General features: G+C 32.1%; 41 protein-coding genes, 1 long non-coding RNA gene and 4 other non-coding genes across 60 annotated transcripts; 26 read left to right on the top strand and 20 right to left on the bottom strand.

The window, feature by feature from the left end:
* The first annotated feature begins 2178 nt into the window (after positions 1-2178).
* On the top strand, positions 2179-4052 carry LOC101213154 (protein EXPRESSION OF TERPENOIDS 1). The gene is given in 3 exon segments (XM_004152718.3): positions 2179-2939; positions 2942-2984; positions 3320-4052. Coding segments are annotated over 3 exon segments (1041 nt in total). The 5' UTR covers positions 2179-2336; the 3' UTR covers positions 3715-4052.
* A 13671-nt stretch (positions 4053-17723) lies between these two features.
* LOC101209817 (V-type proton ATPase subunit a2) lies at positions 17724-26536 on the top strand. Of its 3 annotated transcripts, none has more exons than XM_004152618.3 (18): positions 17724-18138; positions 19011-19055; positions 20379-20501; positions 20592-20699; positions 20904-21014; positions 21097-21270; positions 21495-21632; positions 22749-22856; positions 23041-23148; positions 23267-23415; positions 23788-23941; positions 24023-24183; positions 24259-24465; positions 24622-24805; positions 24898-24981; positions 25068-25261; positions 25889-25948; positions 26045-26536. In XM_004152618.3, exons 1-18 carry the CDS (start codon positions 18025-18027, stop codon positions 26247-26249), a joined length of 2427 nt encoding a protein of 808 aa, XP_004152666.1. In that variant the 5' UTR covers positions 17724-18024; the 3' UTR covers positions 26250-26536. The 3 variants fall into 3 exon arrangements, with proteins under 3 accessions (XP_004152666.1, XP_031736421.1, XP_031736422.1); XM_031880561.1 differs by having other exon boundaries at positions 18051-18138; positions 18983-19055; XM_031880562.1 differs by lacking the exons at positions 17724-18138; positions 19011-19055 and adding an exon at positions 19733-20278.
* A 1865-nt stretch (positions 26537-28401) lies between these two features.
* LOC101210316 (cysteine protease RD19A) lies at positions 28402-32803 on the bottom strand. Its single transcript, XM_004152620.3, has 4 exons — positions 32276-32803; positions 32050-32169; positions 29826-30072; positions 28402-29012 (listed from the first exon to the last, which is right to left on the bottom strand). The coding sequence occupies exons 1-4, from the start codon at positions 32750-32752 to the stop codon at positions 28741-28743; spliced, it is 1116 nt and encodes a 371-aa protein (XP_004152668.1). The 5' UTR covers positions 32753-32803; the 3' UTR covers positions 28402-28740.
* A 1450-nt stretch (positions 32804-34253) lies between these two features.
* On the bottom strand, positions 34254-39329 carry LOC101210064 (transcription initiation factor IIF subunit beta). Its single transcript, XM_004152619.3, has 6 exons — positions 38899-39329; positions 37531-37639; positions 35432-35562; positions 35244-35318; positions 35013-35162; positions 34254-34726 (listed from the first exon to the last, which is right to left on the bottom strand). The coding sequence occupies exons 1-6, from the start codon at positions 39094-39096 to the stop codon at positions 34607-34609; spliced, it is 783 nt and encodes a 260-aa protein (XP_004152667.1). The 5' UTR covers positions 39097-39329; the 3' UTR covers positions 34254-34606.
* A 745-nt stretch (positions 39330-40074) lies between these two features.
* Positions 40075-45149, bottom strand: LOC101213397 (glutamate receptor 2.9). The gene is made up of 6 exons (XM_011651891.2): positions 44885-45149; positions 43931-44241; positions 42791-43768; positions 41631-41949; positions 41038-41447; positions 40075-40678 (listed from the first exon to the last, which is right to left on the bottom strand). Exons 1-6 carry the CDS (start codon positions 45111-45113, stop codon positions 40277-40279), a joined length of 2649 nt encoding a protein of 882 aa, XP_011650193.2. The 5' UTR covers positions 45114-45149; the 3' UTR covers positions 40075-40276.
* A 27133-nt stretch (positions 45150-72282) lies between these two features.
* Positions 72283-76198, top strand: LOC101210562 (protein WALLS ARE THIN 1). The gene is made up of 6 exons (XM_004152621.3): positions 72283-72586; positions 72925-72987; positions 73095-73211; positions 73906-74353; positions 74979-75130; positions 75687-76198. The coding sequence occupies exons 1-6, from the start codon at positions 72366-72368 to the stop codon at positions 75874-75876; spliced, it is 1191 nt and encodes a 396-aa protein (XP_004152669.1). The 5' UTR covers positions 72283-72365; the 3' UTR covers positions 75877-76198.
* A 1728-nt stretch (positions 76199-77926) lies between these two features.
* Positions 77927-81562, top strand: LOC101210805 (purple acid phosphatase 2). Its single transcript, XM_004152622.3, has 8 exons — positions 77927-78467; positions 79201-79401; positions 79486-79597; positions 79692-79921; positions 80018-80156; positions 80624-80844; positions 80979-81100; positions 81188-81562. The coding sequence occupies exons 1-8, from the start codon at positions 78282-78284 to the stop codon at positions 81408-81410; spliced, it is 1434 nt and encodes a 477-aa protein (XP_004152670.1). The 5' UTR covers positions 77927-78281; the 3' UTR covers positions 81411-81562.
* Positions 81563-81592: 30 nt separating this feature from the next.
* Positions 81593-82925, bottom strand: LOC101213875 (dehydration-responsive element-binding protein 2D). The gene has a single exon (XM_011651341.2). It carries the CDS (start codon positions 82624-82626, stop codon positions 81988-81990), a length of 639 nt encoding a protein of 212 aa, XP_011649643.1. The 5' UTR covers positions 82627-82925; the 3' UTR covers positions 81593-81987.
* Positions 82926-86891: 3966 nt separating this feature from the next.
* On the top strand, positions 86892-90807 carry LOC101211052 (zingipain-2). Its single transcript, XM_004152623.3, has 5 exons — positions 86892-87479; positions 88404-88639; positions 88837-88977; positions 89069-89500; positions 90308-90807. The coding sequence occupies exons 1-5, from the start codon at positions 87074-87076 to the stop codon at positions 90386-90388; spliced, it is 1296 nt and encodes a 431-aa protein (XP_004152671.1). The 5' UTR covers positions 86892-87073; the 3' UTR covers positions 90389-90807.
* A 4713-nt stretch (positions 90808-95520) lies between these two features.
* LOC101211302 (thioredoxin H1) lies at positions 95521-96763 on the top strand. The gene is made up of 3 exons (XM_004152624.3): positions 95521-95696; positions 96149-96271; positions 96413-96763. Exons 1-3 carry the CDS (start codon positions 95610-95612, stop codon positions 96572-96574), a joined length of 372 nt encoding a protein of 123 aa, XP_004152672.3. The 5' UTR covers positions 95521-95609; the 3' UTR covers positions 96575-96763.
* Positions 96764-99247: 2484 nt separating this feature from the next.
* On the top strand, positions 99248-100539 carry LOC116401632 (thioredoxin H1-like). The gene is made up of 3 exons (XM_004152627.3): positions 99248-99479; positions 99933-100055; positions 100189-100539. The coding sequence occupies exons 1-3, from the start codon at positions 99393-99395 to the stop codon at positions 100348-100350; spliced, it is 372 nt and encodes a 123-aa protein (XP_004152675.2). The 5' UTR covers positions 99248-99392; the 3' UTR covers positions 100351-100539.
* Positions 100540-103417: 2878 nt separating this feature from the next.
* LOC101212030 (thioredoxin H-type) lies at positions 103418-104647 on the top strand. Its single transcript, XM_004152628.3, has 3 exons — positions 103418-103574; positions 103976-104098; positions 104250-104647. Exons 1-3 carry the CDS (start codon positions 103488-103490, stop codon positions 104409-104411), a joined length of 372 nt encoding a protein of 123 aa, XP_004152676.1. The 5' UTR covers positions 103418-103487; the 3' UTR covers positions 104412-104647.
* A 1418-nt stretch (positions 104648-106065) lies between these two features.
* LOC101214358 (pentatricopeptide repeat-containing protein At1g19720) lies at positions 106066-113040 on the top strand. The gene is made up of 8 exons (XM_031881198.1): positions 106066-108899; positions 109037-109073; positions 110186-110401; positions 110602-111072; positions 111154-111378; positions 111487-111852; positions 111957-112178; positions 112274-113040. Exons 1-8 carry the CDS (start codon positions 106231-106233, stop codon positions 112565-112567), a joined length of 4500 nt encoding a protein of 1499 aa, XP_031737058.1. The 5' UTR covers positions 106066-106230; the 3' UTR covers positions 112568-113040.
* A 9321-nt stretch (positions 113041-122361) lies between these two features.
* Positions 122362-127719, top strand: LOC101212272 (cytokinin dehydrogenase 5). Its single transcript, XM_011651338.2, has 5 exons — positions 122362-123328; positions 123535-123662; positions 123759-124046; positions 125836-126098; positions 126881-127719. The coding sequence occupies exons 1-5, from the start codon at positions 122707-122709 to the stop codon at positions 127215-127217; spliced, it is 1638 nt and encodes a 545-aa protein (XP_011649640.1). The 5' UTR covers positions 122362-122706; the 3' UTR covers positions 127218-127719.
* Positions 126501-133810, bottom strand: LOC101212996 (ribosomal RNA small subunit methyltransferase I). Its single transcript, XM_004152632.3, has 10 exons — positions 133547-133810; positions 133068-133135; positions 132684-132780; positions 132464-132592; positions 132017-132125; positions 131752-131896; positions 130904-130946; positions 129185-129358; positions 127056-128710; positions 126501-126989 (listed from the first exon to the last, which is right to left on the bottom strand). Exons 1-9 carry the CDS (start codon positions 133766-133768, stop codon positions 128600-128602), a joined length of 1098 nt encoding a protein of 365 aa, XP_004152680.1. The 5' UTR covers positions 133769-133810; the 3' UTR covers positions 126501-126989; positions 127056-128599.
* A 347-nt stretch (positions 133811-134157) lies between these two features.
* Positions 134158-138065, top strand: LOC101212754 (26S proteasome regulatory subunit S10B homolog B). Its single transcript, XM_004152631.3, has 10 exons — positions 134158-134359; positions 134873-134992; positions 135084-135220; positions 135330-135491; positions 135625-135711; positions 135810-135896; positions 135982-136119; positions 137080-137271; positions 137355-137453; positions 137556-138065. Exons 1-10 carry the CDS (start codon positions 134260-134262, stop codon positions 137628-137630), a joined length of 1197 nt encoding a protein of 398 aa, XP_004152679.1. The 5' UTR covers positions 134158-134259; the 3' UTR covers positions 137631-138065.
* An 867-nt stretch (positions 138066-138932) lies between these two features.
* Positions 138933-142789, top strand: LOC101212516 (26S proteasome regulatory subunit S10B homolog B). Its single transcript, XM_004152630.3, has 10 exons — positions 138933-139158; positions 139552-139671; positions 139771-139907; positions 140021-140182; positions 140325-140411; positions 140498-140584; positions 140676-140813; positions 141977-142168; positions 142260-142358; positions 142461-142789. Exons 1-10 carry the CDS (start codon positions 139059-139061, stop codon positions 142533-142535), a joined length of 1197 nt encoding a protein of 398 aa, XP_004152678.1. The 5' UTR covers positions 138933-139058; the 3' UTR covers positions 142536-142789.
* A 44-nt stretch (positions 142790-142833) lies between these two features.
* Positions 142834-145059, bottom strand: LOC101213712 (TLC domain-containing protein 5). 2 transcript variants are annotated; one of them, XM_004152635.3, is made up of 5 exons: positions 144705-145059; positions 144248-144388; positions 143800-143919; positions 143590-143685; positions 142834-143130 (listed from the first exon to the last, which is right to left on the bottom strand). In XM_004152635.3, the coding sequence occupies exons 1-5, from the start codon at positions 144942-144944 to the stop codon at positions 143026-143028; spliced, it is 702 nt and encodes a 233-aa protein (XP_004152683.2). In that variant the 5' UTR covers positions 144945-145059; the 3' UTR covers positions 142834-143025. The 2 variants fall into 2 exon arrangements, with proteins under 2 accessions (XP_004152683.2, XP_031736670.1); XM_031880810.1 differs by having other exon boundaries at positions 144248-144392; positions 144705-144953.
* Positions 145060-145509: 450 nt separating this feature from the next.
* Positions 145510-148651, top strand: LOC101213235 (protein YeeZ). 2 transcript variants are annotated; one of them, XM_031880809.1, is made up of 8 exons: positions 145510-145863; positions 146006-146098; positions 146508-146586; positions 146842-146920; positions 147517-147556; positions 147650-147777; positions 147973-148129; positions 148238-148651. In XM_031880809.1, the coding sequence occupies exons 1-8, from the start codon at positions 145628-145630 to the stop codon at positions 148509-148511; spliced, it is 1086 nt and encodes a 361-aa protein (XP_031736669.1). In that variant the 5' UTR covers positions 145510-145627; the 3' UTR covers positions 148512-148651. The 2 variants fall into 2 exon arrangements, with proteins under 2 accessions (XP_031736669.1, XP_004152681.1); XM_004152633.3 differs by having other exon boundaries at positions 145516-145863; positions 147650-147784; positions 147992-148129.
* A 198-nt stretch (positions 148652-148849) lies between these two features.
* TRNAL-CAA lies at positions 148850-148933 on the top strand. The gene has a single exon. It is a non-coding gene; the product is annotated as a tRNA-Leu (tRNA).
* A 2754-nt stretch (positions 148934-151687) lies between these two features.
* On the bottom strand, positions 151688-152974 carry LOC101214116 (bZIP transcription factor 44). Its single transcript, XM_004152637.3, has one exon. The coding sequence runs from the start codon at positions 152438-152440 to the stop codon at positions 151943-151945; it is 498 nt and encodes a 165-aa protein (XP_004152685.1). The 5' UTR covers positions 152441-152974; the 3' UTR covers positions 151688-151942.
* A 7391-nt stretch (positions 152975-160365) lies between these two features.
* On the bottom strand, positions 160366-164196 carry LOC101213478 (mitogen-activated protein kinase homolog NTF3). The gene is made up of 3 exons (XM_004152634.3): positions 163650-164196; positions 162965-163390; positions 160366-161447 (listed from the first exon to the last, which is right to left on the bottom strand). Exons 2-3 carry the CDS (start codon positions 163385-163387, stop codon positions 160710-160712), a joined length of 1161 nt encoding a protein of 386 aa, XP_004152682.1. The 5' UTR covers positions 163388-163390; positions 163650-164196; the 3' UTR covers positions 160366-160709.
* A 6681-nt stretch (positions 164197-170877) lies between these two features.
* On the top strand, positions 170878-174046 carry LOC101214598 (fatty alcohol:caffeoyl-CoA acyltransferase). The gene is made up of 2 exons (XM_011651335.2): positions 170878-171486; positions 172981-174046. The coding sequence occupies exons 1-2, from the start codon at positions 171034-171036 to the stop codon at positions 173980-173982; spliced, it is 1455 nt and encodes a 484-aa protein (XP_011649637.2). The 5' UTR covers positions 170878-171033; the 3' UTR covers positions 173983-174046.
* Positions 174047-177074: 3028 nt separating this feature from the next.
* LOC101214841 (cyclin-T1-3) lies at positions 177075-185311 on the top strand. Of its 6 annotated transcripts, none has more exons than XR_004214334.1 (9): positions 177075-177427; positions 178305-178628; positions 180169-180250; positions 181172-181306; positions 181416-181588; positions 181687-181838; positions 182479-183160; positions 184742-184847; positions 184939-185311. XR_004214334.1 is itself a non-coding variant. In XM_031880632.1 (7 exons), the coding sequence occupies exons 2-7, from the start codon at positions 178399-178401 to the stop codon at positions 183069-183071; spliced, it is 1365 nt and encodes a 454-aa protein (XP_031736492.1). In that variant the 5' UTR covers positions 177075-177408; positions 178305-178398; the 3' UTR covers positions 183072-183396. The 6 variants fall into 6 exon arrangements, 2 of the variants coding, with proteins under 2 accessions (XP_031736492.1, XP_011649636.1); XR_004214333.1 differs by having other exon boundaries at positions 184936-185311; XR_968755.2 differs by having other exon boundaries at positions 184742-185311.
* A 1620-nt stretch (positions 185312-186931) lies between these two features.
* LOC101215077 (transcription factor bHLH110) lies at positions 186932-189584 on the top strand. Of its 2 annotated transcripts, none has more exons than XM_011651333.2 (7): positions 186932-187318; positions 187465-187930; positions 188260-188373; positions 188503-188568; positions 188703-188762; positions 188859-188918; positions 189107-189584. In XM_011651333.2, exons 1-7 carry the CDS (start codon positions 187218-187220, stop codon positions 189275-189277), a joined length of 1038 nt encoding a protein of 345 aa, XP_011649635.1. In that variant the 5' UTR covers positions 186932-187217; the 3' UTR covers positions 189278-189584. The 2 variants fall into 2 exon arrangements, with proteins under 2 accessions (XP_011649635.1, XP_011649634.1); XM_011651332.2 differs by having other exon boundaries at positions 186939-187318; positions 188703-188768.
* A 175-nt stretch (positions 189585-189759) lies between these two features.
* LOC101214357 (inositol-pentakisphosphate 2-kinase) lies at positions 189760-195980 on the bottom strand. Its single transcript, XM_004152638.3, has 10 exons — positions 195699-195980; positions 195497-195614; positions 195075-195278; positions 194728-194875; positions 193244-193284; positions 192928-193038; positions 192219-192818; positions 191517-191722; positions 190805-190952; positions 189760-190236 (listed from the first exon to the last, which is right to left on the bottom strand). The coding sequence occupies exons 2-8, from the start codon at positions 195596-195598 to the stop codon at positions 191567-191569; spliced, it is 1362 nt and encodes a 453-aa protein (XP_004152686.1). The 5' UTR covers positions 195599-195614; positions 195699-195980; the 3' UTR covers positions 189760-190236; positions 190805-190952; positions 191517-191566.
* A 161-nt stretch (positions 195981-196141) lies between these two features.
* Positions 196142-199813, top strand: LOC101215324 (abscisic acid 8'-hydroxylase 2). Of its 3 annotated transcripts, none has more exons than XR_004214332.1 (9): positions 196142-196692; positions 197199-197520; positions 198183-198332; positions 198419-198664; positions 198732-198824; positions 198903-198981; positions 199115-199214; positions 199314-199432; positions 199526-199813. XR_004214332.1 is itself a non-coding variant. In XM_011651330.2 (9 exons), exons 1-9 carry the CDS (start codon positions 196460-196462, stop codon positions 199626-199628), a joined length of 1452 nt encoding a protein of 483 aa, XP_011649632.1. In that variant the 5' UTR covers positions 196174-196459; the 3' UTR covers positions 199629-199798. The 3 variants fall into 3 exon arrangements, 2 of the variants coding, with proteins under 2 accessions (XP_011649632.1, XP_011649633.1); XM_011651330.2 differs by having other exon boundaries at positions 196174-196692; positions 199115-199221; positions 199526-199798; XM_011651331.2 differs by having other exon boundaries at positions 196181-196692; positions 197475-197520; positions 199115-199221; positions 199526-199798.
* A 4218-nt stretch (positions 199814-204031) lies between these two features.
* On the bottom strand, positions 204032-204769 carry LOC105434756. The gene has a single exon (XM_011651889.1). The coding sequence runs from the start codon at positions 204767-204769 to the stop codon at positions 204032-204034; it is 738 nt and encodes a 245-aa protein (XP_011650191.1).
* Positions 204770-207899: 3130 nt separating this feature from the next.
* On the top strand, positions 207900-207971 carry TRNAE-UUC. The gene has a single exon. It is a non-coding gene; the product is annotated as a tRNA-Glu (tRNA).
* Positions 207972-208745: 774 nt separating this feature from the next.
* On the top strand, positions 208746-212569 carry LOC101215076 (proteasome subunit alpha type-1-B). The gene is made up of 2 exons (XM_004152641.3): positions 208746-209260; positions 211837-212569. The coding sequence occupies exons 1-2, from the start codon at positions 208910-208912 to the stop codon at positions 212329-212331; spliced, it is 846 nt and encodes a 281-aa protein (XP_004152689.1). The 5' UTR covers positions 208746-208909; the 3' UTR covers positions 212332-212569.
* Positions 212570-213123: 554 nt separating this feature from the next.
* On the bottom strand, positions 213124-216298 carry LOC101214597 (uncharacterized sugar kinase slr0537). Its single transcript, XM_004152639.3, has 8 exons — positions 216118-216298; positions 215430-215696; positions 215263-215334; positions 215064-215102; positions 214711-214818; positions 214487-214584; positions 214217-214328; positions 213124-213615 (listed from the first exon to the last, which is right to left on the bottom strand). The coding sequence occupies exons 1-8, from the start codon at positions 216268-216270 to the stop codon at positions 213367-213369; spliced, it is 1098 nt and encodes a 365-aa protein (XP_004152687.1). The 5' UTR covers positions 216271-216298; the 3' UTR covers positions 213124-213366.
* Positions 216299-218534: 2236 nt separating this feature from the next.
* Positions 218535-224105, bottom strand: LOC101214840 (gamma carbonic anhydrase 1, mitochondrial). The gene is made up of 5 exons (XM_004152640.3): positions 223827-224105; positions 223022-223165; positions 220274-220399; positions 219793-219944; positions 218535-219198 (listed from the first exon to the last, which is right to left on the bottom strand). Exons 1-5 carry the CDS (start codon positions 223939-223941, stop codon positions 218914-218916), a joined length of 822 nt encoding a protein of 273 aa, XP_004152688.1. The 5' UTR covers positions 223942-224105; the 3' UTR covers positions 218535-218913.
* Positions 224106-224847: 742 nt separating this feature from the next.
* On the top strand, positions 224848-229952 carry LOC101215563. Of its 2 annotated transcripts, XM_031881012.1 has the most exons (5): positions 224848-225251; positions 225781-226915; positions 227539-228784; positions 229302-229413; positions 229667-229952. In XM_031881012.1, the coding sequence occupies exons 2-3, from the start codon at positions 225809-225811 to the stop codon at positions 228583-228585; spliced, it is 2154 nt and encodes a 717-aa protein (XP_031736872.1). In that variant the 5' UTR covers positions 224848-225251; positions 225781-225808; the 3' UTR covers positions 228586-228784; positions 229302-229413; positions 229667-229952. The 2 variants fall into 2 exon arrangements, with proteins under 2 accessions (XP_031736872.1, XP_004152774.1); XM_004152726.3 differs by having other exon boundaries at positions 229302-229914.
* On the bottom strand, positions 228879-233998 carry LOC101215323 (CBS domain-containing protein CBSX3, mitochondrial). Its single transcript, XM_031881013.1, has 8 exons — positions 233975-233998; positions 231710-231821; positions 230762-230793; positions 230382-230652; positions 230218-230296; positions 229598-229671; positions 229454-229514; positions 228879-229322 (listed from the first exon to the last, which is right to left on the bottom strand). The coding sequence occupies exons 4-8, from the start codon at positions 230643-230645 to the stop codon at positions 229180-229182; spliced, it is 621 nt and encodes a 206-aa protein (XP_031736873.1). The 5' UTR covers positions 230646-230652; positions 230762-230793; positions 231710-231821; positions 233975-233998; the 3' UTR covers positions 228879-229179.
* Positions 231815-234690, top strand: LOC105434647 (flocculation protein FLO11). The gene has a single exon (XM_011651329.2). The coding sequence runs from the start codon at positions 232102-232104 to the stop codon at positions 234469-234471; it is 2370 nt and encodes a 789-aa protein (XP_011649631.1). The 5' UTR covers positions 231815-232101; the 3' UTR covers positions 234472-234690.
* A 2237-nt stretch (positions 234691-236927) lies between these two features.
* LOC101215800 (putative pectinesterase 11) lies at positions 236928-239292 on the top strand. The gene is made up of 4 exons (XM_004152727.3): positions 236928-237494; positions 238305-238493; positions 238576-238811; positions 238896-239292. The coding sequence occupies exons 1-4, from the start codon at positions 237126-237128 to the stop codon at positions 239083-239085; spliced, it is 984 nt and encodes a 327-aa protein (XP_004152775.1). The 5' UTR covers positions 236928-237125; the 3' UTR covers positions 239086-239292.
* Positions 239293-242046: 2754 nt separating this feature from the next.
* Positions 242047-243028, top strand: LOC101215562. Its single transcript, XM_004152643.3, has 3 exons — positions 242047-242147; positions 242269-242524; positions 242667-243028. The coding sequence occupies exons 1-3, from the start codon at positions 242096-242098 to the stop codon at positions 242800-242802; spliced, it is 444 nt and encodes a 147-aa protein (XP_004152691.1). The 5' UTR covers positions 242047-242095; the 3' UTR covers positions 242803-243028.
* Positions 243029-244519: 1491 nt separating this feature from the next.
* Positions 244520-247423, top strand: LOC101215799 (phenylcoumaran benzylic ether reductase Betv6). Its single transcript, XM_004152644.3, has 5 exons — positions 244520-244784; positions 244919-245053; positions 245895-246132; positions 246355-246558; positions 247033-247423. The coding sequence occupies exons 1-5, from the start codon at positions 244593-244595 to the stop codon at positions 247197-247199; spliced, it is 936 nt and encodes a 311-aa protein (XP_004152692.1). The 5' UTR covers positions 244520-244592; the 3' UTR covers positions 247200-247423.
* Positions 247424-248814: 1391 nt separating this feature from the next.
* Positions 248815-249783, bottom strand: LOC105434646 (hypothetical protein). The gene is made up of 2 exons (XM_011651326.2): positions 249519-249783; positions 248815-249249 (listed from the first exon to the last, which is right to left on the bottom strand). Exons 1-2 carry the CDS (start codon positions 249637-249639, stop codon positions 249020-249022), a joined length of 351 nt encoding a protein of 116 aa, XP_011649628.1. The 5' UTR covers positions 249640-249783; the 3' UTR covers positions 248815-249019.
* Positions 249784-250663: 880 nt separating this feature from the next.
* On the bottom strand, positions 250664-253711 carry LOC101216039 (protein RER1B). Of its 2 annotated transcripts, XM_004152645.3 has the most exons (5): positions 253497-253711; positions 252903-253265; positions 251867-252047; positions 251044-251118; positions 250664-250956 (listed from the first exon to the last, which is right to left on the bottom strand). In XM_004152645.3, the coding sequence occupies exons 2-4, from the start codon at positions 253250-253252 to the stop codon at positions 251065-251067; spliced, it is 585 nt and encodes a 194-aa protein (XP_004152693.1). In that variant the 5' UTR covers positions 253253-253265; positions 253497-253711; the 3' UTR covers positions 250664-250956; positions 251044-251064. The 2 variants fall into 2 exon arrangements, with proteins under 2 accessions (XP_004152693.1, XP_011649627.1); XM_011651325.2 differs by having other exon boundaries at positions 250664-251118; positions 253497-253708.
* Positions 253712-254695: 984 nt separating this feature from the next.
* On the bottom strand, positions 254696-254769 carry TRNAN-GUU. Its single transcript has one exon. It is a non-coding gene; the product is annotated as a tRNA-Asn (tRNA).
* Positions 254770-255828: 1059 nt separating this feature from the next.
* On the bottom strand, positions 255829-263402 carry LOC116401992. Its single transcript, XR_004214338.1, has 4 exons — positions 263204-263402; positions 262948-263043; positions 262735-262839; positions 255829-257280 (listed from the first exon to the last, which is right to left on the bottom strand). It is a non-coding gene; the product is annotated as an uncharacterized LOC116401992 (long non-coding RNA).
* Positions 260633-262543, top strand: LOC101216277 (protein RADIALIS-like 4). The gene is made up of 2 exons (XM_004152646.3): positions 260633-261246; positions 262212-262543. The coding sequence occupies exons 1-2, from the start codon at positions 260969-260971 to the stop codon at positions 262237-262239; spliced, it is 306 nt and encodes a 101-aa protein (XP_004152694.1). The 5' UTR covers positions 260633-260968; the 3' UTR covers positions 262240-262543.
* A 142-nt stretch (positions 263403-263544) lies between the features above and the next one.
* TRNAA-AGC lies at positions 263545-263617 on the bottom strand. The gene has a single exon. It is a non-coding gene; the product is annotated as a tRNA-Ala (tRNA).
* A 5607-nt stretch (positions 263618-269224) lies between these two features.
* Positions 269225-270900, bottom strand: LOC101216040 (zinc-finger homeodomain protein 5). Its single transcript, XM_011651324.2, has one exon. The coding sequence runs from the start codon at positions 270369-270371 to the stop codon at positions 269409-269411; it is 963 nt and encodes a 320-aa protein (XP_011649626.1). The 5' UTR covers positions 270372-270900; the 3' UTR covers positions 269225-269408.
* A 4539-nt stretch (positions 270901-275439) lies between these two features.
* LOC105434645 (long-chain-fatty-acid--AMP ligase FadD26) lies at positions 275440-277978 on the bottom strand. The gene is made up of 3 exons (XM_011651323.2): positions 277352-277978; positions 276311-277176; positions 275440-276215 (listed from the first exon to the last, which is right to left on the bottom strand). Exons 1-3 carry the CDS (start codon positions 277780-277782, stop codon positions 275641-275643), a joined length of 1872 nt encoding a protein of 623 aa, XP_011649625.1. The 5' UTR covers positions 277783-277978; the 3' UTR covers positions 275440-275640.
* Between the last annotated feature and the right edge of the window lie 552 nt (positions 277979-278530).

Here is a 278530-nt window from a genome sequence, read left to right as displayed (position 1 = left end):
TCATAAAATAAAATCACTTAAAAAATAAAATTAATTAAACTTATTTTCTTTTATCAAATTCTAATTTTTATAAGAAGTTTACTATAAAAATACGATAAATACTATTTAAATATCTCAAATTTGTTGAACATTTATTGTTTTTTTAATTTATTTACTATTTTATTTTCAAATTAAAATAATTTACCTTCAAACAAATATGATTATAATCACCTTGTAATAAGTTTAAAATAACAATTTAAATGTTAGGTTGTTTGTTTGATTTTAATTGTCTATTTTACCCCCACCAACTTGGAAGAAATTTTAAAATTTTCATTAGGACTCGTGGAAGAGCACTGTAATTTAAATTGTTTTTATCAAAAGAATAAGTACTTCTAAAAAGGAAAAACATATATTTTTTTGGATTAAATTAAGAATCTGTAAATTTAAGATTGATTGTAGATGAACAAATTTTAGAATAAAGATTTTTTTTTTAAAAAAAATGTGTAGTAATTATAGATAAGGGAAGGGAGGGGGGAAAAAGAAAGGTGCCTGCGGGTTTTACGGTGGAAGGACGAATAAGAAAAAGTAGGAATGTGACACGTGGGGAGGTAGAGACCATTGGATCTTGTAATGCAAAACTACTGAGATTTTTACTCGATATTCATTGAAACTGAAAGACAGACCAACAGTAGAGGAAGTGCCCACTCATAGATTTTCATGTTCCCTCTCTCTCTCTCTCTCTCTCTCTCTCTCTCTCTCTTCATATTACTCTGTGGTGTTTCGTATAGTAATTACGGTGTGAACGAGTGAGAAGAAAGGGAGGGAAAAACAAATGGAGGGTTTTATTTGTTTATTTGTCTATTTTATATTTTAGGATTGTTTGTCTGGTTGTCTTAAATGAGGTGTTTTTTTTTAAGGGAGAGGAGAGAGAAAAGAGTGCAGTTACCATGGCGGCGGCGTTGCAGGGCTCTAATTCCGTGCCATAATTGCATCGAAACAAAGAAAGAAAGAGAGGGAACCAAAAGAGAAAATTTGAAATCCCAAGTCAAGCTTTTTTTTGTTTAGTTTTAAAAAAGAAACAAGATATAGATCACAGATTGCTATGAATAATATAATATAAAATCTTTTTGTTTATTTATTTGTTTTGCTAAACGATTTATCCGAATTTGCCCCCCTTGAAAAGCTAAAACAAAAAACAAAGAGCAACAAAGAAGCCCTTTGAACAGACGAAGGTCGTATCCTCGTATGGTATCCCCTCTCTTGGAAGGCGAGGGAGAGAAGAAGTCTCCTAGTAAGAAAGGGGAGTTTGACAATTTTATAACATTAAATGTAGGTTTTAATATAATTTAAATTTTATTTTTTCTTAATGTATATAGATATTTAATAATCTCAAACTTAGTTCCTTCCTGCTTTAATAAAAGGTTTTAGAGAAAATTAACGTATAAAACTAAATTAAAAATTTATTGAAAGTATATTTACTAAAATTTAATATTAAAAATTAGATGGACTAAAATATAGAATAAAATAGTATTTAATGTGAATTTGAGAAACTATAGAAGTACTTAGAATAATTATTCATCAACTTATTATCTTATATTAGTTAGTAGAAAAATAACATAATAAGTAACATGTCATTAAACATAACGACATTCATATGTAGCAAGTAATATCCAATCCAAACACCTAGTAAGTTACACGGACAATAAAACTACAAATCCGTACCCAAAAAAAAAAAAAATGGAGAAAAAACCACTCCAACAAATAAAAAATTGAACTTCACAACTAAAATACAATTTCAAAATAACTTTAAAATTGAAGTAAATAGTAGAGAAACAATTAGTAAAAGCTCAATATAAAAAACGAAAATCTTCTTTTCTCCACATTCATAATACTATGTAAAAAGAGAGTACCAACCTCAACGTGTTCAATTATACTATTGTGACAGTATTATTCAATAACTTTTCTTTTTCTAAAACGACATAAAAACCGTATACTTCTCCTATGACTATGAGTTTATTAAATTTAAACAACCCCACACTTCCAATTTTTATTTTCTATTTTTTTTAAAAAACACCCATTAATAAATAACAACCACATATTTTATTTTTCATTTTCTCAACATTATTAAAATTTATTTTAATATGTGTGTATAATGTATATGTGGGTGTGGGTGTGTTTATTTATTTAATTTATTTATAAAAAAAAGGAGAAAAGGGAAAAAAAAAGAGAAGAGAAGAGAAGAGTCCGTACAAGAATGGTTTTTTTTGATTGGGAGGGGGGTTGGATAGGGGGGGAAAACTTGGTGATATGGAATTTTGCTCAAAATTGGTGTTAGTCTCAGGTATTAGGTCAAAGAAATGGCTGGGTTCTTCTATCTAGGAGGAGGGAGAGAAGGCCCACCAAACAAACAAGAAGAAGATGAAGAAGAAAGAGAACAGAATTTGTTTTTGTACAGAAATGATCAAGAGATCTACAACAAGGGTTTTGAGATATGGCCTCAACAATACAACAACAACAACAATCATCAACATCAACAACCAAATCCCTCTCTTCCAAATCACTTGTCATTTGGTGTTGGTCCCAGCCGCCGCAGCTTCATGATCAACGACCCTTCCGATGAGCCTTCTAGATCAGCTTTTACCCTCATGCGCCCAGCTGCTGCTGCTTTTGCCGCCGCAGCCGCTTCTGCCGCTACTGCTGGCGGCATGAATTGTCAAGATTGCGGCAACCAAGCTAAGAAGGATTGTGCTTATTTGCGGTGTAGAACTTGCTGCAAGAGCCGAGGGTTTCAGTGTCAGACTCACGTGAAAAGCACGTGGGTTCCCGCTGCTAAACGCCGTGAGAGACAACAGCAAATTGCTGCTTTACAACACCAGCAACAACAAGAACAGTTCCGTGGCGGTGACAATTCTAAGAGACTAAGAGAAACTCAAACCGCCACCGCTATCGCTGCGCTCCCACCGCCTCCGCCTCCGCTTGCCCTCGTCTGCCCTCCATCACGTCAGGTAAATTTTATTTATTTCTTTTTTAAAAATTCCCAAATTTCGAGATGATTTTTTAAAAAAATCCAACCCAGAAATTCATGGATTTTTTTATTATTCCATATCATTTGCGTGTAAGAAAATCTGGTTTTTTTATGATCAATCATTTTTTTGTTTTTGGGTGTGTTTATCTATTTTTTTTCTTTGAAATTCTTCCACTGTAGGTAAGTAAAACTGACGAAAAAGTTGTAAGAAATTAGTTAGAGTTTCGAAAACTTTATTTTTCTGACAGATTAATTACACTGTTGGTTGAAGTTTTTGTTTTTTTGTTTTGGTGTTTGGTGTGATGATGATATTAGGGTTAGAACTGGCGCAATTTCCATCAGAAGTGAACTCACCGGCGGTATTTCGGTGCGTAAAAGTAAGTGCAATGGACGATGCAGATGAAGAGTTTGCATATCAGACGGCTGTTAATATCGGTGGCCACGTGTTCAAAGGAATTCTCTACGATCAAGGTCCTGAACTCCGTTACACCGCAGCTGGTGAAAGCTCTTCCGGCCACGGCGGAGACGGATCAACACACCCACTTAACCTAATTGCCGGTCCCACTTCCACCTCTACTTCCGCCGCAACTAGTACCAACCCCGCTGCCGCCTCCGCCTCTACCGCGCCGTTGCTTGATCCTTCTATATATCCAGCTCCTCTCAATGCATTTATGGCTGGTACGCAGTTCTTCCCACCCTCAAGGTCATGAGAGAAAAAATAAAATCCAAAAAATTCCCCCACAAAAAAAAAAAAAAAATTGCCCTAAATTATCTGTGTTTTTTAGTTAGTTTTTTTTTTTCTTTTTTTACTTTTTTATTTTTGGAGAAGCCATGGTAATTTGAGAGATGAGAAGATGTTCTTATGAGGAAGACATGATGAGGAGAAATTGATCGATGGATATTTCAACTTTTTTTTTTCTTAAGCTTCCGATCCAGAATTTTTGAGATTATCTTTTTTCCCCTCTCTTTATTTCTGATTTCTGAATTTTAAACCTTGTTAATGACTACTTATTCAAATTTAAAAAATAGGGAAAAAAATTTGAGATTACCATTTTGTTTTTTATTTTGATTTTTAATTTCTGGTTTTGAGAACTCAAAGCTGTTTTTTTTCTTTCGGTTTATTGGTTTGGTTGTTTGATGAACTTAATCTCTCGTATAAATTATATAAAAGGAGATTGATTTATTACAATTATGAATGTGCTAAAATGTTAATTTTTTTAAAATTATAGCATTTGAGTTTGGTTCTTAAATTTTCTAAGTTTAATACTTCATTCCTTAAAGATTCATGTAAAAAAATTGAAAATTGAAGAAATCCAGAAAAGTATAATTAAAAAAACATTGGGAATTAGATGTCAATTGTTATTATTTTCATGCAACATTTTGGGAAGATTTAAGCTTGAAGTATATGAAAGTTGTGGTTTTTTTAGGATTCAAATAAATGAAAACCTTCCATCTTTCTCTCTCTGCAATTAAGGAGCTAATTAAACTTGTATTAAGTGCATATTTAATCAGCAAGTGAAAGTTTTTGGCAAATTTTGACTAGAAGAAAAACTAAGAAGAAAAGGGAAAAGGTTTTAAGCTTTAGGCTAAAGCTTTGAGATTAGTGGATTGTACATTAATGCAATTTTTTTTTTTTTTTTTTAATGAAAAGGGATTTTGCTATGTTTAAATTTGTCATAATGCATATATTTATGTGCTATGATACAATTTTCTTGGTGCCATTCCTAATGGCATTTTTTGGGTACCTTTTGATGTAAAAGAAAGCAAGATCTTCTATGAGCTTTTCTACTAAAAAAAAAAACCCTTTTGTTTATAGATCTAGACTCATGACATTGTGCCATCTAATTTCCCATCTCTTTTGGCATCTCGTTTTAACTACATCTAGATCTAGATTCACTGTCTCAACCTTCCGTTGTCTCGGTCAGTCCGACTTAAGCTTTCTTCCTCCTATAAACTTTCTAAGCTTGCATTATTTGTCACCTCTTTGTCTTCTTAAAACGTTAACCTACATTTAATTATTTTTTTCCTACTAACCATGACCACGAAGACTAACCTAACAAATAACAACACCATTGATTTTTTCTTCTTGTCTTTTTATTGTTTTCTATACGTAAGGAGTTGAATTATTCTCTTCTATGAATAGTCTTCTGAGTGATTATTAGAAGAGAGAGAGATTTATGAATCTACATCTAAAATGATAGTTAGGGGCAGAGAGATGATTTGTCTGTGCATTTTGAAGTGTTTCCTTCAATATTTTCTTTGAATTTCTCTTTTATAATGTCATTGGAGTTTGAATTTTTAAGTGTTTTTGCTCCTTGTAGCGATATTGGGAAGAAAAAGGAGAGAAAAGAATGAGAGAAGTGAGAAGAAATAGGAAAGGAAAGGAAAGCATTGATGTAGGTTGTTCATTATTACAGCCAGCATATAGAGTTGGTTGCATTAGTGAAGCTGACATTAAGGGTTCTTTATCGCTTTATAATTAGGTAAAATTTTGCATATAATTCAACTCACTTATTACAATTAAATGTCATTCATTAACTCATTGGGGTCAACCAAAGAAAAAAATAAAATAAAATATGTATACTTTTTTAAATATTCATCCAAACTAAGATGAATTAGTACGTGCATCATTAGACTATCTTAATAAAAATAAAATTTACGAATTCTCGTAAATTTTTTAAATGGAGTTTTATCAGATATAATAAAAAAAAATTATTTCAAAATCAAATGCCAACGAGAAGAAAAACTCAAATGTGTGATAAATATTGCGAGTTTTTTTAAATGTGAGATTGTCAATAAGACATGATGATTCCTATTTGATTTCACCAATTTTTGTTTTTAGATTGAATCTTGTCTGGGCTTAATGGACTATCATAGGATATATTATATAATATGAAGTTTCATCGAATAATAATCGACAATAAGAGAAGATTTTTTAATTTTTTCTAATACTGTGAGAAACTATTGGAGTTCAACAAGTTATTGTTATGGTTATTTTGAATGCATCTATATACATAAAAATAATATATGTGCAAGAAAAAGGAAAAATGAAAATAGTTATCAAAATTTATTTGATCTCATATGTATTGTTTCGTTCTTTTCCACTATCGACTTTCTTTTAGTTCACTTGTGTATTCTTTTCTCCGTTATAAATAAATTTCTTTTGGTCTAGTGTGTGATGAAGGTGTTGAGACGTGCTAATTTAGTTAAAATGTCTCGAAGCACGTTTGTAGTTCGATCATCCATTTTGCTTTAGAATATTTTAAAAAATAGTTAACAAAATTCATATAATCACATGAAAAAACTAATCAAATATTCAATGGAAATTGCGAAATCCCTCATGTGTGTCAAGATCTTTGCTCCCAAGTTAAATAGGCAAAAAACAAGAAAAAAAAAAACGTTGCATGCAAGCTTAATGAAGAACCACTCAAAGATTGAAAACAGAAAATGAAACCTTGTTTATTAAAAAGCAAAAAAGAAAAAAAAAGTAATAATTAGAAAAAAAAAACAACTCTATTATATTTAGATGGATATATACAAAATATTTTGAAGCTATCATAACCTATGTTCATTTTATATAACCATCTAATCGTAAGGCCTATAATCTAATTTGTCACATGGTATATATATATATATACACTTATTTTGTACAACCAATCCAATTGTCATATACAATTTATCATGTGTTAGGCTTTTTTTTAAAAAAATGTGTTTGTTTGTGTGTGTTTTTTATGATATATATGTAGTCCAAGAAATGGGTCTATTTTAAATATGAAAATATACAAAGTATGTACTGTTAGATTTGTCAGTTCCAGTTTCTTTTTAACTGTTTCCATCTCAATCTTGATTGAACCATTTCTCTTAGAATAATGTATAAAACAAAGCTATTAAAAAGAAGAAGAAGAACTTTTTACTAAAATTTAAAATTATGGTTAAATAAAAGAAATTAAAATAATAAACATAGGATATATCATTGTAAAAAGGAAGTCATGTCTTTAAAATCAAAGACAACCAGTACTCATTACAATTTTCAAGAAAATATAATTGCAGCAATCCTTTTTAAAGGGAGAAAAATAATAATTTATAAATGTGTTATATTCATTATTTGATCAATATATATAAATATACAGCTACACTTTAAATATTGGCTAATAATTCTCTTATGCTTGTCTGAATTATTTTTATATGGACATATGGAATTATAAAAAAGAAAACAATAAATTTGAGAATTCAATAAATTGTCAAACGTATTCGGCCTCCAACTTTACAGTTAACACATAAGGCATGTGCTATATCGATCACTTTAAATTCAAAATTCGATTCCCACTCTCATTATATGGTTACGAACAAAAACTTCAAACTTAGTTTTTGGTTCTTACGTTTAATTATTGATTTGTTTGCCATTTTCTTAATCCTCTAACATATATACGCTTAATAATTTCAAATCAATCATGAGTTGGTGTAATTCGTTTTCTTGGTCCATTAGTAGATTTATTTGTTAAGACAACTAGCCGTTTTGATAAATATAAATATAGATCAATCTTATTTTTTAAAAAATATTCTACTTATTTCTTATACTCTTAAAAGAAACAATACAAGCAAACAACTATACGAGAAAATCACGTGACATAGATAAAATAAACCACTCATAATAAGGAGAAAACGTAGTAGAAGATACAAGATATATTCTTCAAAACTTTTCTTGCAACACCGTGCATCAACCAAATTTGACCTCGATAGACATGAAAGAAAGTGACAATCTCCAATTCATCACCCTATATACTTAACCTAAGAAAACTTCACCTAAATTGGTAGCACCATTATTAAACATGTTTGGGTTGTTTTCATCCTATTAGAATTAGAATGAATTTACGTAATAATGATAGATTATATATGAAATGACTTAAAAGATGACAAAAGGAATATAAATACACATATATATGCAATAAACTTTTTGCAACCACACTTTTGTTTGATGATAATAATTTAAGTTTTCTAAAATAAGATTCCTTTTCTTTTTTTTTTTTTCTCTTGCTATATTTTTGAAAACTTGATCAAATTTAAAATTGAAAAAAAAGTTTGTTTTCGAAAACTATGCAGCTATGTACATATATGGGAGCATTTCGAAAAAGAGCTTTTTATGATTTCTTTTTATTTATTTTCAATTTACAATTTATTTGACCTATATATTTTTCTAAAAAAAACCATTTCCTAAAAAAAGTATACATTACCACGTCATTCATGAGTGTTGCCTGTGGTTCATATTTATAACTTTGCATGTGAGTTGCAATAATGCCGAATAATAATTCTAAAATAAATAAAAAAAAAAAGAAAAAAAGGTTAAAAATAAATATCTCAGCCAATATCCATCGGCCCTTCATATTTCTATGATTAAAAATAAGTTCATTTCACGAAATATAAACCTTCAAATATTACAATATGACGATAGACATATATAATAGTCTATCATAGTCTATCACAGATTGATTGTGAATTTTTCAAATCAATTTCGATGATGTATTTAAAAGTTTCACATTCCACACTTTCAAATTTTAAAATTAAGTGTATGAAAGGTTACATATACATCAGCACATCAACGGAAGATACATAAGGTGAAAGTTTGTACTAAATAATTCATAAAGGAATAACATTGTATATACAAATAAAATATAATAATTTGAGTGAGTGTGGGTATTATTGCAAAATAAAACTTGAAATGTCAACCTAGCTATAGTTTGGTAGTTCAGGTTTTACTTTTTTTTTAAAAAGGTTTATGCATATACTCTACAAATAAGAGAAATCCTCCAATGCTTATGCTGTAAAACAACTAAAATAATATTAATTTTCGTCTTAGAACTCTAATTACTATTTATCGTAAGAAAAAATAATTTTGTAACATTACGAAATGTTAGAAGTAATATTGCAACTTTTGTAAAAAGTTTTGAAATATTTAACAAATTTCAAGAGTATTTTCATGAACACAAATATTTAGAAGACCACGTAATCTAATTGAATAAGGGAGAAAAAGTGGAAGAGATTTTTCTTCTTCTTAAATTTGACCATATTACGAAGAAGAGGAGAAGAATGATCAAATCTCTTATGATCTTATGTATATGGTCATATGTCAATTAAATTATGTTTGTTTTAGAAACCTAACGTGACAATGAAGGAACGTTATTTTTTTTATTAAAAAAAATATATTTTTAGGGATGGGAAGGGTGTTAAGGAAGGAGGAGTGAGGAATTATTTGGTATGTGAATGTGCCGTCTCTTTCAAATGAAATGGACTCTCTCTACCCCAAATTAAATGCATTAATAAAACCCCCCTTGAATATACCTAATCCATCACTTCCCTCCATTTGATGTTACATTTGTATTCTTTTAGACCTATATTAAAAAATATATATATTTATAATCTTATTAAATCTCTAACTTTATAAACTCATCTATATATATAAAGAAAATCTATCTCTCTAGGGCTGTATTCCTATTATCTCTCTCTTCCTATTATCAAGATTTGAAATTGGATTCTCTTCCTAGTTCTAGTGGAAATGGGCATGTGGTGGGGGACGTCTAAATTCATTTACAATCCCACTTGGATTTGTCTTTAGCCCAAATATATATATATATATATAGTTTCAATCTTATTTTACTTTTTTCCTACATTTTAATTTGGTTTTTGCTACATTAATGTTAAATACTCTCTCTTTTAAATTCTAAAATATTTATATAAACGTTGTTTGTCCTTTTCCATATTATGCTACTTGTCTTCATAAAAAATCTACATTATGAAACCTAAATATATTAAACATGTAACTATAAGTTTAGAGCTTTCTTCGAACTTTACATTTTGGATCGTTATTGGCTCAATTATTGTAATGATAGAGATTAAACATTTTATTATGATAATAATAATTATTATTAAGTTAAACAGATCATCAACAAAATAAATATAAATAATTTATGTTAAAATATATAATAAATTATTGTTTAATATTTTAGAGGAAATAATTTTTTTACCCATCAAAAGGAAAGAATAATTAAGGACTTAAATCATTTTCATTTAAAGTTTTAGGATTAAAACATAAACATATATAAAATACAGCCAAAGAAAACTAAACATGAAAATTCACGATAGTATTGTATTAAGTATCGTAAATATATTATGTTAAATTAAAGTTTAAGAAGAGTTGTGTTCATTGGATCCTTCAATTTTTAAAGGTAATTAAATGATATTATTTTTAAAATTTGTGTCAAATACCTCACAAACTTATTTTAAAACTCCAATATAGTGTTTAAAAAATTTACGAATGTAATAAACACAGGTTTGAAAGTTTAGGACGGAATATGTTCAATTTAACTAAATCAAAAAAAATTATGGCGGTTTCTTTTAATATGAAACTAAAATGGTAATTTAACCCATATATAATAATTTGATATGTAGTGTCATTTTTTTCAAAATTTCAATTTTCTCAATTACATTGAAGTGCAAATCATCAACTGACTGTTTTAATTTTTCACTAATAAAGAGACCAAAATTACACCTTCTAATGAAAAAAAAGAGAGGAAAAAATAACATCATATAGGCACTATTTTTACTATTTAATTCGATGAATTGAGAATTGAAAATTCACAATGTATTTATTTTAAGAGAATTAGAGTGCAAAGCTAAAATGTCAATTCCTCCCCAAAATATACATCGTTATTATGGCTATTTATGAAACTAACACTTTAGCATCCCGAAGAATTTTATCATGAATGACCTAATGAGATAGGGTAGGTAATTTTACAACAACAAAATGTATTGGCAAGCTCATTATAAACATATAACTAAGACAATAATTATTTTTTTAAAAAATGGAATCAACAATTATTTTACGTTTAAAAGTAACAAAAAAAAAAAATTATTTTCTATATTTTTAGAAAATAATGTTGAGTATTTGAAAAATCAAGAGATGGCGTAATTTAACTGTGAAAAAATTATTCTTTTGAGAAATAAGGGAAAATAAAATAATTATTAGAAAAAGCATTTAATATTTCAAAAAATTGAACATATTGATTTATATGTACAATTATTAAAGGTTGAGACATGGCATGAGTTATGATTCAAATAACTTATTCCTAGCTGTTTTCTGAAGACATTTATATAATTCAGGAGGATCCAAAATTGCCATCCTTCACTCCAAAATTCAATTAGGGTGAATTATTATATATTGTCTCTGTATCATCACCATCACCCAATTAATTCAATCTTCTAGTCAAAACTTTGAATACAACAGTTTCTTTTATTGACATCAAAATGCCCATGTTCCAATTTTCTAATATTTGATATATAATTACCAAAAAAAGGAAAATAATCCCTAAAATTGGTCCCTTTTTTTAATTTTATTTTAAAATGAACATATTCTTTGAAAAAGATGTCAATAATATCCAGTATATCTTTCAATAATTAACCTTAAAGCAAAGATAGAAATTTATGAAAAAGTATAGGGTGGTGATTTGGAATGAGTTGTTTAAATACCTGTAAACACTTGAAAAGTTAATTCAATTGTGATAATATTTAGGTTTCCAACTCATATAAGAGCTACCACCGTACACTAGATCACAATTTTCTTCTAACCCTCGTATCAATTTTTTGTTTCAAGAAATTATTTCAAGGTGTTTATGAAAAATCAACAATAATATTATAAATTCTTAAAAATATATATATATAAATAAAAGCTCTATTGGTAGCTTTCGGCCCCAAAAAGACTACTTCCAATCGGTCTACGATTGAGAAGTTTTTCTGTTATTAAGAGAAATTATTGGGAGTGGTCACCGAGATATATGCCTCATTAATTCTCATTGATTCTTAAAATATGTATAGTAAAAATAACCTATCTAGCATTCAACCTTATAAAATTGCCTTTGATTGGTCTAAGACCGCACCATATTTGTTTGGTCCATTCAATTATTAGAAGTAAGGCCATTGAAAAATATTTGATCTTTATAAAAAACGAGTTTACTCATTAGAGATTGACATGACAATCTTTTATTAATGTTTAAATATGCTTTGCTAATCAGTAATTTAATTTGACTTCAACTTTGATGTATAGTTAAAAGCAAAAATTATATGGATGAGTGGCCTTATACTTTTTAGTTAAACAATTCTTGAAAAGAATTGCTACAATATAGTTAGCTATTTTTTACCCTCGATTGCTTCGATCATTTTACAATCTATCCTTGCACAACTTTAAATTTATTTCAGGAACATCATCAAGCATCCACACTACTACTCTTCTAGCCAATTTGAGACCGATAAATATATATCACTCTATCGTATTAGCTAAAGAAAATGAAAAAGAAGGTTGCAAAAATATAAGTGGATCAAGATAACATCTTTATATGAGTACCATATCTCTAGCTAGCTCATATCATACACACATATATATAACTTTATACTCTTTTTTAATGGCAATGATGGTATGGAGTGGCAGATCTATCAATTTGGTTGATGGGGGTATTAAATTTCAATAAGAATAATTTGAAAAAAAAATGTAAAATTTAAGCTTGAACTTAAGTGTAGTGCAATATTTTTATCATTGAGTAAATTAATGATAATGACAATGATAGTGATAATGATATTAAGAGTATAAAATAAAAGGTGCGGCTCTTGAGTCTATACTAAATCTATCGATGGTGCTATGTTTGTGTCAACTTATTTATGATAACTCAATGTATTGGATCCAACTCCTCTGTCCTCTAGTTCTTCTTTGTTAAGAGAAAAAATTCTAAAGCTATGGTTGCTTCCTGAATTTGGATTCTTTCCTTTTTACCACGTTCACATCAACCTTGCTCTCCGGAATGGGATTCATCAACGTTACAAAAGCACCTCCTCTCTCGTTTCCTGTGATAGATGGTGACTATGTCATTTGGAGTCTTTTGAGAATTGAAAGGAACAATCAATAGTTTCCTTTGGATTAGGGGAGGACGTACATTATGTTCTCTTCTCTATTTACACATCTGCCACATTTCTCTTCTATCCACCCTTTCCATTGTATATAAAACTAATATTGGGAGGTTATGTCTAATTTCCAAACATATTTACTACTACCACGAAGATATTTTCCGACCTTCAAAGTTCTCATATGCATACACAATTTCCAACGTAATTAAGTAATATAGAGATAAGTGGAGAGTCGTCTATTATTATTATTGGTCCTGACAATATTATTAAATCTCTCTTAACTACATGTATAACAATAGTAACAAATCAACATTGAATAATTTTCTTAAATGATGAATCGAGATTCAAAGGATGTAGTAGGGGTTTTAGGGATTTGTGAGAGAGGGAGAGAGAGAAGAGTATTTTTTTTTGTTGGTTAAGTTTAATAGCATTTATATATATATAGTGTGTGTGTATAGGGGATGGGGAGACCTCATGCGCATGCAAAAGAGCCAGCCAGCTGCCCGAGCTGAAGAGCTTAATTATATCTCTTTTGCTATGTTTGGCTGATCTCTATATTATATATTACGCAGCCGGAGAGTACTACAAAATGGAAGGGTGGTCCAAATTTACCGCATGCACTGCCAATTTGCATGGCATGGGGCGGCCATTTTTTTTGAAAAAATGGTAATGCCTATTGCCCAATGAGGCCAATATTGGGGGTGTTCGGAAACAGTACATTCTTCATCACTTTTATGCTTGATTTGGTGAAACTCTTTCATTATTGTTTATTATTTGCCCTATCACTGATCATCTGCCTGCACCAATTGATTATTGATTCCTATCTTTCTCTCTTTCTCTTTTGTGTTTTGTGTATGTGTCTGTCTGTCTGTCTGTCAATCTCTTTACCTATTCTACTTCCTTCTTCCCCCCCCACCATAAATGCTACTTCTTGTCTCCTAATGCCTAGAATTTTAGATTTAGGAAAATACCCCACTCTCTTTCACATTTCCCCTTTTTATTTAATGCTCCTATTTTTTTTCCCAACTCAATAAAAGCAACATTTTTTTTATTAAGTGTTGCTTGAGATTGCTAAGTTTATTATAACAATGTGTGGTTATAATATATAATTTGTAAATTCTATATAATAGTATTGGGTGTTGATTAATTTTAGTTAGGTTAGAAAATAACCAACACTATAACAAACAATGACAGATAAAAAGTGGAGAGCATCAGAAAAGTTTGAAATAATATTTATTATACTTAATATGGTAGATTATAAATAGTTACGAACATCACTATTATATTTGTAATTCTAAATTCTAAACATGAAATGAATTATAATAATCTATTCTACTAACTTCAAGTTGGGTCTTGACATTCTGTCATTTTTTCTTACATTGAAAAATAATACGGCATCTCGAATCACATTCATCTTTGTAAATCTTATCCAAATGCTCAATCACAAGTTGTCGTGTGATCAATTTTTTAAAATGCTATTTTTATTTTTTCTTTTGCAATTGAAGAGAATAAATAGAGATGTGAGTGTAGTGTAGAACATACGAGAGTGGTACTCTTTTTTTTTTTCTTAGCATAATCATATAAGAAGTTGAGAGATTCAAGCATTTGCTCAATTTTGTCCTGAGTTGAGTATACACATTATTTACCCTATTGAGCTATATCGCGGGTTAGGGATGTTTAGGGAGTTAGAGAGGTTGAACTGGTAAGTTCTTATGCTAATTTTGATGTTCATAAAGTAATATGAAAAGTTTTGCTTTAGTTGGATAGATGAATTAAAATTACGTTGTGTTTAATCATTTTTTAGTAAGTTTAAGATTGAATTATAAATTTAGTAACGAAAGTAACATTTAATTTTGTATGGAATAAGTTTTTAGAACTGTGGTTCAAGCATTAAGAAAATCCCAGATTTGTTAGACATTTAAAAGAAAAATGAATGTAGTAAACACAATTTAATAGGCACAAGATTTTATTTAGACACTTTTAAGCTTTACAGCCCTATTAGACAATATATATAAATTATAAATCTAAATGCATTTTCAAGTTTAAAGATTTATCAGAAAGGAATAGGTTATTAAACTTGTAATTTAACCTATCTACAATAATATTAATATATACTTCTATCGGTATTTGTAAGTACATTAATAGACACAATTAAATTTTACATAAATATAAGATATATTAAAGAGACGTTAAGGAAAAATACAACTTACACACATGGAATAGAAATTCATAATATTTGAAAAAGCCGAGACGTATTTCAAATTTTACTAATATTATTATTTAATAAAATACTTAAAATCTAGTGAATGAAAAAATAGTATCATTGTTAAACATAGGGATCTAACAAAGTTTTCTTTTTCTAATGTGTGACATCAATGAAAATAATTAATCTCAATAAATTTGGTTAAGAATATATCTCACCCTCAGAACGACGTCGCATGTATGTCCAAAACCCGTGGTCCTTGATTTTCATGCATCACATGCTGATTATTTTACGTATATCATTCTTTTGTTTGCAGCAACCTCGATTATTAGTTGGTAGCACCCTACGACCAAGCAATGTCGCTCATATTTGTAATCTTGCATTTAAATATATTCACCAAACTCTAACTCTAAAGTTAGTTACGCCCAATATTAAATGGTAACATATTCTACAAGAAACTGCTAGTTTGTGGAGGATTGTGACCTTGCAACCATATGATTTTGATGTCTATTTAATGTTTCATGGTTTTATGTAGCTTTCCTAAAGCTTTTTTTTTTTGGTTAGCTTTCAAATGAAGCATAGAAAGGTGTAGCTGTTTGTAGAAGAGTAAGGATTATTATACGTACCATACCATACCATACATATAATTAATTGAGAATAAGATTTGAAGAGTTCTAAAAATGGTATGAAATTATAAATTTTGTTCTCCAAACTTTCTTATAAGGATATAAAGATATAATTATGGGATGTGATCAAACTTTCAACCTCATAACTCAAAGTCATGTCAGTTATTATCAAGTTAAGTTCATCTTGAAAAGTGTTTAATAAATTCCGAAGCATTCAATTTTGTGTGTACTGAATGGTCTTAAGAACATTATATTTTCAACATTTTTTAAAAAATGAATAAATTTAATTGACAAAATTAAATGCGGTATCAAATAAGATATTTTGTGTCTCCAATTGGATTCGTCAATTTATTTGTCTAAAATAAATGTTGAATATGTCAAATACTTATAGTTCTAAAAACTTATTAGATACACAGTTATATTATATTCATTTTTAACGTTCAAATATGTATATATAAAAAATACAAATATGCAGATCCATTGGTCTATAGTAAACTTTTTAAAATACGTCTAGAGATATTGCTGATAGATTCAAAAATACAAAATCGAAAGTTCATTCTATAAAGGATTTGGTTCATTTTGCTGCTTTATTAGATAATACAAAATTTATTCGATCTTCAATAATTATTACGAGTTTTTATAATAATAATAAAAAAAAAATTGATGATTAAATAAAATTATTGCAATCTAGTAGGCCTAAGTTTTAATGTATAGTTTGCTTTGAAATTAAGTAGAAAAGATTAGTTTGTTGTCACTTCTCCTTTATGAGGGTGTAGTATAAAGGATAATGTCATGAAATAAAAGATGAGAATTATTAAAAATAGATTTTGATAATTAAAAAGTTAGTTAGTTTAATACGTGATTTGCTTTCAAAGGAAGTGAAAGGATGAAATAGGCATCGTTCTTGAGATTGTTACTTCTGTGACAAGAAGCTATATTTAGCCCATAAAGGATTATCCAAATTAAAAGCTGAAATTACTAAAAGTATCTAAAGATTGTGATCTGATTACAAAATCATATATACATAAATCAATGTGATTTCTTAATTTGTAAATTGCTTTCAAATGAAGTAAAAAAAGAAAGTTGTCAAGTTGGGATAGCTACCTTCCATTAATGATTGGTCCTCGTAGGCGTAATTAGAATTAACTGTACCGTTTAAGGATTATTAATTCATAACTAAATTGATGTTTTGAAATAAATGAAAATGTTTACTTTCTTATCTGAACGATCTCCCTAATATTTTGTTATACTTTTAAATATTTTCGATATGATTCGTCATAGGTCTAAACTATAAACTTAGGGTTATTTTACTAAAATAAATTGAAAAATAAAATCTTATCAAAATTTCACGTGAAACTGAATCTTTATAAATTTTAATTTGTTATCTTTCAAAAAAGAGTAAAGTATATAAAAGTCACTCCGAATACATTTTTAAGTATATTTTAAACCATTTTAATGAAAAAGAGTTTAAATTACAAGAATGAGTTTATTAAAAAACATTTTTTTTATAATTAAATTCAAACGAACCTTATATCTCCTTATCTAACATTTAAAGCGAGAGATTAAACTTTTGACTTCAACGTTAATATATCTTACTTTATTCATTTTAATAAAATCATATTATTTGGTGTTTTTGTAACTAAAATGCTAATGATATATTTTTAAAGTCGTAATTAAAGATATTATTTTAATGATATTTTAGAGCATATTTTAGATTCTGTCAATATTGATCAATTATAGCAAACTTTTAGATTCTGTCAATAGTAATTATCGATAAACTTCTATTATTATCTATCAACAATGATGATGGAAGTATATAAGTGAATATCATAGTGTCCGCAAATTTTCGTATATGTTAGCAAATATTTAGTAAAATTTAATTATTTTCTTATTTTTACTATGTGGTTGTTATTAAGCGATTGCAACTTGTGGAGTTAAACCGGTGCGTTTAAGGAAAGGACAGAGACCGCGCAAGGATCAGAAATTTTAGTCGTTGAGGAATCAAATTACAGGCGCGAGCCAAACAAATAAGGCATAAAGAAACGCCGTTGAAAAAGGGAGCGAAATGAGCCAACGGTCGCTAGCAAAACGACGAATTATCTGATTCTTTACTGCAATTTCAGTTCGTGATCTCCCGCGAACATTTCCTTTCGATCTACCTTGATCGCAGGACATTTATCTCGAGGCTGCTATTTTATCTGCATTGAGTTTTTACGATTATCGAAGAAGATATTGACTGTTTTTCCATGGATCTGCTGCGATCGGAGCCGATGCAATTGGTGCAGCTGATCATTCCTAATGAATCGGCACGACGGACGATTTCCTACCTTGGTGACCTCGGTCTATTTCAATTCAACGATGTGAGTCACATTGCATTGGAAATGTTATCTTCTGGTTTTCGTACTTCTTGTCTATTATGTTAGGTTTCGTTTCTCTGTTCTTAATTGTTATTATCATTGTAACTCTGAGTTTGTGATTTGATTTTCATTTTCGTAAACGCTAATGTAGATTTCTGAAGTTTTCTACGTGATCTGAATACTTTTCTTTTATATATCGATGAGAATTCCTGGATTACTTTATCAATTAAGCATTCGCAAGTTGATTTCATTTTTTGAACAAAAGGTATATTTACATATCTTGGATCACATTTTGTCAGGTTCCGTTTCTTTATTCGTAATTGTCAATGTCCTTATGATCCTGAGTTCACTACTTGAATATAAAAATTCTCTTTAAGGCTAATGTAGCTTCCTGAAGTTCTGTACAAATCTTTGATCCTATTTTTTTGTCCATTTCATGACTATTCTTGAATATACTTTAGGAATTAGAATTCGTAAGTAGATTTCATTTTGCGTACAAAACGTATGCTTACATCATTCGCTAGTGGTTCTTCTTGGTTATCATGCTAGGTTCAGTTTCTTAATTTGTTTGAAATCGCAATGTCAATTGTAGCTCTGAGTTTTTTACTTGAATTGAATTTCGGTACGTGATTTTTGAATTTTGAACTTGTATTTTGATGATAATTTCTGGACTGTACCTTAGCTATTTAAATATATTAAGTGGATTCTAATTTGTTAAATATATTCACTTGAATCGTGGCAGATTTATTTTGCGTATTCTACATTGCCAGACAACATTGAGAATTTGTCTTATTCACATCATCGTATTAGGCCTTAATGCTTGTTTCTTGTCTGTTCTTGTTTGTAGCATCTGATCTTTAACTTTCCCTTTTTAGCTCAATGCATCTAAAAGCCCATTCCAACGGACGTATGCTGCTCAGGTGTGATTACTATATCTCTGATTTATGCTTATGGCTTCGTTACATCTTGGAATCTTGCTTTTAGCCTGCTTAAGGATTTTATTTCTAAATTGAAAGTTCTGATACTAACAAATAACAGCACGAGCACATAATTGCCGTAAATGAACAGTACTACTTGCCTATTAGGGGTTTGGTAATATGGCGGATGCTAGAATGAATTGCCTGGAGACTCAGGATACATTCGACTCTGAGTACTTTGATACCAAAGTAATTTCCAGTCATGGTTGGCTCAATAACTTACATGACAATTTTTCAATTTGTATTCGAGCCGAGTGAGGTATATAACATTGATAGAATTTTTTGGAAAGTACATTTCCATTATTTACTGGGAACCCAGTGGTCTGTCTTACTCTTACTCAACACCGTATGGTCTTATCATGTTTGTGTATGTATATTCCTAGACATTACATGAAAACTGTAAGCCAGTGGACAGTAAGTTTTAACTTTCATCATTACACTGCCACTGCCCTTTGCTTGGAATATAAGAAATTAGATGGTTGTGCAAGCTTTTATAATTGAAGAATGCAGACTATTCTGGAGAGGCTTGAACTTGAATCTGATAAATTTCTAGCTAGAATGATTGAATTACGCTTGGTCTAATGGTTATGAATATTAAAATAAGTTCTATAGATTCTCTGACAGCATGCTTACAAGTAGTGTGTGAACATAACATTTTAGTATTTTTCATTTTTCTTTGTGCCTTTCCTAACTTTTTCGTGTACATAAGTGTGGCTCTGAATTCTGCTTGATTCTATCTTCTCTTTCCTCTTGATGGCACTTGAATTGCCTATACTTGTGCTGTTAGTGTCATACCTTATAACACAAGTTTCCTACAGACTAGTTGCTACTCAAGACTTCATCCCATAGTTGATAACGGGTTTTACTGATGTATTGTAGTTGCAGCTGTATTTGTGGCATAAAGATGAAGGAAGCTTAATTTAAGATTTTACGTAGTACCATTACGTTCATCTGTTGAGGAGATCTTTCCTATGGCTTAGAGAACTTCAAAATTTTTAGCAGAAATACCATCAGTTTTCTGAATTAGCGTCCTGCTTCCCTCATCAGTTATACTGTGAAATAAAACTTTTATACTTCCCAATGTAATGAGTAGGGACGACCTTGATGTAGCAAGTGTAGTGCGGTGTATCCATGCTTTTGGTCTCGTTTCTTGTTTCCTCTTTTAGGTTAATATTTAATTGACAGCAGTTATGTGCAGTCTCTGTAAACAAAATATCGTAAGCTTGGTTTGATGGTGTTTGTTTGCCTGCTATTTTTACTAAGCAGATTAAAAGATGTGGGGAAATGGCTCGGAAGCTACGATTTTTCAGGGAGCAAATGACAAGGGCTGGTTTATCGCCATCATCATATTCTTTAGGGACTCATGACTTTGATCTGGATAATTTGGAGGTAGTTGGATTCTTTTTCTTCTTATTATTTTTTCCATCTCTCTCTCTCTCTAACGATTTAAATCCAGTAGCCTTTCATCGACCTTGGTAGGTTAAACTTGGAGAACTTGAAGTAGAGTTGTTAGAGATAAAGGACAACAACGAAAAGTTACAACGCAATTATAGTGAGCTATTGGAATACAAGCTAGTGCTCCAGAAGGTGTGGAATGTTTCTATTGATAAAAAGTTACTAAACTTCTGTCAGTCCTTACTCTTTAGTAATGTTGTTTACTTCTACATTGAAGTCGTTTTATAATCTGTGATCAATAAAGCTGCTTGGATTTTGTCAATTTGTTGGCAATTACTTGAATTTATGTGATTTGCAGCCTGCAGAAGATGGCTTATAACTATTTTATGATTTCAGGTTGGTGAGTTTTTTCATCTAGCTCAAAGGACAGCTGCAGCTCATCAAAGAGAACTGGAAGTGCAGCAAAACGGGGAAGGATCTATTGACACCCCCTTACTATTGGAACAAGTATGTTTTTGTTGTCTTGGTATCATGTGGACATTTTTTGTGTTCTTTTGAGTAGTAGCTGGGACTTTGTTGTGTCTTGTAGGAAATGACAACCGATCCAACGAAACAAGTTAAACTAGGATATATCAGTGGTCTAGTTCCGAGGGAAAAGTCAATGGCTTTTGAAAGGATTTTGTTTCGTTCAACTAGGGGCAATGTGTATCTGAGACAAGCTGTGATTGATGGTTCCGTTACTGATCCTGTATCTGGAGATAAGGTTAGCAACGGGAATCCCTTAGCTACAGAAGTTAGCTTCACAAAAGGATGAATTCTATTTGTTTTCTCTTGCTACGTTGGGTTACAGTCAACAAATCCGTAGTTGGAAGAACATTTGCCTTTTCCCTGATTGGTTTTTTTCCTTTTCATTGTTCCTGAATTAATTTGTTACCACAAATTGTTCTTTATGGCCTTGCCTTTGTGAAACTCATATCTGAATTCCAGGTTGAGAAAAATGTGTTTGTCATATTTTATTCTGGAGAAAGAGCAAAGGAAAAAATTCGGAAAATATGCGAAGCTTTTGGTGCAAATCGTTACCCATTCACTGATGACTTGGGCAAACAATTTCAGATGATCACAGAGGTAACCGCGTTTGTTACTGTATTTTATTCCCTTCATAATTTCTTCTCTCTTTCTACCCCCACTGTCTGGTTGGTAGTGCTAACAGTTCGAATTTGAAGTGGTGAATGGTGTATAAAATTGAAGGTGCAGGATGGTGTATTTTGTGGAACATTGAGGTGAAGAGGCTATAATTCTACACGCTTTTGAGGACTTTTTGCAGTTTTCTTGCTTTCCCTGTCTCCGGCTATCTATTCTGCTTTTAAATGTTCATTTCTGTTCTAATTATTTACTGCATATGATATTTTGGGGAATGAATTGAATTGAGGCTTTAAAGAATTCATCAGTCTTGATAGAAAGTCAGTCTTGGACTAGTATACGAGAAACCTAAAGATGAGCATACGTGATGAATTATAGAAAATAAACTAAGTTGTGGAACTCTTTGGGGACTAAACAATCACTCTTTAGAAATAAGGAACCAAGGATATTACTGTAGAACTTATGGGTTAACCATGAGGTAACTAAGGAAGCAGCATGATAGCTGCTGACCAAGGTTTGACACTTAATAACTTGTCATCTGGGCTTCTGCAATGGATTCATCAACATACTAGTCACAAGATTTTGTTCGCTGTGTACATGTCATCCTGACATCTGACTGTTGGGATTGGATCATTCCAACAACTCACAAAGTCTTCTCAAAATCAAAGGTAGCTAGCTGATGGGACTGCACGTTCTGAATCCTTGAAAAATGAGCTAAAAGGCTAGATTGCTAATATTTTAATGGTTGAAATATCAGTGAGCAGGAGGCAATTATAGCACAAGAAACATTAAACTCGAACTCAGTGTAGATTTCAACTGCTTCTATCATTAGTGCACTAGAGTTATCGTCCAAATTTGAGCTACCCTTAGGCCACACTTGGTACCTAGCCGCTTAGAGTACTACAAATCTAACGACGCCACATTTAAGAATTGATGTGCATAGTTAGAAGTTAGTTAAAAAATTTTTTTTGGTAAAATACATCAACGTTTGGCTATTAATTATGACTTTTATTCAAATACATCTTTGGACTTTTAAACTTAAGATCCCATTGCTAATTTTTTGCTGCGCCTAATCATAGTTGTAAGTTCTGATGAGTTTAGGTGTCTAGAAAGCTCTCCGAATTGAAGATTACCATTGATATGGGGCAACTGCACCGAAGTCAACTCTTGCAGACGATTGGCCATCAATATGAGCTGTGGAATCTTCTGGTTTGTTTCAAAAATCATCCTTGAAATTTAGTGAGCTTTGAAAAACATTGTGTTATTTTATAATATTCATTACCCAGACTTAGACTTTTCATTTTGCTCATGTAAGTATTTTTGTAGCCTGTCTGCATGCTTGTAGATTTCTGCACTCTTACTGAATTTTTTTACTTTGACTTTGACTTTGTAGGTAAAGAAGGAAAAATCTGTTTACCACACTTTGAATATGCTCAGTGTTGATGTTACAAAGAAATGCCTTGTAGGTGAAGGATGGTGCCCTGTTTTTGCAACAATTCAGGTTTGTTTTCTGTGTTATAATTTCTGGAATCAACATGCTCTTCTAGATCATTATGGTAGAAGGTGCAAGCAAAATGTATTTGAGATACTTTTTAGTTAACTTGGCCGATTCCTAGCAGATTCAAAGTGTGATGCAGAAGGCAACCCACGACAGCAAATCACAAATCGAGGCTATCTTTCATGTTTTGGATACAAAGGAAGCGCCACCAACATATTTCTGCACAAACAAATTTACTTCTTCGTTCCAAGAAATCGTGGATGCATATGGGTGAGTTTTTTCATTCGAGTTTAGTTGTCTTTCTATTATTTCAGAAGTCTGACTGCATACATTTTTTTTCTAACGACGCAAAAAAATTATATAAGAGTTTGGAAAAACAAAGGGTAAGGATTAGGCAACATTTCCAATCATTCCTTTGAATTGGCATGCTGAATGTAGCAATAATCATGTGCAGAAAATATTGCCATGCTGAATGTTTCAATTATTTCGCTTTAAGTTCTCCATGTGAATTGGCTGAAAGAGGCATCCTTTTTGTCCTGGAGATCACTTAATGTGCTCATTGATCGATTTAGTTCTTTCAGTTCTTTCATATCCCTAAATGTATTTATTGTGCAGATGCCTAAGGTAAATACTAAATTGCAGGGTTGCTAAGTATCAGGAAGCAAATCCTGGAGTCTACACTATTGTCACCTTCCCTTTCCTATTTGCTGTAATGTTTGGTGATTGGGGCCATGGAATATGCCTGTTGCTGGCAACATTATATTTTATAATAAGGGAGAAGAAATTCTCCGGCCAGGTAATTACCCCCATGTCTTGTAGTGTGGATTTCTTGTCCTTTATCTCCCAATGCAAGCTTATTTGACATTGTTAACTACAGAAACTTGGAGATATCGTTGAAATGACTTTTGGGGGTCGTTATGTTATCATGATGATGGCACTTTTTTCGATCTACACAGGACTGATTTACAATGAATTCTTTTCTGTCCCATTTGAACTTTTTGGGCCTTCTGCATACGGTTGTCGTGATACTTCATGCAGGTACTAAACAGTGTAAGTCAACTCCTTTTGAGCTATTTTTCTTCGTGCAAACGACTTACATCCCTCGTTTTTCAGGGATGCTACTTCCATTGGTTTAATAAAGGTTCGTGATACATATCCATTTGGTGTGGATCCCAAGTGGCATGGCACGCGAAGTGAGTTACCTTTTCTCAACTCTTTGAAGATGAAGATGTCTATCCTACTGGGAGTAGCTCAAATGAATCTAGGAATTATACTGAGCTACTTCAATGCAAAATTCTTTGGAGAAAGCATTAACATCTGGTGAGTTGTATTAATATGGATCCATTTGTATCAATCAGTCAAATCTTTTCTCTATTGGCACACTTTATAATATCTTAATACAAGAATCCGGCGTTTTATTTCAAGTGTGAAGATTCCATTTTCTTTACAACTGTAAATTTTGTTTCATTGTTTCAGGTACCAATTTGTTCCCCAGATGATATTCTTGAACAGCTTATTTGGTTACCTCTCACTTCTCATCATTGTAAAGTGGTACTCTGGATCTCAAGCTGATCTGTATCACGTAATGATATATATGTTCTTGAGTCCTACTGATGATCTAGGTGAAAATCAGCTTTTCCCAGGACAGAAGTTCCTTCAGGCAATTCTCTTGATGTTTCATGCCCTTAAAAAAAGGTTTCGTATTATTTGAACTGGAATCAACTCTAAATAACTACATTTTTACACTACCAGCTTCTGTTACTTCTGTCTGCCCTCACTGCCGTGCCATGGATGTTATTTCCCAAGCCTTTTCTTTTGAAGAAACAAAATGAAGAAGTAGGTGATATTATATTTTCTAAGTCTCTTATTTTATTATACTTTTCCTTGTCATTCATCCCAATTTCGGATCTCATCTTTTCTAGAGGCACCAAGGACAATCCTACTCCGTACTTCACTGTACAGATGACAATCACGAAATAGAACGACACCACGGTTCCCATGGCCATGAAGAGTTTGATTTCAGTGAGGTTTTTGTACACCAACTTATACATACCATAGAGTTTGTCCTTGGTGCAGTCTCGAACACAGCATCCTATCTTCGTCTATGGGCCCTCAGGTAATTAAACACACAATATTTTATCATTCTTTACCCTAAATTGACATATTATATTTAGATGCATTAACTTTTAATTATTATAGGAATCTGTCGATTTCTTTTGTTGGTTGGTCTTTACCAGACCAGTTACAACTACTTAAATTTAAAATTACTTAATTAGTTGTAACAATATTGTTTTTAGTTTTCTATCTTTTGAATTTAGGTTCTTTTTCTTCTAAATTCCATACGACGATTCTCATATTTCTTTTTTATCTTAATTACATTCGATTCTAAAAACAAATACAATTCTCAGATTTAGGTTCGTTTTCTAAAACGTAAGAGAACTTTCATGTTTTTAAACTTTAATTTTTAAAAGCAAAAAAGTTATCAAAGTTTTAGCTTAGTATTTGAAATGTCTATTTCATGTCACGGTAGAAATGTCAGATTTGTAGACGTAAATCTTTTCTTAAAGAGGTGATAAGTACAAATTACACTGTGTTGCGTTTTACCTCTATGACAATTAGCCAGCCATTTATAAAATGGCTTTAAACATTCGTGTAGTTTGCGAATATTCAAAGGAGTTTTTAGGTCCAAATTTCTATGTTTCTTGCCATCTGACATTTAACCTTTGTTTTTTCTTCCACTCAGTCTAGCGCATTCAGAGTTGTCGAGTGTATTTTACGACAAGGTTCTACTCTTAGCTTGGGGGTTAGTTCTGCTCTACCACACCTTTTCTTCTCCCTATTTCGAAACAAAAAAAAAGGAAAGAAAGAAAAATTGCAACTGAAGAATCGATATCTGCAGGTTCGATAGTTTGATCATCCGAATAGTAGGAATGGCTGTTTTCATTTTTGCAACTGTGGGAGTTCTACTAATTATGGAAACTCTAAGCGCATTCCTACACGCCTTGAGGCTCCACTGGGTGGAGTTTCAGAACAAATTCTACGCTGGAGATGGATTCAAATTTTCCCCTTTCTCCTTTTCGTTGCTTCGAGAGGAGGATGAGTGACACAAAACTCAAGAGGTTAGTTGCCTTCTTCCATATTTCCAACTGTTTTGGTTTCTATATAATTTACAAATTTTGTTGATATTATTACCTTCTCTTTTTTAATATATATACCTGAAGTGTGTTTGTCCACATATACACACACGAGTGTTAATATATAAAGTACATATGTAAATGAGAATTGCTTATAAAGATGTTTTAATTTAGATTTACGTGGTCTAAGTTTGACATTAGGTTATTGGCTAAGGTATATAAATTTGAGAATAAACTCACCCGCAAAATTTTACTTATGTTGCAAATTGCTTTTAACTGAAGGAAAAAAGATAGTTGTCGTGACGGTGGGATTGCTACCTTCATTACTGAGTCTTCCTCGTAATTAGAATTAATTCTATAGCCTAAGGGTTATTGATAAATGAGTAAAATATGTGCTAAAATAAATAAGTAAATTAAGAGAAGTTTAGCCAAAATCAAGTTTATTTGTTTATGAAGGATTCAATAAGGTTTAAGTTCAAATTTGGCCGTTTAGATTTTAGGTTTAATAGTATAATAAACTATAATAAAATTTTAGATTATATCAATTATAGAAGTACGATGGTCGATTAATACTACTAATAGAAGTATATAGAGAAATTTATTTTAACAATAATAATTAAATATATAACAGCATTTTAGAAAGAATTGCAAATATAGCAAAACTATCACTAATAGACTTCATATGGTATATCAGTGATAAACCAATATTTGCAACATGGTCTATCAGTTATAAACTTGTATCATTGATAGAATTTGACAAATTTTGCTATATTTATAAATTTTTTAAAATTGTGCTATATACTTAATTAATTTGAATTTAATTGCTAAATTTGCAACTATTTCAAGCATATTATTAAAAATTTATTTATGCATGCATGATAAAATAGAAATATTTTAAAAAATAGCAAAATGAAAAAAAAAATTTATACAATATAACAAATTTCAAATATACTAATAGACATTTCAATAGAGTTTTGTTATATAGATAGAATCTAAAATTTTATTTATTTGATAAATAAATTTAACATCGTGCCATCTATAATAATTTTCTTAAAATAATTTAATATTTTTATATTAAACGTTAATTAACTAGATTTAATTTAATTATTAAAATAGTTAAATAATATAAATAATTAAAATAGTAAATATTTGTATTAAATGGATAAATCACATAAAGTACTAGTCGAAATTGTATTATTTGAAATTTTTAAACCTTGAGTAATAATATAGTCGTATCTAATAAATAATTAAAATTAAGGAATTGATGTTTATTAATTAATTATATTATAAGATAATTATAATTGATGACTTAAAAAGAAATGAAAGATATAACAATATTTAAAAAAATATAAATATAACAAAAATTATCGTTGATGGACATGAATAATCTATCAATCATATATTAATATTTACAATATGGGTTATTGATTATAAGACTTCTTCTATTATTGATAGAATTTTGACAAGTTTTTCTATATTTGTAATTTTTTTAAAAATGTTATAGGTAGTTGATTATAAAGTTCTCTCTATCCCTATACTATGTTATATTATATTATATATATATAATATATATAAATATATATATATATATATATATATATATATTTTTTTTTTTCCGTTAATATCCCAAACGAAAATCCAACGGTGTACGAAGGTAGGAAATCCATGTTGGATAGATTTTATTATTTTCATCTATTTGGTCAGTATAGGTTCAATATATTTGGTTTTATCACGTAGTATTGTATCGAGACTTCTAGTACCAGAAAGAAGAGGAAAAATCTTATCAAAATTTCACACGGAACTAATCCTAACAAATTTAAACCATCATCTTAGGGTTTTAGTTTAATAACTTTTTGGTTTTTTATTTTTTATTTCTAAAACTAAAAAGTATATTTTTAAATATTTTTAAATATAGTAAATAAATTAAAATATAGTAAAATTCATATGATTAATAGAAATAATAATTTTGCTATATTTTATAAATATTTTTTATTTTTTTATTTACAATCAATTTTGTATCCACTAAAAATTCAAATATATATATTTAACGAAAGCTATGATTAGAAATTTAAAAGATAAAAAACATAAATTTTAAAAACAGAAAAGAAAAAAAAATCAAATGAAGCCTTGGAAAATTCAATTATATATGAATATATATATACTTGAAACTGAAAGTACAACACTAACACTAACATGCACAAGCCAATGCAACACATACATGACAATCACACAGGATAAGATCAATGTGAGTGCATGCATTTCTAGTACCCAAATTCCCTATAGACTGCAACATTATTTCAACATACAAATTATACAACAATAGCTATCAGCCAATTAGAGAATGAACAATAATTCCATAGCACTTGGAGTAATAATAAATAACCCATGCATTCCCCATATAATATATAGACACATAATTACAAAGTTACCTTAATAGAACGGAACGGCACTAGGCGATGGCTCATTTTGGGATGGCAGCGACGGAAGAGACCATCGACTCGGATCCACAGATATTCTTGCCTTTGCAAATAAAGTAATATCCATTTTCTCCCCAATTTTCGCCCCACGAGTTTTTAATGATCCAATAGGGTTTCTCCTTCAACCGTATCGGAGCAAAGCCTGCAGCTCCATATCCTACAAGGAGAACTCCATGATCTAAATTTCGTTTAGAGCATATGTATGGACATGAAATTCCCTTCATGTATGTTTGCATGAAAACTGCATTGATTCCAACTGTAGATAGAATAAGAAAAGATGAACGTTAGAATTTCATATTTGAATAATATTATTTATTTTTTAAAATTAGAGTAAACACTCTTATAAGTATAGACACAAATACTAAAAGACATAAGTGTATCGTTATATTAGGTTGAATTTAGAATTCAATGAATTTATATTTAATATACCTTTAAAAAGTTTGTGTCTAATACACATTAGACCTATACTTAGTCTTTACCACTAGTATCTAATACATTATGGTACTAGAAAGTACCAAATATGTATCAAACAAGTGTTTTTGAGTGTTCAAGTATATTTAGATCGTGTTGGTCATAAAGATTAGTAGCCAAAGTAAAGTGTTTTCCATTCACTCGAATTCACTTAAGGATATTTTCAAACACAATCTATGTTATAAAAACAAAAATAAAAGTAGTTTTTATTTTTATTTTTATTTTTATTTTTATCTTTTGTCATTTGGTAATGAAGTGTGAAAAACTAATCCCAATCTAAAAAAATAAAAAAGAAAGTTGATTTAGTTCTTGTTTTTTGTTTCTAAAAACTATACTTATTTTCTTACCCTTTGATTGTCGGGGCTTTTTCATATTTGAATTTAAAGTTAAATTCTAAAATTAAAAACAAACTTTTAAAAACGGTTTTTTTTAGTTTTCAAAACTTAAAACAAACAATGATCAAACCTATTTGAAATAGCTAATAAGCTTAAAATACCGTTCGTCACAGACACAATGGGTTTTATAATCAGGGGGTGAGAAATGATATAAAGCATATAAAAAGCGACTAAGAGAATAAATGGGAGAAGAATTAGATTACTTGCTAGAGGGCCGTTCTTGACCAAGTTGGCTGCAATTTGATCAGCATCGTTTGAAATGACACTGAAGTTGGCTGCAGAGGCAGCGATTTTGCCATTTTGGAACTTGCAAGAGCCACGATCCGTGCCGGTGTAAGGATAATCCTCCTCTCTCTCTAACCCACCTGCTTTCACAATATACTCAAAAGCTGAAGTCATTAGTCCCCCGTTGCACCCTGCGTCGCATGCACCAGCTTCCTCCGGATCACACTGCCAAATAATTTATAACTTTATTCATTTTTATAAATTATCACACACTCATATTTCAATTCTAGTCTATGAGAATTTTCAATCAAGATGAAAATAAGTCTTTAAAAATGTAATTGTATGTCGACTAAGCTATATGTCATCATAAATCAGCTGGCTTCACTTCTTGTAAATTCAAGGCATTTTCTCATAGGATATAAATTCAAGACATTTTCTCTTTACATTCAATGATGAAAATTACGAGAAGATAAACCTAGAACTAATTTTATGAAAAACAACAATAAAAATTACCATATATTTTAAAGAAAATATTGGAGTGAGAATTAAGGAGAGAGTTAACTTTTACAATTAAAACAAAAATAAAGACTATTTGTCGTATAGAATTCATTCAAACTATTCAATCAACATGGAACTATTCTCAATCTATACTTTCAAGAAATCTTAGGTTTGGTCTTATTACTAACATTTTCACACAAAATTTTAAAAGCATATTCATATATTATATTTTCATAACATGAAAATAATCATCACTATTCAACCAATAAGATTTATCGAATGTACATTCAAAAAGCTTAACTACATCAACATGACTATTGATTGGTTCACATTTAATTTGTTCTGACCAACCAATTTGAAATAAATAGTCTACTTAAGTCTTTTTCAGTTTAATCCATTTCATCCCCCGTATATCTATACTTTTTGAAGCAACTTTCACCATTTTCTTAAATTCATAAAAAGGCATAAGTAGCTCTTAGTTACAAGCCAATTTAAGTATATAAACATAGCTTGATTGTTTCAAGCATTCTCTCGATTAAGAGATTTAATTTAACTATTTTAGAAGCATTACCCAATAAAATTATTCATATATGTATTTTTTTAGATTTAATACATAGTTAAAACTTCAAGATTAATCTTAAAAAGCTTAAACCAGAAAGAAAATCTCTAATTAATCTTCGTTTAGCTTAAACTAGAAAGAAAAACTCTAATTAATCTTCGTTTAGCTTAAACTAGAAAGAAAAACTCTAATTAATCTTCGTTGTTTTCGATTACGGAACGTGTCAATCATATTTTAAAAGAATATATATGTATAAGTTAGCACACATATATACATACAAAATATTTCGTCTTACACTCAATTTTGTTTCTCACATTAAATCGTCCAATAAAGTCATTTGAGAAGTTCTTTTTTCGAAAACAAATCATTCTTTCGTTTTTTAGAAAAAGATAACAAAGATAAATTATTTTCAATTTATTCTACAAAAATAATATAAGGTTCATAAAAATATGAACAAAAATTTCCCTCAAGAATTCTATGAACATTTTTTAACTGCTAGAAAGAAACTGAAAACCGAGTATAAGAATTAACTAAGAAATAATAGCTTAGTTAAGCATGGCACAAAAAAAATTTAACACGATCTGAATCGGTAGGTGCATCATGCTGTGCTCGGTGAGAAAAATAAACAAATTAAATTTGTTCAACGGATTCCAAAAAAGAATACGTATACACTTCATATCTTACTGTTCTGCAACGCAACTCTCTCCTTTTTTCGGAACAATCATACAACTATTTTCTTTATTTTTTTATTTTCCAAATATCTTTTGAAATCTACTTAAATTTCAATAGTAAATGAAGGACATAGTTGAGTTAAAATCACTCTTATCACGTAAAATTACTTGGAATCCTATTTACTAGTCAATTTAAAACAAATTTTGATCGCGAATGGAAAAGGTGACTCAAATATTAAAAGTGATTTTGAATGGGATGAAAATGATTTGAAAAGGAGAAGTAAACAGTATATTAGAAAGTGCAAACAGAGCATGGTTTCCAAAAGCTACGGGTTATATATAAACGGAACCTCAATTTGTTTTATCTGAATTGACTTTTGCAGTAACAGGTTAAGAGGAGAGAGAAGATCAGATGAACACTTGCGAATAGAAACAAAATGTGCAATAAATCCAAGAAAGAGGAAGGAAACGAACCTCATGATCACAATCCACAAGCTGTTGCTCACTCAGACTAATGAGCTTTCCAGTTGACAAGAAATTAGCTCCCTCCAGCGCTCCAACAGCACTAAAAGACCAGCACGAGCCACAAGAACCCTAGCAGATTCAGAACAAAAATACACCTCTCAGAAAATAAGAAACCGAAATCGCAAGCTCAAATACTCGATAGGCTTGAATAATTTCGTTCTGAAGTAACTCATACCTGATCTTTGACCGGCGTTACGGCACCTTGATCACGCCAATCGAAATCGGAGGCGAGGTTATCAGTCGGAAGGATCGGAGCCTGATGAGCATCAGCAGGAAGACGGAGCCGATTCAATCCGACGAAATTCTCACGGAATTCTGACTCGGTGAGATCGGAAAACCGAGTGACGCCATGGACAGCGTCGGGATCGAGCTTCTGGTGGCGCTTCGCTTTGCGGAGGTTAGCCTTAAAGACACGAAACCTGTAATCGTGTTCCTCATCAGTGGTGTAAGTCTTTCCGAACTTGAGTTTGAAGTCCTGGAAATGTTGTTCCGCTGTCAAAGGACGATCATCAGCACCGGAGACGACTTGACGAATCAAAATATCTTCCTCGTCGCTTACGGCGCTGTTGATTTGATCGGAAGATACACCGTAGGCTACCGTCGCCGATAGTAGAATAGCGAAGAAGAGAGGGATTGCGTTGAAGCGCTCCATTGAGACAGTGAGAGACGGAAGGGAGATATGAGATATTTTTGGGCGGTAATGAATTGAGTATAAATAAATAGAGAAATATCGCGATGGAGTGAACGGCAACGGTGCTGCCACGTTTCAGTTCTGGATTGGCCAAGTTCCGTGAGCGTCGAAGAAACTGTAACGTCGATGTTTAGTTTAGTTATAAAATAGAGAGGGTTAATTGAAATAGAAATTAATTTTAGTTATTCTTAGGAGCTGTTTTGGAAGGATTGAATATAGTCAGATTTATTGGACGAAGAAACCTTTTAATTGATTTAAAATAACTCTGCTGTGAAAACTTTTTTAATTAATTTTAATAGTAATAAAAACATAATGAAATTTAATTAATTTAAATTCATAAATTATGAATTGAATGTAATTTGTAATTGTATCGTTTTTATCCTGCTAAAACTATGTATTTGGTCAAATTTTTTATTACATTTATTTTTATCGGTCAAACCATAATGACAATAATAATAGTAAATATATAGTATATTTTTCAAATACATTTGGATTAATTATACTCTACTCGTCAATTGACATATATTTTTCAATGCAATTGAATTAATTATACTCTACTCGTCAATTGAATTGCAACTTTTTATCGAATTTGAACGTTGACCCCATATGTTAGTACGAATGTAGAAGTAAATAAGACTTAAATGTAATCACATACAGCTTGATTTTTAAATTAATATCAATTCAATCCTATTAGCATTTTAAAAAGAAATATATATGCATTATGCATCAGTAATGATTATTCAGTAAACTCAAAGTTAAAAGTAAATCTTTAATCTAGATTAAATTGAAACCAAAACAAAAATGTTAAAGTTGAGATAGAAGAAATTAAATTGAAATCAAGATAAACGTAACCAAGAGATAAAATTAAAAATGATCCAAAACCTAAGAGTGAACGGGCAATGCGAGATATTATTTGGGCAGTATGACCGAGTAAAAATAAATGAGGTATCGCGACAGACCGAACCGCAACTGTGCTGCCACGTTGCCCCATTGGCCATTTATTTCCATTCTTATTTGAAATTTATTTTACTTATTTTCCTAACTTTTTCTTCAAGATATTTTTTATACCTCTTAAAGTTCAAAAGTGTTGATACAACTTATCAACCCTTAATGTAGACAAATTAAACAGTGCATAATTACTACCCCTATACATCAACCTCATACTAATAAAAATCCAAAGTACGTAGCCATCATGAAAGAACTCATTGTCCATTAATTTCTTCCTATTTACACTAAACATTATCCATCGCCAAGCAAACCTGTGTGATTAATTCTTTCGTTTCAGTTTCAAATATCACTTGTAATCACCAATCTCTCTCACTCACCCACTCTAAATATTTCATACAAGTAGTAGTATCTACGAGATAATCAAAACGAAAACCGGATCATCTCGCCACTGCAAACTACGGTGAGACACGACAGAAATAATTTCCTTGACTAGTAATTAGAATAACACAAGACAAAATGAAAAATCAAGTTTGTGAAATCTGTTTTCCATCATTTTCGTATGGTCATAAAATTCATTATACAAATTCATCTTGTAACTTCCGACGATCTTGCACGTAATTGCCATAAGAAAAACTCCCTCCCTCCCCGCAACTTTCATTTCATATTTGGTTTTACTTCAGTATAAAGCTACCTATAGCAATTAATTTAAACCAACTTCTTTCAACCTCCCATCTCTCCCCTCCCAAGAAAATATAACTAAAGGAAAAGCAAAATATTTTTTCCCCTCTTAAATTAGCAGATTTATTTCTGACCATTTCCTTACCCCAAGAAAAGGGAATCTATATAATGATACAGTCAAAAACTAACCTACTCTCCACCGGTGTCCTCAACAGATTTCTTGTATTCGGGCTTAAGCTCGTACGTTCCTTGATTAGTCCCTCTCTTGTTGTAGACACAGAGCTCATTTAGTATCTCTTTCAAGAATTGCTGCAAAGATAAGGAACATAAATCAAACCAAAAATAATTATTATGTACACGGGCAACAGACAGCCAAAACAATTTATGATCTCTAGGGTGTATGGGTCTCTGATGAACTTTAGAGTTATAGAGAAGGGAAGGCTGTATAGTGTCTAGTGTTGTGTATGTCGGGAGAGTTCTATAAATTATATCTTCTCATTCAATATCTTCTCTAGCAACAGTTTCAGAGAAACAGAAAAGAAGAGTAATATTTTCAAAAATCGTTGATAAATGAGGAAGCGATCAGTAGACATACAGCAGGTTGATCAGTTTCTTGGACTAGTTGCTTTAGGGCCCAATTTGGTTGTCTTTCAAATAGCTTGAACATTATATCTTCTAGTTCCCCACGATCTCTTCTAGTTCTTTTCACGTCTGATTGTTTAACTGGCGCCACCTTCTTCTTTTCCTGCAATAAATGATTGATTATAGAATCATACTGCCACAAGAGTTCAAGAATGATGAAAGAAAACGGTGAGAAAAGATATACCTTTGAAGTTGAACTGATCAAACCAACCATGCCAGGCATAGGCCTCATATGCACACCGCGGTCATTGTCTATCACCTTATCAATACATGAGAAAATTGTGAAATGTAAAATCAATTGCAAACATGGAGTAGTGGGACTTAAGGAAAGTAAAGTATTAGATAAAAGTAAAAGGGCTCTTGATGATGTACTTGAATTTGTCTATTCTTAACCATGGACTTGTTTGTCCTTTCACGGCACAATTTCCCGTACATTTCAAGATTTTCACTGTGAGGCTTCATATCAAATTTATGTTCCACTTTCCCTTCCATTGACACCTTGCCTACAAAAGAATTTACAAAGAGACAAAATCTATAACAAACACCGACTACATTAGCTGATTATGATACATGCATCTTCATCCATACTTGACGGAAATAGTTCTCAAGAGAGGAAACCCTCCCCACCTAATTAAAAAAAATAAAGTTGAAAACAGGAGCTAATGATGTTTGTTAAATTAGTTCATAGTTTCAAATGTAGATCAAGTCAAGAAACTAAAATTGCAGGACAAATCCAAGCATAACTCAATTGGTAGAGGCTTTATCCTCAACAGATGTTCAAATGTCCACCCTAGCATTACTGAACTCAAAAGAAGGAAGAAGTTAAACAAAAACAATACTTAATTCCACAAACAAATTTTCTTGTTGGGTTATTAGAACGGCAAGAAATATGCAGAACAACAATTATAATTTTTTGTGGTTTATAAATTTATGGGCTGACAAGCTGAAAAGGGGAGACAAGAACTCAAGACTTCTCCAGGTGGAAGTCATTTATGGAAATAGTGGATTAAAAAAAAGGGCCCTCCACAGGAAGGGGGTCCAACTAAGAGGTTGAGAAAAGTTGTTCTGGAGATTACAAAAAGCTTTCCATAATCGGAACATGCCACAAAGAATATAAACTGCATCAAAAGAAACATAAAACTTGCAACAAAAAGCTAAAAAAACATAGATTGATTCACTTCACGCGTTCCAAATAGCCTTTATTGGAAGATTCTCTCTGATGAAAATCCATGTTACTATAAATAAGAGGTGAATGGAAAAAATAGGTTTTGTTCTAAAACTTGATCAAGGTTAATAAAAAAAGAGTGAAAGGAACTGATTGAATGCTATCATAAACAAAAAAGGATTTGGTAACAAAGGGAGAAGTTAGATCAGGTGATAGCTATCTTCGGTCAACTACTAGTCCACAAGGGCCCTAGAAAGCAAGATCCACACTTCAAGAGGAATTTGTCACCAGGAACCCTCTCCCGCTTCCTATCTAGTGTCCACTTTAGTTGTTAACTCTGCAGCCATGCCAATGTTTTAAGATCCTGTTGAACGCTTTGGGGAAGATGATCAACAGATCCATATTTCACAAATTCATTATACTGACAACAATATTACTTTTGCCTTCTATGATTGTGAGTATTATTTATTGCCCTAATATTTCCTTAGCCTCCTACAGATAAAAATATAAAATCTTGCACTCTCCCAGGAGCCTTCTTGGACGAGGTACTAATAAAATTGCAAATTTGAATAATAACCCAACCTCAAAGGACAGTAGATTAAATTTTTTGCTTAAGGGGGTGGTCATGTCCATCAACCCAAACTAATATTCTCGTATGTGAGGCAACGTTTGGACTGTAGATTAAATATTTCAGTTTAGTGATTGTCTCCATCAACCCAACCTATTATTTCTCTCTATTTAAAAACCCAGGCAACGTTTCCAAAAAGTGAGAGAGATTTCACTTAGGAAAAGATAATTTCACTCAAGGCAGTCCCATTTGGATAAGTGGAAATTGATCACTCTCCCATACTCAACTTGAGGCATATGGCTTGGGAATCACGGAATCACACATCTCCCACATATCTCATATATATTTGGACATTAGTATTAGAACGTTTCTGATACCGATTCTCTGCACAACATGAAGTGTCTATCCTTCATAAGTAACCACAGCCGATTCTTGATAAGTTCAAAATTGGGAGATTTTTTATAACCTCCTTAGCAAAGGGTGAAAGGGAAACCTCACCTAAGTTCTGTCCCTTTTCATTTCAATGAACATCCTCGTTCCTTATGTAAAAAAAATACACAAATGTAATTACACTAAAATAAAAATAAATCTGTGCAAATTGGTGTTCATAACAGAGGAAACAATATCCAGAATAGAGGAAGAAGCATTTCCAGATGGCAGAAATATTCACATATTACATTCAGGGTGACAGCATAGTCAAAGAAAGAATTGACAACAGATAAGGATCATGTAGCTCACCTTGACTTGCCTCTGAAAAGACACACATAGGAACAAAGTCTTTAAACATATTTAAGGAAAAACTTTTTGGCACGTTTCCAGTCTCAGTTCCAGCCATCTCCATCTTGAACTGAGGTTCATTTTAAAGCATGCAAGGGAATACAGTAGTTAGACAAAAAAAAAAGGATAAACAATGAGCCACACGAAACACTCATTATTGCTGGATATGTATAAATAAATTATTTGCTTCCTATATTTATATATGTGTATATACATGTCTGCATGTATGTGCACATATGAGTATGTATGGTCTAACAAAGACTTATCAAAGTTCAGAAATAGCCAGCACAAAGAACAGCAACGATGGTGATTTTTTTTGTGATGAAACCAAATTTACATTAAAACAATTGACAAATACAACCAAACAATACAAAAATATGTGATAACGTCACTACCTTTCTGCTTAAGCTGCTAAAGAAGTCATTCAAATCCAATTAACTTCCCAACTGAAACATGTGTTTGTTAACCAGTTCAGACATAATTTCTATTGTAATTAAGACAACTTGAAGAGCCTTTTTCTAATTCCCTATGTATTCTGCGTATCATCATTGGAAGACTTAGTTTCTTATTTTAATTAATTAATAAATAAATAGAGTGTTCTGACTTTAATTTTATCGAGAGTGTTGATGATTGATATAACCGTGAGTGAGCTCCCAAGTGAAGATTTTAACTCTTCTAGGATACTCAATCTTTCAATTTTAGTTTCAAGGGAGGGGAGTACACGCCTAAACCAAATCTATAGACTATGTTTCACAACACACACCAATGGAGACATTATCCAGGAAGGTCATATCTTTTACAACATTCATAACTATATTTCAGTTTCATAACAAATGATCCAAAATAGGACTTCAATCGTCTTGCACAATTTGAGGCCAAAGCTCAGAACTTACATAAACGAACTAATATCATTCCTCTTATCTAGAACGAATGTTATGACAAAAACAAAATCGACAAGTAAAGAATAGAGACTAATAAAGAGATTAACATGGTTTGGGGGCATTTCGAGAACCTGGGTCTCACTGCCCTATGCTTCTCATTCAATAGGCAAAACAACAGATTTAAGACATTACCACAACAAAATTTGTCAAAGAACTTTGGCAATACATATCATAAAATCAAGCTGCCCCTCCCAAGGAATCAAAATTACAACGAATCAAAATCTAGGGTTCTGCTTCCACATTCATTCAAGCATCGATCAAAGTCACAATTCGAAACAACAAAATTCACAAGATTTAAAGCCCAAGAAAACAAGTAAACCTACTAAGAAAACAAGTCTAATTACTTCGCTACATAAACGTCAATTACAGATGTCGAATTATAGGTTACCTGGAGAGAAGAAGACTCGTCGGATTGAAGAGGATCGAGAGAAAGAATGACCTTAGCGAGAGGAAGAGAATCAGATGGAGGATGAGCCTGCCACGACTTAGCGACTAGCAACGGACACTTCATTAGCCACACTGATCTATCCGCCTTGCCTGTATCCAAGTTACTGCTACTACCGCCGCTGCCGTGCTCATCTTCCATATCTATTAACTTACAAAATCACCCTCTCTCTCTCTTCTGAATTTTCAACGGCGGATTTACTGCAACTTTGTTCCTATTTTTTTTCTTTTCTGGAGACGACGGTGGACCCTAAAGAAGTGGAAGGCGGTGGTCGGAAATCAAAGGGAGGTTTGATATTACGCAATCAGAAGCAGAAGATTATCGTACAAGTGATGTAATCTGTATTCTAAAACGAGAGTATAGACTATAGAGTTGATCTCTCAATCGAGTATTGACTTCCTTCTGACGAAACACACTGATTTGTGGTGCGACCCGCCGCTTCTGATTGTTGCTCAACACAGTAACTTTCTCTTTCTTAATTTTTTTTTTATAATAATGAAAGAAACATCTTTTTTAAATAACAAAATAAATTAAAATATTTATAAGTTAGAATAAAATTTTGAATTATATTATTATATAAATCGATAAACTTTTACTATAAAATTTGAATAATAAATATATTTTATCAAATTTACTATTTTTGACAATTTTTTAGTTTTAATTTAAACTGAATCACGGAATTTGTAAGGGGCAAAAGTAAAACTTTATTGTGAATATTAACATTGAAGTTATAATTAGAACTTCAATTTAGTTGGAGAAAATGTTCGAGGTTTGAGTATGATGTTATTTTAGTCTTTGTTGTTAGTTCAACACATATTGTCAGTGTGCGTTTCAAAAATATCTTTACACTTTTAAAAGATGCATTAGTACTCTTAGTCTAAAATGGTTTAGAATTATTCGGGTTAGTATAATGATAAATTTTATTGAAGTGTTATTGAGTTCAACAAAAACACGTTTTAAAAGTACAAATCATATGGCTTTCTCTTTGTTTTTTTTTTGTTCAATTCTTATCAAATATATAATATATACATATATGTATATATGTATATGTATTTAAACTAAAAGTTAGAGCATAAAGTCCCACAAATTCTATAAATGTTTGTGAAAATCAAAATCTTCTTTTAAAACTTATTGAAATGATAAATAGTTCTTAAAGCAATTCATATTTTCTCAAGAAGAAAACTCGAACTGAATATAATGGCATTCCACACAAATTAAACTACCACAATCCAACCATTAATATAAAATACAAGCAACCTCTTCTTCAGAGGGCCAGTTACATTAACAAATCATGATATCTAAAATGCATGTATGAAAATTGTTATTCGGTACTCGGAGAGGCCTCCTCCTCCTCCTCCTCTTCTATTGCCGCTACCGGTGGTTTCACATTATTGATCTTGCATTTGTCTTTCATTACATTAATTTGGTAAGTTACGGCGTCGATAATTCTTGTCCATATGGTGGTCGAGTCAAAGGAGTAACGAAATAAATAAAGAGTGAGGGCCAAAATAGCTGCAGAAGCAGTGATGATGAATAAACTCTTAAAGTAACTAAGGTCAATGCGTGAAGAAAAAGCATTAATATTTGAGTCATGACTGCTATTAAGTTTGTCAATTTTTCCAAACCACCTCTCGTCTATTTCATTTATTTCTTTGCTATTTTGAGTCAAATTCAGCAATGCCGTCGATATATCATTTCTCAAAGCCGAACCTGGTGGGAACACCTGTAGTTAAAACATTATTATGTTTTGCTTCATTTGATAGTATTGTATTAAATTGATAAGTCCGCTCCCAAACACACACATATAAAACATAAAATACATACCTAACAAACACACCATGACATTTTCTTTAATCACATCATAAAAACCTAAACTTGTTTGAAATTGTTAAATAATTAACCATATACCTGCAACTTTAAACAACTTATATATGTATATTATTCTTAAAACAAACAAGTTGGGTATGATAATTTGAACCTCAAATTACAATTATTGAGTTAAACTTTAACCTTAAGCAAAACTTAAATTCCATTATTATTATTTGCTAAGATATAAAAAAGAAAAGAGAGAAAAGGACTTACAAATCCAAAACCACCAGTACTGTAGTGAAAAACGGCCATGGTATAGTTATAGTTATCCTTACCACCATATATTGCAAGAAAAAGCTTCATGTAAGGGATCTCATCAATGACAGAATCAACACCACCGTTTCGGCCTCCTTTAGTTAAGAGTTCATTGAGTTGCTCTAATGTGTCATAGGGTTTCAAGTGTTGTATGCCTAAAATCTTTAATGAGCCATAAATAAAGGAGCCATTTTGATATCCAACAGACCAATTGTTTTTTATAATCTGATTAATGTCGGTAGCTGGTTGGAGCTGTTGCACTGTTAACCACGACGTTAAGCTTGCTGTGTAGCTCTGTGCTAGGACGAACACCACGAAGAACCATATCACCACCACCATCCTTGATAAATTGCTCGTTAGTTTCTCCCCTAGGGTATGAATTTTAGACAAAAAATAAAAAAAAAATTAATTAATTAAACCGTTAAATTAAAACGAACAAACTCATTATTATTGAAAAAAAAAAAACCCTATAATTAACCTAAAACAAAATCTTTAGGAAAATAAAACCTTAAAAAATATAATAGTTATTGGTGAAGAGGTTTAATAATTACCTTGGGCAAAGACCATGATGCTAAAGGAGAACCAGAGACTAGTGGCGATTTGATGCAATATAGGGCCGCGACGAAAGTCTTCACTACTGTTTTGATGTTCTAAAATCCAAACCACGAAGCCCAAGAAAACGAAGAAACTGAAGCTTGTGATCCAAAGATTCAAACTCAAGGGCTTTATGAAGAACCATCCATGATCCACCGAGTCGTCTCTTACAGGAACGATCATGGCGATCCCAGCTTCGGTAAATGGCAGAGAAAAGTCTACAAACGAAGATCTGTTTGCTAATATTGTTATGTCTCCAACAGCTGCATCATATTTCTACCCACATATATACACGTCATCATATTAATTGAAATATTTAGATTAAGAATAAATATATGCATATTAAAACAAAAAACAAAAAATAGACTGGGAACGATGAAAACTATAATGTAAAACAATGTAATAATGAGACTTAAAATATATAGCTATACTTGGAAGTTCAAATTTATAAAATTATAATAAAATTTCAAATTATTTCAATCATAAATGCCTATATATACTTGTATCAATGTTATCTAATTGATATAATTCATGTAAAAGGCACTTAGATGAGATTGACCATAAACCATATTTTCATAGATTGTCATACTGCCAAAATCCAACTGAACAAGCTTGAAGGACTTCTTGTTTTCTTATGCTCAATAAAACAACACAACAAAAGGGGTATCATCTTTTTTAATACCATTACATCCGGATATATCTTTTTTACTACTATTGCCTTATGGTTGGAGAGAAATAATCTCATTTTCAAGGGCTAGGAAAAATCTACCATTGATCCCGGGAAAGACATCCTTTCTCTCTCGGAGCTATGGACTAGCAAACACTCTATGTTTGCAAATTATAGTTCTTTCTCTATCGCTATCAATTTAAATGATTTCTAACTTTTTTGTTGTGGGCTTAGCTCTAGCTCTTTAGCTTTTGTGCTGTTGTTTGGCTTTTGTCCTAGTTCTAATTCTTCCTATATTAACGAAAGTGAGAATGATGAGGGTGTTAAAGGGATATTCACCTAGTGGAGATGTCTGCCTGCATTTACTGACACAGCGTATCTTTTTCAAAAAAATAATAATATAAGATTTTGCTACATTAATTTATAAATACTTTGATTCATTATTCAATAATATTCGAAAATACCTAAAAGTAGTAATCCAATAGGGTATAGATTACCCACCCGTCTGTACACTGATAGTATCAAGTCGTCGTATGCGCCTTCGAAGTAAAGAAAATCATATGTAATATTATATGGAAGCTTGTTAGCTGCCACCTCGAAGATTTTTAAACAGTAAGCAACGATGCTGTGGTTACTCATGAGGGAATTAGCCATATAACTCTTATCCCTTGTCAACATTGGAACTCCTATCTTCAGTCTGTTCGTTGGATTAAATGGAATCCATCCAGTAGGCTGTTGAATGGAGTATCCAGGCCAAATAATGGGTCTTAATGTAACATTCCGATTAAATTCTCCGGTGAGGTTCATTTTAGGAGTCCAATATCCCACCGTACTAATATCTCCATCTCCAATTACATTTACTATTTGCAAATCCTGTGACTGATAATATGGTGGTTGGGATTTAGATTGTCCAAAACTAAACTTCCCACTCAGACCTTGGAAACTTACTATTAACAGGGACTCCATGATTGTCTTCCCAGAAATGAAGTTACTTTCGGCCGCCATGGCTAGAGCCCAAGTGGAATCGTAAGCCCACAGCCCGAAAACATCTGGGTTTGGGTAATATTGGATTAGATTTGGATTTTCTTCTAGAAATTTCTTTCTCCATCTAATGGTGAAGTTGTCGAGTTTGATTGTCTTGGGGACAAAGGTTTTTACTCCTAAAAATCCCTGCATTGATCTGAGAGTTGAATAATGTGTAGAATTTAAAGAACTTGTAATGGCGTCAGTGAGAATCCAAGCATAGCCTTTGCCGGTCATCCCAATTTCATTGGCTGTGGTGAATACATGAAAGGCCAAGCTGTGATCCATGTGTACAATGAAAATTGTTGCCTGCTCCTTATTCTTCAACATTTCAAGCTCTTCTCTAATTTCGCCCATCGAAGCTCCTGGGTTGATTCGGTAAACATGAGTGTTTACTTCCTTTTCCTGTCATTCACCAACATTCTTCTTAGAAACATATTTATTTTAGAGAGAGAATTATTTTTGTATAGATAGATACGAGTTTGTGGATGGCACGGCTGAAAACTTTTTAATTTCTTGTTCTTAAACAACATTTAGAAAAGAAACCAATTAATTGGAGGAATTGACCTGTAAAGCGTGGATCAGATCTAGAACAATCGACTGTCCAAATTCATCATCTTGGTAAATGGTAACAACTTGCTTCCATTCAAAAGTTTTAATGATGTCACGAATGGCATAAATTTGTGAGAAATGGTTGTAGACTCGTAACAAATATGGAGAATTTAGGTTAGAGGAAGTGGAGGCTGGTGGTGGTGGTGGTGCAAACGAGATTAATGGCACCTTAAATTTTTCACTTAGTTGGATTGTGTAAGGAGCCTGGAACGAACTTTCTGGCCCTAAGATGGCTTTCACTTCACTCTTCTCTATTAGCTCCAATGCTGAGATTTACCAAAAACATAAACAAAACAAAGAAAAAAAATATATATTCATCAATAATAACTCGACACGTAACCATGTATGTGAGAAAATCAAAATAAATATAGTTCATCTGACATAAAATTTTTGTTAGAGATTCGATTTAGCTCGTTTAAATTTTACACACAAAAGTGAATGATGATTGTTAAGATTTGATAGAGAAGTTTAATTTTTACGTGTTTGGTTTATGTTTATAAGTTGTATGATGTTGATTATTAGATTCGTAGAAGGACCATATGGTCGTAGACAGAACATAGATGCATGAAATAATGAATCGTGATATGGGTGACTCATTTTAGAATGTTTAAATGTGATATCTGACCTAATTTTTTAACCTTATGTTTATGACAAATGAAAATTGTGTGTCTCGCTCATTTGAATTTAGGTATTTACATATTCCTCCTCACTTCCACTTTTTGTTCAACATGAACGCACAGTGACACCGTTTTGATTATTTTCCCTACGACGCGAACAAAATGTCTCATAAAACTTGAATTTTTAAAAAGTAAGACGCATATTCCATTTTGGATGAACTTTACAGTTACACATATAAAATGAAATAAAAACCTCAGAATATATAGAACGAAAATATGAACGATGTTAGACCTTGAGAAGCCGCGAGCAAAGGATCATCGTTAGAGTCATTGATATGAAGAAGGATTTTGGTGTTATAATGAGGATTAGAAGAATAGAAATCGGTTAGGGAGAGATTGATACAACTTAAACCCATCTTCCCAACCCAACTACTTGAACTAAGAATCACTCCCACATTCACAACGCTCGTCTGTTTGATCTGATCTGCACCACATACTATACGACTCCATATCCCAACCATCACAACGATTCTTCCAAAAAACTCCCTCCAATAAATGGATTTCTCTTTCATTTTTTACAATTACCCTTTATTCCCAACTATGATTCTTCTTGAAGGGTTTCAACTAATTTTCGTTTTCAACAACATTTCTCATATAACACTAGAACCCATCCGGGAAAGCAACTTCATATAATTTTTCGAACAATGTACTAATCTAATTAATGCATTAAATTATTTGAAAACATCTTTATCACTTGTTAAGATAACAATAGACACATAGATATGTAAGTAATTTACTAATTGCGTGTGTTGAAAGAACTAGAAATAAAAATATGTTTTTTTAAATACTTCTATTCTGAAAAAGGAAACAGAAAACTAAACTTTGTTTGACTATTATTTGTGGTTTATGGTATTTTTTCATAACCCGTATTAAAGAGAATTAAGAAAAATAAATTGAAAAGTAGAAGATCACGACCATGTCATTCGAAAATGAAAGTGAGGACCTTAGATTGGATTGCATTGCACGTCTTCGGCAACGTCACATAATGGAATGTTTAAATATAAAAATAAAAAATGGAGCTTGATAGTTTTCAATTTTTAATTAGAAATGTTTTTGAAATTTTCGAAACAAGAAACCACATGAATTGTTCAACAAATCGAGACTTTATTCTCCTGGGAACGAGTAACAATATATTGAAAGAAGTAAATGATTTCACTTCAACAAATATCTAAATCAGAAGTTACAAATTGTGTTTTAAGTATTATTTAGTTCATTTAAATTACTATTAGGAAGCATTATCTTCAAATTTCAAAAGATATATGCAAAAGTAAATTATTAGGAATATGGATGTTGCAGTTCCAATAATTTATCAAAATTACATACAAATCACAACTAGGAACTTTTTGGTTATATTCTACTTCCTTCGTGAATATAGCCAAAATCAATACAAGCTCAAATCTCATTTGGTTGAATTAGTTATGAATATAAATTATCAAACCGTTATACAATGGAAAAGTCAAAAGTCTCGGATTCCAAACCAACTAGAGCCAAGCAAGTAAAAAGTTACCCTTAAACCTCAAGCACCAAAATGAACCACTCTAACATTATTTATTGCCTATTGGGTATCACTCTAAAATGTAGACACATATTAGAAGGAGTAAGTAATTAACTCCCAATAACCTTAAGATATTTGACCTTACGTGCTTAAACAAACTATACACTTTTTTTACTAATTTAAACGTTGGAGTATGGTAAGTTTGACACCGTACTGTGCAAGAAGCTAGTCGGTGAACAAAGTCTATAAAAGGTCCATAATGGCAACATAAACACATGAGTATTTCTCACGCCAACATATAAACTATGTGTATCCTATTTTTCTCTAATATTAATATAACCAATGCAAAACACATATATTAATAAAGAAGTTTCTTGTATTTCTCTTGAGTGATGAGTACAAATAACTTATGTAATTCAATATATATTTCAACTTTGTTATTTTAATTTATTTTATCAGTCAACTTTATCAATTATATCTAGGAAAGTAAATGAAAATGACCCTACTAAAACCTTATTATATATTTTTGTATTTTTTTAAAGATATTTCAACTATGTAATCTTCAATTTTATCAGTTCTATTCAGAAAAAATGAATAAAAATGTTCTAGAGTCTTAATTATCATATATATTTTTTTTGTAGTCATTCTTGCTGACGTTCAAGTAATTTAATACTATAAGATTTTATTTTTATAAAAAGGAATTAATAGTATAAGATATTGAACTCTAGTAAATAATAGAATGTAATCAAACAGAATAGGACGTAGATTAGTTGGTCACACACGTTATCGTTTTGACTCAACGTATGTTCAAATTCTTATATATATAAGTATAAATACACACATCAATTATATATATTTCTGGTTTCTCTAGGCAACATCAATAGATGTTTCCATATCTTAAATCACCATCTAACCAAAATTCAAACCAAAAGGTAAACTTAATATTTTATGTGGAAAAGCCTTCGAGATATTATCTTAGATTACTCGACCATCCAAAAGCTTAAGTTGATAAGTAAAGGTAAATTTAGAGTATGTTTGAGAGTGATATATAGTTGGGATAATGATTTTAGGAGAAAAAAATTAGATACAAATTATTCAATAAAATTGATTTTTAAACCTTTATAATTGATTTCCAATCTTTATGTTTTGTTGTAAAAGTTAGTAGTTTAGAGTTATTTAATTAGTAATTGTAATTTTTATTAGAGAAATAATTATTTATCTAGTTTATTATGGTAAAGATCTATTTTTCTTTTTATTGCTAGATTTGTATGTGCATGGTTGATATATATTTATTTACTGACAAATAAAATAAAAAACATATATAATTATTTGTTTAATTAACAATTTAATAACATATCGTTTTTGTTTCAATATTTAAAATTAAAAAACAGTCTCGTAAATTTACACACAAAAAAAAGTGACTTAGACATCCATTTGTGGGAATGATCAACCAGAATCACCTATCATCTCCGAATCAATTTAAAATAATTTTAGTTTATGCTAAATTAATCAAGAATAAGTTTCAACTGCATACTAACATATGCTAAGTTCAACTAACATCTGTACTAACGTGTCAAATAATCAACATCATGTATTATCCTTTCATTATTATAAATTTTTCCTTCTCAAACATACATGTGTTGATTTTGTTTGAAAAAAAAAACTTAGTTGATCCATCGTTTCTTGTATGTATATGTAACATCTGAGGACAAAAATTATAAAAAACTAAACTTTAGAGAAGTTTTCTGATGATGTATTATTAATTTTAAAAATCTTCCAAACATTTTCGAAAAAAAAGTCAAAAATCAAATCTTATTAAATAAATTATCTATTATTCTATACTCATACAAGTATAAATTCTAAATTTATTCAATTATTGAATCGAAAGTGGTAAGTAATAAAACCTTTCGCGATTTCTTTCATTCCTTAGAAAAAAAACTAATGCTAAAGGAAAATATGTAGTAGTTGTTGTTTAGAGAATGGAGGGTGTTAGTTAAAGCAAGCGGCCGGCCACTTAAGTAACAAAGCAATCACACATTAAAATTCAATATATATTATGCCTTTTTTGTGCCCTTAGTCGTCATTTCTCATCATTTTGCGCATTTTACTCTATTCCATTTCATGCTTTTAAAAACCATGCCTATCTCATACATTTTCATGATAAGATTTTCCCCGTTCGGGATGGAGACTTTTTTCATAGTGTGTATTTAGATATTATATAATACGTACGGAGGATAAATAATTCATATTCGATTCAAAGAGGGAGTGGTGCATATTGTTCTATTGAATGGAGCAGAAACAGCTGAATATGATTGATGAAGGCCATTGAAAACAAAGAGATTCAAATACGTAATGATCAAATTTTATCTATTTTTTAGTTTCTTTCAACTATGAGAAATTTATCGGAACAGATGATTGATGGTTAATTTTGGTTAGTGTATGTTGATATTTATTTATATGTTTGGTTTTTTTTTTTTTTTCAATCTTTCTTTTTATTTGAAGGAATTATGGGTTGGGTTTAATGTTAAATGTTAAATTTACCCCACAAATTGTAAAAAGAAAAATGCTAATTTAAGTTATCTTCCTAAGCTAGGATTTAATGGAAACTAAACTATTTATTACTCTTTCTTACCTAAGCTAGGATTTTATTGGTTTATAAAGCAATATTATTCAATATTATTCATGTCTAACTAAATTAAACCATTTAATTTATTAATTTTTCTTTATATATATATATATATATATATAAAGCATATTATTATTTAGGTTTTTATAGATTTTTGAAGAGTTAAAATCACATTTATAACAGGTTGATTTAATCCTTTAAAATCAATCTTCTAGCAAAATTTTCATATCATCAAAATTGATTTTGAATTATTAAAAAACATGTATAAACTAAAAGTGGTTTTAAAAAATTGATTAAAAAAAAGAGATTTTAACTATAGGAATATAGATATTTATATATATAGATGAACATGTCACTCTAATGTTTATTTTAACGACACATAAAATTCAGTTCGTCCATTAGCAAAGGTTCGTCATTTTCACGTGGCATCACATTACAAACCCTAATTTTATCCTCCATTAGAAAACACACACTCTGTATATGTTATTTGCATGGCTTTTCCCCACGATAAAACCCCTTTCAAACTTTAAATCATTTCTAAAAATCAAAAAGAAACTAATTAAACGTTTGAGAGACTATCATCAAGTGGGTGTTTGAATACTGCATTATATAATGCATAGAAAGGGCCTTTAGGTTTAATATTATGGTGATGAATGGCCATTGATGTGCCCATTCTCCACTTGCATTATGATATTTCAAATTAAGAATATTCCAATTCTTCCACTTACCCCAATTGCCTGATTAAGGGCACTGTTGAAAGGGACCAACTACGAGTAACAATGGAAGTTTTTCTTAATTTTTTTGCTTAAATAAGTATATATTCCATTTGCCATCTTCTCAAGGCATGCAATGATGTAATTATTTGACAATTCTAAGCTTATTGGCATTTCGTCGAATGGTTTATAGGCAATTGCCTTTTCCTATCTCTTTGTTGAATAAGAAATTTTGAGACCAATCACAAGTTGCCACATCATTTATTAAGTTAATGATGAAAAGTACAAATGATTAAATTTGGGGACTAATTAAAATTGACACATGCTCCAAATTAAAGAGTTAAAATAAATAAATTGGTCATTCTAAGAATGCCACATGTTTTCATATTAATCGTTGGATTAAGTTAATCATTTTAGTTCAATTAAATATTTTACTTGACTAAGTTCAATTAAGCCAAAAAATAAGCTTAATTGAGCCCAAAGACTAAATATAACCTAAGTCCATATGGTTGAGCCCATGGGTCTGGTCCATGGACCAACCAGTTCAAACCCATAAAGCCCACCAGTGAACTCTATAAATAGAGGAATTCTCCTCATTTGTAGAGGTTGGAAAATTTTGACTCTAGAAGATCCAGAGAGAATTCTTCCAAAAGCTAGAAGACTCCCTAACTTCTGAAGTTGACCACCCTCGAAGATTGAAGCTGTTTTGAAGATACAAACTTTCTTCCAAGACTCCAACTTCAAGAACATCACGTGCTCCGCTTCCTCAAATCAAGCGTAAGCATTCAACCAACTTGAAGAACATCACGTGCTCCGCTTCTCCAAATCAAGCGTAGACGTTCAACAAACTTCAAGAACATCACGTGCTCCGCTTCTCCAAATCAAGCGTAGACGTTCAACAAACTTCAAGAACATCACGTGCTCCGCTTCTCCAAATCAAGCGTAGACGTTCAACAAACTTCAAGAACATCACGTGCTCCGCTTCTCCAAATCAAGGTAGACGTTCAACAAACTTCAAGAACATCACGTGCTCCGCTTCCTCCAAATCAAGCGTAGACATACAGTTGAGAGAGAATCAGAGGATCAAATTCTAGAGATTGAACCGCATCGCATCAAATCAACAAAAATACAACATCAACCCAAGTTCAAGTCCACGAATTAAATTTCTCCGCGAAATCTCGTGCGAACAAATTGGCACGCCCAGTGGGACCATCTCTACCTCTCATCTCTCTCTCATCATCTAGATCTACAAGCAAATCAATGGCATCAAAGAAAGCTGCATCCAAATCTTCAGCTGCAAGCGACACCTACACGGGACCTATCACCCGTAGTCGTTCCAAGGGGATCATCCAAGGGCAAGACCAAGGTTCCGCCATCGCGCAGAGCATCCTGAAGCAATTGATGGAATCTCCTAAAGCTGGAATTGTCATCAAGGAAAATCCTCTATATAATGATTATGATTCTGCCTCTAGCAGGTCACTGAAAGAAGCACACCCAGATGTGATGTCCGTCATGATGGCTGATGTAGCAGTCGAGACTGCCATGGCGGAGATGGAGAGAAAAATTAATCTCCTGATGAAGGTTGTTGATGAACGAGACCACGAAATTGCAGCTTTAAAGGAGCAGATGCAGACTCGTGAAACTGCTGAATCGAGTCAAACTCCTGTCGTTAAAGTTGATGACAAAGGGAAGAACGTGGTACAAGAAAATCAGCCACAACAACAATCAACTTCTGTGGCTTCTCTCTCGGTTCAACAATTACAAGATATGATCACAAGCTCCATCAGAGCACAATATGGAGGCCCATCTCAGACTTCTTTCATGTACTCTAAACCATACACCAAAAGAATCGACAACTTGAGAATGCCGCTTGGATATCAGCCTCCAAAATTCCAGCAGTTTGACGGAAAGGGCAATCCAAAACAGCACGTTGCTCACTTCGTCGAAACATGTGAGAATGCAGGATCAAGAGGAGATCAACTAGTCAGACAATTTGTTCGAAGCTTGAAAGGAAATGCTTTTGAATGGTATACTGATCTGGAGCCAGAAAGCATTGAGAGTTGGGAACAACTAGAAAAGGAGTTTCTCAATCGCTTCTACAGCACCAGGCGTACTGTAAGCATGATGGAGCTTACAAATACGAAACAAAGAAAGGGAGAACCAGTCATCGACTACATCAATAGATGGAGAGCTCTAAGTCTTGACTGTAAAGATCGGCTCACCGAACTGTCGGCTGTAGAAATGTGCACCCAAGGCATGCACTGGGGACTCCTCTACATTTTGCAGGGAATAAAGCCCCGCACATTTGAAGAACTGGCAACTCGAGCTCATGATATGGAGTTGAGCATCGCCAGTAGAGGAACTAAAGATTTTCTTGTTCCTGAAGTAAAGAAAGATAAGAAAGAGATGAAAGGTGCTGAAAAGATAGTGAAAAGCACCGCGAAAGAATCTATGGTCGTAAACACAACCCCGCTGAAATTCTCCAAAGGAAAGGAAGCGAGGGTTGAAAAGAAGGATGATGGAAGCGAAAGGCGACGTCTGACTTTAAAAGAAAGGCAGGAAAAAGTTTACCCATTTCCTGATTCAGATATCGCTGACATGCTAGAGCAACTACTAGAGAAGCAGCTGATCCAGCTGCCAGAATGTAAACGACCTGAGCAAGCAGGAAAGGTAGATGATCCCAATTACTGCAAGTATCATCGGGTCATCAGTCATCCAGTAGAGAAATGCTTCGTGCTGAAGGAGCTAATTCTAAGGTTGGCTCGTGAGAAAAGGATTGAGCTAGATTTGGAGGAAGTAGCTCAAACAAACCACGCTGAAGTGACGATAATGTCTGAGGCTTCTTCGTCGAGATTGATTTTTGAGCAAAGGAAAAGCTTGGTCCAGTTCGGGACCTTTGAGCCTATAGTTGTCCAATTCTTTCAGGAAATCTCATACGAGGATCCTCAAGGAGAGAAAAGACCAATTGAAGAAGACGATGAAGGGTGGATAGTGGTGACCCACCGAAAGAAAAGACAGTCGATCCCGACCCAAAGAGAGTCTCGCTCTTACCAAAACTATAGAAGAGGAAATAAGACTCAAAAGAATAAGAAAAAGAAGAAGACTCATAAGCTTAAGCTCGTACATAATGAAGACATGAATTTCTCTCGACCTCAACGCTTAGTGACCTTGGCAGACTTCCTTCCAAAAAGCTTCCTTTGTGATCATCAGGATGAAGACCCAGAAGTCGTTGCGTGTCATGCTATCAACACAACGGAGGAAGAAATAATCCCTCCAAGATCACTAGAAGGAGAGGGAGTATCAAAAGACCTTTCAAGGTTTAATGTAGAGGATCTATTATCACTTCCTCAAGAGACCAAAACCATCCTTATTGATGCATTGCTAAATTCAAGAGCATCAAGTTCGAGTACTCCGACTATGACATATGAGAGTGGTTCTTATTGTATGTCTATAGACTTCTCAGATGAGGATTTGTTGTTGGGATCTAAACTTCATAATAGACCTTTGTATGTTTCTGGATACGTTCGAGAACAGAGAGTCGATCGAATCCTCATTGATAATGGCTCAGCTGTCAACATAATGCCAAAGTCGACTATGTGGCAATTAGGCATCTTGATGGACGAGCTCTCAAATAGCAAGCTAGTAATTCAAGGTTTTAACCAAGGTAGCCAAAGAGCAATAGGCATGATACGGTTAGAACTCATAATTGGCGACCTAAAGGCCAGTGCATTGTTTCATGTCATAGACTCAAGGACTACTTACAAGTTGTTACTAGGGCGTCCTTGGATTCATGGAAACGGAGTAGTAACTTCAACACTGCATCAGTGCTTCAAATTTTATCAGGACGGTGTAAAGAAGGTTGAAGCCGACTCTAATCCATTCTCAGAAGCTGAGTCTCACTTCGCAGATGCAAAGTTTTATTCAAAGAATAATAATATTTTAGAAGTTTTGCCTGCAGAAACCCCTCTTACAAAAGGAGAAGATAATTCACAACTGAAATCACTCGCAACCACAGAACCACATGAAAGTGCGAGAACCTTTAACTCTGGAAAGGGTGAAGCATACACTCGCAGCACAAAGGGTATGATCTTGAAGATGAAAATGCTGCAAACACACCAGTTTTGCGTTATGTCCCTCTGTCAAGGCGCAAGAAAGGCGAATCACCATTCATGGAGTCTCCAAAAGGTTTGAAAGTTGGGACATCGAAATCATAAAAGAAAGCTTCACTACACCACTAACTAAGATAGCGAAGCAGGAGGTAAAGGTAGATCTGGTGGAAGCAAACTTGCCCCAAAGGCGAACGAAAGACGGATTCGACCCCAAGGCTTACAAATTGATGGCGAAAGCAGGTTATGACTTCACAGCTCACACCGAGTTTAAAAGCTTGGAAATTCATGACCGACCTGAGCTCTCCTCAACTCAAAAGAAGCTTCTACGGGAAGGACATTCTATACCCGTGTCGAGAAAAGGACTCGGATACAAGTCGCCAGAACCGATCCGTATAACTAAAAAGGGGAAGGAAAAAGTGGTTGACATCAATCATATAACTATAGAGGAGGATGACAATACTGACGTAAAAGAAGGTGATAATCAGAGAATCTCAGTATTTGATCGAATTAGACCATCTGTTGCACGTCCCGTAGTATTTGAAAGGCTAAGCATGACAGAGGCAGAAAGAGAAAGGCTCCAGTCAGTACCAAACCTTGAGAGACATTCGGTCTTTCGAAGGCTAACTACGACTCCCATAAAGGAAGAAAGCACATGCCATGCCTTGACAACTACAAGACCATCAGCCTTTGAAAGGCTAGGTGTGTCTAAAAAGAAAAATGTACAAGCACCCCGTGCTCCGATTTTTAATCATCTCGGGATAAAGGATCACACGACAACATTGATTCCAACATAGATACAAAGAAGAAGGAACCAATGTCTCGTGTGAAAGTTTGGCGTCGAATTAAGCATACAGATGTCGATAATTATCGTAGTAAGAAGTTTCCTTGCGAGACAAAGGAAAATGGAGAAATTCATAGCAACGTTCCTTCTCGCATGAAAAGAAAAACTTTTGTTACTCTCAATACAAGTCAAGGTTCGTTAAAGGTAAAAAGACATGATGTATACTAACGAATCCTGAAAAAGAAGGGTCGGAACAAGGGGAATGTGAAACTTCATGTCATCACATCACCATTATTGAGGAATCAGAGACTGGAACTCATGAAGAAGACGCAGAAAATGCCCCACAAAGTTTAGAGGATGGTGGCAATCTACTGTAGACGAGCTAAAAGAGGTGAACCTTGGTACAATAGAGGAACCACCGACTTTCATTAGTGCGTCCCTCTCTAATGAAGAGGTGGATAAATATATGAGTTTGCTCACCGAATACAGGGACATCTTTGCGTGGTCGTACAAGGAGATGCCAGGACTTGACCCAAAAGTAGCAGTCCATCATCTTGCAATTAAACCTGGATATCGACCGATTAAACAAGCACAACGACGTTTTCGACCGGAGCTTATCCCTCAAATCGAGGTGGAAGTCAACAAGTTGATCGAAGCAGGATTCATTCGCGAGGTCAAATATCCAACGTGGATAGCAAACATTGTCCCTGTTAGAAAAAAAAATGGACAACTTCGCGTTTGTGTAGACTTTCGCGATCTGAATAATGCATGCCCTAAAGATGATTTTCCCTTGCCCATCACCGAAATCAATGCAACTACTGGACACGAGGCGTTGTCGTTTATGGATGGGTCGTCTGGATATAATCAAATACGGATGGCCCTCTCAGATGAAGAAATGACAGCTTTCAGAACTCCAAAGGGAATATACTGTTACAAGGTGATGCCCTTTGGATTGAAAAATGCCGGCGCTACTTATCAACGTGCCATGCAGAAAGTGTTTGATGATATGTTGCACAGGTATGTTGAATGTTATGTTGATGATCTTGTAGTCAAAACAAAGAGACGACAAGACCATTTGAAGGATCTAAAAGTCGTGTTTGATCGCTTGCGAAAATATCAGCTAAGGATGAACCCTCTCAAGTGTGCGTTTGGTGTAACTTCAGGAAAATTTCTTGGCTTCATTGTAAGGCATCGAGGGATCGAAATAGACCAGTCCAAGATTGATGCCATTCAGAAGATGTCAAGACCTAAAAGTTTGCATGACCTAAGAAGTCTCCAAGGACGACTGGCTTACATCCGAAGGTTCATCTCTAACTTGGCCGGTCGGTGTCAACCTTTTCAAAAGTTGATGAGAAAAGGAGAAAATTTTGTGTGGGATGAAGCTTGTCAGAACGCTTTTGATAGCATAAAGAAATACTTGCTTACTCCCCCAGTGCTGGGAGCTCCAGTACCTGACAAACCACTAATATTGTACATTGCTGCACAAGAAAGGTCCTTAGGAGCATTACTGGCACAAGAAGAGGTAAAGGGAAAGGAGCGTTCTCTCTACTATCTAAGCAGAACATTAATTGGGGCTGAAGTTAACTATTCTCCTATCGAAAAGATGTGTCTTGCACTTTTCTTTGCCATTGATAAGTTGAGGCATTATATGCAGGCCTTCACGGTTCATCTAGTGGCAAAAGCAGACCCTATAAAGTATGTTCTATCCAGGCCAATCATCGCTGGACGCTTAGCCAAATGGGCGGTTCTACTCCAACAATATGACATTGTCTATATTCCCCAAAAGGCGATAAAAGGACAAGCGCTAGCAGACTTTTTAGCAGACCACCCAATTCCTTCGGATTGGAAGTTATGTGATGACCTACCAGACGATGAGGTTTTCTTCACAGAAGTTATGGAACCTTGGACTATGTACTTCGATGGTGCAGCTCGAAGAAGTGGTGCGGGGGCAGGCATTGTCCTCATTTCTCCTGAGAAGCATATGTTGCCTTATAGCTTTGCACTTTCCGAATTGTGTTCAAACAATGTGGCTGAATATCAGGCTTTGATAATTGGCCTTCAAATAGCATTAGAAATCGGAGTGTCATTCATAGAGGTCTATGGTGATTCAAAATTGATAATCAATCAACTCTCGCTTCAATATGACGTGAAACATGAAGACTTGAAGCCATATTTTGCTTATGCTCGACAATTGATGGAAAAGTTTGATAATGTGATGTTAGAACATGTCCCTAGAGTAGAAAATAAGAGAGCGGATGCATTGGCAAATTTAGCCACGGCCTTGACCATGCCAGATGATGTAACTCTGAACATACCACTTTGTCAACGATGGATTATACCCCCAGTTAGGCCTGAATGTCAGGAAGTGAACATGGCAACATCCTATTTGATTGATGAAGAAGATTGGCGTCAACCCATCATAGAGTATCTTGAACATGGAAAGCTTCCAAAGGATTCTCGTCATAAAATTGAGATACGAAGAAGGGCAGCACACTTCATTTATTACAAGGGAACTTTATATCGCCGTTCTCTTGAAGGGCTCTTCCTTCGATGTCTCGGAAAGGAAGATTCGGTAAAAGCTCTAAAGGAAGTACATGCAGGTGTTTGTGGAGCACATCAATCGGGACCAAAGCTTCAATTCCAGCTAAGAAGAATGGGCTACTACTGGCCTAAGATGATCCAAGATTCAATAGACTATGTGAAGAAGTGTGAGCCTTGTCAATACCATGCAAACTTCATACACCAACCTCCAGAACCTCTTCATCCAACTGTGGCTTCTTGGCCTTTTGAGGCTTGGGGACTCGATCTGGTTGGCCCCATTACACCAAAATCATCAGCAGGACATTCTTATATCCTAGCAGCAACAGACTATTTTTCAAGGTGGGCTGAGGCCATTTCATTGAGAGAAGCCAAGAAGGAGAACGTGGCAGACTTTATTCGAACACACATCATCTATCGATACGGTATTCCACATCGAATCGTGACGGATAATGGAAAGCAATTCTCCAATAGTATGATGGACAAGTTATGTGAAAAATTCAAATTCAAGCAATATAAGTCATCCATGTACAACGCAGCTGCGAATGGACTAGCAGAAGCATTCAACAAAACATTGTGTAATCTTTTAAAGAAAATTGTCTCCAAGTCAAAGAGGGATTGGCAAGAAAAGATCGGCGAGGCATTATGGGCTTATCGACGACTCATCGCACCCCTACAGGGGTTACACCATATTCGCTTGTTTACGGTGTGGAGGCTGTCCTTCCTCTCGAAAGGGAAATTCCGTCACTAAGAATGGCAGTACAAGAGGGATTGACTACCGAAGATAATGTGAAGTTACGTCTTCAAGAATTAGAAGCACTTGACGAAAAGCGATTAGAGGCTCAGCAAGCATTGGAATGTTATCAAGTGAGAATGTCCAAAGCTTTTGATAAACACGTTAAACCTCGCTCCTTTCAAGTCGGTGATCTAGTACTTGCCATAAGGAGACCGATCATCAAACAAGGCATACAGGAAATAAGTTCACACCTAAATGGGATGGACCTTACATTGTTAAAGAAATTTATACAAATGGCGCATACAAGATCGTTGATCAAGACGGACTACGAATTGGCCCAATCAATGGTAAATTTCTTAAAAAATTTATGCTTAATTTTGTTAGGCAAAAAAAAAAAAAAAAAGTTGAACTACGTTATGACTTGATCCCTATATTATAAAGGGTACGTAGGCAGCTTAAGGGAAACCTTAAGCCCAGTCCAGCAAAAAAAAAAAAAAAAGTTGAACTACGTTATGACTTGATCCCTATGTTATAAAGGGTACGTAGGCAGCTTAAGGAACACCTTAAGCCTAGTCCAGCAAAAAAAAAGTTGAACTACGTTATGACTTGATCCCTATATTATAAAGGGTACGTAGGCAGCTTAAGGAAAACCTTAAGCCCAGTCCAGCAAAAAAAAAAAAGTTGAACTACGTTATGACGTGATCCTATATTATAAATGGTACGTAGGCAGCTTAAGGAAAACCTTAAGCCCAGTCCAGCAAAAAAAAGTTGAACTACGTTATGACTTGATCCCACATTATAAAGGGTACGTAGGCAACTTAAAGAAAACTTTAAGTTCAGTCCACCATTATAAAAAAAAAAAAAAAAAAAAACCTTGAACTACGTCGTGAGTTAATTCTTTTCTTCAAAGGGTGTTCATCTCTACTAAGGAATCATAACAAATTGGGGGCAAATCCCTAAATTCAAGATGTTCATCTTTAGTAACAATGAGATGAAATAAATTGAAGATGTACAAACTCCGTGCAAAGACTATGTACAAGTTGAGTGCATGTAAAAAGAAAAAAAAAGAATCTCAAAATCAAGCTCAAAGGCATCATTAATGATCCCTCAAATTCAAGCATAAAAGTTTCATTGATGATTCCTTATATTCAAGTTTGAAGGCTTCATCGATGCTGCAGCTCCAACTCTTTGAGAGGATAACGATGGTACAACTTTGATAGGACGACGATCGGCAGCTCTGGCCTGCCTCTCCAAGATGAAAACGACAGTGTAACATCGTTTCTGCCTCTTGAAGAAGATGCATGCAATACTAAAGCTTTAACCTCTGCTTCATCTTCAGCTTATTGCAACCGAAGAGGATTCATCTTCATCTTCTTCTAAGTTTTGCAATCGAAGATGATTCATCTTCATCTGCTCTAAGGTGTCGCAAGTGAGAGGATTCATCTTTGTCTTCCTCCATGTGTTACAACCGAGATGATTCATCTTCATCTTCACCTAGGAGTCGCAATCAAGAAGATTCATTTTCATCTTCTCTCTGGTGTAACAACCGAAGATGATTCATCTTCATCTGCTCTAAGGTGTCGCAAGTGAGAGGATTCATCTTTGTCTTCTCCTATGTGTTGCAACCGAGAGGATTCATCTTCATCTTCTCCTAAGAATTGCAACTGAGAAGATTCACCTTCATCTTCTTCCAGGTGTCGCAACCAAAGAAGATTCATCTTTATCTTTCCAGGTGCTGCAACCAAAGAGGATTCATCTTCATCTTCTTTCATATGACGTAGCCGGAAGGATTCACCTTCATCTTCTTCTAGGTGCTACAACCGAGAGGATTCATCTTCATCTTCTCATTGGAATTGCAACTGAGAAGATTCATCTTCATCTTCTCATTGGAATTGCAACTGAGAAGATTCATCTTCATCTTCTCCTAAGAGTCGCAACCGAGAAGATTCACCTTCATCTTCTTTCAGGTGTCGCAACCAAAGAAGATTCATCTTCATCTTCTTTTAGGAGTTGCAACCAAAGAGAATTCATCTTCATCTTCTTTCATATGTCGTAGCCGGAAGGATTCACCTTCATCTTCTTCTAGGTGCTACAATCAAAGAGGATTCATCTTCATCTTCTCTTATATGTCATAGCTGAGAAGATTCATCTTCATCTTCTCCCAGGTGCTGCAATCGAAAATGATTCATCTTCTCTCATATGTCATAGCCGAGAGGATTCATCTTCATCTTCTCCCATATGTCATAGCCGAGAGGATTTATCTTCATCTTCTCCCAGGTGCTGCAATTGAATAGGATTCATCTTCATCTCCTCCCATATGTCATAGTCGAGAGGATTCATCTCCTTTCATATGTCATAGCCGAGAGGATTCATCTTCATCTTCTCTCATATGTCATAGCTGAGAGGATTCATCTTCGTCTTCTTCCAAGTGCTGCAACTGAAGAGAATTCATCTTCATCTCCTCCCATATGTCATAGCCGAGAGGATTCATCTTCATCTTCTCCTATATGTCGTAGCTGAGAGTATTCATCTTTATCATCTAACAGGTGTCGCAACCCGGCCGATGGAATTCATTTTCATCAGCTCTAAGGTGTCGCAAGCTAGATGATTCATCTTCATCTTCTCCCTAGTACCACAACCAAGAAAGAAAGAAAAAAAAGGAGAAGCAAGAAGAAGAAAGAAGAAAATGATGAAGAAGAAAGAAGGAAGAAGAAAGAAAAAAAAAAAGCAAAAAAAAGAAAAAAGAAAAAGAAAAAAACAAAAACAAGAAAGAAAACAAAAAAAAAAAAAGAAGAAGAAGAAGAAACAAAAAAGAAAGAAGCAAAGAAGAAAAAACAAAAGAAAGAAGAATAAGAAGAAGAAGAAAAAAAAAATGAAGAAGCTCAATTGGTGATAACGAAGATCGAAGCCCGACGATGACAGAGTCGATCTCTCCTACTAGGGCGATAGATCTGACGGCAAAAGCCCGATCGTCCCTAGAAGAAGCTCAACAAAGTCATTTCTGCAAACGAAGATCGAAGCCCGACGATGACAGAGTCGATCTCTCCTACTAGGGCGATAGATCTGACGGCAAAAACCCGATCGTCCCTAGAAGAAGCTCAACAAAGTCATTTATGCAAACGGAGATTGAAGCCCGACGATGACAGAGTCGATCTCTCCTACTAGGGCGATAGATCTGACGGCAAAAGCCCGATCGTCCCTAGAAGAAGCTCAACAAAGTCATTTCTGCAAACGAAGATTGAAGCCCGACGATGACAGAGTCGATCTCTCCTACTAGGGCGATAGATCTGACGGCAAAAGCCCGATCGTCCCTAGAAGAAGCTCAACAAAGTCATTTCTGCAAACGAAGATTGAAGCCCGACGATGACAGAGTCGATCTCTCCAACTAGGGCGATAGATCTGACGGCAAAAGCCCGATCGTCCCTAGAAGAAGCTCAACAAAGTCATTTCTGCAAACGAAGATCGAAGCCCGACGATGACAAAGTCGATCTCTCCTACTAGGGCGATAGATCTGACGGCAAAAGCCCGATCGTCCCTAGAAGAAGCTCAACAAAGTCATTTCTGCAAACGAAGATTGAAGCCCGACGATGACAGAGTCGATCTCTCCAACTAGGGCAATAGATCTGACGGCAAAAGCCCGATCGTCCCAAGAAGAAGCTCAACAAAGTCATTTCTGCAAACGAAGATCGAAGCCCGACGATGACAAAGTCGATCTCTCCTACTAGGGCGATAGATCTGACGGCAGAAGCCCGATCGTCCCTAGAAGAAGCTCGACAAAGTCATTCCTGCAAAAAAAAAAAAACAAAAACAAAAACAAAAATACATAAACAAAAAAAACAAAACAAAACAGAAAAAAAAAAAAAACACACACACAACACAAAAAAAAAAAGAGAAAAAAAAAAGAGAAAGGGAGAAGAAAAGTTTTCTATACCTTTCTGCTGATTTGATGAGGAATAAGCGTTGGATGAGGTATAAGTGAGTAGGGTATGAGTCTATTTATAAGCCCAACAAATCCAATTCCTAAAAGGATTAGGAATGATATTTAATTATTTTTTTAAAAAAAACAAATCCAATTCCTAAAAGGAATAGGAATGATTTTTAAAAAAATATATATATATAAAGAAAAGATAATCCAATTATCTTATTTTATTTTAAATTATTTCTTTTTTTGGATAAATCTCAAGTTTAACTTTTATTGAGATATTTAAAATATTTAAAAATTTCAACATTTTTAAATATATATAATATATATATATATATATATATATATATATATAAATATTCTCAATTTCAAAATTCAAGTTAAATTAACTTGCATATATGACCTCCTTTTTATCATGAATTTAAATCGGAGCCATAAATCCAACTTTACCTAAGATTGAGGACCTGATTTTTTTTATCTCAAATTAAAATTGGTCATTCCAAATTCTTATGCATCCCCAAGATAAATTAAGGTACGGTAGAAACCTTATCCTTATTTCAAAATTAAAATTTTGGTTATATTCCAAATTTTACTTTAAAAAAAAAAATCATCATATTAATTTTTTTTTTTCCCTCAAATAAAATTAAGTGGGAAATAAAACTTTGAATTTTTTTTAAGGTTTGGCCATATTCCAACCCTTATTTTAAGTTTAAATCAAACTCACATACTAAATTCATAGTTTGATTAATTTGATAGGTTGAATTGAGTAAAAACAAAAAGGCTCGTACTTTGACTTCAAATTTATTTTTTCCGAGATTCATTCACCCATATACGTGCATAAATCTCGAAAAGGGGGCATTTGTTGAATAAGAAATTTTGAGACCAATCACAAGTTGCCACATCATTTATTAAGTTAATGATGAAAAGTACAAATGATTAAATTTGGGGACTAATTAAAATTGACACATGCTCCAAATTAAAGAGTTAAAATAAATAAATTGGTCATTCTAAGAATGCCACATGTTTTCATATTAATCGTTGGATTAAGTTAATCATTTTAGTTCAATTAAATATTATTTACTTGGACTAAGTTCAATTAAGCCAAAAAATAAGCTTAATTGAGCCCAAAGACTAAATATAACCTAAGTCCATATGGTTGAGCCCATGGGTCTGGTCCATGGACCAACCAGGTTCAAACCCATAAAGCCCACCAGTGAACTCTATAAATAGAGAGAATTCTCCTCATTTGTAGAGGTTGGAAAATTTTGACTCTAGAAGATCCAGAGAGAATTCTTCCAAAAGCTAGAAGACTCCCTAACTTCTGAAGTTGACCACCCTCGAAGATTGAAGCTGTTTTGAAGATACAAACTTTCTTCCAAGACTCCAACTTCAAGAACATCACGTGCTCCGCTTCCTCAAATCAAGCATAAGCATTCAACCAACTTGAAGAACATCACGTGCTCCGCTTCTCCAAATTAAGCGTAGACGTTCAACAACTTCAAGAACATCACGTGCTCCGCTTCTCCAAATCAAGCGTAGACGTTCAACAAACTTCAAGAACATCACGTGCTCCGCTTCTCCAAATCAAGCGTAGACGTTCAACAAACTTCAAGAACATCACGTGCTCCGCTTCTCCAAATCAAGTGTAGACGTTCAACAAACTTCCAAGAACATCACGTGCTCCGCTTCCTCCAAATCAAGCGTAGACATACAGTTGAGAGAGAATCAGAGGATCAAATTCTAGAGATTGAACCGCATCGCATCAAATCAACAAAAATACAACATCAACTCCAAGTTCAAGTCCACGAATTAAATTTCTCCGGAAATCTCGTGCGAACACTCTTCTTTTAATTTCTTCTTGAGTAATGATGTGAATTTAATTTGGAGAATTGGGTTTTTTGTTGATCACTCCCATGAACGTGGAATATTGATCTACGTGAAAAACTAAATTAATTAATTACAAATTTAGAATATATGTTTAATGGTTTTATGTCTTACTTATAATTATTTAAATAAATGCTTATAAGTGCAAAAGAAAAAAAATGTATTTAATTTAGTTTCAAACATATTTATATTTAATTTTCATCCCAACTACTTTCAATTGCTTTTTTAATTTTAGTTTTTACATTTTCAAAATGTCTATTTTAATATATATACACTTTTAAATAGCTATCATAGTTACCATTTTGGCTGTCCCCTTCATTAATTCTATTTTATCTTTAAGAGACTAAAATTGATATGCATTTAAAAAAAACAAATACATCAAATGAACTTAAGTTGCAAGCACAATTATCAAAATCAACCTAAGCTTGAAAGTATAGTATTTATTTTTAAGCCAAAATTTTATAAATATATTCCTAGTGTATGGATTTAACTTCGTGATGTTAATTAATTAATATTTATTAAAAAATAATTTAATAACATGACCCTAATTAATCTTGTGACTTGTCCAAATACTACTTTAGAGAGTAGAATATTAGTAGAACCACCAATTAAATCTTTCTTTTTTCCTAAAACTTATACAAAACTCAATACATAAAATCATAATTATTCTATTATCTCAAAGGAAAAGAAAAACCATAATTTTTTTAGTCAATTATGGGTTGGATTAATTGCAGAGATATATAGTTGCCACACTTGGGTTGGTTAGACAAAGCCTTTTGTTTTTCTTCCACTATACAAAGATGATTGTGACAAGAGGCAAATCCCACAACACAAAAGCTAGCTACCCAAAATTTTGTTTTGTAATGCTTCAATTTTAAGTGATTAGACCATAGTGGTTTGTGAGCTTAATTAATATAATGTTTTAATTTATTTAATTAGTTCAAAAATCAAAAAGGTCAAAATCATAAGACAACAAGTAAACTTAATTGGTTGGTTTAGGTTTAGATAATACACTTTTGAGATATTTTCTTAATGCTGTAATCTTTCATGACAATTTTTTTTTTGCAGTCAAAAAGATGAGTAGAAAATAAATATCAGCTGCAATGATGTATCACCCACCATTAGTCCAATTTTTCTAAGAAAAAAGAAATGGATATTTATGTTTTGATTAGGGATATTCCTGAATTGGATTGAATTAGATTAAAGAATTTTTAAAATCGGACTTAAACATAAAACGTTTTTGAGTGCACTGTGTTAATTTAGGTTACTCATATTATATATATATATACACGTATAAATTTGATTTAATTATTTTCGTATATTTTGAGAGTGTTAAAAAAAATTATTTTTAAGAGAAAGGATAAATTATTTTAAAAAAATACCGAAATTAATTGAGCTATATATTTGTATGGTAAATAAAAAGATATTTTTTTAAGTTGGGTCGGTTTTGGTTACTTAAGAGAAATTCATGGACCAATCCAATTCACATTATTTTAATTTATTTGAACACAATCGAGCCAAATCACATGATCAATTAGATTGAGTTGGTTGATTTTTTCTGATGATCGAATTTTTTTAACACTCATAACTTTTACAGTTCACACATGTCATGAAGATTAAAATTGTTGCTGATGAATTTTCTAATAAAAATGTAAGTCATTTTACTAGCTAGTAGATGTTAATTATTTCGCACACGGTTAAAAAATTTGACGAATAAAAATATTAATTATCACATAAAAATTGTACGATTGAAAATATTAATTATCACATAAAAATTGTACGATTGAATTGACTATTTTAGATGTTTAAAAGTATTTTTTTATGTATAGAAAATTATTATTCAAGCACTATAAGTAAAATAAAATAAAGTTTGTATGTATAATATATATTAACATATTATTCCAACCCATATAAAGAGAGACCAAAAATGATAATGTGGTCACTCATTTAGGTCTAACCCATATAAGTTTTAAACATGTTGTTCCACATTTTTTAGTAACCTTTCTTTTTTAGGACCATCTGCCCTTAAATTTGTCGGCCAATGAAACCTAGCCCAATGCTTGCTGACTCGATCGGCTTATATTTATACTGGACCACTTTGCCAATACTATTTTGCACTAAATTTTAAGGGCCAACTTCGTTAAGCCCCCTTTTCCCATTAATATTTCTTCTACACACTTAGTTAACCCTTTACATTGTTTGTGAATTGGGAACACACAACTACTTAATCACACTTATACAACCAAATTATGAAAATTAAAATTTAGAGGAGATATCTTTTTCATCCCTTAACTATAAAATATTCTTTTTTGTACGACTCTAGTTTTGAATTTGATTTTAATTTTGTCGTTAGTTTTTTAATTTAGAATTTTTCCTTTAATTTATTTTTTAAAATTGAATTATGAGTTTCAAATACGGTGATAGTTGTAATTGTACCCTCAAGTTTTTAAACCTTCAAACTTATACAATTCTTATCCTTCATATAATTATGTAAGTTTGAGTATCCAATATATATATATATATATAAATAAAAGTTTGTAGGTTCAATTTTTTTACTGTTGAAATGAGGATATAGTTGTAACTAAGTCTTTTTCTTTTTTGCAATATTGATAATTTTATAGCTACACCCAACCAATTTCTTTCCTTTTCTTACCATACAGTTTAATACCAACTAAACTGTATTCGATGAAACACTCTCAAATTTATGAATATAATAAAATTTCATATTCTATAATTAATAAACATGGATTCATTGTGTTATAATTGAGAAGTGTTTTAATTTAATTTAATTTGTTGAATATTATATCATGATCTATTTTCCTTGCAGGTAAAAATAAAGGTAAATGTAGGGAGCAGAAATGTGATTGGGAGAGAGAAGAGAAAAAAAAAAGTAGAATATATTGTCACCCAAATGTTAAACATATAAATTAAAGGGGTTTGGAGAAGATGAAAAGAAATTATATCTATTAGCATTCGATATGGTTATTGATTTTGTTCCCTAAAATGTAGAAATCAGCATGCAAATTTAATTAATCAATGCCAATGTCTGTGATATTCTCTTATAATTAAAACATAATTATTATTGCAAATTAAATTATATTTTACTTTCAATTTTTAATCATTATTACCATCCCATGATCTTACTTTTTCTCTATCTCTATCTCTCCTTTTAAAGTAAAAATTAACGGTCAATAATGAAAAACTATATAACATTGATCATTTAACTAAACTCTATTAACATTTTGAGTACAAGATCTTGTTCATCAAATTTTATGAATATTATACTCACAAAAGAGGGGGAGACAAGTGAACTTTCACGTTTTATTTTATTGTTTTCTTTTCACATGGTTAATTAACCTAAAAAAAATAAATCTTAAAATACTTTTTTAGTATTATAAGAATGAAATTAAGTTTCAAGGAAATATGTTAAAGGGATAATCTTAAAATTGAATGAAGAGTTGAAGATAATCTTAAAATTGAATGAAGAGTTGAAAATTGATTGATTACAAAATAAACATTATTATAAAACCATTTAAAAATGTTGAAGTTTTATTTCGGTTCAAAATAAACATTTCTTAATACGATAATTGACATGTCTCTTTCTCTTTAACGATTCTAAATATATATTTATAAGGATAGATTTAGGTTTATATTAAGGCTTTTTTTACCTCTGTTGTAAAATAAAACAAAATTCATAGTATTGTTATGAGGTGATGGTTAGGTCATGCCATTCTATATATTTTTTTAAATAAAAATGAAATTGTATAATCATTATATTCTATTATCTTTCAACCTCTTTTTTCTTCTCAAAAGCGAAATAAAGAAAATAAACGTAAAAATATTTCATATCAAAAACAAAAAAGTGGGAGATTGAATTTTTTGTAAAAGAAAAAAAAAGTAACCTTTTTAGAAAAGGTTGTAAAAGGTTGTCAATTTTTTTCAAGACAAGTTTATTACTATGTCTATATAATTTCACAAAGGCTAACAAAATTGGGACAACAAAGTTTATAAGAAAACACATATTTTCTTACAAATTGAAGTTTTTTTCTTTCTTTTTTGTTTTTCCTTTTTCCTTTTATTTAAGAAATTCACAACTTAATCAAATATGTAAAAATCGAATCATATTTATAAAGAAAGTATGTATCGTAAACAAATAAATCGAACACTACAAGCATATTAAAATCTAAAAAGTTTTTTAAAAAATTATAGTTGTTGGTGTACTAAATTGAACAACGATTCAACTCAACATGAAGCATGCATATTTGTTGCATAATAAACATTTTCAACTCCACACCTTTAATTAAATTTTCGAAAAGAAATTTAGCAAACAGACTTTTTAATTAATTACATAAATCGATTATTATTGTTTGAGAAATAATATAAAGAAATTAACACCTCACTATCCTTCCATCAAAATCTTGTTCAAAATTAAATCTCTATTACGTTTATGTTGGATAGTAAAGCTTTTTTAAACAAAAAATCAACTCTCTTGTAATATTTGTAAATTAGTTTTTAGTATAGCATATATGTTTTATATATGTTCACTAAATATAAATAATACGAACTAATTGATATACACATGTTCGTAAAGATTTATTTTACAATATTTATAAATATAGCAAATATTAATAAAAATGTGTATGTGATATTTGGTTAGTTTTATAGATAACTTTTGTTACAAAACAATGGATTGATAGGATGTTATTAATATATATATTTTTAATGTGGGTTAAGATTAAAAATATAATTTAATACAGCATGAATGTGTTGTGTTAATTTCTTTATTATGATAAGGAAATCCATGAAAAAATCCACCTACGAGACAAGATATCCATTATTATTCCTCACCCACTTTCAAATTAAGGATCTTTTCAAAAGATCACGTAAAATAAAAGTTAGAAAGCTTACACTTAATTAATTCATTAAATATTATACATTAAAATCAAAGTTTAAAATGTTATTGTCTAATTTTTAAGAAAAATTCGACGTTCAAATAAAATTTTTATTAAAACGTTCAATTAATTTGTATAACTTGAATGCTCCCAACTTAATTGCTCAACTTTTTTTTCTTTTAGGTGTTATTGTAACCACTCCATGGTTTAGAGATAATCAATCAAAAGAAAACCATTTTGGTAATTTCTTTATTTTCAAACTTCTATCTAATTTATTTCGATTTTAACGTGACACTTCATTCACTAAATCTCTAAACATATAGTCACAGATTCATGTTAAAAGAAATCTAAAATTTTGAAAATAGATAATGAAAATAATCCTAGATATTGAAATATATATATATAGACTTCAATAAATAGAAATTAAAATTACATGAATTTAAATGAGCTCAAATTAAGCTTATTTTCAAAATGGAATGAAAATGATTGTAAAAAGCAAGTAGACGATTGAAAAGTGGATTTTTTTTAAAAATAATGTAAAATTTGAAACATATTTCAAAAATAGGGTAGATGCAAAACTATTTTCAAAAATAGGTGTTTTGAGGTGAAGTCGTGTACGGGGTACACGACTTCCATGCAGTGGACCCCACATACTCTATTTTTTCCTTATTTTTATATTGGACTCCACATTTTTTAATTTTCTCACTATTTATATACGTGGGTCCCACACACTTCACTTTTTCTCATTATTTATATATACATACTCACATATAAATATAATATATATATTATACATTCAAATTCTAAAATATCTTTCTTTATTAAATTAATTTTTTTTTATTTTTTCTTTATTATATTTAAATATCACAATCTTCAATCTTCAATTTTTCTTATTAAATTCATTTTTCTAATTTAATTTAATTCTTTCTTAATCAAAATTATACATATATTTTTTTTCCAATTTTCAATTTTTTTAAAAAAATCTCATATATTAACAAAACATGTTATTAAAAATATATTAAACAAATTAAAAGAGTAATAATAATAATAACATGTTTTGTTAATATGTTTTAATTTGTTTGTTTGTAACATTCAAATTATTATTACTCTTTTAATTTGTTTAATATATTTTTAATAACATGTTTGGTTAATATATGAGATTTTTCTAAAAAAATTGAAAATTGGAAAAAAATATATGTATAATTTTGATTAAGAAAGAATTAAATTAAATTAGAAAAATGAATTTAATAAGAAAAATTGAAGATTGAAGATTGTGATATTTAAATATATATAAAGAAAAAATAAAAAAAATTAATTTAATAAAGAAAGATATTTTTAGAATTTGAATGTATAATATATATATTATATTTATATGTGAGTATGTATATATAAATAATGAGAAAAGTGAAGTGTGTGGGACCCACGTATATAAATAATGAAAAAATTAAAAAATGTGAGGCCCATTGTAGTATAAATATAAAAATAATGAAAAAATAGAGTATGTGGGGTCCACTGCATGGAAGTCGTGTACCCGTACACGACTTCACCTCAAAACACCTATTTTTTAAAATAGTTTTTCATCTATCCTATTTTTGAAATATGTTTCAAATTTTACATTATTTTAAAAAAAAATCCTTGAAAAGTTATATATGAACTTCAATAAATATAAATTTAAAATGTATGAATTCAAATGAACTAAAATTAAGTATACCTTCAAAATTAAAGGACGAAAAAGATGAGTAAATAGACTATTGAAATATATATATATATATATATGAACTTCAATGTATATAATTTAAAAGCGAATATATTCAAATCAACTAAAATTAAGTCTATTTTCTATAAGAAATATTGGAAAGAAAAGAAAAGAAAAAGGTCTATCTTCTAAATTAATTATTTTTAGAAATACTACTAATAATAAATCATTATAGCTGTCGGGCGTGTGTGTGAGACCGGACTCAACAATCCGAGTCAAAGAGAAGATAAGAAGACTACGATTAACAACTGGCTTGGTCGGGCCGGTATCCGACCGGTTCATGCGCTCCCAATACCAAATTTCCAGTCTTTTCTAATTTCACACAAAATAATATGGCTGTCAGATAAACTGAAATAATAAATAATTTATAGAAGAAAAAAAGGCTCATTTTTAATCATGAAAATCTATAATATATTATTTATTTTCTAATATGTTTATTATTATTATTATTGTTATGCTTGAAATGATGATGGTCTGTATTGAGGGGGTGCAACTTTGTCTGTTAAAGCGATGGGTTAATATATTAGGAAAAATAATGGGTGGAAACACTTTTTCTTTAAAGGAAATATTTCTTTTTTCCTTAAATTATAAAAAACCAAAAATAGTATAGAAATAAGGTTATTAGAGAATTTAATGTTTTCTAATTATATTAATTTTAAACCATAGAAGTGTAGCATTTTTTTTCTTCTTTAAAAGTAGACTTATTTTAAATGAGAAAAGGAAAGGGAAAAGATGCAAATATAAATTCCTTGAAATGAGGATTATTGTTTGGTGAAAGTGCCCATTTTCTATAGTTAGTTAGTGCTAACCATGCTCAGTTGGTTAATATCTTTTATTTTTCTTTATAAAGTGAATATCTATTATAATTTTTTAAAGAGAGTGATTAAATTTGATCATAAAGTGAATTAAAAATGTTATAAATTTAGATTAAATTTAACATTTTTTTAAAAAAGAAATGATTTATTCTTTTGAATGTCAGAGCTAAAATCATATAGAAATGTAATAGAAAATACACCAAAAATAAAAGAGAGACCAAAGTTTATAACTGCACATTAAAAACTATTAGAATTATTGGAAAAGAATTATTTATTTTGAATGTGTTGGGGAGAAAGGGGTTTACTAAGGGCATGCATGGGATTGCCCACCACCACCGCTCGTGCGCACAGCTCTATTCGATCTCTATATTTTACTCCTTTTTTATTTTATTTTATTATTACTTTTTAGTTTGTCACACAACACACTCTTTTTATTATTATTATTGAAATTGTTTTAAATAAAAACAATTTACAAAATATTTACACAGAAATAATAAAATTTTATAGCAATAAACATATATTAATGTCTATATGTCAACATTGTGATTGATAAATATAATAATAGTTTATTTTAGTGTCTACATATTTTACCATACATGTAAATTCTTTTATTCATTTTGGTACAATTGAAAACAACCTTCATTGTTCATTCTTATTAAAAAAAGTGTATGTGTAGTAAGACATTTTTTGCTTTCCCCATTACCACAGTAGAGTACAACTAATATTTTAAACCTATTTTTAATTTACGAAAGTGCTTGAGAAAATATTTTTAGCTTTTAAAAGTCAATTAAATAATACGAGGTTATTCCATCATAAATTAAGTAAAATTAAGTATTAGTCTTTTGATTTTTTCGATATGATATTCTTAACCTCATGACAAATTCAAACATACTTTATTGATTTTTAGGTTATATTCAATTTTAAGGAATTAAAAGAGATAGGGAGTAAAAGAAATAGTGTATTTATTTGTGAATTTCTTTGGTGGATTCAACATACCTTAATTAGTATATAATACACCAAATTGTCTTATAGAATTAGATATATTTTTATCTCTACAACTATTGAACTTTAAAAAGAGAGAGAGAGAGAGAGAGAGAGAGAGAGAGAGAGAGAATATGATGATATGATGTCCTAGGAGAGCACTGTAGATTGCCATGGGAGGTTGTCTTTTCGAAGCTGATAAACATAAAATAAATAAAGGAGAGCATAATGTTAGAGTTCATTAGAATGTGGGAGACAACCCCAAAACAAAATTCAACCTTACAAACAGTATTAAAAGGCCCCATCATCTTTTTTATTCCCCAAATGGGACCCCTCCCAAATTCTAATTTCCTCTACCCATATTATTATTTATACCTCTTCAATCTCCCCTTCTTCTCCCTAAACCATCACCACCACTTTACCCTCTTCTTCTTTCTTCTTCCCTTCTCTTTAACCTCGCCATCAATGGCGGACTCGGGCTCTGCCTCCGACAAGAGAATGTCGTGCTCTATCCCTGAGAGGTTCCAACTCCATGCCGCCATGTTGGCCTTGCAATTCGGCTATGCCGGTTTCCATGTCGTCTCTAGAGCTGCCCTCAACATGGGCATTAGTAAACTCGTCTTCCCTGTTTACCGAAATGTCATCGCTTTGCTCCTCCTCCTTCCCTTTGCATATTTCATCGAAAAGTAAGCTTATAAACATGAATGTTAATTTTATACCCGTGACTATAAAAAATATCTTGTTTTGTGTGTCTTTCATTTAAAAAATTGTGATAGCAAACACCCAACATTTTGTTAAAAACTACACTTAGAGTAGGGTTTTGGAAGAAAGTTGTGACCTGAAATATCATGGTGGGTCGACAACAACTCAAAATCAAAAGTTGTTTAATTCAAAATTCCAATAGAGAGACTATCAATACAATATATGGCTTGTGATCATCAACAATATAATTATAGAAGTATTAACATAATTTAAATTTATAACGATTATTACGATATGTGAATTTGCTTTTTGGTGCGAACAGGAAGGATAGACCTGCTCTCACTCTCAACTTTGTCCTTCAGTTCTTCCTGCTGGCTCTCGTTGGGTACTAAAATTAAAATTAAAAGAATACTGAACTTTTGTTACAACAGTTTTTCTTTTAATTTTCTGGAGTTAATTAAATTGATTAATGTTTTTACTTAATGTGGGCAGAATTACAGCCAATCAAGGGTTTTACTTGCTGGGTTTGGATAATACTTCCCCAACCTTTGCTTCTTGTATTCAAAATTCTGTCCCTGCCATTACTTTCCTCATGGCTGCACTTCTCAGGTAATAATAATATTAACAAATTTTAGATCCCTAAGTTATACAATACTGCATGCCCATCATCTCAATCTCTAGTTATTTTTTCAGTTTATAGAATAATCTTTGGAAGATAATTTTCCAAATACCTAAATATTATTATGGGTAAAATTAATTAAATTTATACATAAAATGCAGCTAATTATTAGCTCATTATTATGCATATTTTTTGTTTGAGTGGCCAAATCCAGCCTTTAAATTTCTTATTTATTAAGGAACTTTAAAATAAGGGTTAAATCACAACTAAATTCTAATTAAAACTAGATGGGAAGGGTTAATATATCAATAATTCAACACCTTTTTCATATGTGGTTTTGAAAACTTGTAATCCATGATCAATATTAATTTTGAAGAAATTGATACCAAAACAATTCGACTAATTTAATTTTGATATCATATTAAATCATTAATCATATAGAGGAAAAAAATTACTATAACTTCACAATGTATTAACTTGTTTCTGCTGTGCTCCAAACATGAGTTAGCTCACAAGTGAAGTGAAAGGCAATATTAAATTTACGTCAAATGAAAGTATAATAAAATATTGTAATTTAATAAGCTTTAAATTGCTCAGTGACGTAAAATTAAGAAGATTTTGTTTAGTTTAATCTTAAAATTAACAACATTAATTAATTCTAATTTCTTCCCCCTTTCACATCAGAATTGAGCAAGTACGACTGAACCGGAAAGATGGGATAGCAAAGGTGATGGGTACAATATGTTGCGTGGCCGGAGCGACGGTGATCACATTATACAAAGGGCCCACCATCTACAGCCCCTCAACAACGACGGTGACGTTGCAGGGTATGGCAGAGACGACGGCGGCAATGACGCTGCAAGGGCCGGGAATGTTCCCGTCGCTAGGCGACGCAAAGGGGAAAAGCTGGACGTTAGGGTGCGTGTACTTGATCGGCCACTGTTTGTCGTGGTCGGCGTGGCTAGTTCTTCAAGCACCGGTGCTGAAAAAGTATCCGGCTCGCCTCTCCGTCACCTCCTTCACTTGCTTCTTTGGCCTCATCCAATTCCTCATCATCGCCGTCGCCTTCGAGCGCGACGCTCAGGCTTGGCTCTTTCACTCCGGCGCTGAAGCCTTTAGCATTGTTTATGCTGTGAGTTGAAATGCTTTTTTTTTAACCTTCATTTTTGGTCCTTTGAATTTAATGATTATAAATTTAGACCCCTATGGTTTTCATATTAATTTCCTAACTAAATTTACAAGACAAATTTCAAAAACTTACTTTTGGAAAACTACTTTTGTTTACTTATTAGTGTTTATATTTAATTAAGAATTTTCCAATAATTTTTAGGGTTAAAATATAAAATTGAAAATTAAATTTTATATCTAAAATATTTCAATTTTGTTAGAGATTTATTAGACAAAAGAAAAATAATTAGGTTTGGAATTGAAGGGTATAAATCCACATCTCAAAGTTTAATAACTAAAACCTATATTATGATTTACCTATTAGTAAAGAAAGTCGTAGTCCAAATTTAGAGTAATATATATATATTTATAAAAACTGGTTAAAAATAAAAATTGTTTATATAAAGTAATAAAGATTTAAGTTCTTACTATTAGACTAAAGTGTTTCACAAACTAATTAAATATTGTGTAGGGGTGTGAAACTAAAGGTTTAGTTTTATAATTAAAAAAACAAGAATTATATAGATTGAGTTTTATTGGTTGGTGGGATTTTGTTCAAATTTAAAATGAAATGAATGTGGATGATGAAGGGGGTGGTGGCTTCGGGGATAGCATTTGCTGTACAGATATGGTGCATTGACAGAGGTGGCCCTGTCTTCGTTGCTGTCTACCAACCTGTTCAGACCTTCGTTGTTGCTCTCATGGCTTCCTTCGCTTTGGGCGAGGAGTTCTACTTGGGAGGGTACGTCCTGATCTCTCTCTTTTTCATTCAATCTTCACCCTTAATCGGATCTCATGGAATCCACCCCTTTTCTAAACTATATATTTTCTTGTTTTTTTTAATTATATGTACGCACTTTCATTTTTCTTTTTACTAAGCTTTTAATATACGTTCAAATTAAAATTTTAATAGAATAATAAACTTTGAATATAATTTATGATTTAAAGACTAATTTGACACGAAATTAAGAAACTGAGAGACTCAATTTTGTGAATTAATTAAGATAGAGTTGAAAATTGGGATACTGAATTATAGTTTAGTTAAGTTTTGTTATTATCCTAACTTTGTATTTATTATTTTAGACGACGAATAAACAAACTCCAACGACACGACTCTTATTTAATCATAAATATTGATAGGACCCATTTAGACTTTCCTTCAACAGAGATGTTTGGACACAAGAATTATCCATTTTTATCTTTGATAAGATAGTCCACTATCTATATATATATATACATATATTTGTAAGAAAAGTATTGGGGAGACACATTGATTAAGCGTGGGGTTGGATGTACAGGATCATAGGGGCGGTGCTTATTATAACGGGATTGTACCTTGTGCTGTGGGGAAAGAGCGAAGAAAAGAAAATCCTATTGGAAAGATCAATGATCCAGACCGCACCGGACCATGGTAGCAGCAGAATAAGTGGCCAGATCAAACCGTCCATTACCCAGCCACTACTCCATCCTACGGCGGAAAATGTTTGACTTGCTTTGAATGAAACACTCAACTTTTGACTCACTCGAGACACGTGTCCTCCCTACATATGTCAAAAATTCAGTTCAGTTCAGTGTGTTTGTTTATTTATTTTTCTTTTTTTACTTCTTGGTTGAATATTCGCACGCTTACTTTACTTAATTAGGAGAGTTTTTTTTATAAAATATTTTTTGTGTTTCAAAATTAAGGAAAAAAAAGAAAAAGAGTAGATGGTAAGGCCGGGGGTATGAATGTCATTTTAAAGCTGTTGTGGGGCCACAGAGTCCAAAACCGCCATTATATATAAAATATGCCTTTTTGTTGTTGAATGAATGTTTTGATTATTTACTCATTAAGTTATAGAGTTGTGTTTGATATTATCAATTTAGAAATTTGTCCCTAATTTATTTATTAGTGTAGTTTACTCTATTTATTAAAAATAAACATTTTAATTTTTAATCAATTTTTAAACACTGTTTTTGTTTAGTTTTAAGATATTAAAAGAAAATGAATAACAACAATATCAATATATATATGTATATAGGAGAGGGAAGTAGTAGAATTGGTTCAAAAAATGAAATGGTTTTCTAAGTGAAAGAACTTTGGACATATTTGACATTTCTACTAAGTTTTGGATCTATGTCACCCACTTTATAATTTTATGTAGGAAAAATCAAAATATATAATAAATTCAAAATTTTAGTAGTTATTATAGTATTTTTTTTTTTTTTAGATTCAAAAGATAACAAAAGTGAATTATAAATCATTGAGATTATATTTAATATCTTATCCACTAACTTATACTTGAATTTATGAATGTGGTTGAAGAACATGTTGTTTAAATCAATAAACATAAAAAATAACACAATTAAAACCTCATTTATTATTATTATCTTTTAGTTAGGTAATTATAGAGTGAAGACCAAACCATCCAAACTTTTGGAATAATATTTAATAGTTTTTGTTTATAGTTGAAGAACATGTTTATTGTTTGAATTAATAAACATCAAATTAAACACATTCAAATTCTTACTATGTATTATTACTATTATTTATTTGTTTTGAGATGATATTTAATACTTTATCTGTAGAACTTATTTATTATTGATTTTAAGAAACTATTTAAAATTAATAAAGATATAAAATAATGGAAAATTGTAGCCAATGACAAAAAAAAATTATATAAAAAAAAGCCGTTAATAGCATCTATTTTTTTCATATTACAAACATGACAAGTAATTAAATTTGTGAGAGAGTTATTAAAGGGCTATTCATTTTTAAATTTGTTATTTTTATAATTTTAAAAATGTAGTAATATAGATCCTATTATCATAAATTTATTGTTATTTTTGTAAAAATAACGTTATTATATTTTACTTTTAAATTTCGTATTTATATGTATCGAAGGTACATTATTTTTTAAAAAAAAATTTATGAAAATATTTATAAATATAGTTATGATAAATCAAAACTAAAGTAGACTACTATTTTGTGTTTATCATGATATGATAAAGATACTAATATATTATTTTCATAATAGATAAACAATAATATTTTATAAATATTTTTTGAGATAATAATTAATATGAAGTACAAACAGTGACAAATTCAAAAATTTTATAGAGCAAAGTCACTATATAATAAACACAGCTAAAAATATTCAAATATTAAAATTTGGGCCATGACCACAAGTTTATGAATACTTTCAAGGAAAATTGCAATTGATAACTATTTCAACAATAATAATTAAAGATACAGTAAAATTTTAAAAGAATTACAAATATAGCAAAAATATCACTGATAGACTTGTATCGTTGATAAAATTTGACAAATTTTACTATATTTGAATTTTTTTAAAAATGTTGGTATATGCTTAATTATTTTAATTATAATTGCTAAATTTGCAACTGTTTTTAATTTGAAAGGTGAAAGGTCTAAACTTACAAAATGTCAAGGTGACGTGAAAGTCTAAACTTACAAAATGTTAAGGTGACGTGATTTGTATTGTATCTCAATAAATCCACTTACAATTTAGTCATTATTCTACAACATGTAATTACTAAAGGAAGGCGCATATTCTTTTAACAAGTGCATATTCCCTTCCATCAAGATATGGAACAATTTTCGATGTTCTTCAAAGTTTGCATTCAGCTGTTCTACCATACCCAACTGTCACAATGAAATGACAATGATCCATTCACTTGAAATTTCTCTCCCGCAACCGTATCTTCCCACATGGCTTCTCTCTCCCTGATCCCCTTTACTCTGCATATCATCGAATCAGCCAAAGCATTCCCATTCCTTCACGTGTAATTTTGCAATTTCATCACACCCAGATCCATTATCTCACTCCATTACATAAACCCATTTGCTGAATCCCATTTCCCATCACCCACAAGATCGATTTTTCGAAACCATGGGAGTTCCCGCGTTTCGTCTTGGTTTTTCTGTTCTTTTAGTTTTTGCTTTTGTGCTCTGTGATTTGGGTGTTTGTAATGGTGGAATTACGAGTGGCTTTGTTCGGGATGATGACGCTTCGTTGGATATGCCGCTTGATAGCGATGTCTTTAGGCCTCCTCCTGGTAAAAATGCCCCCCAACAGGTGATTCTTGTTCTTCTGAGGCTTTTCATATTGCATTTCATGTAACTTGAGCTTTATCTGTGATTATTAGAGTGATTCTTTCTTTGTGTTATTTTGATATAATTCTTCATCGTTACTGACTGATATTGAAGGATTCATTAATGGTGATTTTAGTTTACTTGTAACGTCGTTAGTATGGAACTATAAAGTTTTGTGACGAACGACTAAATTAAATTATTTTTTAAGGTGCCGAAAAAATGAAAGTTGATAATTTTATTCATATAGAGTCTTAATTATGATCAATTAATTGAATTCAAACAACTGAATCCGTGCCTTATGCAAATCGTTAAAATTGGATATTTAAAAGTACACGTTCGTTATAATTTGAAAAGATGGATTTATTTTCTTTTAATATGAGCAGAAATTGGTTGATAGCAAGCTTGAAAGCTATTATGAAGTAAAGGAAGATGTAGTAAAGTTAAAAAGTTTACTTATATAACTTTACAGTTATGATTGGTTAATTGAATTCAAACAACAAAATGATGTCTTATGCATAACGTTGAAATTGGATATTTGAAAGTATAAGAACTGTGTATGATCTTTATTAAAAAATATCGAAATTCATTAGAAATACGTTGTGATTTGAAAAGTCGCGAGGTTCGGGACAAAGTATTACCATTTATGATCTTAGTGAACTTGGAAAAAGTGATATTCTGAGCAGAGATTGATGGTTTTCTTTTCATGTTGATCGAAGGTTCATATAACACAGGGGGATTCTGAGGGAAAGAGTGTGATAATCTCTTGGGTTACACCAGATAAACCAGGTTCAAACAGAGTAGTTTATTGGGCTGAAAACAGTGGCATTAGAAATCATGCTGAAGGTTATTTTACTTCCTACAAGTATTTCAACTATACATCTGGTTACATTCACCACTGCACCATTGAAAACTTAGAGGTTTGTGCTCTATAATTGATTAGCTTTCTTTTACATTCTTAACTTCAACCCTAAATTTGAGAAACAATACCTGGTTTGTTTCAGTATGATACTAAATACTTCTACGTGATTGGATTTGGAAGTCTATCAAGAAGGTTTTGGTTTACAACCCCTCCTAAAGTTGGCCCTGATGTGCCTTATACTTTTGGTCTTATAGGTAACAACCTTCATATTGCTTTTCATAGGATATAAGTTTCTTAAACATGGGTTTGGATATGAACTTTGATCCTTTTTTCATTTATCTTGAGCAGGGGATCTTGGTCAAACATACGATTCTAATAGAACACTTACACACTATGAATTGAACCCAACTAAAGGACAGACCGTGTTGTTCCTTGGGGATTTATCTTATGCAGACCGTTATCCATTCCATGATAACACTAGATGGGACACATGGGGGAGGTTTGTGGAAAGAAGTGCTGCTTATCAACCTTGGATTTGGACTGCAGGGAACCATGAACTTGATTATGTTCCTGAAATTGTATACTTCCTTTTTTTCTTTTTGTTATTGTTGATTTGATTGGTTTAAACCTTTAGAGCATGGTATGAATAGCATTTTTGGATAACCATATTTCAGGGTGAAAGTGAACCATTTAAGCCTTATTTTCATCGTTACCATGTCCCACACAATTCATCAGCTGGCTCCTCTCACCTTTGGTACTCCATTAAAAGAGCTTCAGCTCATATAATCGTCTTGTCCTCTTACTCATCATTTGGTACGTACTTTGTATCCTCTTCATCTTGTATCCAAGATAATTAGCATTCTAAATTTATTTCATTAACTATGTTCACGTCGTCTCCCATCTCCCAAAGTAAGTGTTTGATTGGAATACTATTGGACAATAGTATTTAAGGGTACATTAGCCCTTAGCTACAAGAGAGGAACGGAAAAGCAGTGCTCTTGGTGAATGAATTAGGAAAACATCGAATATCTCAAATCTCAAATATCCTACTCAATTCTGTTTATATGGTTTATCTTGTAATTCTGTTTATATTGTTTCTATTGGTTTGGTTTTGCGTGTCATAGTTTATATTGATTTTATACCTGAATTGAATGGTGGAGATCTGTTATATATATCATAACCATCTCCTTTGTATATCGTGAGGCAATACCTTATGACTAAATTTCTTGTATGCTTATGATGAATAAGCTCAAACTTGTGGTTCTGGCAACTTCTGGCAGTGAAAAGCAGCCCTCAATATAAATGGCTAGCTAATGAGCTGCTGAAGGTAAACAGGGACGAGACACCATGGCTCATAGTTCTCATGCATACTCCAATGTACAGCAGTTATATCCACCATTACATGGAAGGAGAAAGCATGAGAGTGGCCTTCGAGCCGTGGTTCGTCAAATATAAAGTTGATGTAGTCTTCGCCGGTCATGTTCATGCCTACGAACGATCTGTAAGTTCCTTTTGCTCATTATCATTTCTTTCCCTTCCAAAATCGTACAACTATTTCTTCTTGATGGAAAATGAAGTGAATCCTTTGTTAAGGTTAAGTAACCATTCATATGAATATTTTGATTTGCATAACAGGAACGAATATCAAACATCGAATACAATCTTGTAAATGGGTTATGTTCTCCAGTTCGTAATATAAATGCTCCAGTTTATATAACCATTGGAGATGGCGGAAACTCTGAAGGATTAGTAACTGAGTAAGCCCATTGAAACCCCTAAAAACTCTCTTTTAAACAATACTCTATTCTTTTCCGAAATTAACTATGCCTTTTCAACTGTGCTAGAATGACTAAACCACAGCCAAAATACTCGGCTTATCGTGAAGCCAGCTTTGGACATGGCACATTAGACATAAAGAACAGAACTCATGCCTACTTTGCTTGGCATAGGAACCAAGACGAATATGCTGTAGAAACTGATTCTTTGTGGCTGCATAACCGAGAATGGATATCAACTAAATTGCCACAATCTTCCATAATGACTCACCTTTCATCAGCAGCTGCCTGAAACAATCTTTAGCTTTTTCATTGATGATGTGTAAAAAAAATAAAAAAGGGAGTAGGATTGAGCTTTTTTATGGCTGAATTTGCTGTAATCATGAGCTTCGTTTGTTTATCTAAGTAATTAAGTTCCTTTGGGGATGTGATTTAGGATGGTGTCCATTTGGCAGATTCTCCTCTTTTTTTTCTTTTTTTTTCCCCCTCCATCTGATTGGGAGAAAGTACAAATAAATTACAGAACCAAATAAAAACAGAACTGAAAAGTCTGATACTGAAAGAAAAGAATCAGTTATCAGAAACCCCATTTGCAATATACAATCAACTTTTGTATGTTCTATTATGACATCAATCAGTCTTTGTAACATTAAAAAAACAAATACCCAAAAGCTGACAATATGTTGTGTACATCAAACACAATAATTTTATGTATTTATTTACAAGATAATTATTATCAATCCAAACAACGCCCCAAACTAACAAGAATAGAAGAAGGAGAGACCTCTAAAAAACCCTATATAATATAATATAATACAACCCCACTAGAGAAAACTACAACAATATAATACAACACTAGAATTACAAATTTAATACCATTGGAGTGAAGAATCCAATCCAGCATTTGGATTAGTATCAACCAAATTAGGAGAAAAGAAGGTTTGTTGTTCCATAAGAAGTGGAAAATCCAAAGACATGGCTGCTTCAACCCAAATGGAATCATCTAAACTAATACTCATAGCTCTCCAAAGCCCTCCAATTTGTTCCTGATCTTCATCCTCCCTAAATCTCTTGTTATTAGAAAGAGAGGAAGAAGAAGCAACATCTTCCACCGTAGGATTGACATCATTATTATAAGTATTAGCAGTAGCAACAACACTATTGTTATTATTATTATCAGAAGTAGTAGTAGAAGAAGAAGAAGACACAGAAACAGAAATAGAAGAAGAAATTAGAGGGAGATTGAGTTTAGCATCAGAGCCATAAAGACGACGAGCAGCATTGTCATAAGCTAAAGCAGCATCATGGGAAGTATCAAAAGTACCAAGCCAAAGACGAGCACCACGATTTGGTTCTCGAATTTCAGCAACCCATTTGCCCCAAGTTCTTTGACGAACACCTTTATAAGTACATAAAGCATTTTCAGGGCCTCCTTTTCCTCTCATACAACCCTTTCTTGAGGATGCCTTTTTGTTGTTCTTGTTGTTGGATGAGCAAGATTTCAACATTTTTTTTCAAAAAAAATTTGGGATTATTATTGGGAATTACATTGAGGGGGGGTATTAAAAATGGAAGAGAATTTAGAATTGGGGGAATTAAGGGAATGAAACGTGGCTTGAAGAGAAGAAAAGATGATACTTGGCAAGAAGAACATAAGAAATCGTGTCCATAGGATGAGAAGGTCCTTCTGGGATTGTGTATCTGTACACACATGGCTGCATTTTAGGATTACCAAAATTCCAGATTGCATTCTCCATTTTTTTTTCTCGTTTTCCTTTTGTTCTGTCAGTGTATTTAGACTTTCTATCCCAAAAACATTGAACAGGTAATGGTAACAATATTAAAGTAGCACAATTTTTGAAGAGTCAATCACTACTAATTGAAAATGTGTTCAAATTAGCTTTTTAAGTGTATTTCTTGTAAACTTTTGAATGTATGGAGGGTGGTATGTAATCAAGATTATAAATATTAAAATACGTGTCAAATTGATAACAAAACAAAAAAAATTGTGATTATGGATGTCGAATCATTTTATGTAAAACTTTATTCATTTGGAATAATTTTTCATTTTTTCTTTTCAAATGTGTCTATAAACTTTTACTAAATCATATTCACTCTAACTAAATATTTTAAAGATGTTTTAATTTACACATAAAGATTATAGAATTTGATTGATATTAAGTTTATTGTCTAATGAAGATTTTGGAACTGATGCATGCTCTAATTTAGTCGTTTATATGAAATTTACATTCTAAAGTCCAAACTTCACTGTTTTGTTATCTACCTTTGTTATATTTAAATATTTTATTGAATTAATAATTTGGTCGATTTTGATATTTATATATTTTTTGATTATTATCGCTTTGTTTGATAATTATTTTTTGTATTTATTTTTATTTTAAAAGTTAAGTATATATAAAAACTACTTTTCCATATACTTTTTTACTATTGGTTTAAACATTTTAAATGTATTTTGAAAATAAAAAAAAAATAAAAAATTAAATTATTATCGAACGAAAACCTAAACTTTTAAGGTTTTGAATTTAATCTTTGGACCCAAACTATATATATTTATAGTTATATTGAATATTATTTATAAATTTTTGTAAAAATAGTCAAAGAAATTGTGATATTAAAACGGATATTAATATAATATTATCGTCTAATATTATTAATTTTATTATATTTTCCATACAAACGTATGAGCTATTTTTTAAAATAATTTTTTTATTTGATGTAATTTTTTTATTAATATTATTTACAAGATGTGAAATGATTGTATTTGGATAACAATTAATAAATAATTGTCACGAGGATATTATCCTTCATGAATACAAAGGACAAAATTTATGATCACCGCAAAGTGAATCGAAGAGAACTCCAAAAAGAAGGGAAACAATTTTTGAAGTTCTTTGAAGGTATAATACAATTAATCTTTTTGTGTTCATGAACTTTTATTATTATCATTATTGTTTATTTTTTTTGTTTTGTTATGACTTTAATTTGCAATTACATTCCATTAATTCACTTTTGTAATTATTATCCATTTTCTTTGAATATAAACATACATGCATGACCCTACATAAGACAAAAACAATTTAATTAAACACATTATCTCTTTCTATATCTAATACATTGGTTTTAGAATTCAATATTTATTAATTATTACGCATAAACGTCGTATTAATTTTTAAAACATATTTTCATTTTTTAGTCTTTTTCGGGAAGTTTGAGTAATCTCTTGATTAAAAGCATACAACTATTAGATACATATAAATATTTCCTTTTCTTTTAATCTCTTATTTTTATGATAAATAATTGTTTAAAAAGAAAAAACATTATTGATATTTTTAAATATTACAAAATAAGATAAATTTTAACGATACAACAGTGTTAAATTAATTCCACTTACTATTTACAATAATTTTTTAAAAAAAATTATACAGAATAAAATGTTAGTTAGCTTATAAAAAAGTTTATCCATTTCTTTTATATTCTTTCTCTACAGGAATATTATACTTGGAACTTGAAATGTAGTAATTCAAAGTAATCATTATAACTCCCTAGAAAAAAAAAAGAGTAATCTTTGTAATTTGTACCCAAAATTTAAAAGAGCGAATATAGATTATAGAGTAAGAAATTAAAAAAATAATGTTATCCTAAATACGAAAATATGGGTAACATAAATTCAACTAATTTCTCACTCTAAATTGTATTTTAGTATGTTTGATATATATATATATGTGTGTGTGTGTGAAAAAATAAGTATAAATGGGGAATTGAAAAGAAAAAAAAAAGTGGGGAAAGTGGGGAAAGTGGGGAAGGAACACAAAAGGGTCCTTGGGGGGATAAATCATAAAAGCGTAGGGAAAAGAACAAGAAAATTGGAAATAGATATAGAAGAGGGTCTCGCAATAGATAAGAAAGACGTACTCTGCTTTGTCCTCACCAACCTTCCCCTCACTTTTCGGCTACTCTTTATCTTTCCATTTTTTTCCTTTTCTCAATTTCAATTCATTATTACCAAAAACTGAAATCATATTATTTATTACCTAATCCATATTAACTAACTACTTTAAATCTAAACATAAGAAAGATAAAGTCATTTCTTGGAATTTTGTAAGTTTGTGAAATTAACTTTAGTTGTAAAGTTACAATTAGAAAAGATATGCATGAAGGAATGTTTTGAAAGAAGTTTCACACGTGGAGATATGTGAGAAAGAAGAGTTATTGAATTTTGATTTTGAATCTTGGATTGGACTCCAACCCTTTGTTAGATAATGTAGACATCTTCTCATGATTGCAATCCACCATGGATAAAACTACGAGATGCTGAGTCGGCACTTATCTACATTATGTGTATTATATATCTTTTACAATCTAAAGGTATTTTATAAAATAGAAAATAATTAATAAATGAAACTAAAATAAAATAAATTCGTACAAATACGAGATAGAAACACTATTTTTGTTAGTCATTTAGGTTCATTTGATTTGTGATTAGAAAATAGAATCTAATATAGTAGAAACTAAAAACAAAATAAAATTTATGTTTGGTTGTTAATGGTAAATATTTGAAAACTAGATTGAAAGTGAGCTAATCAAGGGTTGTTTTTAAAAATAAGTGTGTAAACAGTTTTTTAACTTATGAACCAAACCGAAAGGAAACTCAATCTTACGTTGTAATATTTTGAAACTGTGATTGAATTGAAATCAAATTTAAAACCGAATTTTGAGATCCAAAAATTCAATTAGAAACTTCAATAAAAAATGAGCAAAAGAAACTGAAAAATCATCAAGAACATAGGTTTTCCATAATTCTGTCTCACTTGAAGTCAAAATGGACTCCAGTGATGGGCTGAGGCCCTACACTTATTGGACTCTTGGCCCATTCAAATTTAAAACTCCGTTTCCGTTTTCTTCACCAAAAGGCTAGACGTCAAGCCCATTAATTTCAACCCGTAAATTCATATAATTGGGTCAATTAGCAAAGATAATTTAAATATGGTTTTTACTTTTACAATTAGAATAATTAACCAATAAAATATTATTATTATAAATATTTGAATAAATAACACTTATTTATGCACGTATTTATTATTACTTTTCTTTTTAATTATAAATAAGAGTGAGAAAATTCAAACTGACCTCTTAGTCAAAGATATATGTCTTAACCAATTGAGTTATATTCAAGTTCACATTGTTAGTTTATTATTATCTTTTAATTATTTATATAATTGATAATTTAAATTTGATGTCCAAAATTTATAAGATGAGATAATAATTAGAAAAATAAAAAGAAAATACACTTCATGCAATAGTGACTTCATTTTTTCCAAGTTATTTAAAACACAACGTCACTTTCTTATGATATGCAAATAGTGCTTCGAGATTGGAGAACCACGTTCATGGTGGGTGAAAATTTATTATATATAATCGTTTTTTCTAATGCTACCAACTATTTCAATTGGATGATAGTTCACTTGATTCAAATATATAGATATTATCAATAGATAAGAGTCCGTCTTACTTTTAAAAAATATATATTTTATTTAAACAATTTTTATGAAAGTCGATTAAAATATATTTAAAAGGTTGTTTAAATTTTTTTTAGAAAAGATGATGTTGTTTTTACCAACGATTTAAATACCAAAAGGAAAGCTGTAGATGATTTAGAAGAATGTATGATTAGGAATTGAGGACAAACACTTGAAGATCGTTCTGGAAAATATCCAAAAATAAAAGAAACCAAAGGCATTAAAAATTCGCACGATTTAAAATATGTTTCTGTTCACGATTGGGGCTCTTGTCAATTTCCAATTGGTTCCGACTCTTGTTCATCCAAGATCGAGTAACCAATCCCCTCCCGATTTCATCACATTCATCTCCGTCGCCCGTCGTTGGGATGCCAACTAACCCAACACCGGTGCGCTAATATCTCGACAAAGGGAAGATATGGGCAACTACGCCTTCCATTTCCTGACTCTCTTTCTCCTTCTTTTTCGACCTCTTTCTGCTACTTCGAATGTTTCGGAACTTTTCGAAATCTGGTGTACAGAGCATGGGAAGTCGTATTCCTCCGCCGAAGAAAAGCTCTACAGACTCGGTGTGTTTGCCGATAACTATGAATTTGTTACCCATCACAACAATTTGGACAATTCTTCTTATACCCTTTCTCTAAATTCTTATGCTGATCTTACCCACCATGAGTTTAAGGTCTCTCGCTTGGGTTTTTCCCCTGCTTTGCGGAACTTCCGGCCGGTTCTGCCGCAAGAACCATCTCTTCCACGGGATGTTCCTGATTCGTTAGATTGGAGGAAGAAAGGGGCGGTGACTGCTGTTAAGGATCAAGGAAGCTGTGGTATGTTTATGCTTTGTTTTTTTAAAAAAAGATAAATTATTGTTTAGTGATAATATTGAATTTGATTGAACTACTCTGTTGTCTGCCATGGATGCGAGTATCTGAGCAAAAACTTTTGGGTTAATTTTGACCTTTACAAATGGGATCTTCTTAAATGTCATCATTTTAAATTCTGTATATATGGCTGTCTCTTACAAATAGAAACGAAGAAGCTAATAGAAGGGGAGAAGTGCTTCTGTTAATTTCTTAATCCAGAACATTTGGTCATATGCGTTTAAGCATTTGCTTTTTACTATGCATTGTTTTCTTTCTTTCACTTTTGTTCATTTGGGTTTTCCAAATTTGGCATATATGCCATTGTCTGACTTTATTATTTTCTTCCTTTCACTCTTCACTTTTTCCTCCCTAAAATTTATATAAAATTTTACTCCTGTGGAATGTTTGAGAATTTGTGTTAGCGACTGGGTTTACTATAATCTCATAACTTTTTTTTTGGTTTAGTGATAGTTTTAAGATTGTTTGATGAGCGGTTTATGTGAATTCAAATTCTACGATGTTATGTGGTATCTTCTCCATTCTATTTTAAGTAACTGCAAGGAGTATTGCAAGATTTAAATTGACATTTGACCTAACATTTTAAGAAGAGTGTTAAGACTGTACAATATTAATAATGTTAGTCTAGTGTTTAGTTTTGGATCTCACGATGATGTTATCATATAACATGATAGTGATCACCAAGGTAGCAGAATTGATTTCAAAGTCCTGTCTTCATTTTCATCTCTTCATGATAAGCCTTGAATTTTTTTCCTTTTTTATGAAAAGATAGAAAAAGGAAAAAAGCCTCAAGTTATTTGGAAGTTTTACTCATCATCACCATCATCATATTTGGAAAAAAAACTGATACCTCTCATTTTCACTTTTCAGGCGCTTGTTGGTCTTTCTCAGCTACAGGAGCCATGGAAGGGATCAACCAGATTATGACAGGGTCTCTTATTAGTCTCTCTGAACAGGAATTGATTGATTGTGACAGATCTTATAATTCTGGCTGTGGAGGAGGATTGATGGATTATGCATACCAATTTGTGATCAGTAACCATGGGATTGACACCGAGAATGATTATCCTTATCAAGCTCGTGATGGATCATGTCGTAAGGACAAGGTGATACAATCCATCTGTCCCTCATGTTTTCCTAATAGATTCACAGTATTGATAAAGAACAGCATGAACGGGGTTGTAAACTTGGAATAAGCATGGAAAAGTTTATGATAATTGTTTACCAGGGTGCTCATTTGAGACCCTTAGGGATAGGAAAAGATTGCTTGCTGACTTCCATTTTATGTTTATTGAGCTTGCAGCTGCAGAGGAATGTTGTTACCATTGATGGCTATGCCGATATTCCTTCAAATGATGAAGGAAAATTACTGCAAGCAGTAGCAGCTCAACCTGTGAGTGTTGGCATATGTGGCAGTGAGAGAGCCTTTCAATTATACTCAAAGGTTGGTCCTACTCGAAACTGCTATTTGATGAGATTCCATCATATATGAAACTATAACTGAAAATCATGAGTTGTATTTACTTGCTTGGTAGGGAATTTTCTCCGGTCCATGTTCAACTTCTTTGGATCATGCTGTGTTGATTGTAGGATATGGATCAGAAAATGGAGTTGATTATTGGATTGTGAAGAACTCATGGGGTAAAAGTTGGGGAATGGATGGTTACATGCACATGCAGCGCAACAGCGGCAATTCCGAAGGCGTTTGTGGAATCAACAAGCTTGCTTCATATCCAACTAAAACAAATCCTAACCCTCCTCCATCCCCTCCTCCAGGTCCAACAAAATGTAGTATTCTTACTAGCTGTGCTGCTGGAGAAACATGTTGTTGTGCAAAGAAATTCCTTGGCCTTTGTTTATCATGGAAATGCTGTGGATTGAGCTCTGCCGTATGTTGCAAGGATGGTCGTCATTGTTGCCCATTCGATTATCCCATTTGTGATACTGACAGGAACCTATGCCTCAAGGTTTGTTCTTTTTTCTAGTTTTTTTTATATGGTATTTTAAATGAAAATATATTTTTACACTTAGTCAGATCTAGTCCGTTTTGAAGATTTATTATCTTAATGTTGTTTTTCTCCCTTCAAACAAGTTTCTTCATCCGAAAATTGATTCATTTGCATAAGTACATGTTAGAGATAGAAAACACATTACCTGTCAGGATGTACACATTACAACTCTTGCCTTGTCCTGCCTGTGCGACGGGGAAGTTTAGGAAGTTTGGTATTCGTTTCCTAATCTTTCTTCTTGCTTCTCAGAAGAAGTTGCTAGGACTTCTTCTATATTGCCTATTTGGTTTTGCTCTAATATTTATGAGGAGACTCTTGTATTGGACTATGGTTAGTTTATGCTACAACATTTTTCTTCAAATTTTCATTAAGAAAGAATAAAAGAGCATACAAGAGAGTTTACTTAGCTCCTTCCCGTACTTTCTCACTTGATCTCCTCATTCCCTAAAAATGTTGTTATTGGTCTCAATCTAGATAGATACTCCAAAAAACAGAAAAAGTAATTAGCCTATCACAAAAACTTTACATTCTCGTGAAAAGGCGAACTCAAGAGAACTTTAACCTGATAGACAATTTGTACACTTACTGAACACCTACCCATTTCCCATTTACAGCTACATGTGTATGAATAAAATAAATTACAGCAACATAACTTCTAGCAAAATAACATTATTTAAGTAACTATATGTTATAAGTGTTTCCTTTTCTTTGTTCTCTCTGTTTACTTTTCATATTTTAGACTAACAGTTCATATCATCATGGCAGCAAACGATGAACGGTACACGAACAGAAATACTTGAGAATAGGAGTTCTTCTGGATCATCTGGTACTTGGAGCTCTTTCTAAGGTTATTCTATGAAATGGCTTCATTTACAGAACAAATAAAGGCTGCCATTTCTGTTACCAACTTTTAGCTATATCTGAAGTCTAAAGAGGTTCAATCAGAGGTTCCTTTGCGTCGTTATCATGCCAGATTCTACTTTTTAAGAGGTTCCTCATGTCATTATCTTTCTGCTATGGTCCAAAATCTTCCATGGATTAGCTTTGGAGGCTTCTTACTTTGGTCCAGGCCGGAGTTTGATCAGACTTCTGATCAGGTTGCTACGTTTCATGTTTTAAAGTTGTATTAGACTATATCTTTAATATTATGGACTGATTGGAATCTATGAAGTTGGTTGTTTCTTGTTACCCCTTTGAGAACTTTGGTTCATTTATTTGCTGTTCCAAACGCTCCAATACAGTTTGATGCTCTTTTATTCCGTAAATATTGAAGGAACTTGTACTTACTGTTTAAAGCATTTTTTTAAAAAATTATTCTCTCGTTCTCCTTCATTTTTGTTCTGTAGTAACATAAACTGTTATTGCAATTTTGGCTTCATTTATCCTTGAATTTAATTTTTAGTATTGGTATCTCTTAATTAATTTAAAAGGATTATAATAAATTGATTGTACTTCATATAAAACTAAAATTTTAAATGTCTGTCAGATAACTATTTTAAATTAATTATTACACGTTCTAAGTGAGTATTTTGTAAAAAGTCAAAATTAAAAGAAAAATCTTAAAATTTATGAACGAAGTTGATAAAATTATAATATTTTAAAACTGTTTGATTTAATTGAAATCAAATTCAAAATCTAAAATATTAAAATTTGAGATCCGAAAGCCCAATTAAAAACTAAAATCAAAATGGGCAAAAGAAACGGAAAAATCATCAAGAACAAAGGTTCCCCATAATTTTGTCCCACTTGGAGTCAAAATGGATTCCATTGCTGGGCCGAGGACCTACACTTATTGGACTCTTGGCCCATTCAAACTCAAAACTCCTTTTCTGTTTTCTTCACCAAAAAGTCAGAGGTTAGGCCCATAAGTCCAACCCGTAAATTCATATAATTGGATCAACTAGCAAAGAAAACCTAAATATGATTTTTAATTTTACCATTAAAATAATTAACAAATATAATATTTTTATTATGAATAATGGAATAAATAACACTTATTTACAAACGAAGTCTTTCAACTATAAATGAGAGCGAGAAAATTCAAACATCTGATCTCTTAGTCAAAGATATATGTCTTAACCAATTGAGCTACATTCAAATTTACCTCGTTAACTTACTATTATTTTTAGTCAACTAATTATTTAAAAATTGATAATTTAATTTAGATATCCATTAATGAAATTTATAAGTTGAGATAATTATAAACAAAAACTACACTTTATGTAATAGTGGTAACTTTCTTTAATGGTCTATTGAAGTGTGAACTCGTATATGCATATGGTGCTTGGGATATTTATTAGACGGAAATGTGTATCACGTTTGTGGTGGATGAAAATTTATTATACATCATTTTCGTTTTTCATTGAAGTGTGAACCACGTCCACGGTGAGTGGAGGTTTATTACACATAATTTTGTTTTCTAATGCTACTAACTATTGGAATTTGATTTCAAAAGAGTATATGTGTTTGGGTATTATCACTCAATTAATCTTGTTTAGTTTTAACTTACACATAACAAGACGATTGTTAGTAAGATTATGGTGTATCAATGGGATGATAAGTTCAATTGATTCAAATATACATACATTATCAACAATCACATTTCGTTTCACTTAAAAAATATGTTACTTAAAAATATAATTTCTATTTAAACAGCTTTTATGAAAATTGATTAAAATATATTTCAAAAGTTATTTAAAATGATAGTTTAAAGTAAACACTTAAAAATATATTACAAAAGAAAAAAAAGATGATGTTCTTTTTCCAACCATTTAAATTCCAAAACAAAACTCTTAGAGATTGTTTGAGGGAATTGGGATGAGAACAAGATTGACTAAAATTAATGATGTATGTACTTAGTTAGGCATCAGAATAAGTCCTTTTTTGTATTTCATGTGTAAAATTAATCATGAAACTCTATAAAAATTTAATACATTAGTGAATAAACCTAATTCGAAATTTTGAGAAAACTAATTATTTAACAATCAATAATAATATTGATTAAATGAGTAGCTTGATAGGATAAATTTAATGAATTTAAATCTATATAAATACGATGTATTAACAAAAAAAAAATACTTAATACCGATCTAGTTAATCATTTAATAGTTTTTCTTTTTTTTCTTTTTTTACAAATGTATTGTAATAAATGCTGGGTGAGAATTTAAACCTGAAACTTCATGTCTACAGAAATATACAGGTGTGAGTTGAGCTAAGCTTATGTTGACAATTAGTTAATAGTTTTATTGCATCAATTATTTAAAAATATGTACGAATATATATACACATTGAATTATTAAGTTATTGTAGTTAAATAGTAATTTAATTTTTTAAACCACAAATTTAATTTGTATGTAATTAATTTTAGTGTTATAGAAAATAAAAAATACAAAAGAATGTATTAAAAGATAGAAGATAGTGGATAAAGAAGAAAATCGAGGATAAATGATTTAATACCTAAACAACAAAATTTTCTACTAAATAAGGGTTTAGTTATGTTCTACCTATTTCCATTCTTATTCCCACCCCGATTCTCTCGATCTAACTCGTTAGAAAATATGACAAACATTTCAATACCATTCTCGAACATATCATAAATAAAAAATTAAATAATTTAAATTGAAAATTTACATTACATGATAAAACTTTTTTTTAAAAAAAACCAGCTCACGATTTATAAAAACGATCAGCTCATGATTTCTATTTTTTGCACATTCCAAAATTGAGAAATCAAACAGTAACTTGCATTTAAATTTGATGCTTTTACAAATTTAAAAATGTAGGCTACGTGCTCATGGTAATTTTTTTTGGTATTTTTGTAGGATTTTTAAAAAAAATAATGTGTTTTGTAAAAGTATTTACAAAAATAGGGTAGTTGGAAAAGTATTTTAAAAAATAGGTGACTGAAGTCGTGTACGAGGTACACGACTTCAACAAATCGAAATGGTGTCGTGGACCGGACTTACGATATTCGAGTGGAGTCGTGGACCCGACCCACGTTTTCTGACTGGAGTCGTGTACCGGGTACACGACTCCCGTACAGCTGGCACATTTTGCCGCGTATAGTGGAAGTCGTGTACCCTGTACACGACTTCCGTACAATGAGTCAACAGTGAATCAACGGTCAACAGTCCAGTCAACCGTAGGGTTCACGGGTGGACGTAGGGTTCAGAGGGTGTGAACACGTGTCGCGCATGCAGGAAGTCGTGTATTTCGTTCGAATCATAAACGTTAAAGACATTTTTACAAATTAACTAAACTAATTTGTTACCTAAATTCTTGTAAACATGCTTATATAGTAACCGATTACTCTGCATGCAAAACAATTAACTTTATTTGAAGAGACTAAAATCTATTTATCTTTTAAAATAGAAGATTTTATAAACTAAAATTTAAAATACAATAACCAAAATTTACATTTTCAAAATATATTGACTAAACTAAATCAACATAAAAATATAACAAATATTTAAAAATATATTGACCAAATCAAATTAAAATGCATCTAGAAGAAGAGATGGTTTTATTGGTACACAAATGAGAGAGAATATTCCATCTTCCAATTTTCTTAGAGAGTCAATTATTATTGTTTGAAAGCAAGAGGTGCAAATGGAATATAATTAGTGGCATTTAAATATTATATTTGTTTTTAAATTATTATCTAAAGATATTCCCATTTGACATCAATAAATAAAAACCTCATCTCCAAGAATATATATATATACACACATACTAGTGGCCTATAAATTTTAGTTTTCTATTTGGAAAATTCTAAGAAATATACAAAATATTTAGACATCTTTTCGTGTTTTTTCAAATACAAATAATTTGTTTTTTTTTTTTTTAATTTCATTATTTTTCGATCTTTATTTATTGATTATTCTATTACTCGACGGCAAAAAATTACGAAACATCTTTATTTGTTTCGGTATAAGAAATGAAACTTCTAACTTTTAATTTCAATTTATATGTTAAATATTATTAAGTTAAGTGTATTTTTAGTAAATTACCTATTGTTCTTTAAGTAACAAATAATGAATGAGATGAATATCCGTAAATTATGAAATTTTATTATATGTGTAAATATTTAGTTTAAAATGATTTTCTATTATTTTTTCTAAAGTTTAATAAAAAGTGAGATAAGTCCAAACCCTAGATGATAATTCCCCTATTTTCCACGCCTATCATTTGTCCTTATGGAATTTTTTTAAATGCACTCAATTTTTGTTATATATGACTATTATTTTATATTTTTTGTATAACCATGTCAATAAAGCCAATTTAAATGTTACCATTTAAACGGTGATATTTTATTATATTTTAATTCATTTTAGAATATTTAAAAATAACATATTATTTAAATTATATTAAGTTAGAATACATAACGACAACAAAATTTGAAAAGAAATAGTTCATAACACATTTTTTTTGTCCATGGTAAGTTTGACAAATTGACTATTAATTGAAATTATGAAACAGTAATCTATTTTTAAATTTGCTATTTTCACACTCTCAAAAAGATATGGGTTACAAACTCTATTATCATTTTTTGTTTTTTGGTTTTTTGTTGGAACTCTCTTGTAATGTTTGACTAAGACTCTTTTAATTAAATTTTATCAAGAGAGATTTAAATAAAAATAGTTAAAAATAGATTTCTAAAAAATATATATTTTATAGAATAAATCCAAATGTACATTTATTATGATCCACCGAAACCTGTGAAGGAAAATTTGAAAACTGAGATTTAAAAATAAAAATTGAATACGAAGTCTTTGTGTTTTATTTAATTCTCTTTGCTTTATTGAATTATTAATTTTCCTATTCGCATTTGGAAGACACGACATATTATGCTTTCACATTTTTGCCATATGCGCTCACGTATAGACAATTCAGTCCACACGGCCACCCCGCAATAAATGCCAAATATAAGGGTACTTCGGTAAAAGTGTATACCCTTTTGCTTTCTCTATATAAATCATCCTCCCCCTTCTCGTCCCTCTCCATCGCATCCTTTTCAAACGCAGCGTGGACTTTTTGGTGAAGAACACAGATTCTTGTTAGAATATCAATGGCTGAAGAAGGGCAAGTGATTGGAATTCACAATGTTAAGGAATTCGACGAGCAAGTACGCATAGGAAAGGAAGCGAGAAAACTGGTATGATTTTCGCTTTTTTATGACTTTCCATTTCTACTTTCATTTGATACATTTTTTTGTATGTGATTTCGGTGGAATTTTGGATTTGATGCGTGGGCATATCGGAACATCTTTAGGGTTTCTTCTGTTGCATTATTATGGTTATTGTTAGAGTTTCTTCTGTTCGGTGATTTGGGAAAACTCGCGATTCATTCGTTAGGGTTTCTGATATTTATGTTTGATTGTGTCTGGTTATTAGTTTAATTTCTTCAGTTTTGACTAGTTATATTCCATTTGAAATGTGGAAATTGCTAATAGGACGAATAATCGAATGTTTTGATTTTATCATTCTCTTCAATTTTTTTCTGTTATTCGTTCCGTGTCTTTTTAGAACAAATCTTTGGGATATTTCTCCTTGTTATATATAGTTTCAGCTCTGTTGTTCCTGATGTTTCTAGAATTTTGTTTGGTAGATTGTGGTGGATTTTACTGCTTCTTGGTGTCCACCATGCCGCTTCATAGCTCCAATATTCGCAGAGTTGGCTAAGAAGAATCCCCATGCCATTTTCCTGAAAGTGGACGTTGATGAAGTTCAAGTAAAGAAATTTATCCCCTTTTCAACTTTTCCCAAACTATCGTATTATGCTCTCTTGATACAGTGGAATGGAACTGGTCTGTTGATTTGATATTTTCTTTCTCTCTCTCTCTCTCAAACAATGGCTCCTGTTTCTTTGCAGGCAATTGCTGCGAGGTTCAACGTTGATGCAATGCCGACCTTTGCTTTCGTGAGAGATGAGGTGGAAGTTAGCTCTCACAGGATCGTCGGTGCTGACAAGAATGGGCTGATGGACAAGGTAATTGAGTTGTGCGGTCCAGTTCCATCAACTTCTACTGCATAAATGGTCAGCTTGGAAGCTCATTCTGCCTCTTATTAATATGGTGCATTGTTGATGATTCTAATTTCGAGTTTTTTCATGGATTTCATGACAATATGTCTGAGATGTGTACTTGTTTAATGAACGTTTGTAGAATAATAAATGTATAATAAGATTTAATATATAAATTTGCTGTTTGAGCTTTTGAGTTAAGTGGTGGGTTGAAAGTTTACAGATGCTTTCTTTTGTGTTGATAGAAGAAAGAGAAAGAACATCTAAAAAAACACTCTACTTTTGCTTTTCTTTCTCTTCTTACCCTTGGCTTTGGGAAGTCTTCGGAAAGATGTAAGACTTGTAAGATTTATGGTTGCCTGAAATTCTCATGTTTTGTGTTTGATCGTACGTGATGTGTTATGCTTAATCAGGTTAGATTAGATCTAAAATTTTGGAGGACTAGTCGTTTTCTGGTCAAGATTTAGGGGTCCTTCGGTATGAGAAAATAGGATGAGAGAGAGGAGGAAAAGCGCAAATAGGCGTCTGCATCAAGGTGGTCCGATGGACCATCTAAACACTGCTGACTACCCAACCCAACAGTTTGGGTTGCATTAGAGTTACACTTTTGAGTTAGTTTGACTTGAATTTTATGTGTTTTTTAGTTAAATTGCTTTATGTTTTGAGTTGATCCAATTCATCTTGAATTTCTATTATTATTTATACATGTATGACTTTTGTTCTATATTGTTACCATGTACACCCGTACTTTCCGTTCTCTTGGAATAAAGATAAAAGTAATTAGAAAAAAAGATAAAGTTTGATGGTGGGGTAATGGAATAAATTATTCCTAAGCATCTTTTGTATCCATACATTATAGCTCTTTTCCTTTCACTTTTACGATTCAATATTCTTGCAAGAAGTTTTTATTTTCTATTTATTTTATTACCTATTGAATTTAAGATTTGTCTAAAAGATGTTGAACGTATATTAAAAAATGATAAAAATTTGATGTGGCCTTAGCTATAGGAATGTCCATAATAGTTCATTAGTTATCCAATTAAGAACTTCTTATGTAGTAAAAAAATTGTTATTCAAAAGTACCAAGTTATTATTTCATTACCATGTTTTATCATATTATGGTTCGTTATTTTCTTCAGACTTTTGATTAGCTTGTCACCTTTCAGGTTCCTAAAGTTGTATTAGATTATATCTTTAATATTATGGACTGATTATGATCCATGGAGTAAATTTTGATTCATTTATTTGCTGTCCCAAATGCTCTAATATAGATTGATGCTCTTTTATTCTATAAATATTGAAGGTATTTGTTCTTGCTTTTTAAAGCACTTTTGCAAACTTATTGTTATTAGAAAAAGTCAAAAAACTTCTCTATAGGATGCTCTTATAGCATATTTAGATTGATTTTCCAAGGGGCTTAAAAATAATTTTATAAAAAGCGCTTTTAAAAAGTTTTTTTAAAAATCATTATCGATTGCTTTTATAGTGATAAAAGTGTTATTTTTTCTTGAGAAAAAAAGACTTTAGTGAACAAATAAAAGTAGCTTTAAAATCTAAAAAGCAGGTAGGAAAGCACTTGGAAGTTCTTTGAAAGGAAAACTATTGATTAATGTTCTTCTAAACTTGCTTGTATAATAATGATTACTTTGCATGCAAAACAATTACCTTCATTTTATAAGACAAATTTTTTCTTTCAAATCGAAGATCAAAATAAACTAAAATTAAAAATACAATATCCAAAATTTACACTTTCAAAATATATTGATTAAACTAACTCAACATAAAAATATAACAATCAAAATAAATATTTAAAAATATATTGACCAAAATAAATTAAAATGCACAAATGAAATAGAATATTCCATCTTCCAATCTTCAATTATTGTTTAAAAGCAAGAGGTGCAATGGATATAATTAGTGGCATTTAAATATTAGTTTTGTTTTAAAATTATTATTTAATAGATATTCCCATTTGACATCAATAAATGAAAACCTCATCCCAAGAATATATCTACTAGTGGCCTATAAAATTTAGTTTTTTCTTTTTTTTTTTATTGAAAATTTCTAAGAAAATGGACAAAAGAAATCAAACACTTTCAATGTTAATTACTGTGTGAAGTTAAATGTAATTTTAGTAAATGACTAATATATTTATAAATATGGTAAAATATCATTTAAAATTGTTGATAACGGCTAATAAACTATGATAATTCTGCCTATTTTTCATGTCTATCATTACATTTGTCCTTATAGAAAAATCTTCAGATTTGAATTCCATGATTGTGTTTTATTTTATATTTTTAGTAAAGTGATTTTAATAATACTAAATTTAACGATCTTATTACTATTTTAAATGATAAGACTTTGAAAAATATTTATAGATATATTAAAATATCACAAACTATTTGTGATATATTGTAATAGAATAAGATATATCTATTAGGACATTAACAATGATACTTTATTATATTTTTATTTTGGTGTATTTGAAAATAACATATAGTTTAAACTGTATTAAAACATGTTTGAAATATATTTTTAAATATTTAATTTTAGAAAAAACAAGTTATTTTGAAATAAATTAGAATGTTTAATAATTATTCAAGTATATTTAAATTAATTTTTACCCAAAAAAAAACTTAAATAATTTGCATTCACATTTTTGCCGTATGCTCTCACGTATAGACAATTCTGTCCACACGGCCACCCCAAGTGTATTCCTCTTTGATTGGTCTACATAAATCCTCCCCCCTCCTCGTCTCTCTTTATCGATTCCTTTTCAAACGCAGCGTAAACTTTTGCAGAAGGACACAGATTCTTGTTAGAATCAATGGCTAAAGAAGGGGAAGTGATTGCAATTCACAGCGTTGAGGAATTCGACGCGCAAGTACGCATAGGAAAGGAAATGAGTAAAGTGGTATGATTTTCGCACTCTCCCTTTCTACTTCCGTTCGATACATTTTCGTATGTGATTTCGGTGGAATTTTGGATTTGATGCTTAGGTATATTGGAACATCTTTCATATCTTAACAATTTCTGTTGCATTTTTGGTTATTGTTAGAGTTTCTTCTGTTCGGTAATTTGGGAAAACTCGCGATTGATTCGTCGTTAGGGGTTTATGATATCTATGTTTGATTGTGTCTAGTTATTCGTTTAAGTTCTTCAAGTTTGACTAGTTATATATTCCATTTGGAGTGTTGAAATTGCTAATAGGACGAATAGTCGAATGTTTTGATTTATCGTTCTCTTCAATTTTTCTCTGTTACTCGTTTCCTGTCTTTTTAGAACAAGTCTTTGGAATACTTCACCTTGTTATAGATAGTTTCAGCTCTGTTGTTCCTGCTGATGTTTCTAGAATTTTGTTTGGTAGATTGTGGTGGATTTTACTGCTTCTTGGTGTCCACCATGCCGCTTCATAGCTCCAATATTCGCAGACTTGGCTAAGAAGAACCACCATGCCATTTTCCTGAAAGTGGACGTTGATGAAGTTCAAGTAAAGAAATTTATCCCATTTTCAACTTTTCCCAAACTATCGTATTATGCCCTCTTGATACAGTGGAATGGAACTGGTTTGTTGATTTGATCTTTTCTCTCTCTCTCAAACAATGGCCCCTTTGTCTTTGCAGGCAATTGCTGCGAGGTTCGACGTTGAAGCAATGCCGACCTTTGCTTTCGTGAGAGATGAGGTGGAAGTTAGCTCTCACAAGATCGTCGGTGCTGAAAAAGATAGGCTGATACAGTTGGTATCTGAGTTGTGCGGTCCAGTTCCATCAACTCCTAAGGCATAAATGGTCAGCTCGGAAGCTCATTTTGCCTCTTATTATTATGGTGCATTGTTGATGATTCTGATTTCGAGTTTTTTCATGGATTTCATGACAATATGTCTGAGATGTGTACTTGTTTAATAAACGTTTGTAGAATAATAAATATACAATAAGATTTAATATATAAATTAGCTGTTTGAGCTTTTGAATTAAGTAGTGGGTTGAAAGTTTATAGATGCTTTCTTTTGTGTTGATAGAAGAAAGAGAAGGAACATCCAAAAAAGCAGTCTCCCTTGGCTTTGGGAAGTCTTCAGAAAGATGTAAGACTTGTAAGTTTTATGGTTGCTTGAAATTCTCATGTTTTGTGTTTGGTTGTCAGTGATGTGTTATGCTTAATCAAAGTTAGATATAATCTAAAATTTTGACGGACTTGTCAAATGGAAGAACATATAGATGTTTGCATCGGGGTGGTTGACCATCTAAATAATGCTAACTATCAAACCCAACAGTTTGGCCTCAACTTTGAGTTGGTTTGATAGTTAGATTGCTTTATGTTTGAGTTGATCCAATTCAACTTGAATTTTTATTGTTATTTATACATATAGGACTTTTGTTCTATATTGTTACCATATCTTGTTAAAGCTCGACTGATTCATGTACACTCATAGTTTCCATCCGTTGGAATAAACATAAAAGTAATTAGGAAAAAAGATAAAGTTTGAGGGTGGGGGTAATGGAATAATTTATTCCTAAGCATCTTTTGTATCCATACATTATGGCTCTTTTCCTTTCACTTTTATGATTCAATATTCTTGCCAGAATTATTTTATTTTATTTTATTACATACTGAATTTAAGATTTTTCTAAAAGATGTTGAATGTTATATTAAATAATGAAAAAAGAATTGGTGTGGCCTTGGCTATATGGAATGTCCATAATAGTTCATTAGTTATCCAATTAAAAGCTTGTTATACCATACAAAAATTGTTTTATTAGTACTGAGTTATTATTTTATTACCATGTTATATATGATTGGACTATACTTAGATAGATATAATAAAGGTTATGTTTAATCACTACTTTTAAATAACGGATCGAAATGTGTATTTTTCTTGGTTGAGATTTGGTTTTAGAGCTCTAAAAGAAATATTTTACTTTCTCACGTTTTCAAAATGAGTTAGCTTTGGTCCAACAAGATGGTGTTTGAATTATTTAGACGTAAATATCATTGTCTTCGTTGTAATTTTCAACTGTCTAAGTTAAGTTTAAATTTTCATCATACACTTATAACAGTATTCAACTGTAGTTGGTTCGATCGATGTTGATCGATCCACTCAATTTATCAGTTTCAATCTTAAATCATATTTAGGGCTTAGTGCTCTCAAATACTTTATAAGCGTTTGTCCTTCACCTTTCCTTTTGAGTGATTGATACAAATAGAAAAGTGATATAATTTAAAAGTTTCACCGTATAAAATATTTTTAATTCATAATAAGAGAGGTTAATAATCATATCAATTTATAGTAAATGTGTGAATCAAATCCAACTTAAGAAAGAAAATTTATTCAAGTATTGATCTTTTAAATATTTATCTTCCTCCTTGTTCATTCCAAGTATTTAACCTAACTAAAATGTAGGGGTGTTTAAAAAATTTGATAACCTGATCAAATCGTCCTACTCAACCCAAACTTGGATTAAAAATTATGATAAAATTGAATTTTGGTTTGGTAATCAGGTTCATAATTTATTTTGGTAAATTTGATCCAATCCAACTTGAAATTATACGTTGTTATATATTCTATTGCCTCATTGTCTATCCCTCAACCATTTCACACGATATTTTTAATTATCATGAAGTTTAGTGTTTTAGGATTGAGAAAGTAAATGACTAAAATTGTTTGCATTAACCATTTGTTAGAACAAACCCGAACAGGCGTTTTTCTTTTCTTTTTTCATATTAGTTTTATGAACAAAATAAATACCAACTTTAAATAAAATAATTTCAAGTTTAAATGCTAACTTCTTAAACAAAATGGTTTAATAACTTAAACTTTCAATTTTATACAACAGCACATCCCTTGTGAGCAAAAATATTTCTGGAATTTTTTGGAATCTTCAATTATCTAATTTTTATGTTCTTGATTTTTCACCTTTTTATGTCTAATAGATTGAGCATTTTTAAAATTCGTAGATTTATTATGAATCTTTAGAAAACCATTGAACATTACACAAATTTGAAAGTCTAGAGATAGGTTAGACACTTTCCAAAATTTAAAATTTCTTTCTAACCAAAAACTCAAAAAGTTCAATATTAGTCCTTTATATTAGCCTTAAATTATTCCATTCTATCCTAATTATTGGCATCGTGATAACCTAATGAAAAAATTATTAAGGAAGTTGGAACCATATTGATATTTTTTATTGTATAATAGATCTAAATTAAAATTAAGCTAAACTTAAAAGGAAGAACAAAACAGTATTAAACGAGAAGATATATTAAATTATAAAACAGGTCCTAAGATTTGAGTCTAATTTCTATTAATTACCGTCATTAATTTTTAAAATGTTATACGTTTAGATATAATTCATAGTTTCTAAATGTTAACTTTTTACCTTTAAATTTTGAGTTTTGTTTCACCTTAATTTCTATTTATCATGATTTACATTTTAAATATTAATTATTTTATTAAATACTCAGATCATCTAACCTATTAATTAATTGAAAAGAATTATATCTAATTACATTTTAATATTTGCTATCTCCATTAAAAAATTTCATAATTATTTTAAATGAACAATTAAAAAATTAAAAAATATTAAAATTAATTACAAAATATAGCAAAATCTTAAAAAGTAAACAATAAATTTGAAAAATCAAATTGAAACAGTACTCGAAAGCTTTAATACGAAATTAAACCAAAATATCAAAAACTAAAAGCTAAGAAAGTAGTTCCCGAAAATGTAGGCATGAAGCCCTAATTTTTCAATTCGATGGCATTATGGTAGTAAAACGATGGAAGAGTGGGTAATTTGGTAAAAATGGAAGAACCGGAGCCCACCCTGACTATAAATAACATCCCATCGCATCGTCTCTCAGCATTGTTGCAGTTTTTGATACGGAGAATAGTATATTAGAAGAAAAGCTATTTGCGTTCAAACGAATGGGTGAAGAAGGTCAAGTTATTGCATGCCATAAGCAATCTGAATGGGAAGCTCTATTGGCTAAAGCTAAGGAATCTGGAAAATTGGTATAATTTCTTTTGATCTTTCACTTCATTTTCTACATTATCGTCTCAATTGATTCCCGTAGAATTTTCGAATTTTACGTCCTGTTCTTCCTTTTTCCTCTTAGGTGATTGTTTTCATTGTCTTGGTATATAAGTCGTGATGGATTCGCTAGGGTTTCTGATCTCTTATGCTAGTTTATATATTCGATTTATCTAGATTGAATGGTCTTGTGTTGAAATTGATGAGTCTTTTGATCGATTTGTATTCCTTATGATTTCTCAATCCTTCTCTGTTACGCTTTTTGTTAATTAACTCGAACCTTGATTGTGCTATTTTGCGTTAAGCGAACTCTCAGTGATTCTGTATTACTGTTTCTGTTCATTTCTTTGTTCTTAATGTTTCTAGAGTTTTTTCTTGATAGGTTGTGGTGGATTTTACTGCTTCCTGGTGCGGCCCATGCCGTACAATTGCTCCATATTTCTCCGAATTGGCTAAGAATCATTCCGGTGTTATGTTCATTAAAGTGGACGTCGATGAATTGAATGTAAACATATTTAACCTTTTTGATTATATCAAAATTTCAATCGTTCTCGTACAAGATAATGTTGCAGTAGTCTCAAGAGAGATTCGTGTTTTCTTTTTGTTTTGATTCCTCTTTTCCTTCCCTAAACAATGGATTCTGTTTCTCTCTGTAGGCTATCGCTAGCGAGTGGAAGATTACTGCAATGCCGACGTTTGTCTTCGTGAAAGGAGGAGAAACAGTTCACAAGATTGTTGGTGCTGATAGAGCGGCACTGTTGAAGAAAATAGAAGAGCTTAAAACTTCAACAACAGCTGCTGCTACTTCTACTGCTTAGAGGAACGTACCCTTATTCTTATTATTATCAGTATGGTGTAATGTTGATTCTGGTTTCTAGTTTGTTCTTCTTATGAATGGCATAACAATGAGTTTGAAGATATTTACTGTTCTTGGTTTCCATTTAAAGAAGTTTGGATAATATGTGCAACTCTCAATATATCTTTCGTGCTTGTTATACCATAGAATTTGCAGGTTTCATCATGGAATAATAAATGGGGCAAGGACTTTGTTGAACTATGAAGTTGCATGGATCTGCACATTCTATCAGCAATCTGCTCTACTGTTTTGTGTACAGTAACTTTCGATTTTATTCTGTGTCTATAGGGCTGGGAGAGACTTTGAGTTTTGTATCATTGGCTTAGAATTGAAATTTACGTCTCTCTAATAGTTTAGCGAATGTCTTCAAATATTTGAATGTTAATGTTTGTTTTGTTTCTTAGCAAAGGCCAAAGGGAATATATGTGAGTATATGCATGGCCGTGTGAAATGTGGGGTGGGATTTTCAATGTATTTGTAAAAACCAATGACTAGGTGTGACGCCTAATCTTTTAAATTTGTTTCTTTAGCGCATGACATTGTTTAATTTTTATTAGGTGTGCAACCCACAAATTTCGTTTATTTATTTATTATAAAAAGAGACGTGTTTGGAGAATCACTTCTGAAGAAAAAGATGGTAATTTTTCTAAAGAAAGAATTTCAACCTTTTGGTGTGAGGTTTTGGTTCACTCAACTTCCTTTTCTGTAGTGGGCAAGATGCTGAACCGGATCTTTGAAAGCAACGTTGAAAGATGTTTGAATCTCTTTTTTATTTGAATAGTAATACTAATAGTAAATAAATTCAAATCATGAAACTTTTGGAGATTTGTCGATTGAGTCAACAGGTTCATAATTTCATATACAATCTTAAGAAATTAAAAAGACACTGACTTATGAGTAATTTTTCCAATAAAGCATGTTCATATATATATTTATTTATATTGTCGAAAAATAATAATTTACAAATAAAATTAATTTCTTTTAAAAAATTTAAAACTAATTAATAAATAAAATTTATAAAAAAGTTATTTTAAATGGCCAAATTGCTATATATATTTTTAGTAAAACAATAAAAAGTCAAATTTTTATCTAAACACATTAATCATTTTGCTTTATAAATTCGAGTATTAGGATTAAATTAAGATTTTCCAAATTTAATTTGCAATCCAACTATTTCATTTAAATTATTTTATAATTATTGTCATAAACATTAAATTTTAAAAAATTGACAAAAACATTTATAAAAGATAATTAGTTTACTTTTAAATTTTCTATTTTTGCAATTTAGAAAAAGTAACATGGTTCGTGTTATGATAAATTTTATTATTTTACTATTTTTTCAAGCATATCTTAAATTTTTATATTTGTCAGTGGAATGACCAATGTGCATAGATGGTATTAATTGTTTTTTTTTTTATAAGCTTTTAATGAGAATGTAAAAAAAAAAAATTATAAGGTTGAAGCCAAAGGCTAAGATGGAAATTGTTTTAGATGAGTATAGTGTATAGTTTAGTATATTTTTGTCTTCATTAACGAAAAAGGTCTGACTTTGATTGTTAAAAGTAAAAATCAATGTTAAACAAAAGTGGGAAAATGTTAGAAAGTAGAAAGAGTATGTGATAACCCCATCCAGTAGAGCCAATGGAGAAGGCGCCACGTCCACAACTTGCGCCATCTTCTGATCTTCTGATCTTCTGTTCATAATTTTAATGAAAACAAATGTGTAAATCAAACAACTTTCCAAAGGGGTGAAGAAGAACAAATCTATACTACCATTAACAATGGAGAAACTGGCAATTCCTTGCCAAACGAACCCTCCAATTTCTGGCCCTGCTTCCGTTATCAAACCCAGACCCCTTAAATTCTCTTCAAAACCAATTAAAACTTCTATATTTTTCACCTACAAACTTACTTCTAAGTTCAATGATGACCATTTGAGTTACCTTTGCAGCAATGGGCTACTCCGTGAAGCCATAACAGCCATCGATTCGATTTCTAAACGTGGGTCTAAGTTAAGCACCAACACGTATATCAATTTGCTTCAAACTTGCATAGATGTGGGTTCCATTGAACTGGGTCGTGAGCTTCATGTTCGTATGGGTTTAGTCCATCGGGTAAACCCATTTGTTGAGACGAAGCTAGTAAGTATGTATGCGAAATGTGGGTGTCTTAAGGATGCACGCAAGGTGTTTGATGGAATGCAGGAGAGAAATTTGTATACTTGGTCGGCAATGATAGGGGCATATTCGAGAGAGCAGAGATGGAAAGAAGTAGTTGAACTTTTCTTTTTGATGATGGGAGATGGGGTGCTGCCTGATGCCTTTCTTTTCCCAAAAATACTACAGGCTTGTGGGAATTGCGAGGATCTTGAAACTGTGAAGTTGATACATTCTCTCGTTATTCGATGTGGGTTGAGTTGTTATATGCGTCTGAGCAATTCTATTTTGACGGCATTTGTCAAATGTGGGAAGTTGAGTCTAGCTAGGAAGTTCTTTGGGAACATGGACGAAAGAGATGGGGTCTCTTGGAATGTTATGATCGCTGGTTATTGCCAGAAGGGAAATGGTGATGAAGCTAGGAGATTGCTTGACACGATGAGCAATCAAGGATTCAAACCGGGTTTGGTTACTTATAACATAATGATTGCTAGTTATAGCCAGTTGGGGGATTGTGATCTTGTTATAGACTTGAAGAAGAAGATGGAGAGTGTGGGTTTAGCGCCTGATGTCTATACTTGGACCTCAATGATTTCAGGTTTTTCTCAAAGCAGCAGGATTAGTCAGGCATTGGATTTCTTCAAGAAGATGATTCTTGCAGGGGTTGAACCAAATACTATAACTATTGCAAGTGCAACCTCAGCCTGTGCTTCCTTAAAATCACTGCAAAATGGACTAGAAATACATTGTTTTGCAATTAAAATGGGAATTGCGCGTGAAACATTGGTTGGGAATTCACTTATTGATATGTATTCTAAATGTGGAAAATTGGAAGCTGCTCGCCATGTATTTGACACGATCTTAGAAAAAGATGTTTATACATGGAACTCGATGATTGGAGGATATTGTCAGGCTGGATATGGTGGAAAAGCATACGAACTTTTTATGAGATTAAGGGAATCAACTGTCATGCCTAATGTTGTTACATGGAATGCGATGATATCAGGATGCATACAGAATGGAGATGAGGATCAAGCTATGGACCTCTTTCAAATAATGGAAAAAGATGGGGGGGTTAAGCGGAATACAGCATCCTGGAATTCTCTGATTGCTGGGTACCATCAGCTTGGTGAAAAGAACAAAGCTCTAGCAATATTTCGACAAATGCAGTCTCTTAATTTTAGTCCTAATTCAGTGACCATCTTGAGCATTTTACCAGCTTGTGCAAATGTAATGGCAGAGAAAAAGATAAAAGAAATCCATGGTTGTGTGTTGCGCAGAAACCTGGAATCTGAGCTAGCTGTTGCAAACTCACTTGTAGACACTTACGCCAAGTCAGGGAACATTAAATATTCAAGAACTGTCTTTAATGGCATGTCATCCAAAGATATTATCACCTGGAATTCAATTATTGCAGGATATATTTTACATGGTTGTTCAGATTCTGCATTTCAATTGTTTGATCAGATGAGAAATCTCGGAATTAGGCCAAACCGAGGTACTTTGGCTAGTATTATTCATGCCTATGGCATTGCCGGAATGGTAGACAAGGGAAGACATGTTTTTTCTAGCATCACTGAAGAACATCAAATTCTACCAACTTTAGATCATTATTTGGCTATGGTAGATCTCTATGGACGTTCTGGGAGGCTTGCAGATGCAATAGAGTTCATCGAAGATATGCCTATAGAACCCGATGTCTCTATCTGGACCAGCTTACTTACGGCCTGCAGATTTCATGGAAACTTAAACTTGGCAGTTCTAGCAGCCAAGCGCCTCCACGAATTGGAGCCTGATAATCATGTGATATACCGTTTATTAGTGCAGGCATATGCTTTATATGGGAAATTTGAACAAACCCTAAAAGTGAGAAAGCTTGGAAAAGAGAGTGCGATGAAGAAATGTACAGCACAGTGCTGGGTTGAAGTCAGGAATAAAGTCCATTTATTTGTCACAGGCGACCAGTCTAAACTTGACGTTCTAAATACTTGGATAAAGAGCATTGAAGGGAAAGTAAAGAAATTTAATAATCACCATCAGCTCTCTATTGAAGAAGAAGAGAAAGAAGAAAAAATTGGTGGGTTCCACTGTGAAAAATTTGCATTTGCTTTTGGCCTTATTGGCTCATCTCACACACGTAAAAGTATAAAGATTGTGAAAAACTTAAGAATGTGCGTGGACTGTCATCAGATGGCCAAGTATATCTCAGCGGCTTATGAATGTGAAATATATTTAAGCGACTCGAAATGCTTGCACCATTTCAAAAACGGTCACTGTTCTTGTGGGGATTATTGGTAGCCTTTAACACTATGTGGAAGTTGTTCTTAGTATCAGATTCCCGTTAATGGAAAAGGGTAGTTGATTGAACAGATGAAATTAAATCTCAAGGAATGAGCATTTCTGAAGATTGTTTAGACTGATTCCTGTAGAGTTTGGCTGAGAATAAATTGTTCAATACACTTCGACAGGTGTGTGATCTATTTATAGGTAACCGTATAAATTTGATTGGAACCTATTAAGTTTTAATATTTATTTGTGGTACTCATAATTTTATTTATTTATTAATGTAATTCGTATAGATTCTTAACGGTGGTTAGTGGAGCATATAGACATTGCATGCTTGTTTGGGTGCATAGCTTACTGTTTCTTGCAAGTGCGTAATGACATGACAAATTTAGGTTGAAATGAACCTTGATACTATACCCCTTAGCATTTTGATGAAGTTATGGAGAAATCTCCTTGGTTGATCTAGTTCTTCATGATTTGCGTTATTACCATGTTTCGAGGCACCATACCAGTTGGACATGAATCTAGAAAGTGACGGTTACCCACATATTAAGAAAGCTTGTACATCTGAACAAGATTAAAGGATGTAGAGTAATATGCGCTCCTCAGAGAGTGGGGAAGGCCTCGGGAAGGGGTTGATATGTAGAGAAAAAACTGAGATACAGATGGGGTGGGAATTCATCCATGTATAAGTCACTATTGAGTACAAAATTTTAAATTTCACTAGATTAAACTCTCGTCGTCATTATTTGCTAATTAGGTGGAATATGCAGAACAATTAGCTGGTGGGACTCTAGTTAGGGTGGCATACATAGAAAAATAAGAGAACTCACCATATTTTAATTGAAAACGAAGTGATTCATGGAGATGAGAGAATAATAATGCTACCAAACAGATTAGAATCCATTGGGAAACGCCACTATTTTTTTCTTTAAAAAAAAAATTAGATTTCATTTTTCTATTCTATCCAGGGATCAGATTCTTGTCTACTAAATCTTTCCCCTCCTTAGTGAAAACTGGAATCTATCTCCTCCCATCATTTGAAAAAGCTTTTGAAACCTTGATTCTGTACTCCACCCCTTTTTTGCTCAAATAAATTCCTCAGTCTGCTTTGCACACTACGATTGCGCTCAGGCATTGAAGTTCAAGTAAATTGTTGCTCTTCTCACTTTTCTAGTCTTTTGTTTCCGTAACAAGAATGGTAGGTGCTATTCATTTGCTTTGTATTATTTGATTGCATTCACTTGTTTTCTATTCTCTACAACTAGTTAGAAGTTTGTTTTTTCTCACACAGAGTTTTGATGATTCTCGAAAAATCAAGCCAATCATGGCTGGTCCTTTTGGGGGACCAGCTGGAAATAATTGGGATGATGGAGTTTATTCGACTATCAGGCAGTTGATAATTTGCCATGGAGCTGGTATCGACTCCATTAAGATTCAATATGATGTGAAGGGAAGTTCAATTTGGTCAGATAGACATGGAGGAAATGGTGGCACTAAAACAGACACGGTAGCTTCATACTTTGTTGGATCATTGATTGTTTGCTCAATAATTTTGAAACATCTTTAGTCCTATACTTCTTTTAAATGAAACTTAGATTTCCACATGATACTTAAATGACAGTTTGAAGTTGGTTTTAGTTTGATCATTGATGAAGAATACAAGAGTCTCTGTGTACTAACTAATAAGTTTTCATTTTTGGTTTACAGGTGAAGCTTGATTTTCCGGATGAGTACTTGACTATGATCCGTGGACACTATGGTAGCTTTGTGTCATTTGACAAAGTGTTTGTTCGATCCCTAACTTTTATGAGCAACAAAAAGAAGTATGGACCTTACGGGGTCGAACAAGGAACAATTTTCTCTTTTCCAACGACTGAGGGCAAGATTGTAGGGTTCCATGGCAGGAGTGGATTGTACCTGGATGCCATTGGAGTTTATCTAAAGCCTATGGCTATACAATCACCATCTAAAGCAATGATTCAATCACGGGACCATCTTGCTAGTAAGACTGAAAATGAAGGGTATTCAATTATACAAGGAAGTGTTGGTCAAAATTATGATATTGTTCTTGCTGTCAGGCAGAAGGATGAATTCAAAACACCTCTTCCAACTACTATCTCAAAACAAGTATCTAGTTCCTCAAGCTCAGAATCAAGTGATGATGAATCCACAATTAAGGTGGGATTAAACATTTTTTTTGTTTATGCCTTTTTGACTTGAAAATTGGACTCAAATAATGGTTGGTGATGGTCATCTCAGAGGCCTGTTAAGAAGGGACCGTCTAAAGTTGAAAATGTGGTACCATGTGGACCTTGGGGCGGCTCGGGCGGAACAGTATTTGATGATGGATGTTACTCTGGTATTAGACAAATTAATGTGTCGCGCAATGTTGGAATTGTATACATAAGAGTTCTATATGCTTGCGATGAAGAATCTATATGGGGAGCACGGGCAGGTGGAACGGGAGGATTCAAATATGACAAGGTGAAAGAATTTCCTGCATATTTTGGATTGGAAGGCATGCAGTTTCACCTTTCAGTTATGACTCTCTTTCATCACTCTTTATCATAACTCATAACGGTGATTTTGCAGGTTATCTTTGATTATCCATATGAAATCTTGACTCATGTAACTGGACACTATGGGCCTGTCATGTACATGGGACCTAATGTTATCAAGTCACTCACATTTCATACTACAAAAGCGAAGTACGGACCATTTGGAGAGGCACAAGGAACCCCCTTTAGTACCAATGTCAAGGAGGGGAAGATTGTTGGATTTCATGGGAGGAAAGGTTTGTTCCTAGATGCTCTTGGTGTGCACATAGTTGAAGGAAAGGTGACCCCGCTGTCTCGTCCTCCCTCCAGGGATATTATTCCTGCTGCTCCACCACTTCTTGAAAATAGTAATGCCCCTTGGACTATGAAACTAGCACCTTCAAAAGGAGCACTTGAAGAGGTATTCTGCTAATCATTTTAGATGTTTCTAGCAACTGAAAAAACAGAGGAAGCTAATATAAGTATGGTCATGAAAGGCTTATGGATTGATTATATGTTTCATAGATGGCTCGTGGTGTAGTAAAAGAACCAGCACCCTGTGGACCTGGACCATGGGGTGGAGATGGCGGTAAACCATGGGATGATGGAGTATTTTCTGGCATTAAACAGATATACTTGACACGGTCTCTTGAAGCTTTTTGTTCAATTCAAATTGAATACGATCGAAACAAACAATCAGTTTGGTCAGTTAGGCATGGAGGAAACAGTGGAACAACCATACATCGGGTACCGATAAATTCAACACCTTCAACAGTTTCTTTTACCTGTCAATATATAGTACGTCCACAATCAACTAAAATTTATTCTGGCTATGTTTACAGGTAAAATTGGATTATCCACATGAAGTGTTAACATGTATATCAGGATATTACGGTTACATCGGTAAAGATGAGAGACAACAAGCTGTAAAGTCGCTTACATTTCACACAAGCAGGGGGAAGTTCGGTCCATTTGGGGAGGAGGTAGGGTCGTTTTTCACGTCAACAACGACAGAGGGCAAAGTAGTTGGCTTCCATGGGAGGAGCAGCTTGTATTTGGACGCCATCGGAGTTCACATGCAACACTGGCTAGGAAGCCAAAGGGCAACTAGGTCGTCCTTTTTCAAACTGTTCTGATATGAAACTGAAGAACTAATAAAGCTGGGGATGGAGCAATATGATTCCGTTAATAATCAATTCTGGAAAAGTGAGATTCTTTCAACTTTTCCTTGTCTTCCATTTGCATGGGAAAGAATGTTTGGCCTAATCAATGACGCTTATCATATTATTTCTGGATATGATATTTCATATTCCCTCTCTTCCAAACATCACTTAGTTTGATCATTCTATACATCCTCCATCCTCTTATCCTTTTCATATGTTGATTAAACCTTCCCAAACGAGTTGATACTGTTTGTGAAATGTGATAAAGTATATTGAGTGACTTTTCAAGTGTATTAAAAAATCATTCCAAATAGGTCAAAAGTTATTTGTGGAGGTGTGATGATTATGTGTAATATTGTGATATGATATTATGTTGTAATGAGGTGTGTGTATTAGCAATTTTTAGAATATCATTTCTTTAATCAAAATATAAGCTAAATTAAACTTAGATATCAAACAAGTATATGTATTAGCAATCCAATCTTTCTATCTATATATATCAATCCCTTGACAAAAGGAGTAGAAAAGAGAGAGCCAACCTAGACACTTATGTGACGTATAAACGAACTTTGATAGGTAAAAAATGGTAAGAGAAATTAAAACAAAATGAAAAATATTTGCATATATATATATGTATATATATAAACTCCGTTAGCTTTCTAAGACTTGTTGGACTGCTAGTATAACTCTACTATTATTATATCATTAATAGATGTCTAATTATCAACAATCGTCTACGCAGATCGCAGATAGATTTTGTTATATTTATAAATTTTGATTAGTCGATAGATTTTGTTAGGTTACATTTATAAATTTGGCTACAAAAGAATAATTAATTTGGGCCTATGAAAGTGGTCGTGGGCCAAAATTCCTCAAATGATAATGGGCCTTTGGAAAGCAGGGTTCAATGGGTTGTGCACAAACTGAAGCACACGAATACTAATAACGTTTCGGTGTGACAAAATCAGAAGAAAAATAGGATAAAAAATGTTGATAATCAAAGTTACAAAACTATCAATTTTAAAGAAAGGGTATCAAACATTCAAGTTTTGTTTTGTAATGAACAAACATTGTCTTTTCATCTCTACAACTTTCAATTTAAACTAAATCAATATCAACGAAATTGATTAACAAAAGGATATGTCATATGATATATATTATTATATATGTATTATATTAGAAGAATATTGAATCAAACTGATTTTGGAATGTGATTTGTACTAACGATCAGTAGTATTAATCTTTTGTTATTCCTTCCAAAATCCAAATCATGAGAAACAATCATTATTTAGAAAGGTTGGTGTTACTTCTAGGTTCTTTCCTAAATAATTGTTCCTCATATGATACAATGATCTAGTGCTAAAGCAACATTATCCAAGAACAAAAAACTGTGTGTGTATATATATAATGAAATTGTAGCTCTCATTCATTATAGTTACAATATTTTAAAGGATAACAACCATCGTCAAGATTTAAAAAAAAAAAAACTAATATTCGCACAATCATTTATATCCAACAATGTAAAATTGTCCTCACATATTCAAATATTTTTTTCAATACTCTCCGACATAATAAACACTACCAAAATTCATCACGATTTTTTTTCATTTATGAGTAAACGATAAATTTAGTAAATTTGAGATTGAATTCAACTAAAAAGAAAAATCAACATGATATGAACTTAGACAATAAACAAAATAAATTGATATGGTATGAATCTAGACGATAATAATATGAATCTTATCTTATTTGACGAATGCATACAAATATATATATATATATAAGGAAATCTATACATCTTGGATTCCTATAGTAGTTGAGTGTTTGTTTATCAAGAAAGGAAATGAGTTTTCATAATGATCAAACTTCAAAGTGAAATGAATGTAGATAGGGGTCATAGTCTCTTCAAGTGGATGATATAGCTTTGTAATTTAATAGCATAATCTTAGTTCATCTTTCTTCATTTTTCTAACTTTGCATATCCATTGCACCTTACCCACATTTTTTTCGAATATTAAATAGCTTTTATTTGATTTGACCACCATATATACATTATTACCACGAGAAATAAGTTCCCTTTGATAACTACTTAAGTGTTATATTTTCTTTTAATTAAGTTTATAACATTATATCGATTTATTCATTTCTGCATTATTGTTTATTTTTTTAAAATGGTTTCAAAAATCTAAACCAAAAATTTCGAAGTAAAAGTAGCTTTTGAAACCTTCTTTTTCAAGTATTGGTATTTTTTTATAATAAATTAAAGTTCTCATGAACAAAGTATGAGAAAGTATATAATTAGAAAAAATAGTTATTTAAGTAATTGTTCATTCTATCATCATAATCGTAATCTCAATGAAGTTTTTGGTGCTCATGTCTGACAAAAAGTTGATATAAATATTTATGGTCATTTCTATTTGAATGTAATTAAATTTAGACTTGGATGATTAATTTGGTTAAGCTTTTAAGTTTATATTGACACTGATGGGTATCAATTAACAAACATAAGTGTGTGAGTTCAAATTAAATAATAAACATGAAGAATATTGATCACATATCCAACCCAACCTTCTTTCAATGACAGATATTAATTAAAAATATGATAAGTGCATCCCATTTAATTCTCTAAACATACTTTGTCACATATGACAATTCGTTATTTATTCTTTTTAATTTTGTATTATGCTGTTAGACTGAGCCAAAATATATATATATATGAACAGATAATAGAACAAACTTAATATTATTTATACATTAATTAACAAAGCAGTACAGTTTGAAGAATATATCTGAAACTGTTACTGTTAAAAGTTATTGAGATTAATTAAATACATGTAGGAGTAATAGAAACCATGTTCAAACAATACAACTCCAAATCTTGTTGTTATTAATAAATTCTAGAGAGAGAGAGAGAGAGAATATAACTTTTTTTAAGTAAAAGAAAGAAACTGACTTAACACAGACAATCAAATGTTATTTACCAAAAGAGAAAAAGGGGAAAAGGAAAGAGAAAAAGCTGATCACAGAATCTAATTAACCCTAATTAACTCTATGATGTATTGACAAAATTTTCTTTTTTAAAAGAAAAAAATAAAGCTGAATCATTGATCAGAAAAACAAATGAAAGGATAATGATAACAAATGAGAAGTGAGCTGTAAAAACCAAAATTCAAACCCTAAACCCTTTCTTTTTCAACTTTCCTTTTTTTTTCCTCCATGTTTAAAGCTAAGTTCTCAGTGAAAAGATTCAAAATAATACGATAGAATGAATCTTTTTTATATATAAATATAACAAAGTTTATATATATTCTATTTTTAGAGTTTGTATTTTAATTATTATACATAGATTTTGATATATTTTACAGTTTTTTAAAAGTTACATGCTCGAACTACATATAGGGATATGGTATTGATAAAGATAGTAAGTCTTGTAATTTATAACCATAATTAGATTGAGCATGACATATCAATTACAACCATAATTAGATTGAGCATGATATATCGACCGATCTCGATTAGATTTCAAGATCAAATTTACAAATTTTAAGAAGAACCCTACAACTAAGATTATGTAACGCATAGGTAAGCAATCTTTCATATCAAATCATTGAGTAAATGTGATGTGTGTAAATAAAATCAAAATTGAAAACAGACAGAGCCCATGGATTCTGTCTCTTGGAAAATACTTAAAGAAAACTACTTGAGAATCAAACCCTAAAGCCTAAACCCATGTGAGTTTTTTTCTTCCTATCTCTTTCTTTCTCTCCTGTTGCTTTTTAATTTAAGAGAGAGAGAGAGAAATGAACTTTTTAGGTTAAAAAGATGTTTGTGTGTTATGTGGTTGTGTTTTACTTTTTAACCTTTAACTAAAATAGAAAAAGATTTGAACTGTGAGAAAGTGAAAGGGAATAAAACCCCTTTTCCCTTTTCTTTTTTCTTCATATCACATGAAATATCATCACATTCTGCAGATTCTTCAATTTTCTATCTAAAATATTTCATGACAGAGAAATGGCCAAATCCCACTTTTCCATATATTTGTGAAAACTTTTCCATACAGTTTTAACTATAGCTTTTAAAATAATAATCTGGGTTGGATTGATGATGGTTGTAAACATAGCAATAATGTAATTTAATTCAAATATATAATAATTGTGCTCTTAAAATATATTGTTATATCAAGATCGAAGTTAGAGATAATTTGAGTCTTTAAACGAACACTTTATTAAACTATTACCAACGAGTATTTGAAACTTTATTTCATTTTTATTTTCCTTTCAACTTTCTTAACCTAATTAAACACGATTATTTGACATTTGACATTGTGTTTTTTAGTTTTGATTACGTCCTTTTCCCATTGAAATTTGGAGGTGATAATAATAATAATATGAATTTAGGATTTAGGATTTTTTTTATAGAGAAAATTTACATTCACATTTTAAAAAAATATAATGAAACTAAAGTAGAAATAGTAAATAAATGTTGATTGGAGAACACACACTTCACAAAGCTAATTAACTTACTTTAATGCATGCATGCATGCATACTTTATTTTATTCCATTTAAAGGCTTAATATAATAAAATTATGTCACAAATTCTATATACAATTCAAGTGGTCAATATTGGAAAATTATGTTTGCCCATTTTCCAAGAAGTGCTTATTCGCCTCAATCTTCTTTGGTAATTGGTTTGGAATAATAACATTATATATATTGAAGTGTTCGAATTTTATTATATAACAATTATATGAAATAATAATGAAGTCAAATAATGGTTGAATAAATTACAATTGAAATTTAAAATAAGTAATAATGTGTCTCCAAAGGTTTGAATTGATTGGATAAGCTGATGCCAATAAAGAAATAAAAAGTATATGTGTCCACAAACTGCATATTTAAAGTAATTGTAAATATATATTGAAACATGTATTATATTTTAGGGACCCTAAAAAGCATATCATATACATATATACACACATATATTCCCTCACACACACATTTAGAATAATTAAAGAATGGATATGAATGATCTTTAGAATTAAATATATATAAGAAACTGACACCTGGGCACTTTAACTCTTTCCAACAATATATTTCACTTCTTCTCACATGTATACTTTTACTTCTTTTAATTAACCTCATGATTTGATGCTTAATACATGCAAGTTTCAAATTTGTTAATTAAACCAGAAAAATATTAACACATCTTTTTTTTATTCTTTTTCAAAATGATTTACCAATTTAGCATGTTAAATTATATGATAAAATGTTTTGTTTTTAAATATATATGTTTAACCTTAAGAGATTTTGTTCTGTTCCTTTTTTTTTTTTTCTTTTACAAAAAGATTCCTTTGGTTTTGTTATTGGCTATCATAGAATTATTATTATTATTATTATTTGTCTAGAGTGAGACATATATTAAACATAGAAAGAATAATGATTTAGTTAAATATTTAAAAGATAACTTTGCATTATTCTAAAAGTTGTATCAAAACCCAACCTTAAGATAGATGGGAATTTTAAGTAGAAATGCACAACAAAAAGAGGTAATTAAGCAACAAATTAAAGTGTAGACTATAAAGATCAATGGAGAAGGAATTTTAGTAGAAATAATTCATAATTAAGTTAGGCAAGACACCATTAATAGAAAAATCTAATTGGGGTTCTCTCTAAAGTGTAAAGAAATAAACTAAAACCAGTGAATGAAATATTGTTAGGAAAGTAAATTAATTGGGTATTAAAACAATTAATTAGTAGATATAGCTTTAATATGCATGCTTAATTAGTAATTTATTACCATAACAAAGCAAAGTACCATATTATAAAATTATGTTAAATGTTTATTTAGAGGAACGAGGAGAATGCAACATATATCTCTCTTTCTTTTGCAAATTCCAACAATTATTTGCCTTCATCATATTATGTCTCCTCTTTTGTCAATTCTTCTTACAAATAACATACCCGTTTTCACTTTTTTTCTACAACTTTTCTAATCCTCGTTTTGGTAAAAGCTACAATTTTTACTCTTTCATTCGAAATTAATTTTCAACATGGTATCAATGAATCAATTAAAATTACCATATGTTTAACAAATAATGTTCCCACAATCAACTTCTTTTTCTTTTATATAAGATTGCTTACAAGTTGTTGGCTCATTGAAACTTTCTTTTTACCCAAATGTTACAAGTGAAAAGAACATAGAAGTAATGGAGAGATTAACTTATAAAATACACAATTTTGGTCTGCATTAAATTAGGCATTATTTACTCAAATTTCAAAATTTTAAATAAGTCAATAATGATTTTATTTATTTATTATTATTTAAAAGAAAAGTTGACTAGTTGATCACCTAGGTTAAAGAATAAAAGGTAAAACTTGGAACTTTTCTTTTATATTTTTGTCCAATAAAAATACAAACACCAACAATCAACCAATCCTCTCTCTCTTTTCCATCTCTTCAACCAAATCTTGGAGATCCTCCTTTTTTTTGTTCCAAGCAAATAATATATTTAATGCAATATGTGTTCTTAAAAATGAAAAGAAAAAAGAAAGGACAGATTCTCTTTGTGTGTGTGTAATGTAGATCTTGTTTGATGGGAAAAATAAGAGAGAAAAATCTGAGTTTGATTGGGAATTGCTGTCTGAAAAGACTGAAAAGAGACACCATTTCTATATATATATATCATAAATAAAATAACTTTTGATTTTTATAATGTGAATTGAAAAACTTGTATGCATTTTCCCATGTAAGGTTTGTCTCAAACACACACACACAAGTCCTTTTTTAATTGTTTGTGTAATGTAAAACCCAAACATAAAGTTTGGCATTCAAATGTGTTACATTTTCCTCAACCCTCAAATCATGGCATTTAGTATGTGGCCAATTCTTAATTTTCATATTCGTTCATAAAAATTGTAAATTTGATTCTTTAAACTTTTGGGTTTGTATAGTTTCGTCGTTCTATAATTTGTTAACATTTTAAAATATCTTATAATTCCTTTAATTTAAAATTAACTAAAAGTTAAATTTTATGTCCAAATACACTCCCAATTTTTAATTTGTATGTCTAGAATAAATATATACATTTTAAAATATGTTATTTTGATGAAAAAACGTTGGTAACAAATTTGTTCTATAAAACTAGTGTGTGTTAAAATTGAGATAATGATATATAGTATATGTTTATTTAATATAATTATTATAAGAACTTGTGAAGTAGTCCAAACCAATATTTGGTTCAAATTGAGATCAACCCATAACACTCATGAAAAGAAATATAAAAGATGATTATAAATTATGAGGTTAATTAACTTCAATTAAATATTAAACAACCTATAAATGCTTTGTTTAATTAAATTCGCGGATGAATAGACAAATGCATGCATCATTACATGATACTAAAATAAATAATTTAAATCGAAAAGCACATGCAATACATAAATTTGGGAGTTACGGTTAGCTAAAAAAAATCACAAGCTAAACAACAAAAAAAATTGATGTCATAGAGTTGAAAGAAAGAAAACAATGAATAGATACAATAATTTCACATATTTGCACCTACATACTTTTACTTCATTTGCACACGTAAATTTGTTCACACGGATATATACACAATTTTCATGCAATTACAAAAGTTAAACCCTAAACTTACATTAAACCTTTAAATATTCATGAGTATAATTAAAATCAACCGTATAACTTTATGACACGATGACTTCAAATACCGATTCACGTAAACATCTGTTCTTCAAGTAAACGAATAGAAAGAGAACACACATCATATACAGTGTCCTTGCAAACAACTGATTAAGAAAAAAAAAGGAAAAAAAGAAAAGTTTGTTTGAAAGTAAAGAAGAAGAAGCCAAAATAAAATAGGAAAGGAAGGTTGTATATATATAGCAATAATACAAAGGAAAGGAAAAGGTATATGATTATATGAATCACATGTGTGTACGTATTATTAATTAATATTCACCCACGAAGAGGAACGGCCAAAGGGTAAAAAAAAATGGACGAAGAAAGTAAATAATTCGAAAGGAAAGGATGACACGTAGGGAGAAAAGGAAAAGTACGTGGAGAGAAATTATTGGTGGTCCAACAAAGTTTGATAATTATACGATATAGAGAGAATTAAAACATAGCATTCATTTATTGGCCAATCATTTTCTTTCTGGACATTATAGGCCCCCTCCAATAAAGACCCCTACTTGTCATCAACCCTCATATTATTACCTAAAATTTCACATTTCTAACACATTACATTACATTACATTCTCTTTCTTTCTTTAACTTATTAATTAACTAAATAAATATAGCCTATATTATATAATAATATATACAAAGCCCCCTATATATTGCAATCTAAGGGTTAGATTCTGTGTTAGCATCCAAGTAGAATAGGGACCTAATGTAAGGATGGATGGAGCTTTATGACCCTTGTTGGTTAAGAATATTACGAAAATGGGGAGGTGAAATAGTAAGTAACGTATCGAAATGTGATTGGAAGTTGAAAGTGAATGGGGTGTAGTGCGTTCACAGGGGATAGGAACCCATGCTCGTGTCCCAACGGAGATCCTCCGTATCCAAAAGTGGGGCCCGGAGCAGCCCTCCTTTCATCTTCCTCTTTACACAGTTTCCTCAACCTCACACGTGTCTCCCTCATCCTTGCACGTGAAAACCAACGTGTCCATCGCTCCTTTCATCAAACTCTAACTTAATTAATTAAACTTTTACCTTATTTTTATAAATAATTTAGATGTTTAGTCTAATGTTTTCCTTTTATACTTTCTAATGAAAACATATGTTGTTTTTATTAAATTATTATTTTCATTTCAACGTTTTATGAAATAGTTAAATAAACTTATCGTGTTTTTTTTTTTTTTTAAAGAATTTACATTATAATTAACTATTGAAAGTTCAATCAATTGTAAAGAAATATAGATATAATTAATTAATTAACTACTTGAAGGCCTAAAGCTAGCTTTTTTTGTTTATTCCATGGAATCTCTATTTTGCAATAAATTTCTAACACCTAACTTTGTTTTGAATGTTTTTAATTGGTTGAACTATATATTGAAATTGTACTTCAAATAAAGAACTTGACAATTCAATTTTTTACATTAGATATTTTTTCTAAATAAATTTGTTGTAAAGATTAGAGATGATTTTTATAATATTAGAGTTTTAAATAGTAAAATTAATCTTTATATTAATGTGAAGTATGTTTATTTGATTTTTCTAAACAAAATGATAGCTTAAAACAAACGTAGATTTTAAAATTTAGATATGATCTAAAAAGTACATAATATAAATTTATTTTTACATTTTCACTCTGATCCAAATAGGTTGGAAAAATATTATTTTATGTATCTTATAAAGGAAAAACGTGTTTGGAGAGTGAAGAATTAGAGAAGATAATTTCATCTTATTTGTTAATGGAAAATTTCCTCCCTAAAATAAAACGAATTGGTCCACGTGTATGCACACATGATAGTCTACACCCTTCACAACCAAAATAATAACGATATAATTAAGGTCTTGATATTACTAAGGAGTTAGAAATATGGTGTAATAGTGAATTATTCACTGTTTGAGTATCAACTTTATAACTTTTAATTTTTAATCGTAAATTCCAAAAATCAAACAATTCTCAAAACAAAAGGATTCAATTTCTTGACACAAACACCATGAAAGTCACTTGTCAACCTTCTTCTCTGTTTATGAAAAGTTGAGATTTTGTTTACATGGGTTACTTATAGAGAGAAACAAAAGTGTTTTTTCTTAAAGGAAAAACAAAAATTAAAGTTGATCTTTTTATGTTAGTTTTCCCTTCTCCAAGAAAATAAAAACTACATAAAAAGCATAAAAGAAAAAAAAGGAAAGCAGAATCTGTTTAAAGTGCATGTTTTTGCGTACAAAAAATCTCAAGAGCTCCAATATATATATATATAATACTTAGTCTTACGTTACCCTTCAAAGAACACACACACACACTCCCATATCTCTGCTATTTTTCAACATTTCGTTTTTGTTTTTGTTTTTAATTCTCGTCTCTGTTCCCTTCCCATACAACACCGCCACCACCGTAAAATTTTTCATTTATAATTCAACAATGATCACCACTAAGCTTCTCTTGGCCTTTTCCATCTGCCGTTTGATAGCCACCGTCGGACTCAACATGGGTCCCGCGACAGAGCTTCCCCGTCTTGGTATCGACGGCCTTCTCACTGTCGACCCTTTGGATATCGAAACTGCTTCTATTGATTTTGGTCTTATGACCCGAGACCCGCCTCTAGCCGTTTTGCACCCTGCCTCTGCCGATGACGTAGCTAAATTGATCCGGACGGTGGCGAATGCGGCGGAGGAGGAGAATGGTGGGTTTACGGTGTCGGCGAGAGGGCATGGGCATTCGATAAACGGGCAGGCGCAGACGGGGAATGGGGTGGTGATTGAAATGAGTGGCGGCGGAAGACAGCACCGGCGCGTCGGCGGGAGAGGTGCTTCGCCGCCGCTACCGGTAGTGTCGGAGAAAGGGAGATTTGTTGATGTGTGGGGCGGAGAGCTGTGGATTGATGTACTGAAATGGACTTTGGAATATGGATTGGCGCCGAGATCGTGGACGGATTATTTGTATTTGTCAGTCGGCGGGACGCTGTCGAACGGCGGAATCAGCGGCCAAGCTTTTAACCACGGCCCTCAGATTAGCAATGTCCATGAACTTGACGTCGTCACAGGTCCGCTTTCTTTTCTTCTTACCAATATAATGCAAATACTGAAAATTAACCATAGGCCTCAGATTATTTGTATTTGTGTGTTTTCTGTCGCATTAAAGTTTAAACACTCTCTTTATGGTCGTTTTTGTTTAATTCGAAAATATAAAATCAATACTTTTATGTTTATCTTGGTTTGATCATTATTAATTTTTGTATGTAATGAACAGGTAATGGAGAGATAGTGAAATGTTCAAATGAAGAAAACGCAGATTTATTCCACGGAGTTCTTGGTGGGTTAGGACAATTTGGAATCATCACACGAGCAAGAATTGTTCTCGAACCAGCCCCTCAAAGGGTACAATAATTAAAATTAGAAAAATAATCAATACCTTTTCTTGTCCTTTCCATGCAAAATATATAAAACAAAATTAATTGAAAATGTTTATTTCAGGTTAGATGGATTAGAGTACTGTACTCAAATTTCGAAGCATTTACAAAGGATCAAGAATGGCTAATCTCACTGCATTCGAAAACAAACAGCAATGAAAAATTCGATTACGTGGAAGGATTTGTGATCGTTGATGAAGGTTTAATCAACAACTGGAGATCTTCCTTTTTCTCACCAGCTAATCCGGTCAAAATTTCTTCCTTTAATAAAAACAAATCTCATGGAGCTGTTTTATACTGCTTGGAGATCACCAAAAACTACCATGAATCCTCGTCTCACACTCTTGATCAGGTAACTAATATCATATATATACTTCAACTTTTATTATTTTGTATCATTATTATATACATCATCCTTCTGGTTTATTATAATGCATTCTTATCATTATTCAATCATTGCCATTTTAATTATATCCTCTCTTCTTTTACCCTAAACACACAATACAATACAAAACCTACCAAGAAAGTTTCAATTTATTTTTTGAAAATTTATTTTAGTTTTATTACTTCTCTTGGAACAATAAAGATAGTTTGAAGTGGATGTTTTTAAATTTTGTGTTAGATGGGGAATGGAGAAAGAAGAAGAAAAAGAAGAAGCAACTGTTCCTAATAATATAGGTTTTAATGAAGAAGATAGAATGTGATACTTAAGATTAAATAAGTAATTTAATACTGAATCCCATAATTTTTTTTTAAAGAAAGTTAGTCTAGAAATAGGTTTCTTATCCTATTTCGTATGAAATTTATTAGGATGATGGATGTTGAAAACCATATAGTTATTAAGAAGGTAGCAAGCTAAGGTTGTGTCATAAATGTTATGATTAATATAATACTGATAGACATAAAAAGAATAGAATGACACACACACACACACACTGAATTTATGAACATTCCAGGGACGATACGAAAAGAAATAATTTTGAAGGGATTTTGCAAGCTGTTATTTGGCTTTAGTATTGAAATTGAATATTAGGGTTTGTGAGGTTTTTTGTTCTCTATTTAAAGATGGATTTTAGTGTGGAAAGAGAGAGATATACATATAAAAATCCCAAATGATTCAGAGAGTTTTAAGGGGAAGTGGGCCAACATTGTTCTTTGTTGCATTATTCTTTTTGAGTTTTGTGTCTCTCTCTGCTGCATGGCTGGATTCTTCTTGTTTTCTTTATATATATATATATATATATATATATATACACACACATACACCCACCCAGTATATATATTATTATTCATTTTCATTTTCAACAGTTGAAAAAAAATTGAATGCAATTCATACTACACTAATCTCTGTAGGTACGTTTCAATTATGAACGAGAAAATATTGTATATAAAGTATCTTTTTGAAAATAAAAAATTAATCACGTGAGATTGGAGACTTGAGTGAATTACTCAAATTATAAATTTAGTGTGAATTCAAGAGCTTTTATTTGTATATATTTTGAAATATGCTAAAAATGGGGATTTGGAATCTTCTACTGCCATCTTTGTCTTTCCTTGTGTTTGTTGTTCTTCTTTGCCCTCTCAATCCTTTTTGGGTCAAACTCTATGGATATCATCTATCACCAAAAGGTCAAGTGGTCAATACTTTTTAATTTTATTTGTTTGTCTATTGTATAAAATTTGAAAACTTGATTGTAAATGACTCATTATTATTATAAACACAATAGGATAAGGGTAGTTTGAATATAATTAAAATGGTATGATAATTGATAAGAATAATACATAGAAGATCTTGTGTGAATCAATTATTGTTTTTAAAATCCTAAGACATAGAAAAGAACACAACTTTAAGGAATTTCTTTCCTTTTTTTTTTTTTTTATATTTAACATTAAACAATAAACTACCAAATTATTCTCTCTCTCTCTCTCTCTTTCTCTTTCTCTTTTTTCTTTTTTAATCTTAATATTAAGATTGATTGGAATCAAAAACTTATCCTCTCTGACAAAAAGTAGCACCTGTTTTGCAACAAAAGCTGTTCACCCATTTTTATTTGTTACACATTTCAAAATTCGAACTTCCAAAGTAATATATTATTTCCCTTTTTATTTGCAATTGACTTGAAACGACAACGTTTAATCAGGAAGTGGAGGCGTTGATGAAGGAATTGAATTACATACCCGAGTCGGTTTTCACAACGGACCTAGGTTACGTGGACTTTCTGGACCGGGTTCACAAGGCCGAGTTAAAGCTCCGGTCCAAGGGGTTATGGGATGTCCCACATCCATGGCTAAACCTCTTCGTCCCAAAGTCGAGAATCGCCGATTTTGACCGAGGAGTTTTCAAGGGCATTTTGGGAAATAATACCAGTGGCCCCATCCTCATCTACCCTATGAACAAACACAAGTGAGTTTTCTTCTCCTTCTTCTACTATTTATTTTTTGATAAAATAAAACAGATACCAATCACTTTCTGCATGCAACATGCAAAATTATTATTATTATTATTATTATTATTATTATTATTATTATTATTATTATTATTATAGGTAGGGGAGGAGGGAGCTTTTTGTAATATAATCCACCTCTCTCAAAATGTCCATAACACAGTTGCCAAAATTTGATAGCTTTCAAATAGTCCCTACAAGTTTTTCTTTTTCTCTTCTTCATTGGTAAAGGTATAAAAAGTGGGCCATTGAAAAGATATTATGCTTCATGTTTGGATATTGACCTGAAAGAGAAATTATATAGTAAACACCATCGTAATGTGGCTAACAACTTTCTCTTCACTGTTGGACTAGGAGAGGAATACCTTGAATTTATGTCCATGTAATTCATATATATCATAAAAGTCACTCGTATAATTAAAATCATGAAATGGGTACCGGAATTGTCAAAAGGAAATGGGCGAATTGGTTTTCAAAAAATTCCACATAAGACATGAGATGGAGGAGCCTAGCCAGCTTGGATTGATAAATACTTTAATCGGACGGTGGTGATTGTCCAAGGGAGAAGATTCTGGTGTCAGAAGATCTTCTCCATTGGTCCCTACCAATGGGGAAGTTGACGTATTCAGTTTGCAATGTTGTAATGAACAATTTGGCTGCTACTACACATCTAACGACCCCTAAACTTGGGGTCCCATTCATTCCAATTTTTTTGACAGTTGTTACCCTTTTTCCTCTGTAGATGGGACCCGAGGACCTCCGCCGTGACTCCGGAGGATGATGTGTTCTACCTAGTGGCATTGCTACGGTCGGCATTGGACAATGGGGAGCCAACGCAGTCATTGGAGTATCTGAGCCATCAGAATCATCAGATCTTGGAATTCTGTTATGAAAATGGGATTGAAGTGAAACAGTACCTGCCTCATTATACAAAGGAGGAAGAATGGGCAGACCATTTTGGGGATAAGTGGCCGGAGTTTCAAGCGAGGAAGCTGAAGTTTGATCCCCACCATATTCTAGCCACTGGACAGAGGATATTCCCAGCCTTCAAGCCGGTAAACATGGCGGTATCCCGCTGATTGACGACACCTGAGTGATATAAGAGAAAGCAACAAAAATGGCAGCAGTATGCACATATACTGTAATGAATTAGGAAAGGAATATTTTGTTGTATATAATGAAGTAGAAAAGAGCAGAGAATCAACATGTTCTTGAAAAGAGGGCTCTTTTTTTTTCTTTTTCTTTTACAGTGCAACACAGCTCAGAATTGTTTTGCCGAGGACCAGAAAAGGACGGTGGATTTCCAGCAACATTGAGATGGGGTCCTCCATGATCAAATGATTCAAAATGCTGCACAAATAATGTACCAGCTGAAGCTGATTTTCGACCGTCCAATTGCTTTGCCTCTGGCTTTTGATCATCATCCGTTTGATGATGGGTTCAGTTCTAACTTCTAAGTCTACCTTTCATAATCTACAAAATTTCACTGTTTTATCCCTTTATTACATTTTTATTGATGCAAGTTAAAAAGTAACGCATTCCCTCACCTGCTTATGTAATAAACAAGCCTCTTGTTTCAAATTCTCTTCAATCAATAACTTGTGCAAGGATCATTTTTCAATTCAACTAGAAAGCAAAGCCAGAGATGGAGATTTAAAATCTCTCCTACATACATATTTGATGATGTAAAATCTTACATATTTACATATTTGTTTTTTATTACTTATCCTGAGTAGTCAGTCTGGAAAACTCCTAAAAATCGAACTTAAAATGCAAACTACCAGCCATTCAATATGGAGTACAAAGAGAGTTAATTGTAGCAAAATGGTACATTCAAAATCTCAAACGAGATTGTAGAAAATCATATATGAAACCTGACATTTTAGTTTGGTTAATGTGTCCACGTCCATCACATGTTGACACTCCAACACTTTGACATTTATTGAACATGCATGACATTTGTTAGTAGAATGGATGTATGTTAAAAACTAGTTATACAGAGTTAAGTAACACATGTATTGAACACTTAATAAAGAAACAAAAATGGTAACATGGGACAAAAATAGTAAATTTAAGAGCAAAATATATCAAACTCATTTTCATAAAGCTTGAATTTCCTTATATTATAAAATGTTTTGAAAAATATATATTTTGTTAAATGTGTCCTAGCTGTGTCCATCCCTAATTTTTTTTCCAAAAAAAGTTGACGTGTCACAGGTATCTATGCTTCTTATATAGCTCCCATCCTAGCACAAATCATACATCATTTTCCCAGACCCCAATAATATCTAATGAAAAGATTTAGACAAAAGAAACAGCTGTTAAAAAGTATATGGAAAGGCAACTTGTTCTTCATAAGATAACCCGAAAAGTTGATACAAAGTAGTCATTTGCAAAAAAAAAGAGATGAATATAAGCAAGTAACAACTTACTCCTCTGGCAAGTACGTTACAGACGGTCATTATTTACAAGAATCGTTCTCCACTCCAAGTTGATTCCCGAATCTTCGCAATGCAATTGAATAGACAGTTTTCCTACTGGTTGATGTTTTGCTAGCAACCAATTTGACAGCCTTCATGAAAGTAAGGTTTTGTCAGATTTCAAGGACTATTTTTATGGTTGAAGGCTTGTTATCATCTCTAAAATTCTAAAGATCTATTCTATTTTCTTTCCTGAACTTTCAAATTTACTATTTAATTTTTGAATTTTAACAAAATAATCATTTTGTTCGCTACTACCTAATATCTGCCCCTCAATACCGACCCTCAACCAATTTATATACCTTCAATAAACCCCACCACTATGAAATGATACAAAACGCATCTAGATCCACTTTGAAGTCATGTCATCCATGTATTGATTGTCAAATATCAGTCAGGGCTAAATAGTTATTATTCAAATGTTTGGAGACTAAACTAGAAGAAACCTGAAACTTCAGACCAAGACACTACTCTTTGTCCAGTAATGAGAGAATGATACCAAGCCTATGAAAATGCATTCTATTCATAAAATTGTCTTTATCCTATAGTCCAATTCAAGCCATTACCATTGAAAGCCTATGCCCAGTGGAGATCAATTCTTCCAACTCCTTTTCCAACTGTGATTCTGATGGAGTTTCAACTTCAGGACATAGCTTTCCTTCAATCAGCAGTGTAATTTCACCCTTGGTTTGGTTCAGCGAAAAGAATTCTTTAGCTTCAGCCAGGGTACCCCGCCAAAACTGTTGCAATCAGCACACTTATTACTAAATGACACGTCAAGTCAACATTGTGAAATCTATCATTGGAAACCCTTGAAGTTGCATTGCTATAAATTACAGTATTCAAACATGAATTAACACTATTATGCCCTCACTTTTGTAGGCTATGCACGATATCAAAGAGGGAGCTCTTGTGTGTGTCAAATGCTTTGAAACAGTTTGCTTGAGGTCTTTTAGATTGTTGAATGTTTCTCTTAGTGCTCCCTCTCCAAAAGCTTAAATGGATTTTCTTTCAAGATATTAATTATAGTTGAGAGAGCATTATAGTTCATTTATACGGAGTTCTTTTCTATATTTTTGTTTACTTTATGATCCATTGTTGTTACTTTTTCTTCTTTTTTTACTCTTGTTGCTGTCATTTTCATGCTCATTCTCTTAATGCAAGTATGATATCCTTTCGTAAAAAAAAAAAAAAAAAAACAACAATAATAATAACAAAATCAAAAATCAAAAATCAAAAAATCAAAAATCAAAGCCTCCACAAGAAAATGAGTGACAATTATATTTCACAAGAATGATAGAAAATGAAAATTCGAAGTATTTTTTCTTGCTTTCAGGATGACTAAAATGTTTCTGAATAATAGTTGCAACCAATCACATTTGTGTTGAGCAGCCTGATCCATAATATCTAGTTAGTAGTTACTGCATCTATCTGTTTAGCAGCCATTTCAGTCCTACCTTGTTACTGAAGGAGCATGAATATGGATATACACAATGAAACATTATTTTTTACAAATCTAAAACAAATGCGATTAGGACATGTTTAATAAAATATGAATTTTTACAAATATATATAATTTTTATACCAAACGGAAATAGCAATAAGTTTATGGATATATATGCTTAGAAAATGAGTTTCAATGTTTGAGGCTCCAATTACAATAATTGGTGTTTCCAACTATTATAACCTACAATTTACTACAATATTATTATTTCAAAGCCCTCTTTGTTATAGACTATTTTCTACTTATCCTCTCTGGTTCTATTTCCCCCTTTGTTACAATGTTTACTATTTCTTACTCAGACTAAAATAGTTTACACTCCAAACATGGACTATTATAACCCACAAATTACACGATCTATAACAATCAACTAACCGCTCCAAACACTCCCTTAGGATCTAATACACCTCTTTTAATTGTGCTGAAAAGTGTATGATATGTATCCAACAAGTGTTGGAGTGTCCAACTTAAAATGGACAAGTTGCCGAAATCCTGCATGCTTCTAGTTCTTATGTTACTGTACTGAGGTAACTTTTTATTTACTCATGCTATTATTTTGATGCTAAAACTCATAAACGCATAATTGGATGTGCAACAAGAAGGAACTTGACAAAGAACAGAAGAAATCGTAGAATGGCATCATACAAGGTAATTAGCAGAATAACAGTGTACGGACAAAAATTTGGTTGGATGCAAGATTGTGCTCGCCACTCTCTAGTAAGCCTAAATATTGGGAGCCCTACCAACTAAGGATAGCAAAAAACAGTGTGAGGAAGAAAGTTACCTCCTCATGTATCTTGGTCATTTCACGAGCTATAACACATCGCCTGCAAAACAGTATTGGAAACAAAAATATTCACCAAGTTGGGCACAAGCCGGCTAACAAAAGATGAGTCTGCTACTCCACTAAAGCAATTTGGATCACAATAAGAGTTTCAATTATTAGCATGTTTGGTAGAAATTTTGAAATTGTTACAATCATTTTTGAACTTTCTTTCATCATTCAAAATCAATTTAGTGTTTGATTTTACATTTTTAAACATGATTTCATATATGATATGTAGTATAACCATTTATGTTTGATATGTAGTATAATCATTTATGTTTGATATGTAGTATAATCATAGGTTTATCAATATTGGCAGGATATGATTTTGACCTGATAAAGTGACTTTTAACAATTTTAGAATCATTTCCAAATAGCCACACATGTAACAAGAAGCACATTAACAATAAAATACAACCAATACCCACAGTCACTGAAAGAAACACACCAGCTTCTAAGTTATACAATGTACTACAAATTACAAATCCTTGTAAAGCATACCAGGATAATGCATGGCAAGCTTAACTGCAGAATTAGTGAGCTTATTTATCATCTCCAAACACTAGAACAAGCCAAATACATCACAATCTTTTCCTAACACAACTTGAACATAAATGAAATAAAATGATCTAACTAAGATGATCATGGTGAATGAAGCATCTTCATACAATCAATTCCCTCAAAGGTTCCAAATCTGTCATTGGTTAATGCATTATATAGAATGAAGCAGATAGTGGAAGTGGGACTATATCGATAAATTACTGTGAGAGAAACATTAGCACAGTAGCTGGACATCTACGAAGTACCTTGATTCACCAAATAATTGTGAAGTTTCCTCGAGAAACTGCTTGAGTTTGTGTGGAGGAACATAAAATATTTGAGTTGCCTCCTCATTTGCTGAAACCATCAGCCTCTCTCTTCTAGACGCAGCATGCTTAGGAAGAAATCCAACTGCACATTATGCATAATCACAAATTGTAGTGAGCCTAAAAGTAGCCATGGGCAAAAAAAACTCAAATAAAGATACCCTCACAGTCAAAGCACAACTATAAGTACCAGTACAAAATTTACCAAATGTAAATTCATCAGTTGACAAGCCAGAGGCAGAAATTGCAGCAACAACAGCAGAGGGCCCGGGAACAGGAACAACTGGTATATTTTCATTGACACATAACCTAACCTGTATTCACGAGGTACAATTACATTAATCCCACCGTTTCATAATTCCAAACTTTATCACATCCCAATTAGTTGAAGGCATATCTTTGCAAAAAAAAAAAAAAGAAGAAAAAATAAAAGAAAGAAAAAGTAAAAAAAAAGAAATAGAATAGTTAAGGGCCTTCAACCAAGAAGTCAAAGGTTCAAATGCTATGGAGTCCTAAATTTTTATGAAATGCTAATGGTCAATCTACAAAAGCACATCGAAAATGAACCCAATAAAGGTAGATTATAAAAATGATAGATGCTTAATAGAACCATAATGAAATAATTAAATTTAAAATTGTAGAGCATGCTCACCAACTCAGTACCAGGGTCACTAATCCCTGGTGTCCCTGCATCACTAATTAGGGCAACAATCTCACCCTGTTTTAATCTCTTCAACACTGTTTGCTCTCTTTGAGACTCGTTGAATTTGTGAAAACTCAGCTGAAAGTGAAACCTAAAAGTCTTCATCGTAACAAATGAAGAAGGAAAAGAAAACTAAAATGCTAGCAAATAAATGCCACAACAAACTCACAAGAGGGGTTTTAATGCTGAAATGCTGAAGCAACTTTCCTGAGTGTCTTGTATCCTCTGAAAGAATGACGTGTGCTGATTTTAAGACACGTAGAGCACTGTATAATAGAATTTTATGGTGATAAATAGGCAGATTTATTCAAAATAACTGAACAACACCATCAATAATGAATCAATAGAAAGGAGAAGATCCTGAAACTTAAGAACTTAACATCACACTCCATGAATGACTCTTCTTATTTCTTATTTCCAAATTATGATTTTACATATATACACATTGAAAAAAAAGAGAGCAAATTGCCAGTGGTGAGTGTCAAGCTTTCGGTGTATATTTATGCTGAAAAGAAAAGATAATAACAACCGTGCTCTTTATGAACTATCATACCGTAGGGTGATATCTTCAAGATTGCCAATTGGCGTGCCAACCAGATACAACCCAGGTTTCAAGGATCCCTGCAATCACGAAGAACGAAAAACAAGAATGCCCATCAAAGTTAAAAAAAACAAAGCATCCTAAACCATGAAAAATGAATGGAATTCAGTACCAAGTTTCATTTTAGACTAACAAATTTGTTAAAACTAAAATTATGATCCAGTAGAAAACAAGACAACTGTTCAAAAATATATAAAAGGATTATATACACGATTCTCTTCAAGCGTTAGGGGTTCAGTCTTGTGCTCTATGTAACCATGTATGTCGTTTTCTCAGCTAATCACTTACTGGGTTCGTGCTGACTTTCAAGCCCCACAAAAGAAATAGTTAAAAAATAATGCATATAAAATAGCCTAAGCTCTGGGTTCTATCCAATTTAACAATACTCTCACAGAAACAGCTGTAAGGATGGAATTAATTGGTAATCTTACGCGCTTCGAGGATTCTTCCGCATGAATTGGTTCTACAGCTTCATAGGTTAACTGGGAAGCAGAACAAAGAGAAACTAAAAGAGTTTTGGGGCAAAAAGCGAGCAAGGAATGAAATTCAAGCGCCGTCCCGTAGTTGATAGAGTAACTGTGAGGAGGTCGACGACGCCATGGGAGAGCTTGCGGGAGATAAACTGCCACTGAAGGAATTCGTCGCGCCAACATTAGCTTCCCACTGCCGCCTCCCAAATTGAAAATGAAAAAGGAAGAAATGAAATAAACTTATATATTATTTTAATATCTAATTTTACATTTATAAATAAAACTTTTATATCATCAACAATTTTTATTTTAAATGATTAAATATTATACATTTTTAAGATTTTAATTTAAAAGAAAAGTTATTTTATGTTTTTTGAGTAATCAAAATAATTTTTGGAATTCTTTCAAAATTGTATTTTTAAAAATTTGCTTTATGAAAAAATATATTTTTCTATATTAATCTGTCTCTAAATTATCATAGTGTAAGGGTTAGTAAAAATTATTGTTATTAATTAACCTTCAAAACTCTTGTAAATTTTTTTTTAAAAAAAGAACAAAGGGGAAAGGAAGAAATATGAGTTGGAATTTACTAATTTAGGGCTTCTTGCTCTTCAAGCTTACTTACATAAATCCGATTCCCACTCCGAGCTCGAACCACGACTGCGACATCAGAAATGGCCGATGGAGAAGAAGCCGCACGCCGTCATACAGCTGTCAATGACTACCGCAAGAAACTCCTTCAGCATAAGGAACTCGACGCTAGAGTTCGATCTCGTATGTTCTTCCCCTAACCAGTTTTATAATCTACTCCCATTTCTTACTTTGTGAATTTCGTTGTTATTGCTGATTCGAGTAATTAAAGCTTCTGAATCTTCTGCAATGGACGTTACTTGGTATATGAGATTACTGCATCTTAGTTTTTGGCTGTTAACTCATCCCCTCCATTATACATTTTAGCCTTTGGAAAGCCCTAGTATTTCCAAGACGCCTTGTGTAGAGTTTCGTGTAGTTGGATGTGTAGGGAGGAGAAGTGTGATAAGATATAGGGCTTAAAGGAGGGAAATTTGGATATGATCTGTTAGGAAAATATGATCATTGTTGGAATTAGAAAGTTTTGGGAAATGGGGTTGTGTTTCTGACTGCTAGTTCATCATTTCTGTTTGCTACATTTCTGTAGTGCTTATCATGTGACTTTATTAGTTGGTATTTCGTTAACTATTAACGGAAGCTGAGATTCTTGTTTCTTTTGTAGAAGCCTTTAAGATTGTGTTTAATTTATGTTTCCAGTGAGGGAGAATTTACGAGGTGCAAAGAAAGAATTTAACAAGACGGAAGATGATTTGAAGTCTCTTCAAAGTGTTGGCCAGATTATTGGAGAAGTTCTCAGGCCGCTTGACAATGAACGCTGTACTTCTTCTTACTCCCTGAATTTATTTTGAAATGAAATTATCTCAAATTGATTGGTGATGTTGGATTATCGTTGCCTTTGTGATTTCAGTGATTGTCAAAGCAAGCAGTGGACCGAGATATGTGGTTGGATGCCGTAATAAGGTGGATAAGGATAAGTTGACATCCGGTACTAGAGTGGTACTTGATATGACAACACTCACCATTATGAGGGCTCTTCCTCGTGAAGTAAGTTAGATTTTTGTTTATACTCAAATGATTGTAAGGAAATAAAAACAGGTACGATCATATAGTGCATGGTTGCCCCTAAATGTTTCTATCTAATTTGATCTGATAGGTAGATCCAGTTGTGTATAATATGTTGCATGAAGATCCTGGTAACATTAGCTATTCTGCTGTGGGTGGTTTGTCTGATCAAATTAGAGAATTGAGGGAGTCTATCGAGCTACCTCTCATGAATCCTGAGCTTTTCCTTAGGGTTGGTATCAAACCTCCCAAGGTACTATCTCTCTATCTTTTGTATGGGATTACCGAATTGTAGTTTTCTAGATTTTGCCCCTATTTATTACTTACACTCTACCAGATCCGTTCTCCCTCTTTTACTCACATTATTTGTTGCTTTTCACTTGAAGGGTGTGCTTTTATATGGTCCTCCTGGTACTGGCAAGACATTGTTGGCAAGAGCGATTGCAAGTAACATAGATGCCAACTTCTTAAAGGTAGAATTTTCTCCATGTACTGAAATGACTTTAGTATTTCCCTCTTTCCCAACTAATATATAACTACTAGCTTCTCTATTCTCTTTGTTGAAATATAGGTTGTATCGAGTGCCATAATTGATAAGTACATTGGAGAAAGTGCAAGGTTAATACGTGAGATGTTTGGATATGCACGTGATCACCAAGTAAGTCCTTGTGTGGTATGAACTTCTCTACGTATCTATTGGGAAAGGTGTTTCATAACTCATTCTCCAATACTTTCCATGCTAGCCCTGCATAATTTTTATGGATGAGATTGATGCCATTGGTGGGCGGAGATTTAGTGAGGGAACAAGTGCAGATCGTGAAATTCAGCGTACATTGATGGAGTTACTTAATCAGCTTGATGGTTTTGATCAGCTTGGCAAGGTATCTCTGGATTTGTTCTCTTTGTTTTGCGATAGATATCTAGATTTCAACCTTTGTCTTAAAATCAAAGGTACATTTGGATATTCAGATATCCAATGATCCTTTGAACATGATCCAGATGCTGCCCAATGAGATGATGGGTGTTTTGAATATTTCATCTTGTTGGAAATCTTACAATGAGATCTTGGGCCGTCTTCTTCCAACATGTTTTGACGGTGTCTTTATAATTTCTAATATGCAAGGATGTTTATGATTGGTATCCAAGTGCCCATCAAAATGATGAGTGTTGTAGATTTGACTGCCCCTGCTCCCCCCGCCCCTTTCTTTCTTCGTTCTCTCTCATTCATTTTATTTATTTATAATTATAGTTTTGTATAATATATATTGGAAGTTTTTTACCTTTCTCATTGATATACAATAAGAAAAGAAGAAGGAAATAAAACAACTATATACAACAAGAATTTTTACTCTTTTCTCGAATGCTGAATTCCAAAAGGTGGTATACCCCAAACGTGGTGGAGACCAAAGGCCTGTCTTCCTTACAATAGCTAGCTAGGGATATACCGAAGTAAAAATGGAAGTCAGTGGCCAAATCCCAGGAATGTATTCGTTCTTTTTCTAGTTTTGTTTGCCTGTGTGTTGATATGATTTGAGAGGTTGTGGAGCCTGGAGAAACAGTCCTTGCAGTAGTAACTAGTAAGGGATAGACAGAATTAAAATGAAAGTCAGTGGCCAAATACCAAGAATGTTTTCATTTTTTTTCTAATTTTAGTTATATTTATCTATGCAATGGTATGATGTCATATAACCAGTAAAAACAGAAAGTGTAAAGTCTTTAGATCTTATTGTTGATGCCGACCATGCCAAGACTTAACTGTTTGTCTTAGAACTTATTTGGATATTTTTTTAAACATTTAGTTTTCTGAGTCAATGATTATTAACTTAAAACTGGCACCGTAGGTCAAAATGATAATGGCCACAAACAGGCCCGATGTTCTTGACCCTGCACTTCTTCGACCAGGGCGATTGGACCGCAAAATAGAGATTCCCCTGCCAAATGAGCAGTCCAGAATGGAGATCCTTAAGATTCACGCGGCTGGAATTGCCAAGCATGGTGAAATTGATTATGAAGCTGTTGTGAAGCTTGCAGAGGTAATCCTCCTAGTTTTTATTTATCGCTCTTCTTCCTAGTTGTATCCACAATGTATGATTGCTTGAAACTCTCATTTGTCCAGGGCTTCAATGGAGCTGATTTGCGAAATGTGTGCACTGAAGCTGGAATGTCAGCTATCCGTGCCGAACGTGACTATGTCATCCATGAAGACTTCATGAAGGTAATCTAATGTTAATCTCTCTTTATCATGTTGAGATTAGTCCTACAGGCACAATGCTCTTTCTTATCCCATATTCACTTATTTTCATCTTTCAATGTTCAGGCAGTAAGAAAATTGAACGAAGCAAAGAAACTCGAGTCCAGTGCACACTACAGTGCTGATTTTGGGAAAGACTGAAGTCATGTGTTTTACTCTTACTGGCCAAACAACTCTTCCAAGCACAAAGCTTCCCTTCCCTTCCTGGCGAGACATTGCGGTCTTTCTTTCGTTGCAGGCAGGCCAAAACTGAGCTTTTTGCTGGTATCACTGCTTATCTTTTAGATGTTAGAACAATAGGAACTTGCTTGTATTTGAGATCATAGATGGGAGATAATGAATATTATTCATGAAAATGTGGCTATTCTTGTTGTTATCTTATTTTCTTTTTCCAAGCCGAGAGATGAATTTTGTCCACTGTGATTATTATTTACCAAAACACGATATCGGCGGCAGAATATACGGTTGATGGAATAGTTTCTGATTGTTTTTTATTTGTAACATCGCTGCTCTCTGGACCTTACATGGTTTGATCAAAACTTGATACAACATGAATCTTCATCTTCCTTTATTTTATTTTTCTTTTGAAATAAGTCCAAACCACTTCCCCAATTTTCTCACAGTTTCCCTTCCCCAATTTTATTTCATTATAGTTAAATGGAGATGCTTACTAAATATTCTGTATTGGTGACAAAGATCACATAAATATCTGCATAATATACCATTCATAGTTTTTATTCCGGAATAATAGCAAATATAACAATTAGATTCAAAATGATTAAATATAGATTTAAAATGATTAAATATAGAGCAATATTTTTAAATATATATAAATATAGTAAAATATGAAAAAAAAAAAATCTATCATAATAGATTATGTTGCAAATATTAGATAAATCATCCATTATGAAAATATTGTTACATACTTCATAATTATTTCAAAAATTATTATCCATTATGATTACTCTTTAATTTATACTTATCTTATTTGAAATTTATGAATAAAAGTTTAAAATTAAATAATTAATTAAAATGTGTGTGAATGATTTTAAGTATAAAAAGTAATTTTATCGGTTCTAAACCAAAGGACTCCGACTCTAATTATAATACTTGATGTAATTACCTCTTCGATGTTTATTATTTTCTAAACTAAAATAGGTTGTACAATAAATAAATATACAACTATTATATTTTGTCTATTACTATAGTATTAGATTCAACTATTATATTTTGTCTTTTACTATAGTATTAGATTTTAATTGAAATGTTCATCAATTCAATATCGACAATGAATCAATATTTCAACCATCTCTTATATTATAAATAATAGATATGTAAATGTTTTCATAAAATTATAAATAAACGGCGTCGTATGGTTAAAGCAAATCTGGTGAGATCAAAACATAGTACAAATAAACGGCGTCGTATCACGATTGGTTATAAAAAGTACGCCATAAATTTGGGGAAGAAGGAAAATTATTTTTGCAGAAAGAGAGAGCATCTAAAGCTTCTTGCTTCCCAAGCTTTCTCTGACTAATCCATCGGAACTTCCACCTCCGACCACCAAGAATGGCTGACGGTGAAGATGCCGCCCGTCGTCACACCGCGGTCAATGATTACCGCAAGAAACTCCTTCAGCACAAAGAGTTAGAAGCCAGAGTCCGATCTCGTTTGTCCCTCAATACCCAACTTTATATTCTCCTCCTGTTTTTGTTTTACTCTCTGAATTCCGGTTCCAATCGTTCCGAAAAGGGTTTCTTTTTGTTGATTTGAGTAACAGTAGGTTTTGGGTCTTCGGCAATGGCCTTTTTATGGACTAGGAGATTGCTGCATCTTGGTTTTAGAGTGTTTTAATTCATCCTCCCGATTTAACTTTAGGTCTCTGAGAAAGTTTGTGAGGGTGTGTTATATTTCTAGGAAGTTTTGGGAAATGGGTTTGTGTTGTTTCTTAGTTTTTATTTTGCTACATTTCTATTTTGCTTGTGACATGTGATAACATAAGCTAAAGTTCTTGATTGTTCTAGGTATTGTTGGCAAATTATCTTTGATTTATGGTTTTCAGTGAGGGAGAATTTGCGAGCTGCAAAGAAGGAGTTTAACAAAACGGAAGATGATTTGAAGTCTCTGCAAAGTGTTGGTCAGATTATTGGAGAAGTTCTCAGGCCACTCGACAATGAACGCTGTACTTTTTCTTGTTATTTCTTTGCAATTCTCTTAATGTCAAGATTCTCTCAATTTGGGTGATAATGTTGGTAGAGTGTCACTGCTTTTGTGATTTCAGTGATTGTCAAAGCAAGCAGTGGACCTCGGTATGTGGTTGGATGCCGCAATAAAGTTGATAAGGAAAAATTAACATCTGGTACTAGAGTAGTTCTTGATATGACAACGCTCACCATTATGAGGGCTCTTCCACGTGAAGTAAGTTAGATTTATTAATTATACTCAGATGGTTACAAAAGAAGAAGAAATAAGATAGTATTATCCTCTAATGCACGATTGGCCTAAATGTTTTGACTAATTTGATCTAATAGGTAGACCCTGTTGTGTATAATATGTTGCACGAAGATCCTGGTAATGTTAGCTATTCTGCTGTCGGTGGCTTATCTGATCAAATTAGAGAACTGAGGGAGTCCATTGAGTTACCTCTCATGAATCCTGAGCTTTTTCTTAGGGTTGGCATCAAACCCCCCAAGGTACTCCCTCTCTAAAGCACATAGCTAATGGGCTTACCAAATTTTGGTTTTATAGCTGATAGTTTTTGCATTATCATTTACTTACACTGTTCTGTATACTTTCTCCTCCTTGTGCTTAAAATTTCCTCATTTCTATTCAAAGGGTGTGCTTCTGTATGGCCCTCCTGGTACTGGCAAGACATTGTTAGCAAGAGCCATAGCAAGCAACATAGATGCTAACTTCTTAAAGGTTGAATTTTCTTCATATACTGAAATGGCTTTACTTCCCCTTCTTCCCAGTTAGTGTATAAATATTAGCTTGTTTCTTCTCCTTAGGTTGTATCGAGTGCCATAATTGATAAGTACATTGGAGAAAGTGCGAGGTTAATACGAGAAATGTTTGGATATGCACGTGATCACCAGGTAAGTACTCATGTGTTATGAACTTCTTTTGGTGTGATTCTGGAAAAAATTGTGGATTCATAATTCATGCACCATTCTTTTCTGTGCTTAGCCTTGCATCATTTTTATGGATGAGATTGATGCCATTGGTGGGAGGAGATTCAGTGAGGGAACAAGTGCTGATCGTGAAATTCAGCGAACATTGATGGAGTTACTTAATCAGCTTGATGGTTTTGATCAACTCGGTAAGGTATGTCCAAATTAATCTGATCCCTTATTTGTTTTTTCTGGGAATTCTAAACCCTTCTCATATATATACTTAGATCCCACCTTTGTTGTGAAGTTATCTTTGATCTTTAGATATTCAAGTCATAGGAACATTGGGACTTAAAAACCTTATGAGATGAGGGTCTTTTAAGCTGAAAGAGTACCATATCTTATTATTGTTGGAACAACATGCAATTGTTATATGTACCCTAGACAGATATGGCAAAACAGCTAACTGTTGTTCAGACGTCTAGATTTTTAGGTTCACAGATCTTTTGCAAATAAATGACCTTTAACCATGTTTATCATTTGACTTTATGATGGACATGATTGTACTCTCTTCTTTATCCAGTATTGCTTAGCATCATTGTAAAAGGCACAAACAAATAAGGGAGATAATGGATCAAAAGGCCTCGTGACCACATATGGCCTATCTAAGAAATTTAGTGAAGAAAAAAAATTACTTTTAACTTGGAAGAGCATGACCTATCTAGGGGCAAGGGACCGTGATAGAAGGGCTAAGGGATCATAGATTCAGTCTATGTTGGTCATGCCGATTTCCTTAACACCCTAATGTTGAGGATCAGACAATTTGTCTTGTGAGATTCCAAGATGTGCATAAGTTGGTCTGGACACTCACAAATTTAAAAAAAAATGTTCTCATGTTGTCGGTTACTTTGACATCTATTATTTTGAATTTTTCTAGATCAAATAAAAGTTTTATTTATGTTTGTATACTCAATTTCCATGGTGGTATAGAGAAGTATTCTCCTCGTAGTAACCAAGTATGGAATATACATGGAAAGAGAAGCCCTGGACCCTGGTCATAAATCAAGAACTCCGTTTCTCTTGTTCTTTTTTCTTATTTTTCTTTGGGGGGGGTGGGTAATTTTGGTAAGACGTTTTCTTTTTTTGGTTTTGTTTTTTAGTAAGAAACTAAGAAACCATATATTCATGCCAAAACTGAAGAACATGTTACCTTTTGAAAAGAAGATATAAATATAAGGTCTTAGATTTTAATCATGTTCTGCCAATGCTTTGACTTAACTGTTTGTCTCATCATTAGTCTAAATTCTTCTATTGCAATTTTTTTTCTTCGAAATTTGTGCTATTCTAACACAGATGATTAATTTGTCGATACCATAGGTCAAAATGATAATGGCTACTAACAGGCCAGATGTTCTGGACCCTGCACTTCTTCGGCCAGGGCGATTGGACCGCAAAATTGAGATTCCATTACCTAATGAGCAATCCAGAACGGAGATCCTTAAGATTCATGCAGCTGGAATTGCCAAGCATGGTGAGATCGACTATGAAGCTGTTGTAAAGCTTGCAGAGGTAACCCTGCTAGTTTTATTGTTTATTTATTTAATTTCTTTTAGTCTACCTTGTCCATAATCTGTAATGCCTAAAACTATCCTTTGTCTAGGGATTTAATGGAGCTGATTTGCGTAATGTCTGCACTGAAGCTGGAATGTCGGCTATTCGTGCCGAACGTGACTATGTCATCCATGAAGATTTCATGAAGGTAACATTTTCTTTCTATAATCGTCTTTACTCATTGCATTGCAACATAACCCTATAGAGAGATGGCCTTTTCTTCTCACTCACTTTATCTTTTGATGTTCAGGCTGTAAGAAAATTGAATGAAGCAAAGAAACTCGAGTCGAGTGCACACTATAACGCCGATTTTGGGAAGGACTGAGAGATGTAATGTAGTCTGATAGCCAAAATCTTTGCAAGCATAACATTTTCCTTCCTAGGGAAACGATGCACTCTTGGGATTCATGCAAAATTGAGCTTTTCCTGGTATCACTGGTGTTTTTCTTAGAACTATAGGAACTTTTTGTATCTGACTGATCACAGATGATTAACATTCATGAAAATCTAGCCATTCTTCCTTTTCTTATTTTTTCCCTTGTGCTTGTGGGCTTAAAATAGATTGTTCTTCACACTGCCTTAACTTTTCTTGTTAATGTACTCACATCGAAAAGATATAAAGCTGAAGATGAAATCGTTCATTGTGATTTTCATTTAATGATTTACTTGAACATAATCATCTGCGAATACACACCTCATTTCAAAGTTCATGCTCTTTTTTTGTTTGGAATGTCATGGTTTCAAAGATACAAATGGTATTCGATGAATTATAAAAGTGCTAGAATTCTATCTTTTTTACACTCATTGTCTAAGATTTAACTCTTCTTCAATGTAGATCTGTTGTTTAGTTTGAATCTGATCATTCTCACGATCTTGTAAAACCAGTAGGCACTGACAAGCTGCAATCCCAACGCCATGGCCTGAAGAAAAATTAGTACAGGAAGTAATCGGTCAGTGATGGTTGCTTAAAGTCCTCGATTATGGAGTAACCATTTCAACGTTTCATTCAATATTATAGATTTGTAACTTATATTGTTGTGTTTATTTAATAATATGATTACATGACATGAAAGATAAATCGTTGGGAGTTGATTGTTGGATAAATTGGAAAATTAGTCTTGAAATGACTTTAATATACCGCTTTCATAAAGTGAGATTAATTTTATTCACCTACACGTCTTGCTCTATAATTTGTCACATTCATATCATATTTTGATCCATTGATTTTTGTTTGATAGGGTTTATTATGCCATCCCATCGATTCCGTAATGCTAGATACTACATTACTACATTACTTCATTACTTCATTATTCAATTTTGTTTATACTTTTTATCTTAATAACTATTGACGTTGACATTTTATTAATTGAAACAAATACCTTAATAAGGAAAGGGACATTGGCAAATAGAGTCACGTAAGTGAGATAAGGCCCTCCAACCATTCTTGCAAATGAGAATATCACAGCAAATCCAATCTGTCATCACATTGTTTGATAATCAGCGAAATCATTTGATAGTCGATTGACTTTTTGTTCTTTAACTCTTTATAAACAACAAATAAAACTTATGTTAAGTAAAGAGTGACTTACATCAGCAGCCAGATTAAGGTCAGTGCCTTTGTAACCAATTTCTTTGAGAATTTCCCTTAAATGGAGAAAGGGGCTTGAGATCTCTGTTATCCACAATGCTGCTACCATCTCTGACCCACACTATATATACATATATATACTCAAAATTATTTCTAATTAATTGAGTAAAATACTAGTGACAAAATAATTCTAAATATTCACACTATTAATCATCAATTATATAAATCAATTGTTGTCTAGTTAGGTGAAATAAAAACAATTATTCTCCTCCAACAATTACACCATCCAGCATCATTCAAATTACTAACTTCTACAATATTAAAACAATTTTTAAGAAGTTGAGAAAGAAGAATTTGAGCATAGTTCAGTGGACAAGATATTTATATGTGAAAGTCGAGAATCAATTGAAGAACAAAACGGCAAAAAAAGAAAGAAAGAGAGGGTTTACCTTTTGATAAGCAAGGCCGGCTGCAATTCCAACAATGCTAACCAAGTGATGGATGGTATTGTCCAAACTCACTTTCTTGTCAAAATGGCAACACACCATATCATATATCAAATATGAACAGCTCACACTCAATGTTTGCATCTGTCTAACACATTATCATTCCAACCACCATTCAATAGGTTAAAAAAGAGCAAAAGAACCCACTTCATATCCATATTTAATTCTAAGAATCTTATTAACAACTCACAATCCTCTTAATATCAGAGATCTCAAACAACAAATCAGCTAACTTCAAGGGTTTGAATTTCAGTGTATATTTGAAAAAAATCACTTTTAAACCTGACTTTAATCACTCAAAACCACTACAACCATTTCTGATCTTACCTGGAAGATCCAAAATGCTTGAGGATCATACAAGATTATTAACAAGAAGATGAAATAAAGAGAGTGGAGTAACCTGAAAAGATGAAGATTTAGAAGCAAGAGGACAAATGGGACATCGCCAATTTTGAACAGAGATGGAAGCCAATGTGACAGCTAAAAAAGCATGGATTGTTGAGATGAGGCGATTGCAAAACTCAAAAGATCGATTTGGAAACACTGCTTTTCTTAACAAAATGAAACCCAATGTCCATGATATTACACCATAAACCATGACGTTTATAACATCCGGATCTCGACTCTCTGAAACTTCCATGGCAGCTCCAACAAAGCAGACCTTTTTTTTTCTTTATATATATATTTTGTAGAAGAAGAAGCCGAGTCTTGTGGAAAGATGGGAGTAGGTAGTTGTGAGTCAATTGTGGAGCTTCTTCTGAAATAAAACCGTCCTTTTCTTTTCTTTCATTTAATTCAAAAGTTGATTTTTGTGGTTCTCATTTTGTTGGTTTGTATAATACTAATGGGAAAACATTTATTTACTCCCATGTTAGGTTCTTTAGTTTTCAAGATTTTACCTTTTTACCAAAATCCAAATTTAGTTTATAAGAATCGATTTTATTATCATAAGTTTCATTAAATTATAGGCAATAAAAACCTTTTCGATAGAGTGAAGAGGATGGTTGTTAGCTAATATGATATTAACTTTTTTGTTAGTACAACTTATAGCAAACAACTACTGCATTTATTTCATATTTATGATCCTTTTAGTTATCATTATATGCAATGTGTTTCCTTTTCAAATGGGTTTGATTTAGAAGTAATTGATACGCACTTTCCATTATAAAATTAAATATTTTTAGAGTTCAATTTTGCACTCATTTTAATATTTTTTTAAGGTTAAAAATATCATTTTGAATTCTAAAGTTTGTTCAAATTGGAAAAATTAAGAGTAAGGAAGCTGAGAATCACTTGTGCAGTTTTGTAGCTCATCACTATGAAATGGATGCATTGTGTTGGAATCATCCAGCAATATCTCTGAAACCCACCCAAAGTTCTGAGAATCATGCTTTCCTTACACCCAAATCTTCTTCCTTGCTTTTTCACTGCCGAGCGGTGATGAACAGTTCAAATCCAGAATCAAAACCATCGCCACTGAAAATCCAGAATCGTATGTTTATTCTAGGGATGGGTTTCGTCGGACAGTTCTTTGCGCAAGAATTGAAGTACTCAGGATGGTAAAATCGCTACAGTTCTTTATGCAAATTAGATAGATATTTAGCCTTTAATATCTTTCGGATTCGAATTATTTGTTGACATTTTAGATTTAGCTTTAAGAGTTGTGGGTGTGAAATTAATGACGTGGGGGTTGATCATTAGGGCTGTTTCTGGGACTTGTAGAAACCTTGGGCAGAAGATGCAATTGGAGGGAAGGGGTTTTGATGTTTATGTTTTTGATGCAAATGATCCAGTGTAAGTTTCTGTTTGAGTTTCTTTGAGAGATCGTGAAAGTTAAATTTGTGCTAACACTTACATTCTATTTCATTGATATCAAAGTATATATTATAGTTCGTGAGATGAGAGTACTAATATAAACAAAATTGAAACCGAAATTCGTGATGCTTGTTCGGATGATGTTACGGTCAAAGTTCACTCCATACCCTATGAACCCTATGAGCTTGGCTGTAAGCTCCTGGCCGATATCTGAATCATAGTGTTTCTTACACATGTGAAATAGACAGTGAGAAAATTATGTATTCTATAGTTATGTTTCTGCTGTGATGTTCTTAGAGTGGTCTACTCAAAACCAATTGAGTATTTGGAAGTTGATATAATTATAATGTGCTATTTCCATTGCTTAATTGCTGTGCTTGTTTTGTAGACAGGACACTCTAAAAGCAATGAAGTATCATACTCACCTTCTCATTTCTATTCCACCAGATGTGGATGTTGGCGATCCTGTATGCTATATTATTTATCAGTTCTATTTTGAAATTTGAATACTAATGCAGGACAGTGTTAGAAATTTTTGTTGGGATTAAATTTGTTGTTTCAGCTGAGCTTTTTTATGCTATTAAAGGGGCTTTCACAGCTTGTGTAATCTGAAATGCCCTAGATTAATTGAAATAAACTGTTGTAACATTGTCCTGCATCAAAGATTTATTAATTTGGGTAATCTTATGGAATTTTCTTGCTGTCCTGCATTGACTTTGCAGCTCCTCCATCATGAAAAGCTATTAAGGACTACTTTACAGGGTGGAGATCTTCGATGGCTTTGCTATTTGTCATCGACAAGTATGTGTTTGCTTCAGTGTTAATAGGACAGCATTTCCTGTTGTTATACATGCATTTTAAAATAAAACAGCCGTACACCATAGGTCTAGCAAGCATGTTAGAAATGTTTTTAATCACCATTGCCCTCAAAAAAGTGAACTCTACCTTACATAAAATTGCCAAAGTACTCTTACCTTCGAAATTTGAAATCACTTTACATTATGGATACAGATAGAGAACAAGAGAGGCTTTCATATTTTGTTTTGATCTCACTCTCTGCCCGCATTTGCCTCTCTATCTCTCTCAGAAGCATTTTAGGAGGATATAAACCCTAGATATGAGTAGAGCCCTTACTTTTGCAGTTGGAAGTCCTGCTTATGGTCCCTGTTTATTTTATTTATATTATCGATACGTGGTCCTTGGCTGCAGGATGTATTAAGTTTCCAGTGGCTGCTATGCCATGGATGCAACAAGTACAGCATTTGTGATTTCAAGGGATCCCGTACCTTCTTCCTTTAGTGCACATCTGTTTTGGCACATTTTCCCACTAGACCTTTGTCCACAGTAATTGCATATTTCCATTATTGATTATGATCCCAGTTTCTTCTTCGTGACAGGTGTTTATGGAGATTATGGAGGTGCTTGGGTAGATGAAGAGTAAGTGATTTTGGCAATCTACTCAGACATGATTTTCATCACCATATATTTTATTGATTTCGATATTAAATAAGTAAATTACTCTTATGGTAGTAACCCGACGAACCCCTTAAGTCAGTCAGGCAAGTTGAGAATTGAAGCAGAGGAGAGATGGATAAATTTGGGTAATGATCTTGGCCTCTCAACTCAAGTATTTCGCCTTGGAGGTATCTATGGACCAGGTAGAAGGTTGTGACTTCCTTTCTCTTAATATATTTGTTAGAATTCAAGCTTTTTTCAAGGTTCCGTTCTTCTTTGTCATTCACTGCATTCAACTTCATGTCTCTACCATTTCTGTACTTGTGATCTCCATCATGGTCCATGTCTGAACAAAATGTTTTCTCGTTATACAAGTGATTTTTTTTTTTTCTCTCAAAGACATTGGTTCAATCACAGTGCTATTGACACAATAATCAAGCAGAGATCCTTATCCGAGCGTCAACAACGTAGAGCACGTAGACAATTCACATCCCGAGTTCATGTTCAGGACATCTGCCAAGCTCTTAAAGCCTGCATTCAAAGGCCTTCTTCCAGGTAACATAACATTAAATCAATAAAAGCATCATGTAGTTAGAATGAGGGAGTAACAAAATCAAAACTGGTAAATAAACCAAGATTTCAATACTAGAAGTTCTTTCGCAGGAGATTTTACAACATAGTTGATGACGATCCAGCTCCAAGGGAAGAAGTTTTCTCATATGCTCGAGATTTGGTCGAGAAAAAGTGGCCTGGGAAATTCGACACATTGTCGAAGGTGGTAGAGGAAAGCGATATCACCAATGGGCGTGGAAGGGGTGATAAAAGAGTGTGTAATGCACGTATGAAAAGAGAGCTGGGAGTGAGTCTTGTGTATCCCACTTATAAATCAGGATTGCAAAGCATACTTGACCAAATGGGAGACGAGGAACCATTGTGAAGGGAGTGGGAGACCTTCATATTTGTAGATGATAAATGAACCTTTTTGTGTTAAAAATTGTGCGCAAAAGATTGAATACTCGAACTTTAGGATGATTATTAATGCTTTTAGCAATAACAATTGAGTTATGCTTGGATTTACTTGGTCGTTTTGTTTTCTTTAGGACAAATGATCTAAAATAGACATGAAATTAAATAAATGATATTAATTTTGAGTTGATTTAAATTACTTTAGGTGAATTCATGATCAACTTTTAACTCATAAAATTTAGTTTGTTTTAACTCAATTTTCAAATCATATATATTGTATTAAATGAATCATTTTCTCATTTCAAAATTGTCAGGATGGCCGAGTGGTCTAAGGCGCCAGACTCAAGTTCTGGTCTTCGAGAGAGGGCGTGGGTTCAAATCCCACTTCTGACAACTTTTTATTAATATTTTGATAATAAAAAAATATATCTAACCTCAACTTTTGAATTTTAATCAATGTAATATCTAAACTTTAATCAATTTTAGTTCATTTTTATAAAAAAATGACCATTTTGATTCCTTAAAAGATGAATACAAAGGAATCAAACAAATTATTATTTTTAGAATAAAAAAGAGTAGTTAAATACTAAAACGAAGATTAAAAAGACAAAACATTAAAGTAGATTATTGAAGTCTTAAGTAAATAATAAATAAATAGTTGCATAAGAAATTTCTTTTGTCTATATATAACATTACATCAACCAATGTGAAGTCAAATTGGAAAAAGTTAAAAATCAAATTTAAAAAAAAAAAAAAAAGCATAGTATAAAATAAAACATTAAGTAAATTAATTAACATTTTTACTTTTTCTATAAAAAAAATTGGAGAGAGGGGGACCCACATTTTTAGTTCATGGGAGTTAGAAAAAAATCAGCTTTTTTTATTTTTATTTTTAATTATTATTAACATTATTATTTAAATAAGAATTTTTGTAAAAGAGAAAAAAGTACTGACCCTTAATTGCACTAAGAAGCCACAAACTGAGTATCAAACACATAAGGCTTCTTATCTCTCCACTTGCCTCTCCTTTCCTTTTTAACTCTCTCTATTAAAGATGTAGTGGAATATGGAAAGTAGTCATGAACGACCATAGTGTAACGTTGTGAAGTGTGATTTTGTGAAAGGTAGCTTGATAAGATTTAAATTGATACTTGAGGAGATGTTGACTGTTCTTTTATAATTTGTTTTTCAATTTTATATATTTATATATGAAATTCGATCGATCATATAAAGCAATTCAATATAAAAAGTGTTTGGATGGTCGAGTGGTTTACGGTATCCAAACAATTCAAGAATTGTGAATTAATTTTTGTTCTTAAAGATCAATCATACTTGAACTTTTATTTAACCTCACTCTTTCGTTTTTGGCATTCTTTTGGGTCAAGAAAAGAAGATTGTCTCTAGATTTGTTTGTATAATACAACTATTATTGAGTTGTTGTTCATCCAATAATTAAGAAACAAACACTTTTATTTTAGCATCACTTCACATGATATTTCATCTTTATTATACTCAGGGTTCCAAATCTTCCATAATTTACGAGACTTTAAACAATTAATTAATCATCTCATCAAAATTTGTCAACATATAATAATAATCATCATCATTTGTGTTATATAAAGAATATATATTGGTAGGTTTTAACAAACGACATTAATTCAAAGAACATTGAAATAGTTTTGCATTTTGTATTATTACAACAAAAAAAAGAGTACTTATTTTAAACTCAGTTAATATAATATATATATATATATATGAGTTGAATTAGGTTTGTTTATATAAAAAAAATATATGTTACAGATACTTATATCGATAAAAAAAAATAACACACTATTATAAATATTATTATTATAAATTCTACACATTTCGAGGTTTGAGATTTGATATCTTCACCTCATTTAATTTTGAAGAAAGAAAAAAGTCTAACTTAATTACAACCACGTATTCTTCTAAACATATAAAGTAGAAATTAAACTATAGTAATATATAAGCTCTATGGAATGTATTCTATGGATCTTGACATTTTATTACAATCAGGATATCAACCTTGTTAAGAATTCAATTATCAAATCAACGAAGGATTTCTTTTGTAACAATTAAACTATAGTAATATATAAGCTCTATGGAATGTATTCTATGGATCTTGACATTTTATTACAATCAAGATATCAACCTTGTTAAGAATTCAATTATCAAATCAAAGAAGGATTTCTTTTGTAACACTTCATTAGAAAAAATGATAATATTTTATAAATCACCAATCAAAAGGTCAATTAAAGGCCGACTAAATCTTCCCTCTTAACACAATAAACTAAAATAAAAGTAATAACAAGATTTTTCATGGGTTGAAAGACTAAAAATCCTAACATACATTGTTATATCATATCATACTTCAAGAAACTATCACTAGTTTTTCAATTTTCATTATAAATCATCATACATGCCTCGATTTTCAACATGTGATTATCAAATCTATATGTTTAATCATTAAAGTAGGTCAAATTAACCCAAAATAAAAGTGATTTTTTTTTTTCAAATGTGATAAAGAAAAGAAATGGAATTGAATGTGAAGATAGAGAAGTGGTTGGGAATAGAAAGAAGAAAAAAAAGGGATATTTGAACCCCAACCATAAGCAACCATATGCATATTGATTTGAGTGGGAAGCCACACGTCCCTTTCTTCAAAATTTAGGGCCAATTATCCAAATAACCCAAGTAATATTGTTGACCAATCATTTATCAAAAAGCCCTCAATAACCAACCAAAAGCACTTCTATATCCCTTCTCAAATCAAAAAGTACAAACTAAATTAATATCATATTCCCCCCACCTCCTTTGAATTTTTCTTTATATATAATTCTATGACTATATGAATTACCACACTTTATAAACAAAAGCAATACTTAGGAATACTTAGGAGTAAATGATATTGAATTAATATTTCATTGATCTAATTGTTTGACAGCTCATGAATATATAACTTGTTTAGTTGAAAGCTTGACATTTTTTAAATATGGAAATATGAAATATCTTCATCAAAAGGTAAAAAAGGGTTTGGTAAGTTCTTAAATAGATATCTATATATATATATGACAAAAAGGTATCAATGTCCAATTATTTTAGAAATAAAATCAATGAAGGAGAGAATTAAGAATTTGTAAATATGGGGTTAGATCCATAAACAATATTAATTAAAAGAGGAATGTGTTAAGTTTGATGATGAGAGATTTGCACAAATGCCCCACCCCCCTCTTACAAAAATAATTTCAACTAAGGCCCCCTCTCGGCCATTTCTAGTTCTTGTGATCTTGTGTTCTTGTTTGCAATGGAAATCACCAGAAACATGGACTCACATTTTTCTAACAAATAGATCAGATCAAGAAATTAAAGCTTCAATACTACTCAATAATGGAAGATATCAGCGGTGGCCATGATTGGCTGGTTGACATACAAGAAATTCATTGAGTTCATGAAGCTATCGGCGGCCACAATAGTTTGAATCTGAAATGCTTTCTCCTCCTCCGTTTCTCCAAATCCGCCATCATTGTTGCCGCCGGTGTTGATGCAATTAGCGATCTCCTCGAGCGATTGCAATCTCTGCGTGAGTTCTGCCATTTGAGCTTTCAGAATCGAGTTCTCAGCCTCGACATTCATAAAAAGCTGCGATGTAATGTTGATATTTGAAAGAATCTGAGCGTTATCTTTCTTTAATTGTGTCACTTGCGCCATCAATTCATCAAGATGCTGTTGCTTCCTCATCCGAGATCGTCTCGCTGATTCGCGATTCGATTGCATTCTTTTCCGTTTCCTCTGATCCATCAAAACCTGCAAATCCTCCTCGGAACCAGAGTTTTGAAGCCTAATAGAACCCGAGGAATTATTTCCGCTTGCAGAATCCATAGAGATGATGAAGATGATAACAATTAATTAAAACTTAGAAACAGCGATTACAGATTATATATATAGATGATCTAATCTTATAGTCGATCGAAAGAGAAAAACCTAAATGGAAAGGATGATTATAAGGATAGAAATGAATGGATCTGGTGTGATCGATCTTAGGGAGAAGAATGAAGGAAGTTCATGAGAAAACGTAGAACCAGTAGAGGAAGACAACAGAGAAAGATTGAACGAGATGAGTGCGGCGGCGTAGAGAGGAATTGATCATAAAACCGGAAAGGAGAATTTCACTGAGAATAGGAGACATGAAGCTGAAACATCAATAGCAAGAAATTGAGCATCTAAAAGGAAGGGGTAATGAAAGGGCAGAAGTAGGACGGGGGCGAGAGAGAGAGCGGCGGAGAAGAGATAAGGAGAAGGAGAAGGAGAAGGAGGAGGAGGTTGGAGAAAGTGGGGAAAGGGTGAATTTATAGAAGAGAAAACGAAGGAAAATGATTGGAAAATGCGAGAAAATTTAGGAAGAAAATAGAAAAGAAAAGTGAGAGAAGAAAAAGGGCATAGGAATCTCCTTCAACTCAATTGGCTTCGGCGGGACACACCAATTTTTTTCTTCTTTTCTTTTCTTCTAATTGAATAAAATCCTAATTTTTATAACCCTCCAACTTTTATCTACTTTCCACACCACCCACTATTTTTCATTTTTAAAAATGCAAATCATCATACAAATTTAATACAAAATAAGGTTACTTCTTCTAAAAATAAATACCATATTTACCATATATATGTTTCAATTCTATTTTGTTTTCCAAAATTGATTGTTCATTAGGTTCTAAATTTGGTGTAAATCAATTATTAGGTCTCACTTTCATACTTTCCCCAAAAAGATAATTGTGTTTATAAATTAGTGGATTTTCAAAATAATATAAATTATAATTCGAAGGTTTTATATAAGTTTTGTTTTCCTAATTTTTGTGTGACAAATGATTATGTAACTTCAATATATTCCATCTTAATATATACAAAGATGCATTAATATGTGTTGTTTTGATCAAAGCGTTCTAAGTTTGTATTCGTCCATTCTACACACATATTATTTAAAAATAAAAATAAAAGAAGGCAAAAGTATTCAAATAGTCTATAAAATTGTTTTAAAAAATAAGTCTTTTTTAATATCAATTTATCCACGTAATAATATGAACCAAAACTCTTCTATAGATAATAAAAGTAACTTTGTCGTAACAGTCACAATGAATAAGAAGTTATTGAAGAATGAGTATTTTGAGAATTGTGAACTTATATTTAGGTAGACTTTTAAGCTCATTATTTGCAAATAGTTCGATCTAATATTTGTAGACGTAAACTATTCAATTGTTTACTTTTTACACCTATTGTATAACTTTACGTTGTGGCAACCTCCAAATGGCTTTAAAATGTCTAAAATGATTTTCGCAATGTGCACGTGTAACACTCTGTAATTTGCAATATTATTCAAACTTTAAAAGACATACTCTATGTCGTTTGTTTTTTATAGAGACTATAGAGCATGCAATCTTGTCAATTTAGGCCCCCTCGTATACTCAATTATAAAAGGTTTATTATTTTAGAAAATTTGAAGATTTATTTTAATCTCAAACGAGTATTTTAATTTAATGATCACAACTCAACACATTAATTATATTAATAGGTGCAAAACCTTGTACCTACCATCTTGCCAATGAAGTCCATGCTCTAGCTAGAACCATATAAATATTCATGGACCCATCCATATGTTTTGTTCACAACATATTGGTCCATAAATTAAATTATTGTTCATTCTTTCGTAGTCTTATTTTTATATACTTAATATACATTGAATGGACATGATTAGTGAAGATATATATATTTTATTTTTGTATTACTTTGGTGTGTGTATATACAAAGTAACAAAATGTATCAAATGGTCAATCTAACCACTACTTTGATTAATTATCATTATAAATGTATGTATGATGTATAAGATTTAAAAAGAGAGAGAGAGAGAAGGGACAGGTGTCAATGTATGGGGCATGTAACAAAATCTATATAATAATGAGAAAGAGATTATTAGGAAATTTGATTGTGAAGATAATACGAATAGAAGATGAGAATGGTGAAAATATGAATAGAGACTAAAGAGAATGGAGGTTTAGGTTTAGAAGAGATGGATGAAGACATGAGAGAGATAGAAAAGAGAGAATGACATTGAAGTTTGGTGGAAACAATTAGACAAGAGAGACGTATACAACTTGGAAAACATTCATACACATTATTCAAACAAATCCCACTCTCCATTTCTTTCTTTCTTCTTCTTTTCTTTTTCTTTTGGTTTTAACAAAAAAAAAAAAGATTAATATTTCATGTGCAAACAATTTTTAGGAATAGATTTTGAAAGATAACAAATTTTACAAAATACTTACAACATATAGTGAAAAACAAATTTTATTATTGATATATTGTAGTGATAGAAGACTGTTTTTTATAGAATTCAAAATTTTGTTATATCTTATAAATATTTTAATTTATTATAACACGATTCATGTCACTTATTTTCTAAATTGCAAAAGTAGCAAATTTAAAAATAGATAACCATTTGATTACTGTTTGATAGCCACGATATCATTAATTTTGTCATATTCGCAATATGTAAAAATATGTACTATGAATTTTTTTTTCTAATTGTTTTTGTCATTTGATGCAATTTTTCAAAAAAAATTATTATTTAGTTTTCAATTTAAGAAACATCTAAGTTTTTAATAAAAGAATAATATTAAAAAAATTTAAATATGGATGTCGACAAATATGTCAATAAAAATATGGCACTAGATCAAGATAGATTATCATCTATATGTTTACTTGCACCATGATAGATACACATGTATATATTCAGCAGTCTATCTTAGTCTACTGTGGTACATTACAAATTAATTGTGATATTTTATCATATTTGCAAATATTTTTTTTAAAGGTTTATTTAAAAATTATTCATATATATAGAAATTAGTAAATAATATATATTTTTAAACAATATGTTTATTATTTATTGCTATATTTTTATTTGTGTGTTATTATATATTATTGGCTAGTAAATTTAATACTATAGAGAAAATTAATATATATATATATATATATATATATATATATATATATAAATTATTTTGTTTTTATTAATATAAGTTGTTTGTTATATTTAAATTGGAAAAAGGGTCAAAAGTTACCATTTTGCACAGCTGTCCCACTTTACATAATAATCCAATGAAAGGGTATTTGTGTCTTTTCATTTTCTATACTTTTAATTACTTTCTAAATCCTAATTTTCAACCCATCTTTTAATTCAAATAATAACAATAATAAATAAAGCTCATTAGTTTCTTACCTAATATAACATTCACCCTTTCATTACTTACCCTTCATCATTATTGAGCTAAAAAACAATATTATAAGATAGTTAAATAGTTATTAACAATAATAAATCTCTTTAGACAAATAGTAGGAGTTTTGAATTGTGGTTCGTAACCTTCCAAATAATAATGATACAAGTTTATTGCGAATAAAGACTATATATATATATATAACTTGATTAAAATAGTTAACAATTTTCAAAATTTTAACATGTAAGAATGAAAATTTTGTTATTAATTTAGTGAAAATGAAAACAAGAGGGAGGTTGCTATAAAGGGTAAAAAGAGAATAGTGAAATTAGTTGAAGAGACCCTAAAAGAGAAAGAAAAAAGGAAATGAATTAAGGGATTTTGTGGGGCGGAGAATCTTACTCTCCATCTTCATATACTTATAATGACGCTTTTGTACTCTTGGATTCAAACAAAAATTAATTCAACCTCACTCCCATTTTTACCAACTTGCCTTACTCTTTTTTTTTTACAAAACAAACCTACCATTTTAATTTTATATATATATATATAATCTAGTATTAATTTCACATGACTTAAAAGATAATTAGTTAATTTAATATTTCAAATCCTTAATTAATTACTCTCTTACATTTATATTTTAGATTATAAAATAAAATTGGTACTAATATAGTGGGCAATAAATGATGATGATGATGTTGTATGACTTAAATTATTGTACTTTTTAACTAATACAAATAGATGAAAATTTGCTTTGAAATCACAGACCAAACTGCATACCCACAATTTCAAGCTTTCTCATCATTTTTCTTCTAAACTCTTTTAATGAATCTCATGCCTAGTTGAGATGTGGAGGAAATAGGGTTTGATGGGTAGTTTAATATCCCATAATTCAAACAATATTACACCTTTAATTACAATTTGTTCATAAAATGGACATATTTCAACGATAATCAATACACATTTTTCTTGTTGTTCTTTATTATACATATGATTATTATTCTTGCTAAAGTGAGTATAGTTCAATTGATACATGTCATGATATGTATCAGTGATAAAGAGGTTCGTAAATAATCAAAAGAAAACCATACGAATGAAGGAATGTGAGACTAAAAAGAGATTATGAAAAGGGGAAAAGGGAAATTAAGTGGGGACACATAAAAAACGACATTGTAACCTCAAAATTTTAGCCAAAAAGGAAGCTCTAAAGATATATTAATGAGATGGTCCCTTAAGAGCCAAAGAGATCAAATTTTTAGCTGTAAAAGTTTGAGTTTGACAAATACTTCAACGTCTCTTTCATAATTTTCTTTTTACCTAAAAATACTTTGGAATGAAACAGTATACTCCTTAACTAAGATAATAGAAAATACTGTTATACAAACGAAAAAGTTACCATCATTGAACAATGTGAAAGAGCAGAGTGCAACGTGAACCACTAGTATTTTCACCTAAAATACTATTTACTTTAGGGTAACTAATGTTGGCAATTGGCAAATTGCATATATTGATAAGTACAAGTTGATGCACTTTTTTTCTTCTGTGTGTGTGTGTGTGTGTATATATATGTTTACAAAATTAAACCCACTTGGGGTTGTTTGATTCATCAGTTTCACCTTTTATGCAAGTTGCATATTTTAGGGTTTGGTTTTATATTGTAACTTTCCCATCCTAGGCATCTAGTTCTTATCATATACTGTGTTAAAAACTATGCTTCTACTTCAATCCTAAATACAATATTAATAAAATTAGAAAAACAATAATCTATAATAGATCATTTCTTAATCAAATTTTACAGAATTGAAAACTTAAAACTATTTATATGTTACAAAGTTAAGTCGAAATCATATAAACGACCGACACGCTCTAAAAAAAGATACAATAGATTGGATTAAAAAGGGGTATAAAGTGTAACTATAAGAGTGTTTCCTTAAAACTAGAGTTGATAAAGAAATGGAATGGGGTTTGGTCTAAAGAAAGCAAAGCAAAGATGTAAATTATTGAAGAGGGGTAGGTTAAAAGTATACATTATTACAAAATTTGTATGATATGTCTCATTTGAGATATATGAATGAAGTGGTCCATTTTTAGGGCTTTTCCTTCTTCCTCTCTGATCTCTCTCTCTCTCCATTCTTATGAATAATAATGGAGCCAAGTTGTTTGGATCTTCCAAAAGAAGAAAAGAAAATGTCAGTCATTAAATAAGTGTAAGATTTCAAGGCACACACAACCAATGTTGAATCAAATGACCCTTTTGAGAATCACTAATAAATGTCCATGTATGCGAGTGGAAGTGGGATTATACAATATCTCTCTTACAAACCTTTACATAAATTTCGTTACGGTATCTAGCTATGTAGTTCTCGAACCAAACTTTTTAATCGCATTCGAAAACGTCTTGTTATATAGATTAGTAGACCTCTCCATACGTTTTGATGTTATGTCAACACGATAACTACGTACATTTTAAGTTAAAAATTAAATGATAGGTAGAGATTTGAATTTATAATGTTTTTGTTCGTGGTCGATATATACTTATATACGTGTAAACGTGTTAGTTAATTAAAAATAAGAGAAAAAACAGCCCTAGATGTAGATGCCATTTTGTAGCAATAAATACTTAAATAGCCATTGATTAGGTCGGTTTGTTTGTTTGTTTTAATTTTGACCTTTTTTTTACACCTAACACTTAGGTCTTTAGTACCTTAGAAATTTAGATGCTTCCTTTTCTAATTTTACTAATTACATATTACTTTTCTTTTCTTTTAATAATTAACCTATTTCTTGTGTGTTAATTGTAAAAAAATTATTTCAATTGATTTACTATTCTTATTTTGACATTAATGTAAGGTTTTAATTTTGATGAAAAATAAGATAAACGTACCTTAGGAAAAGAAAAAACGAGATAGTTGGTGTGTGTTAAATTTTGTTGGGTTGGTAGAGTTATTGTAATTTGTTAATGAAAAAAAGCAAGAAGTATGATTTGAGTTGAGATTTGGAGAACTTAATTAAGTGAATAAAGAAGGGCAGAATGATATTATTATTTGAGATTTATATTTGAATGTAATTGATCATTTGGATATCTCCATTTGTTAGTCCTTTCAAAGTTTAGATTCATTGTGACTGATAGTAAATGTGGTGTCATAGCAAAACTGTATCATAGTCAATGGTGCCATTGTCCTTTTGAAGGCCTTCATGAAGAGGAAAAAGAAACCACAAACTTCTTTGTCGTCTCTCTCTAATTTTCATCTCACTTCATCATTTCCAATGGAGTTCTCTTGGTGGGAAACAATCCATACTTCCAAAATGTTAGTGTGCATTCTTTATAGATATAGAGAGAGGACAATTATAGAGGACAATTTAAGATATATGAGAAGTCGGAATCAAAATGTAAGGATAAAATGGAAAATTTTACGTCATTATTATGTACAAAATCGATAGGTGTGAAATATGTTCGATCATCAATGACGAGAGAGCAAAGCAATTTGTTTGTCTCGACTTCCTTCATTGCTTGTAACTTATATTATATTCTCAATAGTTTCTTTGTTGGCTCCGTGATTTGAATTAGGTCTTGTTCCATGTCGCGAAAGTTTATATTGTTTTGACCCTAATTCAAAGTACCTATGGCAAGTACTAGGCTGGTGTGTTATTGTGATGTTGTTTTGAAAGTGACATTCTTCTTCAAAATATATATAGATATATACTATCAGTGGCATGTGAAGGTGAGGAGAATCTTTTTGTGGATTGAGATTAGGTATGTGTCGAATGGAGCAATCTTTTTCGTTCACCTCCAAAATACAATCTTTTGGAAGGTTGAAATGAGAGGGTATTATAATTGCCATGGGGAATATCATATTTCTTATAGCAACTTGGATGCATTTTAGTGGTGAAGCCCTTGGAGTCCACTATGATTCTAACACACACAGATCCTAAGTTTCTTCTTCAACAATAACAGCCACAAGAATGCTTGAAGATGTCAACACTACAATGATGGTTTCATAAATTTCTTTTAGAAAAACCACCTTTTTGGTCATTTTATTTCTTTTTCCCTTCCATTCTCTAAATTGATTATGTTATTTTGTAGTAAACTTCATTATTCTAAATACATAAAGTCTCAACATGTTAAAGAGGCATGATGTTTAATTGCCCCATTTTCAGAAAAATGAAACTCTTAAGTGCAATTTTTTCCTTCCAAAAATGGTATACCAAATTAATTCTTTTCTTAAAAGTGAATGTTTTAATAATAAGTTTTTCAACTTCCATTTTCTTTTTTCATTCTATGTCATTGATGTATTTTATATTTCAATCCAAAACCTACTTGGGAAAAAGAAATCAATTGAGTTGTTCTTTCTAATGAAAAGAGAGAAAAAACACCAATGGGGACTAATTACCTACCTACAAACCCCATCTTGTTAGATAGAATGTAACTTGAACCAAAATTTTAAACTACCTATGTTGATTGCATTAAGCTCCCCCCAATTGTGATAGATCAGGATTGGTAACATTGGGGAGATTAGAAATTCAACATTGCAAGTAAAATAGGATCTAAGAAACATTCTAATTTAAAAAGAGAAACAGGTTCCATAATCCAAACCAAACTATTTACAAGAACAAACAAGAACAGCCAAACAAAGGTTTCTGGAATACCAAACAGACAAACATGCTTATAGTAGAAAAAAAAAGCCCTCTAATGCATGCTTTGTTTCAACATTTTTCATTATTACATGACCACCATTCTTCCCCAGTGCGACGAGGGCAGGGAGGGGCAATGGAACGAAGTTACTAGATGATTAACGAGCTATTTGATGTAGGAAGGAACTCGACGTTTGTCACCATCATCACAATCCAAAGCTTCTAAGCTGGATTGATAACAAGATTTATCGTTAAGAATACACTGCGGCACTACTTGTAGTAGGTTCGGGGTGGAAACGTGTCATTTCTGCGTGTTCTTCCAGGTCTTCGGGGTGGTAATGAAGCATTTCTTTCCACATCATCTCTCGTATCATTTCTTCTCCAAGTTCCTCATCTATCTCAAGATCGATTGGCACCTGAGCTGGAGGATTGCTGTTTGGATCATACAGTGGGGACATATAAGGATGCTGTAATGCCTCAGTTACACTAATCCTCTTTGATGGGTCAAAGACAAGCATCTTTTGTAGCAGATCAATTGCGAGAGGATGAGCGCTCGGATAAAGACGGGAAAGAGGAGCTCCAGGAGAGTATGGAAGGGATTTTATATACCTCCTTGCCTTTGGATTGTCTATGAACTCAAGATCTTCCTCTCTCTGGCTTCCCAGTAGGTTAATTATCAATTTGAGTTGATTCAAACATTCTGTACCAGGGAAGATAGGTTTCCTACCGAGAAGCTCAGCAAAGATGCATCCTACAGACCACACATCAATTGACGTCCCGTAATTCTCACAGCAGAGCAGCAGTTCTGGGGCTCGATACCAGCGAGTTACGACATACTCAGTCATAAATTGATTCTTCCCATTGCTTGTACGTGCTAAACCAAAATCACATATCTTAAGATCACAATTTGCATTGACAAGAAGGTTCCCCGGCTTCAAGTCCCGATGTAGAATGTTTGCAGAATGCAGATACTTTAGGCCTCGGAGCAACTGCATCGGAGAATTTGAATAAGTGGGCAGGAAAGTATGAATCAAAGAAGGAATTCAAATGTTACATAACATTGGCATCAAAAAAAAAAAAAAGCAGGGCACCACATATAAAAGTACTATAAAGAAGAGAAAATATAGTTGAAATGGAAATCTGGGAAAAAACTAACACAAGAAACTTGAAACGGAAATATAGCTGAAATTGACTAAATTCGATTTTTTAAGTTAATAAATAAGGAAAATCCCTCTAATTATTGTAATTCTTTAAAAAGAAAGAAAATCCTCAAGGCCTGTGAGCCTCGTCTTGAGACTTGTGCCTTGCGTCTAGGTGACTCGGAGTGCTTTTTAATACACCGATCATGACTATTGAAGAAATACACCCCGCAAAAAGGAAATATATATTGATATTAATCTACACAACAAGTTTCTGAACTTCGAAAATTGTGTCCATTAAAGTCTCAGATCTTTCAAAAAATTCAATTACTTCCTGTTGCTGATACCATCCATTGAATATGCTGACCTACCATGTCTCTTATTCTATCCAATTGATAGACACATCATGCAACTCAACCAAAATTAACCTAATAAGCAACAATAGGTGGAAGGTACTAAATAGAAATAAAGTTCATGTAATTAATACTTTTTAAAAGTTTAGATACTAACCAAATACAATGTTTAAATGCTCATGACTAAATAGAAACAAAATTCATGTAATTAAAACTTTCTAAAGTTGAGACACTATAAATAATACAAAATTCAAATAATTTAGCCTTGAATTGACTTAGCTTTTAGATAAAAGAGGCCTAGCTCTCTCGAATAGCTAATGCGAAAGATAAATACAATTAACATTACTTGACATGTAAAAGGACAGTAATAGAGGAAAACAAATAATAATAATTCTGACAAAATGATGCAAATTGGACTGAGAACTGTGGCATGGCAATAGAGCGTGGCCACAGTCAGGTGTTTACTGTCTCTCATTACTTCGAAATTAATAATCAACAATTTGCAACTGGTCCAATGGGGTCCATGTATTGATGCAATAAAAAAATTCTAATCTGCTAGGATGGGTTGGGAGATATTGATGATGCAACCAAATCTAATCTCAAGAAGACGCTTTCGCATTATACAAGAACAAGCAAACGCTCAGGGTAAAGGGAATGTAACATTGAGAAGATCTAAGTTTCGTTAAAATAGAAATTAGTGAATGCTCAAAATAGTAAGAAAGTTACTTTGCCATGCCAAATTCTGAATATATGGTGATTAATAACACCAATGCCGAGCTGAGAACAAATTAGAGTAACGTGGGATTGTTTGTTTCAGTTAAAACACCACCAAGGGAACAAACAGAGAAATTTGTTGCTGTTCAACAAATTAAAGAAATAATATCACAGTAATCTAAGAGACATGCATGTCTTGATATCAAAAGAAATGTGTCATACTATTGATTAACCAAGTATTAGTTGAAGTAATACTGATGTAATAATACACTAATCGGCCAAGGAAGCTAAAAAGCAAACCTGAAAGAGGAAATATTGGCAATGGTCATTGGTAAGAGTTTGAGAAGATTTAATAATCTGATGCAGATCAGTATCCATCAGTTCATAAACCAAATAGACATCTTTGAAACTTCTCCTATGGATAGGCATCATCACATCTTTCAAACATATGACGTTTTCGTGGCGAAGATGCCTAAGGAGCTTCAGTTCCCGCAAAGTCCGGAGTGCATCGATACGATTCTCAAACGCATTATGTATTCTCTTTATTGCAACTTTCTCATTTGTTTCCCTATTCACAGAAGAACACACAATACCGTATGCCCCTCGACCAATAGGCTTGATAGGTACATATTTAGTATCAATCTCGAACAATGTCTGCCACATTGAATAGTAATGTTTTCCTTGAGATCTAACCCCATTTGGAGGCTCAACAGGGGTCGCCATTCCCTGGAAATCAAATGAAAACTAACATAATTCACTTCCTAAATAAACGAGTGCCTTCAAAATCAGCTATGAAACTCAATCAAAACCATCAAGAACACGTTCGTGTAACTATATCAGCTACCACCAAGCTCAACAAAAGCCAAACAGATGTAAGGTACAACATTAGAACAGACAAGGAACACTGATCTGTAAGTCAAAACTACAGACAAACAATTCCACTGAAATATAAGACAATAGTCACCGTTTTGGGACATTTGCTTACCAATCACCACTTGTTCTTAAACGGGCAAATTTCAAGAAAAAGCTCAGTCAAGTCCTCGTCCTCAGTTCCCTGCTACATCGCTTTCTCAAATTCCCAACCACACAAACTCCAGACATGAAACAAAATTACCCAGCTCAAAATTAGCCTCCAAAACCTTGAAGAAAGTGGAAATCAGTAGATTCCATGATAGAATCAGAAGGAACAGAGAAACCCCAGATGGGGAAAGGAAGAAAAACCCCAAAATTAACAGAACCCCAGCTCGAATTGGAAGCTGAAAAGCGTGGAATCGAGTGAATTGAGAGTGTGGAAGTGGAAATTTCTTGGCAACTAGATGGGGCTTCGAAATGAGTCGCAGTCAACGAGAACTCAAAATGATTTTCTTATGGGAATTCAAAACAAAATTGATCCCCATGCGATGGGAAGGAGATTCGGTTTGAAGTTTCAGCTTCCTCCTGAGGCAATTACAAGCTCACGCGCGCAGCTTTTGATTCCACCTTCGGTAAATTTGCAATTTGGGTATGTAATATAATCAATGATTTGTGGATTTGGATTATTACCCTCTTCTACTACTTCTTGTTCTACTTCTTTAATCTCGCTTTCTAGATGGGTCCCGTTTTCTTGTGCTGACATTTTGTTTACACTGACGTCGATGGAGAAATATCTGGTGGATTTTGTGAACATGTCCATAAAAGATATGGATAAAGCTCCCATTTTTACCTTCCCAATTCCATTTTACTAAACTTTTTTCTTTTTGCTCTTTAACTTTTTTTGGGAATAAGTTTTGTGATTTATACTCTTTTTTCTTTATATCCCCTTTTCTTTCTTCACTACATAATATAATGAATTTGACTTCTTTTATTAAAAAAAAACATATATATATCTTTTTTTAAGTTTCAAGTTATTTTCATCTTCAATAAACATTATAAAACAATTTTAAATATAAGTTCTTCATAATTATTTTATCAATAAATGCATCAAATTAATTTATGTTTTCACTATTCATATATCTTTAAGAGAAAATAAAAACAAAAACACATTCTCTATTTAGTCATGCACAACCTATAATATGTCTTCTTCTTGAAGTTGAACTAGAAAAACTAATATATTTTTTAAAATATCATTAATGAGAAATGGTTTTAATTATTAGGTTCTTAAACACTATTAAGAGTACAAAGTTAGAGATAATATGACATTTCCAATTTTAAAAAATTAAAATTTTGATGGAAAACGTAACTCCTTTTTCTTTTAATGTTTGAGCTTAAATGCCTAAACTAAAACTTAATTTTCCTATAAATTGAAAATTTGTAAAATAATAATAATAATAATAATAGAATAATCCCAAAGCCCAAGCCCAAGCCCAAGCCCAAACAGGTGAACAATACACTCTAAATATTATGCAATTTGTTTATTTATTTATTTCTTAATTTATGTTTTGTGGTTCAAAAAAATAATATATTCTTTTATTAATATATTTTTTCAGGACAAATTGGAGGAGGTGTGATTTAAATTCGAAAATTAAATCCTTTTCATACTTTTTGTGTATGTATATATGGTTAACATGACAGGATTTTGTTTATAATTATTTATTCATGGATGTGGTAATTAATTAAGATGTTAATAACTTAATTGGAAACTAAATTTAAAATAAATTAAAAGCCAAAACACAAAAAGTGATCAAATTTTACTTTATATATATATATGAGTGTGTGTGTGAATTTATTCTAAAGCAGATTAATTTATTGAGAAAGTGTGATTTAAATTGGTCAAGATAATAACTTTTTTTCCATACAGAAAAGTTATTTTCTTTTTCCTCCAAAAATCTAACTATTGTAGATTAAGATTCCCCATTAATTTATATCTTTTTCTTACTTTTTAACTTGGGTATACATAGATAGTATATATTAAAACTATAAGTCTAACACAAACCTATCCCACCCAATTTCTTATTTTAGTTTACACGTTCAAAGATGTCAAAACTAAGAGATCAAACTTTTTTTTTTTCTTTTGTACAAAACACAACCATGACAATGGCCCTGATGATTAGATGAAATCTTAAACCCTAAACTAAAATAAAAGAGAATCTCATGTTATAAGTCATTGTATTGAACTAAACAAGAGAAACAAGAAACACAAATGATTTATATTATAAGAAGTGATGTAATATTTGTTGAGGTATATATGTTTTGATTGAGAATATAGAAAGAGATAGAATTGTTGTTGGAGAGGTTAATGTGAGATGAAGAAGGCATATATGTGTATAGTAAATGTGGACCATAGTATAAGTATATAATATTGGAATGAGGGGGAGTGGTTGACCACATTGGGATGTCTTATTTGTCCTCAACTTTGTGAAGAATTTAATCCCTCCTCGTGCTCTCATTATTATTCCATTTCAATTTTAAATTGGAACAAATTTTATTGGGAAGATCCTCAATACTGAATTATATCAAAACTATATAGTTTCTTTTTATTTTCAATCATATTCTAATATTGTATTCATGAACATGTTTGATTCAAGTGAGTAGAAATTAGGGGAAGGTTAATTAAATTTCACTTAGTTCTTGCAGATTCCAATGGCTAAAAAACATCAATCTTTCATAGTTTATTAACTTTTTACAATATCAATACCAATTTGAACCATGATGTATGATGAGCTAGTTTAATGTCAATTCTTCATCCCAATGCATATTTTAAAAATCTTACTTCACTCAACGTTTCACGACTAAACAAATAATTAGTTCTCTATCTTACTAGATCGTATTGTTGTTTCTTAACTCCTAACTCGATTGAACTAACAAAAGTGACACAAAGCATATATCAAACAGAAAAATCTTTAGGAAAACTACATTTTTATTCTTCATGTTTGGATGAATGTGTGCTTTTTGATCTATGAGTTTTAAATATGAACCTTTTTAGACCTATGTTTATAACAATAGACTCATTTGGTTCTCGAGTTTTCAAAATGTATCTTTTTAGTGCATCAAATTTGAAAAATAGGTTTACAAGATTTTTAAAAAATAGATTTTAAAGAGGGTATGATTTTCTTCTAATTTAAAATGTCATTTAATTAATTAAAATAAAATAAAAGTATAATATTATTTGAGTGGTCATTTAAACCTATTTTTAAAAATTCAGACTAAAAAAAAAATACATTTTGAAAATTCGGAAACCAAATAAGTCTATTCTTATGGACCGAACTAAAAAGATTGGAATCGTTTTTCCAATAGAATTAAGAAGTAGATTCAATTTCATCCAAAAGAAAAAGAAAACCATACATATGAAATTAGAGAACTTCATTTTCTTACCACATTTTTTTGTCGTCGGAGAAAGAAAACCCTAAAGAAATTAAAAAGAAAAAGTAGTGGAAATATATAACAATAATATATATATATATATGTTGGGGATTTTTATCAATGAGATGCGAAAAATCTAAAGAAAAATATTCGAGAAAGGATTGTAATTTGAGAAGATCATATGCTTTTGTTTGGAGTACAAGTTGATTGGTGTGGACAATAAGAATCAAGTCTAATCCATCATTTCAATCACTTAAAATCTCTTTTGATTATCTCATAACTTAATATAATATTATTTAGGGTTTTCGAAATTAGCTTGCGGCCTATATTTTTTTGTAACTCAATATTAAATCTTCCCCATATCTACATATTGTGTGGTTACTGAGTTTCTATAAATTTATGTTTCATATTACAAATTCTCATGTGCTACTGCCTCCTCCAAAAACCTTACCTTACTTTCACAATATTGTCCCATATGCATATTGAAAAAAGTGATTTGTTTTTTCTTTTCACAAGAGGAATAAAAAATTACGTATCTTCACGTCCCTATCTAATTATTCAGAACACACACAACTTCTAATTAAATGAAATGTATTGTGTAAGGTGTCTAGTCAATCGTGATAGGTTTTTTTTTTTTTAATTTGCTAACAAGTAATATGTATGGTTTAGGAGAATATAGTTGAAATGGTCGGTTTGTGGAATGACAACCAAAACAACGTCGTTGATGTTGTGTGCTAATTAACCTAAGTTGAAATGATATTGATTTTGTTTTATATCATATCATATCTTTTCACGAGGGATGAAAAATGTACGTCGTCCTCTATTACCTAAAGCTTTGTAATATTTTCTAACTATATTACCATAAAATTAATCATTTGGGGTCATTACTTACTGCATGCTTACAAATATATATTATTGTTGCAGTGCATGCAGTGTTGCTTTAAGTTGATGTTGTTGAAAAAGTTTTTTTTTTTTTTTTTGTTAGTGATTAGAGAAATTATAATGGAAATGAAATAATAAGAAAGAATTTGTGTATTATGAATTATTTATGTGGAAGACTGGGGGAAGGGGCAATATAATGTGGTGATGATGGAGTCCCCCAACCTCCAAGCACATACACACACCCAAATCAAAATGCATGGTAGATATTAATTATTGCTATATTCTCTACCCCTTAATCATTCTTCTTTTAATTATTCATATCCCTATATATTTTCATGCCTTCATACTATATGCTATAAATTTCAATTCATATCCCTATTTTCTACAATTTTATCCATAGGATCTTCCACGCTCTTTTTTTATATATCCATCAAACTTCCTTCATCTTCTTCTTCTTCCTCTTTTACATACTTTTTTTCTTTGAAAAGTATTTCAAGAAAATGGAAAAGAAATAGAGTTATTGACATATATTAGGGGGGAAACCCTAAGAACTACTCTCCTTTAATGGGAGGATTTCTCTTAAATTCTTTTAGAAAATGTGGACTATTTTTTTGTGAATTGCCAAAAATCAAGGGAGGAAATTGGAGGAGGCATATAAGAGACATGATAAATTTTGGTAAAATTAGATTATTGGAAATACTATTGCCAAAAAAATCAGAAAATATAAGATTATAATTATGATTATAGATTTACTTCCATTACAAGACTTGGATCAAATAATAGAGTAATTGTTTGGAGAAGGTGTAGACCATTCATTCTTCCTTTTTTTAGTTATATAAATATAAATATTGACTCTCTATTTAAAAACAAATAATTGTAATTAGTTGCTACTCTTTTTAACATTATGAAAAAGTTTTTTTTTTTTAAAAAAAGTAAGAATAATAATTACCAAAATAGGATGTTTTGAATAATTACTCTAAAAAGTTTTTTTTAAAAAATCATGGAAAAGCCTCGAATCTTTTATAAAAAGAACTTAGTAAATTAACATAATTAGTAACTTTTTAAAAAAATACATATAAGGGATGATTCGTATCTAAGAAATTGCATTGGTTAAATTCATACCACAAAGTAATTTTTTAAGAATATATATGTAAATTATTCCAATTTTAATTTATTTAATATAACATAATAGCAATAATAATACTTCAAATTCCCAAAATGAATAAAGCATCTTTGCGAAAATTACAAATTCTTTTGAAAAGAATTAGTTCCGAGTGATTGGTGAAGTTATAAACAAATTTGATTTTATTTATCCAAAAATATTAATTCAAAACGCAATTTATGAATCAATACACGTTTTCATTAGAATGAATTTGTTCTATACAAATTTAATTTTGATGAAACTTTACCTAACTGACACTTTATTTACAAGATACCATATCAATGAAAATATATTTTATTCGGTGAACTTTGTCTATATCCCATAGAATCTTAACTTGGTTCATTGTACATGCATGATTAAATAGTAATTTTTCGAACCGTTTTTTTTTTAAAATATAACTTTTGATTGTCAACTAGAAAGATACCTTATTGCATGTAGTTCACGTAGCATATGCTATATCTCTTCTTACTCCATTCATTGGTTTTTGGATTCTAATAAATCTCTTTGAGATTAGAAAATGAGATCATTTAAGTCTTTTATCACATCATTCATTTGTTCACTTTTTCCAAATATTGATAACTCGTTATATGCAAAATTAAGTTACAATATTCAAAATCCACCACACCCACTTTTTGGTCATACCCTAACATTAATTAATTGTCTAAAAAATATTCAAATACTTTATAGTTAAAGTAAATTATGGTTATTTTATTTAGTTAAAGTATTATTGAAGCAAACAATTATCTCAAAGGCCAAAGCCATATCTTTTCATCTTTTTTTACTATTTCATTTTGAAAGAATGATAAAAGAGAGGCCTTTCTGTCTGCCTTTCGGCAATTTCTTTAATTAAGTCTTTTGTTATATAGTTTATAATAATAATATTATTATAATGGAAAACAACTTAATTAAAACATTTATAAAAGTGTTAAGAGATAATCTAACTATATTAATATATTTCAAAATGTTCCACGCAAAATAAAATAAGAAATATTATAAACACTTAAACGCAAATGGTAAGTAATTCAAAATTATTTTAAATCACAGAATTTTTAAAAAAATTTATAAACATACTAAAATATTATAATTTATATTTAAATCACCATTCATCCGACACAAATAATAGTTTAGTTTATCTTAGCTTATCGCGGTTCATGGTAAATAAGACTTTGATTTTTTATTATATTTTATAAATATACTACCATTCAATCTCTTCAAATTTTTAAGTAATTATGATACAAAGTTGAGATGGTGAAAATGTTACCAATAATGTTGTTTGTTTACTAAAATTTTAAATTAAGAAAACCTTCTAATCAATCACTAAACTACTTTCCATTTGTGTAGATAACAAAATTATATTAAAAACTCATGAGATGTATCAAAAAAATATTAATTAAATACATGCTAAATATTGATTACTAATCTAAATTACTACTCTCATTCAAGGGGTAATTTAAAAGTTTAAAAATCTATCAAATCCAATTCAACGATCGTGAATCTCTTACTTGCCTTCAATATAAAAAAATACAAAAAGTAAGAAAAATAGAATTGAAAGATATGTTTTGCTTTATGAAAAATTATATATACAAAAAATTGAGTGGTAGTTAGTACGAAGATTCTTGCTATTGTCTATTAATAGGAATGATAAGAAGAGAAGTATTCTTTTTTTTAGTCATTTTAAAGTTTGAGAATCTATCTATACAAATGTTAAAATATCATTTTAATTATTATATATTTTAGTTTATTCGAATATAGTTTACAATTTTTAGTTTATATATTTTAAATAATATTAACAACTCAAACTTATGTGTACTTAAATATTGAAGTATAAGAGGTATTGGATTCAAATGAATGTTTGATTGAAATATGTACGAAAAAAAAACTATATTAATTATAATTCTACCATTGCACTTTCTCTCACTTCCTTTTCTCCCCTCTACAAATTACCCCTTTCCTCCATCCTCTCCACTCTACAAATTACCTCTCTTTCCTCCACCCTCTCCCATAAATCTCTCACATCAATAATAACAAGATCAACACACAGCACAATATGATGGTAAAATCCCCGGACCTCCCGGACTGCCGGTACCTAAGCCCACCAGTGGTAATCCGGCCGGCGAATCCAACCCCAAAACACTCGTTATACCTCTCCAATTTGGACGATCAGAGCTTTCTAAGATTTGCGATTAAGTACGTGTTCTTATTCGAGAAGGGTGTGAGCTTATGCAATCTCAAGCGTTCTCTGGCCATTCTTCTCGAACATTACTACCCATTTGCCGGACGTCTGAGGGTGTCCGCTGGAGGCGGAGGGTCGTCGTTAGAGTTTGATCGGAAACTTGAGGTGGATTGTAATGGGGAAGGAGCGGTTTTTGCTGAGGGGTTTATGGATTTGACGGCGGAGGAGTTTCTTCAAATGGCGGATACGCCTAATCGGTCTTGGAGAAAGCTTCTGTATCGCTTTGAAAATCTTGGTTTCTTGGATATTCCTCCTCTCCTTATTCAGGTAATTAATTTCTTTCTTTCATTCCAATTACAAACTTTGCGCTGAGTTATGTTCGATTTGGAGGGAGTACTCTTTTGTTATCCCAATCGAATATTAAACTTTAGTGTGGTTAGTTAGTTATAACTTTTCCTCTAAAAGAATATGGGGTCATTGAAAACAAATTGTGTATGTTTACTTTATTATAAATCAAACTTTGAAACCAAATTGTTCTTAAAGAAAAAATTATATTTTTAGCTCATGTAATGGTAAAATAGAAAGTATTATATTAATTGATATAACGTTTTACTTCAAAACTTAAATGTTCCGTTCTTCGTCTTCGTAATTATTATATAATGAAAAGTAGTGTGATTACATTCTCAACTTTAAATATACAAAATGCCATCGTTAAATCAAATGGGGAATGTTTTTAGTACTATTTTTATTAAAAAAAAAAAAAAAAGAAGAGAAAGAGATTACTTTCTTTTTCTTTTATAGGAAAAAGAAAAGAGAGAACTTTATTGTTATTAAAAGAACACACTTTATAAATAGTTGAAATATATATGAGTATTGGTTATATAATATATGTCTGTGTTATGGTCGATCTCAGCTTTTGGGTGGTAGAGAGGACTCAGAGAATGGCTTTTCTCTGCCTTTGCTTTATCTCTGCCTTTCTCTTTTTCTATCCCTTTCCATACCTTTTCTTTTCTTTTCTCCCTTTTTCTTATTTATAAGCAAAGCAGAAAAACTAAATTTGAATATGTTCAATCAATCATAAATAACTGTAACAGTGGAGAGACTAAGTTTATTGAAAAAGTTAAAGCTAAAATGAGTAAAATGGTATTTTAACCTCTAAATATATTTCGACCTGATTTGAAATAGTTAAAGGGTGCATGGTCCCTCCCAAAATATGTTTCCCCACATACATCAAAGTTTCTTTTCCATCCATCACTCCAATGTCCTTTCACCATCTTCAAACACATGAAATATCACATTCAATATGCTACTATTATGTGGCTACCACCTTTTTTATCTAACACATTAAAATAATATATTCCAAAACCCTATATATATATATTGAGTTTAAAGCCTACTTTCAAATCCTCATTTAAAGTAGTGAAACTAATATATACATGTCAAAAATGGTATAAAACCTTTTTTTTTTTTTAGAAATACACGCATATGTATTTAAATCCAATAAACCAATATATGAAAACTCTAACCATAATCTAATAAATATATAAAAGATGTAGAGTTTGAAAGGATACAAAATGTTTTTAATCCATTAAAATTATTTTTGTTTATGATTCTTTTGTTGTTTTTTTTTTTTTTAATTAACTGTTATAAAAGTTTACTGATTTTTTACTTGAATGTACTCTACATTTTAAGAATATTTTTTAATAAAAATATAAAAGAATATATTATTTTAAATAATTAAAATTTAAAAATTGACGATTTTTTTTTTTTTGTTTAGAAGTGTTGGAATGTGTTGTTATTGAAGAGGGGTATTTTGGACAGGTGACAAATTTAGGTTGCGGAGGGATGATCCTATGTACCGGAATAAACCATTGCTTATCGGACGGCGTTGGGACTTCACAATTCTTGCATGCTTGGGCCCATCTCACCACCAAACCCAATCTCCCTCTTCCTATCAAACCATTCCATTTCCGCCACGTCTTCATACCTCGCAACCCTCTCCACGTCACCTTCCCCCACCCTCAATATTCCAAAACTACCCCTTCCAATAACAACAACGCCTTCCTCCTCAACCTCCTCCGCTCCCTCCCTCTCCGCCCCGTCTCTGTCGTCTTCTCCGCCACCGACATTCTCCGCCTCAAGCGCCGTTGCACCCCTTCCCTTAAATGCACTTCCTTCGAAGCCGTCGCCGCTCACACCTGGCAATCCTGGGTTCACTCTCTTGTTATTGCTGCCGCGGCCACGAATACAACCCTCATTGTTTCCCCTCTTCCTCCTTCGCTCCCTGTCAACCTCCTCTTCTCTGTCAACGTCCGTCGTCGCATGCTCCACCCCGAACCACCCGCAGGATTCTACGGTAACGCCTTCGTCCTTGCATGCGCCCAATCCACTGTGAAGGACCTTACCGCCAATGCTGCCGTTGGCAACATCCACCATAGCGTGACACTCGTCCAACAAGCGAAGGCGGCCGTGACGGAGGAATATGTGCGGTCGGTGGTGGACATGTTGGACGATAGAAGTGTGAGAACAGACATGTCGGCTACGTTGGTGATTTCGCAATGGTCTAAACTTGGGCTTGAAGATTTGGATTTCGGAGAGGGGAAACCAGTCCATATGGGGCCTCTTGCTAGTGATATTTATTGCCTGTTTTTGCCGGTCTGCGGTGATCTCTCCGCCGTTAGAGTTTTGGTTTCGGTGCCGGAATGTGTGGCTCAGAAGTTTGAATTTAATATGAAGAGTTGCTGTTACAGTGACGATGAAGATGAAGATACAATTAAAAATAATAACAATAATACTAATGAACAAAAGAATTGTTTCGTCTGAAAAAAATATGTATATATGTATATATCATAATTATTTCTCAATTTACTATTCACTCTCTTTTTAACATTATTGTGCAAAAATAAGTATTATACTAAAACTAATTAGAGTAAAAATATCAAATTGAGACCTAATTTATAAATATTACAATTTAATCAAATTTTGAGATTAAGCTTCTCTTAATTTGCTAAAGTTTCTATACTTTATATTATTTTCACTTAGTACTCACTATTAATTAGTTTTAATTAGCACACATTAATTTATAGTTAATGGATTCAAATTTAATATAAAAACAATTGTTTATGTTATTTGGCTACTTTAATAGACAAATAATAAAGATTCTTTATGTTATAGTATCCCAACCATATAGAGAATAAAAGAAAGGGAGATAGGAAAATAAGAGTTTGGCCAATAAAATGATATATTAATATTAGGCACAATATACTCACTTTTTCATAACATTATGATCTACTATAATACAAGGAAATATTAGATCTGCTATAACTTGTGTGTGCATGTAGAATAATAGTGTGTATTATATTTTGTTCTATATTTATTATTCTCTTTTGAATACAATTAATATATACAAAATATAAAATTATTTAGTTTATATCTTGATTGGGATTAAAGTCCACAAGTACTCTAGAATTTATTTATTTTTGGTCTTTATCTTTAAAAAGAGATGTTGAAGGAAACATATCTTTGGAAGGTAGAATAATAATGCATTTTGGTATAAAGGAAGGTTTTCTTATTTTATTTTTTGGCTTTTGTGGCGTGGCATTCCTCCACTTTCATTTCTAATTCATTTTATAATATTATTCCCCAAAAAAAGTGATCCCTACCAATTTTTAATCAATATATTCTATCACATTTTCAAACCCCAAAGCTAAGAAACTTCTATCACCTAAAATAATAAAAATGCCAAAATTAAATAATATCTTTGCTTTCTTTTTCTCAAATAATAACATCTTCATCTAAATATGATTTATCACTTTTTTTACGCCAATTATTCAAAACTAATATAAATATAAGGTCATGCATATATATATTTTTAAGTTATACAATATTATATTACTTTCATTCCATTATTGTGTGTGGTTTTAATAAAACTTAAATTAATTATTATCGAATTTGGTAAAGTAATATAATTTCAAAAACTACATTTTAACATGATGATATTCCAACATTTTAACAATACATATAATAATGTTAAAGTGCATACCACAAATATTCACTTTACTGTTTAATAATGATGGACCAAATGATTATTCCATAACTATAACATTTAATCTCTTCCAACCATAAGCTACTGCTTCTTCCACTCTTATTATCTATCCTATCATTTAATATTTTAGTTTACATTTTCTAATTCAATTTGAATTTTTATATCATCCAAATTATTTTAACTATCACAAAATTATTGATTCAAATATTTTGCATAGTTATCGAACTGGATGAGTTTTTTTTTAATACTAGTTTTGAAGAGGTCTAAATAAAAAATAATAATAAGAAAAACAAAGAACAAAAAAGAAGTGCACATTCTCATCCCACTAACTTTGGTTTTAATGGATTGTTCTAAGGTGTCCACTTTATATATATCATTTGAGTTTTCTCTCTTCACACACCTCTTCCTATTTCATTTCATTTATTATTACTTTCAACATTTTGATGCTCATCAATGATGAGATATGAAGTAGGGTTTGGTTTACAATATAAAATATTTTAGTTGGGTTGTGCTTAGCTTACCTTACCTTGTTTATTTTATAGTATTGATATAGTTAAATTACAAACATCGACTTAAACTATTGGATTAGATTAATAACCTAAAAGTAATCATTATAATATAAACTTATAAAGTACGTAGAGAGTCGAAATTTAAGTAAAATTTTACACATACATATTTTAAGGGTAAACTTCATTCATTAGATACAAACATAAGCATCGACATCAATAGTCGAACTCAACCATTATGGTAAATGAAAGTTTCATTAACCCATTGATATTAGTCGCTAAAGATCAATGGTAACACCAATACAATTACGAGGACAAAAAATCCTTTAATACATATTTTACTCATTTAATCACTAATTTCATTTAAATTTAATATATAAATGGATGGCTTTTGAGTTTTAATAGTAAGGAATGTATACATTTTATTGCACTGCATAACAATAGTATCTAAGTAACTTAAAGAACAAAATTAATTTGAACAAATATTTAATTTTAAAATGAAGTCTTGATTTATTATTTTTTCTTAAAATTATATGAAAACCAATAATTCTATTTTTCAAACTAATGTTTTAATGGGCCGTCTAATTTTTAAAGCCCAAACATTTTTCCTCTTAGCCCCTTAATTCTGAGAGCCGAACAGACTCAGTGGCCGACCCATACCACTTGGACTTAGGTCCAATTTGGATTCTTGCTGATGAGAGGGATGGCCCCTTAATTAATCTAACAACGTTACCTATTTCCTTTCTATAACTTACTATCCTTTTTATACAGACTTTTCTAGTAGAAACATTAATAAATTTCATTTAAAAAAAACATTTTACATTTAATATACGACTATATTTACCTCAATTAATTTCCAAGACTACTAAATATGACATTATTTTAAAATTCAAAATTTATAAAAAACAAAAATAACAACAATTTATTAGATTAGAACCATTAATAGTAATTAGTAAGAAGATAACCTAATTTGTCCAAAAGGTTAATGAGCAAACGTCTTAATAAGCAAAGCATGTATAAGAAATGTAACCTATTAAGAATATTCAAATACGAAGTAATATCGTTTTTTTTTAATAAATTATCAAATATCTTTTATCTACGTGTGAAATTCAACCTATTCTCTTTGTTTTTTATATATATATATATATATATATATATATATATTAAACCTAATAGATTTTGAAATTTTTGTGATAATAAAAATTTAGAAAAATGTAATATCCTATTTTTGATTAGATTAGAAGTTGAGGTCAACAATAACTTAGCTTTAATTGTTAAATATATATATATATGTATATATCAAATATCTTAGGTTCATAAATTTGGAAGGGGCTTTTTTTTTAAAAATAAATTTTGTAAACAATAAAGTTGAAAGTTTAAAACCTAGAGAAAGGGATTTTGATAATTGAGAACATTTTGAAGAGAGAAATCTGAGGCGTTATTGGTAGCTAAGATTTTGGCGCGGCGGATTCTGTGTTACGTTCTGCTCTCCAACATCCTTTGTGTTCGCCGCCAACTTGGGAATCTCATTGATCCTTCAACCAAAACCCTCCGTTTGTTTGCGTGATTCTTAAGGAATCCAGTCAACTCAAGTCCACTCCAATCTTACGTTTATACAACTGTTTTTCCTCGCCGGAATTTAGGGTTTCCGTCGCAGCTCTAAGCTGCTCCGCTTCCAACCCATATCTTCTCCTCTGGGTATGACCCTGTTCATCTGGTAATTCATCTTCTTGACCTAATTCTTTCCCTCTTTTTGTTCGTTCCTTAATTTCTGGAGGCGGCAACGATTTATGGGCTTCTTTTAGGATCGCTTGAATGTTTTGTCTTTATTGTAATAATGGGTTTGAGTCTAATATTTTAGGGGTTTTCCACTTCATGTATTAATTGCCTTTTCCATTGTATTCGTTGTTCTTAAGAGGAGGATATACTGTAGGGTTTTATTTTTCTGTTTTTGTTGATCAGATAACAATAAATTGTTTGGCATATTTGTCCAAGTTAGTTTTTCTATCATGTTTTGTAAACTCATGTAAAGGCACTGCTTTCCTCTTTGGTTTTTACATTTGCTTTCATTTTTGGTTACTGAATGAGGAGTATTGTGTCTTTCTGTGAGTAGGAACGGTATTAATTTTATTTAGCATTTAAATTTCAATAGAATGTTGAATCTTTCGATTTCTTTCATTATCTTTCTTTTATTGTTTCCTTTGTGTGCGTGTGTGTGCACGGGCGGATTTAGATTTAGTATAGGCCCAAGGGGGCGTGCTCCCCTCGACTTTATTGTCTTTATATAATAAGTATAAACAAAATCAATTAATGCTTAATATTTGTAGGCAGTTTAGTGGTAAATATACTTGTCTTGTCAACCCCCTGTCAATAAATTTTCTGGATCCGCCACGGTGTGTGTGTCGAGGGTGGTGAGGGGTCTTTTCCATTTCATTGCTTGATGGATGTTGAGAAGGGTTCGAACTAGTTCTGGTTAGAAGGAAGAAAGAAGAGACGGATGTAGGGGAAAGTTCTGTGTTTTAATAGTAAGTGATGTGGTCCTACCTAAATGCTTTAGTCCATTTATCAGTATCCCCATTGCTACTTTTCTGCAGTTTTTCCAATCTTTGAGGAAACAGAATTGTCAGTTGTTCCACAGTCCCTAATGGGTTTGTTTGAAGCCGTTCAATGAGTTGAGAGAGTGAGAGCATGGCGAGACAGCTGCCCCAGAATCATCTTGCGAATCACATTCCAGGAACTACCCCTAGCCTTTGTGTGCAGGAGGAGCATCTGATCTCTGCACGAAAATGGTATTTCTGCAAACAGGAAATTGAAAATCATTCGCCCTCTAGGAAGGATGGAATTGATTTCAAGAAAGAGTCTCAACTGCGGAAGTCATATTGCTCATTTCTGCAAGAGCTTGGAATGAAACTGAAAGTGTAAGAACTTAATAATTCCCATGAGCATGACAGTTTGTGCATTTCCTTAATGTATATTTTTGTTTCTTGTTCAAAGAAAAAATATCCAACATGTTTTTACTGAGCCCTTCCTGAGAAATTTGTAAAATTGTTTTCTCTTGTAGTTACTATTTGGTCTATGCGGATTTGCTATCATTATTCTTCAGTCATCATCTCTTTTGAAACACAAATTTTGTTTCTCTGTCCGTTATTGTAGGTAGTCAATGCTTTCATAGTTCCATGGGGCATTTTTACTATGTTTTGTTACAAAGTAGGAAACCTAGGAAGAGAACAGCTGGAAATATGGATATGCTTGTGTTTGAATTTGAACTGGAGTCTGAATATTGAGATTGGGAGAAAACTTCATGGGATTTGGGTTGGTATTGCTAAAATATGATTTTAAATTTTTGTTTACTTAGTGTATTTTCCAGGTTTTCTCCATTATGTGGTTATTAGTTTTGTGGGAGGGGGTTTTCTCACTCAACCCTCTACCGCTAGACTGCCCCTTTTGACTCTTTTGATGAATATACATCTATGTTTCTTATATATATATAGAGAGAGAGAATAATATTAAACAAGTAAAAAAATGGTTAAAAATGAGTTTTGTACCATGACACTTATTTTGAATAGTATAACACAGTTTATGGCAGGCAAGGTGTGATCTAGTGAATAAAGCGATCGCATAGCATGCATCACAGCTTTGTTGTTGATTTTGTTGGAAAATAGAGAATATAAGGATGAGTCCTAAACCCATACGTGACATTTGGTGAGTAGGCTGGCATAGGAGCAGCATGCATTTGCTGATACCAAATGCTGAAACATGTTTTGTTAACACATTTCTATGATCTGTTCTCATAATCCTAATGGTAGCAAGGTTCTGCATGCCTGGTTTCAATATCGCCATTTTATATTTCTGCTGTATGCATTGTACTTTTTGGTTATCAGCATAATGAAGTCTCCCATTCCCTCCCATCATATTCCAGATTCTCCACCTCCATCACCATCCGACTCTCAAGCAGTCACAATTTCTACAAGAAAATTTCTTCAAATGTACTCTGTTCATATTCAAGTGGATTCAAGATTATATTACTTGTTTGGCCCCTATGAATTCAAGAAAGATAGAATTTAGTCTCTATGGATTGGATGGTTTTATCAAACCATAAGGACTATTTAGAGATTTATCAAACCATAAGGATGAAGTTCTAACTTTTACAACCAAAGGGAATAAATTTTTACTTTCTCCAAACCATAGTGACCAAATTTGTAAGTCAACTTAGGTTCAACTATTTCTTCTCCTTTATTCTTTTAGGTGAGAAAATTTTCTTATAATGGATGATTCTTCATACAACTTTTTAGCCATTTCAATTATCTCCACTTACCGGCCTCTATAGGAGTGAACCTTGAATTTTGTTTTTTTGATAGCTGTTGTTCAGATATTGAAGATTATTTTTTATCTTATTAATCAAGGCCATTTCAAAATTTTCATGTGGATGTGCTAATTAGAGATTTGTATACTTTTCAGGCCTCAAGTAACAATTGCAAGTGCCATGATGCTATGTCACCGGTTCTATATGCGTCAATCCCATGCTAAAAATGACTGGCAGGTAAGTTTATTGTTCATGATTTTTTTTCCAAAGTCCAATCCTAAAGTAGTTGAAAAACAAAAGAACTAAAGCATCATAATGAACCGGTGATTGTAGCGGGAGAATTTTTTTCCTTTTCACCAAGAAGTAGCCATATAGTGTTTGATGATCTTGAATCTTTCCTCATACTGTGCTTGCATTCTTCTATAGATTATATCAGTTCTTATATATTTGAAGACCCCACTGATACTGTAGCTTTGACCATGATAATTTAGTCATCCCAACTAAATGTCACAAACCTCAAGAAAAACATTAGCTTTGCTGTCAAGTTGACTACCCATGTGAAACCGAATCCTTGAAATACTGCTGCCTAAAATTTCTCCTATAAAATAAGGGAGAACACATGATTGTGGTTCTCTTCTTGGGTTCATAATTAGACAAGGATTTCTTCTTTGGAGTTCTATAATCAAGTTTATGCCTTCAAAATGTATTAACCGTACTTGACACATGCATACACGAAACTTTTGGGCGAGAAGGACTACTTATGAATGGCCTTGAACTGAGAACTAGCCCAAAGAATCACAGAGGAGCCAAGCCATTGGTCCAAAGAGTGGTTGCCTTAGGCTTTAAAAAATATTTGAGTCTTTTTCCTATCCATAAAAAACAATTTTTTTTTAGTCTTCTAGGGGCGGCACCCTGTGTATGTGTATATATTGAAAAGGAAAGAAAAACTCAATTTTGAAGCAAAAGATCAAATAAAGAAACATCTCAATTTTTAAAAAATATAATGATCCATGTCATTTATTGGCCCAAACACTCACGGATATAAAAAAAAATTCATGTCATATGGGCTCATGATCCTATTTAGATTTCTCCCTTGAAAAAAAGTAATCTGTTGGACAGGATTTTGTTTTATAACTTTAACACGTATAATTGTTGCAGACAATTGGAACAGCAAGTATATTTCTTGCCTGTAAGATTGAGGAAACACCTCGGTTTCTGAATGATGTTGTTGTTGTGGCTTATGAGTTGACATTCAAATGGGATCCTTCCGCCTCTAAAAGAATTAGACAAAAAGTACGTTAGTCTGACTATTATCTTCTTTAACATTTATGTTTAAGTGATTGATAATTCTGCACATATAAAGGAAATAATTGGATGGCTGAATGCAACTGTATGCTTGTAGGAAGTTTTCAATAAGCAAAAGGAATTAATCTTGATTGCGGAGAGGCTTCTACTGTCAACACTTGCATTTGAAGTTGATATTCAACTTCCCTACAAACCACTTGTTGCTGCTCTAAAAAGATTGGGAATGGCAGCTGACCTTGGGAAGGTGGCCTGGAATTTTGTAAATGATTGGTAAAGGGCTCGACCTTTCTCATCTAGTTTACTTTTACTTGTTCCTAATATTCCAGGCACACTTTAAGAAATTAATGTGACCATCATGGAACTTGTAGGCTTTGTACAACGCTGTGCTTGGAGTACAAACCCCATTACATTGCTGCAGGCTCGATATTTCTTGCTTCCAAATTTCAAAAGGTGAAATTGCCTTCGGATAAGGGAAAGGTTTGGTGGATGGAGTTTGATGTTTCGCCAAAACAGTTACAAGGTTGTTAAAATGAATCTTTGTACTCGTGTTTATTCTCTCTTGACAATTTGTTTTCAAATGAGCCTGACACTGAATGTTCACTTTTGCATGTTTGATGTCCTCTCTTCGATGCTCTATTTCAAAATGTTTAAAAGGTTTTTTTTTAATTCAAGTTATTAATCGTTTTTTGGGAGAGTTTCGTTGTTCCTTTCTAATAGCTTCTCCCTTCGTGTTAGTTTATTGTACTTTGTGTTTATTTTTGTTACTACTTTTATGGTTTTTAGTCTCTTTTTATCTTTTTATATTTTATTTTGGAGCATTAGTCACCTTGCATTATTTTCTTTATGAAAGGCGTCATATATACAAGATTAGCAAAATAATTAATCATTGTGACAGAGTTGGCAATGAGTTTTTTTAGAAATATACAGATTTGGCAATGAGTTGTGATATTGTGTCTCGATTTTCTTCTCATTTAATAATTGTGGATGTGAGTGAGTTTATTAAACTAAAAAAAAGGGAGTGAAAGTTATCTGTGCCCTTTGGCCATGACATTGCACTGGGTCTGTCACTGTCCAGTTACTTTTAATCATATTTGTCTTACCCCTCTATTTCACTGTTGGTTATTGAGATCATCTATCATTTTCTTTGGAATTCCTTTCAGAGGTTATACAGCAAATGTTGAAGCTATTTGAGAAAGATAGAAAACAAAGCCTACCACCTTCAAAAGAGAAACCTCATCAGCCAGAAGGTTTAGATGGACAGACAAGGGTTGATAGTTCCCAATCATGTATATCCAGTGTGACAGTTTCTGATCAGAGTCATGAAGCCATGACAGAGTCCAGTGGGTGCAATAAGTCTTTAATACCTAATTGTTGCCATAATCAGCAAAATATAAACCACAGCATCAGTCCTGCGGAAGTTTTACCCTGCCAAACAAGCGACACGGGGAGTTCAAGTAGTGTCATTGAGAATGGTGATACAGGGATTTGTCAGAATACTGAGGAAAATTATTTTGATCAGATCACACAGTCAACAAGTGTTTCTATTCCAGTTTCTAAGGACTGCAAAAAGATAAACTTATTTCAAATCAGAGAGGCAATAAAGAGAAGACGACTTTCTAGAGCTACAAGTACGAAGGAAGTACTGCCCATGAATCCAGACATTGATGGCGAAGCATGGATAGAAAAAGAGCTGGAACAGGGAATAGAGCTAGAATACGGATCCTCATTGAATAAGAAAAGAAAGGCATCTTGAAATTGGGAATGAATTTCTACTTACGGATAAAGTATCATCAATATTTTTCTTGTCAGAGCTTTTGATTAATTCCAGAAATTCTTCAAACTGTAAGTATTAAGAGGGCACTTTCAGCTTATTATTCATTCTTTTAGTCCCCCCCACCCCCACCCCCACCCCCACCCACACCCACACCCCCCAAAAAAGAAAAAAGAACTCTTATGTAGTCTAATAACATACCACTCCATTGATAAGTAAGTGTACATGTTTATGCTGAAGTGTATTTATATAACAATTTTCTATTTGTTCTGTTGAGAATGTTCTGCAGCATTATCATTAGCTTTTATAGGACCGTTTTTATTTGAGAGATACCTTTTAGCATTTAATGTAAACATACCTAGGTGTCGTCCACTCCTCATTTCTTGCTACAAGATCCTTCCCCACGTTCATCGTTATGCAGTTTTGTTATATTGCTTGCTGGCTCTTCTGTGTTTAGGTTGCTTGGATCAAATTTACAAAAAAATTACTATCGTAATTCCTAGTGTTAATGCTAAAATGTCTTTGGTTCTAAAGAAATAAAGTTGGGTTCAGAACCTTTGTAGTCGAATTGTACCCCATATAGAAGGGTAAGGGGATCCGGAGAATCCCTCCCTTCATGCATGAGGCTTATTTTTGCTTATCCTTTTAATTGGATTTACTATATACCATATTGTATGTGCTATTAGCTCCTATGAATCTGCTGTGATAGGCCCAAACCCATTGAAGGATTAAGTAGAAGAATATATGTCGTCCAGATTTCTTGTCCAGGCCAGAGAAGGGGGTAGTTAAGTCTGAGAAAAAACCTCTAGTCTTTCATGACTGAGCTTAATGAGTTTGTATTTTCCTCATAAAATAGTCTTCTCTTCCCTTTTCACTTTCAGAATTCCTTCTTTTAAGCAGTGGACTAGTGGGACTCGTTGGATTTATTACATCTAGCTCTCACTAACTGTTATTTTCACAACCTTTCACACATTTCGAGCAAAAGCAAGCCACTTAGATGCACAGCACTCTTGCGTATGATTGTGAAACTCTTTATCCTTGATTGCTTGACTTTTTGTTCCTGGTGAACCTGAATCAGGCTGTGCTCATAGATAGAAATGGCACCGCCATAATTATGGACGGAAATAAAGTCATGTTAAATTTTAGACTACTCTACGCAAAGTGAACGTAAAAGCATTGAGACATGAAGCTTTAGTGTGCATCCATCTAGGGATGTTAACCATCATGTATATGAACATCTATTGCCACTATTATACGAACCTGATAGCTACCAAGGAGATGAGGAATCAAATTGTATAAGGCAATAAGGCAAAGCTTTTAGCTAAGGAAAAAAGGGTATGTTTGTGGTTATGGAAAGACATTCCCAAGCAGAGTTTCGATTTCATCACCCTTTCTTGAGAAAGCATATACTTTCCTTCTTTTTTTCTTTTCTTTTCTTTATTTTTCCCCTCTGTCGTGCAAATGGTTTGTCTCTTCCCAACACACCTTTAAATCTTATTTACTTTAATCCTTCTTTAAGAAACCATGCAAAATCGTCTTTTGACTCGAATAGTTTGTAGATTACTTTGAAGTGGTCAAATAATTGAACTATGAGATTTTGTTGCAGGGAGAAAAACTGAATGGTACTATATTGCTATTATTTCTTTGAGTAGGTATGAGCATTGTGAAAGCCAAAATTACATTGAAGGACCCTAGGGAAATGGAAAAGCCAGGCTTGTTGATAATGAAGCCTAGCACATTCGACTTTAGAGTAAACCAGTGAGTTCAGAACCATCTCTAAGATATATATACTTGCATTTTTTTCCCTTCTGATAATTACTCATCTGCCTGCTTGATTGGGATTTAGAAGATAAAGTATTGGAACAACAAAAGCTGAATTTTCAATCTTGATTGATGTGGAAAATGTGGATTACACTATGAAATCACTTCACTCATAGAACAGGAAAAGGAGTGAGGCCCCTACTAGTTTTTTCTCAGGTAAACAGTTGAATAACAAACCACAAAGTATTTGTAAATTCAGCAAGCATATTTGATTTGTTGTATTGTTTTTTCTCCCTTCCTAAATTATTATTATTTTTAGGGAAGGGGTTAATGAGAGTATGGTTTATTTTTTGACCCCTACACCTAAGTTGAAAACTATGACTTTGTACTTTATAAAGGGTACACCTTTTACTGAGTGACGTGATGGACCCACGTGCTATAAAGTTCTCAATCATAGCTAATGACTCCTTTTTTGGGAGGTTTGTACAATAACTTCAATTCTCATCTTGATCAAACGGTCCGAGCATGTATATTCGTGTGATGTCTTGTGTTATGTTTATGGTCTACTCCAAAAACATGACCCTCTTATGTTATGTTAGGTTTGAGAAATCTGAATTTTCTAACTTGAAACTCTAGAAAGTATTTAAGATCATCTCAAACTGTTGTTTAGATTTGTGTTTCTTGTAATGAAAGGATGTTATGGGCCAAGTGCACGAGTGGAAAGACCTTTTGGAAAATGATAGTGTTGAATAAAGAAATTAAAGAGGAACTTTGCCTTTATATACAATATATAGAAAAGAAAGGGAAAAAGAAAGAAAGAGAGAAAGAGAGAAAGAGAGAAAGAAGTGTGGTCAAAGATATAAAGAAATTTGAGGCCATATTGTCATGTTGCCTTAAACAGGATTTTAAAAAATGGTTTTATCTAAAATAAAACCCTTTTTCTTTTAGGTACTTCTGTTATTTTTTATGCTTTATAAAGCTTTAATGTTATCAAATTGAATTCTAAATTTGAATTTTTGTATCCATTAAAATCTTATCTATAAAATCTTTAAAGGGGAAACATGAAAGAAAATTTCTAGTCTTGCAAGTAACAAAAACAAAAAGAAAGAAATGAGAAAATCTAAAAACTCCAAATTGTTAACGTGGCTTGAAATTTTCTACAAATCAATTTGCCTCCTACTATTTTGATGTGTTATTTGTACATATTGTTAATATATTATTGAAAAATTTTAATAATTAAAATTCTTTCATCAGGAAACTCAAAACTTTTTTCACAAAGAATTAATGAAAATTGAAAGCTTTCTCTCTTCACAAAGGAACCATGGAATTGCTTCTAACTTATTTTAGACAATGGAGAGGTAATCTTATTTATCCTTAGACTATGACTATGTGTAATGTACTATATTATTCTATAAATGTTCAATGATTTGAAAAGCTTTACTTTAAATTCTTCAAATTCTATAATTTCCACATGCAACATTATCAGAAACAATATCTGTTCATTAAATTTTATTATCAATCTAATTTTAGAAGTATTATTATGAAATTAAAACTTCGAGGTTGAAATTTATTCAATTAAGTAGATAAGAATACAAATTATATATATATCTATATATATATTCTCAAATTCTATATTGAAGTGGTAATATTAAGTGCTGTAGAGTTTATATTGACCCAATCAAAGCTTCATAATATCTTTAAAAAATGTTCTTAAACAGTAGTCTTTTTAATTAACAGAATACTTTTTTCTCTTTCTTTCTGAATTATAAATATTGTATTTAAACAAAAGATTGATTATTATAACATACTTTACTATACTTATCTTTATCTTCATTATTTAATGTTAACCTTACAATCAACTACTTCTTTTCACTCCAAAGTTGTGGAATACAATAATTAAAGGCAAATGCCAAAATCTAATTTGGTATTTTCCCCATCACATTCTTTTTAATCAAACTATTTTTATTCATGTTTATTACAACGATCATAAGACTTGATTTTTCTCCAAGATTCTAATAGAACTTTACGAAAGTTATTATTTATAGTATTTCTAAGAGTAATATTTTAATCTTTTTAAAAAAGTTTGCTTTATTAGTTAGTAGAAAATAATATCATAAAATTATGCCATTAAATTTGAGTATGCATAGAGTGAAGTAGAGATTCAACGTGGCGGCCACGTTGGATTCTTTGCCATGAAGAAGACGTTATGTTTTGTTTATAATTTAAATCTCAAATTCTTTTCCATATCCATATTTTATATCCTAAATGAAAAGAAAGGCATTATATTATAAAAGGAGGTTCCTCTCTTGAGAGGAAAGTGTAAGTCTTAAGTAAAGTAAACTTGCTTCACCTCTTTTCAATTCACACATGGATTTCTCTACAAATCTTCATCAACAACTTCTTCATCTCGAAAACCAATTGCTTGTTGGCTCCGGCAGCGGCCATGCTTGGACTCCCGACCTCTCTTTGTAAGTACTCGACATACGTATCATCATACTTTTTTTTATCAAGTAACTCACCAGCAAGAGGGATGAGGGATGGAGATCATAATTGTTAACTAGTTGAGCTATGTTCAAGTTTACATCAACATATAAAAGATAATCTTTGTTTGTAGGTCACCAAATTGTGAGATTGAACCAATTTTTCATTTCCAAGATTTGAATCCAGCCATTGATATTGCACAAAGCTTTACAAGTTTGCAGCATTATAATTCCCATGGAATTAGCAAAGAGAGAAGATATGAAGATCAAGAAGGGAAAAGGGAGGAGAAAAAGGACTCAAGTTCTAGTAATTCTCTAAAAAAAATCAATGATAATGAAAGTTTGAAAAGTCATGATTATTATTATTATTATCATTCTTCAAATTTTGAAGAAGAAGATGATCAAATGAAGAAGATTGGACAAAGCTGTTGTTGCAGCAAAATTCATCCAACTGTTAATGTTTCATCAAGAAATAGTTATAAGCCATTGATGACGACAGAGTTTTCAAGCTCTTTAGGGTTATTTGATCATTCATTTTCATTTGCTTCTTCACATCATCTCTTGGACCAATCAACAACTTCATCCTCTCTTCTTACTAAAGTGAGTTCTTACTTTTTTTTTCTTATGATAAAATATAATTTGTAGTTTATATTGAAAGCATATAAACTGAAATTGGATATTTAAATTAATTTTAATGGAAAGGTTGGAGATTATAATGTAAAAATTGTAATACTAAGAAAGGATTTTTTAAAAGTCAATGACTAAAATAAGATTTAAATTTCAAAAAGATGGAATCTTTTTTCACTTTAAGTTTTTTGAATCACTCACTGGTTTCTTTCTCTTTGTTTCTTTTTATTGATGTCAATAAACTTTTGCTTATTTATTTGGGAAAAGTATATTAATGTTGAATAATATAAAATAAAATGAAGATGGGAAACCATGAAATTACAAATGCAAAGAGAGCTTACAGTTTGAAACAGCAAAAGCAAAGTCCCAACAAGAAGACGAGAGTAGAGCCTCGCCCCACTTGCCCTCCTTTAAAGGTTACACTTCTTTTAACTTCAAATTTGTTCATTTAAGATGTCAATGTTATGGTCAAATTAAAACTTATAACAACATAATTCATTCATTTTCAAGTTTAAATTAGTTGAATGTTCATTTTTCTTCAACAGATTAGAAAAGAGAAACTAGGAGACAGAATAGCTGCACTTCAGCAATTAGTGGCACCATTTGGTAAGGTATGATAAAACAGAAAAACAAATCAAACTAAGGGTTGCACGTATTAATTTAAAGTTTAAGTTAGTCTAAGTTTGTATTCGAATGTAGCATTGTGTTAGTGACTTATAATTAAAATTACTAAACTTGCATGCAGACTGATACAGCATCAGTTCTAATGGAGGCCATTAGTTATATTAATTTCCTTCAAAATCAGGTTGAGGTATTATTTCCATCTCCTTCATAATTTCCTTCAAGATAATATTGTTTTTGTACACTAACAGTTTTGAGATAAAATTATTTAATTTCTCAGATGCTAAGCCACTCTTACATGAAATCATGTCGCAGCAAAAACTACAAAACGACACGTCGGGTGAGAAATTCTTACTCAATTTAATTGGTTTCTTTTCCATTCAATTTGTTTAAATTATTATTCAAGAGGGGAAGGTCACTTTAATTCATTATAATGATTAAAATTAGATATTTAAAGATGATCAAAATAATATTTCAACAGTATTTTAATTTATAATAATCTCACAGATGTATTACATTAATCCACAGGATGAACTAAATGATGACAAAAAACAAGAAAGTGATTTAAAAGCCAAAGGATTATGCTTAGTACCATTAGCTTGCATTTCTTACTTACCGGAGGATTCCACCAACGGAGGCAGAATCGGCAGCCTTTGGCCCCCGTTGGCCGCTGCAAATTTCAATAGAAGGTCATTTTGATGTACTTAACAACTGCTAAGTTCAAATTAGATTTTTATACATATGACTTGATCCCGTCGATGCCTAGTGGCATATAACCTAATTCTGCAATATTCCCTAGGATGCATTAAATAACCGTATGTAAAAGAGTTACTAGTATGAAAATTTGGCTATTAACATCGTGATGTGAGTGATGGTGATGATCCATTACTAATTGATGCTTTGTAAATGGTTTTTAGAGTATGAATTTTGTAAATGATTTCTTCAAACTAACGTTAATGAAGAAAATAGAATCTACAAAAAACAGATTGATCATTTGATTCAATTATACTTGGAAGTGCTTCTAGAGTTGTTAAGAAATTTAGTTTTAAACAATAATAATCAAGTAGTTTGATGTTTGATTATATACATAACAATCATTTTTATCTTTTAATTACCATCTAAAAAATCGATATTGAATCTTATCCTGCAATGGTCATGATTAAATTCAACAAAAAAAATAGTGAGAATCAAACTTTCTTTTAAATTAAAAAAGAAAAAAAAAAAAGAGTACAACAAAAACAGAGTAGGGATCCTACAAGTCAAATATCACTTCACTTACCTAATAAATTGATGAAATCCATATAAACATGCAGGAAGGTAAGAAAGGAGGGGGAAAATGAGACGAAGTCAGAAGTGTGATTTCGTCCTCGATCCCTCCTCGACTTTGTCTTTCTCCCTATTCTGTCCGTTCTTGTCTTTCGTCATCTTGTCCTTTACAATGCCCAATTCCCCTTCAGAACGTATAGCATTATATTACACATGGCTTCTCTACACTCTAGCCCTTCCATCAAATCAGGGCTCTGTGCAATCTATCACTCTTGACGCTGAGGCGTCGAACTGTAGTGCGCGCTGCATTGTGCGTGCTACTACGCCACCTACATCTCTCTTTTTTAAAAAAAGTTCCTAGTTTCTTGGTTGGCTTCCCTTCTTTTTCATACCTGCCAGTGGAAGATAATCAAAATCACAGGACAACCAATGAATGAAATCAGAAGAAATAACAGTATGTATCTATGTTCTCATCAAAACATCCAACCGTTCCAAGAAAAGGAGAGAAGGGTTCAGAGCTCATATACAACTAATGACTGAAATAGAGTAGGATAGGTACTAGTTTACAGATACGATCGTGTTATGTACTGCAAAAGGTAATACTATGGTGGCACAGCTGATGCAGAAAGTATACTTAAAGTTTAATACCATAAAATGATGAAACAGCAAAATATCGGCCAGGCATTTAGAAAGGTTTTGAATAGGGAGAAGCCATGGGTGTTAATTGGGGTATTCTACTGGAGAACTCAACCCGTATTACTTGTAGCTATTGCAAAACATATACGAGCTCCTTTTAATGAAAAAAATAATAATTAGTTTGTCGACTTTTCATTTATTTTGCCACACTAACCAATCAACTTTTATGAGATCTTTTTCCCCTTGAAGGGAATTCTTGAGAGATTTTTGCTTTTCTGCATGCATATAAAATACAAATAAGGTCAAAGGGTGCAAGAGAGTGACCTTTTCAATGGCTCGTTTTAGGGAAGGGTCAGCCAATAGCAGCCATTGCTTTGGACCATGATACACAGCACTCAAGCTTTCCCCACAAATTCCTGTCTGAAGGTCCAGACATAGACATGGGCAACACAAACCCCGTATCTCCAGTATTCTAAAAACATTTATGATACTCAGGATTAATACAGATTCAAGCAAGTATAATCTCCCCGAAAAATGTAAATATTTGCAATTTTCTGATAATAGTTCGAACTTCCGAATACTGAATGCTAAGAAAATTTTCCTAAAAGATGCGTGTATGGTTAATTTAAGGCAAAACGGTAGGTAAACAAGAAAATTTGTGGAAAATCAACATGTTAATCATAACCCACAAGGGATGGCTCTTATAGTTGGCTTGGAATATTTAGAGTAACCATCCCTGAGTTCAAGCCTCAAATTAGACATCTTTATAATCTAACAAATAAAAATCCTCATTGTCACTTATACCTAGCTTTGGGATGGGCAAAAGTTTACTAGAGGTAGTAGGGTGGCTCAAGATCGTGAAGCATGATAACTAAGCCATGGTGAAATATTATATAATTTGTTACATCACAGAATCCTATTTGGCAGAAATGAACAAATATAGTAAAATAGTACATATAAATTTGCGTGAAGCAGAACCCAAGAACATGCACTGTAACAATCACGGTAAGGAAAGCAGTCAAAGTATTGGACTTACCACATACACAAGTAAATCCTCAATGAGGAAATTATTCCTTCTTATTGGATCTACTTTTCCACCTTAGACTCGTAAAATTTTGCATTTGAAATATCACCTACTTTCCCTTTCTCTATTTTTCTGTAGAGACTCACTATCTTCTTGTCCAGTTCATAATATTCTTCCATCTTCTTCATAGGTTTTAAATCCAAGTCAATGAAGTATACCTGCAAGATTGTAAGCAGGTAATTTCCACCTCACAAATAATTTGACATCTTAAAGTGGAGAGAAATCTACTAGAGATAATGGCAATCAAATTTTTTTGTATCCTTGGATTTGGACTGCATTCGTTTTTTAAAATAAGGTGAACTGAAGGAAACCTCATAACTAAAGCAAGAAGGAAAACATTTTACACCAACCCAAAGAGATGCAATATGGAATGTCAAAGAATTAAAATGTTCCATAATGGAGAAACCTGATAAATTGTTAATAATTAATAATATAAGTTACATATCACATATTATTATGAAAATGCCAAATAGTTGTGTGACGCTTGTTTGATTTCAATGTTCATAACTGTTTCTAGAAACAAACTCTGTTCCCTCATTCTTAAATCTTTACTCTTAAGTGTCTAGAATATCAATTGGAAGATTACTAACATAAAATGCTTTCAAATATTCTGAATCTCTTTGAAATAAACAGAACGGGATGAATTAAATGTACCTTATAATCAAAAAATTGCCCTGTAGATTCAAGGCATATTGTATTATTTGAAGACCCCCAGTCTTCGCCTTCTCTTGGCCTAAAACTAATCATCAAGCTACAGTCTTTAGCAGTAGCAGCTATCAAAAAGTTTTTAACAATCTTTAAGCTTTGATCAAGAGGGAGGGAATGTAAAGAGGCATATCTATGCAATTCTTCATCTTCATTCAACTGTCCACAAACCACACACGGCTCTGAAATTACATCATAATATGCATGAATAGCACCTTCAATGTCCAAACTATCAAGCTTCTGGACTTCAAGAAGCCGATCCAGAACGCCAGATTTATATAAAGTATCAGTGACAAGCTGTAGCAAGCTAGTAGTGCACAGCCCATCATCTGCCAGGATCACGGACTTTAGTGCATCTTCAAATGCTTCTCCTACAATCACGTCAGTACTCTCTGCAGAACCACCCAGTGCCCCAAATATAAGAGAGCCATTCAGGAACACTCGAAAGTTGTTTTGAGGTGTGGAAAAAAGATCTTTAATTGCTTTAAGTATACGGTCTTTGGATCCAGAGAAGAGGTCTAGTGGATCATAATCACTGAACTCTGATATCTACAAAATAAAGTGCAACAGTGGTGAAAACTATATTAGGAAATGATCCATTAAGGCAGCTAGATTCATCAAAATGTCAATCACAAAAGAATTGTTGATGAGAGATTACCTCTTCCTGATGCAACTTAAGAGCTTGGTGCATTCTGAAACGAGTCATACACCTTTTAACCGCATTGCAATGGGTTATGAACCTTGAGAATGGGAGAAAGCCACATTTTGGCTTTGGGGTAAGAGGAAAACGGAACACAAGATTTAGAAGAGAATTATGTCTGATCATTCATTCAGAGCAATGATTGCAGAACTTTTTTTTTCTTAGTTCTCTATTTTCCTTTTGTAGTTAACAGGGTACCATAGCAATGCTTGGAGAACTAAATTAATCAACTCCCTAAAAAAATCAAAATTAATAAAATAGAAGTGAAAAGTACCTTTATCTCAATAGATATGCAAGGCTCATCTTCCAGAGAACCTGAAATGGAGAAAATAAGCAATTCCATCACCAGAATAAAATTACGAAAGCAAGTGGAAAACAAAAGGGGAAAATTAACAACGACGGCATTATCTGCCTTATCTCATGGATGCAAGCAAGGCCAGGCAATTCCTAAGGTAACATTCCATTTCAAACAGAAATCAAAGTGGTAACCACATGCATATTCGAGTGTTTTTTCTTAAACCATTAGCTTATATTTTTCAAAAGCATACAGTTGATGGAGATAGTTGAATCAATAAAATCATGTGCAGAACAGTTGACCATTCATCATGATATGTTGAAAAGTTCTCTTGAATATCAAATTATCTATAAAATAAACTATAAAACAATCAGAAGACACTTGTTTTTCTTTCTTAAGAGAGAAATCAGAACACTGCAACACATCAATAGCAAGAAAACAGGGAATTGGGAAGGAAACCTTTATCACTCCAAAAATGGCCATCCTACTCATGATTACAACGCAAATTTAAATCTGTTGGTGATATATAATTAAATTTGTTTTCAACCACCAGCTTGTGCTTTTGGGTGAATTGGTGGTTTAATATGGTATCAGAGCAGGTGGTCCAGGGAGGTCCTGTGTTCAAGCCCCTGCATTGCTGTTTCCTCCCCAATTAAAATCAATTTCCACTTATTGGGCCTTTCAAATATTTCAATCCCAAAAGCGAGGTAAAATTGATTCCACTTGTTGGGCCTTTCAAATATTTCAAGCCCACAAGTGAGGGGAGTGTTGGTGATATATAATTAAATTTATCTTCGACCACCAGCTTAAGCTTTTGGGTGAATTGGTGGTTTAATAAAATCAATGCACAGATACCAAGATAATTTCTACATCTTAATGAAAACTTAAAATCAATGTTGAATAAAACTTAAAATCAGTGTTCAGTTATTCATTTTGAACATGAGGTTAGCAAAGATAGCAAGGTTAATTTAATTGGGCCAGTGGAAGAAGATGCATGTTCCAGGAAGGTATATGCTACTAAAACATTTAGAAAACATTGGGCAAACTATCGTTGAAGATGTCAAGGCTGGTTAATTCTAGTTGCTCCCCACTTAAAATGAATTCAACCAAGCAGTAGTCACAGGCTTCTCTTCAGATGAAGAAGTTACCATGATGTGTAACCTACTGGGAAATTCTGTTTGAATAACGTGCAAAAGCTACGATCTGCCCCTTGGTTCATTCCTCACGGAAAAGGAACAACCATTGGGGAAAGATAATAAATAAATAGTCCAGTTCCTTGCTACTTTACAAAGAAAATAGAACAATTGTATGAAAGACAGCAAGAATTTAAACAGCTTTTTCACCTTCAGTGAACAAATAACCAGTCAGACAGACTACACATGCAGACTTTCCTGTTCGTTATAAAAAATTCAGTAGTAAAACGGTCTTTAATAGAAAATTTGAAGGGAAAAAAATATTTTTACCGTTAGGAAAAATGGAATGATCTGATAGAATAAGAACATAATCACGCTGCGTATCAATCTTTCCAGCATTTACCCTCCAAGATGGGCGCTGACTACTTACATTCTTCTCTACCAACTCTAGGAATTCTCTGCTTACTAAGATAAGTTTCTGCAAGTGTAAAGGGAAACCACAGTCAGAAATGGATATCATGTCTACGAGCTACAAATTATCACAGCCTCAACAACTGTTTGGGTATTCAGTTTTGCAACGTTTTTAATGGTAGAATTATATAAAGAGAAGAAGGTATAAAATCGGATGTATTTCTGAAATTTATCAATCCACTTAAAAGAGCAAAGGAAGAACATACACCAGCATCAACGTGTTTGGAACCCAATAAGGGGCTCATTACACGCTGCACAAAGGTTTGAGCAGCAGCGTCCCTATCACTGGAAGAGACAAGGTTCCCTATGTCACCCCACAACAAGTATTCGTACTTAGAAAATGCCGTGGGACTCCTCGCACGCTGTGACCCATTGATGGGAGCCTTTTGTATACGCATAACTTTTCCAATCTACATCAAGAAGAATAGTTTAATCCCCAATTCGACACACACACACACACTCCCTCTCTCTAACGTTGAATTGAAACCACCCCTTCATTTAGATTCTCATATGATGATAAAAGCACATTTAACAATGCACAAACTACCAAATTCATCCAAAAGAAAAATAAAATTTTGATATCTTTTTCCACAATGAGAGAAAAAGGGTAGAGATAGATTGAACGTACAAAAGTTTGAGAGGAGCCAGTATAAGCAAGGACAAGATTAGCGGCACCTTCACCTCTATAAACCCAATCCGCAGCGTCCTTCTCTTTTAGTACAGTCTCCATCCCGTGTATTGGTGGTCTGAAATAAGTTTGAAAGATTAAACAGAAGGAATGGGTGAGGGAGATGGAGATGGAGATAAAGAGAATAAAGAGAATAAAGTACCTGATCTGAAAATCGGGTATAGTCGGAAGGAACCCGATGATATAAACCCTAGATCAACAGAGGGAACCCACATTCCACAATGCAAAGGTGAAGAGGAAGTGAGTAATGAAGCAGATGAGGATAGTAAAATTTAGGGATATGGAGATGGAGATGGAGATGGAGGTGGAAGAATCAGCTGAGAAATGCAAGCGGATGAGATCTGAAAGAGGGAAAGGCAAATTTTGGATTAACAGGGATTCCGATGTTTTGTTCTATGCATTCTCGTGGGGGTTTTGGGGAGTTTTATCATATTATAATTAAAAATAACATTATGTTTTCTTTTTTATTTATTAATTTTATTTCAACTTTTCTTTTATAATAAAAAGTACAATTAAGTATAAGAAAATTTCATACCCTTACACTTTAGTTCAAAGATTTCATAAAAATACATTATCGATTCTTTTCTCTCTCTTTCCTCAAACACAATTTTGTGTTTATATCACTGAACCAAACTTTGACAATCAATGTATAGCAACCCTCAACTAAATCAACTTGATCAAACCCCACCATCTCAATGAAAATGCATAAATCGAGTCCTATGGTTGCTTTCCTCATGCATTGCGTCCCATAGCATATAAGAAGACACAAATTGGTGCCTCAACTCAATCACTTAAACTCTCATCTGTCGGCCAACTCCATACCCCATCATTATCTACAAGAATCTAACTCCTACAAATATTCTACAACACTCTCTGATCTCTCTCAGTTCCATTTCAAAAACCATGTCCTCCCTCTGCTTCTGGTGCTCTGCGGCCGTCGCCACCGCTGTTGCTCTCTCCATCCTTGTCTTTTTTCAATTCTTTCTGAAGAATAAGTCACCGTCTTCGCGGATTTCTCATGCCGGTACTCCTCCTGGAAGCAGAGGATTGCCTTTCATTGGAGAGACGCTGCAGTTCATGGCCGCTGTTAACTGTAGCAGCGGCGTTTATGATTTCGTCAGAATCCGCTGCCTCCGGTAATTGAAATTCTCCTCTTCTCTTTCTATGTTGAAATCATACCCTTTCTTGCCTATACAATACAAAGTGTTGGAATCGATGAAACTTGGAGTTGGAGTTGGTTGATGCGGCAGTGTTGTCCGGTGCGTTCTTGGTTCAATTTTCGTTCCAACTAAACGTTACACAATATCGTATCTTAATTTTCCTCCAATATTATAACCACTTTTTAATTTAACTTATATTATATAGTTTGATTTTGATGCATAAGAACCAAATTAGATAACAATTTTACCGATAATAATCAAGTTAATATCAATACTTTAAAGAGAATTAACAAATGCACAAAATATATCGACGATAGATTTTAAGAGAATTAACAAATGCACAAAATATATCGACGATAGATTTTTACGATCTAACAGTGATGGACCAAATTTGCAATATAGTCTAAGAGTGATGAACTTCTATCATTCGTATACTTTTATAAATTTTGATATTACTGTTATATTTACAACAAAATTTATAGGTACGGGGGGTGTTTTAAGACTCGGATATTTGGGGAAACACATGTGTTTGTATCAAACACGGAATGGGCGAAGCTTATACTGAATGATGGGGGAGGAAGGTTCACTAAAAAGTATATAAAGTCCATTGTTGAGTTAGTCGGCCATCAAAGTTTACTCTGTGCTCCACATTTACACCACAAATTCTTACGAAGTCGTCTCATCAATCTTTTCTCTTCTTGCTTTTTGGCCTCTTTTGTTCCACAATTCGATCGACAAATCGTTGAGACGTTTCAAAGATGGGAGAGTGGATTCACCGTTTTCGTTCTCACGGAAGCCCTCAAGGTAATTTCTTGAAAATTAAATTGATTCGACTTATGTTTGATAGATTAATGTAAAATATATCTAATAGAATATATAACATTTTAATTTTGTGTTTAACAAGTTAATTGAGCTATTAATTAGACCTTTTTATTTACTAATTAAACACAAAATTAAAAGTTTGATCTCTACCAAACAAAACCTATAGAATTAATTTTTTTATTTTGAAAAGTTGTTGAAGATTTACTGGACTTCAAATTGAAAGTTATAATTTTATCAAATGTTTTTAAAGTTAAAAAAACAAGTACTTTTTTCTAAATTTTAAAAAGTAAATTACTCCCTTTTAAAATACTTTTATTTATTGATTACAAATTTCAAATTTGAAAAAAAAAATAATCAAAAGAATCTATAATAGAAAAAAAAAAAGTTAATTTATAGGGTTTATTTTCAAATAGAATAAAATTTCATAATTTTCTAATGTCACTTACACCGTAAAAGTATTTGAATATCAATCGTTTATAGATTACAAAAATGAATATATTTGTAAAATTTTCAACAGTTTGATTACTTACAGTAAAAAATTATTATCAATTTTAGTTCGAAGTACTTAAAATTAAACAATAGAATCAAAGGGAATAAACAATCTACGTTAAGGATTGACATTTTTGTGTAATTGTGGGGAGGAGATAACATGTAAAGCAATGTGTAAGATGTTAATAAGCTTAGAGGAGGAAAACGAAGTAGAGATGATACAAAAAGACGTTGGATATGTTTGTGAAGCCATGCTTGCATTCCCATGGCGGTTTCCAGGGACAAGATTCGATGCAGGCCTCAAGGTTGTAATTTTTCTTTCTTAATCCATTTTTTCTCTCTGTCCAATGAAATATTCTCGATCTTCAAACACTACGTTTAATTTGATCAGGCAAGAAGGAGAATTATAAAGAAACTAAAAAACATAATTCAGAAGAGACGAGAATTAGAGTCCCAGTATGAAGATTTCCTACAACGGTTGTTGATGGAAGAAGACAACGGAGAACCACTATCAGATATGGAGATAGGAGATAATATATTGACGATGTTGATTGCAGGACAAGACACAACAGCAAGTGCTATCACTTGGATGGTGAAATTCTTGGATGAGAACCAAGATGTGCTTCAAAACCTAAAGGTATATAACTAATTGTATCGTATTCTAATACATGAATTTGTTTTATTGTAACGTTGAAATGAAATAGGAGGAACAATTTAAAATATTGGAGGAACAACGAGAAGATAATAGAAGTTTTCTTACATTAGAAGATGTTGCCAACATGTCTTACGCTACCAAGGTAATAAATTAATTAAACCATTTTTCGAACACTCTTGTACTTTTCATTTTGAAATGTATATCGTTATAAATAACGTAGGTAGTAAAAGAATCCTTGAGGTTAGCATCTATTGTTCCATGGTTGCCGAGGCTAATCCTTCACGACACTGATATTCAAGGCAATTAACTTCATCTTCCTCTCTTTTCTATTCTTCCTATCTATTCTACAAAAATATAACTCAGTGTGGACATAATTTTGAGAAAGGTATGATTGATGTGTGTGTGTGTTGTTGATGTTGTTTGGGGGCACAGATTACAAAATCAAGAAAGGTTGGAATGTTAACATTGATGTGAGATCACTACACTCAGATCCTTCTATCTACAAAGATCCTATTAAGTTTATTCCATCCAGGTTTGATGTAAGAAGAATTACATTACAAAACTACACTTGATCTTCTTTTTGGAAACTAGTTTATTTAATTTGTTGGGTACGTTAAACTTAAAATGATAGGAAGAAACAAAGGCATTTAGCTTTCTAGCCTTTGGGATGGGAGGGAGGCAGTGTCTAGGGATGAATCTAGCCAAAGCCATGATGCTTGTCTTTCTTCACCGCTTGCTTACTTCTTTCAGGTCACTCACCATTCTCTTCATTCTCTATTTCTCCATCTTTTTACATTACATCATCAACATATATAACACAAATTAAATTCGTCTGTGCTGTAGATGGAAAGTGATGGACTGTGACTCCAGCATTGAGAAGTGGGCGCTTTTTACCAAATTAAAGAGCGGTTGTCCAATTCTCATCACACCTCTTCAATCTTCATAAATTAAACTATGTGCCCTCTATTAACATTGTTAATCATTTCACCCTTTTTTATTTTTATATATAATCATTGTATATAAAATAATCAAAAACCACAACTTCCTTTAGTTTTCGCACCGTACGTAAATCATATTACAATAACTATTACAATTGTATTTTCAAATTTATAAAAACCTTGGCACTTAAAACTTAACCACTAACATAAAATCTTTGAATTTTATCTCGAATATGAATACGTATGCGCTAAATTTTACTGATTATGGTTATGATAATTCAAGGACTGAAAGTGTGCAATTATGAAAACTCAAACCATTGAGGGCTAGTTTGCAAATATTTAATAAATGATATTTTCTTTTCTTTTTGCTCTTCATAAATTGATACAAAATCCCTCAAAACACACCCATTTCCAATTCCACTAAACCCAAGAAAAGAAAATCATAGTCATAGAATGTGGGATTTTTATGTGGTTAATCCACAAACTCAAATCCCAAGGAAAATTTTAAAATAACAAATAATAATGATGATCCCTTTTTCTAATTTTAAAATAACAACAATAATAATGTACTTTTTTTTATTTAATTTTAGACCATCCCAATTTTCTATACTATTAGAAAGTTGTCGGAAAGTTTGAAGAAAACGACGACGCTTTTGCCAATCATGAGCCTTCATTTTACACTTTGCACCTTCAATAATTGCCATTTCATCCCTATAATCTATATTTTGCTAATGCTTTCCTTAATATAATCTCTTCATCTTCTTTTCTAATACAATTGTTTTTATGCATAGGATTTTCAAATTTTAATTTATGTAAATCTACCCATTTTTATATTTTGTTTAACACGATTACCTCTATTTTTCTCGATTAAACCTATGAATTTTTATGGATTTACACTCGTCGTCGTTAGAAATTTCTATGAAAGTCTTGATAAAAATGTCTAAATTGATTTAGTTACGATAATTTAGAAGATGTTTTTAAAAAAATTATGACTATAGGGTACTTATCACAATAACATGTTATAATTAATGTACTATTTTAACTTATGTCACATGTGTTGAGTTTTAATTGGTGTCTCTCTCAAATAAGTCAAGCCGTCCATTAAAAGTTAAATCATTCAAACAAAAGTATGAATGGTAAGACTATAAGGACGAAGTTTTTCCAAGACATGTTAAATAAAAATACATGTTCGTTTCTTGAATTTTTAAACTCGAGATTGGTAACGTTTTTGTATAATTTTTAGCATTTTATTTTAAAAGTAATTTTTCTTCACCAAACTTTGACCCCCACCAGGTATTTATCTTCCTTATTAACTTGGCTGTCAATATGCAAATTGGGTGTGGAATCAAAGGGGTGTGTTATTTTATGGTTAAATATTTGTTTGGTGACAATATTTATATGTATGTATATATGTATAAGATAAATAAATAAAGTGGGTGTGTTCATGTTTGGATGGCTATAAACTTTGGATTATGAAATGGGTGTTGTTCAATATTGAATTATTAGCAGAAGAAAGACAACTTGAAATGGTGTGTTAGATTCCCCAATTGATTTTAATTCATACAACTTGGAGGTATAAAATTTAAAAAACATATAATTTTTATTAATAATAAATTATTTATGCCCGAACCCGATAATATAACGACACGTAACACATCTCTTGTCGACTTAAGTTAAATTTAATATATCTAAAAACGAAGTTAGATGATTTGAACCCGAAACATTTTGTTTTTTAACTATATAATGTGTTAGTTGAGTTAAACTTTTGTTAGCTTAGATTTGTTCGACAATTCTTTAAAATGAAGAACAACTTTTTTTCGGCTTTTAATTTTTGGACATTAACCTGAAAGTACTTTTTTTCTAAAAGATTAGATTAAAAATAGAACAGTACAAACTTATCATCATAATCATTGAGGCTTTTTTATGCTATACTTAGACCCATTAATTAAACTATCATCTATACCAACAATAGTTATTTTCATTCAATCAACAAAAAAATCACATTTAAAATAGGTTGATAATTAGTGCAATTACACAACCTACAAATATTAAAGTTGGACCTCCAAATATTACATGAAATGATACTTCAAAGTTTATACAATTTTTTCAATTAAAAATTCAACATATTATAATTGCAATTACTAATCTACTTTCAAAACTAATTTTTTCCTAATTAATTTTGTTTAACAAGGCTAATGCAGCTGGTTAATATTTATTACTTTTGAAATTTATCATGATTGAGTCTAACTTGTTGAATCTTCCAATTCTCATAGTGAGAGAGAGAGAGATTGAATTAGGACAAAACAATAAGCATCAAAAGTCAACAAAGTTGGATTTAGATGTCTCATATATTGCTTATATTTTGGCCAATAATTCTATTTCATGGGTAGTGCACATTTTATCATTTAATTAATTAAAGTTCAGCAACTTAGGTTCTAGATATTTATTTAGGATTTGGTTATTTTGTACTTTAATCATCCTTTCTTTTGTCAATTTTCCTAACATACACACATATATATTCTTTATCAATGTTATCAATTATTTACATACAACTAAATGATTGTTGTTTACAAGTACAATGAAATACATGAATCTACTAATAAGTTATGTTTGACATATTTCTTAATATATATATATATATATACTACTTTAAAGTTTAATGATGTTACGGTGGAATTAGACATATTTTCTTAAGTTAATTAGACATAGATATATATGAAGGTGGATTGATGGAGAAAATTTGGGTAGAGAATGGGATTTAAAGTGAAAGTTTAGAAGGGAAATTTTGGAGAAGAGAAACCCCACATGGCACTAAGTTAATATTAGTTAGTGAATGTAATTATGATTCTAAGATACACTCTTTTATCTTATCCCAATTGTGTGTATTATATTTGGTCCTTTTGGTTTATTCTAATTCTACAAATCTCCCCACCGCCGTCTCCCCATTTTTAATTATTAATCAATTGTAGACAACTAAGGAAATTTTGAAACTTTCTCATGCATTGCTTTTCCTAATCTCCATCATTATTCTTCATTCGTTTTTCCACCCCAACTCTTTACCATATTTACACCACTTTTCCATCCCTCTCTCTCTCTCTCTCTCTCTCTCTCCACTTTGGACATTATATACAAAAATGTATATGCCATTTGCGACTCATTAAATTCATAGGGTTGGTTAAGGAAAAAAAGAGAGGTTAAAATGCCATTTTGGTTTAGTTAATTGGTCATCACTTATTTAATTTTAGTTTTTTCTATTTTTCTTTTAAAATTCAATTTTAGTTGTTTACTTTAACTCAATCTTGAATTTTATGTAATAAAGATTATTTAAATAATAAGAATACTTCTCCCACAAGTAAGTTTTGAGTGCGGATATCTTTTCAAAATCTACCATTAAAATGGTTATAGATAGTAAAAGAAACTTTTTAAAAAGACAAAAAAATATGTAGACCAAAATATTTTTGAAGATCATTTTTCTTAATTTATCTTATGTTTTAATTAATTAATAATTAGTTAAGAAAACTAAAAGGCATGGGATAGGGATAGTGAAAAGAAAAGTGGTTAAAGGGTGTAATTAAAGTAGTAATAACTAAATATAATATGAAGGGCGAAAAAGTTGGAAGCAAAATGGCTATTTACATATATAAATGAAAATCAAACAATTAATACCGACTTTATTTTTTCTTTTTCTTTTGTTGACAGCCAACGGTAGATGTTGACATCTTTCTCTCAATTTCCAATTAAAATCAAAACTACTTCTCTCTCTCTTCCCCTCTCCCTAAATTCCTAATTAACAAAATCTAAATCTAAATTTTCTATTCACAATTAAATTTATTTACTCTTTAAAGAAAATTCTTAACTTATAATTTCATTTTTAAGTTTTAATTAGGTGTGATTATTTTATAGTTTGATTAGTTAATGATGATAAATTTGATTTGATGTACTTTTTATTATTTAAAATAAAAATGGTCCATTGTTTTTCCAAGTACATTGATTTCTGTCTGTCGGCTGAAATATCAATTCAATATATTTTAAATGAAAATTAAGTGCAAATTTCAATTTCATTTATGTAAATTGATAATAATGAAAAGGGAAATATATTTTGGTATTTACAAACAACATTTGGTTTTCTTTGATATCCTGTGTCCAATTTCTGACCCAGAAATGGAAAATTGAAAGAGAAAATCCAAAAAGGTTTACAGGAGAATCCCTTAATTCTCAAAATGTTCCAATTTGAGAATTGGAAATTTTTTGGTGAAAGAGAAAAAATGGCATTATTACAATTTCCGACAAATCAGGGGCATTAAATTGCAAATACAAAACAATTGAAACCTTTTCTTTTCCTTTCCTTTCAGCCCCCCTTTGGTGTCTCTTTCTTTTCGGATTCTTCCATTCAGTTGTTGAAATCCTTCTTTTAGCCGGAAACCCTTCCGCCGATGTGCATTTTCTGTTCCGCTATAAAGCTCTCCACCGTCCGATTGAAATCGTCGATGTCCATCTCATCCACTAATTCCACAAATCCCGTCAATTCTTCCCTGCTTTCTCTCCACCTAATCTCCGTCTTCCATCTCCTGAATTTCCTCTTTTCCTGATTCTCCTCAAATCTCTCCGATTCCGTCCTCCGGTACCGTTTTGCCTCCGCTATTATCTCCGCCGCTTCCATCACAGCGTTCAAATGCTGGACTGGAGGGGACGGCGACAACACCGCCGTGTCATCCGCCGCAGTGATTACCATCTCCGTCGTCTCCTCCGCCGGAGGTTCAGCGATTGAGTCTTGAATAACCGGCATCTCCTCCGTGCTCTTCTCCTCGACGGAGACGTCAACCGGCGGAGCCACCAGACTCTCGGACGAATCGGGTTCGGTCAGGTTCGAACCGGATTTGTTGTCGGTCAAATGGGAGAGAGAGTAAACGATGAAGAGCATAGCGTGGAAAACCATGAAAACGAAGATATGACTGTTGAGGACGACGAGGATTCGCTGGAAAAAACGGTGGAGAATCGGACCGGCGAGAGAAAAGAAACTAGAACGGTTGGAAACAAGGAACAAGAAGACGAAAAACTCGAATAACCATTTGAGCTTCCAGCGGCGGATGTAATTCCCGATGGAAATGACCTTCAAGGCCTTGACGGAATCGAATCCATTGAGAACCATTGTTGGGAAAAAAAAATTAAGAAGAAGAAATGTACAGAAAAAAGGAGAAACTGAGAGTGAGGAGTATGAATTTTCTCTCTTTAAATAGAGGTTGGAATTTGAATTTGTACGGTCAAAATTAGGTAATTTAATTAATTAAGTAAATGTGATTAGTTAAACTTAAAAGTGATTATTATCATTATTTAGGTTTTATTTAATTTTAGTTTAGAAGAAATGATGTAAAAGGGATTTGTTGGGGCAGAGCCACATGGGCCGAGAGTAATCCAGACCACAGCGACTCGTTCTAGGTGGGACCAGGACCGCCGCGCGTGCGTTCGTTTTGACATGGGTCCGACGGCGTCTAGCCATTCTCACGTGGCTTTACCCCTAATATCCCAATTCTATTTTGGGGAAATTACGACTTTAGTGTGGTGTATCTAATCATCGTCTCTATCTCTATTCCGTCCATAAATTTTGAATATATTGTATTCATCTTTGAATTTTGTTACAACACTTCTTTTGATTTTCCAATTTTATCTCTTATATCTCTTCCTTTTCTGCCCTTTTTTCTCTTTTAAGAATCTCTTGGATTAAAAAAAAAAGCCCATAAAACTTTACCACCCTTTATAAGCTACATAAGTTATGAAAAATTTCATGTTGTAATATACAATTGAGTTTAACAATTGTTGTGTTTATTTTAGTATCTTTACTTGCTCTCTAATTTACTTATTTTTGTTACTATTTTATGTTTGAAATGGTTCTTATCTTACATCATTAATATTACGTCAAAATTGTCCATATTTTAAACCTATGATTTCTATACCATCTTTCCACTTGGGAGAATTCATTGCAACTTGAAGAAAACATTCTACTTAACACATTATTGTTTTTTCTTTTTCTCTCTCTCTTTTGAAAGGCATATTATCTGCCTCTTTTATTGTGATTTCATTTTTATTTTTCTAATCAAATTCTTTAAAATAATGTAAGACTATTTTTTAAAAAATATTTATTGAAAAGATTAGTATAAAGTCAATTTAATAAAACCTAAAAACTTGGGTGGAACTAATCCTTGCAAGCTTAATTCTATTAAAAAGAAAAAGTTATTAATTTCCTTCCATTTTCTTAAAATTGTTTACATCTTATCCACCTTGTTTACTTTTAAAAATGTTGATAGAGTAGTATATAACAAAACAACAAAAAAAATTCTTGATAGAACAAATGTTTACCATTTAATTTCCAAAAACTAAATATAAATTTGTCGGTCTAAATGACTATGAAATGTAGCATAGACTTTTGAGGGATAGAAAGACACAAGTCTTCCCTTTTCTAACATCATCATATCATTATCATCATCCATTTTATTTTAGTTTCCATCAAGTGGAATGAAATAACTTCGTTTTTTCTATGGAAATATAAATATTGTAAAGTAAGCCATGAGTGGGTCTACCCACCGTGTTCTACAGAGCACAATCAACCAAATTAAAGAAAGATTGAAAGAAAAAAACGACACATTTAATAATATCTAGACGACTATTGTATCAAAAACATTGTTCTTTGATTGATAGATAAATAGATACGTTTCTAACACAATATGCTCAAATAAGTGAAACAATTTTTAGATTAAAAATAGAGAAAAGGGGAAAATAAGACAAGGTAATAATCATAAATTAAAAGCATTTACGGTTAGATTATGTCACAAGTTATTTAGCGTTTATAATAAATAAATAAAAACCATAATAATTTAACAAAAGAAAATTAGGTTACAGTGATTTACATATTTCTATATTGAACCAAATTTCAAAAAAATATTTTTAGAAATAGTTTATTTTTTAATTTCTAATTTTTTGTATGGTTTTTTAAACTATAAAAGAGTAGAAAAGTTAGAGGTGGAGATATTGTTTAGAAAACCTAATTTTTAAAAAGAAAAACTAGTAATTTGAAGACTAAATATAAACTATATCTAAAATTTATTAAGTAAACGAGAAAGGGTATGTAAAGCATATGAAAAATATTGGGCCCTTCATACACCAAAACTTTGTAAAATAAATAATTGGTCACTTCATTACTCTACAACCAATAGAAAATTATCATTAAAAAATAAAAACTTTGATCGAGAATTAAACTTTACCGATAGAAATAGTTGTTATTAAACGAAATAAACAAAATAGTGCGTAAAAGATAGATTATTATTATAAACTAAATTTAATTATCTTTTGTAAGGAAGAAACCATACGAATTATAGCTTAAGATGGACAATTTGAAACTTATGCTAAACATAAGAATTAAATAAATAATTGAACTTTTTTCCCCTCAACTGTTTTCTTTTTAGATCCCTTTTGTCTTCTCATGTGAAGAGTACTCTTCGGTCTTCCCCCAACCAAATTCAAACAATTTCTCGTGAAATCAAAACTTTATATTCAATCCTTCTTTTAAATAAAATTATATTACATATTTCTCCTTTAAGAAAACTTTATAATAAAATTTTATTACATAATTTACAATTCAGTTAATACTTTAATAAAAAAAAAAGGAGATTACTCACTTAATCACTTAATTGATTAATAATCACATTACTACTAAAAGTAAATTTTTTTATATGGTTGTGATTCTTTAAACATTAATGTTTAAAGTAGTTTTTGTATTATATATAATCAAACTTAAAACGTTTTCATGAATCTTAACATTATTGAATAACTACATTTTTTATTTTTATTTCTTTAATTTGTCACACAAACTCCAACGTATTAATTTTAAACTTAAATCCGACTCTACATATATTCCAAACAAAATTTGAAATATGGTGATTTACTTTCCAATCAACTTATAATCGATTTAACTAATTAAATACTAGAAAAGAGTTGAAATTTGCACAATCATTTAAAACTTCAACAACTTAATTTCGAGAACAAAAATTCTAACACTTTCGATTATTTAATCATTCAATAGATGTTTATACATTCAAAGTTTTTATCAATCGAACGATGTATTAAGTAGTTGATCATTTATATGACAAGGAAGAACTTCAATCTCCAAAGTTGATTGGGGTTGCAAAATTTAGACAACGCAAAGTAACTTTTTCCTTTTCCTTTTTTGTTTGTAATATTGAATAAAATGGAATTAGTAATTTAATGTTGACGTTATGATCAATCAATCCGTTGTCGTCCAGCGGTTAGGATATCTGGCTTTCACCCAGGAGACCCGGGTTCGATTCCCGGCAACGGAACTTTTTTTCTTCTTTTTCTAAATGTAGTTTAGAAAACTTTTTTTTTTTTTCAAAATGAAAAAAAGCAATTTGTTTGAGATATGTGTTTTATCTTTTATTTCTTTGGTACTTGGCAACTATTTAAGGCAGGGTAATTCAAACCTCTAGCTTATTGGTTGATGATGTACGTTTCATGTCAATTGAGTTATATATGTTCATATCAACTCGTTAAACATAATTTTAAGTTTGTTTTCCAGTTGTTGTAAGTAGGATGTTAAAATGAATTGATGTGCCGTGATAAATCGCTCACTTGAAAGCAATCACTTGTGGTGTCAATCGAGATGCTACATGCACTTGTCGAAATAATAATAGAATCAAGATGAGAGGAAGAAAAGAAAGTCGTCGACTAGGGTTTTTCAACAGGTAGAAATAATAGCTACAAAATTAATCATCAAATCCTAGACGGATGAAGACACATGCATGTAGTGACATAGTTATGGTATCACTACCAACACATTTTAGTCTCGCAATTGACATGACTTGGTATTTATACCCACTCGACATTTCAAAAATGATCTAATGTAGGACAAAAACATTTTTCTTTGTTTATAATTGATTTTTAAGATGACATTATTCACCTATTGATGAATTTTTCTAAAACTACCATATTTTTATTTTATAATAATTTGAAAAACTTAACCACCCCAATTTTTTTTTTTTACAAATATTTTACAATAGAAAAAATATTTAAAAAAAAGAGTAAAAAGTAATTAAAATAGAATTAGAAAAAAAAAGGGAGTAAAGTTAGAACACTAGAAAGTGAGGAAACCCATCGCGAAATATTGCCTTGGAGAAGACGAAAACCCCTAAATCCTCCATTAATACGACCTCAATCCTCTCCCTTTTGCTCACCGGAGATCCTTATTCTGCCTCTTCTTTTTCTTTCTTCTACACCCAATATGTTTAGGAATCAGTACGATACCGATGTCACCACATGGAGTCCCGCCGGTAGGTTGTTTCAGGTTGAGTACGCCATGGAGGCCGTCAAGCAAGGCTCCGCCGCCATTGGCCTCCGATCCAACACCCACGTGGTTCTAGCCTGCGTTAATAAGGCTAACTCTGAACTATCCTCTCACCAGAAGAAGATCTTCAAAGTCGACGATCACATCGGCGTCGCCATTTCCGGCCTTACTGCTGATGGACGCGTTCTTTCTCGTTATATGAGATCTGAGTGTATCAATTACAGCTACACCTATGAATCTCCGCTTCCTGTTGGTCGTCTCGTAGTTCAACTCGCTGATAAGGCTCAGGTTTGTGTACGGAAGCCCCCTTTATGTTTACAATTTGCTCCTGCCTTTTGATTTCTTATGCATTTCTTGAATTTTAGATGTCTCTGCTGTGGGTTTATATTTGTTTGGATTTGTTTTGTTAGTGATGGGTTTGGTTCTGAATTTACCAATTGTTTTAGTTGGATAGTTAAAGGTGGAACTTTTCAGATTATTATGCTCTCTACTAAGCTGAGGATTATAATGTCAAATTTATCTTTAGTCCGAAACTGAGGTTAAGTAACATTCTAGAAATGGGGGAATATCGCCCTCTGTACCCTCTAATTTTCAGCATTTTGAGTGTTTAAAGGCAGCTTCCGTTTGCCTATCTTATGTTGTTTGTATTTGTTCCACTGATTCTTAACCGCTGCCCAGTAGTGTTTCAGCTCTCCAAATTGTTTGATTATTCTAATTGTTGAATTGGTCCGAACCCACCTGGCTTTGCTGGTAATTTGTTATTTCTAAATTTTTGTGTTCTGTTGTTCAATAGTTTAGGTTTTAGTAAAATCCAGGAAGTTGTGTAGTTATTTAGGGTCTGTGTCATTTGATGTATGAGAGATTAAAAATGCTTGTGGTGATCATGGGGTGGGATAGCTCGCTATAATTTCTTCGGGATAGGAAAGCCTTTATGAAGTCATGAATGTTGAATGTTCTTATGTGCACATATATGTCATGCCATTGTAGGACTGAGTTGTGAACAAGAAATGTTTGCATCATCTTCGATCAATAACCTAAGGAGCTTTTTCTTTCATTGTATCTTATGGAAGTCCAGTTTCTCACCAAGAAAAGGGAGAGAGAGAGAGAGAGAGAAAGCTTAGGAATATTGTATTCCGAAAATTGGGTTGAATTTATATTAGCTTGTGATGGGGTAGTGAGAAATAGGATGGAGTGTGGTATTCTCAACCTTGAATATTAACCAAAAGAACGATACGTTCTTGAATTTTGTTTCATTTTGGTCGTTCTGTGTTGGTGTTGGATTTTGTTTAAATGGATCCTTTATACGGGTTAGATTCTTCTATCAAGTTCTTTCGTTTTTTTTCCTAATCATTTTGATTTCTCAATTCATTTTTACTGCCCAACCCCTAGCTTCCCTTTCGATTTAGAGAATAAAATGTTGGTGAACGTGATGCAATACTCGCACTGCAGTGAAAATGAAGAAACAATCGGTAACCTGGTTTATTGCATTTATCCCACTTTTTGTTTTTATTAAACCACCAATTCACCCAAAAGCTTAAGCTGGTGGTTGAAGGCAAATTTAATTATATATCACCAACACTCCCCCTCACTTGTGGGCTTGAAATATTTGAAAGGCCCAAAAAGTGGAATCAATTTTACCTCACTCGTGTACTTGTGAGCTTGAAATATTGAAAGGCCCAATAAGTGGAAATTGATTTTAATTGGGGAGGAAACGATAATGCAAGGGCTTGAACACAGGACCTCCCTGGACTCCTACTTTGATATCATATTAAACTACTAATTCACCCAAAAACTTGGTGGTTGAAGGCAAATTTAATTATATATCACCAACCGATTTTATAAGGTGTATTCACTACGAAAATGAAGACAAAACAACCTAGAGACTAGGGGTAGAGAAAATGCCATCTACAACTAGCTAATACACGAAGGAACAAACTAGGATCTAAAATACTGCATGGTTATGTTATAGAACAACTTTTTGTGCATGGATTTACTAACAAGAGGCTTTATGAAGGACAAAATCACTGAAGTTATTTAAGAATTTCTCTGTAGTAGAAGATTGTTTTGTTTCTAACCAAATCAGTCTCAAAAAGCTCTAATGGCAAACTTCCAAAGGCTCCCACTGAACAAGCTTCAAGGATCCTATTTTCATGCATTTGAGAAAGCAGTCCGTAAATTGCATTTATCCCTTCTTCGACCCCCCACTTTTTTCTGTTGTGACTTAGGATACCAACAGATATGGGTAAAAGGGAATTGGCCTGCCATTTTGGTGTACCTGTACCCTTTTGTTTCTGTGTCGATTGATTTGGCTACTGGTTTTGATAATGGCGAATTCTTCCCCTCAACAGTATATTTAAGTTTTCAGGTTAGACCTTATGGCTCTGCAACAGATGTAGTTGTTAATTGTCATTAATGTTTTGTTGACCCCTTCTCCTTCCATGAATCTGTTAGGAGCCAGTATAGTATGAAATGTTTTTGTTCTGCAATGCTTAGAATGGGATGACCAATGTAGTACTTAAGTGGATTGGCTCTCCCACCTCGATAACTGGCTTTTGGGGTGTGGTTCTCTAAGGTGCTTAAGTACCTAACAAAATCATCTAGTTATCTGTCTTTAAGCTATAGGTAGGATTCAGCCCAACCTTAGAAGCCAACCCAGTATAGTGAGTTTCCTATCATTTTCGTCATTAAAGTTTAGCCATCTTTTCTAAGATGAGCAAGAACTCTTAGGGACAAATATCCTCTTTGAACTGTTTTATGATACGTGTCCTTCTAGGACCCTAAGCATGGTTATTTTTATAGGGAAAACCACTTCTCATATTCATAACCTTTTGTTTCTCTCTAATTATCTTGGCCACATGTCACAGGTCTGCACTCAGCGCTCGTGGAAACGTCCATATGGTGTTGGACTCCTGGTAGGTGGTCTGGACGAGTCTGGCGCTCATCTTTACTATAACTGCCCGAGTGGCAATTACTTTGAGTATCAAGCTTTTGCCATAGGGTCCCGTTCACAGGCTGCAAAGACATACTTGGAAAGAAGGTTTGAGAACTTCAAGGACTCTTCTAGAGATGAGTTGATCAAAGATGCTCTGATCGCTACCAGAGAAACCTTGCAAGGAGAAAAACTGACTTCCTCCATATGCACAATTGCCATTTTAGGAGTTGGGGAACCTTTTCATATATTGGATAGGGAAACTGTGCAGAAGTTGATTGATGAATTTGAGATTGTTAAGGAGGATGACGTTCCTGCTGTGGATCAGGATATCGCTCCTGAGCAGGGTGATTCTGCTGCCCCTGAACCAGCTGCAGGGACAGACCAAGGAAGTGCCCCAGATCAAGGTGTTGCACCAATGGATATCTAAGGGTACACCGTGCTAGAAGTCGTCTCCCCCTTCCCCACTTCCTGGGTGTTGCTGTTAGGTTTGGTTCTTTAGTGCAGACATTTTGATACTTCTCTATTGTGGCCTCAGATTTCAATTTTACATTTATGAAGGTTGTATCAGACTGTTGAAAATGTGTTATGATGATAACTGATTCTGTTTTTTCATTATACTATATTGGGAGAAGAATAGTAAGCTGATCCACAACGGCCCTTGGACATATGGAATCATATTACGTTAGTTTTGATTAAATTTGAGCTTAAAATTATATTGAATTTGGTAGTAAGGCCAAAATATGCAGTAAATTAGATGAATTTCTCAGAGCAAGGTGAATGTCCAATGGGATGAGTAGGAGTATAGATAATTGACGTATCATCTTGACATCTAAAGAAGATTAAACCTTGCATATTATTTTAATAGGTATCTTAATTACAGTAAAAATATTTCATGTCATCTTATTGGATTACGAAGTTGAATTCTTTAAATGGACAACAGTGAATGCATATTTGGCAATTAAATTTTCTTTTACTTGTTCAGATTATCTGGCTGTTAAAGTACAGTTTTCAACTCGTTTCCAAAGATTTAAATTGAATTTCTTTTCACACATATTTGAAACTTAACCATAACTGACATTTGAAGATGACAACAATGATTTCTCAATATATCTATTCCACATCTATCCAATTGGAATTAGCTATTATATAGTTCAGTTATATTTCTAAAAAAAAAATCATTTGTATACAAATATAGATGCATAAATAGGCACAGCTAGGGACCAAAAGGTCGCTTGAAAATAGATGAAATCACATTAATGAAAAATAAATTTTTACATCTTGTTGATAGAGACATATAAGCCTGATATTATCAAAGAGGTCCTCAAGCTAACTTCAAATAACTTATCCCTTTTTCCCTCAGAAATTTGAAAGAAAGAGCAGCCATCCCAAGGGTTGAAAGAGATGTCTGTTAAATAGAGAAAATTGATGAGAATGAAAGTTGATGGGACAACAATGAAATTCATCATTGACGGATCTCAGGAAGAGGAAGCCCTTTGATCTGCAAATGCTTGTGCATCCATTGCCAATTCTCTGGGGTAACCTCACCCCCAAGAGCACGGATAACGGAACCGCCGCTGCACGATCCAAGCTGACAGCATTTCTCCAGAGACAACCCTTTCACTAACCCGTACAAAAACCCGCTCGCAAACAAGTCGCCTGCTCCAGTGGCATCTGTCGCCTTCGATTCCCCTATTGCTGGAACTCGGACAATCTGATATGTTGAGGTAAGTTATGTAACTTCATAATCAGAATTTAGCAACACTCACTTTCACTATTTGATCTCTGGAATTTTGTACGTGGGCCAAACTACAAATAAGTAAAGAGATAACGAACCATTTCCTATATGGATCGATAAACTTTTCCGTGCTATTGAAATGAATGAAAGAATACAAAGGACAGAGAAAAAAACAAACCCCCGAAAGAAGCCAAGCTAAAGATAGGGGTCCAATGAAGAATGGTCAACACTAACAGATAATTACACGAGTCTTTGGACACTCGCTAAAGTCCACAGGAAGGTCTGGGACCTAAAAAGGGACCAAACTTCCTCCTTAAACTGCTCTGCACTTCTAAACAATAAATAAACACTCTATTGTTCCTCTCTCACCCAACACTCTGAAACAAAGCACAAGTACTAGCTATACGAAAAATCTGATTCTTTTTGCTAAAGTTCTAAGTGTAGGCTTTAAAAGGAACCCAGATAAAGCAAATCGCCCTCTCCAGTCTCCAAATATATCAATCATGATTAGATATTCTAATGTTCACAATATCAAATCCTTTCATGTTACTAAAAAGAGGAAAAATCAATCACTAACCTCTTTTCCATGCTTGGCGATACAACCGTTGGCGCCTAATGTCACAGCAGCCCACTGACAATGCTTTGCAAGAAATTCTAGTGCAACTTCAGGATCAGCGTCTTTCTCACCCCTGTAAAGATTAAATATGGTAATGAAAATTAATGTTATTTACTAGACATTCTGTAACAGAGTTGAAATATCCCACAGTTGAGGTAGTGCAGAAATCAAATTTACAAATCAATTGAGTTGAGTTTGAAGAATGATGAGATTCAAAGCAACAAAAGTCACCTTATCAACTCTTTTGCCTCGTCTTCATTAGCAAAGCAAAGGTCGATATCCCCAGACTCCAGTAGCTGGAGAAGAGGTAATCTAAAATCTCGAACCATCTGGCAAAATATAGAGATGTAAACTACTATGTTTACATTTCTTTTCAAATGAAATAACAACCTCTTCTCCAAAAACCAAAATCACACAAATGATAGAAGTAGAATTGAAGTTCTAGGAATACGTACCTCAAAACTGGCCAAATCCAAGGACACAAAAACTTTCTCTTGTTTAGCCATCTTTACAGCCGCTTCAATAACCTCTATGTTAAATATACTATATCTCATTACAAGCCACTGCAATAAAGACACGACAGTAATTAAGTCTACCAAAAGCCTCCCCATGCTAACTTCTTTCAAGTAAGTTAATTGATTCAATAGAAATTATAACAAAATCAGTCTAAAATAGTTTGCACGACAGTAAAGACCGAAAAACATAATAATATGTTCGTCCCCATCTGTTTCAAATTCTGGCCAATCACACTCATTTTCTTAACACACATCATACGTGACAAATAGAAAATAAAGATGAGTATGCTAACCTTAGAGCCCTTAAAGTCATCTCTAGTCAGTTCATTGCCCTGAAAGATGACAAAACAAATAGATGGTCAGCATCTTTAGCAATCAAAACTCCTCTGTTTAACATACCTTAGTGCTAACTAAACTGAGTATTTTATCCAAAACGAATTTCTAAACTCACACGTACACCAACACAAACTACCAATTGAAAAAAGTGGTTACCTGAACTTTAACTGCACTTGAGAGACTGGGTCGCATTGTGCGATTGCCTAATGCATCAACCAGGCAAACACACTGCCGTACAATTTACAATACATTCTCAGAACTATAAAAGACATAAACACACAATGCAAATTTGGACACCCCTCCATGAAGGGAGTGAAGCAGACCTGAGCTGTGGGACCTTTAATCATCCTCAACCTTGAGAGATTGACCCCATGAGAGCTCATGTTAGAGACAAACAATTTTCCTTGCTCATCATCCCCACAGGCGCCAATAATTCCACAGCTGATTCCAAACCCCGCACTCAATCCTCGAATAGTGTTGGCAACACTTCCCCCAGCTATTGTCTTAACAGGAGTCGTCAAATCATCAGGCGAGGAAAGTATATAGGATTTCACCTCCCTCAGTATATTCTCGAGCTCTTCCATGCCCACCTGAAAAGAAAAACACACTCGAACAGAAAAATTCAGCACTTGGATGCAAAAAAAAGAGGTAAAAAAAGAAACATGCTGGCTGTAGATGATTTCAAATTAAAGAAAACCCACATAGGAAAAAACTCGTTAAAGCAAAGACACAAATAAGCCAGCTCGTAAAAGCGGGAAAGCTTTAAAAATAACAACACCCAACACCCAACACCAACAGAACAGAACACATATAATCAATAAAAGATTCAAATAGGAAAGAAGCAAAAGAAATCCCCAGAAGCAGAATTCACCCGCTGTAATCAAAGATAAATCAACAACGTTTCTGATCTTCAAAAAAAAAAAAACAACCCCAGAACAGAAAACACACAATTGAGAGATTAGAACTACACAAAAACAAATAAAAGACGAAAGAAAAAAAAAAATGCTATACCGGCATTGAGCCACCACGGTCGCCAGGAATTCGATCAAGAAGAGAGGAATCGACACGGGAAACATGGTCGATGAGGGCAGCAGGTTGAAGTCCAAGAATAAGAGGGGAGGCTTCAGAATCATTGACAGTGTGAAGCAAAGGCTCGGCTCCCATTTTCGTGGCTTAAGGCCCTGTTTTTCTCTGCCACTTCTTTATATAGGGAAGGACTCCGACGGGGAAGGGAATCTCTCGGGACACACAATTCAATTATGACTCTCTTTCCCCAAAATACCCCTCTTTCACTTCAACAACATCCCCCCGTTCTTATGCCCATTTTCGGAATTTACCCTTCTTTGGAATAACTTTTGATAAACCTTTCCTCTTTAAACAAAATCAACTTTTCCTCTAAGTACTCCTAAAACTTTATTAATTTTAACCATCTTTTAGTTCATTTTATTTTCAATGGTTGTGTGTTTTTCTTAGCAAATATTAACCAAAATTATTCAAAAGGCTTTACTAAACACACTTCTAATTATTATTTTATTCATAATTATAGAGTATTTAATTACGAATTTAAAAAATATTCAAATTTATTTCAAATACACTATTAAGATTTGTTTTTCTATATTGATTATAGAAATCATATCTTCCCATTATAACAACCACTTCACTTTAATATTTGTTTATGAAAAAGATAACATTTAAGGTTAGACTTTGGCTAAAAAAGATAAATTATGATTGATTAAAATTTATTCATAAAGTAAAAACAAATTTATTTTCTCATCATTGTTTAATTATAAATCAAAACAATTACCTCGTGAAGGGAATATTTCTTTTTCCCAAAACTTTGATACTAAAAACAATATGATAGAATTTGATTATAGGGGTCACGTTGAATGATGAAGAGGCGGGCCGTATAAAGCCATTAATTTAAAAAACCCAATGTATTATAATCCATCAAAGTTTTGAGTCTCATCTTTCTTCCAAATGTAGTTTACTAAACAAAATTGTGTATTAACTTCAAAATGTTTTGTTAAATAATACTATCTAAAAAGTGGTTTGTTTTTAATGGGATTTTTGGTGGGGAGGGTTGTTTCTTGCCATCTAAAGTATGATTTGAAAGTGCATTTGTTTACTGATCTACACATGTGTGTGTGGTATCATGCCTATGACAACAATAAGACAAAAGCACTTTTTGACTACCTTTTTGCCTATTATTATTGCTCCCATGTTTTTCTTTTAATCTATAGGTTTTATCACATGACATTTGAACAAATTTCTATTTCAAGAAGCTTTAAAATGTATACAGAAAGATTAAGGATAGGATTGAATGAGATATAAAGTAATATTTAAACATATCCAAAATGGGAAGAATGGAGATAGGTCTAAGTCAAAGTGTTTGGAAGATTTGGAATCTTTGCTTTCGGCAAAAAGCATGGCTATGGACTCTGATCTCTGTCCTCTTCCTTTGTATGAAATCATTGATTCAACTTTCAATCATTTTCTGAAAACTTACTCCACTCTCCAACAATGGCAGATTTATATACATATAAACACCTATATTCTCAACCAATATAGATTATTATTCCTATATGTAATGGAGTTGTCAAATTTTCATTGGTAGATTAGATTATGAATGGAGAAAAAAAATTGAATTAGAAAATTCTCACTTAGTTAACTTAGTTACTGTTTTGTTGTTTTTTTTACGATGATTTGTATCTTATTTAAGTATGAATGTTGAATTCTTTAACAAAAGCTCAAAAACAAAAACAAGGCTAGAGATTAAAAAAAGAAACGATTACACATTTAGAGATATAATAGTAATTTTGTGTTTTAGAGGATATATATAATTATATAGGAAAGGTACCTCAAATCACGCCATAATCATACAAAAGAACGTTTGGGATTTCAAAGATTCCAAGGTTTTTTCTTTATAGAAATATTTTATGATTTGGAAAACAATATGATCCACTCCTATTATAATCTTAATCTATGAGATTCCCAGACAAATTAAAGTTTGAGTGGATTCGTTTCATCGCAAATTATGTGATTTATATAAAGAAAAGTTAATCTTTTATTGTAGCAAAGTTTAATTCAAACAATTTTAAAATTAAAATAAAAACTTTTTTTAGGTGAAAATTCATGTCCATTATCAAACTAAAACGTGTCTATAAACTTTTAATTAATGATCTTAATCTTTATAAAGCAGAGATGCAAAACAAATACTAGCAACAAACTTTTAATCAGCCCATCTCATGTTTCAATTGATTTTTTTTTGTTAAATTGAACTTAATATCTTTAATTATACATTAACTATTTAAAAATCATTAATACATTCTACTATCCAATCTGTGATTTCCAAGCTCATTAAATACTCAAAGAGTCCCCTAATTATAATGTGAATGTCCAAAGAATTGAAAGGACTTGAACTTGTAGAGTGGGGAGTAATTTTCAGCAGCTTCCACACTGCTATCGGGATTATTACTTTTTAAGGTCTTTCTTAACATCAAATGCTTCAAAAATTTAACACATCAACAAAATGATTGGGAAAAGGAAAATTGGATCTCTTCAATACAGATGAACAAACTTACAATCTACTTTATGAAGTCAGTTTCATCCATCCTGAGCAGTAAAACCATTTCTAAAAAGCTGCCAGAAGAATAGTCCCAACAGCCAAAATGGAAGCCATAATTCTGCAGTAGAAGATGATTGATATTATTGTGAAAGTACACACTTTTTTTGATTTCATGTATTTTTGCACGTGATGCCAAAATACTCTTCAGCTAAACAACTCAAGATTCAACAAAAGGGCTGTTTTTATTTCTGCAAAGGCTTGGGATCTTTATCGGGTAAGATGTTGTCGGGAAGGATGAGTTCAGGAGGTGTTTCACGAACAACACCGAGCATTGAGTCATAATCCTCATCCCTGCGAGCAAACTTCTTGCGGAGCACCTTCTCGAATTCAATTTCGTCAAAGGACTTTGCATTTTCAGCTGCGTGAACCTGTGAAAGGTTCAAGTAATTGGTGGCAGACTGAGATATGAAAGCTATCTCTTCGTCAGTGAGCTTTCTGAGGAATTTTGCTGGATTTCCTCCCCATACCTGCAAATAAACATTGTGGTAAGGCTAACTACCCATGACCACATAAAGCTAAAGCCCAAATCCATGCAAATGCAAGTTTTCAGAACAGAACAGAATGTTTCAACAAAGAGATCATAGACGATTAATATCAAGGGGAATCAAATTATGTCCCAATACGAAAGGAAAATGATCAAAGAGATAGATAATTCCGATAGTCAAGATTGGGATTTAAAATCAAATATTTTCTTTTAGAGTATAAATTGGATTTTCTCAAGAGAGAAGATAGAAACACTAAGAGTTTGCCCTAAAAAGTCTCATGGATTGGTGGCTAAACAACAAAGCTAGAGTATTTTGGAATTGCAATTAGAGCTTCATTTGTGGTTCATTTAGATAGAAAGGAATGCTAGACCTGTTTGATGACAAACAAAAATCTTAGACAGAGATAGATGACAAACAAGTCTTTGTAATGTTAATAGTTTCTTGATCGATCAGGTTCTTTTTCATAACTTCTTTGCAGTAGACCCCTCTCGTCCCTTTGCCTTTAGGATGTATATCTCACATTTTCCTTTTCTTTTTTCTTTTTAAAAAATAAAAATAAAAGATCTTGATAAATACCTCTCCAGAGGGGATCTTAGTATTCTGCCTCACAAGAGCTCCAGCAGCTACCATGGCATTCTTCTCAACAACAACGCCATCAAGCAATGTTGCACCCATGCCAACAAAAGCCTCATCCTCAACAGTGCAACCATGTATTACAGCACTATGACCTGTCAGGTTTAAACTTACTTCAAAGAAAGATATATGTGTGTATATATGTATATTTTATATTCGTGTCTGTCTGGCACCTCAACTAATATTCTCACAGAACAACCCGCCTAACCTTATCATATTAGGGTGTCAAGAAAATTTGTAGGAAATTAATTTCTAGGTAGGTGGCCACTATGGATTGAGCCCATGACCAGTTATTAAGTAAGAAAGATAAATAAAACTTTCAGATGAACCCTCTGCATGCTCGGTTGCTCACAGTATCCAGGATAAAAGAATCAGATATGAATATATTAGGTTACAGCTAATACAACAGTCACAGTATACACACCTATGGTGACATTGTCTCCAATGATAGTCGGTAAAACCTTTCCACTTAGATTAGATTTTGCCACATGCACAAGGGAGTTGTCCTGTATGTTGGTTCCAGATCCCACACTGATGCTGTTCACATCACCTGGTCAAATAGATTATTAAGTTGGGGAATAAGCAAATGTAAAAGTAATGCCATGGACTAACAAGCTTAATAGATATAAATAAATGTCTATTTGAATTTAAGTTTGGTGATGCTACTCAGATTGTTGGTTTAAAACGTTTAAATGAGAGAATTAAAAGAAAAGGACAAAAAAAAAAAAAAAAGAAGACAAAAAGACAATAAAAAACAAGAGAAAATAATATGTGCAAGACACTGAAGTTGTTTGAACATCGTGTTCAAATGATAATCCGTATTCAGAAAATGAACAACTCTTAAATAAAACATATTTGAGCATATGTTAATGAAAGATAACAGCAAACAACATCTACACGAGAATGTGAGGTCCTATGAAGATTGTGTTTAAAATGATTTTCTGTTCTTAAAACATGGCTGAAACTATCGTGCAAAGTTTATTCTTCGAAATAATAAAAAACAGTTGACAATTTTTTCTATTGAAACAAACTTTTAATTGAAGAAAACAATACATAAATAAATAATAAAAATAGAACTAAAAGGGAAAATAAGATATCTTCCCAACCTACAAAAACTGAGGGAGATGACAAAACTTCTCCAAATTTTTATGGGGAGCTTTTCTAATTCTTAAAAGAGGAGAAAATGAGCACAATACTTTGATTCAGCGCCATAATTAAATCTCACTAACTCCTAGAGATCCGAAAAACTAGTCAGCGCCACAATTAAATCTCACTAACTCCTAGATCTCCAAAAAAACTAGTTGTCAGAGCATCTCTCCTTCCCTCATGGAAAAGGGAAAATATTCCTGAACCCAAGACCTCCAAATGTAGGAAAATGCATGGTGAGAGTCTTCTATATGTTTGTAGCATAGCACAAGTGATAGGACACACCAAGAAGGAGAGAGCTTGATTCTGGTGCCTCCCCGAACCTATCTACAGTATCCAATTTAGTACTGAGATACATTCCAAAAAAATCATCAAGTCACCCTGTTGTATGCAACAACGATGGCGCCTCAGTCACAACTTCAGTTTTTATATAAGGATTTCACAATAAGGTTTGATACATTTTTTTTGTATCAATGAGTATCCGGACCAGTTTAAGTGCACTTTGACTAATCTCACAGGACAACCCGTCTAACCCTACAACATTTGAATGTCAAGAAAACTAGTAGGAAATTAATTCTTAGGTAGGTGACCACCATAGATTGAACCCATGACCTCCTAGTGAGTAAGACCATGTCTCACTTTTTACCACTAGGCCAACCTATGATAGCAACGAAAAGGTTCAATATTGAGATTCACTAAATCCAAATCCAGATTCCCTACTTGAGAGAATAAAAAATTCACTATCTCTTAGGACCATTTAGCCATCATAAGAGAAGAGTAGAGTGCCTTCAATATTATGTGGCCCCAAACCCCAATGTTCCAACAGACTTCCTCATTTGTTTCAGCCCAAGATGAAATCTCTAATCAGTCATCCACCATGTTTACAACCTTATGCAATAAGGTGAATAGTGGAATAAAAAAGGCCTTTTGAAAGAAATGTAATTGGGAAAAATGGATAATTAGAAGTATGTTTACCATTCAGATAGAGTTATACTCTCTTCTGCAGTCTGTCCTCCCTAATAGAATATAGCTTTTCTAAGTTTGAAATTTTAGCAAGGATTTAGAAATTTTATTTAAAAGTTGAATTATTAGGAAAGTTTGTTGGCAAACGAGCTTACGAAGATGTTTGAGTGAATTTCTTTCAATTTCTTTTCAAATGAATAAGACTCTTTTCCTAAAATCCATAAGCATTTGGAGTCAGCTTGCACTCACCTCTACTATGCTAATGGTCTGAGCAATAAACTTGTATGATTTCTAAGTCCCTTCAAATTTTCACTAGCCTCAATGACCACTAGGTCAACTCAAGGTGGTTATAATGATTTTGTATGTTGACCTTTTCAAATTATTTTTCATCCTTTTCGATTTCTAAAAAAAAAAATCTGGTAAAATATCTTTCTTGTTCTTTTATTATTTATTTTTCATACAAACATTACAAAATACTATTTTCGTTTTTTGGTTTTAAAACAAAAAACTACTTCTTAAAAATTATCCTACCAAATAAGATATATATAGTAAAAAAAATAAAAATAAAAGGTTAAGGTGACCAAACATCAAGTGTAAAGGTTAAGGTGAAAAGGGAATGCAAGAGCTAGCCGGTAGGCATCAGAAAATAAGAATACGTTAAGACTTGTGCCTATAGTCCGTAGATATTTATTGACAGGAAAAGACAAAGCTACAATACGGAAAACGCATAGATTGCGGAATGGAAGTGAGCTAATGATAGTTGAAATGTCAAAGGATATAGATAGAAACTATGGATAACATCCCAATTAATTAATAAGTAGAACAAATATAATTTAAAAAAATCTCATAAAAAAGCATAAAAATACCAATCACATCAAAAACACAAACTATCATTACATTAATTTTAAAAACCTTCCCGTTAAAGAAATAGTGTGAAGAGGTTTAAGATGGACAAACATTTTAGAGTCCAAAACTTTCATAGCACGTATCAAACTGGTTAAATGTGCTGACGAAAGAAATAGAAATTACTGTAGAAATGCAAGATTCTTCACGTAGATTTTACCTCTCAAAACGCACCCATACCAAATGGAAGATCCTCGTCCAACTTGAACGTCCCCAATAATGGATGCACTTGGAGCTACAAATGCATCCTTGTCAACAACAGGAGCCTTATCAAATACATTCATCAGAGTGCGATGCCTAGACACTGCAAGAAACCTCGGACATATTAAACCATCAGGTATCAAGACGATGGAACAAGAAAGGGGAAGTCATAAGTCATAGCCAAATCGATATATCACAACAACAACCCAGACACAACAGAAAATTAAGCAAAATATGTATAACAAGAAATGTGTTACACTGACGATGCCATCAACAATCACACTTTGAAATCCCCAAGTGAGTAATTTCACTACAACCTTCACTCTCAAAGTACATCAGCATTTTTAATTAAAAATTCCACAATAACCCAGTAAGTACCGTTTGACCGCATTAGACACCCCCCATCGAAAAGCATAGAAGCATTCATCCTACGTTGCTTCAAATACCAAAAATCAACAATTCTAATACAAATCCCAAAAGAATTCATGAACGTATCCCTAAACCTAACACTCGAAACCTCAGCCATTTCACAAACTGAGAATCAATATTCTCCTTGACGTACCGAATATCTATTCAATTCAGTTAAAATTAAAAACACACGCACCCTGAACGACTCATAAGCTGTATTTTATCAATCAAATTCAGACAGCATGAATTAGCATTACCACAAGCTGATCCAGTCAAAATTAAGGGTGGAAAGATCCAATACTAGAGAAAACGCGGTATACCCAGAAAAGAAAAAAGAAGAATAAACCAATGCTTACGCTGTTCTTGGAAGAAATATCTTCCTTGGAGGCGGCAGCCAAGGCGATCGATTGCCTGACCAGTCTCACGGATCCAAAATCCAACGGTGTAAATAGCTTTGCCCAGAGTTCCCATCGTCTTCTTCTTCCTTTTGCTCTCTGATCTCGCGCTATTCAGAGGCTACCAAGATCACTGGAAGCTTTTGGGCTTCTTCTTCTTGTATCTGCTTCAAAAATGGTGGAAACGAGGAAGGCTGAGTAAAAGCTACGAGGAAGAAATGGGGATTGCACAATAGGGTAGAATATCCCACAAAAGGAAGGGCAATTTGGACATCTACTCACTCGGAACGGTGCGTTTTATTTGGCTCCGGACATGCTGCAACTCCAGATCAACGCTCCGTCATTCGTGCATTAGATGGTATTTTACAAATATGCCCTTTCTTTTTATTATATCATTTTTGTTAAAATTAGACACAATATCCGTCCCCTCTCAAACTTAAGTTTCATTTATAGCTGCTCTAGATTTTAATTATTTTTCTCCAATTTTATTTTCATGTTTTGGAATATAGCCAAATAGATCAAATTAACTAAAAAAGTATTATAAAATTATAAAATTCATCCAATATAATTTGTAATTATTTTTAACACTTTTGTCATAATGTAGTTTTTCTTTATATGTTGAAATAATGAAGAAATTGATGTTGATGGTTAATGTGAAGGAATAATAATAACAATAGTATTGTTATTTTAGAAATTTACAAATGCCATTAGAAATACCTTTCATCGTTTTTAACCGCTCGATTATGAGGCTCGTTTTCTATTTATAGTATGGTAGGAAAATATATATACTTGAGACAAAATTAAAGTTGAAGGGTAAATTTGATATTTTCAAACGTAAGTTTATAATTAAAACCTAACACTAAGTTCACATAGGGTTAACCTAACTCTTTTTTTCTTTACTATTAAATCTTTTAATTTTAAATAAATAAACCCTATTTAGAGAGGTTGAGATTAGAATGTTATTAAATTCTCAAACTTTGTATCATTTAAATTTTAGGGTACAATTTCGTAATAATTTTGTAATTTCATTTCTCTTATTCCTGTAATTTCGTCGTAGGCAAAAGATCGTTTTTTTTTTAAAAAAAAATTCCGTCAACCATCAAGGTTGCTCTTTTCCTAAACCCTACTTCAGTTCAGTCACCCCCATATTACCATTGGTACCCACTGCCTTCCCCGCGCTGTTCGTTCCTGCCGCCGCCTCACCGGTCACTGCCGCAGCACTCTCCGCCTTCCAACGAAATTGTTGTGACCTCTCCTTTTCTAATTCTCTCGCCCCTCCGACCAATCTAAGTTAATTATCTTTGGTTTTTTCTTCTCAGAAACACAGTGGTTCAGCCCCTAACCACTTCCGTTTGTGAGATCGCTCTGCATCAGCTCATTTTTCAGGTCCCAATGCTTTATTTTTTGCGTTTATATATATTTTTGTTTTGCTCGGTTTTGTTGGTTTATACGCTTCACAGAAGAAAATCAATGGTTGATTTGTTGTTCAACCCACGTTCCACTAGTCTTAATGAAAGCTTAAAACTCAGAATCTTTGCCTCACAAGTTAGAAGAAGAAAAGGGAATTAAATCAATTAATGAATGGGGAACAAATTGCCTAGCATTCTTATCCGAATCAATAAACAAAGAGAAAAGAAAGATGTATATGGTTTGGTATGAAAATCTTGTTGAAAGATAACTGTATTTGAAAAAGTTGAAACAATCGTGATCAATTGAAATGAACAACAAAATACAAGGGAAACAAGATAGAAAACTAACTTTGAGTTTGAGTTTAATTGAAGGAATTGAGACACAGGGAGCTGCTGTTGGGAACGGTTTTGTTGTTGTTGTTTGTTTATTTGTTTTTTTTTTTTTCCTGTTTCCTTCCTGTTTACAATCTTGGAAAATCCAATTTTTTTTCCTCATTTGCAACCAGGGGTTCCAAACAAGGCAAGGGACCAAAGATGAGCTTAAAGCATTTACTCCTGCGTCAAACACGGAAGAATTTTTCAAAAATCAATGGCAACTTACTGGATCGGCAATCACCTAACATAAATGCCACTCACATATTCATCACAAAACCCTCGTTTTCTTTGCTTGATTCACACCGTGGTTATTATTCATCACTTGCTGCTAGAAATTTTGAGCTCAGCAAATTGAATTCACTTTTCAGTAGGTGCATTCACTTCACTGTAACCAAGTTGAGTAATGCAGCAATTGAGCCAAAACCTGAATCTGCAGAAGTTGAGGATGATGATGGATCAATGAACGAGTTCTTATCCAGATTTGTTTGGATAATGCGCGAGAAGATTTCTGAAGAATTTCCGGATTACGATAAGCAAACAGTTAATGCAATGCTTTTGATGATAGTGGAAAAAGTAGTATCTGAAATGGAAAAGGGTAGGTTTGAGCAGACGCTAAAGGCTTCAACTGATAATCCAGATTGGGACCTAAGTGAGGATTTGTGGAAGACGGTAACTGAAGTTAGCAACATGGTTTTGGATGATATGAAGAAGGCTACAAAGAAGGAGAAAATGAAGGGTTTTCTCCTGTCCAGGGAAGTTCAGGAAATGTGTAGGTTTGCTGGGGAAGTTGGTATTCGAGGGGATATGCTGAGGGAATTTAGGTTCAAATGGGCCCGTGAGAAAATGGAGGAAAGTGAGTTTTACGAGAGTCTGGAGCAGCTCAGAAAAGAGGCACGTACCCAGGAAGAAAACAAGGATTCTGCAAGTGGTGCAGAGGCTGCATCTGAGGTGAAATCCGAGGCTGTTTCTCTTCCCAAAAGGCGAGGGAAGTTAAAGTACAAGATTTATGGTCTTGATTTATCTGATCCTAAGTGGAGTGAATTAGCAGACAAATTACATGTGGCAGAGAAGCTGATATTGCCGCAGGAACCAAAGCCAATTTCTGGGATGTGCAAACTGGTCACAGAGAAAATTCTTTTGTTAAATGAGAACGACGACCCATCTCCATTATTGGCTGAATGGAAAGAGCTTCTTCAACCCACTAGGATTGACTGGATTACCTTACTTGATAGGTTGAATGAGAAGAATAGATTCTTATACTTCAAGGTAAAACAGCATCTTTTATTTCCCACTCTTGCCTTGCGTTATAGTACAATTTTGATTGTTTGTTTCAAAATTCACTCAGTTACCCTATATATATACTTGTTGCACACATTAAATAGACTTGTGTTGTCAATGCAAACCATGTAGAATCCTATCAAGATATATCTTGCAGATCAACATTTTTAATTTCAGAAACAAATAATTTTTACTTGTGTAACGATCTAGTATATGTGCTTAACAATCAATTATTGGAGTAGAAGCTGCTGTTTTCCACGGAGGATTGGTATAAACGAAGGAGAAGATTGTTGTCGTTTTTTTTCTTTTTCCACTTACCTTATGTTGTTTTTCTTAATTGTTATTGCTTAATGTTTATGTGTCCTGAACAGAGGAGAGGAAATTTCATTTATCCATTGTATTAATAGTTAGAATTGGTGCTTGCTTTATGAGATCTTGGTTGCTTTTGTTTGGATTGTCATATATTTGGCGTGAAGTTGGCCTCTGCTCTTTTGATGGTGTTATGCAATGGGTGTGTGTATCAATGAAACTTTTCTACTGCATATTATAAAGAACGATTTAATGTTAGCAATAAGACCCTAATTCAAACTTGTTGCTTATTATGAATGAAGGTAGCAGAACTTCTTTTGAGTGAAGAGTCTTTCCAGACCAACATCCGTGACTACTCTAAGCTTATTGAGGTCTATGCTAAAGAGAATCGCCTAGAGGATGCTGAGAGGATTCTTGTCAAGATGAATGAGAAGGGCATTGCACCGGACATATTGACAACCATATATTTGATTCATATGTATAGCAAGGCAGGCAATCTTGATAGTGCGAAGAAAGCTTTTGATTCCTTGAGGAGTCACGGCTTCCAACCAGATGAGAAGGTATATAATTCCATGATAATGGCATATGTAAATGCTGGACAACCCAAGTTGGGGGAGTCACTGATGAGAGATATGGAAGCAAGGGACATCAAACCCAGCCAGGACATTTACATGGCATTACTTAGATCATTTTCCCAATGTGGTTATGTTAGTGGCGCTGGAAGAATTGCTGCTACTATGCAGTTTGCTGGCATCTCTCCAAATTTGGAATCATGTACATTGCTCGTCGAGGCATATGGGCAAGCTGGCGATCCTGATAAGGCAAGGAACAATTTTGACTACATGATAAAACTTGGGCACGCACCTGATGACAGGTGCACTGCAAGTATGATTGCAGCCTATGAAAAGAAGAATCTGTTGGACAAGGCTTTGGATCTTTTACTACAACTTGAAAAGGATGGCTTTGAGCCTGGGCTTGCAACTTATGCTGTTCTTGTAGATTGGTTGGGTAAGTTGCAGCTGGTTGAAGAAGCCGAGCAGGTATTAGCCAAGATTGGCGCACAGGGTCACTATCTCCCCATTAAGGTTCGTATTAGCCTATGTGATATGTACTCAAGAGCTGGGATTGAGAAAAAGGCGCTGCAAGCTCTGAAGATCTTGGAAGCTAAAAAGCAGGAGTTGGGACATGATGATTTTGAAAGGATCATAAATGGACTTGTAGCAGGTGGCTTTTTGCAGGATGCTAAAAGGATGGAGGGTGTTATGGAGGCCCAGGGTTTTATTGCTTCCCAACCTCTTCAAATGGCTCTGAGGACTTCTCAAGCTCTTCGTGGCAAAAGACTACCTTGAGATGATTTTTTGATAGTTCATAAATTTATCGACAATTCATTGCTGCTGGCGGAAATGTGAATATTTTACCATCAACTTGAATTCTGTGCAAAGCTAGTGGCTAGAAAGATTTTGTAGGATGGTATGGGATCTCTATGGAAATAATTGGCATCTCAGCATTGCTTTGTGAGGAATTGTTATTTCCCCCAACTGATTATAGGTTAAACCCCTCTCTAGTTTTCTTTAACCATGCTATATTCTTGGTTGCATATACCTTACGAGTAGTATTTTTCATGAAGTTAATAAGATAAGAATACATGGAAAAAAAACTATTATTCATTGACCACTAAATAAGGACCTGGAGGGAACGGATTTAATCCAGTCACCTACCTCTTGCGAGTTTCCTGGCTAACCAATATTTTAGGGTCGTGTGCATACTCACATATATATAAAAATAAAATAAAATAAAATATAAAGATTTCACACTATGCTTTGACTTCTTTTAAATCTTTTTCCTTCTTTTGCTTTTACATGGTATCCATTGTCGGGCTGTCTCTCAATAAAGAGTGTTTCTGTTGCATGAATTGTGTATTTTCTGATTCTTAGATTTGAGTTTTAATAATATTCTCCTTTTATATAGTTGTTTAGTTGCTCAAGTTCCCCATTTTGCTGCTTTACAACTGCTCTGGCAACATCTACAATAGAAATCATGCCAACTAGTTTTCCATCTATCACAGGAATATGTCTTATGTGATTCTCTGCAAATGCCAAAAACTTCAACTGGATTATTCTCCTCTTGGATGATCGTTGATGCAGCTGAAGAAGGAGCTGACTTCCCTTTTTGTAATGGTAATTTCAGAATCTAAATTAAACTACATTTAGTATTTACCTGTCATAAGCTGCATTGCTTTAAGGATGTTCGTGTCCGACGTTATGGTTACTAGTTTGTCCTGTTGATGGAAAAATAAAAATGTATGCTTGAGAACTGTTGTTTGTAAACTGGTTTTGTAGCCAAGGGAAGACAGAAAATAACCTCATGAGTCATTATTTCTCCAACTTTTGTGTATATGGGAGATCTCCCATCTGCTATTATTTTCTTCAGGTAGTCTGCTTAGGATCATCAGAAATCAGCAGTCACCAAGTTGATGATATTCATGGAATAGAGCTCAAAGGAGAACCTACTTTCTTCCTTTTCCTTCCCCGAAAAACTACCCTTGGATCTTTAGGTTTCAAAATGCTACGTACTTACCCCACTTTAATTTTAAGGTTTGAGTTCATTTTCAATTTATCTGTAGGTTTAATGTTACAATTTTACCCTTAAATTTGAGTTTTGTTTCTATTTGATCCTTAGGTTGGATTATTTAAACTTACATTGATTTCTCACTTAATACTTGCCTTAAGTTTTTAGTGTTAATGTTTGTTTATTAATTTATAAGAACTATCAATTTAATTATATCTTATCAAATCAACAGTGAGGTCTAGGAATTTATAACCTTACTCCTTACTATTTTACACCTTACTCCAAACACCTAACATTTTGAAATCCTAGGACCAAACAATTTTTTTTTCAAATTTAAGAAAGTAATAATACATTGAAATAAGTTTGAGAGGAAAAAAACAATTATTATCCATCAGGGTAGCCTTTAGGTTTACCTCGTTCTGTAACAATCCCAGCTATGTTTTCTCCTTCAGACTTCATCACCACCAAAGATCCAATGTTATGTCTAGCCATCTGCAACAAAGAAGAAGTCCTCATTCTTCCAAGGAAAAAACATTCCTGCTTTTGAAAATGGCAAAAACCAAACAAAACTCCCTACATTTTGCACAGCGTCAATTGCAGTATCCTCTGCCCTACAGGATATCCAGGAGGAGCCAATACCTCCTTCTCCCTTTTTCGAAACGATCTCTCTGACAGTAATATTCTCCAAACTTTTCAGTGAGGAAGATGAACCACCTTCTAGTTCCAATCCTTCCAAGATATTTTTCACTTTACTCATCTCTCTTCTATACGAATGTTGCATGACCGTGATCTTCTTTAACGTCTCTTGCCATGATCGTACTGCTCTCATGACCCCCTGCATTTTAGATCTGTTCATCAAAAGTTTGAAAGGAAATCATTAGTTAATTTGAATAAATTTTCATTTGGTCGTTTCTATTACAATTGAAAAACTTTGTGAAGATTAGTACGATAATTGACCTAGGATCTGGATTGGACTGTGATAGGAAGCTCTGTTTGAAGATGAACGCACGAACATTTTGAAATAGGATAAACAAGAATAACTTGTAATTATCGTTCATCTCATTATGAAACTAATTTGATTAGTGCACACTATTCTTTGCTTTACAAGAATGTCTTTGCAATCATTATTGATCCTAATTGATTTCATCAAGAAACTACTTTTCAATTAACATTGCGATTAGTAAACATATTCTTTGCTTCAATTATCAAAATGAAGAACAGGAAAAAAATATTACATGTGGCTTGGGATATAGCGTCCACCGATATTGATCCTTGGGTTGATTTTGGGTGGAGTTATTGCACCCTTTTTTTTTTTTTTTTTTTGCTTTCTTCATAATGTTTTCATCAAAAAACGCTATTTGGAATGGGTAAGAGGTATGAATGCTTAATACATAAAAGCATAAAAGCCTAAAAATGTATTGATTCTGATTTTAATTTTCTAACAAAGAAACATGAGAGATAAATATGTATATAAAAAAAGTGAATGAATTATAAACAGTAAAAAAATAGAAGCAATAGTATATGTTACTTGTAATTTAAAATTATGTTTTAAAATAAAAAAATTATTAGTATTTTCATTTTTAAAAACAATATTATTACTAAAAAAATCTTAAAAGATACCAAATGTTTAGAATTATATTTTCTCAAATGTGGAATATATTCTTGTGCCATCTAAACTTAAAGAGTCATGTTTTCTTTTGCATTTCCAAAACTTTCTTCCGATCTTCTCTATCCAAACCAAATCCCCCTTTTCTTTTAGGCACAAAAGCCTTTGCTTCTCTATGTACATCTTAAGTCTTAAGCCAATTCATTTTGATTTTACCACAAAAAGTGTAATGCCTCCAAGGAAAAGGGGATTCCTTCTTCTTTACTTGGTAGGGGGGTAAAGAAAGAAAGTAGACTTACGGATGGTAAGGTTTTTGGAGCAATGCCTTGTCGAGATCCAGCACGAACCAAAACGAAAGTCTTCAGTCTGGTTAGAAAATGCGGACAAATTTTCCTCGTCTCGTTGTCATCCCTACGCAATTGAAAATCAAAGGTAAATGCAACTGTAAACTTTAGGATTGAATATGATGTTTTCGCTCATTTAAGAAGGAAATATCTTATTTGAGAAGGCAAAACCATCCATCCTATATTCCTTTTTGAACAGAAAGGTAAAAGAAAGCTAAAGAAGGAAGTTCTGAAGGAAAAGCTAGTGCAAAAGTTGGCATGTTTCCAAAGTATCCAATGCCAAATTATATATTGCTTTGGATAGGATAACTTCATTGATAAACCCCAGCATTCCTTTATTGTCTGTTATGTCACTTTCACAATTGCGCATTCTACTTCCTTGGCAATCGTTAAAAGCTTCTTCTCGTTCTGCAAATGAGTCGCCAGAACGGAGTTTTGGGCCTACAGATGAATCCGAAGGTTCTGCTTCTGCAGCCGATACTGTGCCGAATATTCGACACCAACCAGATCAGTCTCCTGAGACAAAACCAGAAGAACCTCCTCTAGCAACAGCTCAGGCAGCTGAAAGAAGTGAAACTATGCCGCCTTCAAAATCTCACAAGGCAGGCAAAGTTCATTCTCAGCCATCAACAACTCGAGCCAAAAACCGGTCTCGAGCAGCTTCCAAGCCTTCATCATCATCGAAAGCAATTCCTCAATTTTCAGTTGCTTCCGACAAGCCTTCAACATCAGGCAAGGGATCCCAGTCTCAGGATAGTTCAAAGCCGTCATCACCAGCAGGCAAAGTTTTCTCCCCTTCAAAGGATGCTTCTTCAAAGCCTTCATCGCCTGCAACAGTTGCAGCTACACCTCCTCGGATTGCTTCAAAGGCGTCGTCTTCATCATCTCAAACATCCAATAAAAAGCATCCAAATTCAAAACCAACTTCACAATTAAAAGTTAAAGCTGATTCTCAGCCTTCATCGTCTTCAAGGTCAGCACTTCCATCTCGAGATCCGTCTCTGCCGGCACAGTCGCTATCTCAAGAAGATTCTCGACAACAATCATCGGAAAAAACCTCTCGGGTTCAGTCTCCATCTAATTTGTCCAGAAAACCCACTACACAATCAACATCAAAACAACCTGTTGAGTCTCCTGCAACCATTCGAATTCAAAGCCATCCAAATTCAAAACAGCCATCACAATCAAGATTTAAAGCTGATTCTCACCCTTCACCGTCTTCAAGATCAACATTTCCATCTCAAGATTTTTCTACGCCACCACGGTCGCCATCTCATGAAATTTCCCGACAACAACCATCGGTTAAAACCTCTCGGGTTCAATCTCCATCTCATTCGTCCAGAAAATCTACTGCACAATCAACAACACAACAGCCTACTGAATCTCCTGCAACCATTGGAATTCAACACCATCCAAATTTAAAACCATCATTATCGCAATCAAGATTTAAAGCTGATTCTCAGCCTTCATCATCTTCTAAGTTAAAATTTCCATCTCAAGATTCTTCTATGCCGCCACGGTCGCCATCTCAAGAAAATTCTCTACAACCACCATCAGAAAAAACCTTCCGGGTTCAGTCTCCATCTCATTTGTCTAGAAAACCTACTGCACAATCAACCTCACAACAGCCTATTGAACCTACTGCATCCATTGGAGACCAAACAACAGATAGAATCCTTTCCGATCCCGCAAATCCATCCCCAAAAGCTATACCTACAAGTGGAGAAAGTCAGATACAAGCCGAATCAAAGAAGTCCCCGAAACCAAACGTGAAACCAGTGGAATTGGAAGAATCAAAAACTCAGCATGAAACCAAGGAAGAGCTGACATCCAAGAACGAAAATAAGGAAGAGCTTGCTTCTAAGAACACTTCCAATCCTCATTCGTACAAGGACTCTTCTGAAAACCCCACACAATCTGATCAAGCCATAGAAAAGGGCTTAGATTCCTCTCTAGAATCACAAACAGAGTCAAAAGAAACTAAGGAAGATGGGGCAAAGACAACCAATGCATTTCAAACCAAAGCATCTAGAAGCACATTAATCACATCTTCCAAAAGTCGTTCATCATTTGAACCAGAAAATAACACACAACAAGACGAATCCATGGAAGACCTATCCAAAGCTTTTAACAAACTAAACATCAAATATTCAGATGAAGAAAATCCAAAGAGTCTCACAACAATGATCGGCGATAACAAAGGAACATCAATGCACTTACTCTCCGACGAAGCCAAAAGCGAAAGCTCAATCCACGTCAACCATCATTACAAAAGTAATCCAGATCAAAGCCCTGAAAGTTCCACAGACATCAAAGAAAATTCAAACAACGAAACAGCGAAAGATTCAACAACAGAAGAGAATCCAGATCCACCACCCCTGGAATTATACATCAACCTCAATGTACAAGGTATCAACAACTCAATCACGTTCAACACCTCATTTACCGAAAATAATCCAGGAATCAAGTTGAAATTCCCAGGAGAACCAACAAATTGTCAAGATGAATTAGAGTCTGATCATCATACTAGAAAATCAAAATACATAGCGACACCTGCCGAGAAGGTTACGTATGACCCCAGAATAAGACGAAGATGCCTGGAAGGGCTTTTAATGGAGTCAAGTGATTCTGAGGACGAGAATCCAGGAAAGCTCCAACCCCATGGCTGCCGCTACAGTGGTAGTAGCAAAGGAAAAGAGGTTGAAACTCTGTATTAATAACAATGGAGAAATATCCAAATACAGAAAAGAAATTTGAGAAGGTTTGTGTATATGAAGAATTTGGAAGTTGGGAGCGATAAATGTTCAAATTTGATGGACATTTGATTGTAAATTGTAATAAGAACTGAAATTTTCCATGCAAATCAGCTTCAAGTTTACAAATATTTGACGAACCCGCCATCAATGTTTTCAAATTTAAATTAACTTTCATTTTTCAATTTAACTTTCAATAAATCTTAAATTAGTTTATACTATATTTGCTTATATATTTTTGTTGATTTTGTCGTGATTAATTAATCAATTTCAATAAAAAAAAATATTGAATTTCAATAAAAAAAAAAATATTGTTGTGATACTAAATTTAAGATTTAGTAAAAGTACACCCAGTTAAATATTTAAAAATACAATGGTTAATATTTAGATCGACTCCAAAATGATATTTTAATCAATTTTCAAACTTATAAGACGGAATGAAAACTAAACCCAAAAAGATTTTTCCACTTGTTAGAAAAATTAAGGTGATTTAATCGTTAATGTTTTTTAAATTTTTAGTAGTGAAATAAAAAGGGGTATTTGAAACTCAAGGGTAAAAATAAAATTTCTAAGGCTTAGAGACTTAGGTAGAGAAAAAGCGTCTAAGACTTCTAGACAATAACAAACATAAAATTATATTCCGACAAAATATAATGGAAACAAGAATAATTATAATTAGTAGCAATTTTAGAATAATTATTAAGTATGTAGGAATATTTTTAAAAAATTATAAATATAACAAAGTGATATATTTCTATTAACATTTCTATCCATTTTCACAGATTTTGTTATATTTGCATTTTTTAAAAACATTGTTATATATTTAATTATTTTGAATCAAACGACTATATTCACAACTATCTCATCAATGGGCTTGAATTGGCGAAGAAAACAGACCCAATTGACACAAACCCAACTGTTAAGACCCAATTGACACGAGCCTAAATGGTGAGGCTCATGAATTAGCATTGCAAGCAAGCCCTTGCATTCTTTCAAACTTTGAAGAAAAAGATAATGTAAAATATGAACATTATGTTTTTATTTAAAATTTGTAATAAATAAGAAAATTTACATTTGAAGAATGTGATTTCTCACAAAAAAAAAAAAAAAAAAGGTTATAATTTAATAACAAATAAAATTGAAGTAGGTAGAATGACACTCTTCTTCAAAGAAGTGTTTTTGAAGAATGGCCAACTAAGATTATAAGAATTTGAAGAGTTGAAATTTCACTCCTTATTTTTTTAATAGTATCATTCAACAAATTCATTTTAAAATTCAGAAACAAATGGAAAAAATAGTTGAAAAGAAAGATTTGTTACTTAATAATCCCTTTTCAAATCCTAATTACAAATATAAACCAATTTCATTTCTTTTAATTAAATAAAATCTATATTACATTCTTTCTTTCTTCTAGCATCTAACATTATTAATTAATGCAAAACAACACATAGTATTAATAGAGTAATCTTCCACGTGTCTTTCTCAATAATCCATGTGTTACGAACCCTAGCCAGATGACCTAATCCGACTAAATGAAAAGAATCAAATGATCTCATTACAACTTTAGCATGTCACTCATAAATTATCACCTTAACAAGTCAAAATCTATTAATGATATCGAGTACAATCTAACAATGTGGTAGAATAATTCACCGAACATATTATGAAACCTATTCATATTAGATGACATAAGCCAAACTCATGCATGCACAAACGTACTTAATCAATAATAACTACAAAAAATAACTATTATATAAAATAACGGAAAAATATATACATTTAGTTATGTTTGATCTTAAAATTTTGTGGCTAAATAAAAACGAAACCCAAAGGTATAGTAATATATTTTTATTAGAGGTCTTAAACGATAAAATATTTATATTGTATATATTAATTTCGAAAATAAACATTTTTTAAAAATAGCAAAATAAATTAAAATTTTGGATTGTAAATATTTTGTAAAATTTGCTACTTTTGAAAATAGAAAAATTCACAGTTATACAATAAAAAATACAAAAAAAGAAAGTTTCGTCAATAAGTGATTAATGTCTTGTGCCTCCGTCAACACGCGATTAATGCTCTATCAACATACAATTAATTGACACCAAGAAAATGAAAGAAATGACAAAGAACTGTTTGAAAAATAGTCGACTTGATGCTTTCTCAATTTTATGAAAGGGACGGGAAATATTTTGGTATTTGGTTATATTTATAAAATAATGAAAATGAAAGATAATTAGAGTATGAAAAGAAGAAAAAGAAAAGTCAATGAGAAATTAAACGAATAACAGAAGCAGGTATGGAATGGCATTACCTTCCATATAATACTAATCCTCGAGGAAACCGTGTACGTCACATTCTTAATCACCCTTTTTACCTTTCTACCCTTAAATATCAATCAATTTTTCCTCCAAATCCCACAAACTCACTCTTCCTTTTCCTTCTCCCTCTCCGTTTTTCAATTTCACTCCGCCGCCGCCGTCGCTTCAATGAACAGCAACTCTCTCTTCAAATTTCCTCCTCAACGCGTTCAATATTTCAAAATTTTCTTATAAAACTCACTCCAATTATTCCTCACCCCATCCATCTCATCATTTAATTATATTCCTTAAACAAAAATGTCTCGTCCGAGTTTTTTACTTGCTATTAGTGTTATTGCGGCGGTCTTAGTGGCAGAGGTTACGGCAGCGGCGGTAACTACGGCGGTTTTGATAACCGTGGATCAATCTGGGAAGGGGAACTTTACGAAGATTCAACAGGCGATTGATGCAGTGCCGATAAATAACAAGGAGGAAGTGTTTATTTCGGTGAAGGCGGGGATTTATAGAGAGAAGGTGGTGGTTCCGGCGAATAAACCGTTCATTACTATAAGTGGAAGAAGAGCGGTGGATACGATCATCAGTTGGAATGATAGCAAGAATACTTATAATTCTGCAACTCTTGCAGTTTTGGCCTCTGATTTCGTTGGACGATATCTCACAATTCAGGTTTCTAATTTCTACAAGAGAAAAACATATAATATTCATCTTCGAATCTATTTCGGTTATCTTAATACATGAAAACAATAAATAATAAGAACAACGACATTATTGTGTTTCTAAATTTTGAAAATCTTACCATTTTTGCGGGTGAGAGTTTTGAGCTTTTGTGTTGGTTTTGGTTGTTTTTGAAATTTACGTTTACATTTTTTTATTTAAGAAAAACAAGGGGGAGATAGTTTTTAATTTAAATGAATTATAACTAAAATTATTATTATTATTTCTAAGTCTTTCATTACCATTAAATTTAACTTTTCACCCTCGTAAATAATTTTAATTACTTTGTTGAAATATAAGGTCATACACTCAAGATAAGTATGGATAAAAAAAAATGAAAATAAAATATTTAACTTTTTAAACTTAGAAACAAAATCAACTTTTCAAAATCCAACAATAAAAAAATATCATATTTTGAAATTTAAGAATAAAAATAAAAATAAAAATGTAATTAAAAACTTTTATGGTTTGACATCACCAGCATCCAGTAATTTACTATAAACTCAATAAATTATGAATTTGCTTTCCTCTATATATATATAAATTACAACAATTCTAACATTTTTCTAAACTTATACAACACTTTTTTTTTTTAGTTTCTAACAACCAAAGTAATGTTCTGATTAACATATATACATAACTATTAATAAAAACAAAAGAAATAAACATAAACATAAGATTTTAAGATTTTATTTATTGGGTATAATTAAGAGAAAAGTTTGATTAACTTATTATTTAATTTAATTGATTGGTGGGTTGAAGAATGGATACGGGCCGGGTGCACAAGCAGTGGCCTTACGAGTATCTGGAGATAGAGTATCATTTACAGCATGTAGATTTTTAGGCCATCAAGACACTCTCCTAGATGACATTGGTCGTCATTACTACAAAAGTTGTTACATCCAAGGAGCCACCGATTTCATATGTGGAAACGCAGCTTCATTGTTCGAGGTTAGTTCGAATTTACGTTTAAGTCAAATCAATACATAATTTTATGTACATATGTTAAAATGGGCCTATTGGGCTTTTGTAGAATTGCCACCTACGGTCAGTTTCGGAGGACGTCGGGACAATCACAGCCCAACGGAGAGAATCACCATCGGAGAATACAGGGTTCGTATTCATGGGGTGTAAGATCACGGGAATAAACTCGGCGGTTTTAGGAAGGCCGTGGGGAGCATTCTCTAGAGTCGTGTTTGGATTCACTTTCATGTCGGACGTTATTCTCCCGGAGGGTTGGGATAATTGGCAAGACCCATCCAAACAAAGGTTTTACTTATTTTATTAATTAAGTAAAACTATTTTATACTTTTCTAAATCACAACTTAAGCTAATTGAATTATATTTTGGCAGTACGGTTTACTATGGGCAATACAAATGTTATGGAAAAGGAGCAAATACTTCGAGAAGGGTATCGTGGTCATTTACTAACATGACTGCCCAAGATGCTGCACCATTTTTCACTAAATCCTTCATTGGTGCTGCTGATTGGCTCAGGCCGGTGCCGAATCGTTTCAAGAGAGCCTTCTCTTCACATCCCTAATTACCATATAATTGCAAACATTCTTTATTATTTTCCTCTTATGTATCTAAACACTAATAAATCTGTTCATAATATTAATTATATTTCACGATTCTTTGATGTACATTTACTCAAACATAAAGTTTGGTTTATTTTCGATTCATTCGTATTTGTTATTTGTCATCAAACTACAAAATTAATTAGAGTGAGAAGATGATTTTCTTGAAAGTTAATTCCTTTCGATTCTACTCGACCTAAGTAGATATATAAATTGTGTAACTCAACGACGGTCACTTTCAAAGCTTAACACAATAACACTCACCTGAAAATAGAGAAAGAATTAATGGAGAAAGAAAAAATGCAATTAGTCAGTCATTAGTTGTTTTTCTTTTATTATTTAATGAAAACATAAGCATTTTAGATATCTAATTAAAGAAGAAAACAATCATTTGAATCTACTTGTTCGATTCCACCAGAGGCAAGACTATCCACCACTCTAACTAACCACTTTTGTTCGTCTCTTACGAAACTCGGGTCCATAAACTCACTTTCTGACTTATAATTTTTTCCAATGTAGAACATCAGGATATCTCTAATATGTGAGGCTTGCCATGAGCCAAAAGCCCAGACGATTAGAGGTCACCATGAATATGGTATTCGCGGCTATAAATTAGCCTAGTGATCGATAAATATCACGAGTTTAATAAACAACTTAAAAAGAATTTGTTCAATCCATAACGATCTCCTACACATACCCATAAATTGATTCAAACATTCATGAATGTTAAAAAGATGATACGTAACAAACTTCTGAATATCTCCACAATGGTATGATATTGTTCCCCTTGGTATATCATCTCCTTATCTAACCAATGTAGGACTTTAATTTGGTCCTCCCCTCAAATAATCATCTCATCCGCCAAGCTCTATCTGAGCAACGGATAGACATGACTCTAATACCATTTGTTAGGACAAAAACCCCGAATATATCTACAATATATGATATGATATTGTTCACTTTTGGTATACACTCTCATGATTTTGCTTTTGATATCATTCTAAAAGGTCTCTCATACCAATATAAATAGTTGTCGTTACTTATATATAAGATCGTCCTCTTATCTAATCGTTGTGAAATTTTAGTTGGATCCACGTATTCTATACACACATGTTATCTATGGAAATTAATGTCTGGGTATAATGCAACCATATGATTGAAAAATTGAAAAGTTAGGAAGATATAGATAACGTATGTAATATGAAAGATTTTTTCTTACCCTATATATTGGGCAAGCAATTTGGTGTTAGTGTCATAATGCCATGCATGCGAAAGTGTGAATATATTAACACCCCTCATTCGCCAAAAATGGGTAGTGGGTGGAGATATTTGAACGGGTATTTAGTAATGTTGTCGTTTTCAATCCTTATGTGCTTGGCTCTTGTTGATAACTTTCATGGGTGGGAATAGTCATTATAAGTGTAGATTTAAAACCTATAATCATACATTTGAGATCATATATTTTTGGTTAAAGTGAAGTCTCTTTTTCCCTTTTTCTTCATTTATTTGGTTTTATTTTAGAAATAAACCAAAAATAATTACCACCTATTTGATTTAATTTTTTAAATATGTACTTTATGAGTATGAATTATTATCTTTAATAAAATTGTTCTACTTCATGAACGCATCAAATACTTTTTTTAGTGAATCATATAAAAATACATTTTTAGTGAATCATATAAATTTGTGTGTTAATTTTTCTTAAAAAATAACATGAAACTTATAGAGTAAGTTGGTCCACCCAAATATTTGAAATGTAACATTTTTATTTTTTTTAGGGTTTAATAGTTAATTTCTCCATAATTTATAAGTACATAAAATTATAAAAATAAATATATCATTATCATTTTCTTTTACCCCACTACCATATATTATGGTTGATGTAGTTCACGAACTTTCTTTAACAACCACCACAATCGTTTTTGGTTGTATGTGACTACCACCATCACTACTGAGATCAATAGTTTTCACAACTAACTTTAGTAACGATCGTTTCTAACAACTAGCTCTAACGATCTACCACTCTTGTATAACAATAAACTCAACCACAGACATATGCAAGGAGGACTAGCTCCAACAATGAATTCCATAAACAGATTAAATGCAAATTTCTAAACTTATAATTAAAGTTTTAATAATTTATCCTATATTCTCTCACAACTCATTTCCTACACTCTCTCTTGGGCTTGAAAGGTGACAGGCTGGCAAAAATTGAAAAAAGCATTAAAAGAAAGAGGGCGCCGTAAGTTTGATGCGGAACAAAACAGAATCTCACTCCCCACCTCATCGTGTCCGCCACATCATCAATCTCACCTGGACCCACCCACTTCCTACGTGGCACTCTCTTACCCCATAACACATTTTATCCCCCACGTACTCAATCGCGACAAAAACCCACGAATTCATAGCCGTACAATTCCACCCCTCTTTTCTCTTATATTTAAAAGTGAGAAATAATTTACCATATGGTTTAATAATTTTGTCACCTACTGCAACCTATATGAGTTTAATCATTATTTTTCTATATGTTAAAAAAAATGCTCAAATTAAACTTAATAAAACCCTTCACTTTGTGGTGTGTGGGACATTAATCAATTGCAACGATGCTTCCCACCCCCACCAACAAATCATTATATTTTTGCTATTCTAATACTAACAATAAACAAACAATATTTTAAACTTATTCTCTCTCTTTCTTTCTTTTTTTTTTTCTTTTTTTGGGATAAATTTGGCACAAGACCGACATTAACTTCATTACATAAAATATATATGATAAATAAATTTAAGAGATAGGAACAAATTTAAACAATTAAATAATTACCTAAAAGAAAAACAAAACAAAAAGGGCCCACAAGCGAGCACGCATTTTGAAAGACTATATAAAGGCGTAATCCTTTCAAAGAACTTCATGTAAACGACTTATTTTCGCTCAATTTTTTCCGCCAACCTAAAATTTTTCAGTATCGAAGAGAAATGGGCTCTCTAATGGGCGGATGGAATTCTCCCGTTCTCGATCCCAAATCAGGTAATAATCCAGATGAATTGTTTTTTCATTGATTTTGTGAATTATTTATCACATTATGTGTGTACTGTTTTTGTTCCGGAGGTTAGTTGAATAATCGTGTGTAATAACTTCGAAATTTCAGTCAAGTTCAAGAGAAATCGGTCACTTACGAAAGAAGAAATCGAAGCATACTGGAAATCGAAGAGGAAATTGGAGAAAGAACATCTCAGAGCGGTTTCTTTGCCGGTGGACGATCGTTATGATTGTGAAACAGTCGGATTAGACTACAAAAGGTCGAGTTCGTTTCCGCCGGCGAAGGACGACGTTGCGGTGGAAGCAAAATTTGTTGAGAACAAAATGGACAGAAAAAACCTAGAGGAATTGAAGAAAATTGGCTGGTGAACTTAAAATCGCGCATTAATTAGTTATTCGGTCGCGGATCTTAGTGCTTGAAATTTATATATATGAACGAAATAAAATAAAATAGTTATTTATCAGAGATCATGTATACTGTTGTTTAATTCTCTGTGTATTGTGCAGGTGGACGAGGAGTAATTCGGCGTTTCTGAATGAACCGCCAGTCCTCGACGGCGCTTCAAAAGCTTGCGTGTCGTTGTACGGCGTCGCCGACGTGGCGTCGTGTAAGTTGAATCACAGCAATGGAGTCGGTGCTTAGTAATTACACTGAAAGTGTGAAAAAAAGAAAAGAAAAGAAAAGAGAACTTAAGATAAGAATATATGTAAAATTAATATGAATTATAAACATGTATTATATAATATATATTTACTTAATGTAAGATTTCAGTGTTATGTTTGGTTTGTAATTTGGATTTAAATATATTATATATATATATAAACGAGATGATGAGGTTTTTAATGATGAAGAAAAGAGTTCGAATGAACTAATTATTACTAATAATTACCATTATTGCCATATTTTTTATTTAACAATTCTCGGCATTAAGCTGCTATTCATCTAATAAAATCATTATAGGTTTGAAATTTAATTATCTCTTAACCATATCTTGGATCACTTGTGAGGTCCTCATCCATTAAATATACATACGATTTTTTTTTTTTTGATGAAATAACAAAAATGTAATGATTAGTTTTCAAAACATGCACTCATGCAAGCATTAAATGAAATCAATGTTGCGTTGGTTAATAGAACATTTGATTGGAGGGTTTTGGTGAGGTCCATTTGTTGGGCTTTAATTAAACATTTAAACCCATTCTTTAGAAATTAAAAGTGGGCCTCGTGGGCCCAATTCTCGAAGGCTTGGCCCACTCACGCTTCCAAATGGGAACCCATTCGTCAGTGGAGATACTTTTAGTCGTAGTCTTTTCAACCTCACTTCGCTTTTCCAAAATAATTTGTGTTCAATTTTATATTTAACTTTCACTAAAATTAGTTAAATAATAGGAATTATAATTTCCAATATCTTTTCAAATTTTAGAGTAAAATATATATTTAGTAGAAGTTCTCCACAATTTCCTTACTGTCTTTCTCTCATAAGTATATATATTGTTAGTTTAAATGGCAGTCCAAAAAATTCAACCCACTAACTTTATACCATTACTGAAGCTACATTCCCTAATAAATTAACTTACCTATTTCTAGGTTGAATTTTGCAATATTTTCTTTCCCTACACAAAAAGGAAAATTTGATTGATGATGCCATATCATATATATCTTGTTCTTTACTTTATAATAATTGTTTTTGTTTTCCTTGAGCGATATTATTATCTCTTTTTTTTTCTTCTTTTTTGTGTGTGTGGCAATGATGCTTTATGATGCCATGCTATTTATTAGTTCCTATGCATATCAAATTAATTAATCAAAAAGAAAAATTCACGTGGAAGAAGCTCATTAACTCCACTAATTTATCAATTTATTATAAGTATGCTCAACTCAATTTAATTAACCTTTTTTTTGTAATAATTTTTAATCTTTTGTGCCCTTTTTGTTAGTGAATGTAAAATTGGTTGTTGATCATTAGCTTAACTATATGAGATTTTATCTACTATGTCATGTAATTATATTAACATATTTCAATTACATAACACACAACTATATATATATATTAACGTATAAATTTATTTTATGTCTTCTTTTAGTTCAAAATTGTAACGGTAGAAAAATAATCATCTGACTTTTAAGATAGTAATTGCAGTGACGGGTTATTCTAACAAATGTAAATGACTGCTTACCCACCTGTTTGCTGTAAAACGAAGCAATGCAGCGATGGCCAACAACTATTAGGCGGGGGGTAATTTCGTCTTTTAGGATTGCCATGCACGTTTTGCTTCTTCTTCAATCTTCCTATATATAGGAGAGGGATATAAATGTAATCTTACACTTTTATTTAAAATTCTGCATATAAATACCTTTGGTCTTAAGGGGAGGAAGACGATCCAAGCAATTTGCGTTTCTTCAGCGAAAGAAGATATTTGAAGTTATTGAAAATGGCGGAGAATGGTCAGAAGAGCAAAGTTCTTATCATCGGCGGCACTGGATATATCGGAAAGTTTGTCGTGGAAGCGAGCGCTAAGGCCGCGCATCCTACGTTTGTTCTCGTCAGAGAGAGCACCATTGCCGATCCTGTAAAAGCAAAACTCTTGGAGAGTTTTAAGAATTTAGGCGTTAAATTCATCACTGTGAGTTACGTTTGATTTTAATGAATTGTGATTTGGTTGATTGATCTCTGCTTTTTCTATATTCTTCGAGAATAGTTGTGATTCGTGATTGAATTGAGGAATGTGAGTTGGTTTTTAATTGTGGAATAATGTAGGGGGATCTGTATGATCATGAAGGTTTAGTGAAAGCGATAAAGCAAGTGGATGTTGTGATCTCGACTGTTGGACAAATGCAGTTGGCAGATCAGAGCAAGATCGTTGATGCGATTAAAGAGGCCGGCAATGTCAAGGTAGCGAACTTAGTCACTCATTGATTCTCACGATTTGCTTTTATCTTTAATTCACAATATATCTGGTCGTGTTTGGCGAAATGAAATCATCTGCTCCACGGTTAGACACAGAGTTACAAATTTCTGAACTCTTTTTCAACTTTGATTCTTCCTGACAAATTATTTGCACTGAACTTTCGGGATTTTGTAATAGAAAAAACTAGTGTATAAATTGAAAGCAAAGATTAATATCACTTATGGAATAAATATTTGAAACACAACATTTAGGGACAAAACTTATGATTTACACGAATACAAATCTCTTAGTCGCTAAAATGTGCATACTATATGTCATTAACATTATTGATAACTGGATGCTGCAAATATAGCTATTATTTTCCATATCAATATATATTCAAGCTCACCGTCTTGAAAAGGTAAAAATTATGTTTAATTTTGATATTTAATAAAATGTTGATATTGATGGAAAAGATCTCAAGTTGGGAGAAATGTTGATGAAAAAATCGGTGAAATGAATATTTATAGAAAATAATAATAATAAACAAACAATTTACACAGGTAAATGAGCTCAAAGGTAAATGTATTTATATTTGTTCCCATTATCACTGTCTTTTTCATTTTAAGTTATGGATCATTGATTCTTTTTAAGGATATAATGAATATGTCGACTCAGTTCTTACGTTAATAATCGGATGACTATTACACATTTGAGAATTTTCAAAAAAGAAAAAACAAAAAAGAAACGTAGATATGAAATGCTAATATTTGAAATGAAAGAGAGGAGAAAAAAGATGATAGTTGAGAAAGTGGTGTTGCTTAATTTGGAGTACGATGGATGCAGAGATTTTTCCCATCGGAGTTTGGAGTGGATGTGGATCGACTCCACGCAGTTGAGCCAGCAAAATCTGCACTGGCCGTAAAGGCTAATATCAGAAGGGCCATTGAGAAGGAAGGAATACCTTACACTTACGTCGTCTCCAACTGTTTTAATGGCTACTTCCTCCCCACTCTGATGCAGCCTGGACTCACCTCTCCTCCCACTCACAAGGTCGTCATTCCCGGCGACGGACACCCAAAAGGTCAGTCACCATATACCAACCAAATTCAATTTCTACGTCATTTTACTAATTTGATCTTTATACTCTTGATTTTGGTTCATTTTACTCGGTTTGTTTTAGTTCTTACAGTAAAAATGTTCACCGAAAATGGACCTTTCGATTATTTTCTTTAATTTTTATTTTGAAACACTCTTTTGTGTTTGTAAGTGATAATTTTGGTTGACAAATAAAACAAATACACAGCAATATTTAACTTGGAGGAAGACATCGGGACTTATACCATTAAAGCAGTGGATGATCCAAGAACTGAAAACAAAATATTGTATATCAAGCCTCCCAACAACACCTATTCTTTCAACGACCTAGTCGCTCTGTGGGAGAAGAAGATCGGCAAACCCTTGGAAAAGCTCTATGTTCCCGAACACCAAATCCTTAAGGACATTCAAGGTCAGTCTTTCTCAACTCACCGAAATATTAATCCATTCAATTCACTAAATATCTAAATGCTTACCACCATAGGGCTCAGTTCTTCTTTCTTTTGAACAATCTTCCCCTTGGACCATTTTTAAATTTATTAGCATAGTTATTATTATCATTACAAAATTATATATACCAATAAATTGATTAGTAATTATTTCATTCTATCAGAAAATTTCTTTAAATTCAAACTGTCCAGGTGATATATGATTAATTATATTCTATAGAAAAAAAAAAAAGTAATCAACGATCATCACCTCACCAAACTATTGTAAGATTTCAGTCAAATTTCTAGCATAGATTCCAATGTTTTAACCGGATGTCTGTTTGAGTTCTATGTGATATAACAATAAGAACAAGTGAGGATTAATTTAGCTCTAAATTTCAACTTCTTAGAGACATACATATATATTATCTAATACACAATGTGAATTAATTTGGCAGAGGCTCCACTTCCTTTGAATGTGATATTGGGTCTCAACCACTCAATATTTGTGAAAGGAGATGAGACCAATTTTGAAATTGAAGCATCTTTTGGTGTGGAGGCTTCAAAACTCTACCCTGATGTCCAATACACCACTGTCGATCAGTATCTCTCTCGATTTGTTTGAATCAAAATATAATATACAATTGGATCGAAGAATTAAAGTGAATAATTTCTTGGTGATCTGCTGAATGCTCCCCTTTTTTCTTTTGTGTTTTTGGTCTCTCTGCCTCCCTTGTAGTTGTCATTCTATGTATGCATATATACTATATGTATAATATGCTCACCATTCACCAACAGGTGTTTTCTATGACTAATATAATATACAGCTTATTGATTTCCTTTTCTTTATATTGACGTACAAATGTTTGTTGATTAATTTTGTTACATTTTTTGTTCTTTCAATTTTTTATAATTGTATATGTTTTCAAATTTAGGTAGTTCCATTTTGCTATTCACATTTTCTAAGTTTTTCTCTCATATAGGTATATACATTTAATCAATTGTATAACTTATGATTGGATACTTAAACGGATTGCACTAATACGAGTGCAATTTAAGATAAACTTAAGTATTTTTCATCCATTGTTATACTCTATTAGGATTAGGATAGGTTTTAAATGGTTTATACAACGATTTTGATCTTAATTCTATAATTGACGGATCGACAATATTCAAACATAATGCATACCATACCCTACCACATTCCATATATTTCTCAAACCAAATTGAATATATTCTAATTATTAGTTGATTAATGAAAGTGTGATTGGAGGTGGAAGGTGTGAGTGAAGGTTTAATTTTGATGATTTTCCAAATGCAAAAACACTTGGGGTTGCCTTTTTGTCAAATAACTTTAACACACAACTGCTGGCTTTTATTGTTTTTTTTAATTAACACATAAATTGCTTTTTTTTACAATTCAAAAGTCTTTTTCCCTTTATTAAAATGCATAACAATCAACTTCACTTCTGTTATCAAACTTAATTAATTAATTAATTAATTAATTAATTGCCTACTCCACATTTTTCTAAATAAAAGCTTTTATGTGAAGCTCTTTTTTTTTAAAAAAATATTAATTAATTCCCTATGCTTTACTTCATCTCTCATTCACTCCATTTCATTTTTAGACACACTTACATATAATAAGAAGAAGAAAAAAAATTGTTGTAATTAACATGAAGAACTCAGAGATTCCATATCTCATCTTATAGATTGTCAAAAATAAATAAGTAATTAAACATACCTATTGATTTTGCAAATTCAATTAAGCGAATGGTGTTTTAAAAAGAATCATTTGTAGACTTATGATTTATTTATTTTGATATTTAGTATCTAATTCATTATCTAAAATCTTATAAGACTTAAATTCCAACTTGCAAATAGTTATTTTTCTAAAAGAAGTAAATTAAAATACATATTGTTGTAAGAGGTTTCATTCTAATTAATTTATTTTTCTTCTTCTTCTTTTAATATTTCATAAGAACTATTATTTTTGTCATGTAGAAGTACAACAACAAGGGATTTCTATAATACTATACAAATAAATGGGAAACGTAATTAGAGAATTGTTTTAATTAGCCCCAAGAGAGATTAGAATAAAAACTTAAATAATTGCAGTTGAGTTGAATTATTAGTACAACAACTAAATAAATTATTAAAGTAATTAAATTATAAGTCAACTAATTAATTTCCTATTACCGAATATTGGAATAATTGGTTGAAAAAATGAAACAAAAAAGTAGTAAATAGAAAGGCAATACGTTTATTATAATTAATTACTTTAATAAAAAGGTAAAATATTTACAAACAATTTCCTTTTTTCCCTTTTTTATTTACCAAAAGTGTCAAAATAATTTGTATTTTGCAACTAACCATATTGTGATTTTTATTTTGAAACAATACAATAATGATGAAGAGATGAATTATATTATTTCCTTCCCTTAATCAAAGTGCTTCTTTCAACCCCTTCAATGTCCTCAATATGACTTCTCCGGCATCAGCCATGAACCTCCGTACCGGAGCCGGAGCCGGGGTTGGCGAGGGCGCCGGTGCTGTAATGGGTGTCGGAATCAACGGTGGTGCTCTCTGTTCTTCAGCCAAAATTTTCAACATCTGATATTTTCTTGTCAATCCAACAACTTTTCTACTCATTTCAATACCTCCATTTTTCCCATCTGTTCAAATAGAAAAGTAAGCTATCATAAATCAATACAAAAGCTATAGAAATTGAAATATTGGCTTTCATCCATCCATCCATCAAATTGTTTTGCTTTTCGTCTTGAGTTCTCGAGATCATTTACGGCAACTCAAAAACAAAGTAATGACAATATGGTACAATAGTTTTGAGTATTAAAAAAGTTGTTTTTGAAAAACTAAAATTTGATCAAACAAGAGAAAGAAGTAAAGGGTGGGTATCAAACTCATTAGGATATGAGACTTTTACCTGTAGATTCGAAGGAGAGCAACGAGGGTTTAGAATTCTCGGAAAGAAAAACGAGAGCGGGAGTGAGGATGGTGAGGAGAGACCAGAAGAAGAAGATTAAGACATAAGCTCGAGGGGTCATTTGTTGTTAAGAGAAAGCAGAGAGAACAACAAAAGGTTTAAGAGAATAAACTTTTGTTTTAAAGGCAAAGGGCAAAGGTATTTTGGAGTTGGTAAGTGGCAATGGGAAATCCCTAATTCCATTAGCTGGCCATGTTTTATGTAACCAATTTAAAATTAATCAATCTATTCTTCTATTCCATTCCATTGCAATTCAATTATTCTTTTTTTTTAAATTTCATATAAGGAAGTCAAGTTAGTTGAGAACTAGTTGTTGGGAAGGTTGTTATCACTACTTCTAGGGGTTTTACTTTTAGATACAAATACAAGTGAGATGTATAATCAAAATTATTTCAAAAACAGCTTAAATTAATCAATAAATTCAAATTAATGAGTCAACTTCTTCTTATATGCCAAGCTATGACTATGTTAACTTCAACCATATGAATAAGACGGGTTTTTGTGATGTGTTGAATATTAAACAAACAAAAATACAAAGTTTTGAGAGACAAATTCAAAAACTTTATGCCCTGATTGTACTTTGTTGGATTGGTTGAGTGATTAATTTGAAAACGTAATTGCAAAAGATTTGTCTAAGGAAACCAAAACAGATTAGTTGTTTCAGTTTCTTCTACTAGAAGAGAATTATTGTTTTTAGTAAACTGTTCTTCTCCTGTTAATTGCTTTGGTGCTACATATATTGCCTTCTATTGTAAGTTTATTAATTTGATTTCTGCTGTCCATACGAGGCAGTAATAATTGGTAAAAAAACAAACAACCAACTACAAGGGAACTAAAAAATTAGAATTAAAAGAAAATACAATTGAAACTTCCTTCTGGGAGCTTACAAATGCAAATGGATAGTTAGGCAACAGATCTATAATATAATCTTGAAATTAAATTGGAGAGGTCACCGACTTTAGTCTAAAATTTAAATCTATTATTTCAACTGCACCCTTATTTAATTAAATGAAATAAATGTCCATAAGCTAAGCAGGCAAAAGGCCAATTCCATGTCTTCCTATCATTTGAAAGCAAAAGAAAACTGGCAAGAAAATCAGAACCCAACAAATATTAATTGGACATTTAATTTTTTTGCTTCCCCAGCAGAAAAAAAAAATAAGGATACAAGAAAAAGGAAAAATTATAAGCGATATTCTATAGTAATAGAGCCTAAAGAATCCTAAAGACAAAACAAACACAAGAAGAGAAAAGTCCATATAGGATGTGTATTGTGGTCAACACAGAATTGAGAAAAAAAGCTATTACAATATCCATATTACCACCAACCATAAAAGCTGTTTCTTCTCTTCAACCAGTGTCCTGAATTCGTACTTGTCTGACAAAGAAGACCAAGTGCTTGTTTAGGAAAAACTGAAAGAAGAGTTGGGAATGCTGCACGCTTCTTCTGTCTACTACTACTAACCAGATGGGAATGATGAAACCTTTAGTCTCTTGAAACGCCACTGCTACTTGCAGAAGACCTCTTTCCCGTATATCTCTGCCACAACAAAAAAAAAAAAGGCAAAAGTTAAATTGTTACACTATTTTAACCCACCTTTCAGAATTACCACTACCCCTCTCCCTATCTCTTGCCATGGGATGGAAAGGAAAATGTATATTTCACAGGTGTTTGAAGGGCTAAGTTGAGTTATAAAGTCTAAAGGTAATATATTGAAGTTAGAAAGTATTTTTGGATGTTGAGTCGTGATGATGAAGCTGCTTGAGAAAGTTCGTAACCAAAGTGAATACGATTGAAATTAGCAGGGTTAGTTTGAGCTATTTAAATTCAGTTTATGAAGTCGGTGGGGCAGCCAAACGCCACCTCAGTGTTTTGTCTTGGGAATGAGAAGGATATCTTTCACTCTCAATCCTCCTTCCTAACGACCATTGTATATAGTTTCTAAATGCCTTTTGTAACTTATCTTCCAAAGATCTAATGGATTCACTGAACTATTAGTCAAATAAAATTGGTTTCGCTCAGGGATGGTAGTACATGGCTACTCATGAATTATGTCCCAGGAAGCAGGATGGGTTTTAAACGAATATTAGAGAACGGGAAAAGTTCTATCTATATGCGAAAGGTGTCTCAGTTTTTCCCTGGGTTGGGATTTTATGGCTACTCTCTCTCTCTCTCTGTATATGTGGTTTTTTCCCCGTGTAACAGTATTTTTCTCCATCTGGAAGGTGTTTTATCTGTACTTTCGCCCTACTCCATTACCACTAACCAAGTGTTCTTGTTGCCTCACCTGTTTTCCTATGCTGAAAGGAATGTATTTGTATTTGATCATGTGCATGATTTGGCGCTTCATTGTCAGGACAAATAGAACAATCCAATAGCAAAGAAGAATGGGCCAGAAAACCGGAACATCGAATAGCGAGAAGAAGGTCATGAGGAACGCAATACAAAAAGCTTTGGTGATGGCGTACCTGAAAAATAGAAAAGATAGGCTTTAAGGGTCCATGAAGTCTATATCAACTCAACTAAATGATATCAGTATAATCTGATACTGCACATTTCATTCCAACCCCGTGCAATGACAAAGCATTCGCCATAATTTGACACTTGAAAAGAATAAGAGACCACCAGAATCATCAAAACCAGCCAGTATATAATGCCACACAACTCATGAAATCTAATACATTTATAACTTATAGTAATCCCTCACAATTCAATGAATGTACATCCTCAAGAATGCCATGTGTCTGAAATAAGGATGACAACTGACGAGAAAAAACATGTCCACCACCATAATTATCAAAGTCACCCCATCTCCATGCAATGACAAATTTTAGAAATATGTTTACACTTGGCAAGGAGCAACTTACAGAAGTACACGTTACGCTGTATAAGTAACCAAACAAAACTTTTATCCATTAATGCACATTCCGCCCAGGAAAAGGAAAAATTGGATATAGATACAATATATATTTTCAACATAAAGCCTGCAATTTATACGAGTATGTAAAACAAATATAATCTTTTCGCAATGCAAATTATCTATGTATATCAATAGTAATACTCGAGTTGTATCAATGGTGAGGTCTTCGGAACATTATTTGATATATCTATCTGCACTCCTTATACAACATTTCAAAATAAAGAGCGAGAAATGAATACCAAATGCTGCAACGTATGATAGTTTTCAGCAACGAAATCTATTCAACTAAAGCAGCCAGAACCAAAGTTACTAGATAATTAACCAAAAACCAATTGCAAAATTAAAATGCAATCAGATCCCAAAATAAAAAAATTAAGGAAGTAGCTAATGGAAAGAGGAATACCAAAACTTGAACTCCGGAAGCCGGCGTATGAAAGGCTTAAACTCATCAGAACCTTTGGTAGGCAAGGAAGCTCCATCCAAGACATCGAGCTCAGGATCAACCTTGGGCGAAAGAAACCCAATCAAGAGATTCAAGATATAGATTCCCAATCCATAGGAAACAACATAAAACCCTTGAACATAGAAAACACGCAACACATAAATTGCTGCAACAAGAAGGGTCCCCAACCACCTCTGGACCGGGTGAGGAGTGGATCGATCCAAGTAATATTGAAATGCTCTAGAAAAATCGTTTCTCCACTTGGCCAGAGGTGCTACTGCAGATGCCGTGTCGCCCCCAACTCCTTCCATAAAGACTTATCCCCTGGGAAAAGAAATGGCATTAGGTTAAGAAAACACGATCTAAAGGAGCAAAAACAAAAGCATCAGTCAAATGGATTGTGGATCTAATCCACAGCTTCTTCAAACAAAAGCAGAAAGGGAATGTGAGTAATCCGAAGCATAAATCAATGGAAGTAAGGGAACAGTTAGGAAATGAACAGCAGAAACTGAAGAAGTAGGGTAAAAAAGAAAAGAAAAGAAATCGAAACCTAACCTTGAAGGAAGTTGAAGAACAGTAAGATGGAAAAAAAAAAAAAATTGAGAGCGAAAATGGGAAGAAGATGAATGAAGTGGAATCCGTTAGCCTCGTTTCTTCAATCGCTTTGATTTTTGTTTTCTAATTTCTACGATGAATCCGTGCTTTCGCTTTGCCTCGTTTCAACCAAAATTAATATTCCCCCAATTTCTTTTCTTTCTTTTTCTTTTCTTTTTTTTTTTTTTCCTATTATCATTTATCACTCCCTCCCCACGCCTCTCATTTCAATTCTCTCTTTTTTTTATTTCTACATTTTAGGTTTATAATGTAAAAATTAAGTCAATTACAATTCATTCTGTCCATAATTTTTTTTATTTTTTTAAATCTATTTTTACTTTTTAAATTATTTTTAAAATTTTTGAAAATGAACAATAACTTTATACTACGAATTGATGGTCCAGCTTTGTATCAATTTCGTTAATAAATTTCAAGATTTCACACTTTTAATTTTAACTTTTCATAAATTACTTCCTTTTGTATTACATCATTAAAATAATTATAATTAATTAATTTTACTTTATCTTTTTATTACTCATAAACTTGGTTTTGAAGGTTAAGAAACAAACTTAATTTGTAAATTTGTAGACTAATTAGTAGATGTTAACCAAAACTAAAATTGGTATTTAATAAAAATAGATTAAAGGAAAAAATGTAAATATTGAAACTTTTTACGGGAAAAACTCAAAACCACAAAAGTAAACATAATAACATTTTTTTTTAGACATTGATCTAAATTGAGTATTTTTTTCTTATATTTGTTAATATATTCAAAATAATGTATATATACTTGAATATAATATGGTATAATATTTAATATACTTCAGAATAACGGACAAGTGAGATGAAAGTTGCTATTTTAATGATAATAAATAAATAAAATCAAATTAGACAAAACTAGTGGATTCTAAATCTAAATATTGAAGAAAACATGTTGACATTGTCTTTTATGAAATTCCAAATTCATTCAAATTTTGTTCACATCAAATAAGAAATGGTGAACCACATGTTTTCTAATTCACACGTGAAATAAAATTTTGAAAAAAAAAAAAAAAAGTAATCGTTATTTTGATGCTACTGTTTTAAAATAGTGGTTATTGTAATTGTTGAAAAATCAATAATAACGTTGGTAAAAAAATATTTTATGTAGAAAAAAATAGCGCTAGAAGGAGGGCTTGAACCTCCGACCTTGTGGTTAACAGCCACACGCTCTAACCAACTGAGCTATTCCAGCACCATATGATAACAAATAGACAGAAATATATTTAATCGTTACTTCGTTAAACTTGTGTACCTTCAACAATAATTTCATTAAAAAAAGTTATCAAAACATTAAACATGTGATGTGAACATTAGCAAAAATTGCTACTTTAATAAGATAGTAATTTTTGCCTTCAGTCAAACTATTCATTTTGTGTTGTATTGTGTCAATACAGGAACCATGGCGTTCAATTCCATTGGACTAAAAACATATTGTAATTTAGGTATTGGTTTTGGATCATTTTAAGAAAGACTTTGAACTCGCTAGTTTCAAATTTATCTTCTTGTAAGAATTGGCCCAACTCAAATAAGCTTGATCATAAGCACCACTATATCTTGATAACACCTTTATCACAAAAGGTCCTCAAAATGTTGGAAGGATCAAATAAGGGAATAAGGAGAAAAATTGATAGAAATTTTTTTATGTATATATAAGTGTTAGAGTCAACTTACATGTACCTCGATTAATTTAATAGAACAATTCGTTTGACTCTACAATATATCCATGATGGTCAGATTTCTTACTTTATTACTGAGACAATGTCTCATTTCTTACCACTTGATTAATCCATCCATGATGGTCGGAGGCATATTACAATAATTGTTTAGAAAGAAATGGCAAAAATTTTTTAAAAAATGCACAAAGCTTCACCATCTAGTGACAACTACTTATCCTCTGTATTTATTTATTCAAAAAAATTTATAGAATATTAAAAAGACATTTTCAATTATAGTAAAATAGACTAACATATCTACAAACTATAGCAAAATTGTTGATTATATCAATAATAGAAATGGATAAACTTCTATCACTCTATCAATGTCACTTATAGAAACATATCAATATCTATTAATATTTATTATTAATATAATCTAAAACTTTATTATATTTTATTAATATTAAGTCGAAATAACCATTTTTGACAATTTTAAATATTAAACTCATTCATTCTATGACCTCTATTATTTACATCGGCTTGGATTCATCGCAGCAGATCTAAATGGTTAAAAACTTCAGGCTTTCACAGTAAAATGTACAACTCAGAGACATTTATTTAGTGAAAATGTTAAATTTAAATACATATTTATTTCAAAGCTTATCTCATATAGAATAAAGTTGTCATTATAAAACTAAATTCTGTGATTTTTGTGGGTAAGTGACCAACTAACATAAAAGCAGTGTTGGAGTGCACTCCCGAAAAAGAAAAATAGGAAATGGTTAGGAATCTTTCATAAAACAATCCCAAAGGGCACCTACACAGGGATATATAATCATACAAATATTCCAACTATTAGCAGCTAAAAATAATAAAACATATATACTTCATCAGAATAAAATCAAAGAAATGCACCCAAGTTGGGTTAATTATTTATATAAAAGATAAATATTATACATCAAATTGTTGCTCAACATGCTAAAAAGTGTATATTCCCTCCCAGACATTTCGCAATTTACATTGGTAGTTTTTTTCAAAAAAAATCATATTGGCTCTTTTATTTCTTATCATTTGGAATAATCGAGCAAAAATGATTTCTCCTTTCAATATAGATTCAAAATTACAATGGCGTCCTATAAGGATTTTATTTGTTCAAAAGATTCTTCTCAAAGTACATGCTTCATAATAATTTTCAAATCGTTAAAATCATGTATAAATTTACTTAAAAATACATCTTTAATTACTAAAATCAATTCTGGTTTTGGAGTCATTTTTGTAAACTTGAATTAAAGTTCAAGGGCACCATAGAATTAGCCATGTGTCACATATATTACTACACTACTGGCAAATCATTAACATGCATTTTTTCCATCAATGGAAATTTTTGACTTAAACTAAAAGAAAGTATCTTTTTTGTAAACTAAAAGCTATTGATGGAATGACAAAAGAAGACATCCTCTTTGTAAACTAAAAGCTAAATTGAAAAAAATGTTAATTTGTAACAAATTTGAAGTTTAAAATAATTCTTTTCAAAGCCAAAAAGTAGTTTGTTTTGTATAAATGTAATCCGAATATCTTACGACTTGAAATGATACGAAGACTTGAAATGATATGAAGTCATAAAATTAAGTATGAACTAAGAAAATATTAAAAAAGACGTTATAATATAATATGCAATTTTATCCTTTTGAATGTATATTTGAATTTGTATCCAGTTGTTTTTTAAATTTTAAATTAAAAGCATGTAAATTTTTTAATTTTGTTATAAATAAATCAAAATAATATTTTTTTAAAAGATGAGAAAGAAGAAAAGAAAACGAAAAAAGAACTGGGAATTTCCATTTATTGTGTAAAACTAGTGATGATAAGGATTCTAAATGAGAAGGATAGATCAGAAAGAATCCATGAGAAAAAGATAAAGCACTTACCTGAATATTGCCCTCTATTGCTTGGTCCTTCTTGTCGGAACAGAATAAACTGCGTATCAATTCATGGTTCGTTCCCAGCAAGTTGTAACAAGAACTAATGTGTACTTATTCATAGTCCACCTTAATACAACAATTTATACCATCAAATAACTGGTTGTGTTTATTTTATTGTATGTTTTCAAGTATTTTATTTAAAGGTTATTTAAACTCAAATATTAAACAATCTTATAATAATCCAATTAATTAAAGCAAATATCATCAAATAAATAATTACCTAAGATCTTTTTTCAAAAAAAATATGGGGGCATTTGGCCCAGTGTGGAGTTTCATAGGTCAAGTTATTGACCGTCTTTTTTTATCTTTCTTGAAAAGAAAATCCATTAAAAGAATTAACCAACACCAACCATCTCCTCAGCAAGTACAGAGGAGAGAGAGTCTAGAATAATACAAAGAGGATTAGAGACATAAATCTAAAACTAAATACAAATCATATGCTGCTCTAAGAGATACAGTGAGTCAATAGTAAGAAACGTTGAAATAAAAAAAACCACAATTCAATATTCATTGTGTCTACTACCTTCTTTTCAAGCAAATAGTTTTTTCAGTAAAAAAGTTGTACAAGATCTTAGCATTCGAGTTCAAGTGTCCACCCGATGTTTGATGTGCGTGAACAATAAATATGCCATCTAAACTCGTATATTTGTGGCCCACATGAATAACAAAATTTAGTAGAATTTTATGACATAAAATTGAGAAATTATAGACTTCAGACAACAACACAACCCTTCTAAGTAATTTCTTGAACGACAATTAATTATACAAGTATAATTAATGTGAATTCAATTGTAGCCAACACAGCATAACTTAAACATTTAAGATCTATCTATATCCACTTACTAAAAGATGAGGTAAAAATTCCTATCCTCCCATGTTATACCCGGAAAGAAAAAGATATAGTAGGAATCTAATCATTAGCAAGAAGAAAAATAATCAAGAGTACTAAGTTGCAATAAAAATAATAGACCTTCTGGTGAAGGCACAAACAAAAGAGAAAAATCACAAAATATAAGGGAAATTTACGAAATAACAATCTAGCTTTTTACCCCAGAAAATTTATTGTACTAATAATTTAAAACTATTATTAAACAACAAAATAGTTTGATTGAAAGGTTTTCTTTTTTCTATTTTCAAACAACCAAAAAGATTATGAAAAAATTTCTTGTAATTTTCAGCGATTTTATTATTTTATATCATTTTTCTTCTTTTTTTTAAAGATGTTTGATTGCTCATGAAGTAAGCAAAAGAAACCAGGTATACAATTTTAAACCGAAAGTAAACTACTACTAAGTTCATAAATATAATTAGAAGAAAATGATTATACTAGAATTTAGTCTATATAATTTTAAAAACTTAGACTCATTATAATTTGGCAAAACGTTATAAGTATATGATTTGAAAAACCACTAATAAATAGTATTTACACAGAGACTATTTTAATTATAATGATTTGGTCCAAGATTTTATCAATGGAGACTAAATTTTAATTCTAATTTTCTTTAATTTAATAACTAAATTTATAATTTAATCTAAAAAAAATAAAACGCACCGATAAACCAGCAGAATATTTAATTACTCGGCATTTGAAAGCCTAACCAGCAACTAGCAAGGGCAAGGTCGTAAATAATATTTTGTTATGTAACTTTTGATTTATTTTATTATTATTAGTATTTTGTTTGGAATTCCCTGAAAATACTTTGTTATAAAATAACAGTGCCATTAAATATAAATTTACACTAAGTGGAGCTATAAGACTAAATCTAAAGAAATCAGATAAATAGATTATAAACATATAAACTGATTTTTTTAAAAAGAAAAGGTATAACATTACATAGTTCGAGAGGCAATCTATAAACGTAGTTGACCCGCATAATCGCCAAAAGTCACTTATCTTTTTAAATACACAAGTATCTTACTTTAAATTGACTGCGTACATGAGCACTTGCTGTTTTTTTTTTTTAAGATTGGAACCTGAATCATAATCTAGTGGCATTCAAATGCCTCTCTAATAAAACAATCTTTACTTTAGCCAATATTTTTATCAAATCTATGCTTGAATTATAAAATATTAAAACATCTTATAACATTTTGGCCTAAAATGTTTTAATAATTTTTGGCAGCCAAACTTTACAACTTTATTTTAGTCATGTAATTTATCATTTAGTCCATTTGGTACTTTAGAAGTGTACGTGGTGCAAAGGGAAATGTGCACAAGAAGCTGTGTAATACTGATCTGTATGTACAATACACCCCATAGCTCAATTCTAATTTAAAGTTGATGCATAGCAAATTTCTCTTTCTATTCAGAAAAATATAATTTTTAAAGATGTATATATAAAGATATATTTATAAGAAAATTTATTTCAAATAATAAAAGGGTTAAAAAATATTTACTAATAATTTCTATCAAATATGATTATCACTAAAACAATGAATGTGTATCTAAGTCTATTAAAAATATAAAATTATTTATAAAATGCTTATTCATACGATTAAAAATGATTATCACTAAAACAATAGATGTGTATCTAAGTCTATCAAAGATATAAAATGCTTATTCATACTATTAAAATTAATTATCAATAAAACAATATATGTGTATCTAAGTCTACCAAAGATATAAAATTATTCATAAAATGCTTATTCATACCATTAAAAGAAAAAGAACCAATCAAAAAATACCATACATGTTAAAAGTTTTTAAAAAAATCAAGAACTTTACCACTTTTTAATTACTGAAGTGAAAGGTTAAACATACAACAGTTCAACTATTGTAAAGTCAATAAAGAATTAGTATCTTATTTACTAATTAGATATAAAAGCTTTTTAAAAAAAAAACTATTTGCCCATAGAAAAAAATAATGAAAGAAAAAAAAAATACATTTTTAGAGAGTAAAAATATTTTGTTTAATTTTCTAGTTTGGACGATTTCTCTAGTTATAACTTGTTACCTACTTATATTGTGCACCCAGAATTCCAGAGTATTTTCAGTCATTTTATTTTCTTGTTTCAGCATACTTTGATTCAGGTGACTAAAGTGTTCTTTCTTTGACATTTTCTTTCTGTACTTGATATCTCTAGAAAAGCTTCCATTCCTAAAGTTCCCATACACGGGCATTCGATAGGCTCTTTTAAAAGTTTATATTTCCACATCTAATCTAATGTTGCAAAAAGGCATGTACCAGTGGTAGCCGTTTTTTCCGGTTAAAAAAGTGGCGAGAAAGATGGTCTTGGTGTTGGATTAAATTTATTGCAAGTAGCGAAGGAAATATGCAATGGGGACGAACCAACAATTTAATTGTATTGAAAATAGTATCAGTGTGTTATTGCGTAGGCTAAGAATTGGATCTAATCCCTCCACCAGCCTATAAGTTCTCAAGAATTTCCTAATGGTGATGAAGTGATGATATTTTAAGTGACAATAACAGTGCTTTGAAAAGATTTTACGACTCGTTTGGTCGGTCACTTGCACTTTCTCAAGCAAAGGGAATCGCCCTAAAACCTTATTCTTCAACTTATTTAATCCCACTATCATCACCTTGAGTATATAAGAAGCACTCAGAGCCCACATTTTCACACCAAACCTTGACTTGGTCCTCTTCTTAAACGGGATCCTTAAGTCTCTTTCTTACGGCCATTATTTCTTCGGCTTTCTTTACAGTATCTTCACCTACTTATTCTCCTGTGTATTGTAAGACAAACAATATATCTTCACCCTTTCAAAACTTTTCATCCAAACTTCCTTTATATAATGGCATCAAGCTCTTTTAAATCTTCAGGCAATTCTAGCTCCTCATGGACTCTTAAGCAAAACAAAAAATTTGAGGACGCTCTGGTTTTATATCCTGAGGACACGCCAGATAGATGGCAAAAGGTGGCCAGGGCAGTGGGTGGAAAAACACCTGAGGAAGTAAAAAGGCATTATGATATCCTGTTGCAAGATCTCATGCATATAGAATCTGGAAAAGTTCCTCTTCCTAACTACAAGCCCATTGCTCCCAACGGTTCAATGTATGATGATGAGCAGAGGTAACGTTCTTAATACTCTTAAGCGTGTTTTTTATGTCATGTATCTCTATCCTATAGTTTCATTCTCGGAAAATCATTCAAAACCTTCGAGTATTCAGTTCTTAATGAAAAAAGACCTTCAAAATAACACGATTCTTACTAGTGTCCCTAGAAAAACAACTTATAAGAGAAAAGGTATCCATCTTTATTAGGTGAACCAACCTCCCATGTTTCTTCAAAGGCATACTATTATCCAATTTTGGAATTTAAATCCATAAGACTTTGTTTTTAGTTTCATTCAAAAATCTCATACCGATAGCAATAACGTCCTTAGTTATTTATATAACATGGATCTTCTCTTTTCGAGTGAATGTTAGACTACACGTATATGTTTCTTTCCCAACCATCCTCAGACTAAAATTTCAATTTCCTTTTCATCATTTACCCAATGGAAGTTCAAATGGCTGCAAGGCTATATAAAAGGAAATAATCAATCTCAACTGAATTTCTATAAACAGTATGTGTAGAGGAGAGAAAGAAGATGATATTATTTTATGTCCATGTATCCTTACGTACCACGTTCTCCCTTTTCCTACTCGATTAGCAACAACTTAAATCCCAACACCGACAACTCTCTTTTCTACAAAGACTTCATGCTATTCCTATTCTATTCATGCATTCCCTCTTCCTCTTTCTAAGAAAAAGACCACGTGAAATCTAATCTCCCATGCTTTAAATTACTTTGCACGTGATCCTGTATTTCTGACTTTAGACATCTACGTATTTAATTATAAATCCCTTCTTTGAAACTTAGATCTACTTCAGTATTTGGCCACAAAAGTACTAATTAAAAAAAAAAATTAAGCTAACATGGGTTGCGTTAATTGAACATCGTTGCCTCCTTGAACTATTGCACGCTTATGAAAAATTCCAGTTTAAGTTTAACTAATCTTTTTAATTATCATTCTCTCTTCAAACTATTGCAGGCTCATGAAGAATCTAAAGCTCCAATAAGGCAAGGTATTATACCAACGATAAAATAAGAGCTGTAGAAGCGTTGTTCTCGATAATTTCAAGAATATAGCTTGGTGTCGGTATTTCTCTACTTTCCCGCTCTGTTTGTCTTTTCTACCATATATTGCTAAACTATTGTAACCTGTGAAGCGAACTATAATCTATTGTAAGTTGTAATCTGATTGTTCATGTACCCGATTTCTCTGCTTTTGTGTACTTCTATCATTACTGTTTCATTCGCGCTTTCCAATCATTAAAGAAAAGAAAAGAAAGGAATACCATGTAATATATTCGTTTGCCTTTATTGTTTATCGCTACGAAAGATACTCCTATGCTACAGGCTAGTCAATGTTATGTCTAATCAGTATAAAGTGGAAGGATCAATTCAATTATATACTCAGCAGCATTTCATCAACTAACTTGTCAACAGAATATTAAGAACCAGAATAATAAGTGAACAAACGAAAAATAGATAATGATCCAAGAGAGTCATACCACATCTTCTTGTAATTGTTAGTGTAAATTTGAGACCAAATAAGTAACTTCTTTAGTAAAATCGATGCAAGTAGATCAGATGACCGTTCAAACTGCTTCAAAGTTCTGATGTCAAAAAGAAACAATAAAAGTAGAGAAAAGATAGTGGAAGATTCCTAACAACAGATCCGAACAGTTACCGAACCAAGACATGCTAATATCTATTTCACTGACCTGGAGACGGAGAATTCCTCAAGTAAATCCTGATATCGGAAGATGAGTAACTTCTCTAGTAAAATCGATTCAAAATGCGAATCAACCATTTCGATCCTGAGTTGGAAAACGAACGAAATCTTGAGAACAAAAATGTGAATCAACATAAACTGTAATGTGAACAGTAATCAAGAACCAGAATAAAAGGAACCGCCATTTATAATACGATACCGATCTGTGGACGGTGAAAACAAAACGAGAATGCAAGTACCCACACCTGAAATCAATGAAATGAACAACGTTGAACGAACAGTAGAGGCAACACCGATGAGAGATTGGAGGAAGAAAGCATTGAAAAACACAGTCAAGTTCGAAGCAGTAGGTGGAAGTGGAGTAGAAGAAGAGACGAGAGATTAGAAACGATTTCCCCCGATAGGAAGAAGACGAACTGGCGGGAAATTTGAGAAGTGGGACGCGCTAACATGGTCAGATCTTCCTTCCGTTGAGAGCTTGGGAACCAGCGTTAAAATCTTGACCGTTTGTCATGAGATATATCTGACGATCAGATCTTGGCCGTCGATTACGAAAATGATTAAAGGGAAAAAAAGCTTAAAAAATTGGAGATGCGGGGTATCGATCCCCGTACCTCTCGCATGCTAAGCGAGCGTTCTACCATCTGAGCTACATCCCCAAGCTGATGACAAGTTAATCCATTACCATTGTTATTAAGTAATTTTTACGAAATTATTGATCAAATGATTTTAAAATATACAAAAATTATCAAACTATTTACCTCACATAATTTTAACCCAAATCTAAATATCAATTCTTTTTTGTTATTTGATGTAAATACTTTTCTTTTTTTTGTATTTATATAAATTCCTCGAGTTATTTGGTTAACCAAAGAAAATAAACTTTTATTTGTTTTTTTTTAATATGACCGTTAGTAGTTATTTTTCTTTTAATGTGGCGTAAAAGTGTGTTTAGATGTCTTCCAAGTGTGAGAAAGTTATAATTTGTAATTTAATTATTTTGAAATTATGTATAGTGTGTATATTGAACATAATTGCAAATAATGCATTTACATTCAAAATAATTTTATATATAGTAACAGTTTTTTTTAAATGGCAAAGGTAACAAAATCTTTTGAAGTCTATAAATGACAAAAGTTTATCAACAATACACTATGTTGCAAATATTGGTTATTATTAATAATTCATAAAAATACGTGAGTAATTTGTTTTGTTATATTCGTAGTTTATATTAATATATATCTAATTATTAGACATAGAATTACTAATTACTCTTTAATATAATAATAGTTTTTAAATAAATTTCATTATTTTAACAAAAAAAGTTAAAATACTTTTCACTGCCACATACATTATCTCGACGACTCAATCTAGTATGCATAGTATGTGTGACTCTCCAAATGTTAAATTGGTAATGATTGTTTTATAAATTAATATTATTGTAAAACAACTCGTTGGAAAATTATTTAGTTTTTTATTAGTTATTGTTCTCCAATGAATTCATAAAACAATAAATTATCATTTTAAATAACAATAAATCAATTAAAGGGTCAAAATTAAATGCATTATCGTACAATATTACAACACAAAATAACATTAATAAGCCCTTTTTTTAGTTTTTAAAGCTTGGTTTTTAATTTATTTGTTTTTTTAAAAAAAATGCCTTCACGTTTAAAGAACACATAAAATTTCATAAGTACGCCAATTAACACCAATTTAGGAAATTAAACTAACTTAAAGCTTTTCTTAGAATTTATATTTGAACTCAAATATCGATTTAACAAATTTGAACGGTTATAATTTATATTGAAAAAATTAAAAATAATAAAAATAATAATTACTAATATAAATTGATTGACTTATATAATTTAAACTACTTAATCAATAAAATTATAGACTTGGTTAAATTTGTACCCACATAAAATATAATTTAGATTTAACTTATACGGCTTTCTTTATGATATACTAAATGTCTCGATTATTTGTTAGTACTGTTTTCTAACTTCAAAGGATGCATTATATGTTGAGATGTGGAGACTATAATAAAAGGTGCAATTAGTTAAAATTATAAGTTTAATTTCTCAAATTAGGAATGATTACATAAGCCTAAGTGCGTTGAAATAATGAACGTCATACCCATTACTCACCCATATTTATTAAGATATGTTCGCCATTTTTCTGACACATAAATCTAATGTATATCTTCTCATCTCCTAATAATTTACTCTGTCTTATTAAAAACGGTGTTAATGCATGCACTATTTTAATTAACAGTCATTGTCATTTTCTTCATCCTTTCTTTATTTATATATTATTTAAAAAGGATACTTTATCAAGTAGTTGATATTTGATAAAAGAAAAAAATAATAAATAAATAAATAAACAAGATAAAGGAAATCGTGGCAATACAGCCAGAGTTGCAAAATAAATAAAAATTTAGATATATCATACAGACAAGTTATTTAGAAAAATCAATTATAATAATTTGTTTTCGCTGGTGATTCTTTTTCTTCACACTTTGTATTAATATTACTTTTAAAAAACCACTAAATAACAGAAAAATCGTCAAAAATTGTAATAGTATTTTAGTAGTTGTAATTTTCATTTTCAAAGTCAATAATATGCTCATATTTCATATGATAGAGCGCAAATCAAAGTAGTATTTGAATAGTTTGATAGGTTTTCCAGCTAACACACTATAATTAATAATAATCTTATATTCTATTAACTGATTTTAATTAAAATAAGTAACTTCAAAAGACTAAGTTAAAAACTGATTAGAACTATGGCACCCAAATGTTATTTTAATTTATTGTTTAGAAAGAAAAAAAAGACATTATTTTAGGCCCTACAATAAAATTAAAAAAAAAAATACACGCAAATATATACATTAAAAAAGAAGTTCATAAAGATTAGTGCCACAAAATGATGGGTTGGTGAACAAATCTAGAAGGAAGTTAGGGTGATGAGTTCAGCTTTCCTCTAATGATTGTAAAATCAACTAAACAAAAAATATAAACATTATTATATTGTTTCTTAATTAAGTTGATTCTTCGCATCCCCATGCAGTGTTATGTACTATGAAATTCAGGGTAACACTTTAATAATGATCTCTTTTAATCTAATTATAACAAAATTAAATACAAATTAAAGGGAAACACTTCACCTGCCTTAATTATCATAATTAAAGTACAATTATAGTAAAACCCACAACTAAATCATGATTTATAATATACCATTAAATAATGTAATAAAATATCTATAGTTGTACAAATTAGTCACTAACTATTGAAGCACAAATTAATTAATTTTTGCACATCTTGTTTTATAAGACTTCCCTGCATTCAAACATCTGTTCTTTAAAACTTATAATTCATTCAAAAGAGAGAGGGGGAGAAGTATTATCTGTGGGTCCACAAAGTCCATGTCCAATACCAAAAATAAAATTGAGTTCATATTCGATGTATTGTTCCAATTCCAGTTTTAGTTAGCCAAAAAATCTGCAAAAGTCATTCAAACTTTCCTATTAAACCAATCTGTTATGTTATTGCTGATCATATGCATCAAACTTCATGGCATGTCGGACTCATGTCTTTAATAATTTTGGCTGAGAACAATTCTAAATACACCCATTAGATTTAATATATATTGATATATATATATAACAATACTTTTTAAAAAATTATAAAAATAGCAAAGAAACATACCCTAAGTAATACTTTATCACTAACAGACCATAAGAATTTATCATTTTGCTACATTTTGGTTTTTTTTTTTAATATTACTATACTCTTAATTATTATTTCTAAAATTGTTACGTGTAAAACAATTTAGCCAAGGTTCGTGTTTGTGTTTTTCTCCATTTATTATTCACAATTTTCATGTTTTCTTATTTGTCTCACATTGAGCTAAAATGTATAAATACATTGACATTTTCTATATAAACATTTGATTTTTTTCTAAAAAAATATTAGAACTATCGATCAATTTCTTTTAGTAACTTTCAGAATTTGAACTTTGGTTTGAAACAATGTAAAAATGCAGTTAGCAAATCATACAAAGCCAAACGTAGAAGTGATTGTAAATGCTTAGTTTTGTTATAGCTTTTTTAGTTCACCAAGTATGAAGTATGAAATTTTGGATTTTCAACCTCGAGAAATTGGTTACCATGTACAAAGTCCATTTAGTTCATATTTATGTTAATTTATATAAAATAATACCTTATTGAAACCTATTTCAATTATTTCCTTAACCCAAACGTTGATATTTTTGAAAAATTAAACCATAGCGAGTGTTTTATTTTAAAGAAAAAAATCCTTTAAATAGTAAAATTTAAAAGTTATATTATTATAACATTATTGTATGTAGATCATCATCAATGTATTAATGATTAAGTAATTCATTGAGATTAATGAAATAAATGATATCACATACACCTATTAATTTGTACGCAAGAGTTTGCTGCTTTCATCTTTTTCTTATTTATCCTTAAGAAAATAAAACTGAATAATTTCAAGCCTGTGGTATTTTAGAATAAAATTTAAGATCAAAGGGTAAGAAAAAATCAAAATACAAAATACAAAATTGAAACAAAATCTGAAATGAATGAGTATTTGTAATTATTATAATGATTTTATTATATTATTATTATGATAGTTCTTAACTTTAAATTTAAAAAGAGGGGGACATGTCCCTCCTCCCAGTCTGTAGCCTATGGGTAGCCCTATCTTTCATGTACCCATTCCCTATTTTCAACCATAAATAAATAAAGCTTCAAGTCAAATCAGCTTTATATATCACACTCAATCTCACACATCCCTCCAAATCCAAAGGACTCTTTTGGGACCCTCCCTAACAAAATTATAATTAACTCTCTAACCACATTTTTTTTTCTTTTCTTGGCCTAAATTATATACTTTAACACACCTATACTTCAAATCTATGTTTAAATCTTATCCTTCGTCATGTTTCTCATTTACATGGGAAGATATCAGCAATGCAATTATAAAAGAGCTAGAATTACACTCCTATAAGCTAAGCAAGGTAACTCTTCCAAAATCCGACAAATGTTTTTTCAAACCATGCAGAGAGAGGAGCTTAACTCACGATTGTTTGCTCAACAAATAAAGATTACAATAATCAAATCTCTTACTTCAAAGTTGAGTGTACAAATTCTATATCAATTGAACTACGGTTATCGTCACAATATTTATTTTATTTTAGTTAGTTTACCTCTACATTGTATATATTTTTTAGGTATAATTTACAACATTATTGTTATTAAACAAACCTCAAATGTTCTACTCTCACACCTCGTAACTAATTATACTCATGTTCGAATGTGTGTGTTTTATATATAATATTATGTCATCTATATACATATAATGTGTCGAATGAGTTTTAAACCCATGTCATGGAGTGCACTACAACCTTAAAGTTTTACGTACCCATCTAAAATAAATTTTGAGTACAACTCTTCATTGGCCCCAATGTTTTTCTTTTCAAGAAAAAAAAACAATAAATCATAAAAATACATACACTATATCATCTATAACATCAAGGGCTTTATTATTATTTTGTTCTTGTCAAAAAGACAAGATTTTGTTCGATGTTTTTGAAAAACAATACATGCATCTTCGATTATCGACATTCATGTCTCTTTCGATATCTATTCTAATTATAGATGTATTTCAAGATAAATAGTTTTTTCTAGTTAAAATAAAAGCTACATTAATATGTCACATCATATTTTTTGAAAGCTTAATTAGTAACATAGTAAAAAGAAAATTAAAAGAAAAACAAATATGAGTCCTTTAGGCCCTCTAGCTAGTTAATTATAAAAAATACTAAATAGAAGCATATTTGAGGACTAAACTAAAGATAGGATAAGAAACAATTATTTGAGGTATAAACTAAATTGGCAAATTTTATTTTAAGAAACTGTTCTTAGAACAATCCTTGCTTCATGTGTTTTCTTTCCTTTTTTTCTCTAAGTTAATTGTCCATATATATCCACAAATAATTCACTTAAATTTAAATAATATAAAAAATGGTTTTTTTTTATTTAAAAAATGTTATTAAAACATGGAGAAATGATTTAAACATGAACACTACAAGAATAATAATATGACTGTCAGAGTTTAGAGCATTAGAGTTAAGAAAGGATATTAATTTTAATTCAAAGTTGAATGAGATTAAAATTGGTCCCATTGGTCAGAAATGATGAAAAGCTGTTGAGGGGGAAAAATGATTAAAAAAAATGGATGAATTAAAAGCATAAATAATTGAGGGATTAAAATTAATTAAGATGAAGAAGAATCACAAGAAGGTCTCTGACATAAAATCGTCTCTCAATATTCCTTCAATTATATAAACGACGTTATATTCCTCTAATTTAACGTACGTGATTCTTACCTTCTTCAGCAGGCATTGGCCGCCATGGATTCCAAGTTACGATTCATTCGTAATGCCGGCACCGGCGCCGGTACCGGCGAGTTCAGGTTCGTGATTTTCGTTCTGCTTCTTCACAGTGTTCTTGTTGTTATGCATCCAGACTTTGAGGACTTGCCGTTTCACTCCGACTTCCGTACAGAATCTTTCCACTTCTTCTTCATCTTGCTTCTGAATCCTCCATCCGACTTTCTCAGCGAACTCGAGCATCCGATCCTTTTGCTCCTGTGTGAACTTTGTACGGAAACGCTTTTTCGACAAGGAGAAAGAAGACGGCGGCATAACCTCCGCATTGGAGTGAAAAACGTTTAAGTCCTCACTGGAAGACTCGTTTCCTCCACCGCCGGCGAAGGCGACGTTCATCGGAGCGATGATTGGAGCAGTAGGACTAGAATGGAGGTTTAATGCCATGGAGAATTTATGGTGACCGTGAAGAGCTGAAGGAGATGGTAATGGCGGAGGAAGCTGGAGATGGTTCAACATTAAGCCTCTTCTGTAATTAGGACTGATATTCAATTGAGTCTCGCCGTCAATTTCTTTCCGGTGAAAATTCCGGTGACATTCACAAGCAGCACATTTCAAAGCCTCTAGGGTTCCGTCTTCACCACTCGGCATAAACTCTCCACATCCGTCGTAAATATTCCCCCCAACGCTCGCCGCGTGATTCTTCAAACATTCACGATATCTAACTCCAGAAACACCCCCTCGCACCTTGGATCTACCGCCAGCGGAAAAATTACCACCACCCCCACCGCCGCCACCTCCACCTCCTCCTCCTCCTCCTCCTCCTCCGCCGCCGCCGCCAACATTCTCACCGGCATCGTGGTGGTCTGTTTGGATATGGTGATGAGAACCATTATGAATCCTTTCGGAAGAAGTTTCCCCAAAAATATGACCATAAGCAGCGGCACCAGAATTAGCTCCAGGCATTATTACTTCCTTCTCTTGTTCTCTCATATCCATACGAGTAAATTCCAAAACCCTAAACCACAGAAACACACACACACACAGAAAAAAAAAAAAATTGGATAAAGGAAAAAAGAAAAGCTCAGATCTCAAAGAAGGCCAGAGGGGTTCAAATCGAAGAATCAATCAGGTACATACATGTAATTAAAATTGAAAATCGAATTAAATTAAACTGCTAGTGGTGCATGCTCAATTAAATTAATTTCCGCTTTCCCAATTTCCCCCATGAAATTAGAAAAAAGAAGGATAAGAAGAAGAAGAAGAAGAAATGGGACGACGAAGCTAGCTAGGGTTTGGGAGCCATGAAAGAGAGAGTGAAGAAATGGAATGAGATTAGGGTTTTAGAGAGAGAGAGAGAGAAAGAGAGTAGAGAGGGGGATGCTTCAAGGGATCCAACAGGCCAGCTACATATCCAACAAGAGACAGGTTGGTTGCTTATGGAGAAGCGAAGGGAAGGAGAAAGAAGAAAGAAGAGAGAGATGGGAAGGGTATTTTGGGGAAAAAGAGGAAAAGGGGGGTAAAAATGGCACCCAAAGGGAAGGGCAATACACAAAAACAACCGACAACGTCATGTTCATCCCTCTCCCACGCCCTGCCATAAATGGGACCCATAACCCCTCCCCCTTGGCCCCTTCATTATTATTCATTGCTTTCTATTTTCTCTCTCTTTCTATCTCTAAGCACTTGACCATGGTCCATCACCAATGCTCTGTACTACTACTCATAACCATACCCCCTTTTGATGCGACCTTACTTCGCTTTCATATTCCCATTTCTCCCCCCACCCTTAAACCCTAATCTTTTTTATTCCTTCCTTCATTTTACTTAATAACCATTCCCCATCACTCCTTCTCTTCAACTTACAGCTTCATTTTCTTCCGTCTATACTTAGTACTATATAAAAACTGTTAGCATGTTGTGTCTAAATGTTGCCATTTTTTATTTTTTTATCCAACTAACCATTATCGTTACTATTCACAACCTCTTATGTCATTCTTGCTTCAACTTACTACTATTCAATATTATAACGATAGTTTCAAACTATTCGTCTAAGATTTGATGTAACATTATGATTTTTGAATAAATGACTATAGTATTTTTAAAAACTATGTGTAACTAACAACCCGCTATATTTTTATGTATTCTTTTCTATCATAATTGAAAAACAAATAACGTTTCAAAAAATATAAAAATATTAAAACCATTTACAAGATATAGTAAAGTTTATCAAATAATAATTTTTTAAGTTTTTTTTTTCTATCCATAACAATTCTCTAAATAATAAGCTTTCAACTTGTAATATTTAAACTATTAAACATTTGAGTGAGATCCAAAAACATGGGTATTGAGATATACTAAAAAGATGTTTGGAGTAATTTAAAAGCTTAAAAATCTATTTGAAAATTTTGACCGAATCAATGAAAAAGTTGCGGACTTTAGCTTGTAATTTAACCATAAATTGATGAACATAATACTTGATTCAGAGATACAATGGTCTGTAGGTGTGGTGTTATTAAATTATGGTACCTAATAAGTAGGTATTTGCATAGACCAAGTATTTTCGACTTTAATGTTGTAAGCTTAGGTGTTGAAATTTGAAAATGATCCATATATCTTTGTTGATTAATGAAGAATGAGTGATAGGGGTAGTTTTTACAATAATTAATAATAATAAAGACAAATTTAAAGTTGTGGTTGGGGAAAATGTAGAATATTTAAAGTTGTGAAATTTTGTAAACTGGAATATTTTAAAGTCTTTAAGAACTAAAGTGAGTGAAATATAGGTAGGATAGTCTTGGCATAAAGGAACTAACTCGGGTTTTTTTTTTATAAACCCTATATCATTTGAGCTATCTTATCATGTACTATTTGATTTCCTTGGAATAATAATGGTTTTATGAACTTAATTAAGCCTTTTTTCTTAGAAAAAAAATATTCTATTATATATATGTGTGTATGTATTCATCATCTTATGAGAAAGTAATAGATTAAAGATCAAATTTTCTATTTGAAAAGTATTATACAATCTATATTGGTAGGGAGTTTAAAAATCAAAATGTGAAAACAAGAAATTCAATGTTTCTTTATGCTCTTTCATCTGCTCAATAAAACAACACAACAACAAAACGGCTATCATCTTTTTTAATACTATTCATCCGTGTTGTGGATCTTATGGTTGGAGGAAAATAATCGCATTTTCAAGGGTAAGGAAAAATCTACCATTGATCTCTGGTAAGACATCCTTTCTCTCTTGGGTCTGTGAGCTAGCAAATACTCTATGTTTGCAAATTATAATGTTTCCTCTATCGCTATCAATTTAAATGTTTTCTAACTTTTTGTTGTGGGCTTAGCTCTAGCCTTTTAGCTTTTCGCGCTATGGTTTGGCTTTTGTGTTGGGGATGATGACGGTGCTAAGGAGGTGTCCACTTAGTGGAGATATTAGGGTGTATCTACTGAACCAACGTATCTTTTTCAAAAAAAGAAAACGAGAGATTCAATAATTATATTAGTTGTATTTTTTCATAGCGGATTAAAGAAACATGTTATTGTTATTATTAGTTACTTACTAAATATTACGTAGACTACTAAATATTTATGAACATATTTTATATTGAAAAAATCGTATAGTTGTTAAGTTGTTTAACATATAGTTTACATTACACTACATAATACATATATAAATTTTTAAAAAGTAAATTGAGCGATACTCATAACTTTAGGTTTTCACTCATTTGTTTGAATACATTCAAATAAGATTTAAAATATTTAAAATTCAAAAACCATCTTCTCATTTAAAAATTCAAAATGTCATACAAAAAAAAAAAAAAAAACCCCAAAAAAATGCATCACTAGAAAACAAGCTCTTGAGGATGCAGTATCTATTGCTTTCCCATGGTTTAGTCTAATTCATTTGTTGTTGTGTAGGTGACCCTCTTCCATTTGTTGCCATATTATTGCGGTCCCATATTATTCAAACGGAACCATGCATGAAAATCTACATTTAATATGTACGAAAGCTAATCATTATATAAAAATCCTCTTTTTAAAAGGTACCTTAATTAACCATACTTAATTTAATTAGTTTCCTTACACCCACCCCTTTTAAAACATATATACTACTAATCATTTAAATTTTCTATATTATAACATAACATATATCTCACGATACTAAAACCTTACGTCTATATTTGTAGTTCTTTCTTATTAATTTGTTAAAATTTTCTATTACGGTCATATTTTGATATATTTTAATTTGTAATTTGAAATCAAGTAAAAGTTGCAACTTGACATACTCTAGAGAAGTGAAATAAAACAAAGAAGAAAAACATACCTAAAGGCTGTTAGAATGTGAGAGCTCATGGAGGAAATAGGATTGAGATGAAGAGAAAAGGACGTTTTCGTTAAGCACATAAATTAAGGGTGAGGTAAAAAACTGGGGGGGTAAAAGTGAAAAGTGGGAGAGAGAGTGAACAGTAAATGGGATTGTCGCGTTGCATTGTGTGTGAGTGTGTGTGTTGGGTTTGATCGTACAGAAGAGGTTAATTGTGAAAGTGTCTGCAAACAGCACGCTTGCCCCAAGCAATGTCTTTACCTTTCTCTGATGCAATCGATGCCTTTTTTTTTTCTTTCTTTCTTTTTTATTTGTCTCTCTTTCCACGTCTTTTGCTTTGGTACTTGTTTTCACCACACTCCCATCATCCCCAAATCTTTCAACCAATCCTAATCCCAATTTTCCCATTTAACCAACCAAACCCTAACCTTTTTTTTTTCTCTCTCTCTCTTATATATATAATATATATAAAATAGTTTCCCTTTTTACAACTATATAAATACCAACTCTAATTTTAACATCTTCCTAATTTTATTGGTTCAATTTTTACAATTGAAAATTTAAATGTATAGTTACAACCACACAACTATACTTTTGATTTGTCATTATCTTTTTTTACCACTCGATTCTCTTCCTCTATCTCTAAAACAAGAGTGTTATTTTGAATTTTTTACCATTCTTTTATGTTTGATTTTGTGTACAATTCTTAGGATATTTGAAATATTAAAATATTTAATGTATTAGTATGTCAAATGTCTTTACGTAGGTCAATCTAATTTCTCTATTTATAGTCTCTAATTTGTAACATCTTATTAGAATGCGAATAAAGTACCTCTCAATCTTGATACTATTTATTTCATTTGATATATATATGTATGTCTAATGAGTTAGTGAAAACAAAACCAACTTTTATTTTTAAGTACTATGAGGTGAGAGATTGAATTTCTAACCTCTAAGGAGGAAGATCGTGTTTATAGAAGAGAGAGTATAACTCATTTTTGCTTAATTTTGTGCCTAATAGTCTTAAACATTCAAATTTGGATTTAATATATTCGTGAAATTAAGTTTGAAACCGTGTTATTATTAGCTTCTCTCTCTTTTCCTCTCATTTTTCTAATAAGAATAGTCCACATTTGTCTTTGTTGGGCTCTATTCCAACGGGGAAAATTAGGCCCAACTGTTTTTTATTATTACTTATCATAAGATGGGGCCCATATACGACGTCGGGCTATTTTCAACGGGCCTGTTTTACCCTCCCCAATGACATCCACCACGTGCCTCGATTCTTGCATCATCCATGGTCATTCACTCACCCTCGTTCCAAACTCAACGTATAACAATTAGATTCAAAATATTTAACTATATAATAACATTTTAAAAATATATCAACGTCTATCTATAATGAAAGTATATCAGTAAAAAAGATACCTTATATAGGTTTTTTTCTTATAAACACACAAATTTTCCCTTACCTAGAAACACATTGGAATTGGATACTACACCAATAAGCATTTCAACTTATTTTCTATCAGTATTTTTTAAAAAAAAAACAAACAAACATGGTGACATATTGAAAAAGAAAAAAGACTTTGTCATCTACCATGCACTTATCTCTCCCATCCATAAAAATGAAATTACCAAATATTTTTTAAAGTTTTCAAATTTGTAAAAATGAATAAAATAAAATCTTACAAAAAAACAATTGATGCTCTTCGAATAATAGAAAGAAAGGAGTAAAAACAAGTTTACATATATATTGTATAAACGACTTAAATTGAAACATACAAGTAGTGATCATTGGGAAAATTACAACTAAGTAATTTTGGGATCTCTTACATTGGTGTATTATGCATTTATGCTTAAGCTAAAGACCTAACTTTAAAGTGGGTGAAGCCAACATTTTCTAAATTCACCCACATGTATATAACACTCAAATTAAAGCATAGAGATCAGAACAGGACGAGTTTCAAACTCTCCTTTTCTCTTCAAATCCACACAGTTTTTTCCAAATTCGAAGGCCATCAAAACCCCCAATCCGCCGCCGGCGAGCTTCTCCTTCACAACCCATCTCTTCACTTTTCCCGACGTCGTTTTGGACACATTTCCCCTTTTCACCAAAACCACAAGCCCTAATTCTATTCCCTCTTCAATCAACACTGCTTTTCTAATGTCTTCGCATATTTTTCTCAGCAATTCCGCGTCGTGTCTGTCGTCTCTCTGCATCTCGGCAACTAGGGCGATTGTCCCCGATACCTTGACGGCGGCGATGCAGCCGCCTCGAAGATAGGCGGAGAAATTGTTGTAAGATGTGGATTCGATGTAATGCGGATGGATTTGTTGGTTGTTGTTGTTTAATTTGATTACGTCTGAACACCGGCCGATGACGAAGAGGAACCTGTCGGAGCCTTTAATTACTCCTCTGTCGCCTGTGCGGACGAAATTGAGGCTTGATTTGTTCTTGAGTTTACTGTGGAATGTCTCTTCGGTTACAGATGGATGGCCAAGATAACCTGATCAAAGAGAAGTTTTTAAAATCAAATGAATAAGTAAAATATTGTATGAAAATAAGCTTAATTATAATCTTTATAGTTTCATAGAAAAGTACCCAAGGCATTGCTAGGCGAGGAGACCCAAATTTCTCCTTCAACGCCATCCTCAACCACCTCCCCAGTTTCTTCATTAACAACCACAACCTCAATCTCCTTACACATCCCATCCCTCAACCTCCCACTTGGCAACAACTGCCGGTAACTCGGCATCGCCGGGAACCCACCACCGCCACACCACGCCGTCGAAACAAAAGTACAATTCTCCGCCAACCCATACGACGGAGAAACACAACCCGGGTCCAACCCAACGGTCTTAAACACTTCCACAAACTCCTCCACCGTAGACCGGTAAATCGGTTCATTAATCAAAATCAAATTCCTCAAGCTCCGCAAATCCAAATTACCCGCCCGCCCACTTGAATAACCCACCCGCTTGAGTACGAGTGGGAGAGTGAAAGACGGCACGGGAGTGCACGTGGCTTTGAAAGCTGTGATGAGGTGGAGCCACGTTATTGGTTGGGTGACGAATGAGATGGGTGAAGTTAGTACACACGTGGCCCCTGTGATGACGGTTAAGAGAAGGAACATAAGGCCACAGTCGTGGTACTGTGGGAGCCATGAAACGATGAGGTCGTTTGGGTTTAAGTCGTAGGCTTTTCTTGCCGCGCGGACGTTGTGGGCGGCAGCGCCGGCGGTAATCACCACCGCCTTGGAAATTGCGGTGGCGCCGGAGGTGTACTGGATTAAATAAGGGTCGTCTGGATTACAGCCGGAGTACGAGGAAGAATGATAAAAAGACGATTGGTGTTTGTGTTGATTGAGCTCTGATTCTTTGTGGGGTTGTTTTAAACTCTCCATTGAAATCCATCGCACGCCCTTCAATAACAAAGCCAACTTCTTGTCGGCCGAAGATGAGATGTACCTATATATATATACACACACAGTGCACCATTTACGTTAATATATATATTTTTTACGTGAAGGGTAAGAATAGATGCCCATTGATATCAAATGCACACAAATAAATGAGCCTAGGACAATGCATTTGAGTATTCAATAAATGAACAAATAAAAACTAAGGTTTGTTGAAAACGTACCGAAAAACGGTGTTGATGTAAGACTGGTGAGCTATGGCAGCACGGGGTTTAGTCTGGGATAGAGCTCTAGCAAGATGGTGACAATTTTCATTCTCAGAAAAAACGTCCGGGGGGCTGATTGGGACACTCACTAGCCCAGCTCTTTGACAACCATATATTAGCTGGACAAAGTCCAGCCCCGCCGAGCACAATACAACCACCGTATCGCGCCGCCGCAACTGCCTGAGCAACTGTTCAGTGATTAACTGAACGGAGTCGTGAAGTTGCCGGTATGTTAGAAATGAGTCTTCATTTATGGCCTTGGCAGTGCCGTCTTCCGACCAGATGAACGCTGGCTTCGACTGGAAGGCTGGAAGGCTCGCCCAAACTGGGAGATACCTGTCGACCACCGGCTGCTCCGGGAATAAAGGATCAAAATTCTCGTATAACATTATTATCTTATATCTTTTCCGAGTAAGCAACTGATTTTCCGCATATGACCCAATTTATACTGAAAAAACGTAAAGAGTTAGTCAATTACTGATGGGTAATGGATCTTTTCTGGTTTTTGAAGATGACAAAGAAAAAAAGGGTTTAATATTTGGTCCCCCAAAGCAAAAGTTTGTAGAAAGGGATATACCATGAGAATATGTGATATTGCAAATAAAAGCTGCCAACGCCAACTACAAACAGACGCCATACAAAAGTAAAAAAAAAAAAACTTAATTAATTGTATATCCTAAAAGAATCTTCGTAGAATTTCTGATAATAACTAAGATCAGATAGCCACTAATTTGCATAATAACCCATCGGGCTGCCTGATTTCACGACAAATGAAAAATGCCATATATGCTTTTTGATTACTTCACCTTTGAATGCCAGTAATATCAGTTCCTTACCAACATTATCTATTCTCTGTAACAATGTCTACACACTTACTTGACCATAACCATATAAATTTTCACTTGAGATTTTTTGTACAACAGTTTGTATGAAGATGAATATCGTTCTTTTGTATTAGGTTGACATAAGCTCTTACGTGTGGAGAAAATTTATATTATGATAGGATTTTATTTTGTCTTGCTTTAGCTTTAGAACTATTATTTGTAAAGAAATGTGTTAATTATGCCAATTTTCATTTCTTTTTCTTACTACATTGGCGGGTGTGTCCAAGAAATTTGATGACTTTGACAAATTTGT

Source organism: Cucumis sativus, chromosome 2 (assembly GCF_000004075.3).
Source record: "Cucumis sativus cultivar 9930 chromosome 2, Cucumber_9930_V3, whole genome shotgun sequence".
NCBI classification, from domain to species: domain Eukaryota; kingdom Viridiplantae; phylum Streptophyta; class Magnoliopsida; order Cucurbitales; family Cucurbitaceae; genus Cucumis; species Cucumis sativus.
The sequence above is the reverse complement of the archived record's forward strand: the minus strand, read 5'-3'. Positions and strand labels throughout refer to the sequence as shown.

Excerpts from the sequence above, each read along its gene's own strand:
- LOC101216040 (XM_011651324.2), bottom strand. The coding sequence starts at position 270,371 with ATGGATATGAGAGAACAAGAGAAGGAAGTAATAATGCCTGGAGCTAAT.
- LOC101215562 (XM_004152643.3), top strand. The coding sequence starts at position 242,096 with ATGGGCTCTCTAATGGGCGGATGGAATTCTCCCGTTCTCGATCCCAAA. Across the intron at positions 242,148-242,268 it reads CGTTCTCGATCCCAAATCAG|TCAAGTTCAAGAGAAATCGG; the intron begins GTAATAATCCAG and ends TCGAAATTTCAG. Across the intron at positions 242,525-242,666 it reads GAATTGAAGAAAATTGGCTG|GTGGACGAGGAGTAATTCGG; the intron begins GTGAACTTAAAA and ends TGTATTGTGCAG.
- LOC101212272 (XM_011651338.2), top strand. The coding sequence starts at position 122,707 with ATGATCACCACTAAGCTTCTCTTGGCCTTTTCCATCTGCCGTTTGATA. Across the intron at positions 124,047-125,835 it reads CGTCTCACACTCTTGATCAG|GAAGTGGAGGCGTTGATGAA; the intron begins GTAACTAATATC and ends ACGTTTAATCAG. Across the intron at positions 126,099-126,880 it reads TACCCTATGAACAAACACAA|ATGGGACCCGAGGACCTCCG; the intron begins GTGAGTTTTCTT and ends TTTCCTCTGTAG.
- LOC101214116 (XM_004152637.3), bottom strand. The coding sequence starts at position 152,440 with ATGGATTCTGCAAGCGGAAATAATTCCTCGGGTTCTATTAGGCTTCAA.
- LOC101215563 (XM_031881012.1), top strand. The coding sequence starts at position 225,809 with ATGAGCTTAAAGCATTTACTCCTGCGTCAAACACGGAAGAATTTTTCA. Across the intron at positions 226,916-227,538 it reads ATAGATTCTTATACTTCAAG|GTAGCAGAACTTCTTTTGAG; the intron begins GTAAAACAGCAT and ends TTATGAATGAAG.
- LOC105434647 (XM_011651329.2), top strand. The coding sequence starts at position 232,102 with ATGTCACTTTCACAATTGCGCATTCTACTTCCTTGGCAATCGTTAAAA.
- LOC116401632 (XM_004152627.3), top strand. The coding sequence starts at position 99,393 with ATGGCTAAAGAAGGGGAAGTGATTGCAATTCACAGCGTTGAGGAATTC. Across the intron at positions 99,480-99,932 it reads GAAAGGAAATGAGTAAAGTG|ATTGTGGTGGATTTTACTGC; the intron begins GTATGATTTTCG and ends TTTGTTTGGTAG. Across the intron at positions 100,056-100,188 it reads TGGACGTTGATGAAGTTCAA|GCAATTGCTGCGAGGTTCGA; the intron begins GTAAAGAAATTT and ends TTGTCTTTGCAG.
- LOC101213397 (XM_011651891.2), bottom strand. The coding sequence starts at position 45,113 with ATGGTTGGGATATGGAGTCGTATAGTATGTGGTGCAGATCAGATCAAA. Across the intron at positions 44,242-44,884 it reads TTTGCTCGCGGCTTCTCAAG|CATTGGAGCTAATAGAGAAG; the intron begins GTCTAACATCGT and ends GGTAAATCTCAG. Across the intron at positions 41,448-41,630 it reads CATCATGGTCTTTGCCCAAG|GGGAGAAACTAACGAGCAAT; the intron begins GTAATTATTAAA and ends TTCATACCCTAG.
- LOC101212030 (XM_004152628.3), top strand. The coding sequence starts at position 103,488 with ATGGGTGAAGAAGGTCAAGTTATTGCATGCCATAAGCAATCTGAATGG. Across the intron at positions 103,575-103,975 it reads CTAAGGAATCTGGAAAATTG|GTTGTGGTGGATTTTACTGC; the intron begins GTATAATTTCTT and ends TTTTCTTGATAG. Across the intron at positions 104,099-104,249 it reads TGGACGTCGATGAATTGAAT|GCTATCGCTAGCGAGTGGAA; the intron begins GTAAACATATTT and ends TTCTCTCTGTAG.
- LOC101215324 (XM_011651330.2), top strand. The coding sequence starts at position 196,460 with ATGTCCTCCCTCTGCTTCTGGTGCTCTGCGGCCGTCGCCACCGCTGTT. Across the intron at positions 199,222-199,313 it reads TTATTCCATCCAGGTTTGAT|GAAGAAACAAAGGCATTTAG; the intron begins GTAAGAAGAATT and ends TTAAAATGATAG. Across the intron at positions 199,433-199,525 it reads CGCTTGCTTACTTCTTTCAG|ATGGAAAGTGATGGACTGTG; the intron begins GTCACTCACCAT and ends TCTGTGCTGTAG.
- LOC101209817 (XM_004152618.3), top strand. The coding sequence starts at position 18,025 with ATGGATCTGCTGCGATCGGAGCCGATGCAATTGGTGCAGCTGATCATT. Across the intron at positions 22,857-23,040 it reads ATGAGCTGTGGAATCTTCTG|GTAAAGAAGGAAAAATCTGT; the intron begins GTTTGTTTCAAA and ends TTGACTTTGTAG. Across the intron at positions 23,149-23,266 it reads CTGTTTTTGCAACAATTCAG|ATTCAAAGTGTGATGCAGAA; the intron begins GTTTGTTTTCTG and ends GATTCCTAGCAG.
- LOC101214598 (XM_011651335.2), top strand. The coding sequence starts at position 171,034 with ATGATGGTAAAATCCCCGGACCTCCCGGACTGCCGGTACCTAAGCCCA. Across the intron at positions 171,487-172,980 it reads TTCCTCCTCTCCTTATTCAG|GTGACAAATTTAGGTTGCGG; the intron begins GTAATTAATTTC and ends TATTTTGGACAG.
- LOC101210805 (XM_004152622.3), top strand. The coding sequence starts at position 78,282 with ATGGGAGTTCCCGCGTTTCGTCTTGGTTTTTCTGTTCTTTTAGTTTTT. Across the intron at positions 79,922-80,017 it reads TTGATTATGTTCCTGAAATT|GGTGAAAGTGAACCATTTAA; the intron begins GTATACTTCCTT and ends ACCATATTTCAG. Across the intron at positions 80,845-80,978 it reads TTCATGCCTACGAACGATCT|GAACGAATATCAAACATCGA; the intron begins GTAAGTTCCTTT and ends TTTGCATAACAG.
- LOC101210064 (XM_004152619.3), bottom strand. The coding sequence starts at position 39,096 with ATGGAAGATGAGCACGGCAGCGGCGGTAGTAGCAGTAACTTGGATACA. Across the intron at positions 35,163-35,243 it reads TGATCAGTTCAACTTCAAAG|GAAAAGAAGAAGGTGGCGCC; the intron begins GTATATCTTTTC and ends CATTTATTGCAG. Across the intron at positions 34,727-35,012 it reads AAGAAACTGATCAACCTGCT|CAATTCTTGAAAGAGATACT; the intron begins GTATGTCTACTG and ends TTATCTTTGCAG.
- LOC101212754 (XM_004152631.3), top strand. The coding sequence starts at position 134,260 with ATGGCCGATGGAGAAGAAGCCGCACGCCGTCATACAGCTGTCAATGAC. Across the intron at positions 135,221-135,329 it reads TGAGGGCTCTTCCTCGTGAA|GTAGATCCAGTTGTGTATAA; the intron begins GTAAGTTAGATT and ends TTGATCTGATAG. Across the intron at positions 137,454-137,555 it reads TCCATGAAGACTTCATGAAG|GCAGTAAGAAAATTGAACGA; the intron begins GTAATCTAATGT and ends TTCAATGTTCAG.
- LOC101212516 (XM_004152630.3), top strand. The coding sequence starts at position 139,059 with ATGGCTGACGGTGAAGATGCCGCCCGTCGTCACACCGCGGTCAATGAT. Across the intron at positions 142,169-142,259 it reads CTGTTGTAAAGCTTGCAGAG|GGATTTAATGGAGCTGATTT; the intron begins GTAACCCTGCTA and ends TCCTTTGTCTAG. Across the intron at positions 142,359-142,460 it reads TCCATGAAGATTTCATGAAG|GCTGTAAGAAAATTGAATGA; the intron begins GTAACATTTTCT and ends TTTGATGTTCAG.
- LOC101210562 (XM_004152621.3), top strand. The coding sequence starts at position 72,366 with ATGGCGGACTCGGGCTCTGCCTCCGACAAGAGAATGTCGTGCTCTATC. Across the intron at positions 72,988-73,094 it reads TTCCTGCTGGCTCTCGTTGG|AATTACAGCCAATCAAGGGT; the intron begins GTACTAAAATTA and ends TAATGTGGGCAG. Across the intron at positions 73,212-73,905 it reads CTCATGGCTGCACTTCTCAG|AATTGAGCAAGTACGACTGA; the intron begins GTAATAATAATA and ends CTTTCACATCAG.
- LOC105434756 (XM_011651889.1), bottom strand. The coding sequence starts at position 204,769 with ATGGTTCTCAATGGATTCGATTCCGTCAAGGCCTTGAAGGTCATTTCC.
- LOC101214840 (XM_004152640.3), bottom strand. The coding sequence starts at position 223,941 with ATGGGAACTCTGGGCAAAGCTATTTACACCGTTGGATTTTGGATCCGT. Across the intron at positions 223,166-223,826 it reads ATATTTCTTCCAAGAACAGC|TGTCTAGGCATCGCACTCTG; the intron begins GTAAGCATTGGT and ends GGTTTCTTGCAG. Across the intron at positions 220,400-223,021 it reads GTATGGGTGCGTTTTGAGAG|GTGATGTGAACAGCATCAGT; the intron begins GTAAAATCTACG and ends CTATTTGACCAG.
- LOC101215323 (XM_031881013.1), bottom strand. The coding sequence starts at position 230,645 with ATGCAGGGGGTCATGAGAGCAGTACGATCATGGCAAGAGACGTTAAAG. Across the intron at positions 229,672-230,217 it reads TGGGATTGTTACAGAACGAG|ACTACCTGAAGAAAATAATA; the intron begins GTAAACCTAAAG and ends GATCCTAAGCAG. Across the intron at positions 229,323-229,453 it reads AGCAATGCAGCTTATGACAG|AGAATCACATAAGACATATT; the intron begins GTAAATACTAAA and ends TGGCATTTGCAG.
- LOC101216039 (XM_004152645.3), bottom strand. The coding sequence starts at position 253,252 with ATGGAAGGAGTTGGGGGCGACACGGCATCTGCAGTAGCACCTCTGGCC. Across the intron at positions 252,048-252,902 it reads CTTCCGGAGTTCAAGTTTTG|GTACGCCATCACCAAAGCTT; the intron begins GTATTCCTCTTT and ends TCTATTTTTCAG. Across the intron at positions 251,119-251,866 it reads CTTTCAGCATAGGAAAACAG|AGATATACGGGAAAGAGGTC; the intron begins GTGAGGCAACAA and ends TTGTTGTGGCAG.
- LOC101213478 (XM_004152634.3), bottom strand. The coding sequence starts at position 163,387 with ATGGCGACCCCTGTTGAGCCTCCAAATGGGGTTAGATCTCAAGGAAAA. Across the intron at positions 161,448-162,964 it reads GCCAATATTTCCTCTTTCAG|TTGCTCCGAGGCCTAAAGTA; the intron begins GTTTGCTTTTTA and ends TCTCCGATGCAG.
- LOC101213235 (XM_031880809.1), top strand. The coding sequence starts at position 145,628 with ATGGATGCATTGTGTTGGAATCATCCAGCAATATCTCTGAAACCCACC. Across the intron at positions 146,587-146,841 it reads ATGTGGATGTTGGCGATCCT|CTCCTCCATCATGAAAAGCT; the intron begins GTATGCTATATT and ends TTGACTTTGCAG. Across the intron at positions 148,130-148,237 it reads ATTCAAAGGCCTTCTTCCAG|GAGATTTTACAACATAGTTG; the intron begins GTAACATAACAT and ends GTTCTTTCGCAG.
- LOC101211302 (XM_004152624.3), top strand. The coding sequence starts at position 95,610 with ATGGCTGAAGAAGGGCAAGTGATTGGAATTCACAATGTTAAGGAATTC. Across the intron at positions 95,697-96,148 it reads GAAAGGAAGCGAGAAAACTG|ATTGTGGTGGATTTTACTGC; the intron begins GTATGATTTTCG and ends TTTGTTTGGTAG. Across the intron at positions 96,272-96,412 it reads TGGACGTTGATGAAGTTCAA|GCAATTGCTGCGAGGTTCAA; the intron begins GTAAAGAAATTT and ends GTTTCTTTGCAG.
- LOC101214841 (XM_031880632.1), top strand. The coding sequence starts at position 178,399 with ATGGCGAGACAGCTGCCCCAGAATCATCTTGCGAATCACATTCCAGGA. Across the intron at positions 178,629-180,168 it reads CTTGGAATGAAACTGAAAGT|GCCTCAAGTAACAATTGCAA; the intron begins GTAAGAACTTAA and ends TATACTTTTCAG. Across the intron at positions 181,589-181,686 it reads TGGAATTTTGTAAATGATTG|GCTTTGTACAACGCTGTGCT; the intron begins GTAAAGGGCTCG and ends TGGAACTTGTAG.
- LOC101214597 (XM_004152639.3), bottom strand. The coding sequence starts at position 216,270 with ATGGGAGCCGAGCCTTTGCTTCACACTGTCAATGATTCTGAAGCCTCC. Across the intron at positions 215,697-216,117 it reads ACCGTGGTGGCTCAATGCCG|GTGGGCATGGAAGAGCTCGA; the intron begins GTATAGCATTTT and ends TTTTCTTTTCAG. Across the intron at positions 215,335-215,429 it reads TTAAAGGTCCCACAGCTCAG|TGTGTTTGCCTGGTTGATGC; the intron begins GTCTGCTTCACT and ends ATTGTACGGCAG.
- LOC101215076 (XM_004152641.3), top strand. The coding sequence starts at position 208,910 with ATGTTTAGGAATCAGTACGATACCGATGTCACCACATGGAGTCCCGCC. Across the intron at positions 209,261-211,836 it reads AACTCGCTGATAAGGCTCAG|GTCTGCACTCAGCGCTCGTG; the intron begins GTTTGTGTACGG and ends CACATGTCACAG.
- LOC101216277 (XM_004152646.3), top strand. The coding sequence starts at position 260,969 with ATGGCATCAAGCTCTTTTAAATCTTCAGGCAATTCTAGCTCCTCATGG. Across the intron at positions 261,247-262,211 it reads ATGTATGATGATGAGCAGAG|GCTCATGAAGAATCTAAAGC; the intron begins GTAACGTTCTTA and ends AAACTATTGCAG.
- LOC101215799 (XM_004152644.3), top strand. The coding sequence starts at position 244,593 with ATGGCGGAGAATGGTCAGAAGAGCAAAGTTCTTATCATCGGCGGCACT. Across the intron at positions 244,785-244,918 it reads TAGGCGTTAAATTCATCACT|GGGGATCTGTATGATCATGA; the intron begins GTGAGTTACGTT and ends GGAATAATGTAG. Across the intron at positions 246,559-247,032 it reads AATCCTTAAGGACATTCAAG|AGGCTCCACTTCCTTTGAAT; the intron begins GTCAGTCTTTCT and ends TTAATTTGGCAG.
- LOC105434646 (XM_011651326.2), bottom strand. The coding sequence starts at position 249,639 with ATGACCCCTCGAGCTTATGTCTTAATCTTCTTCTTCTGGTCTCTCCTC. Across the intron at positions 249,250-249,518 it reads GCTCTCCTTCGAATCTACAG|ATGGGAAAAATGGAGGTATT; the intron begins GTAAAAGTCTCA and ends CTATTTGAACAG.
- LOC105434645 (XM_011651323.2), bottom strand. The coding sequence starts at position 277,782 with ATGTTATACGAGAATTTTGATCCTTTATTCCCGGAGCAGCCGGTGGTC. Across the intron at positions 277,177-277,351 it reads TACATCAACACCGTTTTTCG|GTACATCTCATCTTCGGCCG; the intron begins GTACGTTTTCAA and ends ATATATATATAG. Across the intron at positions 276,216-276,310 it reads CTCGCCTAGCAATGCCTTGG|GTTATCTTGGCCATCCATCT; the intron begins GTACTTTTCTAT and ends CTCTTTGATCAG.
- LOC101214358 (XM_031881198.1), top strand. The coding sequence starts at position 106,231 with ATGGAGAAACTGGCAATTCCTTGCCAAACGAACCCTCCAATTTCTGGC. Across the intron at positions 109,074-110,185 it reads TGTTCAATACACTTCGACAG|AGTTTTGATGATTCTCGAAA; the intron begins GTGTGTGATCTA and ends TTTCTCACACAG. Across the intron at positions 111,853-111,956 it reads CAAAAGGAGCACTTGAAGAG|ATGGCTCGTGGTGTAGTAAA; the intron begins GTATTCTGCTAA and ends TATGTTTCATAG.
- LOC101211052 (XM_004152623.3), top strand. The coding sequence starts at position 87,074 with ATGGGCAACTACGCCTTCCATTTCCTGACTCTCTTTCTCCTTCTTTTT. Across the intron at positions 87,480-88,403 it reads TAAGGATCAAGGAAGCTGTG|GCGCTTGTTGGTCTTTCTCA; the intron begins GTATGTTTATGC and ends TTCACTTTTCAG. Across the intron at positions 89,501-90,307 it reads ACAGGAACCTATGCCTCAAG|CAAACGATGAACGGTACACG; the intron begins GTTTGTTCTTTT and ends TCATCATGGCAG.
- LOC101210316 (XM_004152620.3), bottom strand. The coding sequence starts at position 32,752 with ATGGAGCGCTTCAACGCAATCCCTCTCTTCTTCGCTATTCTACTATCG. Across the intron at positions 30,073-32,049 it reads TTGTGGATTGTGATCATGAG|TGTGATCCGGAGGAAGCTGG; the intron begins GTTCGTTTCCTT and ends ATTATTTGGCAG. Across the intron at positions 29,013-29,825 it reads CAAGAACGGCCCTCTAGCAA|TTGGAATCAATGCAGTTTTC; the intron begins GTAATCTAATTC and ends TTCTATCTACAG.
- LOC101213875 (XM_011651341.2), bottom strand. The coding sequence starts at position 82,626 with ATGTTGAAATCTTGCTCATCCAACAACAAGAACAACAAAAAGGCATCC.
- LOC101212996 (XM_004152632.3), bottom strand. The coding sequence starts at position 133,768 with ATGTTGGCGCGACGAATTCCTTCAGTGGCAGTTTATCTCCCGCAAGCT. Across the intron at positions 133,136-133,546 it reads CGGAAGAATCCTCGAAGCGC|GGATCCTTGAAACCTGGGTT; the intron begins GTAAGATTACCA and ends TCGTGATTGCAG. Across the intron at positions 129,359-130,903 it reads TGACCAAGATACATGAGGAG|TTTTGGCGGGGTACCCTGGC; the intron begins GTAACTTTCTTC and ends TGATTGCAACAG.
- LOC101214357 (XM_004152638.3), bottom strand. The coding sequence starts at position 195,598 with ATGGAGACTGTACTAAAAGAGAAGGACGCTGCGGATTGGGTTTATAGA. Across the intron at positions 194,876-195,074 it reads CCAAACACGTTGATGCTGGT|AAACTTATCTTAGTAAGCAG; the intron begins GTATGTTCTTCC and ends TTACACTTGCAG. Across the intron at positions 193,039-193,243 it reads GCATATCTATTGAGATAAAG|CCAAAATGTGGCTTTCTCCC; the intron begins GTACTTTTCACT and ends CTTACCCCAAAG.
- LOC101213712 (XM_004152635.3), bottom strand. The coding sequence starts at position 144,944 with ATGGAAGTTTCAGAGAGTCGAGATCCGGATGTTATAAACGTCATGGTT. Across the intron at positions 144,389-144,704 it reads CTAAATCTTCATCTTTTCAG|ATGCAAACATTGAGTGTGAG; the intron begins GTTACTCCACTC and ends TGTGTTAGACAG. Across the intron at positions 143,686-143,799 it reads ACCTTAATCTGGCTGCTGAT|ATTGGATTTGCTGTGATATT; the intron begins GTAAGTCACTCT and ends ATGTGATGACAG.
- LOC101215800 (XM_004152727.3), top strand. The coding sequence starts at position 237,126 with ATGTCTCGTCCGAGTTTTTTACTTGCTATTAGTGTTATTGCGGCGGTC. Across the intron at positions 238,494-238,575 it reads ACGCAGCTTCATTGTTCGAG|AATTGCCACCTACGGTCAGT; the intron begins GTTAGTTCGAAT and ends GGGCTTTTGTAG. Across the intron at positions 238,812-238,895 it reads CAAGACCCATCCAAACAAAG|TACGGTTTACTATGGGCAAT; the intron begins GTTTTACTTATT and ends ATATTTTGGCAG.
- LOC101215077 (XM_011651332.2), top strand. The coding sequence starts at position 187,218 with ATGGATTTCTCTACAAATCTTCATCAACAACTTCTTCATCTCGAAAAC. Across the intron at positions 188,374-188,502 it reads CCACTTGCCCTCCTTTAAAG|ATTAGAAAAGAGAAACTAGG; the intron begins GTTACACTTCTT and ends TTTCTTCAACAG. Across the intron at positions 188,919-189,106 it reads ACTACAAAACGACACGTCGG|GATGAACTAAATGATGACAA; the intron begins GTGAGAAATTCT and ends ATTAATCCACAG.